The sequence below is a fragment of the Symphodus melops genome, assembly GCF_947650265.1.
Source record: "Symphodus melops genome assembly, chromosome: 8".
Taxonomy (NCBI): Eukaryota; Metazoa; Chordata; class Actinopteri; order Labriformes; family Labridae; genus Symphodus; species Symphodus melops.
Genome location: NC_136698.1, coordinates 8,388,768 through 8,677,125, shown reverse-complemented (window position 1 = coordinate 8,677,125; position 288,358 = coordinate 8,388,768). Strand labels below are relative to the sequence as shown.

General features: G+C 38.7%; 15 protein-coding genes across 29 annotated transcripts in view; 7 read left to right on the top strand and 8 right to left on the bottom strand.

The window, feature by feature from the left end:
- gamt (guanidinoacetate N-methyltransferase) overlaps positions 1-1,308 on the bottom strand; it is a 3,591-nt gene extending 2,283 nt beyond the window's left edge. The window contains exon 1 of the mRNA XM_079350132.1: positions 937-1,308. Coding sequence (XP_079206258.1) covers positions 937-1,114 — 178 coding nt within the window. The 5' untranslated portion in view covers positions 1,115-1,308. The remainder of the gene's footprint in view (positions 1-936) is intronic.
- Positions 1,309-7,199: 5,891 nt separating this feature from the next.
- Positions 7,200-28,027, top strand: dazap1 (DAZ associated protein 1). Of its 5 annotated transcripts, none has more exons than XM_079350086.1 (14): positions 7,200-7,415; positions 8,553-8,593; positions 10,709-10,875; positions 11,451-11,516; positions 12,484-12,588; positions 12,827-12,875; positions 16,815-16,897; positions 19,948-20,095; positions 20,315-20,347; positions 21,312-21,461; positions 22,158-22,322; positions 25,441-25,533; positions 25,991-26,038; positions 27,141-28,027. In XM_079350086.1, the coding sequence occupies exons 1-14, from the start codon at positions 7,207-7,209 to the stop codon at positions 27,311-27,313; spliced, it is 1,530 nt and encodes a 509-aa protein (XP_079206212.1). In that variant the 5' UTR covers positions 7,200-7,206; the 3' UTR covers positions 27,314-28,027. The 5 variants fall into 5 exon arrangements, with proteins under 5 accessions (XP_079206212.1, XP_079206211.1, XP_079206214.1 ...); XM_079350085.1 differs by having other exon boundaries at positions 12,481-12,588; XM_079350088.1 differs by lacking the exon at positions 25,441-25,533 and having other exon boundaries at positions 12,481-12,588.
- A 525-nt stretch (positions 28,028-28,552) lies between these two features.
- Positions 28,553-40,938, top strand: LOC306827947 (dipeptidyl peptidase 9-like). Its single transcript, XM_079350081.1, has 21 exons — positions 28,553-28,756; positions 30,481-30,571; positions 31,074-31,318; positions 32,524-32,636; positions 32,936-33,109; positions 33,778-33,946; positions 34,030-34,140; positions 34,326-34,454; positions 34,594-34,655; positions 34,732-34,832; positions 35,015-35,192; positions 35,324-35,483; positions 35,770-35,849; positions 36,128-36,298; positions 36,861-36,996; positions 37,141-37,286; positions 37,376-37,522; positions 37,642-37,794; positions 38,163-38,305; positions 38,624-38,735; positions 39,809-40,938. The coding sequence occupies exons 2-21, from the start codon at positions 30,516-30,518 to the stop codon at positions 39,899-39,901; spliced, it is 2,679 nt and encodes an 892-aa protein (XP_079206207.1). The 5' UTR covers positions 28,553-28,756; positions 30,481-30,515; the 3' UTR covers positions 39,902-40,938.
- A 642-nt stretch (positions 40,939-41,580) lies between these two features.
- On the bottom strand, positions 41,581-44,581 carry LOC306827872 (angiopoietin-related protein 4-like). The gene is made up of 7 exons (XM_079349962.1): positions 44,036-44,581; positions 43,769-43,879; positions 43,584-43,671; positions 42,906-43,019; positions 42,580-42,675; positions 42,210-42,482; positions 41,581-42,102 (listed from the first exon to the last, which is right to left on the bottom strand). Exons 1-7 carry the CDS (start codon positions 44,504-44,506, stop codon positions 41,921-41,923), a joined length of 1,335 nt encoding a protein of 444 aa, XP_079206088.1. The 5' UTR covers positions 44,507-44,581; the 3' UTR covers positions 41,581-41,920.
- Positions 44,582-54,018: 9,437 nt separating this feature from the next.
- Positions 54,019-84,373, top strand: kank3 (KN motif and ankyrin repeat domains 3). 4 transcript variants are annotated; one of them, XM_079351349.1, is made up of 12 exons: positions 54,019-54,039; positions 73,345-73,422; positions 74,270-74,354; positions 74,586-76,385; positions 76,721-76,823; positions 77,047-77,274; positions 77,440-77,530; positions 77,911-78,130; positions 78,437-78,579; positions 80,510-80,710; positions 82,952-83,053; positions 83,651-84,373. In XM_079351349.1, the coding sequence occupies exons 3-12, from the start codon at positions 74,318-74,320 to the stop codon at positions 83,699-83,701; spliced, it is 2,976 nt and encodes a 991-aa protein (XP_079207475.1). In that variant the 5' UTR covers positions 54,019-54,039; positions 73,345-73,422; positions 74,270-74,317; the 3' UTR covers positions 83,702-84,373. The 4 variants fall into 4 exon arrangements, with proteins under 4 accessions (XP_079207475.1, XP_079207472.1, XP_079207473.1 ...); XM_079351346.1 differs by lacking the exon at positions 54,019-54,039 and adding an exon at positions 58,917-59,028; XM_079351347.1 differs by lacking the exon at positions 54,019-54,039 and adding an exon at positions 59,035-59,132.
- Positions 84,374-85,392: 1,019 nt separating this feature from the next.
- LOC306828793 (GTP cyclohydrolase 1-like) lies at positions 85,393-87,611 on the bottom strand. Its single transcript, XM_079351452.1, has 6 exons — positions 86,603-87,611; positions 86,400-86,509; positions 86,200-86,255; positions 86,090-86,121; positions 85,913-85,997; positions 85,393-85,642 (listed from the first exon to the last, which is right to left on the bottom strand). The coding sequence occupies exons 1-6, from the start codon at positions 86,871-86,873 to the stop codon at positions 85,513-85,515; spliced, it is 684 nt and encodes a 227-aa protein (XP_079207578.1). The 5' UTR covers positions 86,874-87,611; the 3' UTR covers positions 85,393-85,512.
- Positions 87,612-91,557: 3,946 nt separating this feature from the next.
- LOC306828792 (phosphatidylinositol 3-kinase regulatory subunit gamma-like) lies at positions 91,558-100,879 on the top strand. Its single transcript, XM_079351451.1, has 12 exons — positions 91,558-91,693; positions 93,744-94,508; positions 95,621-95,749; positions 96,065-96,170; positions 96,305-96,403; positions 97,239-97,419; positions 97,616-97,738; positions 97,916-98,058; positions 98,175-98,351; positions 99,239-99,310; positions 99,598-99,759; positions 99,908-100,879. The coding sequence occupies exons 2-12, from the start codon at positions 94,220-94,222 to the stop codon at positions 100,095-100,097; spliced, it is 1,671 nt and encodes a 556-aa protein (XP_079207577.1). The 5' UTR covers positions 91,558-91,693; positions 93,744-94,219; the 3' UTR covers positions 100,098-100,879.
- Positions 100,880-108,600: 7,721 nt separating this feature from the next.
- On the top strand, positions 108,601-113,347 carry ifi30b (IFI30 lysosomal thiol reductase b). Its single transcript, XM_079351454.1, has 8 exons — positions 108,601-108,652; positions 109,290-109,605; positions 110,853-111,041; positions 111,125-111,196; positions 111,336-111,425; positions 111,809-111,961; positions 112,669-112,737; positions 112,935-113,347. The coding sequence occupies exons 2-8, from the start codon at positions 109,339-109,341 to the stop codon at positions 112,992-112,994; spliced, it is 900 nt and encodes a 299-aa protein (XP_079207580.1). The 5' UTR covers positions 108,601-108,652; positions 109,290-109,338; the 3' UTR covers positions 112,995-113,347.
- LOC306828790 (3',5'-cyclic-AMP phosphodiesterase 4C-like) lies at positions 113,233-192,430 on the bottom strand. 7 transcript variants are annotated; one of them, XM_079351445.1, is made up of 18 exons: positions 192,287-192,430; positions 185,701-185,751; positions 178,999-179,201; positions 130,385-130,576; positions 129,673-129,714; positions 128,788-128,824; positions 127,908-127,981; positions 127,269-127,318; positions 126,952-127,064; positions 124,630-124,723; positions 121,566-121,738; positions 121,369-121,467; positions 121,026-121,190; positions 120,707-120,806; positions 120,034-120,188; positions 119,325-119,447; positions 118,773-118,955; positions 113,233-118,173 (listed from the first exon to the last, which is right to left on the bottom strand). In XM_079351445.1, the coding sequence occupies exons 2-18, from the start codon at positions 185,713-185,715 to the stop codon at positions 117,598-117,600; spliced, it is 2,394 nt and encodes a 797-aa protein (XP_079207571.1). In that variant the 5' UTR covers positions 185,716-185,751; positions 192,287-192,430; the 3' UTR covers positions 113,233-117,597. The 7 variants fall into 7 exon arrangements, with proteins under 7 accessions (XP_079207571.1, XP_079207569.1, XP_079207574.1 ...); XM_079351443.1 differs by lacking the exons at positions 178,999-179,201; positions 185,701-185,751; positions 192,287-192,430 and adding an exon at positions 156,677-157,885; XM_079351448.1 differs by lacking the exons at positions 178,999-179,201; positions 185,701-185,751; positions 192,287-192,430 and adding an exon at positions 151,497-152,155.
- A 1,250-nt stretch (positions 192,431-193,680) lies between these two features.
- cist1 (colon, intestine and stomach enriched 1) lies at positions 193,681-201,879 on the bottom strand. 2 transcript variants are annotated; one of them, XR_013779684.1, is made up of 5 exons: positions 201,783-201,879; positions 198,829-199,197; positions 197,670-197,833; positions 195,775-195,852; positions 193,681-194,850 (listed from the first exon to the last, which is right to left on the bottom strand). XR_013779684.1 is itself a non-coding variant. In XM_079349983.1 (4 exons), exons 1-4 carry the CDS (start codon positions 201,841-201,843, stop codon positions 194,806-194,808), a joined length of 639 nt encoding a protein of 212 aa, XP_079206109.1. In that variant the 5' UTR covers positions 201,844-201,879; the 3' UTR covers positions 193,681-194,805. The 2 variants fall into 2 exon arrangements, 1 of the variants encoding a protein (XP_079206109.1); XM_079349983.1 differs by lacking the exon at positions 195,775-195,852.
- Positions 201,880-203,158: 1,279 nt separating this feature from the next.
- On the bottom strand, positions 203,159-207,374 carry LOC306828562 (mpv17-like protein 2; the record flags this gene model as incomplete). The annotated part of the gene is made up of 5 exons (XM_079351082.1): positions 203,159-203,281; positions 203,913-204,041; positions 206,022-206,098; positions 206,385-206,546; positions 207,185-207,374. The coding sequence occupies 5 exons, from the start codon at positions 207,372-207,374 to the stop codon at positions 203,159-203,161; spliced, it is 681 nt and encodes a 226-aa protein (XP_079207208.1).
- Positions 207,375-209,286: 1,912 nt separating this feature from the next.
- Positions 209,287-215,169, bottom strand: mpv17l2 (MPV17 mitochondrial inner membrane protein like 2). Its single transcript, XM_079351453.1, has 6 exons — positions 214,831-215,169; positions 213,916-214,139; positions 212,838-212,999; positions 212,452-212,532; positions 211,664-211,788; positions 209,287-211,078 (listed from the first exon to the last, which is right to left on the bottom strand). The coding sequence occupies exons 2-6, from the start codon at positions 214,103-214,105 to the stop codon at positions 210,980-210,982; spliced, it is 657 nt and encodes a 218-aa protein (XP_079207579.1). The 5' UTR covers positions 214,106-214,139; positions 214,831-215,169; the 3' UTR covers positions 209,287-210,979.
- A 3,003-nt stretch (positions 215,170-218,172) lies between these two features.
- On the top strand, positions 218,173-234,178 carry rab3ab (RAB3A, member RAS oncogene family, b). The gene is made up of 5 exons (XM_079349871.1): positions 218,173-218,282; positions 228,192-228,416; positions 230,718-230,836; positions 231,481-231,605; positions 231,825-234,178. The coding sequence occupies exons 2-5, from the start codon at positions 228,192-228,194 to the stop codon at positions 232,013-232,015; spliced, it is 660 nt and encodes a 219-aa protein (XP_079205997.1). The 5' UTR covers positions 218,173-218,282; the 3' UTR covers positions 232,016-234,178.
- A 1,546-nt stretch (positions 234,179-235,724) lies between these two features.
- Positions 235,725-237,767, bottom strand: LOC306828750 (transcription factor JunD-like). The gene has a single exon (XM_079351372.1). It carries the CDS (start codon positions 237,583-237,585, stop codon positions 236,746-236,748), a length of 840 nt encoding a protein of 279 aa, XP_079207498.1. The 5' UTR covers positions 237,586-237,767; the 3' UTR covers positions 235,725-236,745.
- Positions 237,768-245,654: 7,887 nt separating this feature from the next.
- On the top strand, positions 245,655-287,758 carry LOC306828561 (E3 ubiquitin-protein ligase rnf213-alpha-like). Its single transcript, XM_079351081.1, has 68 exons — positions 245,655-245,897; positions 246,461-246,567; positions 246,692-246,768; positions 248,371-250,068; positions 250,469-250,611; positions 250,843-250,980; positions 251,603-251,808; positions 252,507-252,778; positions 252,869-253,116; positions 253,451-253,657; positions 254,066-254,263; positions 254,373-254,403; positions 254,556-254,611; positions 254,742-254,877; positions 254,988-255,122; positions 255,277-255,375; positions 255,451-255,573; positions 255,921-256,110; positions 256,203-256,376; positions 257,960-258,112; positions 259,157-259,767; positions 260,111-260,270; positions 260,355-260,572; positions 261,143-261,280; positions 261,596-261,751; positions 261,909-263,160; positions 263,878-264,062; positions 264,177-264,332; positions 264,510-268,082; positions 268,440-268,570; positions 268,787-268,882; positions 268,996-269,117; positions 270,590-270,703; positions 270,801-270,850; positions 271,358-271,511; positions 271,705-271,840; positions 271,948-272,133; positions 272,351-272,475; positions 272,632-272,792; positions 273,073-273,276; positions 273,499-273,686; positions 273,987-274,107; positions 274,316-274,416; positions 274,542-274,721; positions 275,007-275,152; positions 275,554-275,656; positions 275,963-276,077; positions 276,870-277,074; positions 277,160-277,350; positions 277,561-277,683; positions 278,115-278,225; positions 278,843-279,085; positions 279,402-279,489; positions 279,667-279,701; positions 279,816-279,919; positions 280,394-280,547; positions 280,700-280,874; positions 281,246-281,334; positions 281,578-281,829; positions 282,080-282,209; positions 282,683-282,760; positions 283,212-283,392; positions 283,610-283,814; positions 284,249-284,326; positions 284,980-285,177; positions 286,078-286,167; positions 286,324-286,502; positions 286,615-287,758. Exons 2-68 carry the CDS (start codon positions 246,468-246,470, stop codon positions 286,769-286,771), a joined length of 16,332 nt encoding a protein of 5,443 aa, XP_079207207.1. The 5' UTR covers positions 245,655-245,897; positions 246,461-246,467; the 3' UTR covers positions 286,772-287,758.
- Positions 287,759-288,358: the final 600 nt, after the last annotated feature.

Here is a 288,358-nt window from a genome sequence, read left to right as displayed (position 1 = left end):
TCAAAGACAAATTGACCCAAAAACTGAATGCAGCTGAAAAAAATTCAGGTAAAGAATTAAAATAGAGAAATACATACAAATATATTTCATAATCATGCAAAATGCATGTCAGAGTCCAACTACACTATAGGTGTCATGCCAGTATAAGGGAAACGTGCATTTGAACAGTGTTGTGCAGACAGTTTCAGTGCACTTGCTTGTCCCTTCCCACATGTCTGCGAGGGTGTGTGGATCAGTCTATTTTCACACAAAGCTGAGAGCAGATGAGCTGTTTCCTCCTGCAGTTCTCTTGGTCAGTTCCCATGTGTAGAGTAACAGCTGCTGTTGTATTCACAGAACACCATGCTGCTCAAACACTCAAACGTGTCATCTCAGTAAGACTACGAGAGAGCAATGAAGGAGAAGACTGAAACATGTGTAAATACATAAATAAAAAAAAGCAATCTTGCAAAATGACATCTTTTTTTAAAGTATGTTTCACAACATACTTGAGACTGAAAGTATCATAGATTATTGTTTTCCATCTGTCATAAAAAGCTGACTCGACTGTTTTATTTAAAGGCCGATATAAAAAAGGTTTGAGCCTAGTAAAAAAAAAAAAGTGTGATACTTTTTAAAAGGTCCATTCCCCAAAACAAAATTTTTAAACAAAATACTTTAACTGAAAAAAGAAACATCACACTTCATATTTTTAAAGCATAAAAGTGATATAAAAGTGTTTAAAGTTATTTTCACAGAAAGGAAACTTTAAAATAGATAGTGCCAGACAGTTTACAATACTAATATGAACATGTTATGAGTTACAGTTGCATTCAGACACTTGTAGGAGACGCTGGGCATTTTTTCCCTCTCAGAATGGAGTCCATTATCGGACCCATATGCCCAATGAATCACCGTGTCCGATAATGGATGATTTAATCAAACCTTCACTTTTACCTTTTGAGGCTGCCACCGTTGACAGGGAATGCATGTACGGGGTCTCCCAGCGTTCCATCACGGGTTTACCCATGATCTCCAGGTGAGTATCGGTCTCATTGTAGCCGGCGCTCGCGTCATGCCAGGAGGCCTTGCATGTCTCTCCCTTTGAGAAAATGGGCTGAGCAGCAGAGGTCATTTTGTTGGATGTGGAGGCGGCGGTTGTTGTTTGTTTCTAGTAAACGGTTTGGCAGACTGTGTCTTTACTCAGAAGAGAGTGAAAGGCAGGACGCGGTGGTTTATAACGGGCTCTGAGTTGCTGACGCAGCTGAAGTTTCACTACAGGTCAAAAGCGCACACACATTCTTGGAGTAAAAACCGAGGCAGCAGTGCCCAAGATCCTTTGTTTAGAAGATGACTCACTCAACGCTAAAATACTGACCCTAGCTATCACCAGGCAACCTCCAGTGTTGAACAGTTAAGCCAGTGTGGAAGTGCACAACCATGCAGTCAGCCGTTTAGTGTGCGCTTGTGCCTGGTTTCAGAAGCACTGGAACTCACATATACACATCTATTAAAAAGCCTGTTTTCAAAACATAAATTCAATCGTTTACAGCCTGATTTAAAAAACAAAATTGATCAGATCATGTCTTGATCACACTGTACAGGGATGACTATCTTTGAATAACTCATGCATTTTGATTTTATTGATAACAGTTATTAACAATGAGGCATGCTTACCTGATTGACAGGAAGATGCAATGTAAGTTGAGTCTGTCATTAGGTTGACTGAAAATCAGGGTGTGACAGCCTTTGCAGCATAGCGACAAACCACCATTGATGGGTTTCTTACAATTATAATTCTGTCAGTGAAGACAAATGCACATCACTGCATCTGGATATACACAGAATTACAAATAAATGTAAAAAAGATTAAGTTAAACATTCAGACACGGGGCATTTGGAGTAAGAAGTAAACTACCCCTTTTGAGCACATTGCTCACTTTAAATTGTCAATATTGGGTTTTTTTTTAATTATTATTTCAAGTTTTTTTCTCTCTACAGCAGGCTCACCCAAAGCAATAGTCGGGCCCCTCAACAGCTCAGTGAAAGAGCCCTTCAATATCAGATTTTATTTGTCAATACAAGAGACCATGGCAACTAAAATCATGAGTATCATATTCCAGTTAGAGCTGACAAATATTGATCACCATTTAATTATACTGCGTTGTACCTTCCAGAAACTGCAGTATTTAGTAAAGGGCAGCAATAAAGGGAATGTTGTAAATGTAGGAAATACAATGCTATCCAGCAACCCAATTACAGGGCTTGTAGTTTTGTCGTTTCAATAAAGTAAAATTCAATAGGTCATTGCTTAAATTAAGGATGGACAGGATGGTTTTTGCTAACCTCCATGGGCCGGGCCACCTGTGCAGCTGGACCACAGAAAGACCACTTCCCACCTTTCCCCTCGTTATGGGCAGCCTCCAGAAATGACATCAATACCCTGTGGCAAGTGTTTATGCTAAATTAAGCTAACTGAAACATATTTGTGGAAGCTTTGACAGATACATACAGCATAGTTTAAATCTTTTCATCAATTTCATCTTAAGAAAATTGATAAGCCCTGTGTCCAACAACCTGCAAGACATTTTTTGAAACATTTGGAGATTGTCATTGTTGGCATGGCTGTGTTGAATAAAAGTTTATAGTATGGATAAAGAGAAGCAGAGTGAGAGCTCTTCAATTTGTTCTACTCTTTGAGCCTTGGCAGGGACAGCTGATGTCAACCATTGCGCTGGCTCTAATTCAAACGTGTTCCTATTGCATAAGATCATATGAACTGCTTGAACTGGAGATGTAGAATAAAACAAGCCTTTACATATTTAGATAAAAAACATTTATTTGTAAAACTTTCCTAGAAGTATTTATTTATTTAAACATAAAATTATATATATATACATATATATATATATATACAGTATATATATATATATATATATATATATATATAGTCTCTTTCCATTTGTTGTATACAGTATGTATGTACGTATGTATGTATGAATTGCATGAGACAGAATGGCGGTCAAAAATGCAACATCTGTTCATCTTCACAGCCCCTCTGCCCTGGTTACCCATCATCCACTTCAGTCCCATTAGGTGAAGCTGAGTGGAAGCGGCTTCTCAGTGAGGGTCCTCATACATTCGCAGATTTTCATCCACCTACCACTCACACACGGAGCTCATCATCCACACTGCCTTTGAATAATACTTCTTTCCACTGAAGCTCACAGTACTGCTGCGAGCGCAGCACTCTGACATGGAAAACAATAAACCATTACTCTTTTTGTGCACTTCTCAAATATATTCATGTCACACTCTCCCCTAAAAAGCCCATCAGAAACCTTTGCATGGGAATTAACTCTGTCGGCTTTTAGGCGTAGTTGGGCAGAAGTGAAACCTACTAGGATCATTTCTAATGATTTCAATCAGTGTACTTTAGAAGATAATCCTTATATTAATGTATAATCAAGCTTACAAAACATGGGTTTATCATCCTGAGCTAGGGCAGTGAGTTGGTTAACGTCCAAACTAAAAACTAACAGGGATCATGCCTATGCTGTTTTTCTTTCTGTCTATGGATTAGCCTTTTTTAAAATACATGCAAGCACATATACCCACGTCTATCAACCATTGCCTTTAAATGACTGCCCTGTTGTTCATTAATTGAGTCAATAATAAAGAGAATACAATTCTCCAAACCTTGATTATTTGCTAAAGAATCACCACGCATTAATCAAAACAACATTAAACAAGGCACAACTTCATTTTATATGATTATTGTTAAAGGATGATAAACAAAAGTTAGAATTGTCTTCTTAAGTTTTAAACATATCCATGTATGAGTGACCTTCAACACTTAAATCAATAATAACACCTAATCTTATTGATATCTCTTCCTCCCATTTTTTACTGCTAACACATGAACTTGTTGACTGATTTGTTTCTGCTTCAGCATCTTGCTAAAATGTAACATTATTATATTTCTTCTTCAGATATGAATGAACAACAAGCACTTTGTTCACACTCCATCTTAGTTACACTCACATTTTTATTAGTGATACAGTTACTTATTTACATGACCTTTATGTCATGTGTTTTTTTCTTTGTTTTCTGTTTCCCCTCTGACAATGCAGAAAATCTACTTCCATGTATTTCTTACCTCCAGATGCAAAATCTTCAAATTTATTTTTCTGTTGTTTAATTCTGTACATATTCAACAATTATTTTACATAATTGTATTTTTATTTCACCAGGTTGCCCTAGTAGGTCTCTAAAGATTCCTCAGCTTGTCCAAAAGGTTGCAGAAAATTGAACCCAAGAGACTTGAACCCAAGTCCCTAAGTACCAAATAATCTGCCATTAGAATGACCCTGTTGTTTAAAATCATTTACCACTATTATAGTATTTACATTTTATTTTTCAAACGTTTGTCTGCTCTTAGCTTTGATTTATGACCAAGATATTTAGAGCTAGAATCAGTGAAAAAAATATCCAGTAAATGAGTCAGCTATGTTACGGGATGCTGGTGTGATGACATTGACAATAAAAGAGTTTTTAAGAGTGATTTTTAAGCTGACTTGTTGTGTACTTCAGCTACAGAATGAAAAGACCTGGGGTAAACTGGTAATGATTTAGTTAGTGGACACATTGAACCAATTGTGTTCCTTTAGTGTTTCTGCAGAGTTGCTGTTCTGCACATAACAGGAAGAGGGTGCTGTGTTTTCTCTCGAAGTTAATGGAGTGTGAGCTGAAGAGATATGTAGCAGTGTGTGAAGTTATGGTTTTATGACAGCTGTCTCAAAGGAATGAGGTATGATTGACTTTCTTAAGTTTGAAAAAAAAACAACCCAGTAATCTTTCTTAACTGTAGTGTAATAAGTCCTGTAGATGTATTATGGTGGTATCAGCATTAAAATAGCTATATCAGATTCTAATTTATTACATGACCCAGTGATTAGAAAACATTGTATCCTCTTTATGTGGTCACAGCTTTTTTCATTATGGTCTTCAGGTAAAACTTCTGCCCCTTAACTCTATTAAGACACATATGCTTAATGCTTAAGTGATGAATAAAACCGACAATCTAGAGGGATGAGGTCATGTTATATTTTTAATAATGCACTTTTTTATTGCTATTAAAAAGAAACATTGATAGAAAATCCCGCTGGAAAAACTGATTAATTTCAGTGACTGCTAATGGTAACTGCTGTATAGAAAAATGCAATATCGGTAAAATGGTATATGGTAATGTGTGACCTCTTCATTAGGTCTAATCAATATAGAGACATGTCAAAAAACACAGTATTTTGTTTAAAAAAAACTTTAGCTCATTTGTAGATATTGATGCACAGGAAACTTGAATAGTATTTACAGTAAAAACAAAATCTAGCCTGTAAACTTTTGAAATAAATAGTTGGCTGTTTTTTTGATTGTTAAAATAACTGTAATGATCTCCATAAATATATATATAAAAATATAATGCTTTGTAGAATATTTGACTCTGATTGGTCAATAACATCTTTCAGAGTTCAAATGTCTCTATACTTAACCTAGGCCAGAGCAGACTTCACCTGCTGAGGAGACTCGGGTCCTTCGGGGTGCAGGAAGCACTCCTGCTATCCTGCTTTGCTGCTGCACTGTAAATGTCTCCGCTTGCGAGATGAATAAAGGATTATCTTATCTTACTGTAGCTCTGTAGCTCTGCGGCTGAGTCCTATCACCCTCTCAAAGTTGTATTTCACTATAACAATCATAGTGAGCTAATCTTATATTTTAGGTTCAAACTAATTAAGTTGTGACTAAGACTATAGTGGATTGATAAGTTAATTTTTTTCTGCAGAATTTGAAAAAAAAAAAAAATCAGCAGAACAAGAAAAGTTAACAATGTGTGTGATTAAAATTGTGTTCAGTGTTCACATGGCTTTATTGTTTAACTTTCATTTTTATTTCTTTATAAAATGAATGCAGTATCTGTAAACATTAAGTTGTATAAGTCTATATACCTGGGGGTTGTTGATATAAATGCAGTTTAACACACTTCAGCAGAACCCAAGGTTTCACTCAGACTTCTGTCGCTCACATTGTCACTGACTATTTTTAAAAGTAAATTGACAGGTATTGTGCCTAAAGGGTATTATTTAGGTACATTATGTGTCACCTCTGTCACTTATGTTTCATGTTTTAAATGTCAGCTTCGAATGCTCGTCACTTGTGTGTTATAAGCCTAATGGTGGCTGTCGTGTAATCATTCTGTGTTTTAGCAACAGGAAACCTCTTGGATGACTGAATTAAATTGTATTTGAAATATAAAGACACCTTGGGTTTTGGATGCTGGAAAGCTCATCAGGACTAGTTTCATGACACTTGATAAAAGTAAGTTTTTTTTTTTTACTCTATTAATTTTATGCATTTCATGGTCATTTGAAGGGGTTTGTTCCACTGTAATCAGAAATCTGTTCTGACATTCATACCTAGACACTGAGCAGAGACATTTCCTCTCCAAGTTTCTATTTTACATGAAGGAAGACTTTTCTAAATTGTTTATTTCTGTTGATAGGTTTGGCTTTATTGTGACAATGGATATGTGGCCCAAAGATGTCCTTATATACTGTATACTAAAGGTATGATCAAACCAATGTCCATCTTTATTAAAGTAATTTAACTGTATTTCTTCAAATAGCACATACTGCATCTGTAACGTGAAACTGATTTGTCTGTTGCTTATTTAGTTTTTGGATTTAATTTGACATTTTAATGCTTTTATTGGCTATATTTTTTTAATAAGGTCGCATGATTTCAGAACTTAATGTTTAAGTCATGATTACCATAGTGCAATCTTCTGGTCCAAAGATAAGTGCTTCCAACAGGAAGGAAAATATTGATAATAGTTTAAACATAAACTTACATTCTACTAAAAGCAAAAAATCAGCACTTTGGATCTTTTACGTCTTCAGAGGGCTTTCTGCTTTTTAAATATTCTTATGGGCAATTTGTTCATGTTGTAAGGGCTGCTTCTTGACAAAGCTTTCACATCATTAGAATCAGAATCTGATTTCATTACCAAGTAACTGGAATTTGTCTTGATGCATTGGTGCCAAGCATAGTTAATAGTGATTATAAATCTACTCTCATAGCAAGTAAACAAAATAAATGTAAAGCAATGTTCCTATAGCAATGCCTTAGCTATGCACAATTAAAAGACATTTAAAAAAATAGTGAAGGTAGTGCATGGTGGTTGGTTGTAATGTTCCTTTAAAGGCCGCTGCCCCCCTGCAGCGTCGTCACTGCGCAGAAGAGTTTGAACCAAAAAGCGGAGTGACCTTCCTCCGCTCTCAGTCTGAGAGGGGCAGCACTGAAAACAAGAAGCCGGTCACAGCTCCTACAGCCCCCTGTTCAGCCTCAGAAATGAACAACAACTTAGTCGGAGATGAAGTCGGGTAAGATCTATTAAATAAAACATGAAACCTTGACAAAGTTTGAACTGTGTTGTACGTTGTAGTGCGCGCGCTGTCTTGTCAAGCTGTCATTTGACAGCTAACGTTAGCTCGTAAGCTAAGCTAGCTTTACTTACTAAGCGACATCGCTAGCCTGAGGAAAAGACGGACCAAAAAAAGTGAAAGTATTCATTTAAGTAGCTTAGTTGTTATTGCTATTTCTTCCGGAGAAATGTGCCACGTTTGTCTGGAGTGCTGACACCTGTGTTTGTCAAATGAATGCTTTAATTATTGTTACTTATTTAACTGCTGTTCTCAGTTAGCTCGGAGTAACTCGGCTAGCTTAGCGCGAAGCGAAAGTCTCCTCTCCCAGACTTCAGCAGAGCAGCGAGGACATTTAGCGGGCACTGCTGGAGGATGGAGCATCCTTCTGTCCGCCAGCCCTTCACTTCTTTACACAGCCACTAGCACGCTGCCGGGTGAAACATAATAAAACTCGTTAGCTTGTCTGGTGGTGCTTCTTTAAATACCGCTGAACTTCCAGTTTAGCAGCCCCGAATCAGAGCTCACCGCCCGGCGTGCAGGGAGCCGAGCAGCCGCTCTCTGACCGGGTCTACTCCGGGTCTACTCCGGGGGTACTCTGGGTGTCAGTGTTAGTCAGCTCAGGGGTGTGCTAGCTTGCTTAAATGTCCTGGCTCTGTCCCGGGGTAACCTAGGTGTCAGGAGGTTAATAAAAAGCCTGTTATTCTCTGAATTCAGTGATATAGGGACAAAGTGAGATCCACGGTCCAGGAGACTGAATCTAACATGACTCACACACATACGAGACCATTTTTATCTGGAGCTATGCGTATATTTCTCTCTAAGCTGCACCAGCTTTGGTATTAGCGTTGCTTCACGTTGTGTAATATCTGTGTACTTGACTGTTTAGTCAGCTGTAGCTTCCTTTGAAACTGTGCCTGCAATTTTCTACACCAATACATCTGTGTGTTTTTTGTGTCTTTCCGTGCATGTGGATATGCAGACCCTGCCTGTCTGTCATGTCTTTAGTGTGTGGCTTTGTCATGGTACTTGTGAAACAGCTTTATCTACCCTAAAAGTGAGGATGCATGACTGAGTTCAGGGTCATTTGCTTTTCAGGAAACTTTTCGTTGGAGGATTGGACTGGAGTACCACACAAGGTGAGTCAAATGTTCAACTCATGAAGGCTCTTTCTTCATTCACAAATTATTTCTCTCAACAGAAACGTGTTTAGCACTGCTGCAGGGTTTTGCTTTTACACCACAGGATCTTGTTGAAAGTCTTGTTCATTAAAAAAAATAAAAATCTATAGGTTTTCAGGTCACGTTGAGCCGTGACATATTCTTCACAACTGGGAAAACATTTCAAAACATATATCCAAGCATGCTCATTCTTACATAAATATCACTTCTGATATAAATAAATTCTGTTTTGCAATTGGGCATAACTTATATTACTTAAAAATAGGATGTCTGATGCACTCTCTGACAATATAGTAACAACATGGCTGTGAGAGTTAAGCAGATGGAGAAAGATTTGCTTCTTTATTCGGTCATCAGATGCTGTCTGATAGATCTGCCTGTTTGTGCTCATATGCTGTGTATCACTAAGTGTTCTCACAGCTGTGTTATGACACAAGATGCCTGTTTTTGTGTCAAAAAGAAATTACCTTTGTGGAATAACATGATTATGAACACTATGGTAAGGTACATCACATATATTTGTCACAATGCTATAGCCCTGCAGAAGAGTGTTGGAGCTGTGCTGTGCATTTCCAAGTACCGGTATCTAGATTGCATTACTATTCATGCAAATGTCCCATGAAGTGTCTCTCAGAGAGTGTTGTCAGAGTCTACTTGTGACCTCTGAACAGCTTCATTGATGCAGTTTTCTTTATTTGGAAAGTGTCATTCTACTTTTTTTTAACCTCCTTCTTTTATTGCATTGTATTAGCAGATTATACATTTTAAATCTATCTTAATGAACGTCCAAAAAAGATGTCGGTGTAGCTCATTGGTGGGGTGCTGCTGCGTTTCAGGAGCCACATTTTCCACTGTTTAAGGTTTAAAGGTGACTTGAAATAACAGAAACAAGTTCACCAGGACTAGAATATCCTCCTGCTTCCATTCATTTGCCAACATGGTAGTTCTGAGTATCCACGTTTATCTCTGCGTTTTGTTTATGTGCTGTGTCAGTGGCCACATTAACTCGTTCCTTAAGTCTCTAATCAAACATTACATCTATATGCACCATGTACTCCTTTTTTTGCTCTTAATCTGAAAAACAAAAACCCACTCCTATGAAGTTTACGTGGAAAAAAAAATGTACACACCATGATCATTCCTATTAACATGCAGCCCTAAATACTCCGAGATGTTTACTTGTATTACAAGACATTGAGAGCTGAGGCAGTGTCTCAAAAACTGTGGTGGCAACCCTGAGTGAGACGGGTACCGTACTCACATGTGCTTTACACATGCAAAAAAAAAAAAAAACGATTGTGACCAAATGTCCAAAATGAAATGAAAGCCTTGATGGAGGTATCGGTGACATCACCAGTAGTGATTTAGGATCAGTGGTGGTCTACAGTCTACACCAGGTGTGTTTCTACAATATCCGCCCATTCAGAGCTGCTCAGAGATGGCTTCGTTTACTGCCTCTAGCTCAGTTGGCTGTTGTATAACACCACACAAGGGTTTAGTGTGTTAACAGCACTGTTAACATTAAGATCTGAACCACTACTCTATAACTCTGAGCTTGTTTCCGTGGCAATGCCTCGGGGCTTCCCAGCAATGAGAAAAGCAATTACGATAACTTGCTGCAAAGTGAGTCCTCGTTTGTTCCAACTTGCACTCCCTGCTCCTGTGGGTGTGTGAAGGCGTTTCAGTAGTAGGGTGTATATTTGGTGCCTTGAAACATGCCAGTGGGTCAGTGCTATGTTTGCCATTTAGGAGTGTTACTGTACCACTTGAGTGGAACTGCTCTGTTTCAGTTTTATTCATTTATTTATTTTTAATGGGTACAATTACTAATATCCTGTCATAGTACAAATCATGCTCCAGCAACTTAACTTCATACCTTTTGAGAACGTAAAAACATTATCTAAGCATCATTTTCCACAATGAAAGTGAGAGTTGGTACCTTGTTTTGTTCTGGATTGAAACAGGGCTGAGTTATACCTGGGGTTATAACTTCACATTCACAGTGCTCACAGTGTTTGTGTGCTCATTTTATATAGCAGCACTGTTACATTATTCCTTTCTTTCTCTTCTCAGAGACACTGAGGAACTACTTCTCACAGTACGGGGAAGTAGTAGATTGTGTCATCATGAAGGACAAAACTACAAATCAGTCGCGAGGCTTCGGCTTTGTCAAATTCAAAGACCCCAATTGTGTCCGGACGGTGCTGGAGACAAAGCCGCACAATCTTGATGGGAGAAATGTGAGTATTTGAAATCAAAAGAGCAGATTGTCAAATCAGCGCAGTAATCAGCCTGCGTTTTGTGTGAACAATGTGAACACCTCATCTTGTGTTTCATCATACAGAGGACTCAGAAGTTTTTCAAGGAGAAGTGCGGTCTGGCTTTTGGTTGTACATGTACCTGCCTGCAGTCATTTGTACCGATGATGCAGATTTTTGGCATTTGTATGTCTATTAAGACGTACCTGTTGAAAACCAAATGAGCTAGATTAACAGTTAAACCAAGATTTCTGAGAGATGGCTGTTAATCTGGTTTTAACCTCTACATTAATGCTCCCACACAATCAGCGTCCCGTGAATGACAGGCTGCCTCCTTTTTTGTGTTAACTGAGGCAGAGAAGGGCGTAACATTTTATTAGCCCCACATTTAAATTTAATGTGTGTCAGTACATATGTTTCTCAGTAGTGGGAGGGGAACCAATATACTGTAATGGACTCAGTGAATAAGGACATTTGAAGGTGCCTTTCATTTGGGCCGAATGTCAAACGTTCTCTCTCTCTCTCTCTCTCTCTCTCTCTTTCTTTATTACTGTCAGATTGACCCGAAGCCTTGCACTCCCAGAGGAATGCAGCCTGAAAAGTCTCGAACCAAGGAGGGCTGGGTAAGAGGCCTCTGATTTTTACTTAGGGAGGCCATGTTAAGATGTCAATGTCTCCATCCTCACTCAATGTCTTTGACCTGAATCTCATTTTCAGAGATTTTTTTTTTCCCATCGTCTCTCTTAAAGGATTTCTTTTTGCATCCTTCATACCTTTGAGAATTCTTTAAATTAGTTTTTGATAAATCACAGAAGCATCTTCTTGTGACCAAGGGACTGAAGCAACAACTGTAGATATCTAGTTCAGCGTAACAGTTGTATGTCTTCGATTGTCACCATGCAAGATAATAAATGCAGCTTTGATTTGTTTTTAAATTTAGAGCAGTTTGTAATGTGGATATTTAAAATATTTTTCTTTGCTGACATTTTTTTCTACTACTCTATTTCATAAAGCTAAGAAAAAATAAAAAAGCCTTAGATTTGCGTAGACTGGTATAGTACAGGAAATTGCTTTTTACTTTGTAAAAAAATTTGCATTTTTATGAAAACCAGAAGTCCAAGAACAACTTGAGTAATTTGTGACTCAATCAAAAATGCTATCAAGCCACTGCAGATCTATTAGTCATTTTGTTTATAATGCAAAAGCTGCTTTAGTTATTGATTTTTGCCATAAAAAATAAAAAAATCTGTGTATAAGTCTCTCTCATTTGGCTGAAACATGACTGAAGCAGAAGATGTAATCGTCCAAACGTACACTTTTTGTAAGCAGCCTCTAGCCCCTACAGCGTGAGTGCAGTGCACGGCCATGAAGTGCTTTGTGGAAGAGAGTAAGTGGAGTAAGCCGTGCTCCCTGATCTGTGGAGACTAGTGTTTGCATTGACATGACATGTTAAGAATTATACCCCAGGGCAAGAGGAGAACCTAATTTTTCTGCACTGCCTGAATAGATGATGTATAACTGGCCTCCTCTGAGAGTGATCCTTCTATAATAGACATTGAAATCCATACACTCCTTGTTTTCTTTCAGAAGGGCAGCAAAGCCGATAGCAATAAATCAAAGAAGATATTTGTAGGTGGAATCCCCCATAACTGCGGCGAGCCTGAACTCAGGGACTATTTCAATAGATTCGGAGTGGTGAGTATTGCCGAGCACATAATCCAAGTCGGTTCCTATAATTATTTAGAATGCTTGAATGGATGTGACTTTGGATAGGGTCAATACACCATAGTATGAACAATTAGATTTTATTGGAATGCCTTTGGACAACTGATTATTATTTGATCAAATTGTGGTAGAATATTTAGTCGGACAATGTAAGGATGCTGTCTGGTTTTCTAAATGGAGCCACTGTTTCCCTTTTGTCCCATTCAAGGTCACAGAGGTGGTAATGATCTATGATGCGGAGAAGCAGAGGCCCCGAGGTAAAAGCTGATCCCGTTTTTTCTCTCCCCTCTCCATACCTTACCATCTTAAATCTCATGACAAACTATTCTGGCCCAAAGAGAAAAAAGCCCATTCAGATGGAGATATTCAATTTAATTATAAAACTGTCACCCACAACGGGCACAAAAAGAATGTCAAACAAAACCTTAAACCAAGTCAGCACAGCGGAAATAAAATGTAGGAAGTCGTTCACCGTTTCTTGATCTAATGAAAAATACTCTTCTGTGATAAACATGAAACCTTTAACAGGAAATTCTAATGAACAAATAGAAACTTGTAAATGTCTTTAACGATGATGATAATGATAATTAGTCAGCCTTTTGTCACAAGCTCAGATGTGATGATTGTCTCAGAAATGGCAGGCTCTGATCAGGACTGATGCAGTGTCCTTCATGACCTTGTGTAACAACATCGGACTTTTCCACAGACCACTCAGTCAAATACATTATTTCTAGGAAAGAAGAGTTCTTCAGGCACTGCTAAGGAGAGCGAGAAAAGATTACATCTTAAAAGCCTTTAGACGAACGTTGGTTAAGCCTTTGGCCGGCTTTAACCTCACTTGGTCAGAGCGGATATAAAAAAAATATCTTTTGGCTTACAATATGTCTTTCTTCTTAAGTTGATTATGATGAATACATTAAAAATGAGCTATCCCCACTAATTGTGCACAGTTTTTTATGTTAATAAATGTTATGAGGTCTCTGAGAAAGATTCTAACAGCTCAGTGAAACATCAAGATCTGGTTTAGGATGTGTCTCGATTTAAGTCCTCTTGGATCCGATGAGTTTAAGGATTCATTAAATGTTTCCCACATGCGCTTCTTCAAACATTTCAAAAGACCCTGGCTGTTTAAGTTACTCCAATTGCGGACATCTGTTTAATGTTTGTACGTGAATCAGACTTTTTCTTTTTTTAAACACTGACCGAAAAAGTGAACCTAACCTTTTAAAAGCCCCCAACCCCTCAAACAATTTGAACTCACCCTGCTGTATTGACAGAAAACAATTAAAGTGTAAATAACATTAGTCTCCAAAGATGAAAAGAATTTGAACTATCACACTGATTATAGTTTTTAAATCAGTTCCATAAAGAAAAACATTTGATTCAATTCTCTTGTATCAAAGCAGATTGAATCAAATTTATACCGGATTGAATCGCACAGAATTGTTTTATGTTTTAATGAATCATCCCTGAATCGGATCGTAGCTGTATAGAATCTAACAGAATCAAAATCGTCTGGCAAATTAGAGATGCACACCTTTAGAGAGAGCCCCAAGAATCTTTGATCTGCTACAAAGTAAAACTAAAACAGAGTTATGAAGCAGAGGAAGTCAGTAACTTTTAAACAGAGAAGGCAGCTTACAGGAGGAAAGTAGGTGCTCCAAAAAAAATCTGTACTTCATCACAACATGCAACTGGCACATTGAGCACAGTCTGAGCGTGTGTGTGGGGAGGAGGTTGTTCTTTAAAGAGGCTGGTTGCAGCCACAGTGCTGAAGGTGAAAACTTCATTGTTATCATAAGAACAATGACATCTGTTAAAACCTGCTTCAAAAAAAGCTTCAGCTGTGACAGGAATCCTCTAACCTTTTCTGAGAGTAAAATTACACACGGCAGACGATTCAATCCTCTTAAATGAATGAATGAGTCGTGAGTTAGTGACTCTTTTAGAATGGATGGCCTCGCTGGGAATCAGAGCCCACGCCACCAGCAGTGTTGGTGTCATTCTCTGCTCGCTGACTTACAGTCACAGCTGTTTCATCTGCATTTGTCCTACATGCAGCGGCCTCTGACCTACAACATGCATTCCTACTCTTCTTCAAACCTCCCATTCATTCTCTGTTGGGAGAAACCCAGAATAGTTTGTCATTGGAATTTAAGATGATGTATGTAGTGCACCAGTAACAACCATAACATAATCTTTAATAGAATAAATAATGATTTTACTAAAACCTTTAGAATTTAAACACTGGATTAAGTTTTCTTTACATTGATTAAGTCCTAACTGATACTTGTTTATTAATTGGTTTAGTATGTGTTTTCCCATACGTAGAAAGTTAAGTATTTTTGTAAGTAAGCCCTTTCTATTTTTCTTTCTTCTGTCCCCCTTCTCCCTGTGAATGGTTTGAATGTGATTAACGGTGTCTCTTAAGATCTGTCTCTTCTCCTTTAGGTTACTGTGCATTCACTGGTAGCCCAGAGGTACAGGCCAAACGCAAAGGCACCAAAACTATTTTATACTTGGTTCAAATGGGTCGTATACAAAGTTGCATCAAAGTGTTAAGTTGGCTGAATGTTTGCATATTATTATCATCATTATTATCATTACTATTATTATTATTGTTATCATTAGAATAAGGCAGAGAGAGAGATTGTTTTGCCTGGGAAAAAAGGAAAGAAACTGTTAGTAAAAAGAATGAAATAGTTTATTCAGAAAGTTTGCTCTAGCATTTGATTATAATAGCAAAAAGGTCAACTTTGAAAATAATTATCATTTAAAAATGTAAGATTATTAGTGTGATTGAAGAAGTGACTTTTTAAGTCCTGCCCCGTTTTATTCAGTATTTTTCATTGGATTTTTTTCCACTTTGCACATCAGTATTACATTGTGCAGTACTCAATCAAGATAGATAGATAGATAGATAGATAGATAGATACTTTATTGATCCCGAGGGAAATTCAAGTCAAATCGTAAGATGAAAAAGATACACTAGTTCAAAACAAAGTACCTAAAACAGTGTGTAACTCAGCAAGTTGTATCAGACGATGTCTGTCAATTGAATATTTAATCCTTTCTCAGCTTTATCCTATTTATCATTTGTCCACAAAGTTCTTTTAGTATTCTGCTGTAGCATTACTGAGACATGCCATTTTAACCAGAATATGTCAAACTGTAATGTGTGTCAACTTGAATTTAAATTTAGATGAAGGACGGGTCATTGACAGATGTTATTAATAGCGATAGATCATGAAGCTTGGGAACGCTTGGCAGGGTACTTGAGGTCTCTAAAAATCTTGGTTGTCTCTTAGGATTGGTTAATTGGATTCAGGCTAGGTCCCAAGGTAGAGCTGTGTGCACAACCCAGATCTGCCATGGCCTAATGTGAATCAGATTGGAAGTAGATCACAGCAGCACAGCACTTGCTCTGAAAAGTTCTGTTACAGTTTGTCAAACAAAAAGTTGAATGAGCAGGTGGCGTGAAGTCAGTTTTGGACCTTGGGCTTTTTTGTCGATGAACTTTGTATATCTCCCATGAAAACTCTTGATTAAAATCAGCACGTCCCACTTTAAGAAAGCTGTTGTGGCCTATATCTTTGTGTTACTTCTGTGAGAAATATTTCAATTGTCCATTTAGGCTTATCCTGGCTGACTCAAAAGTAAAATACTGAGTTTGGGAAAGCTTGGAGAAAGCTTTAGGCATTCTACAGTTTGTGTTTCTCCATATTTTTGTGATGCATTAACAATGGCTGCTGCGAGTGTGAGCTCCACAGCGAAATACCAAGGGACAGATCAAGGTGGGGTTTGGATGAAACGGCATAAAGTAACAAACTGTTGGTTTGATTGGCATATAAGATTGTGAGCGGGTGGAAGATGCACTTAATTGAACTTTTCATTGTGATATTTCACATGAAATCAAATGCTGCACTCATCAGTCGTCATGTTTAGCAGTTAAGCAGTCCTGTGTTGTTATCTTCACTAAATTTCTCACTGCACAGTAAAGAAAAAGAGTTTCCTTCAATCCCTCAGGCTTTAGTCTTGGATTTGTGTTGTTCTCCGAGTCTGCGACATCATCCGAACCCCAGGAGCCTCTTGCTCAGTCTTGACGGATCCTCACTCTGCTGAAGCCCAATACTGTTCTTCATCTTGTGTTGTCACAACCCCCCTGCTACCTTGATTCACTCTTGGTCGTTGGCTAGGTTTTGGATTTATTACTTTCGAGGCCGAACAATCAGTGGACCAGGCTGTCAACATGCATTTTCACGACATCATGGGCAAAAAAGTGTGTAGTTGTAGTTTTATTTTACCCTTAAGACCGAACAGAGGCTTGGGTGACAAAATGAGAGATGTACTATGATGCTGCTTTAAAAGGTAGACCTCGTTTTCAATGGACATTAGCATCATATACCACAATGGTAACCTCTTTACATGAGCTGGCCACTAAGTTCCTTTCTGTCTGTTTGTCAATAATGCTCTAAACAAATACAACCCTCATTCTTATGTTTAATGATCCTTCATGTATGCTGTTATAATACAGTTTCTATTGTCACCCAAGGCTTTGTTTAAACTGACCACTCCTTTAGGATGTCTGATCTACATGTTATTCCTAATTTGAAAGCTACATTGTTTGATCTGTTTTTTTGTAAATTTAAAGAAATTAAAGCTAAAAAATCACATGAAGTCTAACTGTAAATGAATTCCCAGACTATGAATCACCTAAAGGATTGGTCCTATCAATTCTGTTTTTTTTTCTTTCTTTTTTTTTTCTTCTGATATTTCGTTGGCAGGTCACTTACATGTCAACATGTTTTTTTTTCTTTTTGAAAACTTAAAAGAAAAAGCTCAAGTCAGTGACCTCAGTTGAAGAATCTCCATACTGTGTCTGTCAGCTCTCTAAAGAACAAATGGCAGTTCTCTCTGAAACGCTGCTCAGGATGAGACATGAGTCTCACAATAATATTTGCATGTCACTTGGTAGTGTTTGTTTTTACTCTGTGGGTGTACCAGATGGCTGGAGTTTACTGTGCAAAGACACTTGAGATAGTGTCAGGTAATCTATCCATCCGGGAAAGAAATAATTATTTCACTATAGTGTTATATTGAAGCACAATTCCTTACCCTCTGGGATGCAATTTATTGTTCTGTTGCATGTGAAAGTCTCCAACCACCTGGCACATTCAGCGGAGTCAAACAAACCACTAAAATATCTGTAGTAAATGAAAGTACTACAGTACTTGATAAATATCTGGCTAAGATTGGTCCTGACACATGGATTTAAAAGGCTCCAATAAAGCTCTCATTCATTAACAACCTCCCTTTTACCCAATAGACACTTTGTAATTAGCAGCTCTTAAATCTCTGCAGACATACAAGAGGAGAGACAGTCTCCTTTCTGCCCTCCATGAAGACAGAAATAATTTGTAGGTTTAAGAAAATAATCAAAGTCAAACGCAGCTTCTTAATTTCCACCCGGTAGTGTCGTAACAGGTCTTCTTTTTCTCCTGTTCTTTTGATTTACATTTCATATTACAACATTTAGAGGTCAGTCTGCCATGCTTGACAATCAGAAGACCTTTTCTTTACACGTTTGATATTTAATCAGAGCTTTAGAACATTTATTGATGCTGTTAAAGCAGCTTCTGTTTTATAAAGTCCTGAGAATGTAAGTACTTTTATAGTTTTTTGTTTTGATACAGGAGAGTAGAACATACAGTAAGTAATGTAGACGTACTTTTGGGATGACATGCAACAAAAGTCCAGGGACGTGGAGGTCAACACCTTAAACGCCCTGATTTCAGAGCGATTCTTCTCGACAAGTTGATGCTTTTTAACTGTTTTAAATTCATTTTTTTCCAAGAGAAGCGCTGGCAGATTTAACTACATTTTGTATTATCAATCAGTTATAATAATTAAATATAAGATATTTTACTGATTATTACATAAACATGATCTTAATCCCAGTTCTGGGTAATTAATTACGCCCAACCTGTGTACTCACAGGTGGTAGCCGCCCCCCTTGACTCTGCCCTGATTTCAAGCAGGAATGAAGATTCAACTTAATCCATTGTTCTTGACTTGACATTACCTTACCTGGGACTTGAGGGAGGCTGGGAGATATGTGTTACAAAATTAGAAATTGGAGCACATCAAACTGTGCAACAAATCCCAGTTCTGCTGTTGGGGACTGTACAGGAGTCATGGTATCCATCACTCGTAGCTGTGATGCCCACGGGAGAAGGTACTCAGATAGCTGCCGGTGGCGGTGGGGCCACTGCCGGAAACATGTGCATGTAATTAGGTCGACAGAGAAGGAAGAGGGGAGGCTGGGGAAGGTGGCAACACCTTAAAGCGGGAAGGAATTTGCGATTCGTTTTCCTCCTGCAAGGTGACCCTAATAACTCAACCCTCAGTCTATTTCTGGTCGCCTCCTCCTTAGTCTCAACCTGTTTCTTTGCTCTGGTTAACTGCTGGTAGCTTTGCCTAGTTGCAGGAAGTAACATTTTTGGGGTGGCACATTAAATGGGACTTTATGTCATCCACGGCTATAGCGCTATTATCACTGTTTAAAAGTGAATTAATGGAGAAAGTCTCTGAGCAGATTAACACCGCAAGTTAATATTCACCAAATAAAAATAACAAATGATAGAAATACCACCCCAATAAACTCCGGATCTCTATTGTTTTTGGGCTGCAGTGACATTATATTCTGCGATCGAAGTGTTTCAGTGTCGTGTACTCAGTTGAAAATATTTTCTCACCTTTGACACAGTATGAACATTCAATGAAAAATTGACTGGAAAGACTGTTTATGTTTACTATCTGCATGCTTATCTTTTATATTCTGTTAGAACTAAGATACAAATTGATCTCTACATCCATTCCCCCTAAAACTTAGTTAACATTAAAATAAAACAAAATTCTTAAAAGCGTCGGCTGGATGAAGGTAAGTCATGATATTCAGTTGGATGACTTTATTATAGATGGGGCAAGTCATCCAAGAAAGACTATGTTTCTCAGGTACATCACAAGACACTCTTACCTGGAGGTGATGTGTTTTAAACAAAACATATTGTTCTTTCACTATTCATTAGTTTACTGTGAAATTCACACTTGGCAATTAGTACCTGACACACATAGTTGTACAGCTACAAAGTTACAATAACAATTAACAACAACCCCCTCATTATCTGAGTACAAATAAAATAAAAGATTTAAAAATAGCCCAACATGTTGAGATTCAATTATAAGTTTGAGGCGAGGTCTATCTAGGTGAAGGATTTCGTGGACGGTATACAGGTGTTGCCAAATGTGTCCTCCTTGTCCTTTGTCCAGGTTGAAGTAAAGAAGGCTGAACCTCGTGACAGCAAAGCTCCTGGCCAGCTCTGCCCTGGCCAGTGGGCACCCAGGGGCATCTTGAGTGCAGCTAATGGTTGGACAGCACAGCCTGCCCAGGGCTGGCAGCAGCCTTACGGGCCACAGGGTGAGTGAGAACCCAGAGCAGAGAGAGAGAGAGAGAGAGAGAGAGAGGCCCACTGTTCAGAGAGAAACATAGATACTGTTTAAATGTGTTAGTCCTGCTGCTTTATCATTAGCCTCCAGCATGTGGGTCACTTTGAATGTTAAACAGGATTCTGGAGACATTTTATATTTTAGCTGACGGTTATGTCCTCGTCTAATGGTTTTTTTTCTGTTCCTGAAGGAGTGTGGGTGTCGACAACTGGCCAACCCATAGGTAGGTGTTTCATCTCCTCTTGACAACACACAAAATATCCTTTCTTTTCATTTGTTGAATTCTGTTTCTGTAAGTTGCATTACAGAATAGATCAATGTTTATATTTTAGTTTCTCTTCTGTGTTATCGTTTGCTTTTCTTGAAGCTCTTGTATCACAAAAATGGGCTTGTACTCTGAGTGGCCAATAGGCTGATGACAGTTAACAGCAAGTGTTATCACTGATTCATAATGGCTGAGGCTGCTGATAATTTGCTGCTTGGGACAGATGGCAGCCTTGAATAGATTCCATCCTCCCCCTGTTATTGGTCAGGCTTGGTTTCATATCACCACCTCCGGGTCAACCTGCATAGCTCACTGCAGTGTCAGCCCTTCAGGTTCATTCATCTTCAGTTTGTGTTCTGCAAAACCAAATATTGAATATTCATTCATTAATATATATATATATATATATATATATATATATATATTTTTTTTTTTTTTTAATTTTTTTTTTTTATTATTATTATTTTTTTATTTTTTTTGTCTGTTAAAGTGGATGCAGATAGAGAAGTTTGGGCCAACATTATAATCTTTTCATTATTAGCATTTATTCTGTTTTAATAGATAAAAGGTTTTCTATGTTACATTGACTCATTTTGATACTTCAGGACTTTTGAAGCTATGTCTTAGTTTTTTTTGTTTGTACTTCATTCAGATGTTCACAATAATGCTCCAAGTGATTTGGGATGCTTCTGTGGGTAAAGAAGGAAGTAGACAAGCTTCTTGTTTTCAGTTGAGCTTATAGAAATCTGTTTAGAATGAAATGAATTATTATAAATAAACATGTAAAGGCTTAATATTATTCTGCAATATTTCCCAAAGTTCTTCAGTCCTTGCAGCAAAAATGATTAAACTAATGTAAGACATACACATATATGTTACATAAAACCATTTCTATACAAACTTCTGTTCTGTGTTTGAGCAGGTGGGTACGGACCTCCATTGTCCGTGAGTCGAGGAACCCCCACACAACCTCCATCACCTTTCAACGCATTCCTGGTCACGACCCCGGCGGGCAGCTTCGCTGCACCTCAGGGCTACCCTCAGCAGGGATACAGCACGGCACCTCAGTTTGGTCAGTAACTCGGGAAGCCTCACTGCTTACACTTTGTCAAAACAACACCTAGGTATTAACGGGTAACCTAGCATATATGCTAACACTGTGAGTTATGTGGACATGAGAAGTTTTTTTGGATGTCTTTTGATTTTCTGACAAAGATAATGGTCAGCTTTGTTGAAATGTCTTTATATATATATATATATATATATATGTATATGTATACATATACATGTATATGTATACATATGAGTGCAAACGCCTCATGCTAAGATGAAAAGGTCCTATTATATATCCTCAAGGCAGAATATATTTTTATGCTAAACTAGTTATTCATATGCTGCTTATAAAACACGTTGGGGCTGTGGTCAGGGAGGAACTCCTTATCAGAGATGGACAGCATGAATGAACATACTCAGCATTTTCAACAGAAGAGAGGTCCTTATTTGCTCTGGTAGTAGATGTTCTAAAAGACGTGAATTTAAAATGTGTTTGTTTCAGCAAAAAATAAGAGACTTAATAGAAAGTAGATTTTTGTACTGTTTTATTTTTTGTTGTATGATGTCATTTAGTTTTTTGTGGGACTTTTAACATTAAAGTTAAAGACTGCAACACTGAGGCTTTTTACTGCATAATGTTTTAACTATCACAAAGAAACACTTGGAAATGATACACAGTAAAAGTCACAGAAGTAATCATATTACTCTCCAACAGGTTATAGTTTTGGCACACCCCAAGCAGACCAGTATGCTCCACAAGTTCCTCCTCCTCCCACCACTCCAGGAACTGCACCTCTGGGCTTCGCCCCCGCCACAACACCAACTCAGGACTTGAGCAAAGCTCCCACGGGGCAGCCTGACTTCCCTTATAGCCAGTATGGTAAGACACACATTGTGCATCGAGCAGTTTGCTGCCCTTTTCTCTCCCATTTAATTTTGATTCACGCCTTGGTCCTGCCCATCTCCCTGGATATTTTATGGATGCATATTAAGCTCATTAAAGTGCATATCTCCAGCCCTTCCACAAGCAGGAGCTTGGCACCATTAAGCTTGAGCAGCTACACGTGCATACATGCTTCTTGCAAACATAAACCCCTATGGCCTTGCCCTGAAGATGCTGCTCAAGTGTCACCATATCCAGGAGTCATCGGCAGTCATTCTGTCTTTTCCAGCTGTGGATTGGTAAAAAGATTGGTAGGTTTAAATTAGATCATCCTGCCTTGCAATGTTTTTTTAGGGGGTGCAATCTTTTCCTGACTGACTGTACTTGACATGAAAGGTAGAGTCAGTAGCAATGTTTGTTGCAGCTTGTAAACATAATTCAGACTGGGCTCCTCCTCCTGAGCTCATCACTACACTGCAAGCTACCCAAAAATATTACATTTGTTGTTATGGAAAAAGCTGTTAGTTTAACAAGCTAGCACATGCTAACTGCCAGTGTTTGGCACCTACCTGTCCAACAGGAAGAAGTCTAACTCTGAGTCCTTGGGTGAAAGCCAACCCAAGGTTTGCCCTTGTTTTGGAACAAGCTTCATCTGTCTGGCATTTCTTTGCCGCTTTGTCTGCGAACGAAATATTCAGAATTTCTTCCAACGCCTGAGTTGTATCAACTCCCAAACTCACCTGCACACTGATATGTAGCTGGGGGAAATATATCCAGAATATATTCTGTACCCAGAAACATCCCTAGTCTACTAAAATGTCAAAACACAGGACAGGGTCTCTGCAGGCACATTTACAACCACATGTGGAGAGTCCCACAAGTGATATAGGGAAACATTGGTTTGTTTAAGTGTATTTATTTTTTGGGAAAACGCTTCTGACTCTATCTTTAAACTTAGTTCAAGTATTCCTGCCTTTTTGACTTACTACCTCTTACACCTCCTCTTCCTCCCCGTTGATGGATTTGGTGGCTTCTTTCCCTGTTATTGACACAAAGAGAACCAGCATGACCATAGAAAACTAATTTCTGGAATTAGGCATGTCCGACTGCCAAGTTACCTGACAAAAATGTTCAATATGTCGCATCATTGCTACAGGGCTTTGCATGCTGTCTACAGAATGTGAACCTGCCCTGTGGATACACTCAGATATAGGTTAGAGGCAGGGTATTGTTAAGTGCCTGTAGGTTGTACCTACTGATGGATACCTATGGTCTTTAAGCTTGATTGCTAGCACAGACTAATAATGCCTTATGACAGTGTTCAGCGAGAATACATTTGTCTTTCTGGATCTTTACTGGCTGGTCCATTATTGGCTAGCACGAATGGCTTCAAAATAAGATATTTCATTAAGCCTCTGGTATGAGAAATTGATGTGCTTTATTCATTTCTTTAATTTAAAACGTTCAGAGAGTAGATTCTCAATGGTTATACTGTAAACGCATGCTGGATTTAGAGTTTAAGATCATGCTGAGAACAGAAACAGAGGCTGCAGTTTCTCAACTGTAAACCAAAATGAAGCCTGAGAGACTGTGAAAACTAACCAGCCTCTGAGGAAATGGAACAAGCTTGGTCTTCATTCAACATTCACTCATTCAGTTACACATACAAGCACACAGTCAGATAAGAGTCAGATGTTCATTCAGAAGCTACATCAGGTTTTTTGCTGGCTCCTTTTTTTTTCTCCTCTGACTTGGCTTACAGCTGCTTCACACTGCTGGGTCCACATTGAAAGCAACCATGTGACTGCTGTCAGTCATGACAGGCACCCATCTTGTTCAGTGTTTCCTGCTTGTGCTTATCTTCCATCCAGCTTTTTATCATTTAGTTGGCTGCCTGTTCAGGCACTGAGTCCAGTAACCAAACTCTCAGGGTTTTTGTGAAATTAGCAGGACATTTGGTTTTGTGGACAGAAACGCACAAACTAACGCTAAAATAAGTGAGAGAAAACAGGGGAGGGTTTGACTTTAAGCGGTTGAATTTAAACAAAGAAAGCTAGTTTGGATTATTTGGAGTTTGAGAAATGTAAAAACCAGAAGCAATAATATTTCCAGTCTATTTCTAAAGCAAACCTTACATTTAAATAATGGTATGATATGAAACTTTAAACTTGACTGATGGGTAAGATATCATCAGACGTTTTTGACTCTTATGTTAAAATGAATTATTAGTGCATCAAAGAATATATTTCTTTAGATCAGGTAATTAACTGTTGGAGACTAAACCTTGTCCCTCATGTAATGCTAACATTTGTTTTATGTCCTGACACTTCAGAGGTTGTGCCTCGACTTATTTACACAAACAACATCAAGTATTTATAGAAATCAGTGCTTACAACAGCTCTGCATAACACAGTAGTGACATTGTAAACCAAATAAATAAATAATAAATAAATCAACCCTCAATTTCAAGTTAGATACAACATTAATAATAATTCTGAAATAAACGGAGATCATCAGTGACACTGATGATGAGAAGTCTATAAATCTTTGTCCTTTAGAAAATGTCATACAAGGACTAATCCTACAAATCTAATCAGTATCAGCCTGGCCCAAAACCATCTTAACTCTAACCCTTTTTATACGTATATTATTTTTACTTAAAATCAATCAAATAATCTTAGATAATGTTATCAGAAATCATAAAATCATTCATTACAAAATGAATCAAACTATGTTCAATATCTCACCTTGTCCCACTCACTGGTGGGGTTTTTGTAGTCCCTGTTTCTAGCGGTTTCCTTCTTAAAATATTTGCTTGCCAATGAAAATGTATCGGACTTTCCTTACGTTTAAGAATATCATGCACATTTCACAAAATTTCATGAGACCAGGCTGGCATGGTTTAAAGTCTAGCAGCAGGTAGCGTACACACTCACACTCCATTTTGTTTTGACTTCCAGATGAAGCTGAGCAGAGATGACTCTCAAGGCGTAGTGCAGACGCAGTCAATAAGAATAACATGTGCAGCTCTGTTAGCTCAGTAAGGGGGGAACATGTAGTAGTCGGCCAGCAGTATCTGGGTTCAGTCAACCTGGTCTCCTCATCTCCCTGATAGGCTTGGGTAACTACCCTCAGGACCCCTCTGCCTACGGACCAACGCGTCCTTCTCACAGTTATGGTCAGGATGAGCAGGGAGGATATAGTGCAGGTAGGTGCCAGCATCGTCTTCTACAAACACAAAAGCAGAATTTGTTCAGTACTGTAGTGTTTATAGAGCTGCAACCCGGTTCTTTTCCTCCTTTTGTTTGCCTCGTCTATCATATTTTGCATGTACATTTTGCATGTACATACAAATTACTGCCTGTACACTTGCATAGTAAAACACAGCCATAGACAGTCTCACAGCTGAGTAAGACATTTACATTGAAATTTGGCTCTCAGAGCTCTTAGCAAGCTAACCCCCTCAGTGGCTGTAGATTTACTATACCAAGACTAGCCATGTCCTCCTTCTTTGTCCTCTCTCTCTCTGGCTCTGTCCGCATCGCTTTGCTGATGATAAAAGGATGATCTAATTGTCAGAAAATGTGTTCATGGTTCAGTTGTCTCTATGCATCAGCAGTCCATTCACCCGTTGTTTTTCCCCGTTTACTGTCTCCACATTATAGCTGAAGGGATGAGAAAGGGAAGAAGATGTAAAGGAAGACACGATGCCAGTAAATGTCCAATTTCTCTCAGATTCTTCTGTCTGCAGGTCCTGTTGGGACCGCTCTCTGTTCTTAAGAAGTTTTCTTATGTCCTGTTAGTGGAGCACTTTACGATCCCCAAAAGAAATGTGTTGTTTTGTTCTAACTTTGCCTCCTTCTTTTGTTCTTTCTTTCTATATGTTGTCTGTCCATAACAGTTAGTTATATGTTGCCCTAACCAGTGTTTTGGTTTCAAAAACCAGTTTTAACTGGATGTAACCAGGGCAGGAAAATAACCAAACACCAATCTGTTATTTTTAAATCTAAGATGCTCTGAATTCTGAATTTTAGGTTCCATCAGCCATTTTCAGCAAATGAGTTTCCTTCCCTGGGTGTCACTTTAGCTTCCTGTCTGTTTGCAGGGAGACAGTGCCATCCAGTGTCTGTATAGAAGAACAGTGTGTAGCACTGATGATTACGAGAATCTAGTGATTGTTTTCCTCAATGAAGCCTGTTTGGATTGATTCTTAAATTCACACATAATCGTCATTTTTTTTCTCTAAACACTGGTACACAATACATGTCAACACTGAATGGCTCATTGAGGGAATGCAGAACGTAAATCAAGAGGAAAAATCCACCATTGAACCACAAAATTCTGTTTTATAAACTTGAATAATTCACTTGAATTCTTGGCTCATTTATTTAGTTGTCATTGTATAGACTTTTCAAGGTACCAGAGTATGTCTACAATTGTTAACACACTGATAATTAGAAATGGCCTATGAGACATACAGTATCTGATCTTCCAAGATAATTACTGATTATTTAAGCAGGTTTTAAAATAAATAGGCAAAAAGGAGATCACAATAAAAAAAAATATGATTGTCATTTCGATTGGACTTTTGACATATTCCAACAGCTATATTCACTTACAATACAAAAAAATAAAGGTTTGAATATATTGTTTGGTGTAGGGTTCCTTTGGTGGATATTTCCTCAACATTCAAATTTTTTAATCTTGAACCATTTTATTTTTTAAGCGATAAGGCCTCTCCTTGATCAACATCTGATGACCATGAAATCAAATCCTCTTCTCTCTCTGCACTCTCCTCTCTGTCAACCCTCTCAGGGTACGGGCAGGAACTGACAGCCTTTGGCCACAGCTTTGCTGACCCCAGCCAGCCGACGGCTTCGTACGGGGCACCGACAGCACAGCCCACCGCAGCCCCTCAGCCCGCCGCCAATGCATTTGGCAGAGGACAGAACCACAACGTACAGGGCTTTCACCCATATCGACGCTGACCACCACCTCTGGGCACGGCTGCTATGTAAAGTTCAAAAACAGAAAGGAGGAAAAAAAAAAGAAGTCAGGGAAAAAATGTGTGTTCTAGCTAAAAGCAAAACTGGAGTTCTGTATTGTTCAGTGGGAATGTTGAATGCACAGTTTGTGAAAAAAAAACATTTTATGAAAGCAGGGATTCCAGGAAATTCAAAAGGGGTGAAAAGAAACCCAGGTTTTTTTTGCATAACTTAAGGAACGTTCAGCAGAAAGAAGCTTTTATCCCCCACCCCCCACCCCATGTTTTATAGTAGAACTAAACTACTTTGCAATAATTTTGATTGTCTGGTCAAACACTAGCACAGAGACTATATGTAAAGAGACTTGCATATAAATATGTATATTTATGGTGGACACAAATGAAAACAGGGTCTCAAGTTTCCTCAGCTTTAAATTCTAGGGAAAATGTTTTTATTTTTCATTTGGTGAATTTTGTTTACTTTCTGAGCCTTTAAAGTTTGTTTAAAATGGAGATTATGAATATATATATATTATACACGAACTGTGCAATTTTTTAAAAAGAGAATTTTGTACTATAAATGTACACTTTGCTTGTTTTTTTATTTAAAGATGTAGACTTCCCTCAGGTGGCTCTTTTGGGTGCATTTTTTTGCACTTGCGCAAAAAGAAAAAAAAAAAAAGGACAAATTATTACAAAAATAAATGTTTTAAGGATACATCGTTTGTCCCAGATGTTTGTGTTTGTGGTTGCTTTTCTTATTTTGTTGAAGAGACCCACAGAGAAGCTGAAAAACTAAGTAGAGATACCACGTACAAGAACGATCTACAAAGATTGGTGAACTTTCTTAACCATTGATTCTTCACATGGTTTCTAAAACAACAACGAAAAGGAGACGAGGGCTAAAGCATACCTGATGTAAAGATCTATTTTTTTTCCTGATCAATATCATTGAGATTGGACTTTTGATCTGTCAAAAAGAAACTTATTTGATGTCAACTGGGTAGCTTTTTGGATTTTTCAAATGATAAAACATTTTATAATTTAAAAAATAAATCCTCTTCAAACTATTTAAAAAAAACTATTGGACTTCTTTCATGCTTTAAAACACATGAAGTCGTTTGTGGTTAATAAGGTTAAATTTTAGTTTTATTAGCGTTTTAAAGCTCCACAGAGTACCAGAAGACTTGTTTCTGCTTTAAACTACAAGGTTTCCTCCTCGTTTAGATCAGTCAATGCAGGCATTTAATGTGTACGGAGCCGATTTTGACGATCATTTCCGGGTTAAAGGTCAGATTTTATATATCCGCGTTGTTAGCATGTTAGCATTGAGTGATCTGCTGTCGACTTCTGTGGATTAATTACAACTCTGACTGTCCTTTTCCATGAAGGAGTTTCTTCGGAGAAAAAGGGACGATACTCTCGCTGTTTTTGGGGATCTAAAAGTGTAAGCTTTGAATGAACAAGAATTCACAGTTTGTATTTGTTTATGTCTGTAAGTGCTAACTCAAGTCCCTGTTTAATGGGCGGCTAACGAGCTAGCTCTGAGTTCATACAGAAGATTATAAATGTGTAAAGATGTCAGTCTGTCTGTCTGTGAGCCGAATTATCTGATGAGTCAAAAAGGAAACAAACAATGTGTGGTATGATTTTAATCTGAGTGTTTGGTGTCTTATTAATGCGTTTAAGGTCTCATCTGAACTAGGGAGGGTCAAAATGAATAAAAAAAACAGAGTAGGCTGTTTATGTTATTGATGTCACATTGAAGTAATCAAAAACCAAACTTGTACTAGAACAACATTTGTCTGAATGTGCAATGCTTAATCCCACACTTTCCCTAAATTAACAGATATTTTATTGTTATTGTTGTTATCCATGAATGAACTGCTTACTATTTGACCTAGAAAAAAGGGAATCTGGAAGACTGACCTAGACAAAGTCCAGATTTTAATCCTCCTAAACAAATTTGGGATTGAGTAGATTTCAAAGATTAATCGCACAAAATGTAATCTAAAGCGAGTCTGTGGGATCAGCTGCAGACTGTGAAGCTCAATAACTAGTCCAATAATGCAAGCTGTTATCAAGGCCAAAGGACTATTTACCAAATAAATAACAATTTTACTTTTCAACAACTTTTTTGAAGTATTTCTCCAATATTCATGTTTTACTTGTTAGGTGGTCCAATAAATGTGTTAACCATTGTATGTTTGATTGAATGTGTTCTCCTGGTGAGAAGCATACAGTATCACCCTTATAAAAGGGCTTCAGCTTTTATCCATTTTAAGGAAGTTATTTTTTACTTTCTCCTTAATGTCCCTGAGCGAAAAACAGCACTTAGAAAAAAAGTATATTGATACAAGGCAACCATAAGAAAAATGTTATGAAGACATGTATATTTCTGTAGCTCTAACTAATATAATGAGTGCATATATCTGACAGTTAAAAATAAACCTAACATAACAAAGAGTAAGGTCCAGACCTGCTCCTCTTGTAAGGGGTCTCGAGATAACTTATGTTATGATTAGAATACAGAATGATGTTTCTTGAAAAGCTGCATCATTTCAACTTGTATTCATCGAAAAATGTCTTTACTCAAGTAGCTAACAGATTATCCTTTAACTCATCTCAGTAGTTAACAAGTGTTTATACTTTTTTTAAGGGGGTCGAGTGTCCCATCTAATGGTACATTCAACAAACTCAAACCTCCTCGTATAGATTGAACTTCTGTGTAATGTGCTCTTCATTCAGGCCCCTCACAAAGGAACCAGCCAACATCGTGTATTGGCCTCGGTAAAATGTCGAGTAGCAGTGTCGTATTTGCCACATTAATGACACAGACGTGTGCCAGTGTCATGCAGCTGAGTCACTTTCAGAGAGACTTAATATCAGGAACGCACAGTTAGACTTGTGTCGGTGGTTGTTGAACTACAGCTCCTTCAATGAAACAGCATGGGGACGTCTGCCCTGGACTTGGGTGTCGACTCAGTGAAAGTAAAACTGTTTTTGGCATGTTAGCTTAGCTGAGGGAATTGTTGTAGATTTTACAAATCAGCTTTTTTTAAATCTTGAGTTAGTCTTGTTTCCTGCTATGTTTGAGTTTGTTTTAATGAGAAGAAGACCATCTTTGTCTGACATGTTTAGTTGTCATGTGTTCACCTGGTGTCCTCGCAGGGTGTCAGGTCTGGTCGAGGGTTGTTGAGCGGTTCATGCACAGAGTAAAGAGACTGAAAATTGAAGACAAAAGAGAAGACAGCCAGAAAAGGTAAGCTCTCTCCTCACAGCTGTCCAACCCACATGTTTTTGTATCATTGTGTTTTATTTTAAGAAAACAAAGCAGCTTCTCGCTGCCCAATTACAATCCTTTATTCTAATTTAACATATTTAAGTGAAAACACATTTGCATGCTAATATTTATGTAGCTAAGTACTACAAAATACAGCCAAGGCTGAGAGGAAGGTCTTGAGTTTTCATGCATTTCATCGAGTGTGTGTTTTTCCTGATGGTGTCACTTAATGAAAAGTTAAAGGACCTCTAAAGTTATAAATGTTTTATATTCTCCATTATTTATTGTACTGCTGAAATATCACACTGAAGTATTTATTAAGGAGGCTGAATATATGTTCAGGAGACTCATAGTCAGGTTCCTGCTTGAACATATGTATGAGTAAACATTCAAACTGTCTTAAATCCAATATTTACACCACGCTGTTTGATTTACACAATGAGTCATTAGAGATCTGATCAGCCTGAGTCTCTGTTCACAGCGTCAGCGACACACTGGCAGGTATGATGGGAGTGGATGAGCTGACGGACAGCACAGAAGTGGTTGAGATGGAAGATGTGAACCCCACACAGTTCCAGGTGGAGAAGCATACATGGGACGGCCTGCGAAAGATCATCCACAACAGCCGCAAGCACACAGGCGTGGTCATCAACAAGGCACCGCATGACTTCCAGTTCATCCAGAAGGACGAAGCCAGTCCGCACTCTCACCGTATCTTCTACCTCGGTGAGCTCAGGGACCGACGGCAGGGTTAAAACATGCTCAGTGTGAAATCGTTAAATTTTTTCTTAATTATTTAAAAAAAAAACCAAAAAAAAAACCCCATCTCTGCTTGCATAACGGCTTTATAGTCAGCCTGCAGATTCAGCTGCTTCCTTTCAGTCGCTTTGAAAGACGCGTGCCAGAATAATCTGTGCATACAGCTTGTGAGTCAGAGTCGCCAGCTTGCAACTATTTTTGAACTCATTTGATGTCCAAACAGCTGCAGTGGATTTCTTCAGTGTGTGCTGGAGGACAAGCGAAACCAGTTCACTTTTTTTTAAAACCCATATGTCTGTGTTTTTTTTATTTTTTATTATGCTGCAGCAGTTGTGCACATATGTTCAGTCTTTGCAGCCTCGTAAGCAGCTTTCATAGATACAGTTTGTGGTAGCTGGGTTGTTTGGTTAAAAAAAACAGGTCCAGTTTTGGATACTGCCTCAGTGTGTTGAGTTTGATCTGTATTGATTTACTTACTACTGTTCTGTACTGGTGCGATTTTTAAGGTTACACCAAAAAACGTTCTCTTTGATATCACCTGAAGCTAGAAGCAGTCGTTGCAGATGAGCTCACCTATTGTATTGTGTATGCTCTGTGATCCTGTTGTGATTCTGTGTCACCATAGACACCCAGCTCGTAAGACTACAAATAAAAGAACTGTTACTTTTGAGCCAATATTTAATTACTGCCTTGATGACTCAGTTAGTGATTTATTAGAAATCTTTAAGATTGTTTTTTAAGCTTTATTATCATTTAGTTTCAACTTTTGGTCACATTTGGCTCTACTTACTAAAGTTTACGTAGCTTTTCCTTTGAGCTCTTTTGTAAACTTGCCTGGTTACCACTGTTAGACGTCATACTCGACTCTCCTAAAAAATGCCTGTTGTTGAAAAGTTTTGTTTTTTTCCCAGCTGCAGCGATCCATCATAAACATCTTGCAACTCTTAATAAGTTTTTTATTTATTTTTTTGTTAACAGACAATGCTTCAGCTCAGTCAAGTATGTAAAATGTTTGTGTCGGTTCTCAGAACGTAAAGTGAAAGGAGGAAACAAAAGCTGTTTTTTATACACACTGAAGCTGAAGTTAAGCGTGTTCTCTCTGATCATGCAGGGGATTCAAACATGAAACTTCACCGTGTAGCTTAAACCTTGTGTGTCCTCTGTTCTGATAGGAATGCCATACACCAGCAGGGAAAACGCTTTACTCTACTCAGACATTCCCAAGAAGATCCGTAAAGATGCTTTGTTGATTCTGTCATGGAAACCGCTGCTTGATCACTTTCAGGTCGGCATTTTTTTTTCTTCTTCTTCTTCTCCTTCTTCCACCATTCTCTTACATTTGAACTGACCTATCCCTCTTATCATATCATTGAGCAGAGTATAATGGTGAACTCCTCTCTTGTTGTAGATACAAAACAACATAAGACACTCTAGGATTGAATTTGTATTTGAGCTTTTCTCTCTTTAAATCTGTTTATAATGATTTCCTACCAACAGTTGTGAGCCCTGTATAAACTCTTTGACACCGCTCTCACTCGGCCAGCTTTGTCACGCTGTGTATCCTCCTGTCACCTCTGACCTCAGGCCAGCCCTCACCACGGAGGCATCTCGCGGGAGGAGGAGCTGCTGCGAGAGAGGAAACGTCTGGGGGTGTCTGGCATTACATCCTATGATTATCACCGACCCAGCGGCCTCTTCCTGTTCCAGGCCAACAGCAGTCTGTACTACTGCCGCGACGACGTAAACAAAGGCTCACTGGTCAGCGACGGTTTGACATAAAACACCCAAAGGAGATTTTCTTCTTTTTTCTTTTTCTTTTGCTGACACGTTTGGAATTTGTATTGAGGGGTCATTTAGAACAAAGTTACATCTAAACATGTTTCTTAAACTCTTAGGCTTTGTTTGGTGCACGCTCAAAAAACCCAAAGAGATTTTCTGTCCTGAAGGAAAAAAAACATTCTTTTCAAAAAGTACAAAATACACATTAGAAGTTTGTGACTGTCAATTCTAATTTTTAGTAATTATTTACAAATTATAGATAACATTATTCACAGTGTTTTCTCAGATGTCTGCCTAAAGATATCCCTGTCTCGCACACAGGTCATTTTAAGGGTCTTCAGAAAATTCACAAGATATGTATGTAAAACATACTTCACTGTTCAGATATCCTGACCCTGCTGAAATTAACATTTTTGCCTCCAACCTCAAATCCCCTCATAGTCCTACTCTAGAGTAGAAAATGAATTGCTCTTCCTCTTTTCTTTACCTACACGATTCCTTCTTGTTAACGATAACATTGTTTAGTCGACCTGCTGCAGCCGTAACCTCAGACGCCGTCTCTCTCCTTCCCTCCCACTTTGAGATTTTTTAAAAAGTTAACTGTGTTACAAACATTCTTAATATTTCTCCTCTGTCTTTCTGTGCAGACGTCTCCTATGGAGCCTGTCGAGATTAAAAGCCAGTGTTCAGGCACGCGTATGGACCCCAAGATCTGCCCTGCGGACCCCAACTTTATCAGTTTCATCAACAACAATGACATCTGGGTGACCAGCATAGAGACGGGTGAAGAGAGGAGGCTCACCTTCTGTCATAAAGGTCAGAAATCCGATATTCAGATGTTCTCACGGTGTACTATTTGTTTGGACACTATTTTTGATTTTATTCTGTATTTATTTTAGGTATTGATAACCCAAAAGACGACCCCAAATCTGCCGGTGTAGCCACATTTGTCACACAGGAAGAGTTTGACCGCTTCACTGGATACTGGTGGTCACCTGCTGCTCGTGATGGTGAGTGAGTTATTTAAGCCTCAGTCATTCTCACAATATCATTAGATTGTTTGTGATTGGTTTATTACCATAAGCTGCACACATATCTTAAATATATTTATATTGGATTTCTTTTTTTTGTTGTTTTTTGTTTAACTCTTCTTCCGTCTCTGCCTGGTTGTCTGCTCTCTGACTCTCGGGTGCAGAATCAGATGGGGGTAAGACTCTGCAGATTCTGTACGAGGAAGTAGACGAGTCTGGAGTGGAGATCATTCATGTTCCATCTCCAGCCTTGGAGGAGCGCAAGACCGACATCTACAGATACCCGCGCGCAGGTACGAGAGACCCGAGGCGGCCTTTTATAAAAAGTTCTTTGAAACATTTGCAGCTTAAAATGCAAAAAGCAAAAACGATTCTGGGAGGTTTCTTGTGTGTTTTCTATAACGATATGCAAGCCAGTTTGTTTGTTTTCAGGCAGCAAGAATCCTGATATTACTCTCAAAATAGCAGAAATCAGGACAGACAGTCTTGGCAAAGTGAGTGCATGTTGGTATTGGTTTATCTCAAGTTTCTTAATAATGGCTCTAACGACGGCTTGTTTTTCTCTCGCAGATTGTCAGCACACAGGAGAGGGAGTTACCTCTTCCTTTCACCAGCTTGTTCCCTGATACTGAATATATCACCAGAGCTGGATGGACAAAAGACGGGAAATAGTAAGTTTGTTTGGTTTTTTTTCTCTAAAAGGAAGAATAAACACCTGAATAACCACCCACAGGCTCCTCTTTCCTCCAGAAGTAAACAAACAAACAAACAAGGACACTACAAATAACTTCAAATGGATTCAGTATACCACACATGCCCACATTCATTATAACTCTCCGTATGTGTTTGTCAGCGCGTGGGCGGTCATGATGGACCGGCGGCAGCAGCACCTCCAGTTGGTCCTGCTTCCTCCAGCGCTATTCATCCAGGCAGATCAGGATGAGGCGAGCAGACGGGAGAGTCTGGAGGCCCTTGGAGATAGCATCCACCCTTTCATCATCTACCAGGAGACCAGCGACATCTGGATCAATGTGAGACGACACATTTCTATAAGACTCAGCTTGATGTCCTGTTTCAGTCATTTGTTAAATTCTGTCGATGCCTCGGCCTATGAGACTCTGAGTGTAGGAAAAAGACTGTTTATGTTCCATTTTTCTTTTAGGTCCATGATATCTTCCATCCATTTATCCAAACCAGCGATGATGAGATCTCCTTTATCACAGTGAATGAATCCAAAACAGGATTCTGCCACCTGTATAAGATCACCTCAGTGTTACAGCGGGGCACCTACGACTGGGCCAAAGGATACACACACTCTAAAGGTTTTTATTTTTCTAAATGTTCCTTTTTATTATTTTTATAAATATTTGAACTAAAGAGTTTATTTCATTTTTTTTGGGACATTTTGTCTTTTCTATTTTATTTCAAACGTTCAGGCCCCAGTTCTTTATTGAAATAAAATGTATTCATGATTTGAAATGTATTTTGCAGTTCATGCAGATAAAACCAAAATGTTTATATTTGAGTAACAAAGTCCTTGTTAACTCAGTCAAACAGAATCGATTCATCCATTATTTGATCAGCTTTATCTTTCTCCTCCATCCCCAGATGATTTCAGGTGTCCACTCAAAGAGGAGGTGACCATAACTAGTGGGGAGTGGGAGGTGCTGGCCAATCACGGAGCGAAGGTAAAGCTCACTTATCTGTCCAAGGAGTCAATAAAGTTGATACATATGAGGTGTCTACTCAAGCTAGACTACACATTGTCTGTAGCCTCAGTTACTTTAATATCACATTCTCATGTTTGTCTGGTGACAAATATGACAAAACAAAAAGAACAAAAGAGGAATAAGACATGGCAATTGTGGTGTGAGAAGAAAATGGATCAAGAAGTCGATTCGAAATCATTTTTTGTGTCCAAACAAAACATGGAGTAACCATTGCTCTCGCTCTGTCGTTTGTGCAGCGTTCGTCCAGTCCTCAGATTTGGGTGGACGAGGCAGCAAAGCTGGTTTACTTCCAGGGAACCAAAGACTCTCCTCTTGAGCATCACCTCTATGTCGTCGGCTACGACTCGCCGGGAGAAATCGTTCGACTCACCAAACCCGGTTTCTCTCACAGCTGCTCAGTGAGCCAGGTACCATGATGTGTGCTCACACACACACACACACACACACACACACACACACACACACACACACACACACACACACACACACACACACACACACACACACACACACACACACACACACACACACAGCCTAGAGTTCTTTGATAACTTAAGTTATCAAGAAGGTTTTGCTCGTTGTTCTTACTGTGACATGTGACAGTCTTCCTTTAAAGGCAGAATGTGTCATTTCCTCCAGATACACTTTTTCAGCTTTGGTTGAAATTGTCTGTAGGTCCTGACAGAAAGCAATACTTCATGTGCTCTGAAAAACAGAAACAAAGAAAATCCGTCATTTGTAGCCGTTCTAAGCCTGTAAAAACTTTGACGAGGTACCAATCTGATGAACCAATCACGCCTCCCTGCTTGTTCTCTATCCCTTGCGTGTACGAGCCCACACATAGCGGTTTCAAAAAATGACCAAGGCTGCCTCTAAGATGGTTCACAGTTAGTTTTCCTCTACAGCTCTCAGCAGAAGTGTAAACTGTGGGAGCTGTTAACCCTTCTTATTTGTTCTTCTTCCACACAGAACTTTGATATGTTCATCAGCCATTACAGCAGCTTGAAGACGTCACCCTGCGTGCACATCTACAAGCTGAACGGCTCAGACAGAGAGCCGCTGCACAAAGAGCCACAGTTCTGTGCCAGCATGATGGAGTCCTCTGGTAATGAAATCAACCTGCTTCAGAGTTTAATAGATGGTTCATTACGGATGAAATGATGTGAGGCAGCCATGACAGTTTTTACTCTAAACGTGTCCAAAAGTAAATATTACATCAGTTATCAAGGCAGTTTTTTTTTTTCTTCAGGTTTTCCGTATGACCACATGCCTCCAGAGATCTTCAGCTTCACGGGGAAGTCGGGGTTTGAGTTATATGGTATGTTTTACAAACCCCACAACCTGACCCCCGGCAAAAAACACCCCACTGTCATGTTCGTGTACGGTGGCCCGCAGGTTCGATCTCCCCAGCATCTCACTGTATGATCCTCACGATTTTATGATCCAATGACGGGGATCTGAACATGTTTTTTTTTACCCTTCAGGTCCAGTTAGTGAATAACTCTTACAAAGGGCTGAAGTACCTGCGGCTCAGCACGCTGGCGTCTCTGGGCTACGCTGTGCTGGTCATCGATGGGCGGGGCTCCTGTCAGCGAGGGTTAAAGTTTGAAGGAGCTGTGAAGGACAAAATGGTAGCCACTACTTTGACACACTAATACTAATAACTTTTGTTACATGATAAAGTTCACACTTTGTGCATTTGTAAAGTCAGAGTTAATCCAGGGTGACTCCTCTGGTCTCCTCCACTCAGGGTCAGGTGGAGATTGAAGACCAGGTGGAGGGTTTGCACTACGTTGCTGATAAGTACAAGTTTGTGGACCTGAGTCGAGTTGCCATCCACGGCTGGTCGTACGGAGGCTTCCTCTCCCTGATGGGCCTCATCCACAAACCTGACGTCTTCAAGGTCAGAAGCACTTCTTTCTTTCTCTGTTGTGCGAGTGTCAGAGAGTGATGAACCTGAAGTGAGCAAGAAGGAGACCTCTGAAATCAGCGGGTCCATGTACATGTGTGCAGTTCAGTGGAGACATTCAGCCAATAGTAGTGTATTTGTTTGTCTTTAACTGGATTTGAACTGTTTATTATGGTGTTTCTATATGTTGAGAAGGGTTGCTATCTATAACTATACATTTTTTACAACTCTTCTACTGTCACAATGTTGTGACAATGACATAATGAATGTACAACTCTTAACTGCCTATAAAACATATAAGCTGTAGGAATAATGAAATGCTTTTGTTTTGTCTCTTTCTTTCTTTTTTTTTTTTTTTTTAGGTTTCAATTGCAGGAGCTCCGGTGACGTTGTGGATGGCGTACGACACTGGCTACACAGAGCGATATTTAGACACGCCCGATAAAAACCAGAAAGGATACGAGGCGTGTTCTGTCGCCCTGCATGCCGACAAACTCCCAAATGAGTAAGAGAAGTCTTTTTTTCATATCATAAACATTTGAAATGATTTGAGTTCAGTCGATTTGCTGACCAATCACAATCCTATAAGACCAAACAGTCTATTCATTATCCTCTAGTCAAACAAAGATTGGTTATTTTAACACACTAACACAGATTGTAATTATTTTCAGGTTTGAAAGTATTTAGACTTGTATGTCAAAGCGTACACTTTAAATCTGATTCTGTAGTCCTGTCAGCTGTTCGCACGTTGACTCTGTGCACGTTGAATGTGAAGAAGAAGAACAACAACAAACTAAGAGCTGGATCTTTATCTTAAATGCAGGCCCAACAGGTTGCTCATCCTTCACGGGTTTCTCGATGAGAACGTGCACTATTTCCACACTAACTTCTTGGTGTCTCAGCTCATCCGCGAAGGGAAGCCATACAACCTGCAGGTAAGGTCATTGGCTCATAAAGAAAGTCGCTCCTTTTTTACTGGACAACCATGGGAGTCTTTCAGTGGAAATATAAACAGCAGCTGATGACAAGAAACAAATGTTTTATTACCTTGTTTGAATTGTGATTAGAATCGCTGTAACCTAGTACAGTTTGAAAGATGATGTCAAGGTCAATAAAGCGGCAGTACTGTCATCAAACTATTGTTAAAAGATGTTTGTAGAGAAACTAAACACAAAAAGGTGTTGTATGAGTCACACTCTCTAAACATGTATGGGTGGGAATCACCAGAAGCCCCACCATACGATACTCTGACGATTGTTGAGTTATGATTAGATATTATTGGGATTTTAAACATTTTTAAGATACGATAAGAATTGTGATTGAACTTTTTTTAATTGCATGTTATGTCTACATCACTAAACTAAATGAAAAACTTTTGGTTAAATAAGAAAACATTTTCAGCCTATTCAACCACAGACGGAACAACACTGAAAAAAGTCAAATCTCAATATTCTGATTGAACTTAACTGGACACAAACGTGTACAGACGACTGAACGAGGCAACTTGTTCAAAATGAATTGTGGAGCCCATTCTGCAATTTAAAATGATTGAAGCATATTTGCTAATAATATGACAAAAAATGCAGATATTCACGGCCAATATACTTGAGACGATAATACATCGACACTTAAAATATTGCGATACAATGCGTTATCGATTTCCCGCTTCCCCACCTTCACTAAAAATGTTTAAAGTGGGTCCTGATTCCTAGTTGCTGTTTTTGTTTTTTTTGTTTTTTTTTTGGATCATTTGCATCGGCTAAAGTGTGATAAAACAAATCTGAAAGCTCTATGATTGTGATGACGCTGATATTCTTTGAAAACATAAAATGATTATCTTGCCTCTCAAACTCAAATAATAAACAAAAATCACAGAAATCAACTCTGTCAGTTGATGATATTTTTGTGTGGGCTTAAAAGATTTTTTTTTTTGTTCACAAAAACAAACATGAGAAGTGAGATTTCAGCTTTGTCCCTGATAATGGAAACTTCTGATTTTTATTTTCAGGTTTATCCCAATGAACGACACAGCATCCGCTGTCCAGAGTCTGGAGAACATTATGAGATTACACTGTTGCACTTCCTCCAGCAGAACCTCTGATTATCTTCATGCCCCTCTTTTTTTTTTCCTACCTGAAGTTGAACAATCATCACTTTGCCTTCAATCATGATCTGTTGAATTGAAGCTTTTCAAAACATCATCACACGAAGCGATGATTGTCAGTCTGAAAGGGACTGAAGCATCGATCAGTAATTACAGTGTTACTTTTGAGTAAAATGGTATTTAAGAGATCGTCACTGATGGAAGTCCTGAGGTGTACTCTGTGTTTTACAGTGGAAAGAATACTGCTGGATGTTTTAAGCCAGAGCAAACATGGCTGAAGCTCTCTGAGGCTGTTTTGACGTAAAATGGGTGAACAAGAAAAAGAAGCTATGACATTGTTGTTTAAATTGCTGCTTGTTGCATCCTTAAAAAAAATCCCCAAAGCAAAAAAAGTGCTCAAGTAGACCAGCTGTGCCCAGGAGATTCTTCTTTTTTTGTACCATTCCTGTTGTCGTTTTGTCTTTCTGGGACCTGACTGATAAAGTTTTTGTCTTTGTGTAAAAAAAAAACACTGGAGTGAAAATATAAAGCTCTATGAAAACAAACAAGCAAGCTTTTTTAACCTCTTCTACGTATTCTGTTGTGCAATCATGAAAGATTTTTAATGTGCCACATTTTAGTTTATAAGGAAAAAAAATACCACGAATGTGTGTTAATACATTTGTATGGATTCTGATACACTCATGAAAAGGGGAAATGTGTAGCAAACTTGTCCTGTTTCCCTCACTCGCTTGCTTTGGTTTTCTGTGATGCTTCTTTTTCTGCTGCTGACTACTTTGGCACATATTGTATATTTGCCTTGATGCCAACAAACATACCTTTGAAATGATGTATGACACAGCTGTTGGCAGTCTGAGGTGCCTTGCAAGAGTTTAAGAGCACCTGCTCATGGAACTGATATCAGGGAATCTGTGTGAGGACCTCGGATGATAAAATGCCTTGTTACCTGTGTGTAAGCTTTCGTCACCTGTGTGTGTGGTTTTAATGTATCTCAGATGTTGAATAAATAAACAAGTGAACAATCTTTTTTTTAAGTATTGTTTTGAACTGCTTTTTTTATTTAAAAAAAAAGAAATTGGACAAATTGGTAATCAATTATCAATCTATTAATTCACTAAAAATTGTTTGTAATGCTATTTTAACAAATGTAGGACAACCAGCAGGGTTTTTTTTTTTATATCAATATTCTAAAACCTAACCCTTTCTCACCAGCAGGAGGCAGCATTTTCTTTAAACAAATCGTGGTCGACATCTTAAACATACGAGGTAAGTTTCACAAACGTGTCGGCCAAATGTTAGAAACCAGTTTTAATGAAGATGTAGCCTGCTACAGTCAGAAAAACAAACCCCTAAAACCATGAGCTTTTCTCTGCACACATTATTCGCAGAGAAGAAGAGTGAACATCAATGAGTTCACCTCAGAATAACTAAATTCGGATTTTACGTTTAAAAATTGTGTTTTTTATTTTGAAATGTGTTGAAATCACCCATAAATGAAATCAGACTGGTTTGAGAAGTCAGTGTTCATCTATAAAGACTAACAGGCCTCATTCATTACAAAACGCTAGAGGAACCCTCGATGTGAAGTAGGCTATTTTTCTTTGTGTGATGTGTTGACATTGTCATTGTGTGTTGTAAACTGTTGTTTAATAAAGATTAAACAAAGAACACGGCTCTTTGAAACCTTTAAGACATTTATTATCATCCACTTTAAAGCAATGAAAAGTAAAAAAAAAGTTTAGAGTGCATACATGTCGAAGTTAATACAATAAACATAATCATGGCACAAATATTTAAAGCACAGATATAAAAAAAATAAGATTACGAATTGAACCGCTTATAAAGGGAATTTAGTTTCACCTGTCAATATGACAGAAAATGTATCTTATTGCATAGCATAGAGATATGTGAGAATCCAGAGTTCATTTTTGTGCTTTTTGGATTCATCATTGTGCTTCTTTCAGTCCTTTGTAGTGTTTTGATTCTCTGCTCTCTGTCCTTTAGAGACTGATCTGCTCACTGGTTTATTGTGGCAGGGGCGATCTTGAGGAGAGTGGTCTTCACAGAGGTGTTTTGTCCCTTTGTGGACGTCCAGAACATCCCCTGCCTTCTCGACTGATGCCGTCTTAGCATGCTCGGCCTTCTGGGATATCTGCCATTGAGGTTTGACTCCCCACAACTGCTGAACCACCAGCCACCTGAAATAAAAATGAGTTGTTTGTTATTTCCTTAGCTTTATCGCGACATTTCTTGATTTTTAGCTGTGCAGTCGGGATGACATGCTGGATCAGTGCAGCTGTCCTACCTGAGAGCAGCTCAGCACAGTTGACGTCTCTGGCGAGATCGTTGTCTCTGTCGGCAGTGGAAAAAGGAACACCAGAGGCTCCGGTTGTCATGATGTTCTCCTGACTTTCTGACTTGGTCTGCAGGTGGAGAGCGAACATCTTATCTTCTCCGTCAAGATGGAATCCATAATTAGACTTCTGCTGCCCTGAATTATCTGAGACCTCCACCTGCAGAACATACTGTCCTTGTTTGGAGAGAGCGTGGATGTTCTCCAAGCCGAGCCAGAACTCACCTGCCGAAGGACAAATGTTCAGGTTAGTCTTTTGCAATTAAACTTTTGTGAGGCTGGTTTTTATTGAACTTTGAGGAGCTTTTTTGTTCATACACACCATTCAGGTTTCCGAAGCCTCTCTTGTAGCTCTCCCAGAGCTGGTTGAATTTCTGGGAACCATCGAGACGTTTCTGGATGACAGTCCATCCACCTTCTGTAGAGCAAACACAGTAAGAGAAACGATTGAGTTAAAGTTGCCGAAAACACTTCATGCTTCAATGAAGTCTACTGCACGTGTTTGATTGTTTTGTAAAACTAGAATATGAAGTCTCCTCTTTAGGCCCTTGTATTTTTTAACAATATATCCTTGTTTGTTCTCAGCAGTGAAACAGTGCGGTTTCTTCTAAAACACATGACTTTTGAGAGAATTCCTGTCTGACTCACCTGAAGTCATTTCACAGAGGACATTGAAGGGTTGGGTGCCCTGTGGTTGGATGGTGTAGACGCCGCTGACTCGCTGTCCTTGTACAAACAGATCATGACAGTCTGTGGCCAAACCTGAGAAAAAACGACATCATACAGAAAACTGATCAGTCAACGATTCAGCAAACAGACTTCAAACAGTACATCTGAAGCTGTCTGTATTGTGAACAGAATAAGAACAGCTTAATGTCCTACAAAAAAGTACAGTAGTTGTGTTTTCGAAGCGTCCCCCTGATCTTTGGACTGAACAACAGTTGCTCTGCCAGCAAGCCACATGTTGTAAAGTCAGGTGCAAAGGTGACATTTTCGTCTCACCTTAATATACCCTAACAATCATTTTATAGGATCTGTAGACATGTGCTGTCTCTGACTTAAATAATGTGCATTATAAATTCATGTAAATGTTGATTATAGAAAGAGATTTTTTTTTGTTTTTTACTTGAGAAGGACAATAAAGTCTGCTCAGTGTTTATTTAAAACCTGTGAGCAGAAGGTGAGATTGATTGTTAATTGAGCACTCAAAGTGTCAAACTTTGAACCAGAGCTTTTGGTCAAAGTCTTTTGTACATCATCACCTATTTGGATTTTTTTCTCGCTTTGTTTGTCTGTCACTCTTTAACAAAAGGTTTGTCGCCTTACCTGAAGTTTGCGTGCCTGGCTCTGCCTCCCCCTTCAGAACCGTCTCTTCATCTCTACGTCTGTGGGATTTCACTCTCTTGTGTGAAACCTGAAATCACACAGCAGGGTCAACAACATTAAACTTTCATCTTAATTCTTCTTGCACCATAAAATCTAGTTGTAGCTGTGCTTTTTAAGATGCTCACCTTGTTCTGCAGTGCCTGCAGGTGAAGATTTTGTTTCTCCATTTTGTCTTGTTGCTGCTGTATTTTCTCCACCAGCTGATCGATGCGTCTGTTCTGTGCAGCCAGAAGTCTCTGGAAACACAAGAAAATCCAAGTTAGATTCAAATACAACAACAGTGAGATTTTGTGGGAGTTTTGAAACGTAGTGATTATTCTAATGACACATGTTGGTTTGAAGGTCTAAATAGTTGAAGAACATTCAGATACAGATTTGAGTAATTTTCTCACCTGGATAAATGAGGCTCCTGTGTGTTCGCTGTTGTTACTCTCCAGTCTTGGCTCTTTAAGGACCTCCTGCATCTTTTCATCCAGTCTGTCCATCCTGGATTGGATGTTCTCGCCTTGCTTCCCTACCTCCTCCACCTTCACCCTCAACTCCTCGGTCAACTCTGCAGCCAGCCTCTGCCTCTCTTCTGCCTCATTGCTTCTGGCCATCAAATCCTGGCTCTGCTCCCCTTGCTTCTTCTCTAGCTCGACCAGCGTGCCGTTGAAGGCTTTCAGTTTGGCATTGACTTCTCTCATCTGGGCTTTGCTCTTGTCCACGTGCTCCTTCAGACCCTGACCGAGCTGGAGGAGGCCGTGAGCCACCACGTTCACATCGTCCCAGGAGGCTTGTTTCTCCCTTCTGTCTGAGGGGAAACCGACTGCTGCATGCATCAAGATGGTCAGAAGGAGGACGAGAAGCTGTGGTGTCTTCATCTTTGTGTCTGCTGAAGGTTAGTTTCTTTAGAAAGGCTTGTTCTGATGTCTCTTTTCTGCTACTGAATGGCACTGTGGGGTTTTTATAGCAGAGTGCTGCAGCAGAGCTCTCCTCTGGTTGGTTGTTGGAGCGTGGAGGTGGGGAGAGAGGGGGGTTAGGGGCGTGGAAAGGCTTTCATAGTGGAAATTGCTTTGAGGCTATGACGCAATGAAAGCTTTGAATTACTAATAGATAAGTGCATCTATTTTTTGTTTTTCACTTCAAATAGCACACAATTTGTAGTGTTTTGTTGGTGAAATAAGTAATATTGATTTATTATTAAAAAAAAAAGTAGTTGTCTCTTGTACTCCTTCATTAATAGTTTTAATGTTTTATTTTGTTAAATGAAAATATTAAATATCAGAAAAGTTTGTTAAAGGGTCAATGCTGACATTCCCAAATGTCTCAATCTGTTTGACCAAAAGAAAACCCCGACATATTTCATAAACAAAGATGTAAGACATTGGAAAACTTCCTAACCTGAAAAGATGTTTATTACCAAGATAGTGGTTTGTGTATTTTCTTTTTGGTTCACAGGATCATTTATACATCTATATAATAATAATAATAATAATAATAATAATAATAGGTAATTAAAAAACGTCATCCCAGACACACTATTGACAGATCATTCTTTGCTTTATAATAGCCTGTGCTTTCAGTAGTTAGTTAGTCACTCATGTCCAGGTTCATGTAAATGATTGTACTCAATGGAAGGATTTTTGTGTCAACGTCTTTTGTGAAATTTTGTGTAAAAAAAAAAAATCTTATTGAAAACATGATAAGTTGTTGCTAAGTAGTAGCCTCCCAGCAAAAAGTAAATCAGCGCTATTAAGTGTCAGGGTTCATTATCTTTGTCCTCCACAAATAAAACAGCAATAGTTGCATTTTGCTGTTTATCTCTCCCAGTGAAGCCTTCCAGTGTCTGCTGTCTGCAGCACTACATCAGGAATGCTGGAGAATAGTCGGAGATGGACAGGCAGTGTGAGAAGTAGGGGAAAGTTCAACCCTCAGGCCTCATTCCTGACAGGAAAAAAAATCCAACATTCACACACACACACACATACACACTCTCACACACAACCAGACACCAGGCACGTGGTGCACTGATCGAGTACAGATGTCAGGAAAACACAGCAGCCATTTTAAAGTAATTTAAGGACATCTTTATCGAGAGGAGAAAAAGTGACACAGTCTGTTGTTAACAACAGGGGAGATAGTTTATTCTCTGTAAAATGTTACACTCATGTTTGACTCAAAGAATTAGTGGATTTATTAATTTAAATTTGATAACATTTTGTATCATGTTTTCTTCATCCAAACATTTTTCCATTTTCAGCTTATAACATTTGAAGATTTGTTTCTTGTCTTTTTGTAAAGAAATACAATACAATACAGTTTGAAGGTCTAAATAAAATTTTAACACGATCTGTCCATTTGATGTTAAGAAATTACCGAGGACCAAAGTGGTGGATCAACCAGCATAAGGATGCTGCCATCTATGAAGGCAACGGGCATCAGTTAAAGCTCAGAAAACAACACAATGACCTCAAGAGAAAACAAAGTGAATTTAGCCTTTATTTTAAATGACAGCTATAGAGAGACAGGAAATGTGGAGAGAGAAACAGAGTAGGGGATGACATGCACCAAACATTGCAGGATTGGGGCGAGACTGTAGCCTCTGTATAATTTATCATTCTCAGCATTTAGACAAAAATAGATTGAGTCAAAAAGGCAGCGTCATTTTTTGACTTCCATAAAAGGAAAAAAAAAAAGAGAAATGGCCACATAAGAACTCTATTTGCATAGCTTTTTGCACAGTTAGAAAGTACAGGACGATGAGACTAAAACAAACATTGTCTCAAAGGTGATCCAGGTACGTGATTGACCCTGTGTTTGTAATCCTTATATAGCTTCAGTTATCTGCTTTACATTCCCTTTTTAGGGACATGCTGCCAAAGTAAAAACATGACTTGGAGTCATTCCCCAGGCTGCATGGGGAACACTGGTATGTGGTTAAGTGCACGTATCTGCCCTGCATGCTGAGCTGCACGTCTCCTTAGCCCTGCTGCACTCACGTGCTGACGTGAGGCAGAGCATTGTGTGCAGAGCATTGTGTCTGCGGCTCAGTGTTCATCATCCTTTTTCAGCTGTGTCAGAACAAAATGTTCCGCTTGTAGAAGTTTTGTTTGGAAATGTTTCCATGCATCTCTCCAGTTACAATAAAAGCTGCTTATGTTAACTTAGAGTAATGTCCATGGATTCAGACACAGGATAACTTTGTGTTTGGATTAAATCACCCTCATTTGAATTTGGGGTGAGTGGCATTAAAATAAACCTGCAACTTTATCTTCAGAGTCAGGGAGTTTTAGAAACTTAAGCATTTTAAGGTTCCTTCTGTAACTTATTTTACATTTAAACTGCCAGGAAGGAAGTGTTTGGCCAAACACTGAATAACTATACAAAGTCTATTTTTCTTAGATATTAGAAAACTAAATCTTTGCCCAACATCAACCTTTATCATGATTTCTCTTGTTTCTTAGAGCGTGGTCACACTGGTCATCCGTGATAATCCAGATGATATGTCCAGCGTGTTTTGAGCATGTGTTCACTTCATATTTTGTGGTAATTGAATATTTCAGTTTGAATAACACAATGAAATGACACTCATGATTGTGTAAGTGGAGAGCTTGTGACAGGTACAACTTGCCTTGATGAGATTGATGTCTGTGAGGCCATAAGAGCAGAGAGTGTGAAAAAGGTCAAAGTAACTGTAACATTGTCTGAATGATGAGCTGTAAATCTATACGACACTGCAAGCAGAGTTTAGGAATCAGATAATAATTCTCTTTAACAAGATCACTTCATGTGATCCTTCAGTTTCTCACATTGTTTAAATACATTTCATACCTTTTCTGAATTTTGAAAACACTGATATTTTTATGGTCAAATCCCTTACTTTACTTTAAAATGGGCTGCAATCGTGGTAAAACTCTCATAAACTCTTGACTTTGGTCCGCTCAGCTTGACAGAACTTTTCGCTGCTCACTTTTTGTGCTGACAGCAGCCAAGCAGCTTCAACAGATAATAAATGAGACGAAATCATCAAGGTGAAGAGCTTTAAGACTGTAAACTACCAGTTATTGAGGTTTTTCCAACAGTATCTTTTGTGTGTCGTCGTCTGCACACCACTGTGGCTGAAAAGACTTTCATAAATCTAATGAGACAATATAAATCTATAACTTGAAAGCCACATAACTTTATTTTCTGATTAGGTTAAACAGAATCACATTTTGTGGGCAGAATACTTTTTGTAAGCACAGATGCCGTTTCTAATGCAATCACTGCTGCTAAGTGAAGCTGCTTTTAGCGAGTTAGCTGAGTTGATCACAGCTAGTGGTAATAGTATAATGCACTCAAGAAGTAGGAATTAGAGGCTGTATTCTTTCAGGATTGCCCCTGTGCTTGTCTTCCACTGGCCCAATCTCATTTGTTTTATGAGTGTATATGCTTTTACTTTTTCATATATAATATAACATAATATACAAAGAGCATACTAATAGACAAAGGTAATCAGTTGACAATACTTTGTACCGTATTTATTTGAAGCTCTTGCGCTGGTGACATTTTCAGTCAATTTCTTTTCTTATTGTTTTTATTATTGTGTGTGTGCTGTATTGTTTTGTTTTGTTGGTATTTGCATTTTTTTTTATTTTCCACAATATAAACAAGACAATCAAAACACTATCAAACACAAAATGAGACCAAAATAAATACAACTCTTTTTCATCCCTTATTGAGATTAGCATTGTCTGTGGACAGATCATTCAAAGAAACAAATGACCTCACACAACCAAAAAGAAGTTACGTAGGGCTGTAATGGACTTCATTCAGATGTGATCCATAAAGGTACCAGGGATCTTGAACATCGGCAAAACAATGTCAGGCCTGTAATACTCTTGAAGAATATCGTAAGCATCCTCCATAGAAGACAGGTCTATGAAGATCATACGCCACTTCATACTGCTGAAACAGTTTGGTTTGTGTTCTTTCCAGTTCATTAGAATAATCCATAAACTTTGGACAGTCTTTGTACAGTATGGGCAGAGGCCATTTTTATGCCTGAAATGCAAGTGGTTGGATCATTTTTAATATCCATTTTAAGAGAACTTGACAGGTCTTCCTTTGTGGCATATGAAAGTGATGACTTGGTTTAAGATTGCCCTTAAGATAATAGAATTACATGCAAATCATTTGAGATTGGGATGACACTGACCTGCAGTTATCTGATAAAACAACACTGTAACCAAACACCACACTGTTGTCATCTGCAGATTATAAATCTAAATATATCAAACTTTGATTCTGATAGGAAATCATGACAGTTTTCATCTATTGGCATTATGAAACATTCCTGGATGTTTACAGACCTTGAGGGCTCTGTAATTGGGCAGATTACAACAATAGGACATGTCTCATCAGATCTGCACATGTACAGTACATGAGCTTCACAGAGGGGCGGGGTGTTACTGGATGATGGGGAGGACTGTGTTTTTAGGCACCAGTGGGTTAGTGTGTGAAAGGTGAGGGTGTTGTCACGTGTCTGGTATGTTGCATCAGCCTGGAGGGGGGGGGGGGGCAGTGGGGGCTGAGACTCTGTATAGTATTAGACACGCACAGCTGGAGAGCGGAACTTACACACTCAGAACCTAGAACTACGAAAACATCCAGAAATGCTGCAGCTGTAAGAATCTGGAAATATATTTAGCTTTTGTCTTCTCTTCAATGTTTATGTTACCACAATCAGTAATCTCAAAAAATACAATCACTTCACTGAAACAAGTCACGTGGAGAAAATGCACACAAACCAATCAATATAAAGCCTAAAATTAGCACGACAGACTTTGGATTGGTTTGTTTTTAAGAAACAGAAAAAAACATCTCACCGAACTTTCTATGTCACACAATGGTGAAACTTTCCAGCCTTTTCTTCAGTATAGTTAGTCTTTTTTTAAATTTTATATATATCCTATAAAGACTATTTTAGAAGATTGATACCATCATCATTATTTTACCAAAAATATAGAAACAAGAAGCCACTTTAGTTTAAAGCCTCAAAACAGAGGCATCAGCTCGCTACCTTTCTACACCGATATATTATCACAGATCACTACAGCACTGTCACAGGGCATCATCATTAGCTCACTGTATAACTTTGACACTATTTTAAACAGCTGCATCTTCATGGTGGAACCTTCAATACAAAACAACCAGGGGGAATAATACCGTAACATTCCCACATTGAATGAGCAAAATTGACCACAAAGATCACTAATAAAGTTGTTTTTCTTTCGATCGCATATAGAGGATTGTGGTTTAGTAAGGGTAACCTCTGATAAGCTACGTTTCTTTGTAACACTAATGCGGGCTTTTACTTGAGTTGGGGAGCGCTCTGTAACCTTGGTCAATTGGTGTAATAAACCCAATCCCAACTGTTTTAAGGCCTTCTTTTTCTTGTCTTGTCTTATCTTTAATATTACTGCATTAGGAGTGGTCCAGCTACTTTCAACAGGAAGTTGTAAACTAGTAAACGTAGTGGACAGGTTCACAAAGTTTTCCTGGACTGTGAAAGGAGGATAAACATATTGAGTTGTGAAGAGAGTACCATTATAGAGTGGAGAGGGAAGAGAGGTGAACAGAAAGTTCTGCGCCGATGAGTGTGTTATGGGTAGCTAATTGCTCGTAATGATCCATTCCCAGGTACGTCTACACAAACTTTGCGAGTTGAAGACTGACAAGTCTTTTAAAGTTATTTCAAACTCTTCCAGTGTATACAAGTCATTAGAGTTGCTTATTAGTAGAAAGCCACGCTATCTGATTCCCATTGTTTATAGTCATTATGCTAAGTAGCTGTAACAGAAGTTTAACCATGTTGTTTTTTTGCTAAAGATTAAAAATCCCAAATGATAGCATAAAAAATACCTGCTGAACTGTTAAACTTTTAAATATTTGCTTCAAAGAATGAATACAAGTTTTTAAAAACAGTCTTCAACTTTGGCTCATTTCTCTATGTTGTTTCCATGTAAGGGAGACGGTTAAGTACATTTGGCACTTAAGTAAAGTGTGTGAAAGGTAGCCTCATACACAGCTTTGTATGCTGATGCCAAATGGGACTCATTGAAAGCAGCTGTTATTTACAATTCAAAGGTGGATTCTCTGCTCATTCGCTTGCATTACAACGACCTTTTCCCTAGATTCCTCACTCATGCAGCATCTGTATCTGTGTGTTCCCACTCGCTGAGACCTGTTGCTTTTTTTCTCTTTTTTTTACAATCCGATTCTACGGCTCGCCCTTTAACCTAGAAAACAGTGTTGTTCCCCGAGGCATCCACTCCCAGATCAGAGAGAGACAAAATAATAGCTTTGTTTTTCTTGGGAAACAGTATGTGTCATTTTAGATCATTGACCTTTTACATTTTATGTTAATCATAGATGATCTAATCTTTTAAAAAATACCATGAAGGGACTGGGATGCAGACCTGTCGCCAGACCTTAGTCTTAGGGGGGGCATATGAAATGCATGGGGGGGCACAATTATTATCAGCCAGTACACATATTTTAATTATAATCCTATACTGTATTCGCGCAGCACGCAAACATCACGTTAAACATAACCAATAGCCTATAGCCTACACCACATAAGCAATGTTATGATGAATATCCATAACACACTTGACTATACAACATATTAGATGTAACACCAGAAGAATCTCTCAAACATTGCATTTTAAATCAGTCAACAGAGGGATATGCATTGACATGTGACACACACACACACACACACACACACAGACTTTGAAACTACTGGTACTTTGAGTGGCAGCAGCGCAGCACTGTCCTCTTGCCAGTCCTCCTGTCAGTACAGCTGGATGCAGCGTCAGAGAACCTTCTCATCCTTCCATCCGGACTTAAACTTGTTAAAGGTTCTTTTTTAAAAGCAAGCTGAATCAGCGGGGCCTTGCTTCCGAGCAGCATACTGCGCCGAGGCTCTGAGAAGACGCTTTGGAGCATGGAAAATGAGTTTTCACACACGACTGTAGAAGCTCCTAAAGTTAGGGCAAAGGTGTGTGCTGTGAGAACTGTCGGCATAGCCTGGATTTATCTATGATAATATAATATTAAGTTAAAAAAAAAAAAAAAAAAAAAGATCTGTGCCTCAAGTGGGGGGGCATAAGCATTTATGCGGGCGGGCCCGGCCCCCTATGGCCCGCCGATAGCGACGGGTGTGCTGGGATGTCAGGTCCACCACTTTGATCAAGACTTAAATATGACAATATTAAATCAACCAGTAGTCTATCAAATGTCTTTCATTTATTTCTGATCACGGCAGGTTATATTAAATCTTAATGACATTATTGATCCTGACTTTTCCAATACTACTAGCTTACAGTTTTCAGTTCTCCTGTGAAATATTTCAATGTCAACGAGATGAATTAGCACTTAACTTTGTAATGGTGTTTCATTCTGAAGATAATAAATGTGGATGACTTGACAGATACTTTGATGTTTACAACATTACCAGGTTTTTGATTAAGAGAAACAAATTTAGATTGATGGACGCCATTAAAATTGGCTGCAGACACTCATGTTTCCATCAGCATTTATTTTAATAACCTTTATTCAAACACCTTCATATTTGTGTCCTTTACTATTCAAAATGTACACGTCAAGCTTTATCCAGTTTGTATTTGTATTTGTTTTCTTGACGATGAGAGTTTTAGTGTCACAAAAACACTTGACTGGCTGTCAAGTATAAAGAAAATGAAAAGCTTGAAAACAAAGTAGGTGTCTAACCACATGTGCAGGCAAATCATTCGTAGCTGTAGTACATAGCTGCAGGCGGAATTTGCTGAGTGCCGCATAGTTTATTTCGGGGCAGCAGCGCTTTGGATTCCTGGTTGTACACGTAAATATATTAAGGGGAAAGTTTCTCGTAGACTGTGCCGAAAAGTTATAACCCTGTAGAAAATTTCCCCAGTTGTGGTGTAATGCTTCACCTAATGCCTAAAAGTGTGTGAAGAGATTTCTAACAATATTTAACTGTGCGACAGACACTTCCGCTCGAGCAGTTGGAACTTTCTGTTTAGTTTAGTTTAAAAAGTGCGGAGGTGTCTCTGGATCTGTTTTAAATGATTTTATTCCTTACATATTTTCTGTTGTAAATCTCTATAAAGATAACCTGTGGAGTACCTCAGTGGTTGGTCGATGTTCAACTTCTTGAGCATGCCAAGGGCATCCAAAATGTTGGTCTCCTCTCCTATGCTGATGACACTGTATTGTGCATGTCCTCTTAGTTCAATGATTTAAATCAAATTAATGCTTACATTAACTGATTACTGATTCATGTAATTTAATCTATATATATGGATATACCTATTTTTCTTATGGCTCTCGTTTTCGCTGTATTTATTTATCCTTTACATTGTCTTTAAATACTTTGTAGATTTGTGTTTAAAATGTGCTATTTATAGATTAAAGTTGCTATTTCATTGATAAAAACAATCATACTTTTTTAGTTTCACAATAAAAACATGAAGCAATTTAAAGTCACATTTTCTCATTGTTATAGTATGAACTATTAATACTTCTTTGACCTTTGCTCCATTTCTGAAAATAAAACTCCATGTACCCACATCTTTTGTCACGTTATTAACCTCTGCTTGAGTCCACATAACTTACATGTGCCTCTTTGGTTCATTGAACCAGAGAGGCACATTACTTAACGCTCTGCTTGGCCATGACGTTCAATGTGAGACAGTTCAAATCTCTCTTCACCTTTTACCCAGAAACCAGAGGAAAGCCCTCAAAAGGGAAGTGACAATCAGACGAGGAAAAAAAGAAACGTTTATATTGACATTATAACACTGATTTCCGCCTCCAGCCATCACATTTACAAGAAGACTAAATATGACAAAATGGTACATTGTAAGCAAGAGGTTTACATTTACATTCTACATTATGAGTCTTGTTTAACTTGAAAATATTTTGAGTTTTGAAGCAAGCAGAGAATTGTTTATAAAGACACATCTGCAACCTTGGTTTGCTGTGACCTTTAAATTCTGGAGGATGATTGTTGAGGGTTATGATAAACAGTGTTGTCTTGCAGGAGGTGATTTTCTCCCTCTTTTTTTTTTGTGTTGCTTTGCTTCAAAAATCTATCGTTGTTCGTCTGGTACGCACTGTGATTTTTAGACGTAATTACTTTCACTGTTTCTTCTGCTGTCACAGTGATATACAATAAAGAGGAGTATCAGCATTGTGCCCAGAACACTTCTTGGTAATTTAGTACACAATGACAAACTGTTAAGGATAAACAAAGTTGGAGGTCAAACAAGAGCAGTTTGTTATCAGAACAAAGCCCTGTAAAGTCATTTCCCTACTGAGAGCATACTGACAGGATGGAAATAGGAGGATACCTGTCCATCAGCTCAAGGTAAGAATCAAAGTCCAGAGACGCTGGCAGCAAAACATGTTTTCTTCACTGCAGCCTCAGGGAAAGCCAAGGCGAGGCCAAACAGGAAGCAGTCATAAACTTGTTTGAAAAAATACTTTTGAGGAGCGAAACAAGCTCCCTGTTGGCTACACTAAAACAAAAAGTTTAAACAGCCTTATTAAGCAATTATTTTTAATTATTGGTGGATCGGATGGCTACTTTTTACTTTGGTAAATTAACAGTATTGTAACAAAAGAGTGAATATCCAACACATTTTCTCAGAGCTGAGGTTGAAATTTGAGCAATTTTAAAAGCAAAACTCAGAAAGTATATTTCTGAGTTTGAAAATATGACTGTTTGAGTATGGTTGAGTAAAAGCAGTAAAAGATATAAGGGTGTGTTCATGTCTCTTGGGTCTGATTTAATACTCTGTGAGCGTGACCATGTAGACCATGGTCAGACTGACCTTGAGGAAAGAATAGCAGTTTAATGTCTGAGTACTTCAAGCCAAAAGAAACTTCCTCCATCTGTAAGGCCCGTCAGAGGTCTCCTTGTACAAACAAGAAAAGGTTTAGACCTCTGCTTTGGTCTTAACTACTTCTGAGGGAAATATCGCTCTCAGCAGCAAATGCTCTGCTATGTTCACACATTGTTGTTTAAGCCATTTCACAAGAAAAGATTAAGTGTACCTTGAATGATATTCATCCTGCAGAGGCAGCGGGCAGTTCAGTCCAGCCCTCACTGACATGGAAAGTGAAAAGAAAACTAAAAATAAAAGCTGCCGTGTAATGGGCTTCTCTACCAATAGGCCATATCTCACACATAGGCTACATTTAGAGTTTTACTTGTAAAAATAATTTATTTTAAGGTATATGACTGACTCACTGACTTACAGTAAAGCAGCTTGACTTTCCTCCAGTCAGAGATTTACTGTAAGTAAAAACAAACATCCTACAAGTTGCGAAGACTAAAACTGAAACTGTTCATCGGAAGCTAAACTTTCCAATGCGCTTAGTAGATTTCGGTAATGTTATGTCACAAACAACACTGTGCCATGATGATATCTCGATATCTCGAACAGTTATCATTGTCACCTTTAGTTTTCAGCCAGAAGGCGTAACTGTGATTGCTGTGCTCGTAGAGATTAGAGGCACAACAAATCATTTAGAAAGTAGAACTGCTAACAATAAAAGTGAAATAATACAAAAAAAGCTAAAACTCATGTCATGAGTTATCTATGTCAACTTGTTTGTTTCCTAAAGTTAGACTCAGCAGAACAGCTGGCTGATATTACTTTGTTGCACAGAATATGGCAAACATGATTTAAAGTAATTTAGAAAGCTCTTGTTGAAATCTCAGCATTTGCCTAAAAAATCATGTAGTATAGATGAAAAGAGTGGATCTTCACAGCAAAGCTATGAAATGGTTTCACAAGTTTTTGGGGATTAATTTAGTTTTGAATTGTGTCTTTGTCCATCAGGTCATTGCTTTCATGTTGAGTCAATAAGATAATGACAAGTGTTTTGAAGAAGTAAGTTGTTGTTGCATCTGGACATCACATGCACAAAGAACATTATTGGAAGTATAGAGCCCTGTGGCACACCACATATTATCGGTAATTATATGGTAGTGTACAACACTAATACACGTAATTAATGCAATATTATGTTTTCTGATCTTGAATTTATTCTTAAAAATGCTGTATAGATTTCTAATTAAAAGTGTACAAGGATTCATAGTTGTGGTTCAATTTTGACACTCAGTAAAACGTCAGACATGACTTCTTCTTATCACTTACGTAACATACTTATATGATGATTCATTACACTGTTGAGTTAACACAATTCAGACAGTCAAACGTCAGACATGACTTTATCTAATCAATACGTAACATACTTGATGATTCATTACGCTGATCAGTTATTCAAAGTAATACGATCAATCTTTTGACCTTATTTTGCACGTGTAAGCTTGTATTATACATTATCACTATTTGGTTCATAGTACACATTTTAGGAGGAGGCAATTCCATTTATTTTTTTCAGAGGCTCCCAATATCCAGGTCTTTTAAAAAACCTCATGCTGTTGATAAAGTCATTCTGACCCCAGAGAGGTTTAAGGTGTTAACCCCAACATTCTTCATGTCCGGGGTCAGTGGTGTAGTGTGGTGTTTTGAAAGTATAGCATTGATTATTATTTCATCAACAAAGTGTTCTCTTGTTTTAGCTAGGTCACACTGACCTGCCAATCCCTGCATTGTTCCTTCTGGTCACTCGAAGGCCAAGATTTCTTGCCTGAGTAAAAGGACAGAACAAGGCAATGTCAGTTTTTATTCATTTCAGATTTTAAAACAACAACAAAAACCCCAGCTGTCTATCCGTGAGGCTCATTTAAACCTACAGAAAAATATTGTTATTGTTTAATTTGCTGAGAAAAATGAGTAGAAACTGCATTTAATGTCTTTAAAAGGTATGAGAAACAGCATCATCCAGGGGCGTGAAATTAAAATGTCTATTTTGCCAATAGTTTTGTTATTGCCATGAGCAGTTTATACAATCCAGATTCTTGACCTCACATGTTGAGTTGTTCAAAGATCAATGAGATCTTGTGAATTTTTTAATACATTGCTTTAAATATATTTATAACAAAATCAGGACAACTCTGAAAAGGACTAGATTTCTTATGTCATTGGTAAGCGATTACTACAAAGATAATGACATTTACTGAATACAGATGTTGAATGACGGAAATTGGATTGATCAGATTACTGTATAACACCTGTTTATCCTGCTTTACTATTAAAGTACGGGCTCACTGTAGCCTAAAAGTCCAACAATGTCAGCTATGTGTTGGAGTTTCTGTAGATAAAAGAACATTTTTGTTCTTCTAGTTTAACACGAACTAGAAAATGTTAACCTTTCTTTAAGTTATTTGTTGCTGACTTTTAAGATGGTTTTCCCTCTTGTACAAAAGTCTGCTTCATCGTGAAAGACAGTAGCGCCCCCTACTGCTGAATGATGGATATTACAGTTTAAGAAGTTTTCAGCCTTCATGTTTGAAATGTTTAGCTTTGTTTGTAATAGGAAAAATAGAATATAAAAAAAATGATCATTGCTGGTTTGCTTCTATATTAATATACAAATCGCACCATGCAATCATTGCATATTAGATAGATTTAGTGGATGAAAACACTTTTAAAACAAAAAGGACGTTTTTACTTTAGGAGTACTCTTCCTGGAAAATCACTGTAACTTTAGGGTGGGTTGACATTGGCACTGCACAAATCCTAAAGTCAACTCGACAATTTTGGCGCCACATTTGTCCAAACACACAAACAAACCCCTGCTGCTCCATGGACTCTCCTTCCTCCCACAGGCCCAGTATCGTGTTCCTCATTGGATGATCCATCTGTCAATCATTCATTCCTTCAAGCTGTAAACTTCATCAAACCCAAGAAACTGCGTCAAAGCGTCAGAGTTAAGACCTGAAACGGCGACAGAGACAAGCTTCTGCCTTCAGAATAAAAGCACAAATGTTAGCGAAACTACAGTAATCTGTGTCTTAAACTCCAGCCCATTTACAGATACAAGGAAAGAGATAAAAAGATTTAGAACTGTAGCAGAACTGTCAAAGAATTTAGCAGAATAAAATGGTCAGCTATGATTACTAAGCAGAACCTTGTCTGCAGCAGCAGACTACCTTGTTTGGCTGTGTCTTGATCTAGAAACACAGCGGTAATAAAATACAGTACATTTAAGTTAAATATAGAAATCACAAATGAATTACATATGATAAAGATCAGCATTGGAATGGAAAAATAGACATAATTTACTAATTCAAATTACTAATAGGGCTATGTGGAGCAAAGCATGAAAGAGGACATATTATACCCTTTTCCCCACCTTTTTAATCAGTCTTCTGTGGTCTAAATGAAAAATCTGTGCTGTGCTTTGGTGCAAATATAACACGAATCATGCACAAGAGGAGGTTTGTGACCCTGTAGAAACCATCTCTCTCAGAACTCTCTATTTTGGTGTTTGTCTCTTTAAATACAATAAGCGACCCTGGGTTTTCACAGTAGACATCACTCCTCTGTAGAGAGAATAAAAATGGCGGCTCAGATTGAATTCAATGGGTGAAGATACCAGGGGAGCGCAGGGATTTTTTATTTATTTTTTTACCTGAATACAACTTGTGATATCACAAGTTGAGAACATTTGAAACAAATCATTTCTCTCAGTGTGTTAAGACTTATGCAGACCATAAACAAATGACTAGATGGATTTATTCCAATTTTGTTGTGTTGAAAGACACTTGGGTTACCCAAATAAAAGTTCAAAAACTCATTCATCATGTGTTCCCTTTAAACCTGCACATACCACAACCCTCTGTTCTTGTCGTGATAGAGTAAGTGCTGCTTTAGTTTTCTTTTGTCTATTATTCAAAACATTTCTACAGATGTAGCATTATGTGTGCAGTATTGACTTCAGAACATATATTCTTTTAAAGGGACTTAAAGTTATATTGTGCCAAGTAATGCCAACTAGCATACACTTAATAATAGAATAGTGTGTAATGATAGTCAGATTAAGTAGGATATTCAGCATAAAATGAATTAAAGTCTGGTTTTAATACTCTGTATGTAAGTCAATTTAACCAGTTATAATACTTTGTAAGCTAATGCAAACAGTGCAAATATATTATTTTTATTTGCAATGTAGTAAACTAGTCTTTTTATTATAGATTTTGAATTTATTTGTATATTTTGTAAAACATTTTTGCATTTATATGAGATAGCATATCGTAGTAGTTTTAAATTAGCCTTCTATTTTGGAAATCCTCCCCGGAAGGAGTATTTTACTGCTTTTTAAAAACTTGACATCTGTCAGGAGGAAGGTTTTTTTTTTTTTCTTCTCCTCCCAAACTTTTCTTACCTCCTGTGAAAGTCATGACAAGTCTCAGTGTGGCTGGACGGAGAGACGCCAGAAGGTAAGAACAGCCCGGGGATCGATTCACTCACATGATACTGCTGAAAGTGTCTATAGATTAGATGATTCATGCCTGACTAATCGACTCCATGAAAAAAAGACAAAGTGAGTGCATGCATGTGTTTTTAGTTATCAACTGTCTTAGTCTTATAGTGACTTATTGATCACAGCTTAAGTTAAGTTCTCTGCAAAAAAAAGACTTGTAGTTTTTCATAGAGGTGATAATGCCTATAATCACTGCGGCCTGCGAAAATCTTTTTGGATTCACTGAAATTGAAGAAAATCTCCTGACTTTTCTGCAGGTGATTTATAGCCCAGGGAACAACCTGGGATGATAATAATACCATAATGCAACTTTTGATTGATTTTTTTTTAAACTTCAAAGTGGATTCTTCTTTTGAATATAAATGTCTTATAACTTTCAAGTTTCTGTTAAACTTAGTCACTTTTGTAAATGTAAAAGTAGTCTACATAATTTTTTAGCCACATTGATTTGTAATAAGCGATCACAACTGATATCTAACACTACATATGTCCTACAGCCCTCGAATGAATATATATATATATATATATATATATATATATATATATATATATATAACCCTAACCCTAACCCTACACACACACACACACACATACTGTATAGAAGATATCTAAACTAAATGTGAATTTCTGTACTTACATTTGAACTTAAAATTCATGATGATTAAGATGTTTAGTGTGATGTAAAATCTCTTTTACAGTTAAAGTTAGACACAGTGTTTTGTAATGGTAAACTGGCCTACGAGTTGCTGCTGGTCTTACCTAAAGAGCTCTCTGCTAAAAATGAGAACGAAAGTTGCTGAGGGTTTCTTTAATCTTCCTCTGCCCTTGTCTCTCTGTTCCTTTGCTGCTGCATCAGATGGAAATCCCCTCTTGTCCTCCAATTATGTCAGAGGTGTTGAACCCCTCACCTCCCCAGGCTGGTCTCTTGTCTGTCATTACGCTGTGCATCATCTCAGAGTTTTCAAGCTGTGGCGTTGGATGTTCAGATGTTGAGTCAGTCTCAGTGTGCATGCTGCTGCAGTTGGTCATGTTTTGTCTTTTGACAAAGGTAATATGCAGACATTTGTAGCAGCTGCTTTTCCAAAACATAAATGAATGTACAAACAATATTTACCTACAGAAAGAAATCTGCAGTATATATTACAAGACAAAAGGAAACGTAACCTATGGTCACCATTCCCATTTCAGAGGGGTGTTAAGATTTTATTTTGGATAATGCAGAAACTCCTTTTTGTTTATTCAGTAGGACAGATTGATGTGCTGACAGTGTTACAGGACATGACTGTGGCTTTATGGTTGTGTAGCTGGAATTTTTCACTTCCCAACACAATGTCAGGGTAAGCATTGTTTATTTTCAATAACTGCCGAGAAATATCTCCTTATCCTACAATAGTTTGGATGCACATTTTGTAAAACATAATAATTCCAACTTCTAAATGTTGACAATGGCACTGAAAACTCTGAATGGTTTAGTTGAATTGTCTAATATGTCTTTTAAATCAACTAAACTTGCTGCTCCTGGCTGGGAGCTTGTTTCATGCTAAGGAATGAGAGTAAGAGCAGTGCAGCACCTGTATTGATACAGGTGTTACCAGATATCTAGCAGACCCTCAGTATCTGTCTGTGTGTCAACAGAGTGCTCATGGTGGTTTGAACCATTTACCTTGACAATGAGTTAGACTATACACCTAAGAGAGGCAGAGGAGAAGTGTAAAGATTTTAATGTAACAGTTATGGGAATTAAATTAAACTGAACAGACAAATGGGCAAAAGAGAAATTGCTTGAGGGAAAGTGACCAATGGTGGCCTTTTGTTGAACTTCAACTTCAGCATCTTCCTGTCAAATGAAACTGACATTTTACAATGTTTTTAAATAAACAGCTTCAGATGATGCTGTCATCTAAACTTTAATTTCTTTATTAAAAATAGTTTCTTGGTGAGCCGGATAGTGCAGTGGTTATGTTGTCCGCCCCATTTACAGAGGACATAGTCCTGATCGCAGCAACTGTGGGTTCAAATCTGAAATTGGTCCTTTGCTGCATGTTGTCCCCCACTCGCTCCTCCCAACATGCCCTGTCTTTCTTCAGCTGCCCTTTCAACAAAGGCAAAAAAAAAAGGAACAATCTGGACTTTTCCCTCAATGATAAACCATGGAACCATCCGAGGCAACGCTCAGGGACATGATTTAAATGAGTGTTAATCTCTTGATGACTTTTTGAGGCTCTCTCTGGGGGAACTGTCTTCTGCAACAGGAGCCTGAGTTTTGTCTTACTGCTGTCGCCTCAAAATAGAATTGCTGTAAGTTAGTGTGTCTGTGTGTGTGTGTGTGTGTGAGGGGGGGGGGGGGGGGGGGGGGGGCAGTGTTACACTTTTTTCAAGGTTTATTTTGTAGATTTTGATGCATTTTATTAAGAGGTATGACAGTGGATGGAATAACAATCGGGAAAGAGAAAGTGAGCTGCCTAGTGGCCAACAAGGCAATTCAAAGCACTTTGAATTGCCTTGTTGGTGAAATGTGCTATATAAATAAACTTGCCTTGCCTCGCCCCAATGTTTGATCCCTACTACTGTTTTCACTTTTGTTTACAGGATGGATAGAACGGCTTACTAAGATGCATCTACTGTAAATCCAGTTTGGGTCTGTCCTTACACAGGAGTGCTGCTGCTTGATAAAATACATGCCATTATATTTTTAGCTCCATTACGAGAAGTCTGAACTTTTTATAGCACTTCAAGGCTGTCACTAACTCAGTGACATGATGCAGAGACACAGGAGAAAGTTGTTGGCTTCACCATGTGTTTGACTGACAGTTAACTAAAGTCAGAGACAAAATGGATACAACCCCAAACAATCCTGGGTATTCGGGTTGCAAATCTTTGGCATCTTATTTAGCTTTGATGGCTTTGCTTTATTTCTGTCCCACACTTGAGTTTAGTTAAAATCAAAATGCCTTGGATTTACACTGGACACAAACCTGTTTCCTCTGGTGGACGTCCTGTGTTGTTTGGCCTATCTTACCGCTCTCACTATCACTTCAAGAAGACTTTTTCAGCCTTCTTTCTCAAGAAGCAGTTTAGAGCGTCTCATATTTACCTGGATGGGTTTTCCTTTCATTCATTTAGAAGCCTGAAGTGTCTCAGAACACTTTATGTGTCCGATGACACGCCAACGGTCACGACAAAGAGATGCTATAGGATGGGAGTGGATGAAAAAGATCTGACACAGATAATAATAAGGCAGAGTTCATAAAAGTTAGATTTTACACCTGCTTTGTGCACAAGCCTTTCTTAACCCTTCGCTATGCTAAGTAGCTAGTTCCAACATTCATTTATATTGCTTCTAATTCGACATGAAACACAGACCTGAAGAAGTTCCCAGTAATTCACATTGGTACATGTTGCTCTTTTTCTGCTAACTACTGTCCCCCCCCTTTTTTTTACACTGATTTAACTGTACATTAAGAATTCAGTGGCAGCCATCTTGGATATTTAAGAAAGTGTCTAAAGAGCCTTAAACTCCTCCTGTGTAAAATGTGATTGGCCTGCCTGGAGTTTGGTTTAATGGAAACGTGTCTGTGAAAGGGGAATTGAGAATATCGGTAAATAACTCGCAAGCTTTCAGTTATGTCTGCTTTTCATGCTACTATTTCTGTTTCCTCACTTAAAATGTGACGTTAAAAGACATGCTGTGTTCTTGCTACAAATAATTTCCATTCGATTCTGCACTTGCATATATTTGTTTGGAGGACATATTGCCTGTGTCACTGTTCAACTAAACCGTTCAAACCAAGTGGACAAATGACTTTAATGAAATGTTACAAAGACAATGATACTTAATCAGATAATCTATCATCAAATCAAGGGGCTACAATACTTATACATTTATTAAGCTAGCGGCACATAAGCACTTTATTGAAATACTTGAATGAAGTATCTAATGATTATGGAGCTGTTTGTTTATTGGCTCAGGAAAGAATCTTATTATCTAATTTGTTCGACATCCCTGATTTCTTCTCGTTGCAGTAAACACAACAATAGTTCGAGGTGAACTTTACAGAAGTTTCAACATGTTTATTCTCTGTTATATGAAAGCCACTGTGGGACGTTTATTCTTCAAGTTTTGGCCTTTTTTTTTTTTTTCTGAAGCAGCAATTAGTTGTAAGTGTGGGGGCTTTGTGGAACCTGATAGCAGGAAGCTTTATTCATAATGAACAGGCATCCAGGCTTTGGAAATGGAAATTGCCACTTTCAGCTTCATGCCAGATTTTTTAATTGGAGAGGCTTTTCAGGAGCAGCTCTTCAGAGGTTTGTGTGTTCAACAGAGGCAGCTGTGAGTTCTGTACACGTCTGGAGCTTGTTTTATTTTAAAGAAAGAATTTAAATAGAACAACTTTGTTTATTTGATTTCATTTAGCCTCTAAGTGCTTTATTTTAAAAACCAAAGCTCCAGTCTGTTCAAGCTGAACAGGAAGTTAAATGTGGATGAGATAAACAGTGCTCCCACTAATACTAAACAAAAGGGTGGACGTCGTTGTGTGGTTTCAGGCACAAGTATCTAACTTTTCTTTAGGCGAGGAATCAAAAGTTGTTCTTTTCCCCCAGATGTAGTTTTTAATCACATGTGTAACTGGAACTTCTAAGTGATTGTTTTAGACTGAGTTAGAATTGAACAGTTTTAGGTCACATGTTTCTAAAGATCTCAAGATGACAGATTTGAGTTTCTATAGAAATTGAATTAAATCTAATTTAATTCATGTTTTTGTTTTTTTGTTGCTCTGTCTGCAGCTTATTAAATCATGATGGCCTTCCTCCTGGCATTTTAATACATTTAATCGTTTATGATCTCTGCTTTTGGTAAACTATATTCTATGCAGCCAACAAAACTAGACAGGTGCTTCGGTCAAATCCAAGTTGCACTGCAGCCGATGGTTCAGGTGATAAGGCCAGGTGGGGATAAGTGGAACACGGATCAGATATTTGTCGGAGCAGCCTGAATGAAACAGAAAATTAGCCAAAGGTTATGTCTTTATCTAATGTCATCTGTAGCCTGGCGCTCCAGACTTATTGTCTCAGGTTCTGACGCTTGCTGAGGTGGAGCGAGTAGCTCAGAGAAGATTAAAAAGGTTATTCAAGGATTGGCCTGGAAATGTTCCTCTTATTGTCTAAACCAGCAATGCATGCTGATCATTCCCTAATCTGTGTGTGGCAGCAGTGATGGCTCTTACAAATAATAAAATCATTAAAACAGATGAAATAGTTTGATTTGAAAATGACTGAACAGTTCACCAGAAGAGCAGATTGACTGTAGTGTTAACAACAGCTTTTCAAACCAGAAAAAAAAGCCATTTCTCGGGACTATGAATGGAGTCAAATGGAGAAAATGTCAGCCAGTCAAACAGCAGCTCATCTATTGAACACATATATCCTTTGGATGCTTCTTTGCTGGTTTTAGTCATTAAGGAACATAAATACATCACACCAAATTCATCCTCAACATTTTAAACCAATGATCGTTTATTTACAGTTTATAATGTTATGTCCCATTAGCCTGTGAACATCTGGCCATGCCTTCTGACAGAATGACACAAACAGGAAAACAAACCACGCCACTATCTCCAGAGTCTGAGAAACACTGAATGAAACACCCAGGGCTAAAAATACCCATGTTAACTCAAGTACTGAACAAGCTGTGAAAGTGGCACCAACCAGTCTCTGTGAGAAAACAACAGTCTAACCACACAGGGATCAGGTGAATATGTTTATGCTGACCGTGAGGAAGAGGTTTTTATTTTTTATAAATGACCCTAAAAGGCTTTTTGGTTAGAAAATGACCGACCAGTTTTTAGACAGACTAACCAAAAAGGTCAGATCCTGCTTTGTCCAAACTAAACCGCTTCTCTCTGTTAGAACTTGACCACAGCGGTTTTTGGAAACACAAAATGCAGCTCGCTGTGTTGACACAAACCTTATGAACCCATTACCATATTTCTTTCGCTCCAACAATAAACTTTATGTATGTGACATTGAGACAGACCTATGAGTTTGTGGTTGTGCTCAAAACTTTTCTCCAACGTGTTGAGATCTTATTCTTGACATTTCTACTTTACTCCTCCTCTTTGAGGTCGCGTGAAGAGGCTGAACAAGTTTCCCACTGTGCCATGTTCAGTTCCCACACAACATCAAAACTCTTCTTTTCATTGAAATTTGGTGCTTTTTTTTTAAGTTTCCGGCTCACCTTGTTTTTTTGATCTGATTTTCATGTGCCGTTGTTTTTAAATCTTTTTGTTTTGTTTTACGTCAGCTGCTATTGCTCACATTTGTTTCTCTAAGAGCTTTCAGAGAACAAACTGAAAGGACAGAATAAAACAAATAAACAACAGGCGAGGCAACAAGAGGACTGAAAAGACCAAAGTATGAAAAAAGTCTCCTTTGCATTTTGGGCTACATAACGTCCGATTTTTCTCAGATGGAGGACATCGATCTGTTCGCTGAGTTTCGTAACGCCTTGCAGACTTTAAATTGACTCTCTGTGTGACTCCCAAGATCCCAAATTTAAGAAGCAAACAGAATCAGTGCAAGATGGAAAACTGAAGCAGAGGCCACAAACATGTATTTTTCACAGGAGCAGATACATGTGGATGAAGGTGTGTTACAGCAGCTTGGGGACACGTTTCAAAGCTTTTCAAAGACCCGCACGCACCCAGCACCTTGTCATTACCCCGATCCCCTCCATCAAAGAGATCCTGAACTGGTATAATTTCCACCGCTGAAGGAAATAACATGATAGTAGTACTAGTCACATATTTCAGTTGTTTCAGTGTAGAAAGCAGCTGCTCACATCTGGTCATGTACTGTCGTTGTGTGAATAGAACATCTGGAGACTGCAGTCGCTACTGTGTGTAAAACAGACAAATGGGTGAGAGTCTTAGAAATCTGTGGACGAGATATGTAGGTCAACCTAGAGAGACGTTTGAAGATGTTATTAGCTGCTTTATTTGAGATCTTTTTTTTTGCCTACAAAACACAAACAAGCAGATGTGAGCAGCACATAGTTGAGTTGGAAAATAAACTTAAAGTGAAACAGACTGGCGATGTTTAGGCCAAATACGTTGTTAAAAATCAGCTTCTACAGAGGTTTATTTTTACATGTTTTGGGAACAGGCCTGGAGAGTATGTGGGGAAAACAAGGTGTGTTTGGTCTGAAATGCCTCGTGACGTCAGTGCTGGAAACGGAGTAATTGGGGAAAAATCGATTTGTGAGCCCTGCTTTGTTTCAGGGAGGGGCTGGACACACGTCAGGATGGGAGTGCCACAGACTCAGCTGAATCAATGCTGAGAGGGCTCAAACTATGTGCTGCTGTGTGGGCTGCAAACAGATTCGAACATCCATGTTTACCAAAAGAAACCAACATTGTTGCTATTCCAGGAATTCAGACATGTCCAGTCAGGTCTGTTGTTCTGTGGTTGTCCAAAAAAACCCAACAATACAGTTTCTGAATGGATGCAGACAGTTGCAACTTCCCTAAAGAAAACAATATATGATTTTAAAATGAACCAGAACTTCAAAGCACATCCCAAATGTAACTCTTTTAATGTGATACAGGACTTTTTCTGAAATCCCATGAGATGAACACTCTCTGTATGAAAGTCACATTTTGGATCCAGACCCCTGAATCACTGGCCACGTCTTTGATTTGTAATGGTTTAGTTCTCCTGACAGCTGTTTTACCAGATTTGAAACAGCAATGACCTATATACCATCTTTTTATTGGGTAGAGCTGTTTCACTGTTGTTTTGAGTCAAACAAAAATAGTATTCTGAAAAAAAGATTTAGACAAGTAAGATATCACTACTGACTGTTAGCAAAATAACTTCCCTTCAAGCAGAAAACTGGGAAACAAGAACACAGAGTCTTGGGGAATAATTGAATTGTCTCCAGTCTAGTCTGATTATCAGGCTAAAAGAAAACAAATTAAAGAAGAAAATAAGGGATGGGCAACGCAGGACTTAGTTGGTCGACAATAAATGGAGTCTTTTGAACTGCATGTAAACGTGCTGACTGTGCTACTACCAAACTCTCCGTTCTTCGTCAAAAACGTCAACAAGTATCAGGCTTCGCAGTGACTTTATTAAATTCACTTTGTGACATTTTGAACCTGGAAACAGTCAGAAAAAAGCAGGCAGCATCAGGGGGTCGTGTGGAGAAAACAACGAGGCCTCACAAAACTTGAAAACAGCGTCGCCATCACGAAGGCATAAAGCCTCATTGTGGCGGCTGAATGTGCCTGATTGTGTTTGCTGCTGGATCTGGAAGGAAGAGGGAGGGGAGGCAGGACGCATGTGAAGTCTGAAGTCGAGCTAATTGTGGTAAAAAGAAGTGACTTTATTCTGGATGACTGCAGGACACACAAGATGTTGGCGGTGTGACGTTAGTGCGTGATTTATTTTGAAGAAGTGTGAGACAGGAAGTGGCGCCTGGTGGCAGAATCCTGCACAGAGAGGTGACAAAGTGTTACTGTGTGAGAGCTTCAGGACACACAAACACTAAAACACTTGGGCCAGAACTGATAACATGTTATCTAACCTCAGTGTGATGCATCATGTGATGTTAGTCTCTGCTGTTTTTGGCTGCAGGATGCTGCTGCTCTGTGTGTGTGTGTGTGTGTGTGTGTGTGTGTGTGTGTGTGTCACATTGGCTCTATTTGTTCAGCTCTCAGTCTCTGCTCGTCTCCTCTGCAGTGTTTTCCTGCTGCCTTCAGGAAGCAGCTTTCAGGACGGCCTGTTGGGTTTCCTGGCAGGACCCTTTTCCTCCCCCCAGTTCCTACTGGGAGACAATAGGAGGTCTCCAACAGGGGCATGAAGAGGTTGTGAGTGTATGTGTGTGTGTTCTGATGGGGGGGATTTATTGGGGGAGTAGTGGGCTTCTCTTCAGGAAACTGCAGATTTATCCCAGCAGGAGAAAGGCCCTCCTGTTTGTGGGCTTTTATTTCTTTTCGGCCTAAATGTCCTCACAACGAAAAAGACATAAAAGAAATGTTCTGTATACTCTGCAATTTCAGCGGTTGGTTTTTGCTTTAACTTTAATTGTGCTGATCGATAAAGTTTTTCAAAGCGGACGTTTCTGTTGAGTTTTCTTTCTCGAGAGCAACATCAAAGATGAGGAGGCTTCATTTTGTCTTTAACTTTATAGACGGCTCGCAAATCAATCTCACCTGCAGGACCAGACGAGAGCGTGTCAGTTTTATTGTTGTTGTTGTGTAGTTGTTGAGGACAGTCTTGTATGTTAAGAAAACAACTTCAACTCATTGTCTATTGAGGAGCTGCTTTGCAGCGTGATGTTCAGTTTAAGAGGAGCCTGTTTAATCTTGCAGAGGATCTGGATTAATGAATCACAGGATGTTTGCCTTAGTGGAGGTCGGCGCTCCCTGGTGCCCTTCTGGTTCAGAGCCTCTCAGCTTCAATAACGTTTTGATTTAATTTGGAAAAATGTAACATTGGTTAGTTTCAGGAGATGATTTGGATTGTAGAAAATAAATCTAAGAATGTCCTCACAACTTCAGTAATGTTAGTATTCGTATAGGGGTGCATGTCTGCGTTTAGCGTTTGTATCATCCTTTGTATCCATGTGCAGATTTCTGAATGGGCTTTTTCATGTAAAGCAGATGGAGAGTAACGTTGGTGTCGGTGAGAGGATGTCGGTTTTCACTCCCTTCCTTAACTGACAGATTGTGTCTCTCCTTCTCTCCGTTTTCTCTTCCTGTGAAAAGGGTGGTGGTGGGGATGAAGTCACTGTTTGAAAGCATGGCCCCGAGCTGTGAACCAACATTTCCTTTTCCATGAAGCAGCTGAACGCAGGAAACCCAAATGTTCTCGTTTTCATTAACAGGCTGGACGACTGGGTTCTTCTCCACTCGTCACATGTTCCCTCTGAACCAGAGGAAAAACTGAATCAATAACAAATGAATCTGTGTTTTTTCAAATGAACACTTCACTAAAATACAACAACCGGCCTCATGACACAAATGTTGCTCTACAGTTATTGGTCAAGTTCATTGAATGTTGGATGAAGTGTTTCTAATGTTAAGTGATCTCATCGGGTTTGTGACTGCTTAAAGCCTGATCCATTCATTGCTAAAGCAGATTTGCTCAATCAAGTTGATTCCCTTCATTACATTTTACAACATATTTGGTTTGGCTATACTTTATTTATTTAGATAATGAAACTGGAAATTAATTTGTTTCTGATACTTTGTTTGCGGTACAGAGATGGGAAACTGCCAGTCTGGGGGGGGGGGGGGGGGGGGGTCACATTGGGCCCCACAGCTCACACAAAGCGACTCACTGCAGTCAGTTTTAAATATCAGTAAATTGTAAATATGACAGAATTTGAAAAAACTAGTTCAAACTGTCTCTTAGTCTGTGTTCAGCTCAACAAATTGAGCATTTTTTTTTCCTGTCAAGTATTAAAAAGCATCTGACTGAGAGTATGCTGATGCCCTCTAGCAATGAATGTGATCTGCTTTGTCAGCAACTTTGAAGATTCCTGGTCTGTAAAGACTTCAGTAACATGAGCAACCAAAAAGATATGAACAGAAAATACTGTGCTGCTACCAGAAAGAACTCAAAACAAAACTATCGGTCAAAAACCTCCATCGTAGTTAAGAGATTCATATTTTGGATTTTACTGGAATTGGAGTCACTCAAGATTTTAGATGACAATGACATGTTTTATTTTTAATTTCCATAGTGGTTTCCAGGAAACTTTTCTCACAGTTGAAGTGGAAAAACACCAGACCTATCACTTCTCCAAAGACAATGGAAATGCTTGTTTTTTTTTTTTTATCCCAATGAACAAACTGTAACGTTGGCTTTTGTAATATGTTTTCATTTTAACATACTGGAGGAGAGTTTATTGTCCTTTGTTTTGTTCTGGAAAGGGATTATCTCATAACGGCCTTTTTTATAAAGTGCTGGTAATGTGAAGAAATGAAACTGCAGTGATGGGTGTGTGCTGCTGGGTTCTGATTGCAGAGCTGCATCAAAACTGAATCAAGAATGTCACGTAATTTGTAGCTGTGAAAAACACAGAGGGCTGAGGCTAATGTTTATTCAGTGTGAAGAACAATGCTGTTTGTGTTTGCACAATAGAACCTCTCAAAGGGTTTACTAAATGAAGATGCTATGCCCACAATGTGTTCACTTAATTGTAGCGGTGAACATTGTTTTTTCTGCAGCACCATGAGACCTTTGTGTGTGTGTGTGTGTGTGTGTGTGTGTGTGTGTGTGTGTGTGTGGACAAATAAAAGATTTTTAAATGGAAAGATAGATGGAATATAAATGTCTTAATTTAATATCATGCAGGCTTCACAGCTTGCTCTGTTTCTGCAGTGTGTTCAATCATATCTCTGCATTTATGGACATTTTTGCAATTATCTTTGCGGCATTGGCACTTACTTGTGTGTGAGCGCGCGTGCGTGCGTGTGCTTGTGAGTTAGAGAGAAACTCGACAGCGTGGCTCTCAGCTGGTCAGGGCTCGGGGTGTAGAGAGAAGGAATGCAGCTTCTCTGTAATTTGCTGTCTGTCATCAATTCAAGGAGAAAAACAGAAACACTATAGGAGAGGAGCTGGGGGGAAGTGTTGTGTGTGGGTTTGTGAGACAGAGGGGGAGAGAGGGAGAGAGAGAGAGAGGGAGAGAGGTGTGAAGAAAGGAGAATCATGAGACAGGAAAAGGGAAGAGAAGGAGGTGAGAGTAAGGAGACCGAAATAAGAGCTTACATCTGGGATAGTCATTAATTAAGGGCAAAAAGGAAAGAGCTGAAGGGTAATGAAGATAAAATAATAATAATGTGTGTTATTAATATAAACAGCTAGCCCGTTGCGGCAGACATCTTTGTTGTGTTTTCGATTGATTGACTTTACTCTTCTGGAAAACAGAGCAGTGTAATAAACCTATGATGGGCTCATTAATATGCTTTTTGTTGTTGTTGTTAAACAGTTACTGCGTACCTCAAAGCCTCATGAGCATTAGTGGTCTTCCACTTGTGATGGAGCCCTGTGCCTCTTCTGTTTACATCAACAAGACATTATGGACTAGGTTAAACCTGACAAGTGAATGTGCCTGAGTCTAAGTTGTGTCCCATTTCTACGTTGTTATTCGGTCATCATACTGCCTTTAGTGCTGACACACTTCCTGCTTTATCGTCATCTTTATGCGCGCTGCTGAAATACAGTTTAAAATATCAAATGCTGTGAAGGGCTTCTGAGGGCTCTTAATTGAACATTTTGTCTTTGCCCCAGTACTTCCAATGTGTATCCTTGTGCCTCACTGTCTTTAACCTGGACCAATGATTGTGTGATCAAGTTGAGTGTTTTTATTAGTTCTATTTTATTTAATTTATTATTTTGTCTGTTAGCATTTCTTTACTCTTAAGTTTATTGTATTTGTGTAGGAAGGAAAAAGAAATGTTCAATAAAAACATTTTGAAAAAAATAAATAAATTCAAATGCTAAAAAAGAGCAGAACAGTGAGAATGGCAGCATTTCATGGTTTAAGTTCCTGTTAAAAAACCCCAAAAACAAACTCCCGTCTTTTGTTGCTCGAAGCTTTGCTTTAAAAAAGTGCTCTTCCTTCAGTCTGTTAAGAAAGACAATCCTCTTCATGTGAAAGTGTTGTTGTGTTGCTTTGTTGTGAATCAAAGGATGCCATCCAATGAAACTGATTTCCACAGAAATGTATACACCTTGTTCATGAACTGTTTTAATTCCATACTTGTTATAGAGCCGTCTTCCTGCAGCATTCTCGACATTCTGAGTGACATGGTGGTTTAAACAAGAGCTTGCAAACGGTCATTATTGTTGATTTGTGTAAAAATAAATAAAAAAATGACACCATGTGTTTCTGTATGAACCTGTTAAGATGCTGACTGTGTTTAAAGACACATACTCTGTTGTTATGGATTCACTATATCCTTGTTGAGACTGTATAATAATATATTTCAAATGATGCCACCGATAGTGTAATAAGGTAAAAAGGATAACTCTCACAATGTTACCTCTACCATGATTGAATACCTGATTACAGGCTCTGGTAAGCTTGTATGTGATCCTGAAGGAACAGTGTAGTGAACTGCCTCTCTCTGGTTTGTTTTAGAGTAAACCATGGAGGTGAGGTCACAGTTTGTACAGCTCGTATGATTGGAAGATGGAGTGTCATTTTTACCGGCGTTTGACCTAAGAGTAAACCCTGACAGAAAGACTGAGAGGAAGCAGAGCAGAGGAGAGGCTGATAAGAAGATACTGAGTAGATCCATCAACATCAGTTAGCAAACATTTGGCTTTTCTCTTTGCAGTGGTCATTTTTTTAATCTATCCATTGTTTATAACAACATGTTATAATAAGTGTATTGTCAGTGTGATTGTTTTGGTTTTTACTGGGAGAATTAACTTGTCTGTTTGCTGCAGGCTGAGCTGACAGATGATATGTATGTGTGTTACTGTGTGTGTGGTTATAGGTTATCAGCAGTCAGTCAGCTAGAAGGACGACTGGCGCGTTGCAACAGCATGTGTGAGGAATGTGCCAGAGGCTGCTGGAAAACACATCTGTAGGGTTGTGGAGTCTGTATGTCAAAAAAAAACCCCCCCAGAAAAAACCGTATGTAGGATACAGGTTACTGTTTCTAAGATTATATATGGTTCATATATCAAAGACAATGTATTTTTGCTCACTTGAAATGAAGGTTATTTGCACTAAAATTACTTGCTTGGCCAAAAACACTGTTACACTTATACAACCCACAAAGACAGCAGCCACTATAATTTTCCTGGTTAACCCACACACCTGTGATCATGAAGTTTATGGCAGAGAAAGATGCTCACCTTGACACAGTGCCCCTGGCTTCTTTAACTTGAGTCTTTTTCTTGTCCTTTGACAGCAAACCTTTTCTAACCCTAAAGATCTTTCCCTTTGTCCAATGCTGAAATGGAACCCCCCCCCCCCCGATTGGATAACATGTGTTAAAGAAAGAAACTGTTCACTCCAATGCTCCTTGGCCAATCATTTGAACTTCAGTGGAGAGGACAGAAGTCGTGTGTTTGCCAGTTTCTTTTTCTCAACCTGGGTTAAGATCTGCTAACTATTCAGGCTAACAGCACTATCCAGCTTACTGTGATGTACTGTTTATATGTCTTGTTGTGAATTGGTAATGTCCCCTCCCTGTAATGTGTCCTTGACTGTTAAGAGCGATCTCATGGTCTGTCTTTCCTTGTTTCTCAGGGCTGTGTGGAGCAGGGAGGTGGGAACCTGGGAGTTTAACTGCAGCTGCATGAATCGCTCACTGAGCAGCAGAGAGAGGTAAACCCGTCTTCTATCATAAAATTATTGAATCCAATCATGTTTTGATGATCATGTCCACCGTAATTAAATTTTCTTTTTTTTTTTAATTGTTACATAACTATCCATTTTTCTCTCCATTTGCTGTTACGTTCCCTCACACAGGGAAGCACTTTACCTGAAACAGAGCAACAAAGATGTGAATAGTGATTGGGTAGTATGTGAGAATACTTCAGAGTTTTCTTCCTGTGCTTAGTTATACTTTGAACAAGAGTACTGACTTTTCAATACTCAAATGTCCCTTTTTTCAGAGCTTAAGTTTAATGACATTTATTGACATTACTGTAAAAAATCCTTTACAGACTAAACATGAGTGAGACAGACAGCCTTAACTGAAACACACTCTTTCTCTGTGGTATGGATGAAGTCAGGCACAACATCCTTTAATACATCTTAAGAGGAGAAGCAAACAAGGGATTCATTTAATAAACCCGCTTATTTCTCAAAGTTCTGTCAGGTCCTCTCGTGCTAATGAGCCGCAAGAGAACACATGAAGTTCTTCAGGCAAAACTTTTTAATAAGTTTACAGCTCCTCTAAAGAGGCATCCATGTCAGCCATGAAAGTACTACAAGCACAGGGAGCCCCTTGCTTTGTCATGTATTTGTTTGTGTTAATCTGTCTCCTGAAAACAAAAATATGTTCATTATATGGACAAACTACAGGAACACAGTCAGAGGGGTACAAAAGAAGGTATCGCACCAATGTCTTAAACAAACTACTGTCCACTGTATTTTCAAAATTCCATCCTTTTCCTTCCTCTTCCTCTTGACAATTGAACTCATGTCACTTTGTGTTTTCTTTTGCCAGGTGTTGATTTAAAGCTGTGCTTGTGCTGAAAGGTCCCATTCCTGAAAAATGACTCAGTCGGTTCAAGTCAACACAAAGTTGACTGGTAAGACACTGCATAGTATTCCATTGATTATTGTATTTCCATTTCATGTCTCGATTTATTTTTGACTGAAACATATTAATGATTAACTCTGACAACACTTGGAAAGACTAGATTGTATTTTGGTGGGGAAAAAAAGTAAACACATCTTCTGTTTGTTTAAAAGGAAAGGGAAAGCACTGCATCTTTAAGAACGTACTCATACTGTCCATCCACGTGTTTGTTTCCCTTCAGATCTGGGCTCTCCTTTCATCTACTCCGGTCAAGAGGAGGCTGACCAGCCTGGCTCCTACTCCGTACAGACTCCATATGGTTTCCAGCTGGATCTGGATTTCCTCAAATATGTAGAAGAGATAGAAAGCGGGCACAATGTCCGCCGAGCACCTGTCAGCTCACGGCGCTCAAGCCGAGGGGTCAGACTCTCCCACAAGAGTCCAGGAGTTGGTGGACGCACCAGTGGGTGGACATCCACTGAGTCTCTGTCGTCTCCTGCAAGTGAGGATGGTAGGGCTCCTCCTCCACCCCCACCACGCAACCGCTTGGGGTCAGCGCCCTGTGAAGGACTCTCTCTTTCACCTGTGACCATCCTCAGTGTCCCTCCTCTCTCTGCTGGAGCCAAAGTGCCACCCCCTCCACCACAACGTAACCCCAGAGTTGAGCGGACTCTTCTGGAAACCAGCAGGCGGCTACAACAGGAACAAACCCATGAGCACCAGAATGGTGGGCGCATTCAGCTTGCAGATCCTCCAAAAAAACAGCTCTTACCCTCCCAGTCCACCCAGCTTCTGCAGAGTAACTGGACTAAACCCAGTCCTGCAACCTCTGGGCGCAGCACTCCAGCAACTGGCACCTCAGCGACTCCAATCCCACCCAGCCAGCTGCAGACAGTTAGAGAGCAAATGGCTACAGCCTTGAAACAGCTCAAGGAGATGGAAGACAGAGTAAAGGGTGTTCCTGCACTGGAGAGAGAAGTGGCAAAGCTCCGTGCAGAGAAAGACATGCTCCTGTTAGCCCTGCAGGACAAGAAAGAATCCCTGGAGATGGTTCAGCAGAAGCAACAATCTGCAGAGTCCTCTACCCAAACCACAGAAAGCCTTCACAGTGATTATAGTATCCATAATCGTTTGACTGCACCAGCCTCGCCTGGCCGAAAAGGGCTCGTCAAATCTGATGAACTGAAAAGGCTGACTGAGAAATTTGAAGGGAAGGAGGAAAAAGCTACGGAGCCTTTATCAAATTTTTTAATACGAGCTCCAGAAAAGGTGTCTGTAGTTGAGAAGATATCAGTGGCTGTTGGGGAAGATTTTCCAATGAACTCTGTAGTTTTCTACTACAGTCAGGGCGTGAAAGAGGCATCTGAAGGCACCAGGGTAAGTGTTTGTGAGAAAGGCACAGGAACAGAGGCCACTCTGGTTCATGAGCAGGGAACACAGGCCAAAGTAAAGACAGAAGAGGCCGAGGTTTGGGTCATGGAGTCTCTGCTTGGGTTGACCAGCGAAGCACAGCGAGAGATTGACACTTTACAGGACACCATCAAATTCCAGCAAGAATCTATTGTGGCTTTAGAGGACCGGTTGAGTTCAGCAGACAAAGATCTGTTGCTCCTTAAGACCAAGATGGAGGAGAACACTTCCAAGGTCATGTTTGACAAGGGGGTTCTTGCAAAACCAGACACAACAAATGTCCAGGTAGAGACATTGACTTGTGTGTCACAGGATGCTGCAGTTTTGTGCCGTCCTGAGGTTAGTAATGCATGCGTAGGTGCGAGCTTCACACCAGATCGAACTGAACAAAGCACACAGACTGATGATCTCGGGGAAGCCACGAAACCACTTCCTGTTGTGGTCAGCATTGGTTGCCAATGGGAGACCTTGTTGGAGGAAAAGAAGCAGGAGCACAAAGTAACATTGCCAAAAAGGAGACAGTTGACCATTGCAGAATACAAGGTCTCACCGGAGGAGGAAGTGGTCAGTGTGGCTGAGAATAAAGAGGCGGAGCGAGGAGAGAACACTGCAGCCATTAGCACCAAGACGGGTGAGAAATCAGTATTATTTGAAGTGACTACTAATAACATTTTATGTCTGGTAAATAACATACTTAATCACACAGCAACAGCATGATCCAAAGATCAAAAACATCACATCCTTCATTGGATTTCATGAGTTGACACGAGGCAGTTTCAGTTTAAAGGCAAAAAATGTGAATTACATGGAAATTGAGGCAAATTTCAAAAGACGGCACAATCCTTCAGTCAGAGACACGAATGGCATCACATTCTTTCCGTTATGTGTCATGAGTGAACTAAATGTTTCAATGGTGGACTTTGCCTTAACGTCTCTTTGATCCCTTTGCTGTTGTTATGGTAACAGGTATGCTGAAATCAATCATGAAGAGGAAGGATGGGAGTAGCTCAAGCGAGACTCGCTCTCCTGGCAAAAAGAGCCTGCAGTTTGTTGGCATTCTAAATGGAGGGTGAGTAACATGAATCCTTAATTTATTTTCTCCCAATGTAAAAATAAAATAAGGACGTCACATGGCCCAGAGTTTGGAAATAACCTTTTGGTCGTGTCCCAGGTCCGACAAGTAAGAAACAGACTAATTTTCTCCTATTGTTAAAGAAAGAGAGGCAACCCAGCGAGTAAAATGTAAACGACACAAGTTGATTTGAATCCCAGCAAATGTTTCTGTCGACCAGATATGAATCTACATCAAGTGAGGAAGACGAAGAGGAAGAAGAGGAAGATGTTGGGAGTTCATCTGGAGAAAGTGGAGAAGGCGAATGCTTGGACAGCACAGATGAGGATGAGGCAGCTCTGGAGGAAGAAACCTCTGAGGAGGAGAGAAATGTCAACCTGGACGAGACTGACACTGACGAGGAAACGCTGAGAGCCACAAATGATTCATCTGATTCTGTGAAAGAGAAGTACGTTATCACCTCGTGCAAAAAAGAGTCACTGTGAAAGCATGTTTGGACTGGTCCTTTTTAGTTGCATGTCAAACAGAAGGACTTATCACAAACACATACTTCACATTATAGTGCAGAGAATGAGAAATGATTTTTGCTTTAGCTTCAAACTTTTTGTTGCAGGTTTGAGTTGAGCTCAAAAATGCGTGAAGCCTGCCTCATCATGAAGAACCACCTTAATGATGACATCAAAACACTGAAGAGTAAGGAAGTGGTGCGTCCCTGCATGCTTCTTCAAACCTTTTTCTGAATCACTGAGTTACATGTTAAATGAATCACTTGATTATTTGATCAATGCAAATCTGAAGATTTTTTAAAATAATAATTCAAGTGACTAGAAGCTGTCTGTATTTGACTGTATTGAGTATACCTTTGGCAGCACCACACAGTTTGTTCTAACAACAAAAGAGGAGTCTTAACTGAGACAAGGATCATAAAGGGGGTTTGAATAAAAGGAGTCCAATTTACCTTCAGAGAATGTCTGGCTGCCTTTAAAATAAATAAATAATATTTGACTTTGCAAAACAGTTTTCTTTTTAAAGTAAACCAAAGAAATGTTTCTATCCAACATTAAACATAACCTCTTACCTTCAGCTCTCCAGCACCCACACCGTCCAGCTCGAGTGGTTCCGTATCTCTAGTGCAAAAATGGCTCAGCCCTCACGGGTCTCCGACTACCTTATGGCGTTCTCTGAGGTGTCGTCAGTTCTGCTGGAGCACGTAATCAACATGACCGATGGCAACGGCAACACAGCTCTCCACTACAGTGTATCCCACTCCAACTTTGGTGTTGTGGGGCTTCTGTTGGACACAGGTCAGTCAGGAGTTATTCAAACTAAACCCAAGACTGTTCACATTAATGCAACTTTTATCACAAGATAAAATGTTTACATAATATAGACACAAAATTAGATTGTGAAGCATTTTAATGTGATGATGATCCACCAAAGCAAAAAGTGCAAATGCAATGGGTTGCAGTTCTATGCTACTCAGTTGAATCCAAATCACGTTATTTGCTAATCCATTTCTCCCCTTTCCTACAGACACACAAATAAACCAATCATAGCAAAGCTGTGTTTATTAAAAAAATCTATTGTTTTCAAACTTATGTTCCTTCCAGGCGTCTGCAGTGTGGATAAGCAGAATAAGGCAGGCTACACAGCCATCATGCTGGCTGCACTCTCTACTGTGAAAGAGGAGGACGACATGGCTGTGGTCAAGAAGCTTTTTGGTCAAGGCAACGTCAACGCCAAGGCCAGCCAGGCAAGTCATCATCAGATGCTTTAATGATCCCCCTGTAAACTCACTGCAGTCATACTGGTCTCATACATGATGTGTGGAGCTCCATCAGCCAGAAAGGTTTCATCACTTAAAAGCTTGGATCCTTGCTCAGCTGACTCTTCAATGGCCAAAAATTGGATTTGGAAACATTAAACTGTTACCAAGAAAAGTGCAGAATAAAACTAAACAGAAACAATTCTTTATATTACAACCTAATTATAAAAAGTGCAAGGGAGGCAAATGAGACACTGATTTGATTTGTTATATTACATAGACTCATTTTGAAGCATTCCTTTGCTCAATCTAAACACTGTCCCTTTAAGGTTCTCTGGGAATGTTTGTTTGTTGAAGCAAACAGTGTCAGAGAACTTTACTTTAACTGAATTACTTTTTAATGAGTCAAAACAGATCCTATTATTCAGTGAATGTCTCCTTAACTCTGACTGCTCGTGTGAGTGGAGCTCAGGGAAAGTGGAAACTACCTTTCTTGGTTGCCGGTGCACTTGAACGTGCCAAGAGCATTTCCTGTGCTGTTCTGAAGTTCTGCATTCATGAATAATTGGTTATAGGTTAGATTAGGTTAGAGAAATGTGTAGCTTCATGTGACACCCACGTTATTTGTTGGAATCTTTTGACATTTGAGTGGTTATATGTCTTCTTGATCTAATCAGGTTGTGTTGTGAATGTGTTTGGATACAGCGCCTGACAAGCTCGCACACTGCCAAGTCATAGGACTCCAAATTTATAGCATCACTGGCTATAAATCCAATTACTGCTGCTTGTTATTGTTGCTGTGGGTAACAACACGAGGCACGCAATGCAATTTTAGAGTCGGGAATTTAAGAAGTGCTTTTTGTAGACTGGAGCTGATTGCAAAGTTCTTTTACTATTATTAAGTTTCTCACATTCTGAGTTTTACTCTGGTATTAATATAAAATTATTCACTTTTTATGGTTTTAAGTTTGTTTTTTGTAACAACTGATCTAAACTTAGCACAGTTTTCATAATCTCTATTTCCATTTGTGTTTAGCACCACATTTATAACTGGCACACACTGTACATGACCAGTCTGAATGAGGAAAAAATCTACAGTGTATAAATACAAAGTATAAATGCAGGGAGAACGCACTGTGATCCAAATGCAGACCAGCGTGTGATCAGCAGGACAACCTCCTCGACCATTAAGATGAAAGGTCTCTTCGCCAAGCACTTCCTCAGTTCAATGCCCATGGTAGTCTTAACAAACGAGCCTGTCCAGCAGGGAGTTTGTAGAAAAGTGATTACAGACATGGCTTACTTGAATGATGCCTCACGCTGTGTTCACTCATTTAAATCGAATGTTCATTGTATCCCTCCTCTGCATTATTATGCTACTTTCTTATGGTCGAAAACGATCCACGTTTGTATGTAAACAAACTTCATATGTACACTTATCTTTAAGTATTCGATGCTTATGTTATGTATCCAGCGTTGTTGTCTTGTTTTAGTTTTCAAGAATAAGCATATTTAGGGTAATGAAATAAAAAAAAGTCACATTTCTTGGATGTTCAGATTTAGATTTGCTGGCACGTTGTAAAAATGTTTTCTAATTAACTTAACAAAAACTTAGATAACCAAATGCTTCTAAGAAAGTCTCTGTAAATGCAACATTGTTAGAAGAGCTGTCCTTACATAGAATTTTAAGACTGTGCTGGACTTCAAGAGCCCTAAAGATGAAGTTGTTAAACAAAGGATAAAACTCTATGAGAAAAAGAAAAAGACGTTTTAAAATAATATTGAGTTCAAGTCACCAATCTCCTCTTTAGGTCAGATTGTCAAACAAATTGATATAAAATCAGTGTTGTTATTTATAGTATACAGCTAGTAGGACAAGCTTTCAAAAACAGTTTTCATTTGTATTTCTTCACCTCAGGCTGGCCAGACGGCGTTGATGCTAGCTGTTAGCCACGGCCGTCAGGAGATGGTACAGGCCCTGCTGGAGTGTGGCGCTGACGTTAACGTGCAGGACGACGAGGGATCCACGGCTCTGATGTGCGCAAGCGAACACGGCCGTGCTGAGATTGTCAAGCTGCTCCTGGAACAGCCTGGCTGTGACATATCCATTGTTGATAATGTAAGGCATGGATATTTTAGCAATTCAGCTGATTCTCTCATTGAGGGAAACTTCCTGAGCTTACAGATAAAACAAACTGTTGGATGCCTGAATGCCGGAAACATCTGAACGATTTCTTGTCTGGGATTCAGCTTTATCTGTGCTCAGGAAATGGCTCCTCATGGGAAATTAGTCTATGCAGTTTCCTCCACTTTTCACCTCTTTCTCTTTCTCTTCTTTCGTGTTTTTGTATGTTCGCGAGATAGGGTGAGCGCTAAAGAGCCGTGATCAGATTAGTTTCATCTGCCTTCTGCTAAAATCAGTGCTGTTTACAGGACACACAATCACAGGGCTACTCTCAAGATCCCAGGGGGAATTAAAAAGCCACAAATCCACAGCTGCAGACACATTGCCCTATTCATCTGAATACTTCATCATATGACCCGCGCAGAAGTCCGCTGCAATCCTTTTTTTTTTTTTTTTCTCCAAGAACTATCCTGTCCTAAAAGACATAAAAAATGCAGAAAGTCTAACAGTGATTACATTGAGACTTAAATAGATCCATAATAAAACAGGCAGTTCAATCATTTTGTCAGTCAGCTGATATATATCACCAACAACATTTAAAAAAATCTATCAAAGTGAGTACATTCAGGTCACTCGTTGAGGAGACTTGAGGCAGACAGATATATGAGCTGTAACATCTGTGCCAAAATAAGTTGGCCTTTTAGAGGATTTAGCTCCTGGGCTCAGTTACAGTGCAGCACAGCTGGACCAAGAGGTGGGCTGGGGGTAGGGATTGGAAAACTTTAAGGAAAGCCCCTACCTCCCCTGTCCTGCAAAAACACAGAAGAGCATAAAAAAAGTATGTCTGTTATTCACAGTGGAGTTGAACGTTACTGTTCTTTCAGTTTCGGTATTCCTATTAGGAAAAGTCTCATGGTGTCTTCTGAGGTGTGCTGCTCGTCATTTCTGTGCGTCTGTAGGAGACCTTTCTTCTAATCCCAGATCTGAAGAAAATGAAGTGATGGTAACATATGACTGCGTGTTTACAGGTCTGTAGTAACCCATCAACATCTTTTCACTGTTTAGCGGTTGTTCGCTGTGATAGTGCCTTGTACTCCAAGCTCGACAAAAACAATCAGCTGGCTGAAGTGTTCTCTTTCAACAAAACTCAATGGGGGGTCATATCTCCATTTACCACTTTCATTTTTTTCTCTGCTCTAGTATCATCACAACAACCTGTGGTAACAGAGCTGGCTAATGATGTGATGTGAGACATCAAACTAGTATTTTGATGATAACACCGCTTCTCTTGTCATGCACCTTATTTTTGTCTTTTTTGTCGACATGGCGAATGTAAGACCAACTTAGATCAACTATTGTAGCCTAAGACAATGTCGGGTGGGAGCGTGAGTATCAACATGTTAAGCAACATTATCAACAAGTACTCGAGTAAATGTATCCGGCCTAATGATTCAATCATTACTCCAATTTCTTTAGGAATGAAAGTTATGTAAGTAGAAGCCACGTTTCATGATTTTATTTTTATTCTTTTAAAAATATACAGTATACCAAACTTGAACTACATTTGAGTGAAACAGTCTTTTTAACTATTCTCATGCCTGTCACTTTCACTCTGATATCAATAATAGTATAATAATGATATCATTTTAACTTGAGACCAACATACAGTATATACAGAGCAGTGCATTTCACATAATCTGTTTTTTGTTTTTTTGATTACGCTTCTTCCTGTGCTATTCTAAAAATGCAAATAACCACAATTAGATATACTGTATTTAATGATATTACACTGACTGGAGAGAAAAAAAGCAGTTCTGTAATAAATTTCACACTGAGAATCCTACTCTCAAAATATTTTTCTTCATGTCGAGTTTCACTTGTTGGATTAATTAGCAAGAAAAGAATTATGAGAAAGAAATGCTGAGGATGTAAAACAGATTATTCTTGGTTTTTTTGCTGACCAATCATGGATCCAGGATAGTAACCTGTCTGATGGGAAAGGAATGAATGGGTTTCCTATCACACACATGATGTAAAACATGCAGACAGAGGCATAGTGTTGGAGTGCAGAGTGTTCAAGCCACTGGAAAAGGAACCACCGTATATAATGTCCATCACGCGGTCCTGACAAACCGGTAAAGCTCAGTCTCTCGTGTTGTAAGGGTCAGTGAACTCCCCTTTACTCACTCTGCCTTAATCATGCTACATCTGTTTCTCCCTTCCTCCTGTTTGCAGGATGGCAGCAACGCTCTGTCCATCGCACTCGAGGCGTCTCACAATGACACAGCTGTGCTGCTCTACGCCCACATGAACTATGCTAAGACCCAGCCTGCTGTGGTGAGTCCATCCTCCAACAGTATTCCCCCTGTGAGCAGATGGGGTAGTCACACTTGAGTTAAAGTAATAAGAATAATCAATCCTTTATGAAACTAATATTATCAAAATAACATATCAATAAAAATATATTCATAAACTGTAAAACAACACAACACATAACTAAAGCCCCCAAATGTGTATCTGCCCTGTAGTGAACTTGATCAACTTTAGTGAAAGAGTTAGATGTGAGGTTACTTTTTTTTTTGGTACCATCAGGAATGAAGGATTATATGTTTTTGGATTAAAATAATGTTTTTAAATCTGCTAGAAAGCGTAATGGGTCAGACTGAAGAGCAGGCCACGCTCGTAACATAACTTTACAGTGAGTCTCGTCCTGTATTAATAGTGAGAAGAATCATCTCCAGACTTTAGTTTGGGTGTGTGTTATACTGAAGGAAGGTGGACTGCTGCCCCCTAGAGGTCTTAATAAACTCCAGCACATTGTTTTCAGTTATAGAGCAGAAAAAAAATCCAAAAATATAATTAATTGCAGACCAGAGATAAAAAAAAAAGGGGAAAAAAAAGATAATTGAAATTGTCATCTTTCCTGTCTTTTAGGGGAGTCCGAAGTCCCAGCCCAGGAGCCCCAGCAGCCCCACCAAACCCTAGCCTTCTGACTGATGGACAGGAGGATTATTGTCGCTCACAGAGGACAGAGCAGCGAACATAACTGGATCTCAGCTTTGAAAAAGCTCCACTGGAATTTAGTTAAATATATATGTATTTATATATTGACATATGCCCTGCATTTATTGTTTATTAAGTATTGTTCATATCAGAAACATTATTTTTCCATTATGGTTTTTATTAAGCACTATATATAGACTAATATGAGCTCCTAACATGTCTGAATGAGGTCAGGAGATCAGAGACCTTACTTTTATGTTTGCACTCCACTAATGTTTTACTGTAATGGGCATCACACAAAGGAGGCATATGATAAACATCCAGAAATCCTTTGCGAGGTAAAACACACACTGACGCAACAATATGGCCATGTTACGTCAGTCTTTTACTGTAACACACAGTGTTGACCCTTAGTGGCACGTCATGCAAACTTCTGTCTGCATGAGTGTGTACGACAGACATCAAATGTCAGGACACTGTCGTCATGTGTTGCCCTCTAGTCTTCCCTTCCTGTAGTGCCTTGATTAACTGATCTGTGATCCTCTTTACTGTTAGTCTGCACTAACTGTCTGTGCATTGTATGTTCATATTTACATTTAAATATATATATATATATATCCATGTCTGAAATAAACAAAAAATTACAAAAATATTATTGAAAGAATTTTTTTTTTTTCCATCTCCACAGTGGCCTGTGTTTAATAAAGATGTTTGAATGATCATAGAACAAGTAGAAGTACAGTCATGCAAAATTAACATGCAATTTCAGTTCTCTGTTTTTTGTTAATGTCAAATTTGAAAAACTAGGAGACACCAATCAAATTACATTATTCAATAAAAATACATCATTAAGAGCTTTACACTGCAAAAGTTTAAATCAAATACAATCGTCTCTGTTTCTTGTAAAAGTCATTCTTGAACCCACAAAATGAGTATTAATTCCGTGATACTGTATATGTTATTTTGGATTTATTCAGGATCTACTCGTTTGTGACTCTGTGCAGGTTTGGCTGTGTAATGCGCTGTTTTGCTATCGGTCATGGTGTTAATGTAAGTTAACAAGCTGAGTGCACCTGTGCAAAACAAAAAGTTGACCTTTAGGATGAATTAAAATAAATAAAGCTAAGGCTGGTCGACTGTGATTAGTGTGAGTAAAAACACAGTGACTCACAGGAGAGTCAGCAGTTTGAAATATAATCAGTATAATTTGAATGTAAAATATTAAATTTCAAAATAACCTTCAAATATTTGTCTGATTTCTGGGATCTATGAAGCTCAAAAACAAAATTCATAAATGCTGCGAGATATGCCCTTGGTCAGTCTTTTAATGTTTTCTTTCTGCCGCTTAGGGTTAGTTTAGATGTTTTTGGGGGGTGGATAGATTGCCTTTAGATTTTCCTGCATTATCTGCGTTTAAAAGCTGAACTATGTCTAGGAGATGCATCTATACAGCTATGCAACATGACTATTTACACTTAATATCATACTTTTGGGATGTGTGTGGTTTTTGCAATTAACAGTTTACATCTTGTATACATCATAAAGTAAATGTAAATATTTATTGTATTACAAAATGTTGAATATTATCCATACTTATTCATTGTATGGAGACTGAAATAACTTGGGATAATTGGCTAAAAAAACAAAAAAAAACAGATGAGAATATAGATGATGTTCATTTTTATTGTACATTTTATTTAAAACTGTACTTAATGAAGACATTACAAACCGTCAGAGTAACAAATCCACAACATTTTGATCTCAGTTAAACTGCCCGCTGAAAAACAATCTGTTCACTTCTTCATTGTGAGGTCAAAGAACTCCTTCTTGGTCTTGGGATCATCTTGAAATTTTCCCAGCATGACACTTGTAACAGTGCTGGCATTCATCTTCTGCACACCTCTCATCACCATGCACATGTGGCTTAAACACACAAACAAATCCCTTTGAATCACCATTAAACTGTGACATACATGCTTGCTTTAAAAACAATGTAATCATTTCTTGAAGCTATGAAATTTTCATTAAATCTAGGCTACTGATAAACATACTTAATATTGTTCTATCTACACAATGTGTTTTAGTTTATTGTCTTATTGCTTTTCAAGGAGCAATGAAACAGTAAAAAACCGTATGGCTTAATTAAACAGTAAAACATTATCCTTAGGAATATTAAATATCTGATATACTCACACAGCCTCAATCACCACTGCAACTCCTGCTGGCTCCAATGCCTCAGAGATGGCTGAAGCAATCTGTTTGGTCAGACGCTCTTGAACTGCGGAGAGATTAAAACACAACATGTCACAAATCTTAAAATAAATAAACAAAACTGTGAATGAAAAAAATAAATGCAATCAGTAGAAGTACCTTGAAGCCTCCTGCTGTAGATCTCAACAATTCTAAAAGAAAATGAGAGCGTGAGACAGACATCTAAGTGTGTACATGATTGTGTGTTTATGTGAGTTTTCAAAACCTACCTCGCAAGCTTACTGAGGCCAACCACTTTCTTGTTTGGGAGGTATGCTATGTGAGCCTGCAGCATTCAAACACACTTTCATCATAATCAAAACTAGGCATATATACAGTGAAACAAATAAACACTGTCATAAACTATTAAAGACAAAGAGTTGTTAAGAGTATATTAATTTTTCAAGATTTAAAAAACAAGAAAACTTACTTTTCCAAAGAAAGGCACAAGGTGATGCTCACAGAGAGAAAACATATCGATGTCCTTGACAATCACCATCTCATCGTGGTTTTCATCAAAAATGGCATCATTCAGGATATCTGTGAGAAGAGTTCAAGTTTGGTCATTAAATATTGATACTGGATCAAATTCAAAGTCCTAGACTGACAAACCACGCACCCTACTGTTCTCACCTTGAGTCGCTTCCTTGTAGCCTTTGGTGAGGAACTGCATGGCTTTGGCTGCGCGTAGTGGTGTTCGCAGGAGTCCCTGCCGGTCCACGTTCTCTCCCAGCTCACTCAGTATGGTGCTGTAAGCGTTCTCAATGCAAGGCAAGTTGTTTTCGTCTCCAGACTCCTTGGAGTCCTTCTGTTCTCTGCACAAATCATTTTGTTTACACTGGATGCACATGTTCAGGTGCTTGGTAGCTACACCATTCATCTCTGTTGTATGGTGGTACTCCATCCTGGATATTTGTCTTAATTTAAGAAACTGCGGTATACAATGACACAGTCAACGTCGTACTGGGTTGGCTCAGTGGTCAATGGAAGTGCGTCTCCTGGTTTTAAAGGCTGATGTGCGGCCGTCAGAAGACAGCATTACTTATGCCTCAAGACTAACCCTATGCAGGACAAATCAATTTCATTTATCTTGCAACAAATGTCACAGAGCAGCATTTGACTTCTCTTGTGATATAAAGTGAAATACCTAGAAGTTGAATGCTTTGACTCAATGTCACAGAAGACTATAAATCTATAAAATTATAATCAATAACTTTAATTTATATGATTTTCCAGTTTGCTGATGTTGAGATAGAAACATAAAAGAATCCAAACTAAAACCTCAACTGGTCCAGTCAAGTGACATTTAAAGTTTCAGTTTCACTTTTTTAAGAATATAATTTATCATTATGAGTTTCTGATATATTCATCGTCGTATTCATGCACATACAGAAACATGTTCTGAATATATTTACAAGTAACAGACACTGATTTGAACTTTCAATAGTTTTGGTGTTATCAGATCTCTCCCATTGCAGCCCTCATGAGTGTCTGGTGACAGACACACTTAATTTACTCCACACTTATAGACTATTTAGTGCACATTAGTGCATTATTTGTTACAATAGATGATTATAGTAACCCATCTATGATCAAAGTTAGGGGCAGTTTCCTTGACTCCTGCCTGGCATGGCGATCTCTGACTAGATACATCAGTACCTTTTTGAAATCACTTTTAAAGTCTTATCTGTTGGGATGTTGATATTCTGTAAAGCACTTTGTGACAATTTTAAGTTTTGATATGAAATACTTTATTGTATACTTTAACTTTGATTTGTAAAGGGAGCATGTACAATATTAAACATAAATGTTGCCATTTGATGTATTGCACCAGAGTTAGCTCAGAGCTACTGGACAATGTCCTTTTGTAATGTTAACCAATTGTCCCTTTTTTGCATTATTTCAATATTCAACTCCCTGGAAGCTTTAGTCAGACATTTCTTGAAACCTTTTAATTAATAACTCAATAATAAAAATGATTTAAGAGTGAGTTTATAGAAATCCTAATACCAAAGTGACCATTCAATTCAATCAGATCAGTATATTTGTTAATGGAGCTGTTGAGGGAGGGTTGATGTTTAACAAAATATGGGGAGATACCATTATTCCTTTGAAGCACAAGACAGTCAGCAGGGAAGTTTAGCTTCTGTTCAATTAAATTATAAATAGTGGGCAAGTACCAAAGCTGAGTCTATCCATCAATCAATATGACCTCCATAACACTATAATGCCGTAGGTAGGGAGACAAGACTTTTAAGTCCAAGGCTGATTATTTTCTTTTTGCTGCATAAAGTCTTGATATTTTAATGTTCTGGTACACGTGCATATCTAGGTGAAGGTGTGAGGAACATGATGTCCATTGTTGTGTTTGTGTAGGTCATTACAGATGTGTTTGTGCCTGATGGGCCCACTGCCCAACAGAACTGTAGTATTGCTTAATATGTAAATTATGTAATCCGAAACTTGAGATTTATCAAATTTTTCCCAATCATGAACCATTGGTCTCTGCCTTAATTCCTACAAGAAGTCAAAACATTTTTTAGCCATCTACACTTGTTAAGTCCCCTGGGACCGTACCAGCATTGGTTATCCCAGACATCTTCTGATCCGTTACGAAAAACACAATCAAGCAATTATTAAAAAAAATATTCTACAGGTTGGAAGGTCTCTGCATAGACACCGTTTATTTGATCCACAGAAAATGTTTCTCTATAAAATAATGATCACTTTTCACAATGCTAACCGCTAACACTCTCAAGTACATGTTTGTTAGGTTATGTTCAACTCTCTCCAACTAGACACATATTTTACAGAAATATGTCTGGTACATTTTTCATTTATGCCAGGGAAATGTACTGCTGTAGCTCCGATTTTGCATAACTTATTTTAAACTTAGGCTTGTATGTTTTAACTTTATATTCCAATGAAGTTTCTATTTTATCTTTGAACTGTTCATTTCTGTGACTGAGACTGACCTACTGTACATTTTATTCATCTGATACGTTTCATTCCACTTAGTTGCACTCTCCTATGTAGATAAATGTATGATACTTGCAGTTGCACGTGGGTTTTGGTTGTTCCACACTCATGACTATAATCGTCTGTCTATAGTCTGTCTAAATGGTGTCTCATTTAACAGGCACAAGACCCATTGGTCTTTCAACTGAAGATTACAGGATTATTTAAACGCTGCTGCATGGCATTTGACGGAAGGGAATGTGAAATGGATTTCTTCGGTGATTAGATACCTTTTTAGTGTGACTACTTCTTGTCTTCTTAACACTTGGTCTTCCAAGGGACTGCATAGGTGTCTTTAGGCGTCAATGATGCTGTTACCAAAGCGACTCACATCCGCCTTACAGAAATCAAGGAATGTACTTGATTGATTGGTTTGGAGTCAACTGTCCTCTTCATTCATGCCTTATAGAGAAGTACAGACATAGTAAAGACTGTGAGCTATCTCTCTCACAAAATATAAGGAACACTGTTTGGAAGAATACTTTGCCAGTGTCTGCAAGGTTTGGGTCCAGCATGTTTGAGCAATTGTCTGTGATGAATATTATGTTGTTTGACCATGGCTAAATAAATCTAAGATGATCAACAGTCTGTTTCACAATGTTCTCCTAGTTAACTTAACACAGAAACAGAAACCCCCATCATGATTCATAAAAGTATGGCATAGTTTCCAATACATACCCCGGGGTGGATCCATGATGGTCACAAGGTTGAGAAGGACTTCCTTGACATCATGATGACGAGAATAGTTCTACTAACCATAGATTGTAAATAATATTAATTGACAAATTCTAAGTGACGTCATTCATCTGTTACTGCAGGGGGCTTTGGAGTGTCATGGGCGGCAGCTGCCATGCTGGAAATCCTGTCTCACTCTAATTTTCAGGTTAGAGTGAATGACAATGAGACTCTAACGACAGGTTAAGAGCTGGAGCTCAGGTGTTATGTCTCCTGACAAACTGCTAAATCTTGCCTGCCCGTCAATCAGGTCTATCACCTGCCTAACTATGCACCACACGTATCGCTCATAAAATGAAAACAGATGGGTTACAAAAAAAAATTACGCTTGCATATGCCCATGAGGACAATAACTAATCAGACTAATGTCGATTTCATTGAACCAGACCGCTGTAAAAATACTGCATATTTTGAATGGGGCACGTGTGTAAGTGACTTCTGGGGCTCTTCAGCCTCAAACAGAGCCCAGTTGAACTGGAGGATTTTGCACTTTCACATTGGCTCCATTTCTCAACACCAGAGGTTGCTGCTTTCTTTTAACATGCAACTCTCACATTTTTTCCACTCAGTGCATAACTGTGTCTCAGAAAAATGGTTCTTAAGCTAATATCTAAATGTAATTTAGGCCTCAATATAAAAAGATGTGTAATACATATGAGATCTGATAATTAAAAGAGTTGGCTATAATATAAAAAATAATCCTACAAATAAAATATCAGAAAGAGTGAGGGTATTGGGTAAAATAGCAAACAGCCGAGACAAACAGCATGTTTTCTTTTTTTGCTAACCAGGCACATTTTTGTTGAATTTTTAATGCTTTGACCTAGTTCATTACAGATGAACCTTTTACTATAATATTGGTCAAGATATGATTTTAAAATTATACAAAATACTAGTTAGAAACTGTATGCTTTAACTGTCTACAGAAGGAAACTCTAGCATCATCACCACATGAATACGTATATCATGTCAGAAACCCCATCAGAAGACCCGTCTGTCTTGCAAATGTGCGGCTGGAATATTATGTATTGGGTTGGCGGGGGCTGTGTCTGCTGTTTTGTCTACAATGCCGTCCCATTTTTTTAACCAGTTACTTCCACACCACATCTTTCATTATGCTGATCTGTGAAGTGGAACGTAACGCTGGCAGAGTTGAGAGGTCAGGGGCTCCTGCTGCCTAGATACATACAGTCTAATATTAGAACGTATCCTTGATTTGTTAGCAGCATCTCTGCTGACTCCAAAGCACATGGCAACAAGCCGACCAATAAGATTTCAGGAGAGTGCTAAGCCCCTCTCTCTGTATAGCAACAGTGGCATCCTTCCCTTATTTATTTATATAGGAGGGGTTTTTTTCCCACCGACTCATTCTCATGCTTCTGTCCCCCCACTGTGCTCTCAAACTGTGAAAAAGAGTTACGATGTGAAGAGCGCTTCTGCTCTTCTACTTTTGCATTTCCTTTAAATGCATAATCTCTACAACCTCCATTTTTTAAAATAGATTTTTTCATTCTATATATAAACATCTTTTAACTACTTTTTTCATTCTGCACCCCGCAGTTTGGTGAAATATTTTATTGCATTGGAGTGCATTGCATGCAAAAGTAAATAGAGAGAGGGAAATGTCTTTGAAAAAGCGAGGTTTTCATGAGGACTTGAAGTGTATTGATGAAGAGAAGAGGAAATATCCAGAGAACTGGCATCGTGGGAAAACGGGGCACTCTTGAGGGGACGTACAAGAACCAAATGGAGTGGATCTTTAAAAGATGGAGGACTCGAGAGGAGAGGTAGTACGGGATAGGAGGCGTGGGGGGGGTGGGGGTGGAGGGACATAGGATGGCGTGAGGACCGAGGCCCGTGGTTGGTTTGATCTGAGCCACGTGTGCGTCCGTCCACGTCTCTTTGCCGCTTCATGGATGTCGGTGAAATGTTGGTTTCCCTTGCTGCCCGGTCTCCTCTGTCTTGGCCCAGGTAGGTGCTTACTGTCCCGTCCTGCAGAGTTTGCTGATGATGTGTATTTTTTACAGGCTCTTATCTAAACCAGAAGTGTATTTTGAGAAAGTTCCATGCATTTTTAGTCTTCACATCGATCGTCATTCCAAGCCTGGGATTGGGACGACGGAGAGCTCACAGGCGATGGGAAAATATGGCGTACACCAGTTGTCCCGTTCAATAACGGTCTACAACTACATTTTTAACAAAAAACAAAACGAAACCAAAACATTCCAGATGACAGTCTCCATCACAAATATTCATTATTTGGATGGTAGATTGACTATTCTCTTGATAATGATTCCAATTGCCTGACATTCTGTTAAAGTAAAGCGCTGCTTACAAGTTACGCAATGGGACTTTGGAAATTCCCAATTGCTTCTCATCAACGTTGTCCTTCATGGGTCCACCAATCCAATGATACTGCATGAACCAAGCAAACCCCATTTACTTTGTTTTTGTCATTATTACTAAACACTAACAAAAACATAAAAGAGGAAAAAATGACTAATTTGTTTGTCCCAGATTATTAAGTGTACTGGAAGTTTCTACACAAGAAAAATTTGACTTATCTGATAAAGACCCCAGAACTTCTTCAAAAATGTTGCAAAATATCCATCCTAACTGGACACAATTAAATATACAGCTGTAAAGGCTTTCTTGCTGCGCACCATTCGGATTATTTGATGGTGCCGCCATTTTCATTGGTGATCTGCAATTTTTCGTCACTCAGTTAATTCACCGAAAATTCAAACACTTTAATGTTTTATAAAAACACACCAAAGTTGACATTATCTGTCAACAACAATAAGTACGCTGTAGTTGTTAATTGTCTCTTCTTTTTTTTAAACATAAAATAAAAAAGAGAAGTTGTTTAAAGTCATAAGTTGCATAATGTTAAATAAACTAACATTTTATATAAATAAATATCTGACAAACTTTCTTACAGAAAGACAACCAATCATAAATTCAACGCATTTTGATTTAAATGAAGTGATTTGTGTCGTCATGTACGGCAGGTAGACCATATAGCAGCGTTCTGTTCCGATAAGATTAAAAAGAAAAATCATAAATTGTATGACGTTCAGAAGGGTAATAAAGCAGTGATAAATACTGAGTAAAAGATTTAAACCGCCTTTGTCATGTTTGTGGTTTTACAATGACACTTTGCAGTTAATGCGAAAAAAATATACCGGGACCTACCAGAAAGGAAATTCCGATGAAATCCAGGAAATATCATAATTAATAATCTATACTTATTTATATACATTTTTACAAGATCTTGATTTGATTGTAACAAAATGATATGTCAATCAAAGCTGATTCTTATTTTGACTCATCTCCTGCTAAAACATGTTACCAGTTAATTTGTTAGAGCAGATCCACCTTTCCCTAAACACATGATTTTAATTGTTGTTCTTCTGATCATTAGATTTTATTTGCCATTTAGAATTCCCCAATAGTTGTACCAAAAAAATAGTATATTATATTTTAAAAATAATTTTCACACAGCCTGGATTGTGCTTTATATAACAAACCTCTGCAATATTCTCAAACCTCTCAATTATTTATGAATAAAATAAAACCAAAACGACATCACCTAATGTGGTTCTGGTTGGTTTTCTTTAGATTTTGTTTAAATATGTGTATTTATTTATTATATAATAATACGTTTTACTAGACTTGTTAATGGACATTTAATATAAATGCTACGAAAAAACCTGACATTAAAAATGGTAGCACATTTTTTTTAAATTCTAAAGCTCATTTAAACAGATACATTAGATAATTTTAGTGTTGAATATTTAAGTTAAAAAAAATAGGACAGTAACTGCCACAACAGGCAGAAAGCCTGAAACACAGAAGGATAACACGGCAGTGTTGAAATACTAAAAACAGCTAAATATATACAGTTGTGAGGAGTCCAGATTGTAACAAAACTATGAGGTCACACACTGTCATTGCATACGTTTTTCCAAGTCCAATTGTACAAAACTAATTTGTGCACTCTATATCTTTTTTGTCCTAGGATTTCTAATATAAGATGATGGAGAAAATACAGCAACATGCTTCAATCTGTCACTCTACAGCAGGTTTACAGCTCAATGACTATTGCTAAGGTTTTTGTGAAGCAGGTCCTCAGCGTTGCTGTAACCACATATGGTTGTTCAGGATAGCTCAGGTATGAATCCCTTTGGGCAAATGACTTTGAAGCTGAACATCAAAAGAGTATAGGAAAGTACCACTGTGTATCAAAGTGAAACCACAGAATCTGCTGGCAATGTCATCACTTTGCTCTGTGATGAGGGTAACCCAGGGGTTCAGGTTGAGGAACGCACTTTATCTCCACAATACAGGACAACCTTGAACTCTGCACAATCACCCTCTCTGTCTTCAGCCATGAGTGCGACTGTGAGCTGATAGTATGTGATCAACAGCACCCTGGCACCTACCATCCTGCTGCTTCACCTCAATAAAACCTACCGGGACTTTTCAGTGCGAGTTATGAAAATGGCAGAGGAGGGTTTCCAGCTCAGAGAGTACGATAGCATCGACCGCGCTGAGGAACCCAAGTTTCAGCCAGCTGATTTGCCAACATCATCACTAGCATCCCTCCATCTCAGGGATGATGATGTCGTCATCAAAGAGGTCGCCAACCATATGGTGGATAATCCTGAGCCCCACTCTGTATGTCCTGTTACGATGTCATTACCACTTCACCAATCAAAATTAAAGAAAGAAGTATCAGTGGAAAATGGGCTTGAAGCTTCATCAGCAGTTCAGCAAGTTCAAGGTATGATATGAGTTACTGTGAAGAATTTATTCTACTATAAATGTGATAAGAATAATTGTTGTGACCACAAAAGATAAAATCATTGTAGTTTCAAATATTAGAAAATAATCAAATTAAATACATAAGAAATTAAACTTTTTATCCTTTCACTTCAAACATCAGTTTGTTACCTACATTCTACAACCAAAGTACTGTGGCAAATGTCAAGTCTTGCTTTTCTTCAGAGACCCTAAGCAAAGTATGTCTGAAATGTTTGCTTCGTAACTCCTTGACAGATTATACAAAAATTCTTTTGACTTTGTTTTAGCTCTTTTGAAAAATAATTTCACAAACTCAAATTGTTTTGTTTATTTATAGCAGACAAGTTTTGACAGAGATTCACTGTCTGTAGGATGGGTTAATGAGTTTACTCCCTTTCTCAGTTTACAATGACATACACAAGATTCCTTAAGCATGCAGCTCCTTTTGCAGCAGTGATTAAATGTATCTGCAGGCATGCCATCACAAGTGCTGAAGGGATGATTTACATCAACTGCTAACAGCATGCCTCTCACCACACACACAAAGCTCATGTTTGCGTATAGCCACAGCCTGGTAAACACAATCAATTCACACATAGATGTAAGGCTTTTAGGAAATGCCTGACGGACAGGTTCTCACCTTCCCAGCTCCGCTAGTGCCACATTAACACAGAGCCAATAAACAAAAACAGACACAGTGGCACATCAGCTCAAGCTCCCTTTAGGCCAACATGGCATCTCTCTGCAGACAGCTGTTGTTTGTTAGGCAAGATGAGGCATGGTGAGAAGAGGCAAGGCAAGGCGAGGTCGAGCACTGAGCAGCACAGAGTCTGGGTGAGTGTGCCTGATCGTCGAGGAGTGCCAGTTCTGGTATTTTAGGCAGTCAGACAGTGTCACCTGTCAGCAGACTAGTCTGGACAGAGTCTCCCACATGGTGCAAGACTAAGCAACACAACGACTTCTCCCTCTGGAGCCTTTGTCATTGGGCCAGCAGTGTGTGCTGAGCAGCCACAAAGTGCAGATAGCCACAAACTGGTTGGCTTCATCCGACATCAGAAGTAACACTCGGGTGCTGTGCGGTTGTTATTGCAGAACCGAAGATGGGTCAAAACGACAGCGGGGCTCAGTCTTGTTCCATGACAGCAATTCTGCAGGACCTTTCCTCCCCTGTTGATCATGATGTGTTTCCTGTCCCAAGATCTAACATCGCCAAGGAAGGAGGTCTGTCTTTGTTCAAAAGCTCATTTAGCAGACAAGTTTATAATTCTGGTCTGCTTGGTCATGAGTGTCATTAATGTCTATTTCATTGACTTCTGTCCTAAAATATAGCGACATGTAAAATAGTTTTGCATATTTCTACTTTATTTCCTGCCTCTCAAATTGTACTTTGAGCCTAATCAGTGACATGAAGATTGTTAAATAATGAATGGAAAAATTATGAGAGGATTTCAAAGAGAAGAGACTCCTACATACTAAGACTAAATATTCTTAAATTCTGTTTATGTAACTGACATTTGTTTATTCCTTTGTGGTCAGACCTTCAATCCGACAACAAAACAACCAAAGCCATGGCAGCATGTGGTTCACGCTCTGACGACAACTATCTCTCAGAGGCAGAGTGGTACTGGGGAAATATCTCGAGGTATGGAATATTTTCACAATTATTGCAAATTATTCTTTGTACGCTTGCTGATGAAAAACAACTTTTGAATCCGGTATAGTTCATCTGAAACTTGTACATGTAATACTTACACTGTGTGCTCTATGGTTGTCCAGAGAGGAAGTAAACGAGATTATGAGAAACACTCCTGATGGGACATTCCTGGTTCGAGATGCCTCCAGCAAGGTTAAGGGGGAATACACTCTTACACTAAGGTAACTGTCTTTAAGACTTTCAAGTTATATGTGGGACGTTGGGTCGAGTAAAACTGTTTAAGGGCAGTATAAAGTCCTGGAGAAGTCTTTTACTTGCAAGAATCTAGTTCAACTTCAATCACTGCTGTTACCCCAAGCCCTTTTTAGCATTGAAATCAGATTGTTTCAATGTGCTGGTGCAGGTTAACACATTGCTCATTGTGCTATATGTGGTTAACAGTAACCACAATATTGTTTTGTTGGTTGGTTGAACTGGACATTCCTTTAAAACACAAAGTCACAACTATGGAAGACAAAAACAAATTGTTTTTATGATTTTTATGATGTAAAAACGTTTGATATACATTTAAACAATCAACCCAATTTATTAGATTCCTATACACGCTCTAAAGGCATCAGCTATCACAATAAAATATCTGATACCAGTATGAAAAATATCATTTGAGTCTTGTTTGTGTTGTACTTTACTGTGCTACCACTATCCCTAGAATCATTGGCTTCCAGAAATTGCAAGTAGCCAAAGAACTTGTTGGCGGAGCAAGTGTGAAATAGTTCCCAACAGATGACACTTAAGCTCCCTCCCTGAAGCCTGGGTAGCCCCCTTTTTTGTCATCAGAGCAAAGTAGCCTCTCAGTGTGAATGCTGATGCTTGACATAATACCTAGAAACACATCAAATTGACCCCCACTGGTTCAGCTGATCCAGTCTTGTCTCCTTAAGGCCTCTATTACTACTGTACCTCCTTGGAGAGATCTTGGACTGGGGATTCTTTATCATGTAATTTCAATGATAGTTTAGAAAGTTTTAAATAACAGTTGTGTTTTGCCTTTTGCAGAAAAGATGGAACAAACAGACTGATAAAGATCTTCCATCATGGGACAAAGTATGGATTCTCTGAGCCACTGGCTTTTCCTTCTTTGGTAGACCTGATTCAGTATTACCAGAACAAGTCTCTGGCCCAGTACAACTGTAAACTGGACACACAGCTTCTCTATCCCCTATCTAGATACCAGCAGGTGGGTATATGAGGCTTCAAGCTATTTCAATTAACTATACATTACGAGTAATTCTTTCAATTTATATTTATTTCAGAGGTTTCGTTGCTTGACTTTTAATTGTAAATCCGATCGCCTTTATGTGGTACTGGCCAGAAATAGGAAGAGTTTAACACATGGAAATGGTCCTAAATGTCCACTCTTGTCTATGACGCAGCAAGTTGTGATGGAAGTTGACATTGATGCAGTTGGGGAGCAACTGAGAATACTTCAGGATCAATACAAAGAGAAGAGCAAAGAATATGACCATCTGTATGAGAAGTTCAACCAAACATCCCAGGTACTACTGCATCCTCATCAGAGAAACCTAACTTCACTCATTAACCAGTGGCTTTGTTGGTTCAAAGCCCAACGTTTTCAGTAAATATTTGACTTCTGATTGCTTTACCACAGTCGAGCATTGACTGTATGGGCTTGAAGACCTTAAGTCATAATATATAATTTCCTCCTTCTGCAGGAACTGCAGAGCAACAGGACAGCCATAGAGGCTTTCAGTGAAATCATTCGGATCTTTGAGGAGGAGTGTGAAACACAAGAACGCTATAGCAAAGAATACGTCGACATGTTCCTCACAATGGAAGGCAATACAGAGACTGACAAGTATTATTCTTAATACCAACCCCTTTATTTGTCATTCAGCATACCAATACTCAGAGCAAACAAGCAGACTGTGTGTTTGCTAAAGTTCTCTTCCGTTCTCTTCTCACTACTACAAGGATTCAAAACAATTCTGATGATCTGCAGTCAAGGGTGGAGGAGATCCATTGCAGCAAGAAGAAGTTAGAGGAGGAGCTGAGGATGAAAGCACTAGCACACATGGAGGTCGACAGGAAGATGAACAACTTGAAGCCGGACCTTTTGCAGCTCAGGAAGATCAGAGATCAGTACCTGCTGTAAGCTCAACCCCTCAGATTATTTCATGAGCTAGATCTCAGAAGGACAGGAAGAAGAAAAGTTTCCTTTTCTTTGACGTCATGTGATTTCATTTTGATATCTTAAGCTAAGTTTAGCAAAGCAACAGTTACATGAAATTCATCTTTACATGACAAATGTAAAACAATCTGTTTTATGTTGCCACACCTGCTGATCTTCTTATACTTATTATGGGGCTTAATTATAAGCCTGATCTGATGACAAAAATAGCTTTGAGCTAAAGGGCGCTTTTTTATTGTTTTCACTAAACTTGTAAAATTCTAATTTAAAACTGAGAAAAACATTTGAATTGACACTCTAGACATTTTTCTCCTACATCGTGTATGCCTAAACTCTGCAGAATTGGGGTTTAGTGGAGACACCCAGGACACAGAAGGGATGGGTGTTTTAACCAAAAATAGCTTTTTTTGGGCCAAATTTAATTCCAACAGTTAAAAAAACTCTAGTGCTGCTTGACACAATTGAGTTCGGCAAAACAACACGGCCAACTAAACCTGACTTTGCTATATTGTCACATCTCCTAGCTTTTTTTCTTCATCCTTTCTTGATAAACTGGAGTGAGCAACAGAGGGCAGTCTTGCCTTGCATGCAGTTTAATGGTGTAACAGTTAGTAGAAGTCTTCTCTCATCACATGTTTGTGTTCTGGCAAAGAGTCATGTGATCGCAGTATTCTAACAATAATTCACCTATAACTGTTTTAGGAGAAGTTCTGCAATCTTACAAACAAATATCCCAAGCACCATCCTTTTAATTAACACAATGAAACAGAAGAACATATAGCTTAAATTTCAGGATATGTTTAACAAACACTGCAGTTTATTTTAATATGTTATTTCTATGTTTCAGATGGCTCACACAGCAAGGCACAAAACGGAGCCAGATCAATGAATGGCTTGGTCTCAGGAATGAAGAAGAAGAGTGAGTGTCCATATTTACCTTGTCAACGCAGATTATAGTATTCTGATTAATATAGGATAATATACAGGAATCTTATTTGCTACTCACATGTGTACAGGTCGTGTTTTATGTCTGTGAAAGTTGCATGTACAAACTGACACAAAACATTTTGATGAAGTACGTTGACTACAGATGAAGTAGGGTAATGAAGTATTAATCCAATATAACAACAGCCTGATGTTTTATAACTTCAATATTAACTAACAAAAAAATCTGGTCTAACTCTTTACTATAAAAACATCTCTTAGCCCGTACACCCTGGCTGATGATAGCCACCAGGAGGAGCAGAGCTGGTATGTTGGAGGTATGAGACGGAAAGAGGCAGAGGAACTACTGAAGGGGAAAAGAGACGGGACCTTTCTCATCAGAGACAGCCAGACTCAGAGAGGTTGCTTCGCCTGCTCCGTTGTGTGAGTAGCGTCGGATAGTTTGCATTTTCAAATAGTCATCATTTTGCCCCTTTCATCCTACATTGAATTCGTTTATTTACTGACTAATTGATGTCTTGTTGAAAATAATAGCTGTGCAGAGAAAGTGACAGGCTTTCTTCCCATGCAGTGTGGATGGGGAAGTGAAGCACTGTGTGATCTACAGGACTTCAACTGGATATGGCTTTGCTGAGCCCTACAACCACTACTCTTCGTTGAGAGAGTTGGTCCTCCACTATCGACACACATCCCTTATCCAACACAACCAGCAGCTGAATGTAAAACTGGCCTGGCCTGCTCTCAGCCAGCAGTCCAGCTGAGACACACCAGCACGCCACTCTATAGGCGCTTTCTGAAAGCTTCACCGTACAAGCACTGAGGACGCACCAACCTGGACACTGTTACCAGGCTCTAATGGAGCACCGGGTATGTGTTGTCACCTAACGAATCATTTTAATCAACAGTTTCATAATTGGGCATTTGATCCAAATCCTTTACTGGTATGGTCCCCTCCCCCCACAAAAAAGATGACCCAAAACAAATCAGTTGAATAGTGTTTCACATTTGTTTTAGTTCTGATAAATTAATAGTCAGTTTTGGTCCAAGTTAAAAAAAAAAAGCTCAATTTTAAACTTCGGGCATAACTTGGTCAGCCAATTAAGAAAAAAGAAAACTTTGCTTGTGATTTGCACAGTTTGTTCACACAATTTGGATACAGTTCTTGGCGTTTACAGAATTCAGCATTGAATACATTCCCAAGCAGTTCAGAGAAAGTAACACACTTAATGTCAACACTAGTGCTCGTGTCTAGGTAACAAAATCTTGACAGCGTAGTGGTTTAAAATGATATTCGGTGTAGCGGTTAGGTTGCATCCCATGTGCGGTAAAGTAAAACCCATATTTTGAGTTGTTTTCTTTCAAAAATTAAACTCGAGGATTAATTCATATTTAAGATGGAAATATCAGGTCTCAGACACGATCAAACTTATGGTCTTTACATTTGGTCATACAACTTGAAGCGATGCCAATTAAAGCTTTGTATCATGCTGTGCATCCAAAATTACATAGTGCTCCAACACTTTTTGTATTCCTTAAGCTTTAATATTATATATAACTTTAATAATACTGAACCCCTTCACTTTATGATACATATAATCCATTCATTTGGTGCAGTTGTGGTTCTAAAGGTGCTTCTAGGAAACTAGATATGTAAATTATGGTCAGTGTCAAAGCTATAGAGACAGTGACTCACAAGCACTTTATCTAAAAGAAGACAACCAATATGCGCCACGCACAGAGACGAGAGTGCAAAGGCTTGAAAACTAAATTCATGCATTGATGTCATTGGTTAAAAGTTTGAAAGAACATTTATTTTCTTATTGCATGTTATCTTACAATTGTGCAATCTTGCAGTTTTCACAATTGCTTCTTCATCATCAAAAGTCCTCAGGCCTTTATTCTGCACCTTTCTTCAGGACATGACAGATGAGACAAGATAGGATTTATTGGACTCTACCTCTAAATTTTTTCAGAATAAGTATTATTTTTTGGAGATTATTTTTGTGGATAATAAAATAGACAATCATGGTATAGCTTGTGTTATGTAAGTATTGCTTTAAGTTATATTTTACACAACAGTGATACATGACTAGATATTAATGTGAAGAAAATGACATTAGTTACGGGCCAAGACCAAACAATCAACCCCCTAAAAAGCACAATTATTGAAATATATGTTAGGTATCAGATCAGTCTGAGTTGAGTCAGAAAACTGTTTTCATTTCTCTGTTGTATGCCTTGAGCTTGATGTAGATTTGAAGTATGAAGTGCAATGAGTAGGATCATTATGAAGAAATGTTCCTTTTTAAGTCATCAAAACTTACTTTATGTCACTTGCAGGACAGTAGTCCGACAACATGAGTAAGATGTTTGATGATCTGATGAACCAGGTGTGTCAAATTGATACGTCTACTTTATCACATGGACGCTAGTCTAGAGTACCCTCAGAGTTTCCTTCTTTAACTGCTCTTAGAGAACAATTCAATCACACTGTAAACATGGGTGTAATAGGGACATTATTCCCCTTACACACCACATTACTATTTGTATCACAATTGGCAAGAGAAGCTCTACATGTCTCTAATGGGGGATCAAATTTAATCTGAAGCTTTTGATAGGGAATGTCACACAATGGCCCTTAATATTGATTATGTTTTATGATCGGCAAAACTGCTCAAAGTTCAGAAGCATGTTAGCTGGCTGCTGCATTAGCTTACTTGTTTGCTAGTTTCATGCGTTACTGGAGGAATTGGAAAAATATCAAATTATTGTTACGTGACATTACTACGTTTTTGTTTAATGTTGGTACACTGCAACAAAAAGAAACCTGAGAATATTTTTGATGGAAAATTAAATCTATAAATAATCAATATATCTCACTGAAAAAAAAAGTGTTTACATTCTTGTTCATGTTCCTGGGTAATCCGGGTCTCCTTTTACTAGTGAACTTTGCGAGTGGATTTAAGGAGATGCTTGCAGGTTAAACTGAATCATTCAAACTATTTTTATAAGCTAAACTATAATCGTTTTAAGATATGGAATTAAAACTCCAAGCTGCTTTACTGTCAGGCATATAGGAGAACTATATCATATTTAGTCACTGGTTTGGTTCAAAGGGTGTCCCTAAAAGCCTCTTCTGTGTACAAAGAGTTAAAAGTTTTGACAGACAATATAGGGAAGTGGAACAATTGTGTCCAATGAAGTCTTGGTCGCCTGCTGTGGCAACAGGGGCATTGACCAGAGTACTTTGTGACGTACTTTGTGATGCACTAAGGCCACACATTGGCACTAAGACAGTAAAAAATTCAACATATAAAACAATATTGATTTTAAATGAAAAATAATCTAATTTTAAACATGCAATTAAAAATAGCGATTAACCATTAAAAATGTGTAATTAATCGCATTTATATTTTATCGTTTAACAGCCCTTGATCCTTTATAATAGTTAGCAACCATATTCTGTGAGGGTTTACCCCTTATTTTGCTTTTACTCCATCAGTGGTGCCAAGAACTACTACAGGTTTTTTTCTTTTAATGCACCTAATCACAGTCTCCTGTTGGTCATACATGAGGAGCGATACTCTGAGGTCTTCTTTATTGTTGAAAATGCTAGGTGTGGCCCATTGTGCTTTTGACCACAGGAAAATATGAAATAATGTCGCACTGTATTAAAGTGTGAGGTGCAGCATTGCACAGGCTGTTAACAGAGCGGCTCACATTTTGATCAGCTGTTAATGCGGTTATGTAAACATACTGGTGGACAAGAAGGATTACACTCAGCGTGTAGAGATAAGGATTGTTCATCAGTGGTTTATTTTAAAAGCAAATATAATGTCAGGTAAGGTGAGGCATGACTCATAGCCACGGTTTTCACATGAGTGACGTATAATCTTACAGGATACAAATTGTTTTTTAATCATAAGAGTGACTTGTCATATTATGATGTATGTATGAAAGCACCTTAATCACTGTAATTCATGAAGGCATGTAGGTCTAGCATCTAAAACCTAATTATAGTATTCTGTCCCTTCTATGTTACTTTTTTGTTCAGTTTTTGTGTACCGAAAAGACTGAGAGCATAACTTTAACTGAAATATACATGTATTTATTAATTCGAATTACAAAGAATATATTTCTATACTTATCCCGGTTAATTTTGTAGCAGAAACTTAGAAAAGGTACATAACTTGTGCACAAACAGACTTCACCATTGCTTGGTGGGGTTTAAAATTAAAGCATACCATTTGCACAGAAGTATCTCATGTGAGGTGGAGATACTATGACCATCTCCATGTACATCCAACCTGCTACTGAAGCAGTCGGACATGTGGATGGGGCTAACTATGGAGACGTAACTCATGAGATTGTTGTCTTTGCACTGATAAAGCACAAAAAATATATTTAAAAAAAAGAAAAGTCTGACTACAATTAGCCGACCACCAAGTAGAATATATTCTTGTAAAGTCAAACATATTTGTAAAGGTATATATGTGCAAAATTTGTTTTTCTGTTGCCTCCTTTCTGTAACCTTAAATGTTTTATTATTGTGCTAACAAAAACGAAATAGATACTGCAACCACAACTTGTGTTACTACTGTTTTGTAGGAGAGTAACTGATGTCTCATAAAAGATGTGTCATGGTCATGTAAAGTAGTTCTTCATAATCCTCCACCTAATAAGTAACAATGACCAGGATACCTTTGCTGTTGTGCAATAACAGGATTTCACACAGTTGTAGAATGTTGTGTTAAAAAAACAAACGCAAACTAGAAGCAGAATAAAGTTTCTCCCATATTTATAGAAAAGGAGCCCAGGCAGAGGCCTGATAAACCATTTAGCTATCCTGTTGACAGTTCAAACACTGAAAATGTGAACTTTACCCACGATAGGAGGCATCAAGCGTAGGGTTTCTCCTTCTTCAGTGACACAGTCAAATATCTTGCATATAATAATAATAATAATATTTTGCACTAGATACAAAGGCTTTATGGCATGGAAAGCAGGAAAGATATACTTAAATTAGCTTCAAGAAACAAAGACAGTGGGATGCTTTCAGGCAGGACTAATTTACTGACTTTCTTGTGATTGCAGTTCATTTACCTGGGCTGATGAGATTGACATTGAGAGATATTAGAGTTGATGACAGCTGTTTAAATTATGAAAAGATAAAGTTCTGGTATAATAATATATTGAGGGTTAGTGGTTACAGTGTTTAATGTAAAGTGAGGACTAGACTTATGGATGGGCACTTAAAATCTTGGATTACATTACTGGAGGACAGTGTATGCAATTTATCTACAAAAAAATAGGGCGGTTTGTCTAGCAATATATGTTAAAAGCTCTAACTCAGTATTTAATGATTGCAGTGTTCTGTAGCTTAAAAACAATGTTATAAGTTGCTGTATAGACATGGATACATTTGGGAACAAAGTAAGAAATAGCTAAGTAGAAGAGATGGTCTTATACGTACGAGGAATTTAAAGGTAAAGGTGGGTTTGATATATGGAGCTAGTAAGTTTAGAAATGTTGGAAAAAGGTTTGTTGTAGCTTAAAATAAGATTAGAAGAGAGAAGCTGGTAAGTAACTATTCATGTTCACCCAGCAGCAGTTTCATAGCTTGTACAGTATATCTCCATCAACTTTCTTCCATGCCATAAACACAGTTGCATCTAGTGGTATGTGTCAAAGAGAAACATTTAATAGTTCCGTTTCCTCTAATCAGAAGGTCATTACCAACTTTCTCAGTGTTTGAACTCCTCTCACTCGAGGACTATCCACAGTAGATTTTTTAGTAGGTTTTGTTTCACTATGAGCTCTTCAGATAAAATACCTAACACGTCCCTGCATCACAATCCTGTTATACTTCAAGTTACGTTTTTGTAACGTTGGCTTTTGGTTTGACCATTGTTGCTGTATGGACCTGTCGTTCTGCTTAGCTGCCCTTTGCTTCTAGCCTAATGCTGTGAGAAAATACTGTAATTGTGAATGTTTATTTGCTGTATGGATTATGCAATGACTTTTGTTTTTGGAATAGCTTGTGTTTCTTTTAGGCGTAATATTTAAGGAAATTGGATAGTTACCATACATTTCTGTTGTTGTAAAACCTGACTTCACAACATCACTGTTCACATATGCACTTTCAAATCCCAAATAAATTTGAGATGATCATTGACAGAATCGCTGAGTCTTCTTTTATAATCTAAGGATTTCAAACAAGGTGTTGCAGTAACCGCTAAAATGAATTACAGCGGTATAAACAAGCCAAGCCCAGAGGACAGACGCAATCGCCACCTCAGGCCACCTCATGTTCAAACAGAAACAACAACAAAGCAATTACACTGCTACTTTAACTAAATGTAACCTCGCCCCTTAAAAACTAAAAGGAGATATTGCTAATTTAGGATAATGCAATTTGTTAAATCTGCACCAAAAAGATACCTGTGAAATAAGGAACATCTAATCTAAGCTCTAACCATACTCATTTAATTTTTTTCTTAAGAACAACCCCATGACAATCATTGGTAGACAAAAACATTCTCGTCACGGAACAGAGAGCATGATGTGAACGCACAGCGCAGCAGACACTGTAAAGCCCCTGGTGCTGAAATAAACCACTGTCATGGTGTAGTTACCAGACCTGCATCTGCTAGTGACGTCACACAATATGATGATTGACTGCATCTTTGTATGGTGATATAGCATTATACAAATGTACATCATCGTGATTGGCTGTTGGACAGTTTACCACGCGACATTTAAGGCAGTTTGTACGCTGTGTGTTTGAGTTCATCCTCTTTCATAAGGAGACATTTATCTCTCTCTCTGACTCTGATAACCAATCACAATGTGTATCATACAAACACAGTCAAAGGACCCCGAGCAGATCTGACCAACCGAACACATCTGGTATCTATACAGCCACAGTTATCACCATGACAGAGCACTTTCGCGTCAATCTGTCAATCTTCTTCCATTTCTGCTTTTTTTTTTTTTTTTAACTCATGTCAATTCATTAGGCCCTGGCTGGCGAGGTCTGTTTGACTTTGTAGGGAGTAACAGAGTCCAGGTCAGTCTAACATGTGTGGTTAAAAAAGGAGAGCAGCTCTTCCGTGTTCAAATTTGGATAAAAGGCAGATGAAGAGGTAGAAATAGAAAGCTCAGAAAACTTGCTAGCAGACATGGAATTAAAAAAACAGCTACGGACAGGTGTATTATTAATAAAAAAGAGGCTGGGATAAAACACCTCTGAATCAAACGAGTTTGTGATCAGACACACTGATATCTGTTGTCTTAAAGTTGGTAAGGATGAGACTGCTGTTCAAAACGAAATCTGGAGTGTGGCACTTCAAGTGGTTCGGTTCCAGTTGACTGGGATGAGTTGACTGATTCCACTTAGAGTCCATGAAATCAACAACTAGGGTCTCAGAAGGACAACAGAAATTCAGAAATAAAAATGGGTGGGTGTGAGCTGTTTTGATGATCATGCACAGCAGAGAGGACTGGACAGCGGGCTGGATATTTGCAGACAGAAATTTGTCGACCAAACAAGTTGGAAGCAAGTTTTTAAAAAGTGAGACACAATTCCAGAATGAGGTAAAAGTGTAGATAAAAAGAAGGTTTTGTGATTCACATGCATGCTGAGGTCAGGTTTACAAGGCGAGGACACTGTGAAAATGCACAGGTCTGGAATTAAAAGCTGGAATGGGTCCAGAACTAAAAACAGATTTCCTACAGTCCTTCAAAACTTTAAAAAAAAAAAAAAAAAAAAAAGATTAAAATCTTTTTTGCTGCTCTGTTAGGATTGAGGACAGAAGTTTATCCAGAAAGACTGGCACAGTGTCACTGGAAAGACAGTGTGCAGTTGCATTCAAAAACTGATCTTTCTGGTCATGAAAACTTTCTTTTGGTAATTATTTTGAGTGAAATATCTGTGAATTTACATTTCGAATTTACAAACTGCAATGACAGTGCAAGTGAAATGTGGTTGATGAAACAAGTCTTACAAAACATTTTACTGATAACTGATAAAAGCCTTATGAGCCAACCTGGTGTCGAAACAAATGTCCTCATCCAACCCTGTGTCAAACCCAATCAGCTTAGCTGCAGCACTTCCAGCTGGTGTTGGAACTCTGATCTATTGACACCAGGTTTTATTCTCGTCTGTCAAATTATTTGCCACAACTGCCGTCTGAGCCTGCAGTTAGGTCAGGTTAGTGCTCTCTGCCTTTGGCCAATGCTTCAATGATTGGAAAAAAATCTCACACAAGATGTAATGTCGATCGTCTGACCTATTGGAGGCTAGTCTGCTTTTTTAATGTTGTAGTTACTCATCATCTCTTCTGTTAAAGGGATACTTCACCCATTTACATGAAGCTGTGTATCATTAGAAACATGGTAGTAGTGTTGAATGGTCGTGAATCCAACTCTCATTTTGCCCTGAGCCATTTTTGCCATACAAAAATATGTTTTTCTTTGCCTGGAAGTTTTCTTCATGTGATGCAATATGACGCTTTTAGCATCACATGAAGAAAACTTTCAAGCAAAGAAAAACACATTTTTCTCGTCTCAGGGCAAAATGAGGGCTGGATTCATGACCATTCAACACTACTACCATGTTTCTATTGATACACAGCTTCATGTAAATGGGTGAAGTATCCCTTTAAACTTAAAACCTTGTCATCAACTGTAAGAAAACCAGGGAAAAAACTGTAAGTACTCCTCCACTACAATTATTTGGCAAGTGGATCGATGTAATCTTGTGCATGAATCAAATAGGCAGATTTTTTTTTTTTTTTAAAGTCAGTGGTGTGGCAACATGTTTTGAGGTTTAATTTACGAAAAAATATGTTCTAACAGTGGGATGGATTCCTTTGGGTAGCCTACTGGCCAACTTTGTTTTTGGTCATTTAGTAGTCATCTGAGGGACACTGCCTTGTAAAATCATTTCGTTTACCACATAGTTAGCTTCTAGTCAGACATTCACCAACATGGGGCCATTTACTTCAATTTACTGCAAAGGGTGCCCAATTGTTTTTTACTATTTACTGTGTAATGCTTCTTCCCATCTGTTTTGCCTTAATTTGAAAAAGTGGACTTGAAACTGGATGTTTTTTTTTTCTTGTAACAGAATTAAATGTTTGCTTATGCTTTCAATCTGCATCATCTGCTGTTAGGGTGTGGTAGGATACATAGCAGTAGTAAAGTAGTGCTTCTAGCCTCCCATGCACCTGTTTATACTAATTTTAGTGGTGTAATTTTCAAACATTTACACATACTTGTTCCAATGGTTCCAACGAGGTCCAACAGAGTCAAGGTCAGTTGCAGTGTCAAAGGTCGTAGAGGAGCCTCGTCCTTGCAGCGTTTCCTGCCACGCTTGCTCCAACGTGGTGTCAATTAGACATGTTTGTTGAGGCTAGTCTCAATTGTCCGTATATCTTCTCTTTTCCTTGATAACTTTCCTTTTCATTCCTCGTCGCCAGTATAACGTTTCTGTTATTTTGTAGGAGGCGGAAAAAAACGTGCTGCAAAACATATCTATCATCTATCTTCATACTCACACGGTCCACATCACCAACAGGAGGCGTAGCGTTACCATATAAGTGACGTCAGACTTTACTGAAAAAAAGAAAGTTGAATATTGTTTTATCTTCCGGTAATATCCGAAATTGTGCAGATTCGTTTTCCTCTGTCTCTGGGGGAAGTTAAAGAAACAGAAAAAATTATAGAAAAATAGAAAATTTGTGTTATTGTTTTCATTTTAAGTGTATCTGGTTGCCTACTATTTTATCAGCTTGCAGTTTAAGCAGAACATATTCCCAAGGGAAAAAAAAGTTTTATTAACTCAGTTCCCTTAGCCTGCTATTTTCCTTTTCCATCTCCAAAGAGAGGTCAGCTAAATTACAATTTTATCATACATAAGATGATTTCACATGTGTTTATTGTTAACCGAGGCGTGTTCCCTCCCATTCGCACAGACAGTATTTGACTGTCCGAGTTTCTATGAACGCAGCAGCAGTCACACCTGGCCTTAATCAGCGGATGACCAGGCTGATTAGGCGGTTCTCTAGAGGAGCAGCTTCAGTCCTTTTCTTGGTGACTGTGTGGATTATCCTCCTGATGATGAACATGAAGCTTCCCGGGCTTATTGCTGTGTTTTTACTCCTTTGTGCTGAACGGAGGAGCTCCGGGATGTCTCATCCTAAACCGTCCTGTCGTTACCCTCCGTCTCAATGGTGTCGGTCTCTAGAGATTGCAATAGCCTGCAAGGTGAGTGTATATAGTTTTAATTAATTTGCACTGACAAGGAAGTCAGTTTCTTTAGCCTAATTAAACAACTAAAATATACTCTGACGAGGCCTACTCCTATTATTGTGATAATTAAAAATGCATGAGAGAAAAATAATTAAATAAAATCTTCAAGAGAAAACTGGTACTTTTTTAAAGTAGCCTATATTTTATAATATATCTCAACAAAAACTCTAAATAAAACAGCTTAAAGCAAGAGACTAAAATAATCAATAAGACGGAAAATAGCAGCCTGATGGGTTTTTTTTCTCTCCATTAAATCCTACTTTTCGCCAATTGGCCTATGTATTTATTTATTCTTGCTGCCGTCTACTTTTTAATTGGAAATGCTTAACACACCAACCCTGTTTAATTGTAATGCAACCCTTCAAAAAGGATATGTACTGTTTATACAAGACATAGAAACATCATGAGATGCATATTATCATTCGTTGTCCTAATGGGGGAACAAATAGTTCAATGGAGTTCATGGTTTGCAGGAATGAGTTTAAATGAGAGTCATGCTTCTAAAATGGAGCACCAGTGGTTCTTCATGTGATGCTTAATTGGTTTATAAAGAGTGATGGCTGGAGGAAAAAACTGTTTGTATTCATTTAGATTTTTGCTTGAAGACTATCATGCTTTATTTAATTAAAATCTGTAAGTCAAGATTTAATTTCTTAATAAACTAACAATGCACAATATGCATAAAAGTCACGATTTTGTAGCTTCAATACAATTTCACAAGACGCAAAGATGTACAAATTGCACATTTTATACCATCATTTTCACTGGAAAAATATCATGATAATGTGACACTTGTTGAACCACACAATATTTACTGACAACTGGAGAACGGACTGCATCTTCCAGTTTTCATTAGTTATTTTTTTAAGCTGTTTGTCACACTTTACTATTAGCATTTTTTTCCTTAAACATGGCCATATTGAGATTTTAATAATATTCAAACAAAAGTAAGAAGCCATAAAAGTTCAATTAAATGTGCAATAGCTGAGCGAATAATTGTCTTTAATTCTTTTGTCAAGTTCATGTGACGGAGAACCATTAAAATTAATTATGCAGTTTTATTTTTAAAAACTAGACTTTGGAATTCAGAGAATCTTTGGACAAATAAAAGATCTGATCCATTCTTATCTCTGTTAGTATGAAAATATGTAGTTGAAGAGTGTTAAACTTATGGGTCTGACTTTACACCCTTTGTGGTGCAGGTTCAGAAGCAGTGCATGGAAGTAAATGCAACCAGACCAAACCAATCTGTTCCTCCAGTGTCCATCACTCTTTACTATGAGAGTCTGTGCCCAGAATGCAGAGTCTTCATCACACAGCAGCTCTTCCCCACTTGGACCATGCTGCAGGACATAATGACCGTCACTCTGGTGCCCTATGGGAATGCAAAGGTACTTTTCATTCTGGTCCTCCAAATCAAGATATTTATACTACACTAATTTCAGAAATCTGATTTATGCCTTCTCTCCTGCAGGAGTTCCCGTCTGCAAACTCTCCCTTCAGCTGTCAGCATGGAGAGCCTGAGTGCACCGGAAACATGATCGAGGTTTTTGAGTTTTGTCTCGGCACTCTAGCACTGTCACATTTCAATTTTTATATATATACATGTGTATATATATACGTGTGTGTATACGCACGCACGCACGCGTGTATGTATATAACAATTTGATTGTTCTGTTCCTCAGGCCTGCATCCTCCACTTAGCCAAACACTCAGCATTTCATATCATCAACTGCATGGAGTCATCTGCAGATGTTCTTGGTGCTGCCCGCTCTGTGAGTAACAACATACATAAAAACGGTCCCTTTTTAAAATGGCATTGATTTTACAAAAACTAGAAGCACGATAAACTAATTTCTTTTAAATTTTCATGGAAGTATTTGTAAGAAATGTGAATATTGTTGTACAAAATGATTGTTTTTTTCAATGTTTAATTTGATAATTGAAGTTTACAGAAGTTTTTCTCAAAAGCTTGAAATGTATTTTCAGTTTTTGTTTTTCAAAGTGATGCAGAATAAATATTTGTCAGATTCTACATTTTCTTTATCTCAAGTTCTCTGAAAGTTGAACTTTACAAGTTGTTTAATTCTTTTAACGAGATATTTTGGAGAATATAACTAACTGGAGGTGCATATTTTCTGATGTCTTGTTGTCCCAGTGTCTGCAGCTGCACGCTCCCTCTGTCTCTTGGTCCAGTGTTGATTCGTGTTCAAAAGGACCTATGGGAAATCAGCTGATGCACGCTAACGCTGCCATGACCAGAGCTCTGACTCCTGCACACACGCATGTCCCCTGGGTCACCTTCAATGGGGTAAAACACTGATGACTTTGGTGCTTGGAAATTGTACCTATTTTTTTGTTTTTAAATTTTATAAAGTAACAAGAGGAATACTAAGTTATATTAACTTCTCAAGCAAAACGGTCTTCATTGACCTTGTGTGTTTTTTAACCAGAGTAGATCTTGTTTAAGCCAACCACTACCATTATTTGATTTTCTGCAAATGAGTTACTGCCCCACCATCACAGCTGCTTCAAACAATGTAATGCATTAGGGGAGACTTTGAACTATAGACTCTATGGTTTAAGTAATGGCATAATGGGACTACTGTTGTATTTTTCTTCTAACAATAAACAGACTTTAAGTAGATGGATAAATGCAGTATTACAAACTAGTAAAGTAAAATTCATAGAAATCAATTTAAAAAAACAAACATGTCAAACCTAAATACTGTAAGAACTAAAAAACTCTTGTCTGACACGTATTGCCTTTTACGCAAGAACAATTGCTGTATACGTTGTATTACAATTGTTAAAATTGTGGTGTTTTTTTTTTTAATGAGCTATCTTGGACTACTTTAAAACTGAAATATGTATGAAATTATATAATGGTATTAAAATCTAGGATTCTTAGTGGCAGTATACATTGTTACTCTACGTCTTCTACCTCTCTTCAGTGTAGATGTGGACTTCTGACGAGATGACTGTTATAGATTGAAAGATCATGAACTCGTGTTTCAGGTATACTCTGAAGAGAATGAGGAAAAGGCGATGTCTTCACTTTTCCATCTGGTTTGTCAGCTCTACAAGGTTTGTTAATGACTGAAACTGTACTTTGGATATTTGATGTCAGTAATGATAGAAATATTTGGATTGGGTAAGTTTGGAAATCTTCTTAAAGGTTATGGAAAAGTATTTTAGTTTTCTTTAACCATTACGACACAACAGTGATTCTAAAGAGAAGGTGTTTCTTACTGTGCTGAGATGTGACTGTGTTGTGTTTGCAGGGAGTGAAGCCTCCAGCGTGCACAGGAGCCACGGTCAGACTGAACAGAGGCTTCTGCTGAAGACAAACTTTGACATGTTTGCTGTCTGCTGGCTGTTGTACATCATAGATGAATGAAAGCACACCTTCAAATACCACGCACGCATTTGCTTTTCTGTCGGCTCTCGTTAATACAGTGGATGTTAATTGTATGGGGTATTCATGTTTGTAATTTGAGATGAACGTTAATATCAAGCTCCTAATTGACACAATATCTGTATTAAATGTGTTTCATAGTCTAATACACACACAAAATCCAGTTTGATACTTGTCAATATAATTTATTGGCATTTGTCATTTAAAACACCCTGAACTCCCATGACTCTTTTGGCTTTAAACAAGGAACAAAAATAAATTCATTTTCTTTGACAAACATTGGAGTGGCAGATGTATGTATACATTCTTGTAAGAAAGCTAACTTGATTTTTCGGCTCCAAAACATGAAATCAAACATCCTATGTTACAGTACTTTGTCTCGACAGAAGAATAAATATCTTTATAGAAGTTTGCACAACACAGCTGAGGAAACGAGACAGCATGAACATTAATGGAGGAAGAATGGGTAACACCAAAAAATGCAGCGTGAGTAGAGACTGCTGCTCAGCGACGCATGAACACTGATTTCCCTAAAGAGCCACTGTGCTGCTTTAACATGCTGATACCAAACTGAGCGTTCTGAGCTGCACAGTGAACACTGGAGTGAGAGAAGTAAACTGTTAATGATTTGTAGCATCAATATTTGGAGCGCCCGTCTTTCATAATAGGTGAACAAAAAGATTGTCCTTGTTTCTAAATGATCCTGGCTGTGTTAAAATCATCAGAGTGAAGCACAGAACCACAAACTGTTTTCAGAACTTTATATTTATGTAGATTTATATTTTTGAATGATTGCGCCATAAAGGTTTAGTCCTGATTTCTAAGTGGCTGGCTCTCTAACTTTTATTCTCACTTGTCCAGTCTGTACCGGCAGTATTTAACTCCAAGTTTCATCGGTGCCCAATGAAAAAATAATTACAAGCAGATTTGTTACTTGCTGGAATTGTTCACCAAGCTTTGTGACCTGAAGACAAGATGAAAATTTTAATTTCCACATGAGTCAGTGTTCACTACCATACTGAATCACATTCAACTTTGATGCTGTTTTGGGCATCACAAGTAGTTTGTTAAAAAAAACTTAAATGAAAGGGGGTCTGTTGTTGAGGTAACGTCAATTCAAAGGCCACAAATTCGTTATTTCCAGCTTCATTGGGAATCTTGGTTACATTCATTCTTTGCTTTTGTGCATGTACAGTCTTTGGCCTGTGGATGGAGCTAGAGGAAAAGAATTGGAATTATTCAAATGTTCATCTGCTGCTGAGGTTTGTGGAGTTTACATCCCAGAGCTTTGAGGGGTTTAGACCCTGAGAGCTACAGAAAACACTGAATATATTTTTAATCAATTTGATTTCTTTAAAGAAAATTTGTTCTGTTAAATTAACGTTAAATATTTAAAAAACATGGTTTAACATTGGACAAAACCAGACAAAGTAAGAAAACTGGAAATGTGTTTTCTTACTTTCACAGTGCTACAGATGGATATTGAGTCTCAGCATGTTATAACAGCAGAATAGCACTTCAGCTATACAGTCCAAGCCCTGCCATCACATGTAAGACGTAGTAGCTGAGTGAATAAAATACTTGCGGACTGGTGTTCTCTACGACTACCTGACCAGGAAGTGCTTCATATCTCATGTAGTGGTTGTTGCTTCCTGGCCTCTCTACCTTTTGTGACAGCGACACACACTGAACATATACTTGGTATAGAAAAAGTCCTGAACTACACACATTCTGAAGTCTAAGCTATTTGTTTCGGAAAAGGATGAACAGATGAGCTTAAGTCTCACAAAATCTAATAAATTGTCTTCTTAAATACTATTTAAAGGTCTCATTAGTAAAAACTAACACTTAAAGTCAATGACTTTAATACAATCATCATGGTAAAATCTCTAGTGTAAAAATGTACAGAATCATAGGCTGGCAGGTGTTTGTGTGTTTTCAACACTTATGGCACACAGTTATCCCAGTCGAGCACTTTCTTTACAAATAAGACTGAAACTAGATGGAAAACTCTTCAAAACTACCACAGGTTCATTTCTGTCACAAATGTGAGACGCTGTGTTCCTTTTAGGCTCTACGTCAGAGCCTCTCGGCAGGTGATTTATTAGGTACTGTCTGAATACTGGGAAATAGCACATTAAAAACTAAACAGGCTTTAACCTGGGGTAGAAGTTTTACTTTGGGTTTAAAGTTCTCGTAGAAGTAGTAAGGAAACAATCAGGCTTAGTCAGTTCATAATCAGTGTTGCCATCTGCTAAATGTTTTTTTTACAGACTGTGCTCATATAGTAAAAGAAATAAAGAGTAGGAAATATCCCATTCATGTGCTTGAGAGGCAGAGGTTAATACCCAGCGTTGTCCCCATGGCTGAAATAAGAAGCAAAGGCAGAAGCGCCTAAAGGTTTTGAAATGGTCACTTATATATTAAGGCTTACAGTTAATAATGCATAATGGAGGAGTTAGCTGCTTTGAGTGACTGGGTGTTGCTAGCAGTCTCTTAGGCTTCAATTATTTTGAATCACTGAACTGGACCTCTACGGTATCAAACCTCTCATCCAAATATGGTCAGTTCTGACCCCCCGCAAAAAAAGATTGCAGCTGCCAAAACAGCAAACTCAAACCTAATTATATTATATGTGACGTCACCTTGGCCACATTCATTTCTTATACAGTCTATACTAAGAAGGCCTGATCAAAGGTTACATATTGTGATATCATTTGTTTTTCTTAGTGTCAACAAAGCTCACGAAAAGCACAAAAACACAATGAAGTGATCACACCAACAAGCACTGTCTGCTGGCCGCCATAGACCGTCATTCTTTAGCTGGAATTATTTTAACGAGCATCAGTGGTGACATGATCGATCCCATGCACACTGTCCTGCTGCATTAAATAAATGCTCAAAGTATTGAGGTTTGCTAAAAACTTAAAAAAATCAATTTGAATAACTATTTTAAACAAAGAACACGGTAAAATTGTTAAATGAAAAATGTATTTCTAAGAAGAAACAAATGGGTTTCGGTCAAAAAAAGCATAGCAGAGGACAGACGGTATGAAGGAACTGTTGCATTGTGGGTCTTTTCATGAGCTTTGCAGACACCAAGAAAAACGTATAATCATACCAGCGCTCCTTTTACTACAGGGTGCTGAAAGTGTGCTTTTAACAAACATTAACATCCACAATGAACTGTCAGGTGATAACACTGCAGCCCAAAGCGTCTGTGTTGCTGCCAGTCATAAATAATATTTGTATCTTTTTTGCCTACATTGTATGGATTCGTAGTTGAGTCAAAGCATCAAACCTGGGACTGCTCCATCAATACTAACTTTAGGTTACATGAAGGGCTCTTTTTGTAATGTTATATTAAGGTTGAACATTTTGTCGCTGGTGTTTAATTGTCAGGTTAGTTTGTGAAATTCTGGGATGCCAGTTTCCTGCCGTGCTTTCTGGCTCCTCAGGTCCGATGTTCTGTACGATCAGTAGGACTAAAGTGAATGAAGCCCTTTGTGTGACTGAATAAAAGAGCTGAAGGGAAAGGCCGGTAAAGTGCTACTGTGGACCGGAGGCACCCTGATAAAAAAAGAAAATGGTTTTCAAGCTTATAAACAGAGACAAGACCAGCAAATGTACAACAAATGAAGACCTAAAACAATGACAACATTCAAATCATCTCAGGTAAAAAAATAAAGTAAATCATACAGGAGGTGTCTTTTGGGTTTTCAACGTGTCAGACTGCAGTTGAGTCTTCCTTGTTCAATCTCTGCGCTGCTACAAGCTGGTTTAAATATACATTATTTGATTGCTTCACTAGCCGCATTTTCAGTTAAAGGGTTTTCCTTAAATGTAGAGACGGATAGAGGAAACAAGGTCTCAGGTGTTTCTGGTTTGGAGGTAAATCAAACAGGAAAGGCAGTTTAGGGTTGGGTCAGGTCAGGGGTACCCACTACATCCGTGCTACATTAGACTTATGTTTCTCTTCATACCCTGAGGTTAAGGCCCATCCATTTTCTCACGGCTCATATACGTCATGTATTTGGCAAAAAAGCGATTCATCACTCACATCATTCTTCTTCTTCAAAAAAAAAAAAAAAATCATACTCACGTATTCCAATCAGAATCTGTACTTTCATATCCTTAACTAAAACTATGGTGCAAAATAATATCCAAGACCCTGTCAAACCATGGTGCTCCTCGCACTTCGCTGCACATGTCTGAACGTCATATGCTGTTATTTGGGAGGAAGACATTTTCTTCACCTCTCGTTCTCCCCAGTTTAAATGCAGCAGTCTTTGTCTGGGACGCTCCGAACTGAAGCTACAACAAAGCAGGACGGGACACAAAAGGCCGATCAGGCACCCAAAGAGAGGCAAAAGCGATTTGTCTTATCAGAATAAAAAATCAGAGTGGGTCTCTCCAGTGTAAAGGGTAGTAGTAGTGATTATACAGACTTTGTTGTTTAAGGCCTGCCCCACCCCATCTCACTACATCCAGCGCTCTTGTCTCTTGGGTGGGGCAGGTTGTGCTGGTTGTTACGTTCCCATACGTAGGCAGGCCACCCCGTCGCCCTCCTGGCTCAGGTCTCTGTCCCTGTCGGCGCCCTCCTGTCCTGGGGAGGCAAGTGTCCTGTGGGGTTGGGGGCTCCGCACAGACATGGCAGCAAGGCTCAGGTTCCTGGATGGGTGAGGCGAGGGAGGACGGTACCTGCTGCTGCGGGGGTCTGGGGACAAAGACGGGGAAGAGGAATCTTGGTGCCGCTCCCCACCTGACTGAGATTCTTCCTCTAGAGGGCTCTCCAGATCAGAATCCAGTTCCTCCTCATCCTCCTCTTCTTCCTCCAGAGTGAGTTCAAACTGGAACTTGTCACCTGCTCCTCCTCCCCCTCCTCCTGAAGGGAGGGTCCCTCCTGCTCCCAAAGCAGAGTCTCCTCCTGATCCTAAACCAGCCTGGTGCTCATCAGGGCTGGAGGGTGAGGGGCTGTGGGGGATCATGCTCTGGTACCACTCCCTGTTATCCTCCAGTGTGTCCAGAATGTCCTGAGCATCAGGGTGCACCAAGTCTGCCCAAGTCTCCCACAGAGGGTGGACGATGTAGTCAATAAAACCCACCTGGTTAAAGGCATAATATCCATCAATTCATATCAAGAGTAAACATGCATCACTTAATGTCAAAAGCAAACAGATGAGGTAAGCTGGAACTTGTTATGTCAGTTGAAGCAGGTTGTAAGCAGTCCCATAATAAGAGACTTTGGACTTGTTTTTCCAGAAAGTCTCTTACTGTACAAATATATTTTTGGGCTTGTTTCTGAAGTGTAGCTGCTTAGTTGCTTATTAGGACTTGCCTTGCTCCCTCCAGGAACTCCTCCTGTTTCTCTTTTAGCTCTCTCCAATAAACTGAAACATGATAGTTTGACCTGTTGCAGGAAGTATCCACAACCCCTTTCCCTTGGTTACCCCCCTCCACTTCTCCCCTCCTGCCTGAGCTGTGAAGCAGCAACATATTGCTGGTGTAAACTGACTGAGCTGCATCCAGTGCTTTTGACCAGACTGCCTTCTACATTACTTTCAAAACATCAAAATCTATTTCAAATAATTTAACTTTTCTGCACTTGTTCTTTTTGTTAATGTTTTGAAATAAATCCTTCAACATGTATCACTTTGAGTTAACTGTATTTCCAATATCATTCCCATTTGTCAGCAGATGTTACCTGGTTCTTCTCTATAGAGGCGTTGTGTTTGTCACACATGGGGCTGATCTCCATGCCCTTGTCCCGCTCTCGGTCTCCCTGGGTGAAGAACTCCACCATGATGCGGTCTGTCCACTTCCTGTAAAGTTCCAGCGGTTTGGTTGGGTTGCTGAGGTCGGCACAGTGGACCATGTTCTGCAGAACCTGTAGGAGAAATGTTAAGCGACTGATGACAAATGATGCTCATGTTTTTTGTTCCAATAAATCTGATAAAGTTTCAGGGATGTAACAGCAATAATTATGTTAACTTTGACTTTACTAACATCACAAAACATGACTAAACATACACAGGTGAAAGAGTACCAGAGTAATCCAGCAGGTGTCAGCACTGTGATTACAGCGTCCTGGCTGAACAAAATATGAATGGAGAACTGCTGCTACCAATACCTGAGATCTGCTTGTTATTCAAAGCTAATGAGTTCAAATTTCTCTCTATGGAATTAGTTCATATCACTGTGTATTGAATGAGTATTTTGTGATACTTCATTCAGAGTCATTAGGTGGATTTCTCACCTGGATGCGGTCAGAATAATTATCCAGCAGCAGGACTCCCAGACTCGTCACCTTCTTGGTCTCCACCATTGTCTTCATGTCGGCCAAGAAGTTCATGTGTTTGGACATATCGGTGGCAAGCACCTAATGAAGACAACAACCACAAAAACAGGTCACTGCAACAACCGTGGCCTACAGCAATTTTGAAGCTCTGCACACATTTATCTGGAGGAAGGGTAGGAGGCAGAAAGCTTTAAATGATGATGATGCTGTGCAGAGTCTCTTCAAAAGAGGGTTAGAACTGCCCATCTATTTATCATCCATTACATTTGTATTTTTCCAGGGTTATTTAGTATAGTTTTCTAATACTCATATAAATCAAAACACTTCCAATAAGCTACAAGAGAAACACTGAACATGGGATTAAGCCTGCTTTGACTGGATATTTTGCATATTAGGAGGCAAACCCTATTGGGCCTAACCCTGGTGTAAGATCTGTGTGTAGATGTCAATGCAATGTGCATTATGTGCAGATCCGGCACATAGGAAGAAAGCGCTGTCTGAAAAAGGCAGCCAATGGCCAGTTTAAACAGACTTGGCGTCATTCCAGCAAACCTACTGTGGTCTGTGAACATTTTCACAAAGAGAGCAAACTGTTAAGGTGTCGGTCCAGGTGGAGAACGACTGCAGAGGTAATCAATACTGAATGTAAAAGATGTAGCCGTCTCACCATGTCAATCACCATTTTGCGGAGGGAGTCTTTCTGCTTCTTGCTCAGGTTTTCAAAGATGTCACAGTTGTCCTCTTGGAGCAGCTTGAAGCCAACAGCGAGATGATGATTTTCCAGCACTGAGGCATCGTTGTACATCAGAGCAAGCTCAGAACCTTCAGTGGTGTAAATTGAAGTTGTTAAATAACATTTAACAGAATGACTCAAACTAAATGCTTCTTACTGTGATTAAATGTTCTGAATCAGTGCTGACTGAAGCACAGTCTTCATAAGAGCCAGTGTCCTAACACACAGCCTGGAAGCCTGTGGCTACAAATAATACAAATTATATAAATACAAGTTGGCCCAAAGTACTCTTTCTATAATCTGAAGCTTTACCGCCACAAAATAAAGAACTTTAAATAAATAATTCCCAGGTCAAGGCAAAGGTGAGTTTCAGTAGACTATTTCATTTAAAGTAAAAATGTATGACTAATATACGAGTATGTCAGCTGAATGCGAAGCAAGTTGAGAACATTGTTTCAAACTGTTGTGTTTAAAAACAATTTTAAAACTATGTTCATGTTTGTATGGTTTTCGATATTTGACGTGGTCTGGAGAAATAAAAGGGAATCAATCCCTTATGTGTATTAATTATTGTTGTGGTCTTGTACAGGGACGGATAGAAACCTACTTGTGTTGATCAGAAACTGGTTGGTGACTCCTGGGTGGTCAACATCGTGGATCGCACTGGCAAACAGAGCAGCCATGATCTCCAGATCTGTGAACACCGCCTGGGAAGGCACAGAAAAAAACCCCCAACAACATACAATTAAACGAACACACTGATTAAACTATTGTTTTGACCTTTTTTCTACACACACAAAAAGTTACTTCCGTGTCCTGCTTACTGACGGAACTGTGGTCCGTATGTTTATAATCTACATCCATGAAAACTATCCTTCGCAAAGTCCTCATAAGTTAGAACAACAACATCGTCTTTCTCACTTCACCTCTAGAGCAGGGGTGGATAGGAGGACGTGAGTGGACTGCACCACATCTGCAGCATGAATGTTGTTGTGGTAAGCTACATCAGCGTGGTAGTGATCCTCCAAGGTCATCATGAAGGTGATGAAGGTGTCACTGGGGATCTTAAAGGTTTTCAAAAGGTCTCGCTCCTGAGAAGTGAGAAGAAGGAAGAAGAGAGAGTTGGAGTCAGAGTAATCCTGAATTACAGCCTCTATTCTGTGTTCAATGTGTAAACTTTATATTGGTCGTAATTTCATTTCAGCATAATCCCTGAATTTATTCAAATTAGATCTTTGGAGAGGGGAGCATAATGAAGGATTTACCCACCTGGAAGACGGAGTACATGACAACCGTCAGAGGTCGGTTTCCAGAAAATTCAGCTATCTTGAATATATCCAGACCCCAACGGTTAATGTTCTCGACCTCCTGTTGAAGTGAACAGGTCATCAATGAGACACAGAAAGACACAGTGAGTGTATGTTTGTGTTTTTTTTTGGTTTGTGAGCATTTCTGTGTGGACAAACCTTGGCAAGCATGCTTTCCTGTGATGTGCTGACTCCAAAGCGAGGGATGCAGGTAGACGCTAAGCCGGGGCTTTGTGTTACTTTTTTCACCCCAATGATCTGTGACATCGGCCTCTTTTTCTTCTCCTTCTCCTTAGGAGGTGGAGACAGGATCTCCACGTCATGTTGTTTCTCTGTGTAAACATCGAAGCATACCATTTATTATATGTATATCTTTGTAAAATTGCAAAACACTTCTTCCTCACTGTAATATTTATCTACTGACACAGAACGTTATGACCTGTTACTGAGGTCTCTTAAAGAGCTGCTGCACACAGAGAACTACAGTTACTACCGTAGCTACCTGAAGCCTTTTATAAAAACTATCAACACTGAAACTCCCGAAGTTTATTTAAAGTTATTATGAATATGCACATCTCTGGTCATATTCCATAAATATAATTTTTTTTACAAAATGTACTCCATTTGAAAGCTAAAAATTCAACCAGACTTCCTCAACTGCACAAAAAGTTGCTGGAAGCTACAAAGCTTCCTGGAGCACCAGGAAATGGAAATGACTGTGCTGAATAAATCAAGCACTGCCTCACATGTCACTGACACAGCACAGCAAGAGACAAAAAAACGTGTTAAGTGTAGATTACTCATCAACGTCTACTGTTTGCAACCAACCTAGCTTATTCTGCTAAATGTCAGCTAAACTACTATTGTTCTCTCATTGTTAATGATCAAAGCAATCAGCAGCAGCAAGGTGACACTGAAAACACTCAAAGTTGATACAAACTCAAATTCAAACATTACATTTACTGTTTCTAAAACTTCACCAACTCTCAGCAGGCTGAACCGCACGTTTCAGCTGGTGTCACAGTGGTTACTATTACCACTGCTTGACTCTTTTCACTACAACTGTAACATCCATCCTCACCTAATAGTCACAACTACCCCTGATTAGAACGGACTTGTCCTGTAGTTAGACCTGCAGCATGTGAACACGTGTGTTAGTTACAGAACGTACACCACGGACCGTGTGTGATAATAGGAAATCAGTCTTCAGCAATGCACAGAGACATTTAGGGAGAGCAGTCTGGATACACTTAAAAGCTATTAATGAGCAGCTTGATTCATTTCAAACCGACCGCCACGGTTGATCTGTCAATCGACATGAACATCATTTCAGCTGAGGTTGGGCAAAAATGAAATCCATGTAAACAGAGCATCCCTTTCAAATGTCTTCGACCAAACATACTGCTGTTTTACCTTTATGTTACACTCATGTTTTAGCTCAACTCGCCATTTTCAAAATACTAACGCGTCTTATTTTGGTAAAATTTTACATGCTTGTTTTTTCAATGCATACTGAGACTAATGACATTGACAAAGACAGGACTTTACTGTGTCTCACAGTAAAGTGAGATCTACATTCACTGTATGTACATCAAGGTTAGTAGGTCTCTGACACAGATACATACGGGTAAAACTAGCAACCTGCAGCATAACTCTGTTTTCAAATTCAAAGTATGGTGACCATAAATGTGACATATAGCAGCATGAATAACAGGAGTAGAAAGCGAAGGATGATGGGTAAATCAGCCTTTCAGAAGCTCAGCCTTGCCTCCAGCTTGATGACAAAGCACTTCTTGTGTTTTTCCAAATGTGGGAAAGGTTTCATCACGACCACAGGTTAGAGATTCTTTTTAACTCAGTAAGAACTTGACGTCCTCTAAGCAAAAAAACAGAGATCACAGAGCGGTGTCCACCACCAGAATCACCATAATCTTCCTGATGATGAATGATTTGTTGACACAAAGGTGCTGTTTAAGAAGACATGACAGTGATGAACGTGACTCATCCTCGTTTGAACAAAACTAGACAATAATGAGCCCATTAGCAATCAAAGACAGCCTGTTTCCAAATATCATCCTCCCGGCAGGCAGGCAGGATTTCCTGACAAATATCCCGATCAGAGCCACGATGTGAGCCCACGACAGCATAAAGATGCAGAGTGTCACATCACGAGCACTGTCTGGTCCCTCTCACCTCTCTCACAATGCCTCCTCTTCCTCACTCCCAAAACCATCGTGTTCATTTCCAAATGCAGCCGGCTCCATCCTCGTTCGGCTGGACCTCCATCCTGCCGGCAGGGCTGTTGAATACTGAGCCTCCTATTGATGCAACGTGCCGTCTAATAAAACTGCACCCTGTTGCTACGACAACGCCACACAATGTGTCAGGGAATGCTGTCTGTCGGCACGCCTCCTTCTCCTTTAAGGAGGGAGAAATCTTACGTTCTCCGTTCTGTCTTATTAACAAGCAGTCCTCCTCTCCAGTCAAGAACTCTGCCTTATATTCCTTCTTACCTGTAAAATTTCTCCTTCAAAGAAATGTTGAAATCCCCTTTTAGATTCCTGATACGTCCCCCCGCTGTTGTTTCCTCAAAACCGTTTACCCCTCTCTCTTTTTTTAAATGTAATGCATTTTATTAGTCCAATATACTTTATTCACCCACCCCCCAGTTGATTTCATATTTGACTTTACAAGAAAACAAATTTAAAACGTCCATTTCTGCGTAAAGCACTATGAAACGTTTTATGCTGATCTCATAAAACAGACGGTAAAACTGTCAATAAAGCTAAGTCATGCAAATGCACAAATAAGTTCCTGTTAGTTAGGAGGAGCAGGCAGCACAAATCACTGGCATGTTTGCTTCATTTTGTGTCATTCACAAAAGTGTTCTTTGAACAAATGTTTTATAAATGCTGTCATTTCAATGAGATGACTCAAAATAGTATTTTGATTGTTCAAATAAAAAAACAGCAAAAAAAAAAACAGCTGAAAAAGTTAAACAAAAAGATAAAAAAGCTCTCCTGTATAATTTACATCATCTATAAATGTGTAATTTGTAAAGGCTTTTCGATGAACTCTAGATCACTTGTAGCTAATTGTAAACTTCAGTTTCCATAAAAACACAAGTTAAAGGAATGATTATCAACAAGGATCTAACGACCCAATCGCAGCTCTCCCTTCCACAGAGACATTTGATTCGTTTCAGACGGGTAGTTTAACTCACCGAGGAAGGTGTTTGCGATGAACTCTGACACCTGATTTCCTGAGCGGCTCGTCTCTGACAGCTGAGTCAGTTCACGGTTTAGCATTCTCTTAAACTGTGAATAAAAAACAAAACCAGACACAACAATGAGGTTAGTCTGTGGTTAGGTTCATATCTGAATACATGTTTAAACATTAATATGATCAATTAAAGAACTTAATTAGACCATGATGGGGAAACTGTCATTAAAAAAACACCATGAATAGAAGTCTCAAAATCCCTGAGTTCCTCCTGTTCCCCTTTTTGTCCGTTCCATTTATCACCTTTAATTAACTCTGTGAACACACTCCTGGAGCACATGATATTTAGCACATACTATGATTCACATGTGACAATGCTTTGCCACTCATTGATTTTCTGAGTTTCATTGATAAGATTTTGTTGCCCGAGTAGAAGAATAGGTGATGCTTCAGAGATATTCTAATATATATCTAGTATATATACATTGATTTTGTTGGACATACTGTCATCCTCAGTGTAAAATTATGGGCAGAGAAAGGTGTCATGCAAACAAAGTAACTTAGTTCCCCCTCGCAAAGATCCTCTAAGTTTTTTTTAATACTTTGTTGAAATGCTTTTAAACTACATCACACAACATCCCCAAAAGATGTCTGTTTGAAAAGACCTGGCCAAATCTGCTCTGTTGGTAGCTGGAAAACACTAGTATATATATATATATATATATATATATATATATATATATATATATATATATACATATATAAATAAGGCAGCAGTAGCTTCCACACTGATATGTAACATATTTGACCTGTGCTGGCTGAGGGAGGGGATGTGGCTTTGAGAGAGATGCAGTGTTTACGCTGCTACTACTATATGATCAAAAAAAACAAAAACCATTTAGCTAATATTTGGCTTACTTCTTCTGTAGCATGTGCTTCCTCATGTTTTCCTCTGTCTCTGCAAACTACTCTCACATACCCACATGAATTCACACATTGACATATTCAAATTATATTTAACATATTTGTTTGGCTTCATACCAAAACACAGTGCTAATATCAAACAATTAATTAGTGTATGCCTTGCTAACATGCATGACTTTTTTTAAAATCAATTTGTTTGGCATACACACATATACATGCATACACAAACACGCTCCTAATATTTAGCCCATGTGGGGATCCAGTCCTGCTTTAGATCAATTTGGCAGGGTCACTGTTAAACCTTCTGCAGAACTTGCACTGATGGCCATCAGATTCCCATGTAAACAAGGCAAGAAGCTTTCTTTATCACTCACCTGTGCAAGTCTCCAGCAAAGACTATCGAGGAAAGCCGACGCAAGCATGTCAAACTGCGAACGCTAATGTCACAGGTAGTTTAAATCCAAAACCACATGCAGACAAGGTTGCTTGTTTAGTATGGAGTTGTAATCTTCACATTCATTTCTGCTCCACGCACAGCAGAGACGTTTTGAACATGAGAAAGAAGTCTGTTTGGAAATGAATGTTCCCATAATCCCATGTCCTGTCGTGGAGGTGAGGTGGGGGTTTGAGGGTCAGGGGGAAAGGGTAGGGTGTTGTGAGATGATGGAAACTGGGGATGTGGTCTACCATCAGGGTAGAGACGGTGTGACTGCAGTCACTTATCCAACTACTGTCACACACTCTCAATGAGACGCGTATGGAGAGAGCAGGAGGCTGTGAGGAACCCCCCTCCCACGTCCTGCACACGGCTCCCCCTTCTCTAACCAATAAGATTCATCCTGCTTTGGGGGCTCGGTGGAGAGGAGACATCTGAATGGTTGACTGGGAGTTGGCGGTAGAAATAATGCAGCCACCAGGTGGTGTAGAAGAGCAGGAAGGAGAAGAGGATAAAGATGCTGACCCACTGATTCAGGGGAGGAGGGGTCTGGGCCATTCATGATGCCTGGAGTTTCACAATGTGTTCCAGTTCAGCTGTTTGTGTTATAGCCCCTGAATTTATCTTTATATGTGACTTACATCTAGTCTCATTATAACACAGACAAAAAGCTTCTTTTTTTTCAACACATAATTGGCATCAGTTAATCAAAGGGTAGCTTATAGCTTGCTTGATCTCACCACACTACATGAACATGATTTAATCATCAACATGATGTGCACACAGCCCTGCTATTATTGATAGGAGCCCACTGAATGGGTACAGTGTAAAAGCACTGCTTGTTGAAATATTTATTGTGATAAATTCAGACTTTTGAAAAGCGTTAATTATATTTTAATGAAATATTGCAATAACAATGCAATTATGCTTTCCTACTGAGAAGTGGAGGTATTGTCAACCCACCTTATTGGACGCCATTTCACCAACGGAGTGTCTTGTTTGCAGCGTCTCCAGCTGGTCCAGACACCAGTCAAGTTCCTCCAAAGTCTCCACCGCCAGCTTCTGGTAGGGCTCCTCTGAAAGGTCAAACACAAGCATGTTACAGGTCAGCCAATAAAAATGAAATTGTCTGTATCTACATCTTACAAACCTAAAGCAGGGGTTGTAACTAAAATGGGGGTGGGGGTGGCTTATTAAGAGTTTTGCTTACAACAGTACAACAGCAGCTCTACCTGCAGTGACTTACATGCCACAAATCTCACAGATATATTAGCACTGACCTGTAAGACATGGCTTACACATGGGTATCTGGGTGCTGGTTGTAGGCCGCCTGAAACGAGGAACAGATGCAGTGTTAGTAAAATAAGAAAATGACAAGCAGATAGTCACCTGCACGAAGCTGCACCAGTGATGAACACGCTCCAACAAAACCAGAGTTCACTCAATACTAGCAATAAAGTTGTTGCAACAGCTGAGATAGTTCCAATGTCGGAGTCGTTTACAACGTCAATCTTCCACCTGTGTAGCTTGTAGTGAGTATACAGTCCCCAGTTAAATATGGTTGACATGGTGTTTAGCTTTGAAGCATGGGACAACTTGGAGGATGAGAAGGAACAGAGGTTTTTACCGCGACATCAGTGCTTTCTGTTCCCCATTAACGATGTAATTGTATCCTGCTAATTAAAGAGCACTGTTAAAATGCCTTATGCTTGAGTTGAGGATTTCATCCCTCGAGACATTGTTGATGTTTCACACCAGCTGTAGATTTAAGGTGTATGATTTAGCTATCATTAGGTATCAACGAAACAAAGACACAACTTAGGTTAAACGCTGGTTTTCAACGTAGGCTTTAGTGTGGAAAATGCAGAACTTAAACATAGCTGGAGCAACAGGCCACTGGGATTTCCTCGCTTTCTTACTTGTTTCCCACACGGTCTTGGAGATGTGTCAGCGCAGCAAAGTTAGTCCTTACTGTTCGTAGACTGGCAAGAACCTGGAAGAAAAGAGAGACGCAAGAAGTGAGGACGAGCCACTCCAAATATTCAACTTTTTAAACAGCTTGAAACAGCTACATTCTTCACAAAAACGATAATAAGAATTTGGATTGTTAAGTTTAGAGATTTCCTTTTTGGTAAATGAGTTCAACATCCAAATCGGTTAAAGAGAACACTGTAGATACAAGTGTTGAAATAAAACATAAACACAAACAAATAAAGACTTTGAGTGAAGAGACTATTTCTGGATGTCAGATGAGTAAGGGCCTTAAAGAAGTAATGTGTAATGTGTTTGGTCAGGTCGAAGCTTACAATTACAAAAAACGAGTTTCAATAGAAACACTGCCGAGAGGTTTATCATGTTAACAGCACGGGCTCCATTTAGAACCACATCTTCAGACCACAGACAGCAGAAATAAAAAGTACATTATTTTTATATTATTTATTTATTATTATTATTTATATTATATTATATTATTATTATATATTTGTCCTGCTTTCAATATTAAAATTTTGTGACAGTGCAAATCACTATTGAATAAAAGCAGTGCCTTGTTAGCCAACCTGTCTAAGAATCAGTGTAGGGTAAATCATACAAAAGAAACACAAACGTTTTGAAAACTTGTTTGCTAAACCAGATTTTTTTACCCTTTGCTGTCAGTTTCCAACTGTCACCAACTGAGTGCTGTCATAGAGCCACTTGAGGGTAATAATGGATTTATTTTTAACTCAAGTTTTATGAAAGTGGTCAGTGACTACAGGAAACTCCAGCTCGTACAGAACCAGCAAAACGAATGCTACTAACCTGTGCAAAAGGAGTCACGATCATGTCTTCTCCATGCCTGAAAAAAAAAAAAAAACAGAAAGAAACATCCAGTGAATAAACCATTTACTTGATTGCATCAACTTAAAGAAGAGACCTACACAAATAATGACAAGGTCTGGACATGGGGACGATAGAAAGGTTGGAGTTCCCTTCGAGCAATAGCAACAGGGGAAAGGACATTTTTGTAGTTCTACAAATAATTCTTAGAGGCAAAGATTAAGATCAATTAAGTTTGACTTCAGTTGGTAAAGCTGAGGAACTTCAAACTTAATATACACTTGAATAAGACTGATAGTGCAGTACATATAACCATTGAAGTTTCATCTAACTAATCACATAAACCTGCATGATGTAATGTTTCAAATTGAGTCATGTTGAGCTAATTGTTTTTTTAAAAGTGAGCTGCAATCAATCATTCTATATCACATTATAATTATCAAAGCTGTTGCTTTCAACAACTAGTCAACATGAAGTTGCGTGGCTTGATGATGAAGTTGGTTTGAAGTATTTAACAGCTAAAATGTAAGGCTACACAGAGAGGATAAAGGGAAAGTAAATATTTTATTACGTGATGGTGTCTGTCCGTGTTTCTTTGATCACTCAAAACAAAGTCAACTCTGCTCTTTAACAGGATGTGCCTCCAAGACAAATATTTGTAGAAGTTGAAACGTGCAGGTGACAAGAGATGCGCGTGCATTAGGTGGTGAGGAAAACAACATTTGAAAACTGATTCTAAGAAGTCAAAATCGTGAGTGTGTGGTGGAGTAGGGGGGATGTTGGGTGGTAGTGGTGGGTTGGTGGGTTGGTGAGTTGGGGGGGTGGGGGGTGGGGGGTGTTCACAGCAGTCTTCACACTTTGTCTCACCGAGGCTGCCAATTGACTTCCCAATGCTTCAATCCTTCCTCCCTTCAAAACAAAGGAGCGACAGCTATTGGTAGTTGAGACTGCTAGCTGCACACAGAAACCTTTGGCTGCATAAACAGGCAAGAACTGGATCAAAAGCTGAGCTAAGACTACAGCTCGGACTTGACTTGTATTTCCTAGCTCCACTTGACTGCTCTTCTCTTCACAGAAAAAAAACGATCTCTGCTACCAAAAACGTCCGCAATGCCCAATGCAAAAAAAGAGAGCAATGTTTAGAGTATTAAACAGTAAATTATATTTTCACATAAAAGAATTAGTATAATATGTATGTTTCCCCTGATAACTCTTCTGTAAACAAAGAACTAAATGTATTACATTTTTAAGGTTGATTCCATTATATAATTATTATTGATGTCTTTTTTTCCACCGTTGACGCACATTACTGAGTGAAAAATCAAGGGACTGAATTTATTTGTATCAACCACCTAGTCTGAAAAATTAAATAAACAACCACTTTATAGCTTGAAAGTATAATAACCTGTTAAGTTAATTGGATTATTCAAGCCTTCTTCCACTGTTGTAAGGTAGTTTATCACGGTTTCTTCTGGATTCAGATGCACAGATTTCTCCTCAATCTAACTCAGCAGCTCCACCATGAAAGAAGCATGAAGTTAGGCTACAGGTCAAAGGAGGATATGACTGAAATACTCACAGGTCGCTGGCAGTGGACGAGTTGCGTGACATGGTTTTGGGTGAAAGGTCGAAGTCGGAGTCGGAGCGGTAGAGGAAGGACTCGCGGCGTTGACTGTGAGGGAAGTTGGCCTGAAGAACCAGACCAGAACCGGGGCTAGTCTGAGAGTCCAGTGGACTGCGACCCACTGACAAGCCATTTTCCACATCAAAACTACAGGGAGAGAGAGAGAGAGAGAGAATAGATACATGAAATGACCGTTTACTTCAGGATTCTTTACCTGCATTGTTTTAGGTAGTCAGGTGACAGCCAAGCAGCTGCTACTACTCTATTTTCAAAAAGTGGATGAGAGAGTGGCCTGGGGCTGTATAGTACACATTTTTAAAGAATTATCAAGGACAATAATTCAATACAACATTGACAGGTTTGTGAGCTATATTGGAAGACAGAGATTATTCTGTGCAGTACACACAACACATACTGTGAGGTGTATTGTTACACATGGAGTAAGAAAAGAAAGAGCTGATCTAAAGATAAGGCACGGCTGAGATAAGCTCAGTGATAAAGTGTCTGGAGATGGATGTGAAATATAGAGAGGCAGCATGTCCCATTACCAGATGATATTCTAAATACAGTAGCATGTTTTATATCAACAAATTATCTCAGACATTCACAATCAAGACAGTGAAAGCCATGCTTAAAAAAAAAAGTTTAAATAATGACGTCTGTATGTACAAATCATCCCATTCAGAAAAATAAAGGCTCAAAGTATATCTGATTCTGTTGTATTTTTCCCCTCACAGTGAACGTCTTTTTTGAAAAAGGCCCTCGTGATGACTTGCTTTTTTCGTGAACGCACTCTAACAACCATATTTCCCTCTGCTATCTCTATACGACGTCAGCACTGACTTCATGCGAGGTACGTCACCAGAGCTACTTGTCTATACAGCCCCAGGCCACTCTCTCATTTTACCCCCTCCAAGCCTCTTTACTAAAAGACACCCCGAGCATCCATTTAAACATTTTTTTTTGTGTGTGATTAAAATGAAATCTTAGTTGTTGTTGTTTTGTTTTTTCATAAAATCACCTTTGTCCACTTGATTTCATCTCAGGTAAGCACACAGTATTACAGCCCCTCTTAGTTCATATTAAATCCACTTGAGGTTGAGAATTGCAAACAATTTTTGAGAGTGAATTTTCCCTAAGTTTCTGTTCAACCAAAAAGGAGTGAAGAGCTTAGATAGAGAAATGTAGGAGACAGGTTCTTTGTATTTCTTCTTCGAGATAATCAAAATCAAAATGTTTGTAGTCTTTGCACAGCTCATTGTCCCTCAGCAGGACTCTGCCTTCTCACAGACACGCTGACTCGACTGATAAGAAAGGTGAAGATACTGTTCATTCTACTGACAGAGCCGAAGATTTAAACCAGCAACCTTTTGGTTACAACTATTCACATTTTGAGACGATAGAAAACAATCATTCACAGAAACTCAAATCACTGTTAAATGATCTCTCAGTATTTCATTCAAAAAAAAGTTGTCTGGCTAAAAGAGCCCACTCGTTCTCTTATCATAACAATAGCTAACAGAGCAATGGATGCCAGATTCTAGAGTTTGACTATTTTTAGCTCAGTGTGCCTCAGGCACTCCAGCAATAGCAGTGGCTGATAAATCAAAGATGGCTATTATGCAATCGATGCTGAATGAAAAGCCTAATTCACAGAAGCAAGAGAGAGAGGGGGGGGGGGGGGGGGGGGGGGTGTTGGGTTATGAGGAAAGCTGTATCCAGCACAGTGATGTGGCACAGCATCTCCCACCTGATTGGTTTGGCACGACAATAGGGGCGGGGCTGCAGCAGGGCTTACCTCAATGATAACCCTCCCCAATACACACCTCACCCAAAACCTATTTGACAACCCAGCCCTCAGCTCGGTGTAGCCGGCTGTCTCGTCACAGCCGGCTACACCATCAGAGGAGATCAGTGACGTCAGAAGCTAAAAATAGATCTGCCTGCCAGGAAAGGGGGGCACTAGGAGACTCGTGACAGTGCTTACGTAGATGACCCCCCCCCCCCCCCCCATCCCCATCCCTCACCCAAATATATATTTGAACATATGACATTTTACTTTTTCAAATGGTGCTTTTTTCAGAGTTTAGTTCCTCTGGATTGCTCCCTTCAATCCATTGTTTAGCTGCAGAATCGATTTCTTTCATGAATCCAGCTGAAGCTCTCCGTGAAAATGAAGGACTTTGAAGCTCAAGGACACTTTGACAATGTACATGGTCACTGTCAAGATGTGATTAGGTCAGCAAACCACTGGATTAAAGGAAAATGTTCAGTGTTCATTTGTAATAATTAGAACACTGAAAACAAAGATTTGGCGTTTGTAATTATTAGGCTTAACTGATAGCAGTCTCCATCATGTAACGATCCAAGCTTACAGACCTGATGATACTGTTACTTGATCTTGAATTACATCATCATTTTTGATTTGCTATGCTTTCTATGGCTGCAAACAATGAATGCACAGCACGTTTCTAAACACAAAAGATAAAGCAATGTCAACTATAAGAAATGAGACATCAAGTAATTGTTCTTTTTAAAAATGTCCAGGTTTGTATCATTTCACATTCTACAGATTTGATATCACCATTGAGCTTTTCAGCAGCTGCAGTTCACTGGAGCCTACTGCTGATCAAAAACATGAATCCTCCCATTCAAGTAGCCAACAGACTTCTAATAGGGAGACAGCTCCCACTACTGGTGAATAAATGAACTGCAGCTTCTTTCACTTAAATGTCTTCATCTAGCATGGCATTGTTTTGACTGTTTTAATTTGAAAAAAATAAATCTAAACCCAAATAATTTTCAGAAGTGCAGAAAAAAAAATCTCTTACTTTGACTGAAATGTACAAGGACTTTTCATAACAAGGCACTGCTTAAAACATCTCTTATGGATCCTAATTTTGGATCTTTTGATGTCTTGACAGATTAGCTCTTTCATGATTTCTCTTACATTGCATGTTTCTTAGCATCTGTAATAAAATGTAAAATAATTTGAAGTAAATATTTCATTGCATGTCAGTAAAGTTAAAAAATCTATTATGTTTTTTTTTCTTCTTTTCTTCCTTAAAATAGAGTAGTAATGGAAAAGCACAATGGATGGTACAGCTCCTCTCGGGAAAATTAAGTTTCTGCAGCAGGAAGGGAAAAGTATGCAAAGTAGGAAAGTAATGCAAAGGATATGAACCTACTGAATAATGCAAGGGATAGGAAGCAAACAAGTAGAAGAAGGAAGATGATGGACAAAAAAAATGGAAACATCTTCAAGAGTTGACATATAAAGGCTGTTGTGTGTGGATATGGTTGAAAATGTTGACAGATCAAATACATGGTTTGCCAAAAAAAAAAAAAAAAAGGTTGAACAATTATGAGCCATCATGAGACTGTTAAGATGCTGACAGCAGACTTCAACAAAAAACACTAAAAGACACGACTACTTTCATCAGCAGTTCTACAACAATATTTCTCAAACTTCCATCAACGCCAGTACGATTTCTAAAACAGAAACTTGCATCTGTAAGTGGGTAAAACAAGACAGGCAGGCAGGCAGGCAGGCAGGCAGGCAGGCAGGCAGGCAGGCAGGCAGGCAGGCCTCTTGTTCAGTCACAGCACACATAACAAGTTGACCTTGGTGCGTCTCCTGCCTCCAGCATTGTTTTCCATGTCTCTGACGTAAATGACAGCTCCCTTTTCTCTCTTTAACCCTGTTTTAACTAAACTTTTTCTCACACTCACCAGCACACAGCCCACATCAAAGTCTGCCTTTGTTCCCAGGATGTTTAGTTTAAACCTCATCACAATATGGAAGGAGAGGGATCCTTTTTCTTCACAGTTCAGTTATGAACGAAGAATTCCATTTACTTCATTAGTAAAGTTTTGCATATTTATTTACTTTTGCTAAAAGCTGATGGATGAGGAACATCATGAAAGCAGTATATATAGATCAGGGGTGTCAAACTCCAGTCCTGGAGGGCCGGCTTCCTCAGACTATTAGAGATCTCCCTGCTTGGACGAATGAGTGACTCGTTATCAGGCTTCTGCAGAGCTTAATGACAACACATTGTTTTAAAGCAGGTGTGTTAGAGCAGGGAGACGTCTAAAAGTCTGAGGAAGCCGGCCCTCGAGGACTGGAGTTTGACACTTGATATAGATCAATCCACGGGGGAAAATATCACCAATGTTCAAAACAGTTAGGGTCACAAACAGATTTTTCCCAAGCCATTTCTTCAGTTATATTTGACGTCATGTTTTTTCACCAGCTTTATTACATCTTTAAACAGTCTTATAATAGCGTTAGCGTTTCATACAGCACACAACACAACACAGGAAATGTGAAGCATGACTAGCTCCATTTCCACGCATGTGTGATTGTGATTCACTCATGGGAACCGGGGCCGAGGGATTTAAGGGATCCATGTGAGAGGGGTACAGAAAACAACAGTCAATGCCAGATGTTATTTGATGGTGAATGACACAGGCCTAGGGTCAGAGGTCAACCGTACACACACACACACACACACACACACACACACACACACACACACACACACACACACACTCCCTCTGGTTTTCTTCCCTCACAGCGTGGGAATTGTCAGAGGGACCCAAAAACACCGTGACGGAGGGGAGAGGTGCGGAGGAGAGGAGAGGAAGACAGACCAGGGTACACTTTCTGAATATGAGTGTGTTCATGAGATACAGAGATACAGACATGGGGGGGTGGGTTTGTCAATTACTTCTTATTGATTACAAATTAAAAGAATAAGGCAGTGTGTGTGTGTGTGTGTGTGTGTGTGTGTGTGTGTGTGGAGGGGGGGGGGGGGGGGGGAGTAAAGGGAGTTGTTTGCTTTACACCTCAAGCCTATTGTACATTTGATCTGTAAAGAGCAGAAAAACAACCGGGGCCTCCCCCCCCTCATCCAGCCCTTTGTCTCACATGTCTTTCCTCTCACTTCCACTGTGTGTGGTACATGTGTGTTTACATAGTCATGGCATTACACACAGAGATGTTGGCAGGATAAGAGCCAAGAGCTGCTCATGTCAAGGCAAGCACCTTGTTTAAACAAGGCACCATAAGCAATGAGTTAACCTCACTTCATCTTCGGTTGTCACAACCCGTCAGTATAAATCGCCTTCTCTTTATCTTTGCTGATTCTTTCAATATTAAGAAATCTCAATTTGTTTTAGATTAGTCAAGAATGAGTAAGACATCTTGATGATCTGGAGATGAGTTTCAGCTGATTGATTAATTCTAAAAAAAATTGTATTCAATTTTATTTAGCACATTTCATACAAATGTAAAACTCCATGTACTTTACAGAAGACACAAATAAACAAACACAAAACAAACTCATTAAAAAAAAAGGTCAGGTCAGGATGCCCCATGCTGTACAGGGTTAAATTGAATGGCTGGTAAAATAAATAAAAAAGCCTAAATCTCAAAAGGGGCTGAATCTGTGGAAACACACTGTATGAATTTAACATGGTATCATATGATAAACAAAGGTCAGTTCAGCCTGAATTATGAAACTGTACACAATAAAACAGTACACAGTATCCTGAGAAACTGTTGGACATGGAAAAAACAACACATTCGTGCAACACAAACTGGGTGGATGTAAATTGTGTAAAGGTCACACATGAGAAAATGGAATGGAAGGGAATCAAGCCCAGCACTTCTCATTACGTAATGCTAATTTACAAATAAAGGAAGGAATAAGCAGGCTCATGTTTTTGAGTCATGCAGTTGTGAAAGCATTAGAATCCATATATGGACTCATCTCTAGTATTATGTGTCCTCTGTTGTTTACGATTCAACACAAATGACAGAATAGTAGACTAACTGTGCAGTCTATACGGAGTAGAAACCCTTCTTTTCAAAAAACTGTTTCCAGTGTTGTCGAGTGCCACACCTCCATGAAGAGCCTGTTGCTCTTTCCATCCACCTGACTAGCCAAACAGAGACAACACTACGAGTCCAACACCAACATCTGATCTCAGAGCATGCTTCTCTAAATATAGCAACGGGGAGGAGAGTCAAGCCAGCTGCTGTGTTTATTATTTTTCTATGTGACCTTTGACCTTAAGGCAGGGGAAGGACTTGCTTTCGAAAACAGTAGACCTCTGTTTGGATAGTCACAAGAGAATAAAAGGATAAAAGAAAGGAAGTAACATATGGTGGCGTGAGGCCTAAAAAACTCTCATCAATTTCTGATTGTTACATTTTGGTGAAAAGCCTTAAATGAGTCTTAAATGATTATATTTATAACTAACGGCACACATGAGGTAAAGTCAGTAACAAAGGTGTTGTGTTGTGTTGCACAGGAACAACTGCAGGGAGAGAGTGAGTGCTCACAGGTCTTGATTGGGTATCCAGCTATTGTGATGCATTAACGGACGTGTAGCAGAAGTATCAGGCAATTTATGATATAAATACTGTATGATATATGATCTTGATACAATACAATATTATTATACCACATGTACGATGGGACCTGTAGGCCTTGAGCATGCTTTGTATGTCAGCCATACAATGCTGTCATCAATCTTTCTTTGCATTTACTATCTATCTTTAGCATTTCTATTAAACAAATGGGAACAAAAAACAAATGCACATCTCTTTGCTGCCTTTGCTGTTTGGATATGAATGATCTGCTCACACAAAAAAAAACAAAAAAAACTGCACTTGCTTTTTTTATCCAACTGGCCTTGAAGAATGAATGTATCTTGCTTAGTTCTGAAGTAGTTAAATTTCAGATCGCAGCCAGCCTCTAAGATTGGTTCACCCTTCAGGATGGATATTGATCATGGAGTCCATGTGCAGTGATTAGCTGCGTCTCTCCAGCTGGGGAGAAATCCATACAGTGGCTGATCAGCATTAACATCATTAGAGACTGGTTAGGAGGGTCACACACTGGGCCAGAACCACCCAGAACCACCACACAACACACTCACACAGGCACTGTGTGATTATGGCCCCAGCAGTAGAGATCTAGATTTGGCTCCAGAATCGACCTGAAAATCGAACAACCTTACATCACACTGGTGCACAACTGGACAGGTCGGTTGTGGGCACGAACACATACGCGCACACACAAAGGTCTATCTTTGCCCAGCAACAAGCCATGCTAAGTTTTTCTCTAATCATGTTCATACAGCACTAATTGGCTTCTTTCGGTATACAGTGATTGAGTCCAGCGGTACGACAGAGTGTGCCACTTCCTCTTGCAATTAGCCCAGGGCAACCAAGGAACAGCCAATCACAATGCTACTTAACAGCTGACATCAAAATGGTGGAAGAGTGATATTTCTTATTCCTTCTCTGCCTTTTCTGTGTTGATTCAATCAAAATGTTATTAAGGACTCATGGTTCAGATAAGAATAGCAATAACTCATTAACAATTTATTCAATCATCATAAATTTAGGTTCAAATGTTCAGGGAGTGTCAAGAAATGAGTCTAGCAAAGCACTTTGATCCTGACCCATTGGAGGCACCAAAAATACCAAAATGTGTACTCATATATTGGGTAGGCAGACTCACCAAAATCGGTGAGCATATTCTGGTGTTGAGCAATAATCTGAGTCTCAAGTGTCAATTGATTGATGAAAGTTGCCATGGACGATCACATATTTTCATTACTCAGAATGTGTTTCATATATCCTGATTAAACTGAGAACAAAAAGGACAACTCAAAAACGTCACCAAAAAGACGTTACTAGTAAAAGATGGACTAATTCAAATTGATTCAAGTTTGTCTAGTTATACATTCATACCAGTTTATGTAATATCACATATGTTACTAGATTTTATTTGAGGTGGAGATTGTGTTTTATTTACAGAGCTTTATCAAAAAATAAATAGCTACAGTATATGTAAAGTTACACTTTTGTGTAAATTGTGTAATTTTCTTCTCTTCAATGGAAATTATTTGTTGATGTCAATTAAAAAATGTTGCTCTGTTGAGCATAAAAAGATAAATTAGATTGAACATAAAAGAGGCAAAATGTGTTGCCCTTTCAAGTTTTTTGCAAGTTAAACTAAAAATCCTAACATAACTTGAGACACATTGAGTTTCATTCATCTCTGTTTGACAAACGGTGGATCTTTCAGTGAACAAATGTGAAACCAGTGTTTGATTGGTCGACCTGTTTTTTTAACACAATTAAATCAGATGGTGAGGCTTAAAACCTGCTGGTTGCCACTGTTTATTGTTTATTATGAACAGTCTCTGAGTAAATAAAGGCATTTGAAGTCATTTAAAGGCATTTTGGAAGAAAATGTTAAGGCTGAGAAATTTTGCAATTTGTACAATTTGTAAACATGGCTCGAAGTGTCAAACCAATACCCATCACAAGATATACTGTACATATACCGTGTATTGACTCCATTATACGTGTATATTTTTAAGTGTTACAAATTACACAGGAACACAGTCTTGTCTTTCATTGCAGAATTCATAGGGATTTTTTTACCTGTATTTTCAGATGTGTAGCAGAATTTGAAACAGATTACTATCTTTGCCTTTTAAAGTAAAAAAAAAAAAATCAAGTTATTCAAAGTCCCCTACCTGGCATTCGGCAGTATGGGTGGAGCCCAGGAGTCTACACAGGTGACCAAGTTCACCTGTGATTAACAACACCGGTGCAGGCTGCATGGAGACGCCGTGTTTCCTCATTTGTTTAGATTATGTGAAAGTCCATAAACAACACGATTGTCTCATTCTGCAACCAAGTTACGAAACAAAACCCCGTTGTGGGTTGTTCATCTTTTCCTAAGTTGGTAAGTATCGCTGGAGTCACAGAGATTTCAGCCTAACACTCAGTCCACTGTTCAAGCAGTAATATTATACATAAAAAACACACAGTCACACAAACACAGTCGCACATGTCTTCTGACGTCAGTTGGGGTTTCATGGCTGTCACTGCAACGTCGATCGACCTGCTCTCAGGCCTACAATTATTTCTGGACCAACGCACTGCTTGCTGCAGTTCTGTTTTTTTCCTCGTAATAAGAGACCAGAACCTGAAGGATGCTATGATAGACAATAAAAAGATACACACAGGAAACCAGCTGGCTGAGCGAGGGGACGCAGTGGGTTTTCTCTTGAGACATGTTTGTATAGGAACAAAGAGGAGTGACTTGAGAGGCCCTCAGTAGAGGCGTCCTGCAGTTCATCGGGTTGAGGCATCAGCTGTGAACAGGCAATGATTTGGGATCAACTCCAGGGACGAGCCACTGTCACATCAATATTTCCTTTAGTCCTCAACAAGGGTCAAAAAGGTTTTTGTCACGAAATGTCACTACAGTATAATGTGTTTGATGTGATAATTTAATGATGCAGGCCAGCTCCTGTAATCAGTTGGTGAAAAAGAAGAACAGAAAAGGAAAACATCAGTCATGACATAACATGATTTGACAGCTGGAGGGAAAACCACAGGCAACTGTGAAATGGCAAGGATACAGGACAGGAGACTCCTTTTCGCCCAAAATGCACAACAACAGCTGTGTATGAAGTTCACACCAACACCAGCATACACTGACAGTTAAAGACATACATAAAACAAACAGGTCATGAGCTCCAGTTCAAATGAACACCTGTTTACAGACACTGAAGTTATGTAATCGTGAGCTCTGCTCCGGCATGAACACAACTGAACTCTCAGATCACTCAGACTATAGAGCTGTCTTTGGTATATCATGTCAAGTTTTTACCTTTTAACTTTTCCAAGTAGCAAGTTGCGTAATGCATTTAGTACCACAAAACACATCAAATCCAATCCATGTGAAGCTGTATTACTATGTTTCAAGTTAAAGTTTTGTTCTTTTGGTCTGTCCGATAGGATCAACGCGCAGAGCGGGTTGGGTAGAAGGTTACATCAGCTACGAGCAAAAACGATTAATGAAGGGTGGAAGATAGGGAAAAGGTGAACAGTATTAAACTGCCTACAACAGCTCAGCGGCATGGAACTTTTTGCCAGCATCGAGTATTCATTACTATAAAAATAGAAGAAGCTCATATTCATACATAGATTAAGTGCAGAACAGGTTCATTCTATAAGCTGTGGAATACAGAGAGATGCCTGACACTAATAGTGAATGAAACTTAAGGAGTAATATCTGGAGCATGAGTGCAGGTAGGTAAAGTCTAACCAGCTGCAGGAGGGAAGAAGGAGTCCTCTGATACTGTGAGCTGATCCCTACTCTCTGTAAGCACAACTTAAGTGCATCACCATAACTGACGTGACTCTTTGTTTACATTATGTAGCACCATGATGACCTTTGACCTCATGTGTCTGAGCTCTGTGTCATGTCACACTGTGTTGACACGGGCTGAGGCCCGATGGGTCGGCCAAGGGTGGCACCAACAGAGAGGTCAGAAATCATTTCTGACATTTTGGGAGGGATCGCATGATGTAACCTGAGAGAGACTATGAGTCAAACTGTGTTTCACCCCAAACATTGGCTTTAAATGAAATATCAGATCTGAGCCAGACACCGCTATCAAGACAGAAGCTCCACCAGGGGAAGCTCTGGCTCAGTGGTAGAGTCAGTCTTCTCTCAACTGGAGAGGTCAGGGGTTCAATCCCCTGGTCCTGCAGCTATATGTCCTATGTCATTAGACACTTAAATCCAAGTTGCTCCAGCTGCTTCGTTGGCGCAGTGTGAATGTGTATGAATTAGATTGTTTATTTGCTCTATTGCTTGTAATGTTTCACTTAAAAGCAAAAATGCACCACAGAGATTGAACGATGTTGTTTCTCTGTTTCTATATGCATGACCACATTTGGCTTCTGGAAATAATAAATACAAATAATCTGAATTTGCTAATGGCTGAAGAGAGCAATATTGAATACTTGTGGATTTTTAATCTGCCTATAAAAGCTGCTTCCCCATATTAATTGAATCGGTGTTTGTGGTTTTAGTCAGTGAGAATGTTTTTTAAAGTTCCCCTTCATGTATATTCATACAGAGGGAGCACAATGAGCTGCTAAAGACCAGCTGACCACAGCTGTGAGTTACAGCTCATTTATATTAACACTGACTTGTTTACAAAGCGAGAGAACCTGAGTCACCAAAAATGTTTAAGACTGTTCAACCTTGACAAAAACAAAACCAATGTTTGGTAGGTGTGAATATTAGGAGCTTTAAAACAGTTATAATTTTATTTTATTTATTTATTAATTATTATTATTATTTATTTTGTTTTATTGTTTTATTATTATCATTTATGTATTTATATATATATATATATTTTTTTTATATCTTTACAAAAAAGGCATACAGTATATTTTTTTTAATTGGTGGCTTGGCTGATGACGGCATGACTTTCTAAAAGGCCGCCTGCTACATTAGTCAGATCTTTAACATAAGAAAATACACAGACACAGATCAAAATAGCTGGACTGCTTTTTACAAAATATAGTTTGCAACGACAAAGTCACAAACTGCTTTCTAATTTGAATGTTACTTGACTTGTGTAGGCAGAAATAAGTATGTAATAACTTATCAGACCGTCCGCAGTACAGGCCAGGGTGACACATTGAAGGCTAGTGGTGATGATACAAATCTTCAACATGTCAAATGTGACATTTCATAGGGAGTGAAAAACACAACGCTGCACAAGTGAAGAGACTTTTCATCATGCTAAGAGACGATCCTGTAAAACTGTTTGTTTTTTCGAAAAGAATCAACAGCACTCAGCACTCAAGGCTTCCATAACAAATGCAATACTTTGGGTTGGTTTTAGTGCAGTCCAAGCGTCTAAGGCTTTTCAGACTGTGCCCATCAATAACACCCCTTTATTTATCAGGGGAAAAAAACAATTTGGTCTAGAAAAGCATTTTCCTCCACAGCAGAGTCGCTCAGAAGCAGATGTTAAACATCTGCACTGATGTAGCTATGCATCTGTTAGCCAAAAATCATCGTTAAAAAAAAAAAAAAAGTTTATGGGGAAAGCGATGACGATAGCAGCAGTATGTTTCCGTATAGCAACTAATGAGAACTGCAGGGTGCAGGTTAAAGGGAATTGACCAGTTATAATGTGCACTCTACTTTTCTCTGTGGCTTTTCGACTGTGTTATTACATGTGGTTTATCCATCAGGTCTATAAATACGTCCCACCCTGCGTTCATTAGAAATGTGCCTTTGAAGGTTTTTTTTTATGGCCGGGTTGACATTATAAAGACACTTTGATCCCCCTCCCTGACAAACCTGGCGGATGTCGTCATGACTTTCTAAAAGGCTGCCTGCTACATTAGTCAGATCTCCTTCAATGACTCTTAAAGAAACAGTGACTTTCAGGTTTACTCATGTGGGGATCATGAAATACGAAATGTGTGTTTGAGTCATGGACCAGTAAAGGGCGATTATTTCTGTTCTACTCTGACTTTATGTGCTTTACATCCTGTTTATGTTAAAACAATAGTTCATAACGTAACATTTTAAACTCAAATAAACATGAGGTTTTTTGGGGGTTTTTACCACTCCATTTGAACCTGAGGATTCAAGATTCAAGATGTGTATTTGTCACATACTTATACAGATGTAAAGACTGTTCTGCAAGGCCGTGCAATAACAGTAAACACTCAATTTACATCGACAGGTAAATAAAGACAAACAAGTGTCGAGCAGGTCCGATTTCTTTGCACGTCCATGTTCTTGTATTTTTCAGTGAAATGTAATTCATTACTTAATAACTTAATAACAAGTACAGTTTTATGGTGTAGAAATCTAATTTGATTTCAAGGGTTTCTCCTCAGTAATAAAAAAACAATCAATAGTTTATTGCGTCTTTCGACCAGTATTTAGTGAGTGAGGATATATTAAGTCACTCAGGGCTCACACATGTTCAGCAGATCCTGATTCAGCTCTTCCTGTTTCCCTAACAATTTACTCATAAATCAAACACAAGTATTTTGTTCAGTCTACGCTGGACACCACTGTGCTGTTGTGGTTTTGACGCCATTTCGACTGACAGAACGGGAGTCGAATGATTTAGTTCTGAGAGGTAAAGATAATTTCTTCAGTCTTCAACAATCTCTTTTAATGTGATTCTGACCCATGGTCTCCTCACAGCTGATAGCTTATCATAAAAAAAAAAAAAAAGGAAAAGTGGATCAATCCTGCTTCTGAAAAGATGACTGTATGACACAGTTTTTTTAAAGGGATTACATGGCACTGAATACTTAATGAGTAGTGAGAAAAGTACACAAATGTCTATTCAGGCGTGCTTTACACAGACGGACTGGACATTAAGTACGAATGATAGCAAAATCAAAAGGAGATACAAATGCAAGGTCACTATAGAAAAGTGAGCATACTGAGCGACACTGATAAACTTTTTATCTTATCCACATTATCGGGAACACGTAGAGGCAGAAATTTTAAAGATAGGCAAAATCCCTCTCCAGCCACACACTGTCACAGAAATAAGAATATTATAGGTCAGTCATGTTGTAGTAACTTCACGTTTGAGTCTTAATAACAGTAATAGTTCAACTGTTCAGTTAATTGTAAAGCACCACATTTCACCCACTATAGGCTGAACATCAACACTATAATGTTGAACTTAGAGGGGATTGCTGCAGATATATGAGACATGGCGGACGTATTCAAATGACTGTATAAAGAGCCTAATTTACTTCATTGGAAGAAAAACCTCTCATGACATCATCTCTTATTTAGGAACTTCTTTCATGACTTCGTTTTTATGATTCATATTTTGTGGGTTGGGCATCCTGTTGTGATCATCCATCTAATGTAAATGTTAGCGTAGGAGATACAGACTATAACGATGCCACATCCTAATTCATCACATGTGGGGGAAAGATTTGTGAAACTTTTTCAAAAAACAGAAGAGACAGCCATGTGCTAAGCTTTGAAACTATGACATCTGAATTAAAGCACATCTGTCCTACCGCCTGCGCTTCTGCACGATGTCAATTGGCCGGTTGACAGCACACGGTGACCCACAGATATTTCCATTCCTCACTGTGAAGTAGCGATCCTGGACCGAGGGGGCCAGATACACACAGTTAGTCGGTAAACTCATGTTTGAGAATGTTTTCTTTTCCCTTCTGTTTTGTTTTCTGCTAATCCTTCTCTTCCTCCTCCAGGCGCTCCTCGACTCGTAGGCGCACTCTCTCCTCTCCCTTCACAGCACACCAGGTTTCCATTGACCCATAGACCGGCGGAGGGAAGCCTTCCTTGATGTATTTCAGCATCATGCCGCCACTCAGAAACCAGTCGAGGGTGAAGTAAGGAAGGCGGTTCAAAGGCGCGTGGCTTTAAGTCTCCTTTCTTCAGCAACACTCTGTTTCATTCAGTTTGGAGAGCTGAGGCTGTTTGATTCAAATCCACACTGAGAAGTTCAGAGCTCAGCTTTCTCTCTTTTCTGGAGATATACTCCTCCCTCCCCTCCTCTCTTCTCTCCTCCCTGTCTCTCCAAGACTCTCTTTGTGTGTCTCCGCCAGCACATGGAGGCTTTAAAAAGACATGAAGTATGTGCATGCGTATGTGCAGTATGTGTGTATGCAGGAGAGATAGAGGGGGGTTGTGGTTTACTCGTTATGTCATGTATGTTTCTGTGTGTGTGTGTGTGTGTGTGTGTGTGAACGCGCGTGTGTGTGCAGATGTAGATGTGTGGTGTTCAGTATATGTTTTTTTTTTAAACTTCCACTCTTAACAGGAAATGTCTTAGGCAACCTAACACCTGTGGGTACTTTCTTTTTTTTACACACACACACACACACACACACATACACAGATGCATGACATTCTGCAGACAGTACAAATTAAAAAAAACATTCAAGTCCTCACAAACAAATCCGTAACCATCAACCCCGCTACACCCTTCAGCTTTCTACGCATCCTTACGTTACTTTCTCTTGGATATATAATGTGATTGCATTCGAATCTTTTTGTCAGTGTACACATATCTAAAACTTTTTTTGTTGCATTTTTAAAACTGGAACTTCATAGTGATTTTTTCACACACAGCATTTGATATAAGTGCATAATTATGAGGACAATTCTGAGCTCCAGCCTGCAGAGACTTCTGGCAGAGCAGCATAAGTCATCAGTCACCAGAGGCTGCGATGGACTTTTTGGACCCGTTCATCTCACCAACTGCTGTCGACATGCTGGACAAATATTTGTCTTTTGAGACACAGGGCAGAAGAGCGAATTGGACGTGTCGATGTGCACATGGGAGAGGAGCAGGAAGAAGGGGGGGTCTTTAAAACGCCAGTCAAAAACAATGTGTTGTGTAAAGATCTAAAGATGACATCCTGGAGACAAGGAGGCAGTTTTAGATGCTAAAATTATCATCACATTGGTCAAACTCTTATTTATTACACAGCCCCAAAAGACCATCTTAAATACTGTATGCTGACAGTCAGAGAAAGTCATACTGTGGTGTTCAAAGACTGACAGGAGAGTGTGTGACTATGTTTCTGAAAAACCAAACGGAGTATGCAGCACCTGCACTGCGACTTCAGAGAGGCTCCTGTGTATTCAGCGCCGTGTGATTAGCTTAAGAAATAAACACTTCTAACCCCTGGAGCAGATGGGCAACGCTGACCAAACACCGGTGTTCTTTCAAACACTTGTCACTACACAACAAAGATGATTGTGAAGTCTTTGAAGATGCTTGAGTTAATTGATTTAAAGATACTGGTGATTTTACATTACGTGTATTTCAACAATCATCTTAACTCATTTTATGTATTCGTGTCCTCATTATTTGGAACTACACTTTCCTTGAATAAAAACAAGAGTTGCTCCCTTTCAAAGTCGGTTTAAAAAAAACTTATTTTGAAACGTTGGTTCCTCACACAACGAGAGTCATCCAATATTTGGACTGAAAACGTTTTAAGGGCCACACGAGGGACTAAATCTGGGGACAAACATGTACGGAGGCTGTAGTCTCTACAAGGGGGCACCCAGGTTCCAGTCCCAACAGTGGCTCCTTACCCCACAGGTCATTCCCCACTATCTCTCCCAATGTCCTACTCCATCTGCTGACCTATCAAATAAAGAGATAACTGAATGTACGAAAACGTGCAACTTTATACCAATATTTGATCATCCCTTCTCTCTCCTCACGATGACCTGTGGCATGTCACTTCACTTCAAGTGTGGCCAGTGGGATCAAATGCAAACACTTTCTATTCTAGCACGGTAGATCAACTGATGACATGGACAACATCTTCCCGCGCATCACTGGACCTGAACAAACTGCAGTCTTGAACTACTTTGTATTCTGTGTGACTGCACTCATTCACGCCGACCCCTGTTTCACCTTTCACTGGGTCAGAATCGGCTGTATCAATCTGCTGCCTCTTGAACAAGGAATCACTTACTTGGGAACATCTTTATTTTGGGGCAACTTGCTCCCAACTCAAAGGAGAAATGTACACTGTTTTTGGGGGATTCAAATTTGGTTGAGCTGACCCTCATCTGAACTTCTTCAGTACATCATCCACAAGCAGAGACTAAATACACCATGCCAAGAAACAGTTTAGGTTGACTTCTTTTCCAGCGTTTTAAGAAGTTAAATCAAAGCTGATCGATTCTCTTGAATTCTGCAAAAACAAAAAGCTGTCCCCTTTCCAAACTGAGATGGAACTCTGCAAAAGTCAAAATCACCTTTTCCACTCTCTGCCATGAGCTTTTCCAGTGAGGCTGGTTGATGTGACAGTCCCCTTCCTGACCACCAAGATCCCCCATAAAAAACAAAAAGACATGCCTTCTAAACCTCCTTTCTCTCATCCGAATTTCTCCCTTTTTTTTTTTTTTATTTGTTTCCATTTTTTATACCAAGAAAAGTAACAAGTCGTTTCTTGCTGTGATTTCCAGTCTGACTTTGAGATGGTTAAAATGAAGACCTTGTATAGGCTTCCCTCCGATGCTCTCCTCCCTTCTTTTGCCACGTGCTTGAGAAACATGTCGGACCTCATAACAGATGCAGGGGTGGAGGTCTGCTGCCTGAGAGTGAGCTGTTTGAGAGGCCGTGGTGTAACCGTATCCGCCAGCCAAATGACTTCTAGAGTCCAGCTGGCTGCTGCTTCCTATGACAACATCACCTCTAGTAATGAGAGAAAGCTGCGAGGAGACAGTGTCATGTGTCTCTGTGCGTGTGGAAGAATGGGTGAAACTGTATGAAGACAACTCTGAGGTTAATTCAAATATCAGTGAGTCTGCTGATTCTTTATTTAGACACATTCATCTATCCTTCAGACTCTGATCATGTATGGTGATTACAGCTTTTCTAAAAGACCAATAGCTTATCTGGATAATTGTCTATATGGTGTGTTTCATTTAATGAGAGAATTGCTCCACCTAGTGGAGAAATCTTTTGGGTGTGGAGGTTTTTATCTCCCTTAATTATCACTGTGACTTTCTCACACTTTCTGAGTGTTTCACTTCTATGAACAGAAACAGAAGCAGCTTATCAGACAGCTGCTGCAGGTTTGATCAGGTACATTTTAAACTGGTAATGTGTGCTGTGTTTATGTGAAGTTCATGAGCACGAGTGTGATTGATTTAAATGTTTATGTCAATTTGATTCATTTTATCTGAAATTTTAAACTTCCAATTTGCAAGTTGCAACTTCATGGATAGCTTTGGTGTGTACATTTTTCACATGCTGTGGCTATGAGATAAGATTAATAACACTCACATCGCCGGCTTTAACAGTCTATAATGCTGGTAAGTTCATTATTTACAAGTGTGTGGGGCTGAATTAATGCAGCCTCTGCAGCATCGCCCACAAGACACACAACCTGGAAGTGCTGTGTTGTTTCAGAGGGTAGTGTCTGCTCATGGCTTTACTCTTTATTTGTCTGAGATAAGTGACAGAGCATACTTCAACACTGCCAAACAACACCCAAAGTCACCTTCAACGAGTGCAAATTAAGTCAAACCAATTCATGCAGAGTGCTTAAATGTAGTTCATTTGGAAGTGAAGTCGGAGTAAAGTGCAGATTTGGTCTCCTGAAGGTGGGCCCACTCTCCAGCAGAGGTCGCTCTCTGCCTGATAAGTAAAGTATGTCAACATATCAGAGGAAACAAACACAACCACAAAAATAAGGACGAGCAAAAGATGCTCAGCTCTTCTTACCAAGGTTAACAAGAGAAACGGCAACACTTTAACATGGACACCATACGCACATTATTCTTCGATGTTTTAATTTCAAACTCTGACTATATCCATATTGGCGTTTACATTTTTTTTTACATACAAAAGCTGTGGAGCTCAGCCAATAGATCACCCTTTTGCAACATTAGACCCTAAGAATGCATACTCATATGTCACACCACATCAAGCCGCATTCTCCCTGAACAAAGTGAAATCAACAATTACTCTGGCAACACAGCCTCAAAGCACCGACAGTGACACTCTGGTGGAACAATCAGGGTGGATTGTGGGACGTGTGGCTGTGTTAGGGTGCAGGGTATGTGACTGTTTGTTGTGGTGGTGTGTGTATTCACGCAATACAAGAACCACATGTCACATTCACGTGCTCTGTGCAGCCAGGCTGGCGGGGCTGGGGAACTATTCCAGGCTCAGGGGTTTATTTTGGGGGTCTGTTGTGTTATTGTCCGCCTTCCCACCTATCACTCGCTCTGTTGTGGTTGTACTGGGTCAAGAAGGCTGTTACTGGAAATTCATCGGTCTATAAGCTAGGACCAATGAGGGACTGAACACGCTGGCTCAGTTAGGGAGATCAAAGATCATTTCGATTGTTTCACATCGCCTGGATCTGTACTGTTGCTGTTTTACTTTCCTATTGTGTGCTATGAGTTAGGTTTGAATTATTTTACATTTGTAAATTTGCTTTTCACATTTTTATCTTTGCAGGCCGATTTTTTTAATTCACAAATTGGAGAGGCAGTCACAGGTGCAACAATAAAATGCATGTCTTTTTGACAGGGAGGAGATACAAGTGTGCCGCTTTAAAAACAGTGAGTTTCCTGTGTTGGTTGATACAGTGAAGGTGTGGCCTGTATTTGTGGTTGTGCTGGGATGTGGTATGGGAGGGTGAGTCAATTACTGACCGAGCAGCACAGCACAGAGCTGGGTGCATGGTGCCAAGCCTATACGCTCACCCGGACTGATGACAGGAACAAGCATTAACAAAAGAGGGAAAATACAAATAGGCAATACATTGTTTAAGAAGCACACTTAAACCGTTACCCATTCTGTCCATTACAGATGAACTCGTGGAAATGTATAGTCTACACACACAAAAAATAGAAAAGTTATGTTTATGCCACGGTCTCTCATTGTAGATCAGCAACAACAGGTGGGATCTTCTATCAAAAAACAAACTCCCTCTGCTCACACTGAACATACTGTATGATTGCATAACAAAACAGAAATGCCCAGAAAGTCAGTAAAAATGCATGAGCCACAAAATAAGGCACAATCACTCACAAAACATTTAACTGCTGCATGTGCACGATTCAGTTCAAATCTCCGCTCAGTCAGAAACGTTCGTGTCAGGGTCACCTCGCTGAAAACTATTTCGCTGGAAGACTTGCAACAAAAACAGGAAGTCTGCTGAATGAAACTTGCCACAAACAAAATAAGCTTCCTCTTACAAGCTGTTGGGTAAAATGCCAAAAAAACAAGATAAAAAAAAGAAAAAGAAAAGCTCAAATAGTGCAAAGTCACACACTGCTCCCAATATTTATACTAAATGTTTCTACAGTGAACAGACTGCATCAGCAGCAAATACCTGTTCAGACTCCAAGTGTTTCCCCTACACTGGTTCCCTAGAAGTCTCCCTTTCACTCTGCATAAACCAACATACCAGGGACGGATTAAGAAGAATAAAAAGATGATTATAGAAATGTGGATTCGGAGTATTGGTGGAAACTAAACAGGAAAAAGACAAAAGGCCCTATTGACAGAGGAGGCACAGAGGAGACAGTGAGGAGGGAGAGGGAAACCAGAGTGGTTCTCAGGGCCGACGGTCTCTTAAAGAACGAAGCGTTCGGACAAAAGTTCAAACCTGACACATAGTCGTCATTCTCTTTCATTGCTCAGTTAACAAAAAAACCTCTCTACTTTAAAATAATTTTTTTTACTCTTAAAGTTGACTCCAAAGTAGCACCAACAATAATATAAAAACATTCATTAAACTGTCTGTCTGTCTGTCTGTCTGTCTGTCTGTCTGTCTGTCTGTCTGTCTGTCTGTCTGTCTGTCTGTCTGTCTGTCTGTCTGTCTGTCTGTCTGTCTGTCTGTCTGTCATATAATCATTCCCTTACAACCATCAATACAATAATATGTTATCATGGCATCAGTGGTTCAAAGAATTGAGTGCAGATTAAGTAGATATAAGATTTAAAAAAAAAAAACTGTATTTAGTAGCATGTTTTACCATGAGAGAAGTAATGACTGGTGAATGTGATCTTGTGAACTGTTTTGTGGTTTACCCGTTCTCCGACTGTCCTTCCATAACATCATAACCTCAAAATCAATAAATTTTTTAAATACCAAATGTCATTATATTTGGCACTTGTCAATAGAAGGCACAGCGGTCAGCTCAGTCCCTCTATTGAAACAAATGGGCACAGAAGCTTCAAGCTACTCATTGGAGCAGACAGACACAAATCACTATCAGGGTAAATTTACACTACATTTAAAAAAGAAGTCACGCCGCTTTGCTGCACACATGTTCTTCCGCCTGTGAAAAGTCTGTGAACAGACGGCAGCATAAGCATAATCTACTTCCATTGTGTCAGGACAATGGATATCCAAAAAAAAGAAGATTCAATATATCATAAACACCCTCAAAAAGCAAATACATGCTAGTGCTCTCTAGCACTTTTTAAACATTAAGATTGATTATGATTGAACACATTTACTGTAAACGCCAGTAACATCAACAGTGCACTGTGATCTCACTGGTGTGTTAAACACTACATGTACAGTGTGATCTGTTTAAAAATTAACTTGCTTTAACTGGACAGAGCGTGTGACTGCTCTCTGCTGTGTGAACCCTCCCTCTCATGGAGAGGAGCGCAGCAAACATGCAGGATGCAAAGATCAAGAACATACCCCAAGCACGAGTGTCTTCTACCGTGCCCAAAACCAGTCTGCAGCCCTTTCCTTCCCAGTCGGAGATCTTTGTTCATTTTTCCTTGAACTCCTGACTCACATGAGACTCTCAGTGTTGTAAAGAAAATAACTTGAACATCTGCGCTTAGCCTCTTCTCTGAGTTTCTTGAACTGTTGAAAATCAGTCTGAGGTTTTTCTCCCGTGAAATGTCTCGAGTGTACCCATGAGGGTTTTTGTAACGTGTTAAATGAATACACAGAAAAAATCCAGGTAGGAAACAAAAGCAAAGGCAGATGATGGACACATCTGATTAATCCTCAGTGCCTCAGGATGCAGGGAAAACCAGTGAGAACTTTTGCAGACTTCTTACTCTGAAGCTCCTGGCAAGCCTCAACAGAGCAGACTGGCGTGTGATATTCAATTAGTCTCTCCAGAAGAAAGAAGCAGAACCGGAGCTGTTGTGACAGAGAAGCCAGCTGCTTGGAAGGATTAACCAAAGTTGTCTCTTCTCTCCCTGGTTCGCTGTCATTCTAAATACTTGTACTAATCCCAGACATGACACTGACTACATTCCTCAAAAGGTTATTTAAGCGCAGACTGTCCAGGAGAATGTTGAAGGTTTTTCTTCTTGAGGAAAGTCTGAAAACTTTTGTGTTAGCCTGCTTCTCTGTTGCTCCTTCACTCTGTGTGCAGGAAAGAGGAAGAGCTGAATTTTTTTGCTGAGAGCAATGACACTGCAGAGTATAGCGTCAGCGAGGTTGACCTCTTCCTCCGACAGTGTGAGAGCTTGTGGAGTCCCCTGAGATCGCTGTGGAAGTTGAGGACAGCTCGCCAAGTCCTCAGAAGCTCTCAAAGAATCTTTTGTGTATTCATTCAAAGTCAACACAGATGCAGGAGGTCGTCTGAAGCAGTTAGTTTGTCAAAGGCTGATCCTTTTTTTTTCAAAGAACATTTCCACATATGTAAGACACAGTCAAAGCAGTGAGTGATGTCTCTTTCTAAGCTTTGCAAGACTGAAATTGCTCCAACATTTAGACAGATTAACATGTCAGTGTGTTCCAACTTGCCAAAGAGAGATCTGACTCCACGGTGTGGCTGGCGGGTGTTTTTGTGTCTGACAGAGCTAGCTTTGCTCAGCCTTCTTTGACACGTGAGCTGAACGGGCCACCTGACCTGACACCCTCCTTCTGCTTCGGCTGCCCTGCAGCTACATCATCACAGGGGGTTATTGTTAGAGTTGGTGCTGGGCAGGCTGGCAAGGGGCGTATACTGGAAGGGAATTGTAGGGGGGAGAATTCACAGCAAAACCTGTAACACTAAAGTACCAAACAGAGTCTCACAAAAAAAAAGGGTAAAGTGATGTTTGGTATAGTTTTGGTATAGGTATTTGGTATAGCTTTGATAAATCAGCAGATATGTTTTGTATGATGGACTGAATTAAGATTTTATCCACTAAAACAATTGATTGTTGCCCCTTCTCAGGGCCCAGGATGATGCCATAGATATCTTGGTTTGGTTAACATAAAGCCTATAATCCAAAGATAATGGATTATTTATGTTCCAATGCCAAAGTAGCAATGTGTTATTGTTGTTTCTTTCTCCCACTCAGTTTGTCCATCAGATGAATAATCACAGACTAGTTTCACTTTACATACAAAAATGATACAAAGGAGGACAAACTGGCAAGTAATCACAACTAGCTATTGCCACATGAATTTATGTTCATGCAGGATAACCACAAGCTGATGTTATGCTACCTTTCAAACTCTACATAAAATAAGGGACACAAGGGAAAATCTGCTTCTGTGAGAGTTCGCCGGAGTGAAAATGAAATTTGTATAAGCGTGTGAAGATAAATTTCACAACTGCTGAGTACTCATTAACTTTTCACACATTACATGACAGTAATGCTCGAACAGTACATAGAGCTTCAGCTAATACATTGTTGACTCAAAGGTGTAATTACACTCCTGCCATGTACGTACATCCTCTGTCTTAAACAGAAAGAATTCCCAGCAATAATGATTTAAACGACAGCAGTGACATCTCAGAAATACAGAGCTGTGATGATTATATCCTTAATATAAAAGTCTTAGAATTATCCATTGATGCTAAGTAATGTGAACTTCATGCTTCACCCTTCAGAACAAATTCTTATTTAATACTTAATTGTTTTTACTCCAAACACTTTTATGGCGATCCAAACAAATTCCAACCACAGGAAAAATAACCTTTAACATCTGTAATGTCTTTTTTTTTTTTTGTTTATTCAATGGGCGAGAAAGAGAAGATGTCAAAAAAGCAAACCTGTAAAGACTTGTACAAGACTAAAGATTTGGCAAAAGTTAGCAAAAAGACAATACGGTCCAGACTGAACCAACATTTCAAGTGAGTCATCGAAACGCTTTCCCTACGATTTATCTGAAGGTATTTCTTCAAGGATACAATAAACAGCAGATAAATCAATGCAGAGCCATGTTTCTGCCAGCATTTGAAGTTGAATCATTTCAGCTTCAGATTGAAAAAACAATGTTTTGTGCCAACAGTCAGTCAACACCACAACCACTTCCCTTAGCACTATGTGAAAACTGGAAACTATCTCGTTATCTATTTCGTCATGTCGTCAAATTAATCTATGTGATGTATTTCATTAGGTGGAGGTGATAATATGGTCATTGCACAACTGTGTTCAACTTCCAAGGAGACTTAACATTTTGTTAATGTATTTCAACACAGCACAACACCATTCCCCAGGTTTAGTTGTAACTTTACCGTAGCACCAAAGACGAGCTAGCATAATAAATGAAGGACCTGAAAACACTCGCCTTTTAGTTTAGCAGCACCCATGACATACATTTTAGATAACTTCTCACAAGCGCTACTAGGCCTACTGTTGCTAAGTTACGATGGTTGGCTTGTACTTCTTCTGGTTCCCTTGGTTATAAGTTTTAAGACAAAGCTAATATATGAATTCCCGCCCATCCTTGATTTTGTTTGGTTGGCTAGCAAGAAGTGACAGAGATGAGCGTGGCAGTGTTTCGAAAGTTGACACCAAACTGAACAGGTTTTGTACAGTAAATGGGCCCACAGGCCGTAACCTCTCCAGCATCAGACATGTGATGTCTTTGGATTTATCCAGTTGGTTTTAGCCTGGCTCTTAGCTGCTAAGTTTTCTAACGTGAAGAAGTGAAGAATGATTGAGACATTGATTTACATAAACAGCTTTTTCACTCCGAAAACACAATCTACTGCCCTTACTCATCGAAACATGTAAAACTGAGCATATATTCAAATCCTCTGCTGACAGTGCTTTACATTCTCCAACTTTTCTTGCACACTGCAACACCTCGCACAAGTCCTCCTACTTAAAGTGGAAGAAGAATCGGCCACTAACACCACATCGTGTAGCCATCAATGTGGCCCTTCCCAAAGAAGAAGAGAATGTTTCCTTCAGCTGATAGCACACAAAGAAATTGGCATCCCTTTCAGCACACACAGTACCAGCACATCAATACAATTATCACAGGTCAGTGCAGTTTGGCTCCATCCACACAATAACTACAAACCAATAGTTATTAAAACAACAGGCAGGGGTGCAACAGTGCCAAACACTGTAGGGTGAAAACAAGTTCATGCCATTGTGATTTCAAACCGACACCCTTCAACCTTGTTTTCTTTATTGGTGTGTCCTCACAGTGTTATACAATTTTTGTGAATGTTAAAGTGGCTAAAGCTTGTTCTATAGTTTACCTCTATAGGAAGTGAAGTAGTGCAATGTTAAAGCCACTTTGGAATAAAAAAGCAGTAAGCTTATTGAGAGCATCAAGCCCAAAGGATCGCACCCCCTACTGTTAGGCCTCTGCTTACCATGCATCTCAAGTAATAAATTGTTTTCATAATTCACCCAATGACACGGATGGTGAACTTGGTTATCTTGAAATACTTTTTTCTGAAAAGGAGCTGTGAGTTAAAATGTCAAGGGCGCGTTCTCCTCTGGGTTTAATGAGGAAGTTGTCGGTTGAATGGGCTTCAGCATTAAAGTGATTAATGAAGTCATAGGTTAGGATGATGTCTGTGGGAGGTTATGTGCATGTGACATCAGGGCCTTTAGCTTTACTCTTATGTGCTTGTGAAAGTAAAAAATAAGGCCTTTTGAACAGAAGGGGGAAAACTATTTTTCATTACAACGATGGTGTTAAAGTGTATGAAATCATTTTCTTAAAATAATTAACAACACCAGTTTTTTTTGCTAAGTAAGTCAACGCTTCATCATCATGACCCTTTAAATGTTTCAGTTTGTTTACAGACAAGACTGTGAAAGCAGCAGCTTCAAACATTATTTTCCTTCTTCCAAGCTTCGCTCTCAGTTTCCTCAAATGACCTGCAGGTCAAACATGTGTGTTTGGAAAATCACATGACTGCAACCTGCTTTTGCTTGTACTGTGAAAAGATAGTTTCACTTTTTAAAAACAAAGAAAAAAAAGTATATAAACAGTAACTGTGAAATCTGTATTAAACAAGACGTTGCACGACCTCATTCATTCCCAACAAAAAACAGAATTATGCAGATTTTTTCATTATTTAACACTTAAAATATTAATTGATTCAATGTCACACTGCTAAATTTAATCAGCTCAATCTGTTCTAACTTTTAAAAAAAAGCCACATGGTGCATGTTTTTAGTCATGAGGGATACGAGAATAAATGAAGGTTCAGCATTAGACATCATCTGCCTTGTTATTGCAGTAAGTAAGCCCTCCAAACTCCTCTAAACGAAAACCTCAGGTCAGACACACAGCCTATCAGTCGCCAAGATCCTTTCCCCATTTATCTGACCTGTGCCAGGCATGCTGAACACAGCACCGAACACCTAAGGCACAAACAAGGCACCCTCTTTCATTGCACGAACAACTAAGTCCATTGATATGCTACTGGTCCTCACGTCAACAAATCATGGCTTCCCACAGTTACCTTGCCATCAGACAATAGACCTTTTTTTTCCATCAGCAAACCCATGACATTCATTTAATTACGTGGAAAACAGATTTTCAAAAACTGAGACATGTTCATTATCCTCCCCTCAAACAAATGCATGTGCTTGAGTTTATTAAAGTACAACAGGTTCTTCTCTAGACAATATGAATCTTGACCAGGAAAGGACTTTCGATTAACCCTTTACCTGGGTGTGTGTGCCAAGGTGAAGCGTCGTTGCAGTGCAATGCCACGGTTCATGAGGAGCTTGCGGAGTAGCACAGGGGAGTGACGAGGTGAGTTTCGAGGAGAGTCACAAGGGGACATCCTCGGGGATCCACAAGGCGAACCAGATGCTGACCGTGGTTTTAGCTGGATTGGCTGAGGGCTGCTGAGTGGGAAGCAGTCAGCTTCCCCGGAGATTTCCCAGAGGGCCTCACTCATGCTGCTCTTAAAGAGTTTATCAAAAGCTGAACTCCAACGCTGATCTCTGATGAAGCACTCAAATTCGCAACAGGTAGTCATCCATCTCAAAGAAGGCGCATTCTTCAAGGGAATTTATAAAGAAAAACTTTTAGTCTGCCTTGTATTGCAAACACCTCTGCAAGTCTCCAGATCCTCTTTACTTTGCAGCTTGCAAAACTACATTGCCTTCCTCCACAGAGCTTTCTGCAACACTGATGGACACTGACACAAGTGCAGGAGTGAGCCCTCCCTTCAGCAGAAAGCTGTGTTTACATAGCACTGAGCCCTGCCTAAATATGGCCAGGCCTAAATTATAGTGTTGTTAGCTCATAACACAAATGAAGATGCATGGTCCAGCACCCGCTTCATGCAGGAGTCAACAGACGTGCATCTCTCTCCTTCCTCAGCCCATCAGGTCAGAAACAAAAAACTCACGATTATGTCTCTGTCGATGCAGATACACAGAGGCTGCAGCCGTGAAAGACTTTCTTCATGCTGGTCAGTGGGGCCCCTCTCTTTCTAAAAACAGAGCCAGCTTTAGATAAAAGATAACAGCAACCTGGGAAATGTCACTTAAACGTTGAGTTGTTCCTCAAGTGAATAGTGCTTTCCCAGCAGGGCTGGGATCAAGCAGTGTTTCATCTTTGACCCACAGACAGCAGTGACCTAAACTTCATCAACCCAAAACAAAACCCAGGGAATAAGCCAAAATACACAAACTGAAGTCCTAAATCTGCTTGCACTTAAACATTACCCTCTGATAAGCAGCATGTTGTAAACGCATGTATCGCTCACCTTACATACCTACAATAACAGTTCAGGTTTTTTACTCAATACTTAGTACACATCACATGTTACACATTCCCCATGTTTTCCTGTCAAACATCAAATTAGGTTGTGTTATGTTTGCAATGTTTGGGATATGGGTGAAAGGCGTATCTGTGGGCATGTTTATCACTGCTCATCTTAAGATGACAGCAGACAAAAGCAAACATGACCCTTAAGTTGGAATATTATGAGTAAATTCAGTCTGAGAAAACATCCTTTTGTAAGATCTGGTTTCATAAAAATCATTTGTGTCTCAGTTGGATTTTACAATTTTCTACTAAACCTTTTTTCATTATTTGCTTGTTTGACTACTTAATGCCAGGTCCTCTTACTCTCTTCTGCCTTTTGGCCTACTTTGGCATGTGATCTGTGCACAGTGCAGAGATCATATGGACACGCATATGTAATGATGATCAAACAGTAGCTACAATGCCTTTACATCAAAACACAAAATGAGTCCAACATTAATTGTAAAACAAATACATTGTTTTTGCATGAAGTCCCGCTAAAGTGACCAGCAGATGGTGCTCATGCACATTCACAAACACACACACAGACCTATCCAGAAGAAAAAAAAACCACACAAACTGTACCTCACTTGGAGAAATTCTAATAAATAAACATTTTCCATCATGGGACCACAGCTTGTTTTCACCCTCTTACCCTGGAAAGAGGTTCATAACTCAGTCTGCCATCTTATCAGTGACTGACTAAGAAGTTGGCTGAGTGGGAGAATATGATTCAAAATGTAAATACTGCAGACAGCGTGGGCACAGTCAATCAAACGGTTACCATACTGAGTCAATGGGGTGGAGGAGCTGAATCCCATTTCTTTTCTTAAAGTGACTAATGCCAGGATATGTGGAACTATTTATTCGGCTGAGTCACATACAGTACGCATCTCCCTCCCACAACCAACAGACACGCAGAAACACACACGTAAAAAATGAATAAATAAATAACAGAACAACTGGTATTAAATACCTGAAAAACCTGAAAGCATTCTTCTTCTACCATAAGTCTCAAATATCTGTAGGTGAATCTGCATTACATTCCTCTCAACCAAGTAAAAGAGGTGGGAACAACCTAACTGCATAAATACAATTTAATTTAATTTACGCTCTTCTCTCTTTTTAAAACAGCATTGAAAGCTTCTCTCAAGGATGTTTTTTTTTTTTAATCTTCCAAGGATGTAATCTCAGCAGTTCGGCTCCTGTAATCACTGATTCTTCTACTGGTGCTTTGTACAAAAACAAAGACCGGTACTTGGATGTAAATGCACTTAAAGGTAAGATTAAAGCTGCAATGTGAATCACAACTACTGCAAATTGTTCTAGTAACATTTCAGGGATTTTTATAACAAATCAATAAGTGCAATAAGTAGGTGCAGGAGCGGGAAGATTGGTAGAATCTTAGTTTGATGCTGTATTCAGTTTGCACATCAGGAAAAACAAGGACTTGATTGAGACGATTCCCCAGAGATCTCCCTCCAGACACCTTTTAAACGAGACCAAAAACTCCAGCACATGACTCCCTCTCTCTCTCCGGACTGGTTTGTTTTCACTCCATTTAGAAAACAGTTGCACATGTTACTTGTTTAGAAGAACTATTTTAATCAGAGCATCCTGCAAAAGTTTAAGACAACAAATACAATTTCTTAACCCAAACATCAAATTCAGTCATTTCACTGTGAAGTCTTGGTTCTTAGTGTTTCCTCCAGGGTAACACACGCCTGGTTGAATTTAAATAATACACTTCTGAAGATTTATAGGTGAAACTGCAGGTTCAAGAACACATTTAGAGAGGCTGTGACTCAATGCATGCAGACAAACACTCACTTTTCATTTACAAGTACAGGCAGCATACAAACAGTATAGATGCAGACTTGTTCTCTTTCCTTTAAAGTGGCTTAAAAATCTATGAGAAAACATACATTATTCTATTAATTTATTAGATGTCACTTTTTTCTAAAATCAAATAAAAATGCCCCTTTACATGTCTAATAATTGTGGAAAAAAAAGAAAATATTTGGAATGCAATTGATTAACCAAATCAGCAGTCTGAGTTAATATGAGAGAGACCAAACGACACTCTCCATGGTCATTTAAGAAAAAAGGAAAATAAGTGTTAGTGGATGTTGTTTGTATGATAATTTCCCTTTTGGTTTCTGAAATTTCAGCGCATCATCATACCTTTATTTCCTTTTTCCTTTTTTTCTACTTTGTCTTTAAAGAGGAATCTGTTGTTCAACTGAAACGCCAAATTATATTAAAAGGTAAAAAGGGGAAAAGAAAAGCTAAACCCAGAGCCGTGATAAGCTTGTCCAGATGGATACATCCGAGTCCCAGCCAGCTACAGGGGGAGCCAGGAATATGAAGAGGCTCATTCTGGACTCGTTCTGAGGAAAAGACCGACCACTGGGATCAAAGCCAGAATCCTACGTTGTGTAGAGAATCTTACCAATCAGCGATCAACGCTTTCCTAATGACCTCATTTAAATCTTTTTTTTCTGTCTTGTTGTGGAGTATTAAGAGAGATTTGGGAGTTTGGGTCTGTTACTGAAAAAATGTTTGACTGGAAACATTTCATGAAATGTCTTTTACCAATTTCCTCCAGATAGAGTCTTCATTTTAACGTCCGGTGCGTTGTTTATAGAATCCAGTGCTACCGTTAGCGCTCAGGATGCTCTTTGTCTTCACATGAGGTGAGGTCAGACAAAAAAGCTTGAGACCACCTAAAACCTGGTCCAAAGTCTAAAGTCTGTGGTCCAGTAAGCTCCCAATAATTAGAGGACCTATTAGACAGACAGACAAGTTCACAATGACATTTCCACTGAGCTTGTTACACACACACAGGATGCACAAAAGCTCACCTACTCCACTGATTTATTTCAGTGCATTTGCTGATACATACACTGAGTTTTAAAAAGGGGCAGAGGGCTGAGAGACAGAAAGCTTTTGTTACTGTTTCTGTTTGTATCCAGGCCGTCCTCACTGCTTCACTGTGTGTGTGTGTGTGTGTGTGTGTGTGTGTGTGTGTGTGTGTGTGTGTTCTGTCTACAACAAACAGAAACACACTCACAAGCTCTCATGCAACAGAAAGCGGGATTTATAATCATTTTTATGAGTTCCACAGATAATCGAGCCCACTGATACAAATACAGACTGTCCAGTCTCAATTATGCATAAGTGCATGCAGCTGAGGATTCCAGCAAAGAAAACAAGTAAATAAAAGTTTGTTGATGCTGAGCACCCAGAGCATTAACAAACACTGATCCTGCCAGACTGTCTGGAGTTTGTAAAAATTAAAAAAGAAAAGTTTTTTGTTCCTCATGTGAATCATCTACCATCAAGGTATCACAGTGTCCTGTGTGTATTCTGTGTGTTCAGAAGCACAATGTGTAAAATGTTGACGAGCAATTAACATTAACATGCACTTAAACATGTTTAATGAGGTTCTTGTCAACAGTAATTAGCCACAAGAGATGCTGCTCAGTGTGGCCCCTTCAAGATAAGACCGACCAGAGCGCAGGCAAGAACATATATATATATATATATATATATAAATATACAGTTTATATAGAGGAAAATTAATATATACTTTTCCAATAACACGCTGCACTGTAAGCAACTCTTATAGTACATCCTCTTGCCCCTCAAGCACGCTGATCATTTGTTTGTGTCTATAGTGGAACAACTCAAAGGGAATATGTATGTATACAGCGTACATGTTTGCAGTCTGCAGCACTCACCACCCAGACGTCCCTGACATATTGAACAATGAGGATTTTGAGATTTCACTAATTCAATTGAAAAAGAAGACAAGTCGCATGGTGGTTTGTCTCCCAAGTAAGTTTTTGGTTTTTGGCTATCAATACAACCTATGGTCTGCACAGTACGTTCACTTTATCAGTATATTCAAAATCTGTTTTTATTGCTCAGTTTTTCTGTAAATGAGCTTTTAGTAAGTTGAGCAAAGGACCCTGTCTGTATAGCCATTGAGTCTACCTTCTTTGTCTGCACTCTGACTCGTTTCTCAATAAACATACTCACCATTGTCAAGTGGCTCATACAACCCAGCTTCAAAAATACTGAACTATCCCTTTAACATACAACAGGAAAAAAGGAGGATTTTGATTTTGGGGTATCCATAAATATCCCCACATTTCCTGGTAAGTGCATGAATCATTTTTCTCAATGCTTTATTTGTTGTCTATAACGTCGATGACTGAGAACGTCTCTCTCCCTCCCACTATAGTTTACAGTTTCTGACCCACACTTTAGGGTGAAGTGAGGTGACTGATAATAAATGCGTAGCAAGAAAAAGAAACAACCATGACATCTTTTATCACACAGCATCAGATCTTTCTTTCAGGGTCTGTTGTATCTCCTAGGCAACGGGGAGCTCCTCAATGGCAAACTGTATGTTGTTATTCAAACAGGACATCTGAGACTCGACCTCCGCTTGGTGACCTTGTGTAGAGTGCGACCTGCAGCAACAGAGTTTGTGTAATTAAAAAATGCTTCCAAAAGTCGAAGGGAAAAAAAAAAGCCTTTTAAAGTTCATTTTATTAAAGTCATTATCGCCACATTTAAAGCTAAAAAGAAGACACCCAAAAAGGTTCCTTGAGGAACGCTTCAAGAGAGGTTCGAAAATTAAGAGAAAATATTTGAATCCTCTGAGACTTTTTTGTCTGGAAAAAAAAAAAAAAGATCAGGAAGGAAGGAAAAACAAGTAAAGAAGCCCATATGGCACATAGTTTGTTCTGTAAACATTGACAAATTGACTCTCTGGTTTTGTTAGCTGTGCCATCACTGAATGTTTGCCGATTAAACCATGGGGCAAAAGTCAACAGTGACAGAAGCCTTGAGGAAAGCACAATGCATGGAGGATGTGAGAGATACAAGAAGGTGAGATATAATAAATATTTGTTTCAGTTCTTGTTTGAAAAAGGAAAGATACTTTAAAGCCATTTTTAGTCTTACACGCCACATTACAGTTCAATTTAGCACAACTATACATTTCTATGAATAATGTTGTAATTCTTGAACAGTCAAGACCGTTACCACCAGATTCCAACTAAGGGGATAACAACAACACATTTCCACTTCTAAAGTTTGAACAAAACACAGCTCAACTTGCAGCATACTTTTATCCTTTATATATTTTCAGTGTTTTACTTCTGTTCCTGTGAGTACGAGTGTGATCTCTGTCAGCATGACTTGTTAAAGAAGTGTTAAGAAAGTTAGAATACCAAAGTCAAATTCTGAATCTTAATGCAATAAGAAATGACACCCATGTTATCACACCATGTCCTAATGGTCTGACAGCCTCTCAGAAGTTTTGCTCGACAAAGACAGTGTGAAGCGTGTAAGAAATGTCGAGCTCTGCTCCCTGAGACAATCAGTGGATGTCCTTTCCTAATCCATCCTTTACCTATCTTATTTTAAACCACACATTTACGTGATTTATCCTCTGTTTCTCACAGCAGTCAAGCTATCCATCTGTAGAAAATGGATTATATCTTCACCTCGCACAACCAGCATCTCCAAAGCCCTCAGACAAATTCACACTTCCTGGCAACACATGGCTTTACAAAAACATCACCTGGTGAGAATGAAAAAAACCTGTAAACAAGGCACAGGTTCAGAGCCACAGCAGGCAGATTTATTCATGTCTTTGCCTCCTCTTGGATATATATATTTATTTTTTACAGAATAAGTGTCCATCATTGTCATCTCCTTGAATAACTTAGCATTCATTATTTACAAAAGTATAACATAAGTGTATCAGGGCCAGAAGAAAGAATCCAAAAGGAAGAGTGGAAGGAGTTCTTTTCTCTGGGGTCAGCAACGTTGTGGTTACCACAACCAGGTTAACAAGGAAAAGGTTGACAGCGACAGACAATGAAACCTTAACAAAACATGAGAACAAATAAGAATAAAGTTAGTATAGTCTAATCGTGTGTTCAGATGTAGACAAGCAGCCGGACACCATCAGAAAGGACGCCATTTGGATCTGTTTTAGAATGAGGTCAAGAAACAAGCGTACGGTTTATCTTCATATGTGATGCCAATGTAAGTGAGAAATCCAAGCCTGCTCGTTCAATATGAAGACTTATTCAGGCGTTATTTCATTCAAATTCAATTCATCAGACTGGAAGTGTAAGTTGATCCACTGTAGTTCAATCAGCAAATAGACCCCTTTGGGGATTGGCTTTATTTAGAAACAGCATATGTTTGTGACTGTCGGGAGGTGGCATGTTTTAACACCGGATAGTGAGGAAAGTAGCACCAGAATGTGTTACTACAGCTGAAGACAGTTCATTTCCACATGTCCAATCTGCTTCTGTTTCATGCCATTACACTGTTTCATTTACACGACACATTGCTCATCAGCAGCACTGACAGGAGGTCAACCTCCAAGTTTCCTGATCAAGTTCTGTAGATTATATCAGGGCATATGTCTTAAAACCCTTCTGATAATGTTTACATGTATATCTATACATGTATATGTATACTGTATATCTTCTCTCATCATTATTCAGAATAAATGATACACATCATAAGGACGAAGGGCTAATCCAATACAAAGAGTAGCTCATGGATGAGCAAGACCAAAGGTGCTGGTTCATTGATAATGCTTCAACAAGAAGGTCATGTTTTGTTTCACTTTCTCGATGAAGACCGTCAGTGAGACTATGAGGCAGACTGTCACTAAAAGGTCGGACCATTAGGGGGCTTTCAGCCTTTTGGGAAAAAGTGTTTTATTCTGTTGGCCATTTTTTCTCCTTGAAACATGACATTTGGAGGCTTGTGCTACATCTGCAACATTAGCAGCTAAAGGTTTCTATATTTATCTTACTAATTTATTGGTACAAAAAAAGGTTATTAGCTCCATGTTTCATATTCCAGACATTACATATTGAATAGACTTTAATGATATGATATTTAGTAGCTTCAGATGTGGTTTCAAATTAAAGACAACAAACAGATACTGTTTGATTAAATAGATGCGTTCTGACAGTACAGTCATCAGAAATGATGAATATCTCTGCGATCAGATGAAGACACACAAGACTAAGTTAAATAGGTTGTATCTAAAGAAGAAAAAGAAAATGGTTATTTTTCACATTTATTCAAAAAGGACAGGATTTTACTGAGGCTTACACTTATTCTAAAGGTCACGCCCTTTTAAATGATGGATCATGACACAGTTGTTATTTAAATGCCCATGTCTGGGAAGGTTTTTTTTTTTTGTTTTGTTTTTTTATCACTGTGAAGCTTGATTAAAAATTCTCACCTAAGTGCTCAGTTTCAATTCATAATGTAACATTTTGCAGTTGTGACACTGCACAGCTGAAGTAAAAATTGACCATATTTAAATAAATAAAATTAAAAAAAAAATAAATATATATATATATATATATATATATACACATTTTATTTTTTATTATTATTATTTATATATATATAAATATATACATTTTATTTTGAAAAATAAAAGTGCTAAATTAAGAGCTATACAACAGTATATCATTTTGGACTGGCATAGTGCTCTCGAGTTCTCTTAGATTTTGTTCTTATGACAAAGAAAAAATCCCAGATACAAAAATGTTGGTGAGTTAAATAGAAGTTCATTTGATGAGAATGGAGACATCTTAACAAGCAGCTAGATTGTTACATGTTTAGTCAAACCACACAGAAAACTTGGTGCTGAACAATATTTAAACAGCATTTTGCATGACACTGTCCAGAGAATGAACGAGGGCAGATGGTCCCTTGTCTTGTGATTATTTGCTGATAGCTCCCCAATTCAAGGTGTGATTCACAAAGAATATTGTGTTAATGACATTCCTCTCAATGTGCTTGTGTTAACCATCTGATTGTTGAGAGGAACTGTCAGCACTTCCGCTCTCTGGAACTAAGACACCTTCAGATAGTAAACTTAGCCTTACACGACACTCATAGTCAGTTAAATCAAATCTTCATTTAAAACACTTCCATTCAATACAAAGATGGTAGGGAGTAATGGTTTGTTTTCCCATGTGGTCTGTGTGCAGGACTTAATTGTGCTCTTTGACGAGAACATATTGGCTGAGTTAAAAAAAAAAGGCATTATGCTGTTAAGCGTCATTCATCTTCCTGCGTGGACAGGAGAATCCTCCATCGTCTCCGCATGTCTGAGCAGAATGTAATGAGATTCAATTATTAGCATATGAACCAGAGAACATGGCCCAGCATCCTCTTTACATCACCCTTTTGTGATTCAAACTGTTAAGGTGGGCGTATGTTGACATTTAAATCTTGCGTAACGCTGTTGAAAATCTGTTAGGAATAAATGAAAAAACAGTTTCATCCTTTAATCAAATGATGACTATCTCTAGGTGTGGGTGTCAAATTGTTTAAATTTGTCATTAGCATTTAAGTCGCAATGGATCAACAAGCTAAACAATTAATTTGATCTCGACAGGTTTGTTAGACATTAGGACTACGTTTTTGCACCAGCATCAATGGTATGGAGTTGGCCTGTCTAAACAGGAAGACAAACCTCTTGTTATTTCGCCTGTCTGACTAATTAGCACAGAGAGGACCCTTGATTCAACACACGAGAGGATCTGCATCAATGTGATGAATCAGAGTCATTATGCCTCCTGTTTGCTTGTGGACGGGATCTGTTATCCTGTCCTTCTAATATTGCCGGCTCACCTAAAACAATTACTGATATTAAATTGTTTTGTTTGTGTGTGTGAAGGTGAGGAAGGAGATACAGGGAGGGAGAAAGGTCAATAAGTCTTCTTTCTAGATGTGCGTTAAACTGTGAACATCCTGTAACACTAGGCCCGTCCCCTACTGAGGATTTACACAGTCCACCTTGATCTCTCAGATTTTGTTTACTGTTGACTGTCTATCGATTGTTGTTGTTCTTTTTTTGTGCACATTGATCCATTTTCACCTTTGAGTTTAAAAACAAATATTTGTCTTCTGGAAGACAATTTGATTTTTTCTCACTCATTAAGTGTGTATTAAGGTGACCTTACATTACAAATGTCCAATACCTAAAGCAGACTGAAGGTTTGTGCGTAATCAACCACCAACAAACAAACATCTTTTAACCTATTTGAAGATTTTAAAAAAACCTAATAATAAAACCTGAATAAGTCTGATCATGGAGTTACCGGATACTAGCTGCAGGTTGGGCCTGATCTCTGTGCTCTGCTACCTGGACGTAAATAAGCAAAGCAATCAATAGCATCTTGGAGGAACAGTGCTGTATGGGCATCATTTTCATCTAGAAAATTGAGATATAAAATGTAGGTTGTGTCCGTGTCAGAATCAGCTGGAGGATGAGCATGATTACAAATGAATCATCCGGAGACATTCCTGGCAGTGCAGCCACTTTACATGAAAACACTGAAGACATAAAGGCATGAGCTCTAAAAGCTCACATGACCCCATCAGCAGTAACGTGATTATGAATGTCCCTGTCTTCATCAAAAACATCTACTTTAAACATCTATATCTTCACGCTGCATTAACAAAATGAAATAAGGCGTGTGCGGCAGCTTCTTTGAAGAATACGGACAATTCAAGGGCAGCGATAAAACTCCATTCTTTTCAATGTTATTGTCTGGTAATTCATCACGGCTTATCATGAGCAACTGCATTCATTTCTCTCATCTGTTGTACCTTGACTGAATCAGTGGGCATTGTTTGCACTTGGACAACAAGTGCTTTACTCATCTCCTCTCGTGCTCCCCGTGTTATTGCGCTGTTGATGCCAGATGGCATCAGAAATCCTATTTGCTGTTTTGATTGCTTGCTACTCAGAAATATATGACATGGTAGTCGACATTCTCCACTACAATAGATAACATGGAAAACAGCCCCTTAAATTATTTGACCCTTTTACCCAGTTATTCCAATTCGTTATGAAAATACTTGTTTCACAAATACAAGCTGAAAATATAAAGTCAAATTATTCTTCACATTCACAAAAATCCTCCACCTGTTCTACTGATCTAGAAGCAGGAAATGCCACAACTCTACGTCTAGGAAACTGCTCTAATTTTGATAAAAAGTCTTAAATATTCCGAAAACCTAACAGACGTGTGTTCTGGCATGGACGGGGACAGGGAAACATGTAAGCTCTGCAGTGACCAGGCTGTGAGGAAACAGAGCTCGCTGATGCTAAGAATGTAGCGCCTGCTTGTGCCATTTGGATACATTTCACTTCTCTATTGTGAGTGGGATGCCACTGCAGGGATATTAAAATGATTCTTTGTGTCACAGTATCTGTTGACTCATTGGTATTATTAATTTCCTGTTTATCTTGTATTCAGGGAACTGTAATTGTTATAGACTGAATTTCATTCCTCTGAGGGTCTTTAAAAAGTCTATGGCTCTTGCCAGTGTAAAAGACGTCACTTCAAACTCTCACAAGAAATCTGCCCCGCTTAAAATGTTTATTAAAAGACTTGGTTATAAAACATGTTATGTAGTTACACTTTTCAAACGTCAGTCTCCTATTAGCACTGATGTTAACAGAAGATGTAGAAGATGAGACAACATTTGAAGCAATACGGGTTCATTCAAGCCTTTATCATGTCAATATCACATCTGAAGACAGAAATAATTTCAGATGAGGCAAATTCTACATAAGTGCTGTAAAGATTTTTAGAAGGGCAAATCTCTGTCCTTTAAGCTCAAGGATGAATCTCCATGTTTAAGTCACGTTAATTGTGTTAAACAAAGACATGCTGCGAAGAGAATAATGATGTAATAATCCTAATAAAAAGAAGTACAGTTTCCTATGTGTGTCTAAAGTACTTCCTGAAATGTTAGAGCGAGGTAGGCAAACAGAACTGTGTGCAAGTAATGATTCCATTTCTGCGAACTATACATCGGTCGAAGGTCATTTAAAATGTAACGTTGATTTTTCTTTTCGATCATTCACATCAAAGCTTCATTTGTTATGAGGTAATAGATTGTTATTTTTATTTTGCACAGAGAAAGGCAATTACAAATCTAAGAGCGTCATAGGCCCATGAAACATCCTGAGAAAAACAGACCAGTTTATCAAGCAGGCAGCAACAGTTCGTCTGCTTCGGGCGACAGGTCTGCCGGGGATTTCAGTAAACTCTGTCATTGCTGTGTGATCTCACTGCCAGCCTTTGGTGAATGCACAAAGAGCAGGAAAACAATCAGTATTTTTCAAATGTAAGGGCTTTTACGTCACAAACGTGTATTTTAAACCTCGGGCTGAAATTTCTTCCACAGAAAATTGACGAAGGCTCAGGTCAGTGTAAGACAGTATTTGTAGTTTAAAATCAAATCAAATCAAATCAAATCAAACTTTATTTATAAAGCGCTTTTCATACTTTTAAAAGTAGCACAAAGTGCTTTACATGTTAACATCACATTAAAATCACATTAAAATCATTCCCACCCTCCCCCCATCCCCCACGCATACAGACAGTATCACACTCACAGTCATGCTCACAGTCACCCCACGCTCCAACACACACACGCAGACCTACTCACATACACACACATGCACACACACCAGCATCAATGGTATGGACAGAAGGCTGAGTACGGATGAACCAGGTAAGTAAACGCCAAAGAGGAGCCGTCTGCATCGAGAGCGGCAGATCGGCCGCGGCCATCAGGGGCACCATCACAGGGTGCCCAGGGGAGGCGGGGCCGAGACCCCTGACCTCCACCCAGACACCGCAGGACGGCGCCCAGGCAGCCACAGCCCTCCACCGCTCCCGACACAGAGGGCTCCCTCGGAGGAAACACTGGCAAGAAACGTAAAATACATAAAACTTTAAAATGAGGCCAAACAATAGACTGAATAAAGCTAAAACCAATAGAATGATGGTAGGAGATAAGTAATATGCTAAAATCATAACAGATAAAATGAATAAATATTATTTAAAAGCTAGACTAAAAAGGTGGGTCTTGAGCCTGCTCTTAAAAATATGAGCGTTCTCTGCGGCCCTGAGGTCCTCCGGCAGGCTGTTCCAGAGGCGAGGGCCGTAAAAACTGAAGGATGCCTCGCCGTGGGTGTGTGTCCTGACTTTTGGGATGACTAAAAGACCTCTGCCGGAGGAGCGCAGGGACCGCGAAGGCTCATATGGTAAAAGCAATTCTGACAGATAAGAAGGCCCAAGACCATTAATACACTTAAAAACCATTAAAAGAACCTTAAAATCGATCCTGAAAGACACGGGGAGCCAATGCAGTGATTCTAAAACCGGAGTAATGTGAGCCCGCCCTCTGGTCTTCGTCAGGACACGAGCTGCTGAATTTTGTAAGAGTTGTAGGCATGAAATATTCTTTTTAGGAAGACCAGAGAGCAGGGCGTTACAGTAGTCGATACGACTGGTGATAAAAGCATGCATTAGCGTCTCCGTGTTGGCCCGAGAGAGAATGGGGCGGACTCTGGCTATGTTCTTTAAATGATAAAAACCTATTTTGGTGATGTTCTTGATGTGTGGAATAAAAGTCAGCTCAGAGTCTAAAATCACGCCCAGGTTTTTCACCTGTGTGGATGGATTAAAAGATAGTGCCTGTAATTTGGGTAAAAGTTTCTCTCTCTGAGCCTCAGGACCGAGGACTAAAACTTCAGTTTTGTCCTGGTTAAGCTGGAGAAAGTTATCTGCCATCCAGGATTCGATGTCTAAAATGCAGTTAAAAAGTGCATCCATTGGCCTTGTGTCATCAGGAGACATGGAGATGTACAACTGTGTATCATCTGCGTAGCTGTGAAAGCTGACTCCATGTCTCCTGATGACACTGCCTAGAGGTAGCATATACAAGTTAAAAAGCACTGGGCCTAAAATCGAACCCTGGGGCACACCACATGTGACTTTATGGACCTTAGAGGAGCAAGTATCTAGACTTACCATGAATGTCCTGTCTGTGAGATATGAGGTAAACCATTTGTGAACAGCACCGGACAGGCCGATGTGCTGCAAACGGGTTAAAAGGACAGTGTGATCTACTGTGTCACTTATAACATCTGCTACAGGACATCATATATTAGAAGGTTGTTTTCCAGTGAGGTTTGACTTTACTGCACAACACGGGATATTGCTGTCTCTGTTTCTTTGTCAAATGTTTTATTGAAAAGAAGAGTAAGCAAACAACACAGTGTTTTTTCAGTCACTTGGGGTGTCTGGTTGTTTTTGGAGGAAAACAATTGAACGTCCTGTGATTTACATTTGGACTGTTTTTCTATCTCGAGGAAAACAAAGTGAGGCGAAGAGAAGCAATGCCTCAGTCGTGCTGTGTAACGAGAGGATAAATTAAAATCAGCACGCATCGTGAGTCAGTGTGAAGTGACTTAATGGCCAATTACATTTTCAGGTCCAAATACAACAAGAGTTGGGGTCTGCATCTTGATTATTCAAGACATTGTAAAGTGTTATTTAAGTCATTCTATTTGTTGTTTCTATATGATGAGAGAAAAATGTTACCTGTATTAGAGGTGTTGAAATAGAACAATTACTGTGCTGAACACACAGCAATCAAATCTGAATCTGAATCGTATTTTAAAGCCACAGTACAGTTTTTAATACGCAGACAACACTATCGATGTGTAATCTGGTGGCAGCCTGCGAACATTCCTGTATGTCCACATAAAACTCAAAACTGACTTTTAGAACAATAAGCATGTTTCTAAAAAGTAGCACAATATGGATTTTTGGAACTTGTCTTCAACCTTTCATCCGGCTAAATGCAGTCTCCAGCATCTCGACTAATTACTTTTTGCAAACAGTCAGTGTCTCGCTGCACTATCGTGATTGTCTCTGGCTGACAGTTTGGAGGAGGGGTGCAGGCTGCTGCGCGTTTTCTTTGACTACTTTTCAATAAACCATAATGATATTTTATTAATGTCCACAAGTGTTCTGGGCGCTCGTCTTCACCTTCCACAATCATAACTCTTTATCAGACACATCTGACTTCTTGGACCCTTAACGAAAGCACAACGGAGCGTAGAATTGGTCATCATCGAAAAGTTGAGTATGATGGATCAAATTACATTCGCTGTAGAGAGTTATTATAGGAATTGGAGGCAAATTAAGCTCAAATCTAGCAAGGAAGACAGAAAGCTAGTATACAATAGCTAAATCCTTCCATTATTTGGTCTGTAAAATCCCAGTGAAGGGATTTCTTTGTTGATAATCTGATTGAAAAATGAAATGCAGAGGACAATTTAAACCTATATTTGTCTGTACCTCTAAAATAGCCCACAATAGAAGCTACAATGTTGAAATAGTGTAGGACTTCTTGAGCCGCAAGGCATACTATGGATTCACTTAAATTATAATTGAAGTGGAAAATAATGTATCAAACATACCAGACCACAGAATATCTATTGAACTCATTCATGTGTATTTTCTTTCCCTTCCCTCAAAAATCATAAAAAAAACAATGACCCACAACGACACAATCCCATGTGCATTACAAAGAACCCATGAGTAGTCATTTTCCTGGGAAATGATCCCCTTTGTGGTGGTTGTAGTTTTGTAAAATTATCTAACAAGAACTGACATCTGCAGGTCAGCATATGCAGGTATACATGAATTACTAGTACATCAGCTTTTACCAATCAGACGATCCAGTCAAACTGGTGTATCATTACTTATGATGACATTTACAAAATTCATTGTTCTAGTCCTAATTCTTCCCTCACCCCCTCTGATAACCTATGGGGGAACCTAAATTCTCCCTGGAAAATAAAGGCAGGCTCCCATAGCAACAAGTGCAATTTTCCCCATCCCATCATAAAAAGCGGTTTTGAAGAAGGCCACTCCTTTTCATGTGGACAACTGATCCAGATAACAGGATATCTTTACTTCATGCCTGGCAGTGCAGCCACATGACCCAATCAACAGTGACACGTGAGCGTGAATGTCCCTGTCTCAATCACTGAATTCCATTTTTAGGCATGTTGATTTTGACTGATGGTTTTGTGAAAATACCTTTTCATGTGAAATCATTTCTTTAGAGTATTCAATCCTCACTACCATGAAGCTATGATGGTAAGAAACTAGGCTTTAAAACACATCTGTCCTAATTTAACTCTGTTTGGCACATGATGACATACACGTGGACTGTAATTATGTAAATTCATTGTTCAAATATTTCACAGCTATTTGTGAGTTTAAATCAACATTTTGTCAAACTGTGGACGATTTAAACAAAAAAAAACTAAAGATCGTTTCTCCAACATTGGAGAAACCTAACCCTTGATCCCTAGAGATCCATAGAGTTTTGGATTCCAGCATCCATAACAGCCATCTTAATAAAGATAAGAAGATAGAAATAAGAGGCTTTATGAAGACCTTTGGTTTATGTCAGATCTTACATAAATAACTCCGACCATAAAGTCTGTCTTCACATCACAAACACGTCTGAGTCATATGGACTGATAAAGCATCACAGATATTCTTGGACAATAAAGTAAAAATGTATTCAGTAAAGAATTACAGAAACGTCAGGCGTGTTTTCATCCTTACAGGTGGCTGACTCATTTCTCCTCCTCCTAACTACAGCTCTACCTGTTTGCATTTACACTGTCGTCATTCAAGGTTGGGCAGTCAGTACAGAAGACATTCACACGTCTGCATGACTCAAACTGATGTAAAACAGTCAAAGTTGCATGCTAACATTGAGGGCAAAGGAAAGCATCGTCCAAAGTGACACGGCACTAAGATCCAACGATGGTCTGAAAAATAATCTTGGTTTAACGATTATCATGATTATTGTATATTCATTCATTAAAGGTAGGGTTGGTAATTTACAAAAACTAGCATGATTTTGAAAGTAGCATTCTCTCAGTGCTCCATCTGCACCCACCCCCTCCCCTCTGTGCTCCCTCAAAAGCCACGCCCCTCACTTACATGCACTAGCGCCATTGGTCCAGAAGCAGACATCAGCTCACACTTGTGAGTGTGGGCTCCGTGCATGCATAGGGTCGAGAACAAGCAGGAAGAAAGGGGGGCGTGATTGGTTCACCACCAGATTGTTACCTCGACATAGGTGCTCTGAGAAAGTGCACTGAGGCTCGCTTAAATGTATTTATCTAAAACATTCCTTAATCCAAAACAGAACATCGATCCAGTCTGGTTCAAACTTCTCATAGAGATGCAATACATTTAAATGCACAACACTGTCCCTTAAAAACTGTTCAATGTCAAGGTCGAACTAGTTGTGTGTACTGATTAAAGTCATTTTTCCTCAAAGTATGTGGACCCAGAAATAAAACTGTGAAATATTTCAGACTAATATAAATACACAAACTAAAAATTAATAAAATGTGGGGGGAAGGGCTCCTTAAAGCCTGCGAGGCCCACGCGACACTGACACAACATGAAGGACAATGTAAATCCTTTTATTACCATTTTAACTGTAAGTCTCAAGTCTAGATACAATTTTTAGCTTCATTTGAATCTTTCCAACATGTGCTCTCCACACCAATATGTCCATAGGTACTTCATTACACAAACCAAACACTGAAAAATATCCATGTTAATACAAAGATCCAAATAATAATGTAAACTATTTTGCTGAGTTGATTCATCCCTGATGTCTAATGGTCTGACAATCTCAAGAAAAACAGTGGTTGTTATCTTTTCAGTGCACTGCTGAAAAACAGCTCTTCAGACGTCTCGGAGGACGATCGAGCCCCAACATTGCTTGTTGACAGCGAGATGTGTCTTGGGAAATATACACTTCTGAACTGCCAGTGGTTTTCATGCCTGTTAAAATCTGCCACAGTCAATCACGCTACCCGTTTCTATTGTCTCTTACAAGTGTTTTCACGAAGGATGTGGATAAGGTAAAATTTGGTAATGCAATAATAAAACTGGGAGTGATTTTAATATTGACATGGAGGAAGACAGAATCAGGGGTTCAATCGATATACAAACAAACAAATCTCTTTCCAAAAACTAAGGTCATTTATAACAACTGCTCATCAAGCACATACTGCTGCTTAATTGCATGATATTTTTTCAATAACAACAAATACAATAAAATAATGTTTCTATTTTCCCTTCTCTTTTTTTTCTCATTTCAGTATTTCCAAAGCAAGGCTTTTTGTCCCACTAAAAAAAAGGCAAGAGACCAAACGAGGACAACAATCTGACTCTTCCCAAGCAGTGCGTGGGTATAAACGAGTAAGAGAGGACAAAAAAAAAAAAAAAGCAGAGGGAGTCAGAGCTCTTCATCAGTCTGACTTGTGAGGTTTGCAGAGTAGTTTGCTAAAAGCAAAACATCCCTCACATCTCCTCTATCATTTTCAGAGTGCAAGCAGTCAAAGATAATACTCAGCCTGCAGGTAAGCAGCTTCTATGAGACAATCACACAAAGACAAATACCAGCGTTGTTAAAATAATGCTTATCTGTATCATTCTATTACATGTTTGGTCAGATCAATTTCAACAAACGGAACACATTATTTCATTACTCCAATTTTCCTGCACCTGCCAAACTATAATTGCATGAAATTGTATTTCCAATTTTCCAACAATGCAATATCCAACCCCTTAACTATGTTTGTTATTTTGTGTTCTCCACTTAAACAGAATGGTGCAACAGGTCTACAACGATCTTTTGAGTCTGATGCCTTGAAAAAAACCTTGAGTCATGGCAAAATACATCTTGTTATATAACATTCACTAGCTATTGGGTGCAATTTATGCACAAGTTTTCCCAAGAGCTACCACTGATTTCAAAGTGTTTCAGTGACAGCAAACGGCTAATCAAGAGGTGGTTGACTGCCTTCAAAGGTCAGAGAAAATGAACCCGATAAGCCTCTTTGTATCTGACATCCATTTTTATTCATCCTGTTTTGTTCCATTTCAGAGCAGGTAATAATCAGAACTGTTATATTTCTGTTATAAGATGTCCCTATGTTATACAAGGCAAACGAGACCACCATAAATAAGATGATGATGACTACATTTGTAATGCCTGTTGTTGTCATTGCTACCAGGTGGTTGTCAAACAAAGATTACTAGCATGCTTTTAAAACACCTTTTGCCCATTTTTAAGGCCAGTGATACTTTTGTCTGTTAAGAAAGCAGCATATTTTGAATTAAAAAAAAGTCCTCACACATACAGGTCGGAGAGCGCAGAATTAGGTGAAGTAGGGTTTTGTCTACAGGTGTCAACATGCAAACAAGTTTCTCAAAGCAGCCCTAAGATTTTCTAGCATTTTTTAGTAAAGATTTAAATAAAATTGACTTGCTATTTAGTGATGTGGTATCGAATGTATAGTGTAATGGCATTGTGAGCATTCAGATCCCTGGTAGTTTAATGTCTGAGCCTGCATTTTTCAGGTGTTGGTAGTGAGGAGCCTAAAGGTGATTAATGGACCAGACATCTTGAAGAAAAATATGAAAAATAATATGTAGAAATTCATGAACCATTGTTCAACCTTTAGGGGTTTATTGTTTAGCCTAAACCAAAAGGGCAGAGTGGGTTGGAGATGTTTGTAGGTTAATTATAGTTACTTTAAAGTACATAAATAATTCAAATTTAACTCTTGGAAAGATGGGTTAACACATCACATAAGAAAAATACATGGGAGCTAATTTACACATTTAACAAACTTTTCCTCATCTGTCATTGTTGGTTTGAAGTTCAGACTTGATATAACATTGGTAAGATATCTTAAATCAATCTACAGAGAGCTTATTTAGTTACACTGAACCAATGAGTCGGTTTAACCGGCGAGGTCGGATATGAGAGGTTACCGTCTCATCGGGGAGGGCCAGGACATGCGGGGTTTCTTCAGCCCGGGTCGTAGCTTCTCCAGGGTCCGGTTACGGCACAAGTATCTCTCGTTGTCCGAGTTGAAGCGCTGTTTGATTCGTATGTGAGTCCTGGGTTGCCGCCAGAGATGTTTCGGTGGCTTTGCGAGCCCTGCACCCTCTCTGCTCAGCGTTGCACACTCCATTTTTTTTTTTAAACTTTAATTGTGTTATCAAAAAGCCAATTGAAGCCGAAGGTTAAAAGATAAAAACAAACGAAACCTGTGGGCTCTAGTTTGAAGAGGAAACCCAAAGCTCAACACCGATCACCGACGAGGAGCGATGCGCGAGACATGGTGGTGTCTGATGCTGTCCACGAGCCGGAGTGCTGAAATAACTCTCAGTCCATCGGTAAAATCTCCCGCCCCCCCCCCCTCTCTCTCTCTCTCTCTCTCTCTCTCTCTCTCTCTCTCTCTCTCCACTCCTCGTTATTTCTTTATCCCTCTCTCTGCTCTGCTCCTCTGTCTAGGTTTCTCTACTTTTGTTACTCATCTCCTGCTCACCATCTTCACCTTTCACTGTACTTATCTACCAGTTTTCCTGCTCACTCCATCTGCTTCTCTCTCTGCCAACTCTCAATTATTGTTGCTCAGCCAAAGCCAACACAAATACAAATTTACATTGCAGTATGTCATATGCAAGCTGTTCATACTCGTAGGACAACCATACTTTTTAGTCTTTAATCAGCTATCAGATAAAGTGTTGTACAGGCCCCATTGCTAAACTTCAGGAATCCAGAGTGATTACACAAATAAATTAAACAATTAAACTCAATAGGCTATAATAAAGGTTACTGTTATGTCTATAGTCTCATGAGCTATCTTCGAGTCCAGACTTCACATACTGTAAATTGGGAAGCCTGCATGCTCGTATTTTCTGTCTAAATTACTTGAGATAACCATTGAATTTAGTAGTTGAAAAATGAAAAATTTTTGCACTGCAAAGCCATTACATGATGAGTTTGTGCAACAATATTAAAGTGGACATGTACTTATTTTCCACCTTTTTAAACAGTCCCCCTGTGGTCTAAACAAAACATCTGTGCTTTGATCCAAATATAACATGAATGAAGCACCAGAGGAGCTTTGTGACCCTGTATAAACGAACGCTCAGTTTTGTTGTGTGTGTCTCTTTAAATGAAACGAGACCTCCTTGAGTTTTCCGAGAAGACATTACTCCTCTGTGGCGAGAATGAAAATGGCGGACCTGTGCAGAAGTTTTGCTCTAGGCTGGAGGTGGAGTCAATGGGTGGAGTTACCAGGGGGGACCTGGACCACAAACACAGACTGGATGGTTACCCAAATATGTTCCAAAACACTTTAGAAGTGGATTTTTCCCAATATGTCCCCTTTAATTTTCTCAGTTAATAAGGTCAGTTTCATGATCATATCATTGAATATTACAGCTATGTATTATTAGGTATGAAAATCGTGCAAGGAGAGACACACTAAGGAAGATGCCAAGGACAGAAGGAAAGACACAAACACCTATGACATTTAGAAGGCTTCCTTCTGTCGCAATTACCAGACATCTTTTAATGGGAAATAGTGAAGAGTGCTTTGTTTTTACCTGCAACCTGAAAAGACATCACATTTATCTTCCTATTTGTGTGTGTTGTGTGTGTGTGTGTGTGTGTGTGTGTGTGTGTGTGTGTGTGTGTGTGTGTGCATGCATGTCTGTGTGTGTGTTCACGGCTGTATAAAGACTAAAAGTCAACTATAACTAATAAATAAGTGAGCTTATTACACAATATTTTCCCAATGACACAGCAATAACAACTCAAAACCATTTATCCATACCTGAAAAAAAAACAGGGCCTGAACCCAGACATGCAGCATTCAAAAGGCATAATTCCATAAAGGTCAATTCATGAGTAGGCGCTTTTACAGAAACATTTACTGTGATGGGCTGCACTTTCGCTTCAGAAATATGCACTCAGAGTCTTCCCTGCCTCTCTCTTATTAAATCTGTTGTAAAGAAAAGCTGAGGCTGACTTGGCTTCTTTTCAGTCAAGATGGTGGCAAGATGATAGAAAAGCAGGAATTAAATACATTAAGCACTGCGGCAATTGAGAATTGCTGTCACCAGGAAGGGTCCATTAGCAGTAACGCATAATTTGGCACAAAAATATAACATGTACATTTCTCTATTGGATCAGACTTGTTGTGGACAGAAAGACACACTGTCATTCAATCACTCACTCTCCATCTCTGTAAAGCTTACACGTTTAATACATACTAATGCAGGCATGTAATCATCAGCAAGAGTGGCTTTTTACTATGTGCAGTGTGTTTATTAACCGGATATATTTCAACTTAACGATGATATAATATCTAAGTGTGTACAATGAAAAAAAATTGTACTGCTCAATCAAAATAACTTTGTCCTGTATGTTTGTCACTTACCGGTGCTCATCATGACTGGCCAAAGCTCTGCTGTACAGCGCTTCCAGGCGGTCCAGAGGCAGACCATGTAGGGCAGATGTCCTCCAGGTGTCATGTTGCTGCTCCTGACAGGAGTGTCTCCTGCTCAAAGGAGGCAGCAGCGGTTGGCCAGAGAAACGCCGCCGCACTATTTGGTGGACCGCTGGCAGCGACTCCCGACGACTCTGCAATGATAAGAGAGAAACAACATAAGGTAAAAAAAATTCAGTTTACACTGGTAAACACGCTGATACAGAATATGCAGTACACTCCAGTCCAGCATTTATATTAACCTTTCGGATTACAATGTCCAGTAAGCTGTAACTGGTTTTTAAAAAGGAATTGATTCAACTAAAATGTCAGCTTGGAAATACAGATCTACCAATGAGGTTGTTGGGAGGACATTGACAGTTAGGTAATTAGCAATAATGCTACTAGAGGACATTGTTGTTCTCAGATGATAAAACCTTGTGACACCAGAAATGATCTGACCTTTTCTGACTCTAGAATAGCCATTTGGCCAAAATGTGCATTTGAGTAAATGTCTGAAAAACGTACAAAACGCATGTTGAAAAATTTCGTAGATGCCAAACTATGTTGATAATATGGAAATGGTGAACATATTTGAGAAATCAAAATCATAATTGTTTTTTATTGGCATGTACATTTACACATACAAGACATGTATCTTGGTGTATTGGTGCAAAAACAGTTAACATGGGAAACATGAGAAATCTCTTTGAAACATTGGTGTATGAGCATTTAGATGATGTCCACGTACAAACGTACAAACTTGTAAAACTGTTGGATTTCAATCGGCTCTTATGTGTTTCTCTTTTCCCTCTTGTTCATTTTAAACTTCACTGTAAGCTATTGTAAAAGAGTCTCATATGCTATGGAAGTACAATGTACCCTCCAAGCACTCGATCACTGCAAAAACATCAATGACTCAGAAATCCATTAATAAAAGATTCGAGATGAGACTTTAATGCCCCAGAGAAATTGGAAAATGTCATCTAATCACTTACGATTACCATAAATTTGCAAAACACTGCTCTTCACTGATGTATAAATATATTATTTACACAGTTTATAAATTAGTTCTGTCATAGAAACCTAAATTATTTTGATATCTTATAAACAAGTCAGTGGCGCACATTATAATCCAGTGACATCGAGCATCTGTCCTGCGAGTGTTGCAGGCATTGCTACACTTTGAACATCTGACTCTTAGTAAGTACTTTGTTTTCTCCTTCCCTAACTATAAAACAGTCTTTTTTATATCTTGTGAATGCTTATCCATTTAGTATCTAGTGAGGCACTGTCATGGATTAGAGCAGTGAGAGACTTCAGACGGAGCGACAGCAGCTTTGTCTGGCTGACAAACAACAATGTGCCCAAACCAATGTGTGAGTCTGCCATGTGGGGAGGTTTTTTGTATAAAGAAAAACATGATGAAAAGGACTTCTTCCAATTAAAGAGTGTCAAATGAGATTTAGGTAGCCAAGAAAACACATTATCCAAAAAATCCATGTCCATTTCAGTAAAGCGTTTGGCACTTCAGAGTCTTTGTTTGTGTGTAATTTGTTCTTCACAGAGTTATCGCCTGGTGTTTATATTGATCCTCCCTCCCAGAAGCTGGAAAAGTAAAAATCTTGTTTCCCTGCCCAGTGCCATCAGGTGTCAAAGCCAAACAAGACTGACAGGCCCGCAGCAAGGTCACACATCTGTCATTTCAGGAAGTCCTGATAGTTTTTATTGGAAATCTATCCTACTTTTCCTGGAAGATCTTAAGATCTGGTTTTATCCACTTGTTTTACCTTTGAATATTTTGTCCCAGTCAAACACTTTAACCTGGGGGCTGAAATTGATTTTAGACTAGGTTCAGCTAGCATGTTATAATAATGAGCAGGATTTCGCGTGTGTAGATTTGATCATAACAGCCACAATCAAAGGCACCACGTCTACGCAGTGTCTCCATTCTCACATCTTGTTACTCCCAAGACGTCACTTACTGAACTTGTGAGTTTCTGAACTGTGATTGTGTGCCCAGCACATTTAGCCTCACTTTTCCCTCGTTTTTAGTCCCTGCCTTCTGATAAGTTCAGCCCAAGATTTGCCTTGCCCTTATCTGTTTTTAGAATTCTGCTAATTACCAGATCTCTTTTCAGTGCTGTCATTTACTGTTAGCCTTTACACTTTGTTTAAATAATGAATATTTCCTGTGTTTGAAGTTTACAACAGATTTTTTTGATGATGAAAAAAAGGGACCAAAAAAAGACTTATTTTTTTTTAAGAAAAGTAAAAAAGAGGGCGAACAAGAAAAGCTCAACTTCAAACATCAAAAAGTATTAAACATGTCTCTGTAATGTCGTACAATAAAGTCTTGGTTTTCCAAGGACTCAGCTGGATTTGTAGGTATGAGTTGGCTGAATAAGCTCATCAGTAGACCTTGTGTTGTGAAACTTTTTTGTCAGCTGCTGTTTTAGAGCAAAGCTCATCTTTTAAGCCGTGAATCAGTAGACTTAGACTCTGTTATTTACTTACTTCAATTGTGTTGGATGTGAAAAGTTCTGATTTGTGGAGTTGGTGCCCAAAGAACAGTTTTACTTACACTGAAATACAGTTTCCATACTGCCCTGCAAGAAGTTCATATCAACAGTTAAGGTTATGTTATATGTAATAAATCTGATTTCTCTCCAGATTTCTCCACAGTTAACAATGTGTGTGTGTGTGTGTGTGTGTGTGTGTGTGTGTGTGTAGGTGTGTGTGTGTAGGTGTGTGCATGTGCGTGTGCAGAGAGCTGCTGCCCAGTGAGAGGACAGACTCTATAGTGAGATCACACTTTTCTTTCCGCACAAGAATGCGTCACAAAGAGTTCATCAGTGGAAACGTACTGATTCAGATTTCTGGCAGAAACTCTCAGTCAGGACACAGCCCAAAGATGGTCAAATTAAAACATTATTCTGTTTAATACTTTGAAGGGCCTAATCCATGAATTCAAATGCACACTGAATAAACCTCGTGGAACATGTTGCATGTTCAAACACTGTTGTTATGGGTCAACACAAATTAACATCCAGCCTGAGAAGCAGACAATTATGCAATCCAGTATTCTATTTGCTCTGGCAGATGTGTCTGGTGCCTCTATTATTAAAACAGATTTCTGTCTGTCCTGATTCAGGTCAAGCCAAGCAAAACTGATTATCAAGTATGAGACAAGTTTGTCATCTAATTCAACAAAGTGGACATTATTTCCTCTACATACACATTTTCAGAAACGTTCTTTTTGTAGAACTTCTCAGAAACATTTTCAGAAACTTTCATTGATCCTTTTCAGGAGTCTTCAGAAACGTTGCTGGAAATGTTCAGAATTTATTTATTGGGGCTATTTAGTCATAAGAAATAAGTAAGAATTTTTATCAACATTTTTGTTGAATTGTTATAAAAGACTTTTACAATTTTTTACTGGAACTTTTTGGGAACTGAGCAGAAGCCTTTGCCCACATTTTTATTTATTTTTCAGGGATTTTGATACTGACTTGATTCATCTCGAGGGGAACTTCTGGTTTTACACTGTTTTTTTTTAGAGACATGCTTCTCACACACACAGGCTCAAACCACACACACAAACAGGACCTGTGGACCTGTGGACATGATAGTGGAGAGATGCTATGCAGGGAGCGCACCAAGGCAGTTGGGGGCTCAGTGCCTTGCTCAAGGGCACCCCAAAGGTGCCTGGGAAGTGCCCTGCCACCTCTCCAGCTACCAGATCAACTTCCATAATATGGTCCGCACCGGGACTTGAACCAGCGACTCTCCAGTTCCCAAACCGAGGCAGAGTACAGAGCAGTACTGTTTTTCTGCCCTCACACAGATCACACTGATGCATTTCTCCTTTAGCTGACGTTATGTGTTTAAGGTATTATCATCCGACAACAGCTTCATATAACTTTATTTACGTCAGTGCTTTACTGCTTTACTTTAATATGTTTTTTTTTTTCATTTTGGAGCTGACTGAGACATTTCCCTGCAGCAGAGAGGAAGCAGCTGGTCATGTTCTCACCTGGCTGTCACATGCAGCTCGTGAGAATGAGACGGAGGCAGTGAAGCTGCTGTGTGATCAGATGGGACAGCGGGTGTCCTTACCTTTATAAACCAATGAGCTGTCTGGTTTGTTTTTCAGCATGCTTCTGTGTTAATCAAGACTACAGCGCTCTACCAGTGCTCATGATTCACACTTGGGTCATATGTTTAGCACAGTGTGGCAGGGCGCAGCGGGAACCAAACCTCAAACATCAGCTGCATCAGTGCTCCAGTCACGGAGCACTGATTTATCACACCTCATTTAAATAAGGATTTCAATGTAGAGCGACCAAAACAAGTCAAGTAACGAGCAAACTATCAGAGTCAACTCTCATTTTTATGAACTTTTTTCTATAAGGTATAAAACATGTGTGCCTCTTGTATCGATTGATTTCTTCAGATAAGATCTTGCATAACATTGATATTAAATAAATTAGCAATTTCCCTCCTAAAACTAAAAGACCTGCAACAAAATGTTGTGTAAACCACTGATGTCTTGAATGGAGGAAAATATTTTTCAAACTCAAATCCATCTATGACGTTCTACAATTGAAATTCCTGTAACCTTACATTTGTTATCTCCTCTGTTTCATGGCATCACATGGACACACTCGCCATAGCTAACTTGTCTCTTTTTCATTTGCAGCTTTCATTCTTTATTGTAACAACCGTTTTTTTTTCCATCCTTGATTTATGATCCAATAATACTTTCTTCTGCCTATATTGCCTCACAGTCCGCCCCCCCCCCCCATTTTATTTTGCAGCATCTGTTGATTAGTCTGTGTGATAAATGTGGAGACAGCACTCAAGTGCAGTTTAGCAAGCTCTTGTGTCATTAAGCACATCCTTTACATCTTCCAAAGGTCTTCATTCATTATGTGTTGCAGATAAACACAGAACATGGCTTTCATAATTCAATTGTTCCTTTTGTGCTCAGAATAAACTAATTGATTGCTGTCAGAAGTGCATAGTGCCTTGTGTTACATGTGCTCTGTCATCAAGAGAAAGCAATATTTACCTTTAAAATCAGAGGACGTCGTAATACAAACAAAAAATAAAGCCCCAAAGCGTTGAAGTAATTAATGTCAACACACACAGGCAGAGACAAGCCCTGACGGCATGATGATGTAATCAGAGATGAGAAGAGCATTTCATTGGGACACGCTGATTATTCACAAGCTCATGAGAGCAATCAAGCTGCCGCTGTTAATCTAATTGTGAAAATGAATATCAATTTATCACAATGGTGAGAGGAGCGGATAAAAATAACCTCACACTAAGTCTGTTCCTCTGAAGCAGAGCTGAAAACATTTACCTGTATGAATAGTAACGCCCAGGGGTGCAAAGAGTATGATTATTGTATCCATAAAAAGAGCCAGCCTCCAATCAAGCCTCCACTTCTGAATCCCATTTAGGTCTTGCTGTATGCTCGACTTTGTCGTGATTAACCCAGCAGGCGGGCAGGAGCAGCAGGTACGCTCACACAGCCATCAACGCCATGGAAGCAGACAGATCCATTTGACACAAAAGTTTCACTCGAGAAAACATCATGCGGGGGGAAGAAAATGACTGAGGTTGAGATCCTTCCCATGACACTTTGAAAGACAACATGAGCATGTCATTGGCAACAACAAGCATGTTTATTGGACATGTCTTGCTAAGGTTTGCCCACAGCCATCACAGCTTGTTTTGTGTCTGCCAACTTAACGAGATCTACTGGAGCAATGTCAAAACTTTTTGTCCCTGTCGGTCATGTAGAGCCCCCAGCAGGTTACATCTGAACGTGTCCGTAATAATAAATATGAGGGTTGAGGGAGCTGTATACCACTGCACTGTTAATCGGGAACAAAGAGTTGAAGTTAATTAAATGTTTGCTATTTGTAAGACTGATTAGAGGCATTGTATCTGTTCTTAATATTGCTCCAGCCTTTATAGCACAATTGTGGAAAGTTAATATGACAGATGCATTTTTAAAATGAAATATACGTCACAGATTTAGACCCACATTGCATCGTGTGAGTGTGCAGACTCCACCGAGTCCACTGATCCACTTATTGAACATAAAAAGTGAAGAAAAAGTTCTGTCTGACATCAGGAGTTATCTAATCATCGAAAATATGTGAAGCTGTCATGTCAGCATGACTCGCTGAAATAACTCTGCTATAAGAAGCAAGGAAAACACTGAGAATAACTGCGTAAGGCCGGAGAGGGCCATTAATTGAATGATTCAATAGAATTATGAAAAACCTTGAAATTGTGTTTGCGTTCTTTTTCAAACATCGCACTTTATCAAACAGGTCTTCAAACTCAGAGAATTAAATTGTGTGTGTGTTTGTTTGTGTGTGTCCCTATGGTTTCATTAACCTGGAACAAAGAACAAAGCCCTGAAGTAAAGATAACATTTAAATGGTTGTGAGGTAATCACTCAATTTAAACCCGACAAGGCTGCAAAATCACAGGACTTACAAATTAAAGTTTAAACTACATTCTTGATAAGGCAGGTTGAAGGTGTGTGTGTGCGTGTGTGTGTGTGTGTGTGTGTGTGTGTGTGTGTGTGTGTGTGTGTGGGTGGGTCTGTGTGTGTAAAATCTTAATTACCTCAAACCGAGACATTGATTCTGCTTATTTGTTGCAGCAGCGGGACAGCAGCTAAAAGAAAGAAAAAAACAACAGAGGTGGTTTTAATTTGAAATTCTTGTCTGGAAAAGTGCTGCTCAAAGACATGACTACAAATCCATTCTTGTAAAATGACACTTTCTGTTTTTTCTCATGGGGGAAATGAATCATCTGTCACTTCACTATCTGCAGAGATTTCTGACATTTATCAGTCATTTCTCTGGGGAAAGAACATAACTTCATACCTTTTACTTTGGAACTGAAAAGGTTTGGAAAAAAGGGGGGGGGGGGGGAAACAAAATATGAATTTGAAAAGAACTCTTCCACAAGTTGAGAGATAAATAAAAAAGCTTTTAGGAGGACTTAATAGACAATATCTCCAGGGCTGCCATGTTGCTCAGTGTGGGATGCCCAAAGTTTGAGGTTTAATCCATGTTAACGTTGCAAATATCATTGCTTTATTAGTCAGTTAATCAAACAAACTTATGGAAAGTTAAATGTGGGAAAAGACCATCCCCCCTCAGCTTTTCAGAAAACGTGTGCTCAAGCAGGCAGTCTGGTGATTTTAAGTAAGCCCTCCCCCAGGTGGGTGACACAGCTAGGTGTTTGTTCTGCCTTCTTACCATAAACAATAAGGCATAGTGCGAGAAAAAAAAAGGGCCCTTCCAGAGGGGAAATGTAATGAAAACAGTTGCTCAGATGTGCGAGGTTGACGTGACAACCTGGAGCATCAGCACAACAGTAAGACACGTCTCACAACAACATGTCCGCCCGTGGGATTATTCCCTACAAGGACATTCATCTTTAAAGAAATCATATGACTCACTCGGACCACCTGTCAATATCTCGTGCTCCACTGTGATAGGTGGATCTTTGAGAGTGGCAGACACTTCACAGAGGCTACAGAAGGCTTTCTATCCAGCCACAAAAGAACATGATAAAGCCTTTTTATTAGCTTCACTAACTGATAAGTTCATTTTGAAGTTACACACAGACAGACACACACACACACACACACACACACACACACACACACTGCAGACACCAAGGCCCCACACGTTTCATTAAAGACACTTAGGATTTGATCGAAAATATAGATGTTTTTACTTTTCAATATCGAGATCATTTCAGGCGGCCTGCTCCTGAAATTCTCCTGACCTAACCGTTCATTATAGCAGCTTCCTCCCCCCTCTGTTTCATAAACTCACCCACTCCAGTATGGATTCCATTATCACAACAGGCGAGCCGTGTGTGGAGAGGCTCACTGTAAATGTGTCAAAACTAAAAGACAGCAGGATAACGTTAGCAGCAACAATTAAAAGCACTGCATTAGTGCTGCCTCTCCTGACTGCACTGTGCATGATCTGTATGACTCTCAGCCTGCTGTTTGGGATTCTATTGAGGTGGTTGAAAAGGTTTGTTATGTTGCCAAACAACGTGCAAGCCAGTGCCTAAAAAGCAAGGTGAAGCTTTTTAAAGAGTTAACTAACTTAAAGTTTCGTTTTCATTTTCAGCCATAAATACGAGAGAGTGGAGGTTGATCAAGACCGCCCTCTAATTGGTTAATCTGTGCGTCTGCAGGGAGGGCATGAAGTACTGCATAAGTAATGGTCTGATTTGACCAAGAATAATCCATGTGAATGGTTGATCGTCGACACGTTCTAATCCTTCACGATCCACTATTCTTCTATCACACAGGACAAAAATAAGAGAGAGTCTACGAGTGATGGTGGACGGGGGGGACGAGATTGCTTTGTTGTTGTTGTTTGTAACATATTTCAATTTGTGCTGTGTCAGAGATTTAATAAGGTTTGGAATTATACGTTCTTTTCTTACAGCTCAAGGGTTATCTGTGGCTGAGATTTTTTTTCAAGGAGGCAACTGTGAAAGGTGTAGATTATTTAACATCCCCCTCCGGTCACAAGAGGAGAATCAATCCATTATCAAGGTTTATTTTGGTCCTATTCTCACTCTGCGTTTCAAATGATTATCTATCCATCTTTTTTAAGGGATAAAACAAAAAAACTTCTCCTCTATGCTTTCTTTCAGGGCTACAAATCTTAGGTGAAAGTCCATAAATATCAACATGAGATGGACCTAGCTTAGGATAGATCAATATCCTCATTCTTCACGGTCAGGGCAGTTACATTACAAACATGTATTTTATTTATTTATTTATCTACTGTCCATACAATTGTATCCAACAAATGTGGAAAACTTAGACACGCACTTTAAAACAATGTTCCAGGAAGAAAGCGATACATTTTTATGTAAAAACGGACACTTTGAAATATTAAGCTAAGTAGTATCTAATAATAAACCTGCATAGGCAACATATTTATGTTTAACCTGCTGCTTAAATCCCCCCCCCCCCCCCCCCCCCCCCGCAGTAAACAGGAGCTGCTGGAGGCAGAGCACATGAACAAGAGTTTCATGTTTGAAATGAGGAATTATAAATGTAACGGAAAAGTCTGTTTGTTGTATATGCACAAAGTCTAAATTAAAAAGACAGAACAAACAGGAAACATTCTGCAGCATGACCAAAACACACAAAATTAGCCTTGATTTGGTTGGGCAAGCCTAATGACTTTAAATAACACTACATTACCCATAAATCTCTATACAAACCACACCCATCTAAAGGGAAAACAATCAGCGCAGACCATAAACTATAAATATTAGCGCATGCATATTCATTCAGTTGCTTAACATGAAATGCTTCCATGCCAGTTATAACCACAAGCTTCAGCTTGGCAAGGGATTATATTAGCTGCTAGCTAGTTAGCGTAGTTCTGGATTCTTTTGGCACTGTGTCTTTATCGAGAACGAGGCTGTCAGAGGTGTCAATGCATTGTTCAATAAATACAAGGCCACAGTTCTTCATTGGATCTCAACATGTTCGTTGTTACTTCTCTATCCACATTTTAGGCTTTTCATCAAATTTTCCTTCAAAACTTACTTTTGGAGAGGTGCCAGTGTGGCCTAGTGGTCAGTTTGGATGCCCCATGTACAGAAGCTACAGTCCTCAATGCAGGCAGTCCAAGTTCCAAACAGACCTGTGGCTCCTTCCCCTCTCTCTCTCTCTCTCTCTCTCTCTCTCTCTCTCTCTCTCTCGCTCTGATTTCTAACTATCCACTGTCCTGTCCCGCTAATAAAGGCACTAAAATCCCACTTTGTTAAAAAGGTACTTACTTGTACTATAAACATGTCAAAGAACCAGATATCTTCTAACCCAGTGGATAATATGTCAGACTATTCAACAGCTCTATTTAAATACAACCTCTTCACCTGTGACTCATGTAACGTTGTCTATGTGACAAAATGAATCTCACTTCTTCTTCCAGAGCCGCCTGAAAACGCACCTCCCACCTTGCGACTCCATGACTTATCAAAATGTCAAAATGTTTGGGGTGAAAACGGCCGTTACTGAAAGCATTCATAGAAATGTATACAGCCTTGAGTAGCAATTTATATAACATAAATTGTGAGACAATGGGCTCATGAATTGTAACACAACAGGAAAAATCACATCCATGTAAGGTTGTTTGCTTTTGTGAATTCAAAAGTAAACGTGTTCTAGATTTGATTATTTTCCCTAAACTGACTGGCACCGTGATAGATAGCACATCGTCAGCTGTGATACTCCAGACGTGCAGTGTGTGTGTGTGTGTGTGTGTGTGTGTGTGTATAAGAAGTCAGTGTGAGTGCCCTGTTCAGCAGGGTCTGTAATAATTAACTATCTCAACAGACCTGACCTTGTCTTCAGTTCTACAATCAGCCGTCATAAAGTGAACACTCAAGGCGTCTTACGATGACGCAGACAGTAGCAGATATAGGCTTGTTAAAACATGAGCTGATAAGGCCCACAAAGGGTCCATACAATGTTCAAAACACACACACGCACTAACCCTCACAACTCTACTGTACCATGTGCCACCCCCCCCCCCCATTACAGTCCGCAGGATATCTATGTAAAAGTCTCACCTCTTTGTAAGAAACAAAAGGACAGCTTAAGGCTTCTTATGAACTACATGTAGCTTTGAGGCCTTTGCTATTTTACATAATGTATATCTTTAAGATCTATGTGCATGTAGAAATAAACACGTGCAGCTCTGGTTGACTAGTGGTTGGTGCGTGCTCCCAGTGTACAGAGGTCATCGTCCTCAAGCGGGCAGCCCGGGTTCGAATTTGAGCTTCTTTCTCGCATGTCATTCGCCACTCTCTCTCGCACTGACTCTATCCAGTGTCCACTAGATAAAGGTAAAAAATCAGAATCAATATCAAATCAAAGCACGTCTTATTTTACTGAAGAGAGTGAGATGGATTTTCTCAGCTTACTATCTAAAAGCAGCGGCAGAAGAATTATTCCAATAATGGCAAACGTTTGACTCTCTTATTTCAGAAACAGGTCTTTGTATTGAATTCTTTCGTTCTACAAGTTAAACCACTTCCTTCTTTGCGCTCTTAGTTTATATCTAGATGTATTCATTTTTAACTCGTACCTTTTAGGTGTCTTTTCGATATCATTTCATTTTCCTGATCTTCGATCATAGCAATGCAACACTCCCTTATACTTTAGATAATATATGGGTGACAAACAAACAAGTATTTTATGTTTTAAGCTGTACTAAATCTAACCTGTTTTTTTTACAACCTCAAAACATGACTCACTCCACATCACTGTGAAACTGGAAGGAGCAGAGGCAAAAAGGCCTTTGGGCACGAAGCAACGAGAGACAGGTCAAAAGTCTGAAAGCAATGATGACTTATTGGTGTGTTTCTTTTTACTGTGATTTCTGTTCTGCAGGAAGCTCATTTCCTTAAGTAACTCAATAATGACTCACGTATCTCTACCCACTTCCCTTCTTTAATTTTGCCTTTGCAACTCTGCCTGAGACCTGATTGCCTTGTTGTCCACTATTTTGATACAGAACATTTCTTTTAAGACGGGGAATGTACTTTTATCCAGATTTTAGCTTCTCAAATATGTTCTGGTTTCTTTGCTCCTTCTATAATCAAGTGAAAGAACAACACATTGAGGATAAGATCGAGGGCTCTATAGAAAACCCCTTATTCTCCGTGTTTAACATTCTATGAAGAAAATAAATTCGACTTATTGTGAAAGACAAACGATTGATCAAGAAGAATGAAAAGTCATCTTAAGATGTAGCCGTCCTGCATGTTATTGTTTACAACAGCTTTTACAAATAATTTCTGCAAAAGGAAAATCCTCACCTTCAACTCTGAACTATTAATCGCACTCCCCCCCCCCCCCCCCCCCCCCCCCCCCAAAGAAAGTGACAAAGACAGCGGTTTGTTTTGTCCGATTAGAGGTCAGCCAGGCAGACAGTCAAAGCCGATTTAGGTCCTATTTGCAAATATTTACAGATCAAACAGCTTCAGATGCTGATGGATAAGACATGAACAGCAACGAGCTAGAGCAGCACGCCATCTAATGGACAAAAAGAGGATGGTTGTGCTCTTTCTAAATTGACGACATTGGCAGAATCCGAAGACAAACAGATCTGACAGAACAACTATAACCCTGAGGAGCCTGATAGTAACTCTGTGCCGCTGTATTTGACTGTTCCTAATGTGTAGTATAACCACAGCATGTATACTCATTACATGTATTTAAATCATAAACGAAAACATGTTTGACTAGAAGACAACAAATGGGAAATGAACTTGTTACACTTTCTAAGAACAGAAGAAACAATGACTGATAAAAGACAGTGTTTTAGATAAAACTGTCACTCCTCCACTGAAAAGGAAAAAGGGAAGACAATTATTCTACTTGTTTGTGTGTGTGTGTGGTGTGTGTGTGTGTGTGTGTGTGTGTGTGTGTGTGTGTGTGTGTGTGTGTGTGTGTGTGTGTGTGGTGTGTGTGTGTGTGTGTGTGTATCATATGAAGACAGAATAAAGGAAACAGATATGGAGGAAGGAAGAAGATAAAGACAGCAAGAGGGAACACAAATATTTGGGGGAAATACATTCCATGTTGGTTTGATCATGATGCTGAATTATTCCAGCAGTTCAGCAGACACAGCGCTGCTCACATTACAACACTACTGTGATTGGACACTTCTGCCACAGTAATATTTACAGTCTATGTACTGGACACGTTCTGCTTTGATCTGATGTTAAACATTAAGGATTAGTCTACTGTACAAATATAACTACAGGGCGAGTCTATGTGGGAGTAGGTCTACTTAATGCATATCCCAGTACAATGACTAACTTATTAATGTAGGCCTATAACAGAAAATAGAAATAGTATACAAAAAAGTTCATGATTTAAAGCAAGTGCAACACAGACATAGAATGAGGTTAATGCTGTTCCTGTAGGTTTTCTATGGGAGTTGCACAAGTCACACAAGGGAAATTAGGGATTCAGATGTGTCTTTTCCTGCGAACAAACAGCCAGCCTCATTGTTGTCATTTTAACTTTTTTTTTACCCAGAAACAATAACATCTTAAGACATCGGCTGGTTCTTTTTTTTTTTTTGTATCCTCATATAACACACTTTACTAATAAAACTACTGCCTAAATTAAATGATCACTCACCACAACAACCGGCCGTCCTCTCTCGCGGGGTCTGTATTCTCAGGTAAATTCCTAAGAACCTGTCGTGGGTGTCAGTCAGGTAATACTGCTACAGTTACCTGTTTTTTTCCATGTTTATTGCTGCAGGTCAATCAGTTAGTTAGACTTCAAACTCTTCAAGCTGCAGCGCTTCGTGCCCCGCCGTCACTGTGACGTCGACGCCTGGGTCATGTGACAGGAAGTGTAGCCCTGGGACGTAAACAACTATACTAGAAAAAACCACTCTCCAACCACGAGCCTTTCTTGTGTTCATTTCACGATTTTACCATGCATTACAACATCTACTGTATCTATATAAACTAGAAAGCAATAGATCATAAAACAGAAAACAAAGTTTTTTTGGCATGGACAATGAAATATGGTCCAATAAAGAAAAGAAAACAAAACAGAGACCTAGGGTTCATTGGAAGCAAAGAGACCTCCCAAAAGTCCCTGTTCCTCTTCTGCCCAGTTCTTCTCCCTCATCTCTAACCTGGTGTCCTTCCTCCAGACCCTCACCACCCACCCTGATTAAAAGCATCTTTCTGCCATCTTGGTCGTCTTTAAGCATGTCACAGTTTTTTAAAATAAATTAAACAACGATTTAACAATTCTCAAGAAATGATGATCGATCAACCCTACAGATTTCAATCAAGAGAAGGAGCAGTTTCACCAAGGTTGTCTGAATGTTCAATTTTTTATGTGAAAAAAGAGAGAAGTTAAGCATATATCTTTATATAGTGTGAAGAAAGTCTTCTCTTATGGCTCATTATATATATTTGTGTGTGTGTGTGTGTGTGTGTGTGTGTGTGTGTGTGTGAGAGAGAGAGAGAGAGAGAGAGAGAGAGAGAGAGAGAGAGAGAGATATGTAATATATATGTGATACGGATAAAATATGTTTTGGGCCTTTGTCAGTGGCCCTTAAAATCTTTACTACTTTTCTCCCCCTCAATGTGCTCCTGCCCCTGTGTTCCTCAATTCCCCACGTCTGATAAAATAGTGTTTGCAGTTTAATTTTGTAGATCTTGTCTTCTGACTTACTTTTTTTCCTTTAATTTGATATGTTTTTAATAAGAAACTGGGTCTGTGTGTCAGACTTCTGTCTGCCCATCCCCCTCGTCTTCTTTTTGGACTGGAAACATATCTCTGTAAAGTTGTTAGACTCACAGACATTCTAATCAGGCCACACATTCATCCTGACCTTTTTGGGTAATCTTCACCATCAAACACCACAGACAACGCTCTTTATCTCTGGGGTCTGACTCATCTGTCATGGGAAACTATTTGTGTTCAAGTGCTCACACAAGAGAAAAGACAACACATTCTTAGTGTTACTGTTGTCAATGATAGAAAGGAAAAGTAAAACACAGCAAATGTAATGTGAATATATAATTTATTTTATTGAAAACGTACATCTCTTTGACAGTTTAGTGTAACATGCAAAAAGAATGAGCTGCTTTAAATAATACCCACAAAAAAACATGATTATCTCCATTCCCTGAGTTTAAACACGATGCACTGGAGAAAAAGGACTTTTACAAAAAGATTTGACAGAAGTCTGTATATTTGATTCTTGATTGGAAAAGGGCTATGTCATTTCATAGTGCTATTTGTTGATGGTTACAAGAAGTGACAAGAAGGGATATTAATAAATGGATTTTTTTTCTCTGTTTGCAAGATGAATAAAGGATTTTTTTATTTTAAATAGATTACAGCTGTTTAACAGAACCTATGAGATTATATAAAGAGTTATGTGTGTAAAAATTAAATTGGCAATAGAAATTCAAAGTGATTTCTAGTCAGTGTTTTGTGTGTCGTGTTTCTGTTTAAGTATCACAAAAGTGAAGTTTATTTCTGCAGCCAAAGGCTGTTATTAGGTTTGATTTCAATCTGCGCTGCAGGTCTCAGACCAGAGAGGACAATATGGACATATTATATGGAAATAAAAAACACAATGGAAAAAAACTTGTTCATTTTCATTACAGCTTTGTTACTAATTATACATCAACAGCCGAAAAGAGAGACTGATAGATGCAGATAACGTTCATTTAACCCGAATTACTATTAGTAAATTAATCCCAGATCTGTAAATATACCCAAATCATGAAATTATGAAGTGCTGTTTTCTGATCATGTCACGTGCGCAAGAGTGCAGTTCAGAGTTTAAGTGCTTAGAAGGAGGAACAGTATGTGGGAGAAAAAATTACATTTGTAAATGTACATCTGTGTCTCGTTTCAAAAGAAACCACAGAGGAAGAGTTAGTGCAACAGTTGATTGAGCTTCAGATACTAAATCAGCACAATGTAAAGCAGCAACAGAGGCAAGTCAAAGCTGGGACTGAAATATTTCACAGACAAAAGTGTATGTGAAGAAATGAGAGCCAGAGAGAAAATAATATTGAGTTTTTCTGTTTGTGCTGGTTTCATAGAAAGTTGTGAGAAAATCAAAAGACAGGACTCGTCCTGGACTGTTGCGCCTGAAATACCGGTAACCTCTTCTGTCATTTAGAGTAATGAGCAAATGGAGAGTCTTCGGTCACTTTGCCCTGGAGAAAAAAAAAGACAAGAAACAGCAAAGAAGTCAAAAGAAATACCAGAAAAACCTGAAACCAGGATTTGAAAAAAACAAACAATAAAAGAATGTTATTGCTCTCTATTTTAACCCTTTTTCTGTATAAGTTGGGGAAATTTTCTCATGAACTAAACTTATTTTTACTGAGGGCCATAGTAAATGCAAACACATTTCCCAAGAAAGAAAGGTTATAGTTTATGACTGAACAGAATCAAACTCATATACAGACCTCTTATATGAAAAACAAAACAAGATCTAGTGAGAGCTATAACACTAACTTTGAAAGCCATTTACGACTTTGTCTTGACCTTTACAAAAGGTCAACATATTTTTGGCTTATATTCTACTTTGGATCTTTTCAGCTGTGTTAGTGCATGTGTCTTGAGCTAGGTTTAAAAGGATCGGAATAAGAAACTGAAATATAAAGGGTACATTTTTAAGACACTCATGTTTTTTGTACGCTTGCTTTTAACACAAGCATATAACATGTTTTTATTTGAGGCCTGAAACACATGTCCAAGCAGATGTTGATTTGGTAAACATTAAAAATGGAATATATCTGCTCCACATGCACAGCTTGTTGTGTTTGGACCGCATATTGTCCGCCATGCACTGTTTATGTTGCTGCACACAGTGTCCTAATCCAACTCTTTTTACAGCAGTTGCAGTTATGTGACAATAATAGGTACTTGTTACCTAATAGCTACTTGAGCCCTAATTTTTATTAAAGCTCAAGTACCTTATGTTTATTTCAAAATATAGATGAGAGATGTAATCTACAATGAAGTGTTCTGCTGAAACCTGCTTACGTTTTTTTAACCTGAAATTACATGCAGAGACTCAAGGATGATAAAATGAGTACATACCTATTGATGCACTGATGGAACTGTAATCATACCTTTTAATTTCTGATGAAAGTGCTCAGTCATTACACTGACTGCTCTGTTTCTGAGTCTTTTTGACACAATTAGACTTCCTGTTTGTGTTAAAAAGAGAAAGAGAGAGAGAGAGCAGAAAACCACTGTGCTCACTGCTGAGAAGAAGAGCAAGATTAAATGCTAGCCATTATTCACTGCAAGGGTTTGACAGTTTAATTTTCTGTAGAGGAAGTAAATGAAATGCTTGCAGAGGCATGGCTTTGACCCTATACTGTATGCCTACTTTGAAAATGCTAGCATGCTAATGATTAGCAGGTACTATAGTAGTCTGTTAACTTGCAAACTTAATGCTTACCAGCTCAACAAAAAGTTCAATTGAGGCTGATTAGACTTTTATTAGTTTTGAAGGTATTTGTTAAACAATAGTATTGGACATACTATAGATGAACATTTTGCTAAAATAAATAAATAACTAAAACAATAGTTTATGTGACATCAAAGAAAAGAGACTCTGAATATCTTGAGAAAAAAAAAAGATTAAAAATGTACCTTTGCTAAGATATTTCATTCTGTGTCATTGTGTATCACTATCGGCAAAGCCTAGCCCTCCACTTCTATTGTACAAAATTGAAGCCAAACTAACCCTGCGATGGGCGCTGGCATATTGCAATGGTGATGCTCATGTCGCCAACCAAAGCACACATAATACCAATAAAATGTTATGGATCTCTCTGGCAGGTCGAGTCCAAAGCAGGACAGATTTGGGTGTTGGTTTGAAGCAGATGCTCATATTTATGGAGTTGATAAGAAGAAGAAGTTTTCTCTTGCCTTTCCTCATCTACTCAAATAATCAATAGAGAATGCTGCAGGAGCCGCATTTGTTATCAGAGCTGTCCATGATAATGTTACATTTGCTCTATTTTGCATCTAATAATTAATTTAAAGGGAAGGAAAATTAACACTTGGACGTAAATCAGTTTGATAATATGACTGTAATGACAAAACCTATTTTTGTCCCATACAGTACATGAACATGGAGGTGGGCTTCCTGCATCTTATCTCACCTTCCACGATGCCTTTTTTCTTTTGGAACATAACTATGAGTAAGGTCTTTAACCTGCTCTTTTGTAAAGTGTCTTGAGATAACATTCTTTAGGAACACAAATAAGTTTTGATTGATTGATTTATCAGCTACACTGCAGCCAGTCAGCTCTGTTGTTCTTTATACAGTATATTAAAAAATATATTTTGTGCTGAAGTGTATTTTACATGCGACAATGTAATATAAATAAGTATTTGAAGTGTAAATGTGCTGCTGAAGCATGTGAGCCTTTTGTGGGACAAATGGTGTTCTTAAAGTTAGAGGTTGGTTTAACATCAAAGACAATGTAGGGGTTTATTTATGAGGGTATTCCTTAAGACTGAGAAAGCAAACAATGTAGTATTGAAATGAGAACAGACACTTAGGCTATATTGGGGGAGATAAGAAGTCACCTTACAGTGACCTATGGTAACCTTTGAAGCCATATGTCCTGAGGAACCACATGGGGTGCAGGACTGTAGGAGAGGCACACCTGAATGATCAAAGCCTAAATGAAGTCGTAAAGGTCTTGATGTTGTTTGGACCAATACTGTATAAATAAGAAGGTCTTCTTCATTGTTCGAGTGGATCACATTTGGCTGGTGACTCTCCCAGGTGCCATGACTAACCTGGACTGATGCTGTTTCTTGACTTTGTAAATAAATGTCTTACATTACAAGCAAGTCAGTGTCAGCGGATATTTCTTCATCATCTACACATCATCGTCTAAGGAGGAGAATTTAAGAAACTACAGTGCCAAGTTTGCATTTGATTTCAATGAAGAATTAAAAAAGTGACAAACTTATATATTCAGTTATTTATTTTCTTACTCACCAGAGGAACATTTTCAAGCCTCTCAAAGTTGGACCTTGGTGATTCAACACATTTCACTGTAGCAACCACCAGCCCCAGGACAAAGACAATACAGAAGATGCAGAGGATAGCAACAAGGCCAGGATTTGCTGCCAAATCATCTTTACTCCAATCATCCGTAAGACCTGAAGAAAATGAAAAAAGTCACCTTTCCAGTCAAAAACTCTGTGTCTATTGAAAAGTGTCAGAAAATAGGATTTGCAAGCTTAACATTTGCCAGCAGAGGGCCCCAAAGTCCAAAATGTGTATCAAGCAAACACCAGCAGTAGACCAGTTGCATGAATAACCTGACATGGTTAAAGGAGCAATGTATTTACTTATAAAAAAAAAAGACCTTCCTATAATGTCAGACATTAAGGAGACATGTTAAGTCGAATAACTGACTTCTCTCAAAACAAGACAGCAGCCAGTATGTCTTTCTAAGTTTAGGTTTTGATCCAGAATGGTCTGTATTTATTTTGTTTTGATCAGAGAAGTAGACGTTCTTAAGACACCCACAAATGATCGTTTTGAATGCCCTTTGGTTTGCCATGCAGACAAATGGCAAACCAACAGGTGTTGCAGCGATTGAAGCAAGCAATAGAACTGCTTCAGGTAGAACTGCTTCGACCCAATCTTTAAAGCCTCTGCATTTTTTCTAACAAGCTCCAAGACCAGAAACATTTTAAAGTTAGATAAATATTGGAAATGCCTTTGATAAAAGGAGAGAAGTAAGAATTCAGAAAGGTTTCAAGACCAATGCAGAGCTAGCTAAACACTGAAGCTTTAGAGTCGAGATACGGGAACCTCTGTGTACATCGACGCTGGTTGGGTAACAACGACAAAGCTCCCTCTAATGTTTTAAAATTCAATGGCTGGTTTTGATGAGCTTCTTCTACGCTGAGGCCAAAACGTAGTGGCTAAGTGTAATTTGTGAAGCTTCAAATAATAAAGGGAACTTACAGCCTTTTATATGAACATATTTGGCATTTGTGTTGTTTTTTAATTGCCAGTCAAAGAAATGTTAAAACTTTAAGAACCACAAAGGGACTATTGCTAGGTAATTTATAATACAAAAATTATTTTCTGACCAAAAGAAAATACAGAACCCTCTAGCACTCAGCACTCACAGTGGACTGACCTAGGATTGTGGTGTTTACTGTGGTGGTTTTAGTAATGTTTGGTGCCGTTGATGCTGGTGCTGCAGTGAATCCAGGGGTAACTGTGTTTTTGGACGTCTGGTTGGTCGTTGCATTCACAGGAGGAGCGCTTGTTTGTGCACCGTCTGGCCCGTTGGGTGTTTCAGTGAAAATCGCAGGTGAAGGTGAAGTGACTTTTTCTGACGAGACTGCAGTTGTCATCTGGATTGTTGACGCAGAAGATTGCTGTGTGTTGTTGGTGGATAAAGGGAAATCCTCTTTCTTTGTAACGTTTGAAGCAGTTGTGGTTATCTCTGTGACATGTTTAGCTGGAGAGGAAGTGGTTGTACCTGCAGAGGTAGTGCTGGTGACTGCAGAGGAACAGAAATAATATGTGAGATAGAAGGCCAGTGGTGAAAACTGTTTGTTCAGTTCAATTTGTGGACTCAAGTTGTCTTCCAGTTCACAGAAAGTTGTACTGTTTTTATTTTGAAATAGGTCCAAACACTTGACACCTGTTGCTGATTTTACAGGAACATAGCAATCATACTTACAGTGAGACAGAAGAGTGGAAAATTGTAACTGTTAGTGCTGCAAATCTAAACTGTTATCAGGACTGTTTGCTTCTGAATAAATTGTTTAGTCCATCAATCCTTTAGTGCATTTTTCTTTTTATATTTCTTTTGCTTATTTTGTATGCACAGTCCATCAGTGTTTGTGGACAAAACCAACGTAAAAGTCACCAGTTATAACTCTTAATCAGTTGCCGTTACCAAACATTTTAGAGAATTCTGAAAGACTTTTCAGCATAAAACAAAGATGTAATCTGTTTCTAAAGTTGCAACTGCATTGCCCAATCCAGGAAATAATATTTATCTTGCTTGGTTGTAAACAGGAAGTAAAATATGACATACTGTATACACTAGTTTATTTTAAATTCTAGCCACCATCTCTCTCTCGATTTTAAAAGGGTCTTGAGGAAAGTGCAGTGGACTGATTATTTAATAAAAATGATATGAATACTCTTTGACAAATCTCTAAATATACAGAAACATCGTCAAGTTTTACTTTGTTGTGGACCTCTGGATTGCAAAAGATAGAGTGACGTGTTTTTAGGAATATTGGATGTGAGGCTCTGTCAGTAATATATTCTTACCTTCACTTAGCTTTAAATCATGTGCTATATAAATTGTTATATAAATTATATAAATATATAAATTGTTATGGTATGTAGTAAGTGTTTTGGCTTTACCTTTTTTATTGACGCTATTGTTGCCTTGCAACTTATTGATGTGCTCATAGTTACCCTTCCTTAACAGTACAACATGATGTCCTCTTCACATTACTATCCCTTCAGACATCTTCTCCCACTGCAAAATCCAAGCAAGTGCATTTATCTAACTTTAAGTTAAACATATTTACAGCACTTATTATTAGCCACATGTACCTGACAAGTCATCTTATTCTGAGATGTTACAAGCTAAGAAATAAGGCCTGAGATGCTTGTGATCATTTTATGTTTCAATCTGCACATTTGGGACATGCACATTTTATATCATACAGCATTGTTATTGTTTCTTCTTCTTTTGATGTATTATTTTAGACTACATCAGATAGTATTTTTCTTTGATCATTAAGGAAACTCAGTCTATGCAGAAGCAGCCTAGAAAACGTAACACATAGAAAAGTTTGAGTGCTTCACACATACAACTGACCAAGACGCGTTATTTGATCATGTGATATACTTCTGATTCAGGTTTGTTAAGGGTGTGGTGGATTAATCCAAGGCATTTTACTTTGGCAGATGAAAGCACTATTAATATGACATTTTCAGAACCTTGTAATCCTTATATGTACTGTAAAGTTCATAGAGTTGAAAAAAGTTTCACATCGACAACTATCGTGAGGTTATGGCTCATATATCACTAATATGGGACGTACATGTATTAATTATTTGATTAAAGCTCCAGGACATTTTCTTTACTAAATAAGACCATCAAGTGAGACTGATTTTCACTGCAGAAAAAGTCACAGGTTTGAACTTTCAAGCACAACTTTATAACCGAAGTAAAAGCAACCATTGACAATCTTCGAATAAACTGCACCTGCTGATGGAGATATTGTCTGATGAAATAAAAGGTCCATAAAGCTTCTGAGGTGAAGTTGTTTGGGAAACTAATGAAGCTGTGTGTGTGTGTGTGTGTGTGTGTGTGTGTGTGTGTGTGTGTGTGTCCTGAAGCCGTGGTTCAATTTCAGGTTCATTTTCAGGACTGTTGACTCTGCTGCGTGTTTAATAAAGCAGCATTATTAACAGTCTGTCAGAGCAGGGAATGATTTGTTTTTACTAGTGAAGCAGACAATTGTGTTTAGTCTATATTTGTGTATGTGCCTTTGAGCAGTGTTTATGTAGGCATTAGCTGTGTTTGCAGAAGTAGCAGACACCATTTTACGATCATGGTCACTGATTCAATATTTGCTTTCATTTCCACCTAGATGTGACCTTCCCATTTACCTGAAGTCTCTCTTATGATTTGTTAAAAGCAGTTAATGTTCTCATAAATCAACCTGTATACTCACTTTTGATAGACATAAATTGTGCATATATACAAAAAAGGAAAGCATATTGAATACAAAGTTTTCTGTAAGGCAATGATGTAACTTGGTCAATTTCTCATGCAAATCAGCCCCTGAAATATTGCAATGTGTAGCTTTTTTAGGCATTAACATTTTAGTATAAAGACAATACAATAAAATAGAAAGTTATTTCTGCAGTTTGAGAGGGAAAAAACAACACCAGACTTCTGCAGCCAAGCATGCTCAACCTCCCACTCACTGCAGGAAGCTTCATATTTGTATAAATTTGCATCTTTTAAAGACTTTGACACAACTGTACTTGGCAGATCGTCAAATAAATGACCATTTGTTGACCTGTAAAAACTATGAAATGTTGTCTTACCTGTGCAGACATTCACTGCAAGCAGGGACACCAGCACAGTGAGGTGCACTGCTGCAGGCATGTTGAGGGAGAAAAAGGCTGGCGGTCATATCGACAACTTTCAAACACACACATACAGGCTACATCCTTGACAGCAGGATGTGTTGAGCGCCTGAGGAGGAGTGCTCGTCACAGTGGGTGTGTATCAAATCCTTCAGGCTGGGTTAGTCATTGTTTGAACACAGCTCTGTATTTGCTTATAGCAACATCTGAAACTTTTTGAACACTGGCGTCTCTATCATGATGATCAAAGTTTACCTAGACAGTACTGGTGCTAATTACTCATTACTCAGTGCTAAATACTCAACACTTTTTGGGCAATGACACTGTTCACGTCCATCTGCTGTCCATTACATGTCATAGTTAATATTGTCTTTGGTATTATTTATTCAATCCTAGAGTCCCTTTTTTTTTTGCGTGTTTCTTCTCCCTTTAATATCTTTGCACTCTGATTTTATATCAGTTTAATGGTCTAAATGTACACATATTATTTTTGTTTAAATATCCTACAATAATAATAAGTTATTATCATTAAAATGGTTGAAATCATCCTTATGTAGACACATCAAGTGTGAGGTTTTACTATACAATTCAAATAATCAAAATCTGAGTTGTACTGATATTTTTCCTGCACGATTGGATTGATCGAGGAGGGTTGAACAGTTCAATAAACTCACACAATTCGTCTCAAAAGTGAATTTCTGTCTTCTAAATTGTGTCCTATGTGAAGAATAAAACCTAAAAATATATGGTAATAAACCTTTCACTACATCGGAGAAAATATAACACACAGCTAGAAATTACAAAGAACTGAAACTGCTGTGTATTTAAATAACCACTCGTTTTTTATAATTCAAAGGATTGATGTGATTTTGTTTTCTTTTTTTGCCATATCTTAAAAAAAAGTGAATTTAAATACTTAAGTACTATACTCAAGAACAAAAACAAACAAACAAACATGATTGATTGGCATTGGAAACTGCGATGAATCCTTATTTTATAAGTTATACAAACGTAATGCTAATGAGTTCTTCCGTATATCTTTTTATATTTGAGTTCCCTCAAAGAAATGACTCAGCATGAAAACAGACCAAAGCAGTCATCCTCATATAGCATCTCCAAATCAATAATTACTTTCTTGTGTCAAACCAGTAACACAAACATGCCATAATGGTAATTTGTAAGTTTCAATCTTTGGACAAAAAAGGAGAAAAAAAGTGTTTCCCACAAAGAGAACTTAACAACTGATACTGTCATGTACTTATCTTGCTAAGATCTAGTTATTAGCAGCAGCTACACTCATGGTTAAAACTACAAAAGCTCAACAATCAGAGGTATTAACATGTCTCGCATTGTAGCTTTGAAGCTTTCTCCTCCAGAGAGTTGGATGCCGGGAGTGCCTCCTGCTGTACGTTCACCGCACTGCTGTCTGACATTACTGAAGCATGGATATCGTCATCCTGAGAAGACAACAGGAACCAGAACACACCCATATATAATTAGTAACATTAGTTTTACCGTGAGTACAAATTAAGAAGAAGAATTTGTGAAAAATTGAGCACAGAATTGTTAAACACAATCTGACATGACTAAAATTCATTGTCAGTGGCAAGGCTTTTACATTTAGTCCTAATTGAACAAAACTATAAACGTTTAACAACTGAGAACATTTCAAAGTGATCTAATAGAGGTCAAAATGCTCCAGCACTTTTAATAAGAAGAACTTTATGTACAATTTAGAACAACATGTTTTGGCTCGTGGCGTTCATCGGGGTTGGATGAAGGTTGATGTTCTTACTACAAGTGTTGCTGGAGCATTTTGACCTCTTCTAAGCTTTTCACTCTTCATGCCTCTTTCCAGAAAATCCCCTGCTTCTTCAAAAGCAATAACACCGACAAATTAGCTGTTTTGTTTGACAGTATTTCAATTCCGAATGAGGTGTCCAAAAAGGAAACAAATTAAAACCCAGGAAGAAAAAGATAAAAGGCGTGAATTGTGAAAATAGAAAAACAATCACAAAAAACATTCTACTCATAAAAGATGTGAAAACGCAGAATGCCTCTTTTGCCTCTTGTTTGGGGTTGACTTACTCTGTGTTTGACGTGACACACGTACGTGTCCCAACCAAAGCTGACAAGGTTGACATACATGACACGGAATTTGGGTGAGAGGAAGTAGAAGCTTAGCAACTGAGAGGCAGGCCAAACACACCAGTCCGTCTGTTGTAGGGAATAAAGCAGGTTAGCATAAACACACATACTTAAAACACAGTGTGAGTAGAGGGGGGAAGTCAGCTGAGCAGGTTTGGAAATCAACAGAGGACAGATGAAAGAAGATGATTAACACTGTCCCTGGCTGGGAAGACTGAACCAAGATTTCTCTTTTCCTATTCTGACAAGATGTGATTTAGAGGAATCTCTGGACATACGAAGTCTAGAAAGATATTAGGAAATATATTTTGCATTTGGTATTCTGTGCCAGGCTACAATTCTGAACACAGTTTCAAAGGACCCGTTAAATGATCAAAAAAAAAACAAGGAAGTTGTTTGATGCAAGCAAGGTGTAAATGTAGATAGTTTTACAAGACTTAAAAATGACTTGATCATGATGCTATGTGAAGAGCGCAAAAGAGTAGTACTGTAGCACCTCACCCAGAAAAAGGGAAAGTGAGATTCCTCTGAAGCCCGACCACAGAGGGAGCACTTTGAGTATATCCTGAACTGGACTTTCTGTTGATGGGCAGTAGACTAAGGGGAAGCCATCACCTTTGCAGAGTTTTTTAAGGTCATCAATAATCTCCTCAGCTGTAAAGTGCTAGACTGATGGCATGTTTCGCTAACTTGTCTTATATGTCTCAACCATGTGGCATGGAGGTCTAGGATAGGGTAGGCAAGGATGTTGGTTTCCATTTTTAAAGATGAGGAAATGACTCAGTTATGAAAGTATCACACTACTCAGACCACAAAAAGTTAATTTTACATTAGTGGCTCCATACACAAAAAAGTAGAACAATTAAGTAGGCTTGAGTTCTGGTCCTGATTTAATCTAATTAGTAAATGAGCTGGCACAAGTTGAGTTACATAGGTTTTCAAAGCATTTTGACCTCCGCTAGGGTCATATTTGTGATGAGTATAATCAAGATCTAAAAAAAAAAAAAAGAAAGGTTAGAAGATATTCCAACTTGGGGACTACATAATTGTGTTGTCCTTTTTGCAGATAATGTGCTTCTGTTTACATGAGCAGTCATTTCAGTGTGAGAGATATGTTGAATAGCTCAAACATCTGATGGAGGCTCAGAGATGATCTGCTGCTCTTTGCCATTGAAAGAAGCCAGATTAGAGGGACTCCCAAGTGGAGCCAAATGGTGTCGTGGAGAGAGACATCTGGACTACCATGCTCACCCTGCTGGCCTGGCAACCGTAAACTGGATAAAATGTAAGGATAGAATCAATTGGTTCATATGTGCCTGCTATAAACTTGTATCTCATTATTGTTGAGAAATGTCCCCATAATCTCAAAGTGTCAACTCTATTCTTGCCATAAAGGAAACTAAAATGAATAGCAAACATCACCTGGGTTTATCCTCAAAGGAAAATCAATGTATTTGCACAATTCTACACACTGCTGGCAGGGTAAGGATTAAAACAAAAAAACTGATGTGGCTCTCCCATGCCTTTTCACCTGCCCCCACCTTCCCTACACGGCTGCAGGCTGTGGGCTGATTAGGCTAATTGAGGCCACCTGAGCCTAATTGAAGAAGGAAGCCTTGACATAAAGGTAAACTCAAGCCAGAGTCCAAGAGAGAGGATAGTAGTGAGCAACAGCTTGATGTGAGGCTGTTTATTTAAACTAGTTGTTTTTCTAGCTTACCTAGGGCATTTGTTTTGCTAGTTTGTTATATTTTTGGTCAATGAATTAACAACTTTATTTTGAACTCTTTTTATTCCCTGCAAGTTTCTAACAGCCGCACAAAAAACCTTACAGTCGGCTACACAGTCTGATGCTCTAATTAAACTCTTTCTCTAAACCAGAGACAATAAAGTCATGTTAAGCTACAGTTTCAAATGTGAAAACTGTTAACGTAAAACTTCTCTCATCTGGTTGATAATACAAAGACCTTTGTGTAGTGAGCAATAATGTAACATGCACACTGATCAGATTACCCGATCTTTAGGTCAGATCCTAAGAGGTGTACTTGCCTTATAAAGTCCCCAGAACTTTCCTTTAAACTCGACCAAACCATCGTTAAAACTGTGTCCCTCCATCATCTCCATACCTGCATAAACACAGAAGTCTGTCAGTGCTTCATCAACACAAACTCAAGATTAGATCAGAGGCTGGAGGAATGTCAAAAATGTATATATTACTGACATTCAGGAAAATATCATCAGACAAATTTATCTCTAAGGTTTCTCTATGTCATTCAGCATGACCTCTGAATCTGTCTTGTGTTTGTCAGAAAAGTGATAACATGATCAGGGGGTGTGAATGTAAATCAAGGTCAACAAGAAGACAAACTGGCAAATAGAAACAAAAATAAAAAAATATGAAATCCTTCTCACCTACAAAATACACGAATGACAGCGAAGGTGAGCCAATAATCTGGTCAATCAGAACCTTCTTGCCCACTGTGCTCAGAGTTTTTCCGACAAACCTCTTGTCTATCCAGGCATACCAGTAGTGCAGCGGAGGACCAATGACGAAGCCACACACCAACATGCGACCTTAAGTGGGGACAGAAATAAGAGGACAGAGAAGGAAGTTAGAGATATATTATATGGTCAAAAAAGTTAAGTATAAAACAAGAGCAACAAGAGCAATAAATACTTCATTGATCTTGAGGGAAATGCAGTATTTCAAATTAAAATGTTTAACAACCTCTTAAACAAGTTTTTTAAACTGTTTTTATGGATACTTATGGATCACATGAAAAAATCTTGTTTTGAGGAATTTAACCCCATGCCAGCTGCATCTGACTATCTGTCTGTTTTGAGTAAGGCAGTGGCTGCGTTTAATAGATCCGCAGCAGATTCTCTACCTTCTATTGCCCAGTAATTTCCTCTTTGTCAAATTAAACAACAACCCACACACAGTGTCAAACTCTGCCTACCACGAATACAGAAAAGTTTTAAAGAATGCAGATGTCTTCCATCACTATTAGGACCTTAATAATCCTCTATATGTGTTGTGAGCATCATTCAATGAAATGTATCTATCAAGAGCTATATATTCTCTGATGTTACAAAGCACAGTCAGCATTTTCAGCAGTTCAGTCCTGGTTGGAGCAAGGCATCAGGAACCAGGGTTGTAGAACTATTCAGACATTGACATCTGGCGGGGTTCACCTTTCTCTCTCCCTCACCTGTCCGCATCCAGTCATAGACTCTGTCCGGCTTTGTTTGATTTTCCCACTTCTGCAGCAGACAGTCTCCCAGCCCCATTAGGAATCCTCCGCTCACGGTGTTTGTAAGAAGCAAGTACTTCTCACTGAACACTGTCTGCAAGGAAGACCTTATCCCCATCATAAGCCCTTTACCTATCCGAGGAATCATGGTGTTTAGACCTCAGAGAAAGCTCTGACATCTGCGAGAGAAAGGAGCTCTATAGCAACAAGAACCTGCTTTTGGCCCCTGCAAAGGACCTTCAGGGTTATTTACAAAAGCTTGCTGAAAGCTTTACATGAATAGTCTTAGAGAAGACTGATATAGACACGGTAGACTGTAGCCACACCTCTTACAAAGTGGCTTCAAAATAAACATAGACAACAAAATACAACAAATATTGTGCGGCCCTGCTGCACACATCCACTGGCTCCCCCCATGGCTTTTTCATCTCACAGAAATGATTCACTCCATATACAGATGACTGCAGAAGCATCATGGCAATCATATTCTCCTCTTTTTCTTGTTTTCTTTTTTTGGAGTTTGTGTCAAAGTGGAACAGAGTCAAAGTCACTCACCAAGAAAGCTACATTTCCTTGGGCTTAGGAAAAATATATGTACGTCTCTATTTATAAATCCACCATCAAAAGAATGAAGACTTGTTCATTCATTTGCTAGATCAACATTTGCCTCAAAGTCATCGGTACATACTGTAGGCCCTCTCTCTTCTCATGTGTGATCAGTAAATACTCAAAAAGGCTCTCTCAGTTCTTCACACTGCTTAGAGTGGCTGCCCTCAAGGAAACCTGTATAAGTGAGTTTGTTTAACTTCTAAACCCTGTTTTGCCTGCGACAGCGACCAATCACTGAGTGGATGTGTCAGAGCTTTCTACAACTGAATCCAGAAAAGACTGAGGTGATTGTTTTTGGCCCCAAACAGGAAAGGTCAGAGGTCAGTGCTCGTCTTGAATCCATGTCCTTAAGAACAACCAATAAAGCCAGAAATCTTGGTGTGATTATGGACTCAGATCTGAAATTCAACAACCACGTTAAGATGGTAACAAAATCAGCTTACTACCATCTGAAAAATATTGCAAGAATCAAAGGTTTTCAGACCAAACAGGATTCAGAGAAACTTGTTCATGCTTTTATTTTCAGCAGGCTGGATTATTGTGTTTACAGGCCTCAGTAAAAAAAATCAGTCCAACAGTTGCAGCTGATCCAGAACGCAGCAGCCAGAGTCCTCACCAACACAAAGAGGGTGGAGCACATTACACCTGTGCTTCAATCACTGCACTGGCTGCCTGTGTGTCAGAGGATCGACTTTAAAATCGTACTACTGGTCTATAAAGCATTGAATGGTCTTGGCCCTAAATACATGTCAGATCTACTTGTAGAATATAAAACATCCTGACCGCTCAGGTCCTCGGGAAGAGGTTTACTCAGAGTTCCCAGAGTCAGAAGCAAACAAGGTGAAGCAGCTTTTAGTTACTACGCTCCTCACCTGTGGAACAAACTGTCTGAACACATGAGGACAGCTGCCACACTCAGCTCCCTTAAATCAGGCCTTAAAACTTTATTATTCACTCAGGCTTTCCATTAGAAATATACTTCCTGCCTTACACCAACAAATTAAGTTTTTGAAAGGTGTTACCTTATCGATTATTTTTACATTCTTCTGTCTTTTAATGTCTTTCTTTTGCACTGTTTTCTTAATTTCTGTTGCACTCTTTCCTAAAGCTTTGTTTGAATGTTTTTATTTCTGTAAAGTACTGTGAATTGCCTTGTGTCTGAACAGCACTACATAAATAAACTTGCCTTGCCAATCTCCAGATGTCTCTGGGTTTACAAATCCCAATCCTGTTACTCTGTGGCATTTTAATATAAAATCCTTATTACTGCCAGATTACTGCCCTTTGACTGCATGTCCTGTCTACCTGGCTGTTATCTATCTGCTGTTTGCCCTGTTTGGACACTTATCAGGAGAGTACCTCTGCTGCAGATCCTTCGCTTATTGTTCTGACAAACACCTGGAGGCGGCAGTAAACAGCTTTAAAAAATATTAACGAGAAAAAGTGAATCCTCTAGCTGCTGCTCGTTTTATTGTGGGTCATAAGAGCTAAATTAACCGTATTTTAGTTTTAAATTACTTACATTTATACTACAGTCTCATACAACATTTCCATGTCCTTTACCTGCAGTGATCTTCATCTCATTTTATCCAACATTTCTGATTTCACAATTTTTTACTTTGAAAAAACTTAAACCTCTCAAACACAAGTTGAAGGTTTAACCCTTTTATACATTTGAATCAATGAAAGCAATATAGCTTACAGTTCATTTTCAGAGTATTAAGAGTCACTGTCCTCTTATCAGTTAATTTACTGCTCAAAGACTAAAAACAAATATTGAGACTTCTTAAACACCCACTTCACACAAACGTTCTTAGCATAGTTTGATCCCCTGCAAATAGTTCTGCTTGCTTTGCTTTCAGTTTGAGCTACTTCATCACAATTAATCAATATCTGAAATTAATGCAGCCTCTTTTCATCTAGATTATTCACATGCTATTTTGTCCCTTTAGGCACACCGTAGAAAAGCCTCTGCAGTTTCTACCTGCAGTCACAGTGATTAAAAAGAACACTGCTGCCTCTTTAAATGCCTCCTACAACATATTAAATGAAAGCCTTGAAATACTTTGAAAACAATCTCTCTCATATAGTTCTATTTGTTTTATTATTATTTTGAATACCATGTATTTTAATAGCTCCATGGAAACTGAAGTGCAACATTAAAAAAAACATTTCATCATCATACAAAACCATGTAAGGACCTCATGGCTTATGCTTGTCTTTTAAAGTTATTCACTTAATGTAATATTCTTCGCTTACATTTTGAATTAAAAATTTTCTTTAAAATGTATTACATCATTAATTAACAGCAGTGCTATGATAAATATAAATATTGCTCCATTGAATTATCTTTCAGGTTTAATTTATTTTTATCGCGATAAAATGAATAACCTAACCTGCCATAATGTAGAATAGCTCATAATCTAAGCTGCTATGAAGTATAAATGAAATTACAGTCACTAGTTTTATACAACATTTTGTTAACTTAATATCTGCAACATGTCACAAATCAAGTACACGCACGCACGCACGCACGCACGCACGCACGCACACACACACGCACACGCACGACTCAGTTAGAGGATCTTATATGTAAAAAAATTAATACACCCATGCAGTTATTTCACAGGAGCAGATCGATTATTTGGCATTTAGCAAACCTCTACGTATTAAGGCAAAGCTAATATTGGTTAATATGATATCATTCTATTATTATTTCAAGAATTCAAACAATGTCACAGGATATGTCAGTAATGTCTCCTTGTCACAGTTTGCACAGTACCAACACAAAACGGACAGATTTTTTAAAAGTTTTTAAAATGAATTGTTGAGTGGTTTGTTGAACATTGTGTTAATAATAGCAGTTAGTAGCTCATGTTAAGGTTGTATTAAATGGTATTCGATGATTTACCATTATGGGCAGTGAAACAGCTTTGAATCCCTGAATGCACATCATTCAGATGGAGACGCACGGAAACTCTATAGACATGAAGGCAAAGTGTTCCAGCACTTCTCCTTCTTTTTTCACAAAGTCCTGAGTTCAGACAGAGTCACACATCAAAGCTCAAAACGTCTGTATGAACAGACTAAACCAGCAGATTCTTCTTTGTCCTTGAGTTTTACCAACAAGCACCAACTCCCTCTCTACGCTTTCTGTTCCACAGATTTGGATTCTGGGAGCTTCTCTTGCTGTGCATCTACATCACTGCTCTCTGGTGACTCTGCAGTTGGGGGGCTGTCAACCTGTGGACACAACAGAAATACACATTAGTTCAACCAATAGCCCTTCATCACTTTTAACTATGAGCAAGTATAGTAGTGGAGAGTTTAGGTGAATATATAAAGAGCCCCTAACGTGACTAGCAAAGAAGAAGAGGGTGTTTTCATGACACACATTTCTGCAGCCTTTTAATCACACCTGGTACGCCCAAACTCTCTTTCTGACATTCCAGGAGGTTTTTAATCTAGAGCTCAGGAACATGTGACACCATTTGTAGTGATCAGATCTTCCCTCCTATTGGAAAATGTTGTTACTTCCTGCTGGAGTTGAATAAAACCTCAGTACAGCCAATCAGAGTGATTCCTTTACCAACCAGGCTGACGCTGATCCAACAAGTTGAGTCGTCTGATAAAAAGGCCAACGAGGGCTGATGGCTAGCGACGGAGTTGGCCACAGTTTAGAAGGACACTTCAATGACAGTCTTTTTCACAACTAGATAAAAGTTTTAAATCGGGCCATAGTACCAGTTATTTTAAAACCCACATATTCAGTGTAAAAAGATGATACAACACAGAATGTCCCTTTAAATTCCTGTGTGGCTGACTTACTCTGTGTTTGAGGTAGGACAGGTACGTGTCCCAGCCTAAGGTGATAAAGTTCATGTACAGTACTCGGAATTTGGGTGACAGGAAGTAGAAGTTGATCATCTGAGCAGCAGGCCAAACACACCAGTCTGCCTGTTGAAAAGAAGGCACATTAGCATGAACAAACCTGGATGGATTACTCAGAGCAAACACCTCCGAGGAAAACAAGCAAGAGTACATTCTAAGATGATTATGTTTAAGAGAGTTGTCACTGTAACACAGTGATTCATGAGGATATGTTTGGCTCATTACTTTTCAGGAATTTCCTGTCGTTTCATAAAACCTCCTTTGAAGAAATTAGTAAGTGGAAGATGTAAAACATAATGAAAACACAGAGTATTGATTAACTGTGTGAAAAGTGACGTGCCGTCGATTGGTATGTGTTGGGTTGTTGGTTTAAATGCTATGTGGTGTCTTTACCCCTGTGTGTTATTAAAACCCTGAGTTAGCTGGTTTTGTCTGCTTCATTTAACCAAACCGATGTTGTCCTAAAAAGAACAAAGAATTATGCGATTCAGTATCTTTATCTTCTACATTAAGAAAGCTTGAAAACACAAAATGATGTTTGGACTGATGTTCACTTTCCAAATGAATCTTTGCATCTTAACAAGCACTAAAGTCCACTTCAGTTCAGAGTAAAGCTTAAACTGCAACTTAACTGACCAGCCAACTTCTCCTCTCTGGATGATAAAGTGAGTAACAAAGTGATGTACATGTACACTGGTCTGCAGGTCAGTGTTTGACAGGTGGACTTGCCTTATAAAGTTCCCAGAACTTGTCTTTAAACTCCTTCCACGCCTCTGGTAAAGTGTGTCCCTCCATGACGTCCATACCTGCAATAAACAGAGGTGTTTGTCAGATGTGCGTAAGAAGTGTGTTCCATTAAAAACAATTTCAGATAAGGTCAGAGGCTGGAGGAGTGCCAGACTCTTACAATATAACTGATGTGTATCTTCTTACACCTTTACGTCTTTTAGTTCGACCTTTGACTCTTAAGACACGTCACTAGTCTCCTGTGTGTCATTAAGAAACTGCTTCTAAAGCGAGCACACTGACAGAAGTTCAGACGTGAATGTGTTCAGCCATGGTAGGAGAAACCAGACTTCTTACTAACAGTGCATTTTGAAATCCTTCTCACCTATAAAATACCATAACGCCAATGTTGGTGAGGCGATCAGCTGGTCCACCATCACTTTCTTCCCAACTGTTTTCAGAGCGTTGCCCACATATACTCTGTCCAGCCAGCCGTACCAGTAGTGCATCATTGGACCCAGGGAGCAGCCAACCAGAAACATGTGACCTTTGGGCAAAAAGAAGGAACACTAATAAGCCCGCTATTAAAAAAAAAAAAAAAAAAAGAAGAAATCTTTTTAAATGACTAAACCTTTTTTTTTTTTTAATTCTACTGGAACATATTGGCCAGCAGCACCTTGCTTGGCTGTACATTTATATTACGTATTACATTTCCTGTTCTTCTGGTACCTCCTCACTGTTTTTATTAGTCTTGTTTGTAATACTTTCATGCCCTCTTTTAACAGTGCTGTTCTGTCCAGATAAACTGCTCTAAACTACTACTTTAGTGGGGTTTGATATGCATGTATTTATGTCCCATGTACAGACGCTGTAGTCCTTAATGCAGACACTGTGGGTTTAAATCCAACCTTGACTTTACACCACATGTCCTCCTCCACTCTGTCCTCCCAACATTTCCTGTCTCACTTCAGTGGTAATATCACATAAAGGTAAAAAAAAAATCATGTTTTTGTAAAAAAAAAAAAAAAAAAAAAAAAAGATTACTCCAATGAGTGTCATATATGTTCGTTATTAAAAGTGTCTGAACAATTGTTGAATCATGCTGTCCTAAAGTTTAAAAACACAACATTCCCATTATGACATTCAGAGGTGTGTAAAGACAATGGGTGTTGTGGCACCACAGGTGAAAAGGCTTTTATTCTATTCTGTCATTAAGGTTACATGCTTTGAGGTCCTGTGAGTTTAACTGCTGCTGTAAGAGCTGTGTTATGTTTTTCTTTTTGCTTTTAGATGGTGTTGATTCTTACAGAAACATTTACATTTACAACAGCTCAGTATCCACTAAATGCCTTCCTACATAAACACTACACTGAACCTGAGACCAGTTCTTCAGTTCTGGCTCTGACAAGGCAACAGCACCATTCCAACAACATTTATCCTTCCTCTCTCTCTCTCCTCCTCACCTGTCCTTTTCCAGTTGCGGACTCTGCCTGGCTCCTTGCGTGTCTCCCGGCTCTGCTGGAGCACGTCTGCCAGTGCCAGCATGCCTCCTGCACTCAGCGTGTTTGTGAGCAGTAGGTTCCTGCCTTGGAAAAACGGACGCCAGAAGAACCGTATCCGGACCATAAACTCTTTACTCCCCGGTGGAAGCATGATGTTTGGACTGCTGCAGAGAGAGTACTGTCATCTGTAGGACAAACAGAGCAGTGTGATATAGCTGGATGTATTTCACCGTGACACATTTTAAGGCTCGGTCTTTAGATTCAGAGTTGCTCTGTATATGATACAGGCTGAATCCTTGTTAGACGCTTAATGAGAGACAGTCATAAATGGAAACATTAAGTAACTATTTAAGTTTGTAAAAAAATGACTTTTCTAAATAAAACAGAAGAAATTAGTCACAAAAGTCACACTCAACAATTACATTTCAAACCCTGGGTGAAATCTTGATTCATAAAAAGAAAAATATATATATATTTATGACACAATTAAGATTCTAGTTGTAAATTGTTTTGAATGATTCCTTCTTGGTTAATTCAGAAATGTTAGCCAAGAAGACTGTTGTGGTGTTCTTGTAAAATGAATATCATTGTCAATACAAATGGAGGTAATAACAAATCAATAAATGCTTTGCAATTCACTACATCCGGTCATTGTGATCCCACGTGCAACTGAATGAAAACAGATTTCATTCAAGGTCAAGTTGCTGCAGAGATAACTCTCACTGTCTCCGGTTTAATGAGCGATCGTATTATTTATCTATCTATGACTGATTTACCTTCACCCTAACCTGACCTCAACCTGCCATCAGCGCTTTAGGAAACATAACCACACTAAGGTGTCTCAGATAGTTCAAGAAAATCTTTGACACAACTTACCTGACTCCTTATCGCAATTACAGAAGAGAAACGTTGTTATTACAGCAAAGGAAACTGTGTCCGAGCAGGTTCAACTTTGACACAAGACCGGTTTAAAAGAAAGTAAAACGACTGTGTTAGCGCCGCCTGCTGGTCTGGAGGTACAGTTGTTATGTTCAGCTCAAATCAAACGGGCTTTAATCGACATGGAGTTTATGAAAACTTGTATTTAGAGACAACACCCTTCACTAGACTGACTAGATACAGCAGGGCTGCTTTGCGCTCCACTTTCTTTACATTTACATAGAGAGAGCTGGGCATCTTGTCACACTTTTCACGGATATTTTCAGGGTTAGTTGCCACATGTGTAACCTAACTATACTCCAAGAAAGCTTGAGTGCATGACTTTGGTTTAGTTATCAAAATAAACCTTTTATCTCCTCAAATATGTGCAAAATATACAGAATAGAACTGTAGTAACTCATATGAGGCTTCTTAAATGTACTGATGCACATTGAAGGAGATTTATTATTATTTATTTCGTTTCTGGCGAAACAGTGTGCAGTTCAACTTCACCATGCAGACCACAACATTTAAACCTGTCCTGTCCTGGGCTTTAGGTTCTTCAATAGTAACAACAGAGCAGTGCTGCCACCTAGTGACCAGCTGTTGAACTTGTTTTCATTACGCGAAGTTATTACAGAACATAATTAACAATCAAATGTTTATGACATAAAATGTATTTTTTTACTTTTATGTTCTGAAAATATCAAAACTGTTATCACCTCAAATTTACTAAAGAACTATAAGTTGCTCATTCAATGGTTATAATTTTAGACAGCGCCCTCTAGTGTTGGAGATATAAGTGACAACATGCCCCACTCCCCCCAACATTTATGGATGATCCTAGTGCTCAAAAGTCAACCCTGCACGGAGGGAACTAATACAGAAATGAGCCATTTATAGGCTACCAAATGTGTCTTTTGAACCAGACTGTTAAATAAGCGTATTTCTTCTGTTAAAATACTTAAACTTGGGATAAAGGCCCGTTTCCACACAGCAGTCTGGTACGGATCGGTACAGTTTGGTTCGATTAAGCCCGATCCCGTTTGCGTTTCATAGAGCTTGTTGCAGTTTTCAGGCAGCCTTTAATGGACACTCAATGAATTACAGTTTTGTGGTTCGGGCATCTGGTCCGGATGCCCCCATGACGCCTCCCTAGGGAGGTGTTCCGGGCATGTCCCTCTGGGAGGAGGCCTTGGGGTAGACCCAGGACACGCTGGAGAGACTATGTCTCTCGGCTGGCTTGGGAACGCCTCGGGGTCCCACCGGAAGAGCTGGAGGAGGTGTCTGGGGTGAGGGAAGTCTGGGTGTCTCTGCTTAGACTGCTGCCCCCGTGACCCGGCCCCGGATAAGCGGTAGAAAATGGATGGATGGATGGCCATGGATTGATGGTGGTCATTTTGATTGGTTACATTTGAGTTAGAGGCAGTGACTGTTCTATCCATTCTAGAATTCTGCCTTTTTTTCCAGAGCGCCCATACAGGAACTCCACTGGTCAATGGCGCTATCCAGGTGAATAATATGCTCACACCAGACCACCACGAAGGTCTGTGGAACAGCATCACCAGCATGGCATGAACAATCCAATGGTTCATTTGCAGCAGGAGAGGGATACGAGCGCGTATGCCGAGCACAAGAGTAGAATTGACCAGAGCATGCGCCAGAAGGCACAGAAGAATCTGCAAGAGGAGGTCAACAGGAGACTCCAGTGTGAAGAGGAGAACAGGAAGTTCCGAGAAGAGTTAAAGAACTTCAATCTGTTCTTTAACGCACAGCAGGACTTGTATAAGAACAAGACCAAAGAGGAGCTCCTCGCAGTAGTGGCAGCTCAAAACAGCCAGCTGCAGGCCGAGAAGAAGAACAATAAGGAGCTTGTGAATAAAGTGGAAGAGCTTGAAAAAGATCTAAAACTCCACAGAGGACAACTCACACAGCAGAAACGCAAGTTGGAAGAAGTCCAAAATGATTTTGATTATCAAGGCAACTTGCTGCTGATAGAATTGTATAGGGCTGAAGACCTGGACAAAGAACTGAAAGAAGTTAGGCAAACGCTTCATGAGACACTTAAATAATTACCACAAAATCAATGACGCATTTATATTGAATACATTTTATCAGATAAATTAAGTTAAATGTGCATGACTACAGAATCATTTATTAGTGTACCGGGTCATATTGCTGTTGGTGATGTTTAACGTGATCTTTGCGTGCTGTGTGAATACAGTATAGGATTATTAAAATATGTGTACAGGCTGATAATAATTATGCTCCCCCATGCATAAGACTAAGGTCTGGTGACAGGTCTGTATGCAGCCTGTAGTGGACACTTGATGAATTGCAGTTTTTTGGCATTTTCAATTAGGGGGGGGACAGAGGTTACATCATCTGTTGTTGAATAGTATAGCAGGACATCTATGTAGCCTTTGTATCAAACTTATGACTGATTTCAGCAGCTAGAAACAAATAGTAGGCCACTTCCCTGGCCTATTGATTTTTTTTTTTAAATAATCTTAAACGTACTTAACTCATCAAGAGATATAATACTGTTAAAAATTGTCATGTTGGGTTTTTTTTTTGCATAAAAGTCAATATTTTTCATACGGAAAAAACAAGTCTATCCATCTAACCCTTGTTCTAAATTATTTCTTTATTTATATAGATTTGTTTTTGTTGTGACATTTTTTAAATAAACATTAGGCTATAAGGTGTGTGTTAGTGATCGGTGATAGTGGTTGCTGCTGACCTCCTGATCAATAATTGAATCTTTCCAGCAGTGGCCATCAATAATAAATGAAAGGTTGAGAATTTGAGAGGGGCGTTTCAGGACAGTTGTTACGGTGTGGTTTTGGATTCGTCATTTGGGTTGTCAATCTTTTTTTAAGGGCGGCCTAAATCCCGCCCACCTGTCATTCATTTAACGTCAACGGTCCACGCTGCGTAAAGTTGACGAAGTTACAGATGTTCAAGAGAATTGTACCGCCTTCAAAACAAAATTATTTAAAACCTCGCGCTCAGATATGTAACACAGATAACGTAATTCGGGTCTGTGTTTTTTGAGACTGAAAAAATGAACAGTAATATATCCTTGAACAGCAGTCAAACAACGTGTTTTGTGGCATTAGCGTCGATTATTTGAAGCATCATTGACGATTAAAATGAATGTTCTGAAAACACTAGTGACTGTTACAATTCTTGTATTCCTACAATAATTCATGTTTTTTAAATCGTCGCAGTCAGTTTAAACCCATAGACTGTAAACGTCTGCGAAAGTGCACGTGTCGCTTCTAACGACTTTTATTTTGAAATTGATTGCCGGATGCTGTGTTGCATAACCTGTGTGACTTCACAGGTGTAGTTGTTTCTGCGGGTGCTGGACGCGGTGGACAGCAGCAGGGTTGAAATCTAAAAAGGTGGGATTTTGTCTTTATGTATGTAATGGGAGAAACGCCTCGTTTATTTGCTTGTGCTTCAGCAATTTGTAATGTGTGAATGAGCGTAAATATTTAAATACCAATAAATGTAATTTATATTCTAGAGGCTTTGGCATTAGATACAGTACTTGCTTTAGAACAGCTGTTTTCTTTGTGAAAAGCTCCATAGGCGTATTAAATGTATATTTATTGTCGTTTTCTGTGCGGGTGAAGGTTTCTCTGGTTTTTTGGATCTCTGGTTTGACTCTCGGCCTGTTCTGCAGGAAAGGCGTTTCACACCGTCCGATGGTTTGAATCAGGGAAATTTGTATTTGAGGCAGAAACGACATCTTAAACACCAGATCAGGCTTCAACGGATAAATTATAGGCTATATGCAGATTTAATTTACACGTAAAATAAATATGTTGCTCATTTTTAATGATTTTTAAAAGAGTGTTAACATGAGATAACCTGAGAGGTCACTACTGAGTGACTCACTGTGAGTCATTAATGATAACTAGGTATGCATATATTATAACGTTGAGTAGTATTTAGAGCTTAACATGTATGTTATGTTCTTGTCAAATGAGAAAAACGTTCACTCTTAAACCTATCAGATATTTATATAGATAGATATGATATACATATATATGATATATATAGATATGTATACATTAGTAAGCATGTGTGTGCTTCCCAGACTGCAAAATGCACATCTCAGAAAACAGAAATAATTATGTAATTATGTAAGACTGTCTGTAAAAGAAAGCATGTTTAGAGTTTCCTAGATTTACAAAGTTATACTTCACATGTTCAAATATCATGAAATACTCCCAGCGTGAACTTTTTTGGTCCCTGACTTTAAGATTTTTTCTGCACATTTTGATGTAAATTTGAGTCCTTGTAGTTGAATGAAATTCTACATTTATGTACATTATTTCAAAATGTTGCCATACAATAGGTGATTTGATTTTGAAAGAGTGCAACGTATCCCTTTAAAAGAGCTGTAAACTAATTATGGATGATGTTTTAGTGTTTGGTTTAAATTTATTGTGTAATTTTGTGCAGGAAAAAGTCTAGCTTGCAGGATCTGCACTTCTTCCTGCTGACAGTTATGTCACTAACAGTCAGACCTAAAGGCACGAGTGAGGCATCTGCTGTTTCTCTTGGGAATATACACATCTGTATTTACTGGGACAAACACTGCCACCGTGTCATATGTTGGATCAATATTTTTTATTACGTTTCATACGTTAGTCATTAAGGATTATAGGTCTTCTGGGATTCTGCGGGCACAGTTTTAGAAAATGAATTTCAGTTCAGATGCTTTTACCATAAGCAATGAATTCTTCTCTTCTTCTTTTGAGATATGTATTGTAACACAGAAGGTTAAACCTGCTTCAGAGTCTTTCTGTGCTTTAAAAAAAGAAACCATAATTAATTATGTCAGAACTATATTAATTGTTTGAGCTGTATTTTATCAACTACTGATCTCATCATATTTCAGAAAGTCTAATATAAGAAAGTTTTTTTTTATTTTGAAAAATAAAAAAGTATTTATGTCTTTATTTACCAAAAAAAAAAGACCTAGAAACAAATGTGCAGACGAACACTGAGGGATGTTTTTTTCATCTGCACACTGAAGCACCAACAAACATCCCAGGCATCCTCTCTGCCTCCTTTTTGCTGTGGAGAAAAAAAAGGAAAGAAATGATGCTATTTTTAGAGCCCCCTTCTCTCTCCTCATCTGCATCCACGCTTTCTCGAAAAGGAGGCACGTGATTGGAGGAGAAGGGGGAAAATGCCGTCTCAGGCAAACTGGGAGCATCTGCACACAAACCCACTGCTGCTTTATGGAGGAGACATCTTTTTTCATCTGTTTGTGTTTCAGTGGTCCAGTTCAGTGCCCTACTTTGTAGAGAGAAAGAACCTCAAAAGCTGAATATTTTACGGACTTTAAGAATCATCAAAAACACTAACATTAAGTTGTATCTTATTGAGGCTACAGAGATAGAGCAGCAGCCTATAAGAAGGAAAAGTACAAACACATGCAGATGGCTAAAGGGCTCAGATCAAAGATCAAATGGCTGCTGACAACACTTTTAAACTACATCACCCCCCCAACAAATTAAATTGATTAGAATTTTACAAGCTTGACCGATGTTGTATGGATGTTTAGCAGATAAATATACTATTCCTCAGAGTCTCGCTGGTTTCTCTAATCATGTTTTGATGAAGCGTTCTAGTTCTCCTCCTGTGGGTTGGGTGTAACATTTCAGATCTGTGAAATCCTTTTCTACCCTACAAGGATTGAAGTGCAAGAGGTTATTTCTAAATCTGGTTGACAACAGAGTTTTTGAATCATTTGGTTTAAGATCTCATGAGCAACTTTCAATATTTTATGCTGTTTTGGCAACACTTGAGGACAGTTTGGCACCTCTTATCTTTTAGCTGTGTGTATAAAAAACTTTTTAGCGGCACCTTTTCGCATTATTTTAACAGTCAAATGTAATATTGTTTCCTGTATTCATGTTTAACGATGTTAGAAGAGGTTTAAACTATTTTTAAGTATCTGAGTACTGTTTAAATCAGACCAGTAAGTAACTGACTAAATATGTAACATAGCATAAAATGAAAATACTTAAATCGAAAACAGTAACCTTAATGTTCTACTTTACTGTTAACGCCGCTTCAGTAGCTGTGTTCTTTACCTCTGCCCTTCGTCCTGATCACGATAGGAGTGTGATGTTTGTTGCTTAAAGTTGCAAATATCTGCTATAGATCTCTGCGTGTTAAATCAGGTTGACCTTTGATCAATAAAACATCAACACTCGTTAATGACCGTGAGATTCTCGACAGGGATGCGATTAACCCTGAGATCAGGAAGTATTGATGATGGGGGGGTTTTTAAGCAAACTTTTTGCAGGATTAATCATAAAGTAGAAGCAGGACAAGAGCGTTATTTAACATGCAGTGAAAGTAGACCTGATGGAGGGAGAAGATACAGGAATGTACAAATGAGATCAGAGATGATTGGAAACATTTGGTGGCTGGTTAAGATCAGAGTGTTGCTGAAGTCTTTGTCCAGAACAGAATCTCACATCTCCTGATTGGATAAGGATTAGAAACACAATTTGCTCCTCTCAGTATCTATGTCAGGGTTTTTATCATCGTATTCAAAGATATATTGAAGCGTTTGAGTGATTCATGTTTGTCCTCTGTGCTACACATTTTAAAACTATTCCTCGTCCTCCCTGACAGAGGAGCCGAGGTCTCCTTTAGCAGCTACTGTCAGGACGTATTTGTCGTCTTTGTCACGTCCGTCCTGACATTTAGTCTTGTCTCAGTGTCCCATTTCTGTTACTCAACCCAAAGGAGTGGATTTTAATCTAAGGGCCAATGTGATAGGACCTTTCATGTGGTGGCCACTGATATGACGAGATGGATTGTGATGTTAATTTTAGAGATTTTCAATATCTTTTTACAGCTTTTAACCATCAGAATCCCAATATTTGTTAAAAATAACGACATCTAAAATCAGAAAGACAATGTTCACACTCAACACTTAAATTAAAATGCCTTTAATGTTAAAAGAGTCTTATTGAGAGATTTTTATCTCATGTTAAATTGATCATTGTCAAGTTTGTTACAATGATGATTCTTTGTTGCTTCATTGACGCCAGGACACTACCCGGCACATGTACAGAGGCTTAAATAAACAGTGGGTCAAACTGTTTTTGATGACACTCGGGGGAAACAATTTGTCTTATCAGTGAAACTATGAATAATGCATTATAATCATGTTAGTTTTTTTTTTTTATTACAAAAGCCAATCGTTGTCTGTTAGGAATTTGTAAAACATTTTACAAACTTTTCTCTTGATAAAGAGCTCTTGACCCTGTAGGACCAGTCCAGATGCTACGAGTTCAGACCTTCCAACATTTATGATATTTGCATCGATTAACTCCGTTGTTTTGTGTACCTGAGCATGTGGCAGCCTTCAATGGGAAAAATAAATAAATAAATAAGAAGCCATTCAGGAAGTGCAAAAAAAACTGCAGTCCTTTAAATGTTGAACCTGGCTGCAAAAGCCATTTCAGCCCCCCACACACTAATACATACTGGTATAACTGGTATACCTTTTGTTTTGAACATGACATCTTTACCAGACACACAGTGCTAACACATAGTTTTTTGTAACTAATGGGTTTGTCTTAATAAAGAGCACACGTTATGATATTTAGGGACGTTACTGATCTGATGGCAAACAAGCATGTTTAGCTTTTGACCAAAAGGCTTCAGGCCCAATTCAGCTCAGCTTCTTGGCTTTTTTTGTGGGTTGACCGAAAGTGAGGTTGAGTCAGTGTGTTCAATGTGGCAACCACCAAGTTGTTCACATTCTTGTGTTCAGATCGCTCTCAGTGTGTTCAGTTCAGCCCACTTGACTTGTGGCTTTGTTCAAAAGCAGATTTCATGTTGAGGCAGCAGAGTGAAGGCAGTTGAAACATCGTGCATCCTGCGAGAGACATTTCAATAATTGGAAATTGTTAATTACTTTGAGATTAAGCACGCGGTTCTTACTCTGTAATCTTCTGTATCGAATGAGGGTTTTGTGATGGTTAATCCAACTCTCTTTTTTTCTTAGCTCATCTCTGAGATGCAGAGGAAAGGCTGCAGTAATCTCATCACACAAAGACACTCAGCAGCCTCCTCTTAAAGACAACAGTGTGTGAACGTGTTTAACAACATCCAGACCTCAGACTGTTCCTGGTCATGTTTAACCTCCTGTAATCACTGCTAGTGGCACACAACCACTTTGTTTGTCAATATCAAATCTACTGTCCGAAAAAGTTAAAGAAAAGAGAAATGTTTCCTGAAAGAGCAGAAATACTTTCGGATGACGGGAAGACATAGAGCAAGAAGATCTTCAAAACGTTTTGAGGAAGAGTTCAATCCAAACACTGAAATAACTTGACTTTCTGTTCCAAGTTTAAAACGAGCCTAATATGCTGTAACTGAAAGACTGCTGACTCAGCTCAGGAAAACTTGTCAATAAAACTGCACGTGGCTTGAAATATGTGCTGAGCTGAGTTGACACTTTGGTACATCAGTAACACGAGGAGATACATTTTTAAAAAGACTGGCCAAAGACGAAATCAAACACCAAGTCCCGACTTTGATCCAGCGTGAGCTTCCTTTGAGTGGGTTGGATGTACATTTTGGTAAAGTCAAGTTTAAAAGTTACACAAAGCAGGTGTTAAAAATAGCGGCAGACGAAAACAAATCTGTTTGTAATGATGAAGAGAATTTTCTTGAATTATACATGCATGGATTGCTGTTTGTTTTCCGATACATGGGAGAAACAGATCTAGTGTACCAGCTTCCTTTTTCAATGTAAAATGTTGTAAGACATTTGGTTTGATTAGAGCTCTTTTAGCAAAGTCGGTTTGTGAACGTTTGAGAGATTAGCATGTGTTTTCTCTTGAATGTGCCCTGTGTTTTTATTTTAGGGTTGATAGCAACATCCATGCAGGAAATAGATTGGGGTGGATAAATAGTTCTACCACAAGCCTTATTAGGTGGTTGTTTGAATCCTGTGGGAAATGAGGATTTACCAGTGATTATGTTACTTTGTTAGGTTGATAAAGAGATTGTTGCTAAGGTAAAATCCCATCTTAAGTCTTTCTCATGCATTCAGATTTTATGAAATCACTGATGACACTCCAAATGAACTGACACCAGATACACTGCACAACCATGTCGCCTGTGATTACTCTGGGATCAGTGGATATTCTCGAACGTGTTTGTTTAAGAAGAAGAAAAGCCAAAACAGATCCACCTTTCTTTACCGTTTCACAGAATTGATCCCGCTGTTTGACAACGACGATCAAGTGTATCCAGCCAGACTCTCTGGTTGTTATCGTACCACGCGTCTCATGTGTTTGTTCTCGTGTTGTTGTGGATTACACTCAAACCCACAGTGAGTCAAACTACCGCTCACATCGCTGCAGACTCACATTCAGTCATCCAAAAGACACGTTTGGATGGCGGTCGGGTTCAGCATGAGGTCACGGTTCATTTGAATTTGTTTACACCTCTCAAATTTTGGCTTTTTGTAAATTATGGAGGAATAAAGAGAAGAGTCGGACAATTTGGCTTAAATATAAATAAAGTGTTCGAGCAACATTTATGTGGTTTCAATTTGCCAAAAATAAAATATGCAGCCTGCTATAGTGGAGAAAACATAAACATAACTGCCCTTGTAGCCTCTGATTGTTAATGTACTGAGAGACACAAGACATCATGTCAGGCATCTTCTTGGTTGAAATTTAAAAACAAAATCATTACCAGAGAGTAAATCTTATTGGAAGGGCATGGCGCTGCAACTGTTTGCAAATGCAAAGTGATTTTTTATTTTAAAACTAGTTTCTCGATTTAATTTCTGAATGCATTGTGGACATTCAAGTAAAACCATGTCCCATATTCTGGATTCTACTCCGAATCTTTTGAGTAAATCATGATGCCTTTTAAAGTGTGAATGGGACCGACAGGCTGCAGATTTGTGAAGAATCTTTCACATCATGGGCTGAACAGAATTTGACATGAACCAAATATTATCTCACGACAAGCTGCTGCACTTCTTTGAATTGAATTTAGGGAAGATGAGAGAAATCTCATGTACGCAAATTAGATCAGAGTTGGTGGTAAACATTTGATTTCATTATTCTTCCTCTCTTTTTTAAATTCGGAGTTAATTTAAAGTTGGTTGATGCTGGTTTGACCTCACGTCTCTGTCTACCTGCTCAGCCTCCGTGCATAAAAACCACCTTGTGTTGAAGAGGAGTCTCTGCTTCTGTATTATTTATGGAGCATCTCTGTGTTCCTTCATGTAAACCGATCGTCCGGAGCTGTAAGGAGGGTGCAGTTGTTTTGTTTGTGCTTCATTCCCTGAGAGTTCTCGTCTTTCACTGCAGCTGGGTTGAGATAACGATCTAAATATAGAGCCGGGTTCAGAGACTTTGAGGCCTGTGTGCTCAAGCCGATGTGTCGGACAGCTTCTTGAATCCTTTTTATTCTTGAAGGCCAAAATTCTTGAAGTCACTTGCTGGCCAGCAGCACAAATCACAGCAGTAAATGTGAGAGAATCAATCGTGTGGCTTTAAGTTAGCATTTTCTTTTGTCAGATTATTTTCATACCTTTATTTTAGAGATAGGACAGTAGAAAGACTGTCCTATCGGAGAGAGGGAGAGATTGCATATGAGTGTATAAAAGACACACCCACTCAAATGTCTCCAAAAAGCACCTCTACTGTACATGTTTGCAAACAATCAACCTGTGGGAACTTTTTCCAACTTTGAGCTTGTGGAGGTTTCCAAAGGTCAAAAATGCTGTGTGTCAAATTTAGCAATATCAGGTTCTTTCAAATGAATTCACAAAATCTCAAACACAAAGACTAAAAAGATGACACAGTTGATATTTAAACACGATTTGACTAACCTAGCTCTGCAGCTGACCTACTACCTCCTGCAAGGGTAAAGTGTGTCGGTCATTAAATGTAAAGATACCGACACACAGTATGCTTACCTCTGAGTGCTGTGAGTGTGGGTGTCATGCTCTTTGTCTGTAACTTCAGCTGTAAGTATCAACGTCCTGCCCTGAAAAAGATCTTTAACAAGTCCTGTCAAAATCCTTGTCACAGGTATCACGTCTCTGAAATGGACCGCTTCTGTCAGACGTACCTGAAACTTATTGAATGCTGCGGGTTTTACTTTTTTGTATAGTCTGCTAAAATGACCCTCTACTGTACATAGTTTGTACACTGAGCTACATTTTTGAACATATCAAACTCTAAACCAACCTTAATTTTTCCTGCTGTTGACATGATTTATTCCTCACTCCTCCACAGCTGATCGTGACGGATTGAGCAATACGTTTTCACCTTTCAGCAGCATCCAGACAAATCCGAGGGGTTTTCTTTTTTCCCCTTACCGTTGCAAAATGCTTCTTTGATTAATGGGGCACGAAGCAGTTGTTCAGAGTTACATCCTGACTCGTTTATCATTATCATCTGTTGTGTTGAGTCAATCTGATGCTGGTTGTCACAAGTGCGGGCAGAAAACAGGAAGGAGGACCCAATTGCAAGTAAGACCAAGGAGCTGATTTATTGACACAAAATGCAAAACAAAACTCACTCAAAAAAATAAATACCAAAACATCCAGAAAGGCACAAGGAGAAAAATCCAAAACCAAATAAATCCAGGGAGCAGGAGGAACAAACGACAGGCTCAGACTCCACATGACACTCACAGACTCACTACAATGAACTGACAACACGAGGGAAGGACCACAGAGACTAAATAGAGATGGGGTAATCAGACACAGGTGAGACTAATAAAATAGGTGAGGAGAATCAGGGGAATCGAGAAAGGAGGGAAACACTGAAAACTACAAAGTAAAACATGGAACGCTGAAGAAACAGGGAACTGAAGAATGTAAGAAAACACAGAGAGGCACAGGGAGAAGACATTACAAAGTAAAACTGGAAACACTGAAGACTAAACAAGTAAACACTAGACCTTAAAACACAAGTAACACTGGAAACAAACTTACAGACAACATAGAAGGACACAATGATACAGGGAAATGAGAACTAAAAGATGAAATACAGAACTAAAGCATGACACTGGTTGAATCTCATCTTTCATCTGAACTTCCATTTTTTTCTATATGGAAAACAATCCCTGCTGATCCTCTGAGGAGTTAATTGAAGTGTTTTGTTTTTTTACCTTTGAGGAGAACAGCATGGATTTAGAAAGGCAGGCTTGTCTTTGCCAGAACATCCTATCATACCATCTATACAGTATTTCTATCTCATGTGCAATCCTTTTATTGATTGGATTGGACACTCTTATTTTAGGCGCAGTAGCTCATGTTTATGCTGATAACATGGTTGTGATTGTGTTCATGCCCTCACTTTGTTGGGGTATATTTATGTTCCCTTCATTTCCCACAGACAATAATTCATTGAATCAGATCTCTCACCCTTGAACTTACCTAGCTGAAAGATTTTTAAAAGATTGTGGCTCAAACAGAATTGTTTTATTTGTTCTTTCAGGAAAGGTCACTGGCATCTATTTTCAGAGCTCTGACACAAGAGCTGCTGCAGACCCAGAGCTAACGGCATCATTCACACACACCTCAACCCAGCCAACAAAGCCATTGTAGCCCAAGTCTAACTGTGCTGCACATTTTGTGCAGCAGTTGTGTGCAGAAGAAGAAAAACATGACGACAAACTAAATGCAAGTGTGTTTTTCACAGCCTGCAGAGCAGCCCATCCTTGTGCACAGCTGAACAGCATCATGCTCTCACACAGGATCAAACTCGCCCAAATTTTAACTGCACTGTATTCAATGTGCACACTTATGCAAGAAGACATTATGCTCCCTATGACTACAGTTACTTAAGTCTTATAACTTTATGGTAAAGCAAATCCAAACGAAAGCTTTTCTGTAAAGTCATGTTGGCACCTATTGATATGACAGAACTGTGGGAAATGCTCTTAACTGAAATAAATGAGACAACCTCACCATCTGCTAATTAGAATTTTTTGCTTGGCAGCTCTGTAACTCAGGTGTAACATCTGCTATTCCTCCATAGAGGAAACTCCCAAGAGATAAAAAGCCCACACAGACTGCCCAACAAACTGTTCATGTTGTGATTCTTGTGTTGTGGTCGTCAGAGTCTTGCTTGTTTGTACAGCCGTAGCAGAGAGCAGTAAGAGCCTGATCAACTATGACATTTTAAATAGTTATATAGGCTCATGCATGAATCATGTGAGCTGTATTTTCTGCATTATTGGTATTGAATGTGATTGTTGCTTGACTGGTTGTTTTCTTCCGTTGACAGATGGCTTCAGCTACAGCGACCTACGGGCAGAAAGAGTCTTCAGATCAAAACTTTGATTACATGTTCAAGATCCTCATCATTGGCAACAGCAGCGTGGGCAAAACCTCCTTCTTGTTCCGCTATGCCGACGACTCCTTCACGCCGGCCTTCGTCAGTACGGTGGGCATAGACTTTAAGGTGAAGACCATCTACAGGAATGACAAGAGGATCAAATTACAGATCTGGGTAAGACACTGTGAGAATCAAGAACTTAAAAAATGAAACGCTGATAAAAGAAAACAGCGCTTGAGACTGCTGAAAAACCTGATATTATTTTAAAATATCTAAACATACAGCAAATACAATTTTACAAGACATTTAATAAGATTAAAATTGTTGTTTCTGTCTTTGGGGAAAATTTGACTTTGCCCAACAACAAGAGACAAATATAGAAACTGAGTTAGATTTTAGTTTAATTTATATCGTTATAACAATATTCTATAATGCTTTTGCACATTACAAAATGTCCTTATATATCATGGAGGCCACAGAAACGTTTTCCTGCAGTGCCACCCTTTCTGTATCATTGGACATTATCAGTAGAATCGGATCAATAGAAGAAATGACATGATGCCCAAAACAGGAGCTGCAGGAACAAAGAGGAAGGTGTTTTTTCTGACATTTTGTTGCATCAGTTGTGTGTTTGCTTCTGAGGGCCTCACCGTAAACACAATCATGGAGCAGAGTAAAGACAGCAGGCACCCTGAGGAAACTGGTGCTTCTGCATCACGTACATTCATCCTTTACCCCACCTTCTGTAGCACACCAAAGTGTGTTTGTGTTTGTGTGCGTGTGTTCTATGTGAGTTGCTGTTTTCAGCATTTGCCAATGGTTAGGACGACACTATCAACCAATCAGAGCAAGAATAACAAATGACTTGGCACTGCTATCCCTTCCCCCACTACTACACATTTCACTTGCCGAAACCTACACACACACACACACACACACACACACATGCAGCCACACACACATTCACACCCATCCCCCACCCATCTGCAGTTCTCTCAGCTGATATTCCATAAGAAGGAAAATGAAAATGCTCAACACAAATGATGAAAATCTATAATGTTTATTTAAAAAGTGTGCAGTTAAACCTATTAAACAAGATCTATGTGAATTTAACTTATTATGTATTGTGGATTAATTTGTATTCACAGGTTAGTTACAGTACTCTTGGATGTGAAAAATATGTTTTAAAAAAATCTCCATCTTGATTTCAACATGTGACAATCACGCAAATATTCTATATATAGCAATATATCCAACTGCTGTATAGCAAAATAGCAGTTAGATAGGACACTATCAAAAGTATGAAATAATCTTGTGAGATCAATAAATTATACCATTAATATCTGTAATCAAGCTTTTCAGCATCGTATAATACAGTACTACCAACACCACAATATGTATTACTCCAGTTACTGTTGCTTTTGAAGGCTATTAATCTGAATATAATTGGTTAAAGTTTAATGTCTTTTTTTGCTTTATTTTTGGTTCAGGCATACAGGCAGAGGAATGTCTATATATTCATAGCTTTAACTGCTTTCAGGGCTTGTGCTAGCACTAAAGATGAGTAGTCCATTGTGTTCATTACATAACAGCTTCTAGTGCTACCTACAATGACATCTTAGGTATAGAGTTGATGCTCTCACCGTGAGTGGCCTGCAGCAATGAGGACGTCAAGGACATGAACTGGGGTTACAGCACATTATAACAAACAACATCGAGCTTCAGTTCTCATCATGTGTGAGTTAAAAAAAACACATTAATGAGGCAAAAAGAAGAAAAGGGGAACACTTGTCAACATCCTCTATGTTATAGCATGTAGAGCGAATGTGTTCTGTGTTTAGTATAATAAAAGGGATGGGAGCTGTACTTCAATTAATGGTCACTGGTTTCATCATGGTAATGATTTCCTTTGAAGCCCCTATGTTTGGCACACACTGAGACTGCTCAACTCAAAGAGAGACTCAGGGTGTTAGGTATCGCAAACATGGTGCTTTAATTCTCTGAGCATTCATTAGAGCTCAGTACTGAAATTCAGCCTCACCTCTGTTGGCTGCCAAGAAGAGATACAGGGAGAGTAACGGAGGATAAGCCAGGAACGTGTTTTGGCAAATCTTGCCTCAACTGACAGATTCTCCTTGTGGCGTGTTTGTGTGTGTGGTTGTCATGTATCTTAACGCTAACCAGACTATTTCGACACAGTAGTCAATATTTTAGATTTAAAATTAAGGTATCATGACAACCCTAGTTATCAGTTGTACACACTGCTGGAAAGAATCTTTTCCTTTGTGCCTAACTTGTGTTGTTGTGTTAGTTTCAGAATCAAACACTATAGTTTTAATTAATTGAACAAAACAGTGCTAAATGTGTGATTTTTTTATATACTTAAATAATCTGTCAGAACTCACCATATAGTATAACGGAGTTCTAAGGACAGAGTTAATGAAACGTCCCTCTCACTTCTTTATTTTTCTCCAGGACACAGCAGGTCAGGAGCGTTACCGCACTATCACCACGGCCTACTACAGAGGAGCCATGGGCTTCATCCTCATGTACGACATCACCAACGAGGAGTCCTTCAACGCTGTTCAGGACTGGTAGGTGATTGGCTGGAATTACCAGAGTGTAAACTGACACCTCAGAGTTTTACTTGTGAGAGAGAGCGCTGTGAAGATAATGGATCGAGTGGTACCTAGAATAGGCAGCAGTCTGGAAATAGATGTAGAGATACAGAAGATTGATTAGCAGAGGAGACGATTCAGGTTTCTGTTTGTATTGTTTGAAGGGCCGCAGCGTCCTTTGTGTCTGCAGATCAGCCGGATGCTGCAGATATCATAATCCTTGTCCTTTTCTGTCCCCTGTTGGGACTTTATCTCACTGTGTCTTTGCTGGAAAGTCACTCAATTATCCCTACACACAATTTCAAAATCTATATTTATATTATTATTTGCCAATTGGTTTTGGCCGATTCTTCTTTTTGTCATTGGACAGAGTTTTTACTCTCAATCTACATGTCACATTTTTGTCACACTGTTCCTGAATTCAACCTTTCTTTCAGTTAAACAGTCAGTCAGACAAAACAAAGTGAGGTAAACCTGTGACCTGATTTTAAACAACTGAAAAGTGCCATATTTTATTAAGCAGATTTTTAAAGTCTGTTAGAAACTGATAAGAAAGCATGTAACTGATCATTAACGTAGGATTCCCCCCCTGTCTAATCACATGGTGTGATGGTTCTCAGGTCTACTCAGATAAAGACGTACTCGTGGGACAACGCCCAGGTGCTGCTAGTTGGAAACAAATGTGACATGGATGACGAGCGAGTGGTGAACGGAGACAGAGGCCGGCAGCTGTCCGAACACCTTGGTGAGTTTATTTTGTAAATACACACAATTACATCTACTATTCAACATTAGGAACTCTGTTTGTACAGAAGTGAGTTAATGAGATAATTAATTTTCTGAAACAGAGCTTCAGGCAGGGTTAGAAACCATTTCACTATGACATCTTACCCGCTACGCTAAGGACACACCAAATCCTCATTCGACCTCTTTGACAGTCTCCTGCACTTTATTTACTCTCCAGGGTTTGAGTTCTTTGAGGCCAGTGCCAAAGACAACATCAACGTGAAGCAGACCTTTGAGCGCCTGGTCGACATCATCTGTGAAAAGATGTCTGAGAGCCTTGACGCCGGAGACCCCGCTGTTACAGGGGCCAAACAGGGGCCCCAGCTGACAGAGCAGCCTACTCCTCCTCGCCAGGACTGTGCATGTTAAAGTTGATTATTCTCCCCCCCTCCCTTCCTTTTTCCTCTGTTTTCATCTTTCTGCTGGACCCCAGCGGCCTTGGGTCCATCCTCCATCACTCTTCTTGCTCACTGTCCTGCATCCTTCTGTAATTGGCTGATGGGCACAAGAACCAGGTTGAGAAGAGTCTGAAATGCTCTGAGATATTCCTGGAACAGTGCTTGAACTGTGTTTTGTTCCTTAGGAGGAAGTTTAAAGGTGTCTGCTTTTCTTTTGATTGTCTGATGCCAAAGCTAGTTCAATAAAACCAGAGTGTTTCAGACTCTTTGCAGCCCAGGGTTTTTGAAGGCCTTCTTCTGTTGTCACCCTCTTCCTTATTGTGATTTGACAAGAAGGATTTGACGGCGTCCAAGTGCCATTTAAATCCTTCCGATGTTTACAGTACTTTGTTTTATGTCAAAAGTCTTGATGTCAGCCTCAGTTTATTGTGTCCAACAGAGCCACAGTGGTTTCAGTATCTTATACGATTCTGGATACATGCAGAATCTAACATACATAGATCTGTGTTTCATACATGTTGTCTCACCTGGTATCTCAACAAAGAATATTGTGTTTTATTTCATAACCCATCTCAGCGATTGATTTTGTCTTTTTATGTTTTTACATTTCTTTTTTATATACTAGTGCCCCACTATTCTTTTCATACTTTAAGCACTGGGTGGGGAAAATATGAACAAGATAGAGTTAGGTAAAAAAAAAAAAAAGCAAAAAATTAAGAGACACATTTTATTTAATTATATTTATTTCAAATGTACGTATAAGTGTTGTGCAATATATACTGTATGTATAATATCTACAGGTATGCATATCTGGAAATGAATTATAAAAGGAATGAAGTGATATGTGGAGACTGAAAAGTAAAGAGGTATGTGACGCTCAGTCAGAAACCTCCTGCTGAGGGGGGCGAAAGCAGAGTGACCCTTTAAGTCTAAATAACAAGTCGTAGGGTCTACCTACAAATCCTATCAACTAAAAGGAAATATTTTAAAGTGGCTCTAATATAATGGCTAAGTCCAATTTTAAGCATTTTTGTGCTCTACAATTGTGTAGTTTTGATGCCAGCAATGCTACATGTAAATATTATAGTATTATACAGTTGGCCGAGGAAATCCTACATGTGTGTGCTTTTGTCTGAGCTGGATGGACGTGAAGTCTTGAGTTTTAATTCTGTTGTAACAATTCACAATATATGACTTTACAGTCCTACGCAGAACACTTTGAGTCCTGCAACAAATATTCGTTCTCCTACATGTGATGGAATGGGTTTTGAGAATAGATTGGGTCAGCTCTGTAGGGAACAAGTCATGGAAACCCAGGTTGATTGAGACACACGCTCCTTTAAATATGCTGCTTTAAATCTGGTTTGCAGTATTTAGAATCAAATCTTTGGAGTGCAAATCAAATCATCTGCCCCTAGTGAGTTTGGTGGAACGTGAAAGACTGGGGTGCAGTAATGTTTGTCTCTTAACCTGAGCAAATCTATCGCTCTGTGATCTAATGTTCACTTGTTTTGTGGCAACAACACCCAATCATCAGACCTCTTCAGAGACAGAATAACAGTTTGTGATGTTGTGTGCAATGCTCAGTCTTTGGGTGACATGTGGAAAAGTCATGTGGTTTCTATTGAGGTTCTTACAATAGTATTTAATCCTTTGCAGGTTTACATTTTTTTTTCCAGCACTGTGTACCCTTTTCTCCACCTCACCAAGGATTTCTGTAGAAACAGCTCTCTGATCTGGTTGTAGGATGCAAATTTAACTTTTTTTAAATAATTTTTTTAAGTTAAGAATTATTATACAATAAGTGCTGCTTGGTGGGCCAAAGCGATTTGGAAAAAAATAAGTGATCACAGCAAATCTACCCTTCATTTTGAGGGTAACACTGATTTACTATTGGCATGTGAGACCACAGACAAGCCACTGACTGTTAAAAACAGAAAACAAGTCCCTCATCAAGACGGGAATGTTCTTTAAAGGGAGTGATGATCATGACAAACCTGTGAGACGGTTTTGATCCTGCATTTATATTTCACTTCTTACTGGTTGTGACTGTTTCTTTTCCAGTAAAATCCAAACTTTGAAATTGTTCTCCTTTCTAAAACGTCTTCCTCTCAATATAAACCTGATCTGTAAATACTGCATCTTTGAGTCATGTGTGTGGATTGTGTTGTATCGACTCAGGCTTGCAAGAGAAAAAAAAAGAAGAAAGCAGTAAAAAAAAAAAAGACAGTTAATCCCCAAAAAGAGCCATGTTGTTCTGTATCAGCATTCATTTCTTGGCCTGCTTGTGAATGAATGTGTCACTCTGTTGCGAAGCAATACACACTACAGTATCTACACCCAAAAAAAAAAAACCATCATGCTTTGTAGAGGTTGCAGACTTTAGATCTACTACTAGCACGCAGAAACATGTTAGTCTGGTATCACTGCCTCTACAAATCCTGCTCAGTTTGGGCCATTAAGACGAGAGATATGCTGTGGATGATTTTATCCACAGCATATCTCTCTGCTGTGGATGATTTTATCTGTACTTTGTGGTAAGACAATAAAAAGTTACTATCAGTTAACTCTTGTTTTTGAAGATAACTTTTTTTTTTAGGGGTGAGATGGGTACTTGCAATTTTTTAACAAAGCTAAAATCCCTAAAATACTGCTTATAATAGATAAGAAGCCGATGATACAAGCTGTTTTTACCAAAGACTGTCATATCCAAATTAATTTAATATAATGAAACATTGTGGTGTCAAGATCAGATTCACCTGAGTTTGTCATCGACATTGCCATTTCTGTGGCAATGTTTAAATGTTTCCCCAAAAGACTCAGGATGGCGCTGTTTCACCCTGTCAATTTGAAAAGATCTTATTCAGTGCAAAAAGCAGCAGGTTGACAAATGAGAATACCTCACTACCTGAGCATGTAAAAACAGACGAAAAAAGCGTAGGTCTATATTTGTTCCTGAAATAAAATGAATTGCTCTGTCATATAATAAAACAGACCAAAGTGTTGTTTGAGGCAGATTGCCATATATTGACTAAAATCAAACCTATATTGTTTTTATGTTGAGGCCATTTGTTATCCTTAAGTAAAAAGGTGTCGAGTAAGTCACCACCATGCATGTACGTCTATTTTATTTTTCAGGACAACCTGTGGAATCTGAAAATCTGAGGCGTTGACCTCAGACTTAACCAAATTGTCATATCAAAAAATTGCACTAGCATCCTTTGCAATTTCCAATTTAACCAGCAGAGGGAGAACAACACCATAGTAGCATCGAAATGTACAGTATGTACACATTTAAAGCCTATACGTAATTCCTATATCCACTAAATATTGAATTTGTTAACTTAGTCTCCATCATTAGAGCAATTTTAAATCTAGCTAAGTGTGTATGAGGTGATCCCATTCAAACAACCTCCATCATGATATATCAAGTGTTTGTGTTTGTATTTTGAACTTGGCACAAAACCCATATTATTATAGTCCTTATATTGTTTAGTGTAACTTTATTAAGCACACATATAAACCAATGTGCAATTAAAGTGAAAACACATTATTCAAACCTACATTGCACCAATTCAACATTTATTCTGCCTAAATATTATTTGAATATGAAAAACATAAAATGACATTGACCAGAGTTTTCTGTCATTATGATTTAAAAAATACAACAATTGCTACAATAGAGGAAACAGTGTTTATTGCCGAGCAGCATTAAATGCAGAACACAGCGACATACAGCCAAATAACTGCAGGCCAGAAGAGACAACAGTCAGTGCAACAAATCAAGTCAACAAGAAGTCACTGACATAGAGACATAGTAGTAAAAAATACATAAATGTGAATTTATAAATTATTTGAAATACTTAACACTGATTATGCACCCTTTGAAACCAAGTGTGGGCAACATTCGAGTAGTCAACTACATGCAAATGAATCCCTCCAGTGTCATGTGGTAGACCATCATTTACATAGATTTTTCTTACATATCAAATATGAGTGGGTTTTTTTCTTACAGGCAAATCCTCATAATTTAAGAATATCTGTGGCATAAATGTACACGTGTATAGCCTGTTTGGTCCATGAGATGAGTAGATTTGGCCATTCTGTAAACATTTTTTACAAGACAAAATTATCTACATATGTGTAGCCCCAAAAAGTGCATCCATTTCTCAGCAGCAAAACTCTTGGCAAGATTAGGTTCAAAAAACAACCCCCCCCCCTAAAAAAAAATAAAATAAATCTCCAATACCTCTGTCATGTCCACGTCAGCATATCAAAGTAAAACGGGATTTAAAAGCCTTCATCTCACACTTTAAAAAATGAACACTCTTGATTTTGACATCAATCTATTAAACTAACTGGTAAGTATTCAATTTTAAATCCAATGATAAATTGTGATTCGTGCTCTTAACCTTGTAGGTCACCTGTGGATCTAAGTAGTTGTTGGATAATGCTTTAAAAATCAAAATGTTTTTTTCTCGTTCGAAGTGGGAGAGTTTAATCTTCCCTTTGACTTATTCTTTTTTTCTTTAACCAGATATACGTTTGTGGATCCTCAAAGCAATTTAAGACAAATGTTTTTTTTTGTTCTGCAGTTCATTCATACTCATACGTACGTAGGGTACATAGAAAAAAAACATTAACATAAATCCACGAAGCTTATCTGCTGGTCAATTTACAATAATGTGCGTCCTCCACGGACTAGTGTACTTGAACCTCGTTTGGAAGCAGCTGGCAGCCGCTGCTGACATGGGTGAGGACTTTCTCTTTCAGCTGGGCTACTTGATCCCTGAGCTGACTCGCCGTGGAGGCCAGATCGGTGTTTTGGTTTTTCAGCGTTTTGACCTTGTCCTCCAACCTGGAGATCCGCTCCAGTTTGCGCATCCGACACTTGGATGCTGCAATCCGGTTCCTGAGTCTCTTCCTCTCCGCTTTCATTTTTTCTTGCGAGTCTATATCGGTGATGGGGGACATCGGTGGGCTTTCCCCGAAGCTCTGAACGTCAGGGACCGTCTGAGGCTCCTCCTTCGCCGGCTGGACCCTGGACAAATCCGTCTGCGGCGGGGCTGCCCCCAGATGATGCGGCGGAGGAGGAGGAAGAGGAGGGGGGAAAGGGACTGTATCTGTGGAGTAGTTGACGGTGGTTTCCAGAGGCCCATTACCGTAACTATTCAAGTTTGTATAAACCGGTAGTTCGGGCTGGACAGTGCTCGGGGTGATGTTCGCACCCAGATCCAGACCACCGTCTGTCTGCCCGGCTCCGCTCAGCTGATTCTGCTTGTGCAAGTCCTCCAGCGCCTTCACGAAGCCCTCGGCGAACTCCTGTTCGTCCGACACCGTTTTCGGGTAGAGGAACTGAGAAGTGGTGGGGGTCGTGGTGACCATTCCGTTGGACTGGATGATCAGTCTCTCCAGCTCCGGAGAAGCCAGTTTGAGTAGTCCCAGTTCCGGGGAGCAGCTGAGGAGACCCTCGGCGTCACGGAGGTGCGGTTTCAGGTCCGAGTCTTCAACCATGCTTAGATGAATATCTTTCTTCATCATTATTTTTTCGAAGCCTAAAATGAAAAGTAGAACCAATCAAACAACGTCAGAACGCAATCCTACCCATAACCCCACAAACCGTGGACTAAAACAAAAATCTGTCACTTCACTGAGGCCCTTGGCTATCTTCCTCTCACGAGCGGGGTCTGAGTGTACTGCATGCCAGCACGCGCAGCCTCGAGCTTTTCAAGGCTCACACGTTCCATTATGTCACGCGCGCGCATTGAGCAGAAATTATGCTTTCTGCTGGAGTGATGTCTCACTCCGCGCCAAATTTCAGTGTCTGATTTTTACTGTAAACAGGAGGAAGTACAGATTAAATCAGTGATAAGTAGACCTATGTTAACGGAACTAAACCCTTTTTTAAAAAAATGCCAATTCAGGTTGCATGTAACAGAAGTTATAGGCTACATATCAGGGATATTTACGGCATACACTTCAATTGCCTAAGGACTCGAGGCTTTTGTTTAAGTTAATATTAAAGACATTTAGTCGAAGTAAACTCCCAATAAAGCAACAGTTGGCATTAGTAGAGTAAGAGTAATGTCTTTGAAAGGTTATAAATACAAGAGAACCAAAATAAAACCATTTTCAAATATTTACCTCAACGAACCAACAACTAATATGAAGTTCGTTTTACTTATATGTAAGCTTTAAAGCATAAGAAAACCTGATACACACTAAATGTGTTTGGGTAGAGGTTGAAACTATCCATTCATATATAGATTTTTGGTCCCTCATCTATTGCCATGGAGAGATGAGTGTTGAACTTCAGACAATGAGGTGTGCATTGGGGTTAGTTGTTATATTTTGTTGGTTCATGTTTATATTTTTAAACAAGTAGCATTAGTAGGATATGATTCCTCTTTTTTCAAATGTAGCCTATAAAAAAATGGCTATTTGTAAATAGCAGGATACAGCGTATACCCAAATGTAACTCTGGCAGTGAGTAGTCCCAGTTCCGGGGAGCAGCAGTGATTTAGGTGTTCATTAAGAGAAAGTGTTTGTTTTTCATAAAAAAGCTGCCTACATCTGTTTTATGTCCCTCAACCACCGCACAATTCCTGGCACTCACAAGTTTAATCTGGAACTGGATTTGTTTCATCAATTCCTCTGGCCAGTTAACACTTTCAAGTTATTTTTAATTAGATCACATTAAATTACCTATTTTGATTAAATTACATTTCTTATAGGTTGGTATGAGTTGTTTGATTTAACTGATTTAACAGGCCTCAACAATGTTACAATGTAACCTAGGGGTTAAAATATATTAGGACTGCATGCATGCAAATGTAGAGTTGCATAGTGGAAATGCTTCACACAGGTTATTATATAGGTCTTTTAGGGTCTGATGTGGTTTTGTGAGCTAAACTTGTCATCACGGACTAACTTGGGAAAACCTTGCAGTAAGATTCATTTAGACTCCCAGGGAGGACCTGTGCGGTAAGTTTAGTTTTTCATTTGCATTTTTCAGTCTAAATTGTAATAATCAAACTCCAAATCCATTTTCCCCACATTATGTAAAACAATGGTCCTTGTGTCCTTCACCAAGCAGTTGTCTGGTATATAAGGGGTTACACAGGAGGTACATGCGTCACAGGTAGACCCCATCCTTCACTGCAAATGTGGGTGGATCACGTGATGGACCCTGTGATGTCAGATCTCCTTACTTTGTGCCGGAAATGGTGGTGGGAGGAGGAGGGGGTAAACCAACAGAGGAGGGATATTTTTGTCTTTTTCACTGTAGAGAGAGTGGGGGTGCTGAGCCTGAAGTCAAGAAAAAAAGGCAAGCAGTAGCTGGAAAAATTATGTAACATTCACACATCACATTTTTTAATACTCCTTTCTGTCATTTTTAACACACCAATAAAAAACAACAAGCTAAAGGAGAGCGTAAACACTGCTGAAAATGTGCTCTAATAGACCTATTTGTTCAATAATGTTTTTGAATTCCACATTATATTTTTACACACTTGTAGCATGTAAAACCAAGGTACTTCATATAGCTTTATTCTACAATAAAAATAATACAAGTAGTTCTCGTAAAATGTCCCTTATACTTATGTGTAGTGCTAAATGAAATTTAAGAGGATTAACGTCTCATCCTCTGGGGAATTTACATGTTCTTGTTGTTGTTTTAATGCATTCAGTTGTCAAACTATTTTATAATGGAAGAGGTTTGCTGAAAGTATATCTGAGAAGCTGACACTGTTACATCACTATTCTATTTTTTTTTGAGCTAACGTTTTGAAGCCTTGAGTAAGATTTTTTTTAAAAACAGAATTTCAACTGGTTTGGAGGATAAAGGGAGGATACCCAAGAGGCTGCAATTAGCTTAAAGGTTACCATGCAGACAGCAAGCAGTTTGCATACAATTTAAACCTTTTAGATTATTTAAGTGGGGTTATAAAGATCCCCTCCGACCATTGGTCATGAATGGGAAGATAACCATAGCTATCTTTTATTACAGGCTGTACATTGTTGCCATTATGACAACAGTCAATATCACTGAGCCCCAAAGTTACCCAAGTTTGACAAAGAATAAATAGTTCTCAAAAAGGTTTACGGTGGTCATAGTGATAAAATATACATTTAGGATGCAGCAAAACAAACTACCACTCCATATGTTTTAGCACTAAAACTGATCTGATGAGGATACATGACGAAGTATTGGGAAATGTTCCTGAAACAACCCCCCCCCCACACTCATTAAATTCCATTAAAGTGTGTCATCTGTCTGTCAAATGACTTCTAAACGTTCTAAATTCTTTAAGCATTGGTCTACCTGGCAATAATTTTTTTTCTGGTGACTTTGTTAGAGAGGCAAGTTAAGGCAGATAGTGGTGAGCTGTCAGGAATGGCATAACTTGTTGCTGTTTAATTTCTGCTGTGGCAGTCACAGAAAGGGAGCAGGAGTGTGTTTGATGTGTTGTTTGTACTCAAATGTGAGCATAGGGAGTGAAGCAGATGATGGAGACACTTTATTTGACCTATTTGTACTTTATTCTCCCTATAATTTCTTGCAAACCAACTGCAAGTTTGAGAATCAATAAGACCCATTGCACAAAAAAAGTTATAGATTCTGTTTTTTTCTATAGTACATTAATGATGTAAAACAAAAGGCCTTTTTACTGTTCTAAGTATTTATCCTGCCAACAATGCTGGAATGGCAAATTACTTTTTTGTGTTGTCTTGTCTGTTTGAAAATAAAATCATATATATATATATTTGAGGATTTTATGTATTGTTCCTTTTGGTTATAACCTTTAACATACTTCTACTGGCAAGCGTGTTAAGAGCATATGCTCTCCAAATATACTGTAGCCATGTCTAATTTGGTGGAATATTAAAAAATGTGTCTGAATTATTACACATCCACTGGCTAGGTGTGATATTTTTAAAATGTTGACTTTTATCTTTGATCTGTAATTATTTGTTCAATATGTATTGAAGTCAATTCTGACAAGCAGAAGAACACACATACTTCAGTCCCACTAACCTGCTCCACCAAGCTTGATGACGTAATACCAAAGTGTAGAGGAAGTTCCATTCTTGTAGAGGATGTGGGAACCCCTTGCACAAACTGTGTGTGTGTGTGTGTGTGTGTGTGTGTGTGTGTGTGTGTGTGTGTGTGTGTGTGTGTGTGTGTGTGTGTGTGTTTTGTTGGTTTGCTGAAACACACTTCTGCCCGCACACAATGACAAATAAACCACAAAACCTCATCAAGGCAGCATATTTTCTTGGTTGAAAATCATTTGTTAAAAAAAACTAATGAACCATATAATGGTCAATTTTTTTCCCCCATAAGCTTATTTCTTTAGCCGGAGAAAAAACGTGTATTCTCTCTTAGCTTTGTATTTAGAATATGATCATTATTAAACATATATTTTCCCAGTGTAGCACATGTTACGTCTGCAATTTAAATGTTCCACTGAATCATCATGTCCACAGCAGTGGCAGATCTGTGCTTTTCACATCATGGTTGTTTCCATCCATTTTGTGAGGATAAAACCAATGAAACAGAAAAATGTAAATTACATTTCTGTGCAGTGTCCTCTGCCTGTCAAAACCTGTGTGGGATCGAATAAAAAAGCTGTTTGGTGGCTATGAAATGGTATCTTCCTTTCTAGATGCTTGTGTTGTCATACTCTCTGACTTTGCTTTAAAAAATAATAACTCCATGCTAAATGAAATCCTATAGAACTTTCTCATGGTAATTTTATCCTTAAGATTTACCTCATATTATGCAATGTTTCTTTCTGCCAAATCCATCATATCATGTACATATCGGTGTGAGTAAAATAAAGTATCTGAACTGTTTTGTGTCTTCTCCCTGGTCTTCACTGATGCTAGTGTAAGGAGATACTTAAATCGTGTCAGGACGGCCTAGTTGGCGAAATATGTATTTGTAGACTGTAAATTATTTTTTATACATTTCCTGGTCTATCTGTACCTAGTGTTGAAGTAAATAAAGGGGTAGTTAGCCTTTAATAAGGTAGGCAGGGCTGGAGGACATGCTTCCTCTAAGTCTGACCTGATGAACAGGAAAAGGGAGGTTGCCTACCTTCCAATTTAGTCGCAGGTAGGCTATGAATCAGAGCCCTAAGGACTGAAAGGCAACATTATCATTTAATGAATTGTTATACGAAGCGCTGCTTGTTTATATTTGACCCTGAACGTTGACTGCAGCAGAAGCAGTGCTTATGGTAGGTTAACAGAAAAAATACAAACTGCGACTTGGAGCTTGATGCTTGGTAGTTGCCTAATGCCAATGTTAGCCACGATGCAGTGTGCTGTAGATTATTTTGTCCTTATCCGTAAGTAATGGTGATAAGTTGTCATGGTAAAGTAAGGTTCAGGTAGTTATGCTTTGCTTGAGTTCAAACTAAATTAAAGTGATATTGCAATTATTGCCATAGAGAAGAATTCAATCCCAAAAGCCTACATAGATAATGCATTAAAAGTTATCAATAGGTATAGTTTACATTTTTAAGTTAATTTGTAGTAGTGTAATGTAGTTTGAATGTATGACTTCAACATATAAGAGTATGTCTGTACTGTGGTAAGGTTATTGATAACTGACTTGCTTTTCTTTCCCAATCAATACTGATGCTTTAGATAATTATATATGTTTTTTTAGAAGACAGTGTAGCTTGTTGAATACTGACCACTAAACATCTGTCTGTTCAACTAAATTGATGTATAGAAAGGAAAAGAGAAAGAAACGCGGCTGGACAAGCAGTCCAATCCAACTCCAGCGGCACGAAGGAACAGAAACCTAGTTAGTTCATAATGTTGGATATCAGGATCATATGGCAAGGCAAGGCAAGTTTATTTATATAGCGCTGTTCAGACACAAGGCAATTCACAGTGCTTTACAGACATAAAAACAGAAAAGCATTAAAACAAAGCTATATAACTCATTATTCTTGCAGTCAAAAAGCACAACTACTGTACAGGGCATGAAACAAACTTCTCCCAGGAAATATTCAAAAACCTCCTTGACAGAGAGGGGGCTTGTAATTTGAGATGATCAATTTACAATAGTGTCCTGTAGTGTTTTTTTTTTATGTTCCAGGTTAAATTCAAATGTCTGCTTTTACAATGTCATGTGGCTTTTTTTTCTAGACCATACCATGGAAGCCTACGACCAGGACTTACAACATAACTCTGATCTCCCTTTGGTGGTAAATAAAGGTTTACAGATATAACAGTATAGCTACTAAAACAAGATTTTTCAAAACATTCAAAAATACTTCCATCCTAATTCAAGGGATGATGATATGCTGTAAAAGGAGCAGGATTTTTGAGTGATAAATGAAGATAAAGATGGATAGCGGGGTCAGGTGTTGGTTGGGGGGGGGGTTCCAGGCAGTCTTAGATTAGATGTGGTTCCATAAATATGTTGGGAAGCTCAGTATACTTTTTGTCCAGTGGTAAAAATAGGCCCTTCTTCCCGAGGGAAGAGATGACGTCTGCAGCCTGCCTGCATCATCAGCCACAAATCGGCTTCATCCTTGTACTGAAAGAGGAAGCAATGAAATGGGGGGGCCCATCAGTGATCACCATGGTGACACATGCAGAGTGACGCAGGTAACAGCGCTAGAAAGAGAGAGGTAGTGATAGGCTGTTAACTGCAGTGGTTTGTGTGGAGAAGATGTGTGGGTGGTAAAGAAGAGCAGAAGGACTCAATAGCGCAGCTTTGAGATTAGCTCCCAACCCACACCCCCCCACAGTACCCACAGACACACACATACACACAGTCCAAGCCTGTTATCACGGTCAACAGCCTAAGCAATGAGATATGATTTAGCACGCTTCTTGAGCACTGACTTCAGAGGCAATGGAAATAGGGTTATTTTCCTCCCTCACAAATGCCATCTTGGATGTTCTGCATGCATGCATTTAGGAAGGAGAAAATATTCCCCCTGACGTGAACTCAATGAATCCTGCATTTCAGTGTAAAAAATAGACCGTTTGGCATTTCAGCTGCCTTGATAAAGCTTTTAAATAAAAAATATATAAATATATTTAAAATAAAATCCCAAGTGGACTATGAGTACAAAGCCATTTCAATGTTTCTGATCAGATAACTGGATGATGCTGAAAGGTGTCAAGTGTAGACGTTGTGACATCTACACTTCAAAGGTGCTTTATAAATGTTATCATTAATATACAATATGGTGAACATGTTTGTTTGGAATTCCAGCATGAACGTTTCCAAAGCTCTCTTGTGACGGCTGCTGGTCAGTTTTGGGATTGTACTCAGCACAAATCAGTGGATTTTGTTTTTTACATTATCTGGAAGAGTTGAGTTAATGGCATGTTTCTGCGTTTCTGAGGTCATACAATTGGAAAAACTGAATAGAATAGATTAGAGTACATTATTTTACTATGACGTTGGTTATCAACATATAATCATTATCAAATGTTTCTGACAATATCGACAAAGACATTGAACTCTGTTTAGTGCTCTTAAGAGAAAGATGAATTTTTGTGCTCCATTTATGTGAATAGCAACAGATTGTCCAGGCTTACTGAAAATGAGACCATGCAGTGTATGCATACAGTTAATTATTAAATTCTCTTTGCTTCAAATAGTGATTCAGCAGCTATAAAACACTGCCCCTAGTGCTTCAGTTGTTGTAAAGATTACAACTTTGCAAAGCAGCTCTTAAGGTGTGGAATCTTTTGAGTATAGATCATTGTATTTGGAGGTTTATAATCAGTCCTGTTTTATCCGCAGTTCTGATTCTTTTGCCATTTAGGGCTAGCCTTAAATTATTGTGTTCATAAACATTTGCACTAACCTCTTATCTGCACAAGTTAACTCACATAAACTGTAGGTGAGTAAACCCAAGGTAATCCTTGTGTCAGATCAGAGTTATCACCTCATACATTTGTTTTCTTTTCCACTTTTTAGGTAGTGACTCAGTCTTCATACTTGAATTTATTTAATTATATTGATTGCATTTTATCTCAACTTGTTTAGTCTGTACAGAACATCTCCATAATAAGTAGTAGTAGTATTAATAAGTGGTATCTATCTGATTTAATGTTCGTTTTGGATGTCTTGTTTTGTTTTTGCCTTTATATCAGATACTATTTCTTTTTGTGTGCAGAGTTGTTTAAATTACAGTGTATTGGTCCAATTTATAGTTTAGATGGCAGATAAAGTGAGAGTGAATTGTGTTAGATTACTATACATTGCCACCTAACGGCCAAAAATGAGAATGCATGTTTATATTTCTATTTTCACAAAACACACATTTATGTTGCTAAGTGTTTTGAATTAAATAATGCCACTAATGATAATTATCTATAAATTAAAAGTGGTACAGGTATTTAATTCAGATTGGCTTGTATAATAAGTATTGTGTTGGCATACATACAAAGAAGTACCTTTTATAGAGCTTCAGAATGACGGGAGGTCAGGAGAAATTTGATAAGTTGTCATGATGAAAAAAGATGATTTAAAAGAAAATACTTAGATGAGCACCTGGTGCATCTTATTTTTTACAACATACTCTACTGTGTCTTTTGGAAATTAAGCCTTTCCAAATTTGAAATTCTGACAATTATTGATCATTGTCAATCATTTTACGAACAAGGTTTTAGAACCTCTCCACAGTTTGAAGAAGTCACGCTGAATCCCGATAATGACTTCTGACCTAAAAAAAAAAGTGAAGACAGGCCCACCTTTTACTGTAAATGGAAAATGAAAGTAAAATCATGCACTTCAGTAGGCTATAAAACGTCAGCAATCACACGGAGTTTCAGCTTCAACCATGTAAGGAAGCAGAAAGACTAAGGTAGGTTATCTGTACAGAATAATAATGTAAAATTAGAGAATAATGTAACGCATCATGCTGCTTTCAATATGTATGCACATTATCTGTATATCAGTTTAGTAATACTGCACTTTTTTAAATGCTTTTGTATTACTGTCGAGTTTGCTAAGTATACATAAAGAAAATAGGATTACGCTAAACTTCTGTAAAATATATTCTTCGTATTGAGTTTTTCAAAGATCTTCCAAAACGGTGTTCTTGTTGAGACATCATAAGAAAGACAGAGAGGAAGGAGGAAGTGGGACATGATGAGTCATCGAGTTGTGATTAAATTCTAAAAATCTATTAACACTAAACACGCTATACGCTAAAGATCTTTTTTTTATTCTCTGAACTGAATCATAATGAAGTGTAGTGTGCAGCCAGTTTACTTGACTGGAAGAAGTAAAAATTGACATGATTAGAAAAACAATTAGATTAACAGGGTAAAATAATTTCCTGAAAAGATTCTTGAGTCTGCCTATCATACTCAATGAATTGAGATGTTTCCAGTCATTCCTGATGATCTGTCCATCTCTCCTTAGGTGCATCATGTTTTGCCCTGAATGTGGAAATCAGGTTGAAAGGTCGTTTAGATTCTGTCCTGAATGTGGCTTCAAGTTATTTCTCTTGACTCAAAAGAAGGCAAAAGGTGAGCTGAACAGCAGACATGTTTTGTTTTTTTCTGATTTGGTTTCAATGAAATACTTCAACAGACGCATTAGCTGTTGTTAGATATATCTAACTATTTTGTCACTTTACATTATCATATGTAGCCACATCTGCAAATCAACCTCCAGTCACTGCTGAGGAGGAGATCCAAAAGGAGGATCAAGATCAGGTAGCAAAAGAGGTGAAACAAAAAATGCATTGCCATAAATTCCATCTTCATCTAAAGTGTGTGAAGCCAGGGAATTCCCAGAAACAGCCGTGCTGTGTTTGATTATACCAAACACATTTACTTTCTCTTTCTGAAACAGACGCATTGTTCTGCTTGACAGTACACTCCCACATAATCTAGGGCAGTAAACAAGCTCATAAAATGGCCATGAATCTGTTATGTATTGAACTGAAAACACCTTTGTATATTCCCACTCGGTCAAATTCAATGCCAACTGCAATCCCTATCATAAACATGTCGTCAATGAAAACATTGTTTATAAATTATAATTTAAAAGGATAGTTGTCAATTATATTCATCCTACCTTGATGACTAGTGACCACAGTTATGTTACTGGATCATTGTCTTCTCACATACCGGTATTTGTTTTTTTTAAGATGACCAAAAACTGCCAAATGTTTCTAAATAAATGCTTTCACAATTTCATTTAATAGTAGCACTCCTGCGACAGTGTAACATTCAGTTATTGCTCAGACAAATATTCTACATTGCTTGCTTGACAAGTCCTTAATTACCGTAAATTCCGTACTATTGAGCGCACCTGGATATAAGCCGCACCGGCTAAAAATAAGTAAATAAATGTATTTGTACATATATAAGCCGCACTTGATTATAAGCCGCAGGTGTCCACGCTATAACAAGAGCTATTTACACAGACGTAGGCTACCGGTAACATCCGCAAAAACTGTAGCGTCCGTACGGACGTTAAAGGACGACGAGAGCGTTCAAATAATAACTTAATAACCCGATCACTGTCGGCCGTGACCACGCCGTTTACAGCAGAGAACAACACATAACTTGTCGTAACAATCCAACTCTCTCCCCCAGCGTTCTCTCATACAGCCACTCAACACGTTCTCGCTGGTGCATTCACTGACTCTCCACATAATCGGAATTATGAACACATTATCAACTACTGACTTTACAACATGAACCGTTACAATACGAAGCCTAGCCGACGGTGTCTGTAACACGGCTGATGAAAAAGATGACCGTAATATATTTCACAAGAAAAAGTCCATCCATTCACTGCCTCAGAATGACTTCATTACTCACTTCCTCAGTCTCTGTTGTCGCTGTCAGTGTCATCTTAACGTGCAGCAGCTCTGTTAGCTTCTTTGACAGCCAGGTCAGTCACCTTTAACTTGAAAGCTGCATCATATGTATTTCTCCGTGTGTTTTCCATCATGAGGGTGCGTGCATGAAGCGCAAAATGACTGATATTAAGATCCGACGTGACGAAGTCAAATGTTTTTGCGGCAGAAGCTCATTGTCCCCCATAAAAAATCCATGCATTAGCCGCACCGGAGTAGAAGCCGCAGTGCTCGAAGTGTGAGAAAAAAGTAGCGGCTTATAGTCCGGAATTTACGGTATAAAAGCTCTCCACTGGTTCAGTGATTAAAAGCCTTTGTTAAAGCAGCATCACAGGAATATTGTTTTTGCATCATGTTAGAGGTAAGAAGGCTGATATTTAAAGAAAAGGTTCACATTTACTGCAGTTAAAAGTGTATAAATCTGATACCTACTTATTTGACTTTTTACCCCCTGGGGCAGCAGGCTAGTGATGACCTAGACCCTGACAAAGATGGCACAACATCTCATGATGAATCAGATCAAACTGCCTGCCCAGCCAGACTGGAAAATGGCGCAAGACCCTCCATGGCCGATCTGACTTTGCCAGATGTAGAGTCATTCACTGACAAGAAGCCAAATGTCATCAAGACTTGTAAGGAGGAAGACAGACTGTCTGCTACAGCTCCAGAGAGAATTTCTCAAGCATCAAATGAGGCAGCCCCTGCATCAAACCTTTGTGTTTCTGCACCATCAACCTCCCCTTCATCTGCCAGTGATAAAATAGATGTCCAACCAGATACTGGTACAAAGGACAATACTGATGACGTGCAAACTCCTGCCAACAAACCAAGCGACATTCTTTCTCAGTCTACTTGTGTGTCATTATCAACATCAGCTGAAGAAACCGGCTCAACTTCATCAGATTCATGTGATCAAACAACTCAAGAATTTGGTTTAGTGACAAAAAAGTCAACATCTGATGAAGAAAAAAACAAGACAGAAAATCTCTCTGACAGTCCAGATGGCAAAGCTAAGTTAGACGATAATCAAAGGCAGATTGCAAGTGAGGATCTAGAGTCAGCCAGAGATGGCGCTACACCACAGGACACATCAGATAGCACTGCAAGCCCAGCCAAACAGGAAAAAGGAGCTTCCTCATCGTCCAGTGAGACAGTCAGTGAATGCATCACTACCCAAGAGCCAGCAGTCATAGCAACTTGCAAAGAGGCTGAGAGGCTTTCCTCTTCAGCTCCTGGTAGTCCCTTTCAACCATGCAGCGAGGCACACCACTCTGTCTCCGAGACATTGCCTGCTGCTACACCTGCCAGTTCTAAAATTACAGAGCAACAAACTGTGGCTCCAGACACAAATACTAAAGACAATCCTGATGAAGTGAAAACTCCTGCAGACAAACCAATTGACATTAATTTTGGGCCATTGTCTAATGCTGCATCAGTGAAGAAGTTAAATAAAGAAACCAGCTCAACTTCATCAGATTCATGTGATCAAACAACTCAAAAATGTGGTTTAGTGACAAAAAAGTCAACATCTGATGAAGAAAAAAATGAGGCAGAAAATCTCTCTGACAGTCCAGATGGCAAAGCTAACTGGTTAGACAATACTCAGAGGCAGATTGCAAGTGATGATCTAGAGTCAGCCAGAGATGGCGCTACACCACAGGACACATCAGACAGCACTGCAAGCCCAGCCAAACAGGAAAAAGGTGCCTTGTCTTCATCATCCAGTGAGACAGTCAGTCAACAATGCAGCGAGGCATACCACTCTGTTTCTGAGACATTGCCTGCTGCTACACCTGCCAGTTGTAAAATTACTGATGAAGTGACTGCAGACAAACCAAGTGACATTCATTCTGGGCCGTTGTCTAATACTGCATCAGTACTGACATTAACGAAGGAAACCAGCTCGGGTACTCCCGAAACAACTGAACAAATGCCTCAGGAAAGTGATCCGCTGATAAAGCAGTCAATCACTGAACAAGCAATAGAAAAGAAAACAGTTAATAAGACACAAATTCACTCAAAGAGGCAAGATGATAGTGACAATAACCCCAACAAAAAAGAGCAAACACTTTCTAAACAAACTGACAAGAAAGACCAAGCAACCAGAGAATCTGCTGCTTCACACCCAGAATCAAAGAAAGAAGCCAAAGGGACAAAGGTAATTCACAGTCAATTTGTGTTTATTAAATCATTGTGATGTCAAGAGTTATTTCATAATCATGTTGCAACAACTTTCAAGCTAGGAAATGATTTATTCAATCTGAAATAAAATCTGAGATCTTAGGGAACTATCCAATTTCAGTATTTTGTTGCACTTGTACAGTGACAATAAAGATGTCTATCATATCACGTATGGAGTTTAATAACTGCATTCACGACCGAAGACCCATTTTTAACCTTGTCCACAATGCACTGATGATTCTTTATGACAATCTGGCATCAACAACATTTTATTAGGACTATATACTCTAGGTGTCTGAAGGATACATTTGTTATGGTGATTTTCTGATCTGCTTTTCACAGCTAATTTTACTTTTCAGTCTTTTGTTTTCTCACAGGCTGAGCAGCCAGGTAATAGAGATGTGGATAAATACACATCACCAATGCACTCCTGCCCACCCAATCAGGCTGAACAGAAGCTCAGTCCTCAAGGGACAGCACGTATTTTTGAAACCTCCTCTCAAATGAAGGCAACACAAATGTAAGTTTTTTGGTCTCACAACTGTGACAATTGTATCTTTCTAACATACTTCATATTTTACTCTTGTTATGTTTCCAACACAATCTATAGATTAAGCAAACTAGCTGTCTTGCTATTTGATATCCTTTTAAAATCTACCATGCTATCATCTTAAAAGCATGTTTTGATAAAATTGCTACTTTTCCAAGATATTATTTTGGTTAATATATTGTTCCTACTTTCCTTCCTTAGGTTACAAAAGAGTGAATCCATATCTGTGTACTTCCATGCTGTCACTTCAAAAGATTTTGATCCAGAGGACAAGATTTTCTTAATGTCTCAAAATGTCTCCGGACAGTGGGGAAGAATCATGGAAATGAACTTAACTAGGTATGAAAACAATTCAACATTTAATCAAGTGATGGGTTGTATAATATAAATGTCCCTAAAGCTGACTCTATCAACAGACTGGATAATATTAACGCAGCATATAACGGCCGTGGTTCTAATCTAGCAGACAACACTGAGACTCTGTGCAGGCTGAAAGATAGACAATTTAATGATCAGTGTGGAGCCATTATATACAGTACAACAGGTGTCATAAATTCCTTCCCACTTTGGATATTTCTATACATGGTCTGGAGAATCACATTACCTTTACTCTTTGAATGTCAAACCTCTATTTGAAGAACAATTCCTCATTCTACTGTCAACTGAGACCATACATTATGCTGTTGGAATACCTCATATGACATGCTTCTCTTCAAATAATTGTCATAGCTTCTCAGAATAGATCGTAGTCTGCTAACAGCAAAGTCACCTCTACAAAGTGTAACCAAACTGAATGTATTCACAGAAATTCATACTATCATCAAGGGAATATGAAGTCAGAGTCTCATTATGTTTTTATCTTGTGTTTTTGTCACCCACTTGCAACATAGTGACTTTTCATAATGAACATTTACATGTCTATGACCTTTCTGCCACTTATCATTATCGCTGTGTCTCACAGGAATCTGGCGGGAAACAGATATCTTGTTGAAGGACAGATTACGATCTCTAAAAACCTAATTGACAAGAGTATACCCTATAAATATGCCATTTACAATGCCAATAAACATGGCTACACAGAAATGTACGAGATAATCTACCAGAAAGACAGAAATGAGTTTGTGAACAGGTGCCTTACAGTCCAAGCGGAGTTTCTAACTCTTGAAGGTAAGTGAAAATATTGATGTATTATAAGTTAACTGCTTTCAAATCTTGCAGACAAAACATTTTACAGATAATTAACAGGAAACGCCTTTTTTAAAATGCTTTCTGAATATTATGGGTTGACCACAGGTAACCTTGGCAAGTTAACTTTAGGTCACAAAAGGGAAAAAATGACTTTTAGGACAACATCTTAATTCCCAACAATAATTTGCTTTGTGTGTGCTTGAAAGCAATGTTAAGATCACTATCTTGTCAGTTTGGGCACAGAGTCTAATTGTTTTTTCAAGCTCTGAACAATCATTTGTGTCTGCTTATGTGTAATGCAGCTCTTTAAATGAATCGATTGGATTTTATCCAATTTGTGGATGTATGAATTAGTTTAATTTAAATATGATTATTTGTGGTAAACCACTTGATTTAAAAAAGACAAGAAATAAGTGTTCAACAATATGATTGGCAACAAGGATTCCGACTGGGATATGATGTCCTTAGAATATATATACTTATAAATAAGATGTTATGGTGGAGAAGGGAGCTTCACTTGTAAAAAGCACTGACATGAAAGTGTGTTGCCATGTTATCCTGTATTGTAAGGATTGTATGTCACGTAGCTTATAGCCAAATGGCTAATGAACATTAGAGGATCAAATAAAAAATAAAATAATTTCTGTTAATTGGTTTTATTCTGTTGGACTGTTAAGGTGACTGGCACCAGTATGATGATGTGATCCATTCTGAGCTGAAGACGAGTATGATGTCATTGGAGTTTTCGACCCAAAAAGTGGTAATCAAAGGAAGAGACCTCGCTGGCAGGGTGATGCTGAACATCATCTTTGAACTTCTAACAACTTGGAATGAACAGAATGTGGACAACTTCTTTTTACTGCTACAACAGTTCTATCATACATACAGTAATCCTGTACTTCACGATGATGTGGAAAGATCATGGGGATTAGCCTACGATCATGAACAAGTAAATATCATAGTTTCTAAAAACTGATATGAAATGAATTTATGAAAAAGGTTTTCTATAAAAAAAAAACAAATTCTATACTTTTTCTAGGTGAAGAAACTTGTGAAATATGCTCTGGATGAAAACCTTAATCCCAAACCTGGAAATAACAAAGACTGCTCCTTACACCCTCTTTATGCTGGAGTTGTGAGGTTGCTCATTTATGTCAAGTATCTGAAAGAGGACATGAAAGATCAACTGTCCAGTCTGTGCGATCTTCTGTGCCTGCCGAACCATCCTCAACACCATTTCAAAGTCTTTTGGGAAACGTTTTCAAGCCCTTTAAGAGATAAAAACAGGTAACTTGAAAAAAAAACAAGTTCATATTTTTAAAGAGAGGTTTTAAAGAGAAACACTACGGATCTTTTTAGAAACTTCATTTTAAAGTTGGATTTGATGGTCAATCGTGTCAAAAGCAGCACCAAGATTTAACAGGACGAGCATTGAATGCTCTTTCCATGAAACCATGTAAAACATGCTCAATGATTATTTCAAAAGGTCTCAAAATGCATATATCGGCACACTATATTTTTTAATGACATAACAACAGACAAGAAACAAAACTTAGTATTGTTTAATGTGCATTTTCCCTTTGCTATGAAAATGTTCAAACTGACTTTTCTGTTGGTATAGAATTGCAGATGCTGTTGAGTTGCTGTGCAACAATGCAAGAAAACAACATGTTCAGAAGTGGTTCTTGGTCATCCCTCTGATTCACCTATTGAGGGGAGAAAGCAGGCCCTTTGAGCCAGTTCCACCTGTCCTCAATCCACAGTTTGACTTCTGGACAGGCTTAAGGGAGAGCAAAGGAGCGAATGTCCACAGGGACAATTACACAAGGTGTGGAAGTGTTCTATTTTACAAAGGCTTTAAAAGAAGCGTAACAGAAATCTGGGAAGCCAGATCTCTGCACATCAGTGTGACTCAAATTACATAAATATTTTTTTAAATTTTAATTAAAACTAAGAAATGCTTTAGTATAGGCTGATGTGACATCCTATTAGATGACCCTAAACCCTAGTCGTTTAAGTGATATGACATCATTTTAGGTAAAATTTCAACCAGATAAGAACCCAAAGAGTCACCACTACTACCACTTCCTCTGCTTTTGTGAAATTGTGGTAATTTTGAAAACTCCACATTGAAATGTAACTAAATTCATTGTTATTTTTCACCCTTCACCCTTGGGATACCCTGCTTCCCCCCTCATTTCCTGGTCCATAAAACACACTCATTCTGTTAATCCAGTGGAATCCGGATCATGAAAGAGTATGCATACCTGGCGAACATTGATTGTCTTCTTGTGCACTCTTGGATGTCTCTTCTCCATTTGGATGATTTGAAAAGCTTCACAGAAAGTGTGAAAGTAGATCTTCTGGACTCACTCCAGTACCTACAGTTCAGTCTTAAACCTGGAACTCACAACTACATGGTATGTATTATTTAGTGGCTGTAATACCATGTATCAAATGATTATGTGAAATCTATATTATAACATGAAAGGGGTTGCTTTTACAGATTAGCCTTAAGAGGATAATCATCTATGTGTGTTGAGCTCAGCTCTGCTTTATAAACAGAAATTAACAGTTCAAGCTTATGGTTGAAAAACTGTCCCTGCTACTATTAGAACTGCAGTATAAGGCAGAAGTAAATGTAATAAAATATTAGCCTACTTAGGAGAAGTTCACAAATGTTGGTATACTACTACTCTTGTCGTGTTTGGTGTTTATGATTACAGACATTGAAAGACTGGGCTTCTCAACAAATCGACAAACTAAGCTCTCACAGTCAAAGGTAAAAAGACAAAATCAGAAACCCTTTACCTGTCACTGTTTAACACTGCAGTAAGTCTATGAATGTCACTTCCTATATTAAAATCAACCTCAATGCTTACAAAACAATCAGTAACATATTTTTTCCATAGATTTGATGACACATATGGAGAGTGTTGCCTGCTTACTGCAGGATGGCTTCTTGCTTTTATTTGCCATCACACAACTGATCCACAACGCTATGATGTCCCTCTTGGTTTCCTGGATCTATTCTGTCTGATTTCCAAGGTATATGACAATACGTAATAGAAAATAAAAAATCACATTTCACGACGGAGACAAAACTGTAGTATTTATTATTTTTAAAGTATCCATAGTAACAAACAACCATACTTCAGTCAACAGAGAGATGTGGTGAACAGTTGTTCTGGGATATTTTAGAAACAATAAGGAAATGGCGTGGAAGTACCTTCAGAAACAAACTGTTAAGAGAATGGACTCCTGTGCAGTTTACAGTACCCAGTGAAGTTAAGGTAAGCTGAAATGAATGGTTATAATGAATGTAATAGTTATAATGAATGTAAAATGTTCTCTGTTGGGGATTAACATTAAAAATATATTTAATGCGATACCCATTCACAATCAATTGCTTCATAGTTGATTCATTAAATATGTCTTGAATTCTAGGTTTGGGAGAAGTTACTCTCGCTATCCTTTAGCCATGAAGAACACACACGTTCATGGAGGATGGCATTGATGGAGGATTTTGAGGAAAAGCTAAGAAAAGTAAGACAGTACTTGTGATTGTGTTTTAAATGTGCAATAAAGTGAGACAACTAAACAACTATTCTTGTGTGGTAGGAAAAACGAATTGATCAAATTGGAATATACTCGAACAAGATGGAAGAACTGAGCAAGGCAAGCTCCTTGCTATGCAGCACAATGGAGAAATGTGCGTTGGAGGCTATTGCAGTTATTTGTCAGGTATGATTTTGATTGTATTTAATAACTTATTATTGTATGATGTAATCATTTAAGATTGTGTTTTAAAATGTGTTTTTTAGTTATCTTACTGTACTTAAATGACAATGCCTTTAGTAAAAGTTCCCAGTTCTTGACACTTGACCTTGTAGAGAAAGAAAGTGCACATGACCTGTCCTGACCAAAACATACTTAATCCCTCTTTTATTCAAGATTGTGAGCTCTTCCATTGCATGTCTTTAACACACAATTGGATTGGAAATTGACTGGTGTATCCTGGTGCTAGTGCTAGTCCATAGAGCACTTAAATATATGACGTGACCTTATATTTTATGATTCTTTATGTTTAGGATAAATCCAGAAGAGCTCTTGCGGATCTTTTGCAGAAACATGACATCTCAAAGTTTGGGAAGCTGATGTCTGTTGTTGTGCTCAAGACATGGCCCAAAGATGCAAATGGACATGACATTGAAGGAGAGGACTTGATATTTGAGCACCTCCTCAATTGGCCAATGGCAAAATCTGTCTTTGGAATGACGGGTAAATACTTGTGAAATATAATGTTACTTGAACTGAGTGTGTGTCTGTGTACTTTGTGTAAGAACTTAATTAGTTTGCCCATTATTTTTCAGGAAGAGAAAAACAGCTGATTGACAGGCTGTCAGATGAAGCACAAAGCAAGATGACTTTGGCGAGTTCAGCTTTTAAATCTGTGACAATAAAGTTCCTCAGTGGAGAAATCCAAATGAAAACTTTACACCAAATCTTCGAGAAAAAACGAGAGTTTGTTGACCTGCTGAAGATTGGTAAATATAAACATCTTTTTGCTATCTTTCCCTTCATCTCTTTCGGTGACTCTATTTTCTCTTCTGTTCCATGATTTTCTACTTCTTACTGCAGACGGTTCTTGTACACCTCTTGAAAATAAAATTGTATTTTCAAGTTAATCAACAACTTTGATCTGAACATTATAATATGCAGAGAATTGTGTGAGCCTTTCTCCTTAGTTGTAATTTGTAAATTTAATGCACATTTTTTTAATGATTAAAATGTGAGTGTTTAGTGAAAGGTTAATTCTTTGCAATATTTTTTTAACTAAATGCACAAACTTTATTTAAGGATGAAATGGGTCCCTGGAACATTGTTTGGAGCTAAAAAGTAATCAGGAGAGTGTCGGTTTCACTGTTGCTGGCCCTCCAACATAATTTCTTGCGTAGCAGTTTATCTTCAAACTGATTCCAGGAACCACATTTTCTTTTGAGGACTTTTCAAATGTGTCCATAACCATAACAAAATCAGTGTCTGAATTAATAGATGGTGTTAACTTTAAATACTAATACAGAGAGGCTACAAATTCACAGCCCGCCCTTCACTGCCTCTATGTTTCTCGCTGCGCTTGATGAACACCCACCGCCACTTGTGAAAAAAAACCCTCCACAGGTGAGCAGAGAGAGAGAGAGAGAGAGAGAGAGAGAGAGAGAGAGAGAGAGAGAGAGAGAGAGAGAGAGAGAGAGAGAGAGAGAGCTGTGTCCACTGTAAAGAGTTATTGAATTAATCTGTTTCAGGATGTTATTCCACTTCAAATTCCACTCTTTTGTTAGTGTTGTGCATTTGCTTTCCCAGAAGACTCAGTAAGGAAAAATAATTTAAAAAAAAACACTCTCTCTCTCTCAATACAGTAGTCATCAACCTGTCCTGACTACTCTTAAAACAAGAATAACTGAACAATAGTAACATCACTGTCCATGACACCATATGGCAAAGAAAATTAATCACAATCTAGATCATGTTTAAATGTTCACATTGTTTGCCATTCTTACAAGAGCATAAACAAATTAAGGTCATACATTTTATTTGAGCTTTGAAGTTACATACAAGGCTACTTGTAGAGGCTAAATCAACTTTGCCAGGCTTTTTATTTTGTTTTACCTTTATTTAACTAGGCAGGTCATTAACAACAAATTCTTATTTACAAACACGGCCTGGATAAAGACAAGTCTTTGGGGAGATGAAAATAAGGTTGATGTTAAATGGACGAACAGCACACACCCGGCTCATCCAGATGCATCTAACACAGATGGAGCTGAACGGCCGCACATAAACACCCAGCACAGTTAAAAGAGAGCAGTGTACAGCATTTCCAACAGCCACCTTTCCAGTCCACTTGTTTATGAAAGTATTCAATGAATGCATTAATTATTGTTAAAGAGACACAAACAGGACAAAAAGACTAAATACAGTAATAATCATAAAGTTTTGCAGAAAAAAAATGGTGAATAAAAACTGACCAGAATGCAGGGAAAAAAAATGTAAACAGCTTTTTGAAGTCATCAGTTAAAATCCTGCCCCCGTCTATGTTTTTTTTATTGAAGTCGTTTCGTTCCTCTAGATGGACTCTGTGATGATGGTCGCTGCAAAGATGACCGAAGCATGAATACATTATTGAAACGGAGAACAGAGGAAGCAGAAGCAATCAAAAATGAGAAGGAAATGGTCAAGAGTCTTCTCCAAATCTGCCGGGAGCTTCAACAACATGTCAAAGGTAGGCAGCACACTGAGGGCAAAATACTGTTTAAAGTTCCAGGTCTATTTTTTAAAGCTTATTATTAGGAAAGATATGTCATGCTATGATTATTTATTATTTCATGAAAAATTGATTTTTTGTTTTCATGTACTGACCACTCACTGACTGTTTAATCTAATGACTTAAATCTTGATGTAGGATCTGACTTATATGAATATAAATCAAATGCAAGGCTGGTTAAACCTGATGCCACAACAATGCTTATTAGAACCTCAAAGTGTTGTCCTGTGTTTGCATTTTGAATTTTTGAAAATAAAAATGATAAAAGCTATTTAAAATATTAATTAAATCCCACTTCCCATTTAGTCCAATCATTCTACTAAATAAGCATCAAGCTGGAGTTAATCTTACTTTGGTATACAAAAAGAAAAACCGTTACACCCTCCCTGATTCCCTGATTTGTCCAATTTAATAAATTCCATTTTCCAACACCATGGGCTTGCACTACGAAGTGGAATTTGAGATTTGTGAGGTAACTTCAGGGTTAACCCTGGGTTTTCAGTCCTACGAGGGTCGTTCACTTTATACCTGGGTATATCGCCACGGTAACTTATGCTGCACACCGAACCTGCTCCGGAGCAGGTTATGTTGGCAATAACTCTCCGAAAATCTCCGCCCACTGACCAATCAGATCTTTTGATCATGGAGCTCCCGGAGCCAATCGAGAGGGAGGAGGCTACTTCATGTGTCTAAAAACCCAGGGTTAACCCTGAAGTTACCTCGCTAAGACCAAATCCTTCGTAGCATATAGGCCCCTTGTGGAACAAATAATTAATTTGCATAATAACAAGAGGTTTTCTAAATGAGTTGACTTGACAGTAGGATAGTTGATAGTTTAAATACAATTGTCTCCCCATTTTGGCTGACTGTGAGGGAATAGATTTGAAGATTTGTGGTGCTGTTAGTGAGGAGGTTTGAGGGTACTGAATAACAGGGTAAATGTAGATACCTTCAATGTAGATACCTGCATTGATTTTGAATACAAATCTTTTTAATCCGCAGTTGACTTTAAGGGCTTGGATGAAAAGCTTGACCAGAACATTGAGATGATGAATCTCAAAGAGTTAATGGACGTTCACACTCTTGATGGACAGACCTCATCTAAATTTGAGGTTACTTATTTCAATCTGTGTGATAGCACCCGTCAAATGGCTACAGAATTGGATGTCATTAAAGACAGTACAATCTTCAAATTGTGCTGGACAATTCAAGTCGAAGATCTGACAAGAAAACAGTCGGATACTGAAGAGCCTGGACATGAGAATGAAGAAATGTACACTCTCGACATGGTCTACAGCAAAATATTCAAAAGCTGCTTCAATGAGTACAAAGCTCTTTATGATGGTCTGAAGAGCGGGGAACTGTTACTGGAGCAAATAGACAGCATTTTGGAGGTCTATAAAAGCAATTATGAAGATTTGAAGAAAGATTTTAACATCATGTGCAGAACAAATCCATCTGATGACAGAAAGTGGATCAGAAGAAGGGTTCACCAGATTGAACAATACAGTGATCTTCATCTTGCAATGGAATCAGCCCAGATCATCATTGCTATCAGGGATGCAGTGTGTCCAGAAGGAGACTTCAAATTACTTGAGACATTGTTGCAAATGGTATGTTTCTTAAATATATATAGTATATTTACATGTATTTGTCATTACAAAGGTATTTTTATAGAACATACCATGCACATTATTGTTAAACACTAACTGGAACACAATGTACTCAATCAATTGCAAAGCAGAGGTATACTGTATATCAGGAAGTGAAAAGGCATTTGAAAATAATATCCTTTGAAATATTCAGTCAGTAATGAATAAATGAGATGACTTTATGAGTAAAAGTAACTTCCTCTCGTCATCTAAGTTTAAAAGTGTTGAAATAGAATTTAAAAAAAGCCTTCTGACCTTGAATCTTTAATCATACAGCTTATGATTTTATATTGTATATTTTCAGACTCAAGCAGACTTAAAGAAAAACAGTCTAAACTGCATTGATGACAACTTCATACAAGCAAAAAACAGGTTGAATGACATTACAAGTGATCGCAAGGAATGTCTTCAGGCACTTTGTCAATGCCTAGAGTTTGTCCATTGGGTCAAAAAAGAACTTGAAGGTACATTAAAAACCTTATTCTTTCCAAACATCTTTATTTTAATTTGAAAGGTAAAGCAATTCTAAAGTGTTTATTTTTTTGCAGATATCAACGAACTAAAAGTGTTTGTTGACCTTGCGTCTATCTATGCTGGAGAAAATGATATGGAGGTGGATCGAGTGGCCTGTTTTCATGATGCTGTCCTTGGTTACTCGTCCATGTTGTATGGACTGAAGCAGGATTCTGACTTTGCTGCCTTCATGGAGTCCCTGCCAAAACTGTGGAAGGCATTTGAAAATGATAAAGAGATACCAAGAAAATTGGTGAGATTCATTCTCTGTGGTACCACAATACAATAACTGTTTAGCTATCAAAATAGAAAAATGACTGAAGTGATCATATTGTCTAAAATCAGTCATTTGAAAGGGAAAATGAATCGTTTCCAGCTATATCCATGCTTACTCACTACGTGCATAACTGTGTAACTTTTTATTCAGTCATGGTTGAAGCAAAATGGAGTTGTCAAACTGCCAGCAAAAAATATGTGAAATATACAAACATTGTTTACATATTCATGTGACGTTACCATTTAAGAATGATCAGTAAGATCATATTGTGCTCTTGCTTAAATGGAAGCCATCGTTAATTAGTTTCTAGACATGTCTCCTCTTTCACAAGTTTAAGTATTTCGGTGGTCTTTTGAGTTTTGATGTCGGTTTAAGTCAAAGCTCTTCCTCCCAGGTTGTGCAGTTTCAGAAAGCTATTAAATGTCTATGAATGCTTTATTTATTTAACTAGTCATTTCTGATCAACAAAACAAAATCCTGATTTTATTTACCAATAGCCAAATTAAAATTCATACATTGTTTTATTATGATTATTTTTATTTTCAGCGCGATACATCACGCCATCTGGACTGGTTAAAGACTGTTCGGGAAAGCCATGGATCTGTTGAATTTTCATCTCTGTCCTTGGCTACATCAATCAATGAGAAAGGAGTGTACATCATGAAAGCCCAAAAGGACAAAAGGGTATGTTGAATGGATTAAATAAAATGAAGGCTTTACTTTCAGCCCACTTAAACTCCTTAACATTTTCCTTTTGAAAACTTTGTCAGTACAAAATCTTTGATTCTTGAGAAATTTACGAGTCAACATGTTTTGTTTTATTGTTTTATTTACGTGTTACATAGGACCCTTAAAATGACATTCATACAGTATGTTAAATATACTAAAAGCCGAGATAATAACCCGAACCCTTTTAATAAAAATTTTGAAACACTAATAATACAAAATTAAATGTATGGAAAGTTTCCTCTATAAACAAATAGATTTTTCTCTTTATAGCTCACTTTAGAGAGTTCCCTCATGCTGCAAATTCAGGAAGGCCATGAGATAAATATGACATACTCCTATGAGGACCTGAAAGAGTTACAAAATAAGCTTATGCTTATGTCACGAAGAGGGGAACAAAGTCAAAGTGAAGTGGAATGCTTTGCTGAGGTAATGTATGCCATGTTTAAATTCCAGTATTTTTTTTCACTAGACATTTATAGTTTCAGTCTGCTTCTATCATAATTAATGGTATTTATAAAAGAATGCTTGCATCTTTTCTTTATATACATTGGATGTGATTTCACTTTATTTTTTTCCTATTCAGGTGTTTGATAATGTCCAAAGACTTGCCAGAGCTTTTGTCGAACTTTATGCTGCAGGGAACCCACTCTTCAAGTGTTGGGAAGCTAAGATGTATTGCAAAAGTCAGAATGACCCATGTATCACAATGGAACTCAAGTTTTGCAAGACAATGTATCACATACAAGTATGTGGAAATCTAGCTGAACAACTTGCTGAACTGTCCCAGAAGATGGAGTTGTTTCTTCTTGACTGGAGAAATTTCATGGACACACAAAGATCTGACCACTACTACTTGAACTTTTTCACAGCAGAGCAAATATTCTACCTGTGCAGTGTTGTGACTCAGAGCAATGTTGATGTAGAAATTGATGATCAAGCTTTGATGATGCTGTCATTCATCAAACCAAACTGCACAACTTCAGATGTCTGGGGAACATGGAAAAGGTTTCATGACAAATTTGAGCCTGGCAAAAGGATGAATGAGTATGTTGAGAGTCAAATGTCCTCAGCCAATGTGAGTCATTCAACAGTAGATGATTCAGCTGGTAATGCTGTCCAGACTGCTGGTTTGAAAGAACTGGAAGGGTTGTGGAATGACTACTTGGAGAATGAGGGAATGTTGTTCCATGACCTTTTGGACATAAGGAGTCTAGGCTGCCTGTTAAAAATGATGACTCCCTCAGAAGATCAAAATGGAATTGAATGGGAACAACCAGTGCTTTCAGAGACAAAAGACAGCTCACTCAGAAGAAACCTCCCAAAAGGCCTTATTTCAAACCAACCAAATCTCATTGTCTGCCCTCATGACGATGTCCTCACTTCATGCATCTGCTTGTACATGACTAGTGAGTATGAGCCACTGCCAAGTTATGATGAGGTCCTCTTGTGTACCCCGGAAACCTCTCATGAACAAGTCGAGCTTTTCCTGAGGAGATGTCTCACACCAGGTGGCATTGGCCAGAAGATTTATACAATGCTTTGGGCAGATCAACTCACCTATGATGTAAGCTGTGCAATGGAGAAGTGTCTTCAGAAACTACAGTCCCTTTTTCAACATGAGTCCAGGCTTGTGATTTTTTGCAGCTCTGATAGGGAGCACACCTACATTCCAACTGCGTTCAGTCAGTTTAAAAGAGACTTTGTGCCCCAAGAGCCATTGGAAAGGATCAAAAAGTACTTGTCTCGGCATTACACTGTGCCAGCCAATCAAAAGAGAACTTTTTTCAAAGGTGACCATTCTGTTGGCATTGTTGCATCCCAACGTGCAGGAGTAGGTAAGTCTAACATGCACAAATGCTTTTCCTCCTTATCACTAATTACACCTCTGTATAAATGAAAATAAGGCAGAAAATTTTGAAAATAACGTGCATCCTCTGAGTTAAATATTTTGACATAATATATTTAGAGAAAAAGGTGCAGGATTAAGTTTATCTTATTTTGGCTTAATTGTAATGCATGTAGAGCATAATCCACTCCATTAATAACATTTCAGACAAACTGTAATTTAGAGCAGGGTATTCTTCACAACCTCACTATTCGATTTGATTTCGATTCTTTGGGTCACTATTCCATTTGCCATTGGTTCGTTTATATATATTAATCAATGCGCTTCCATATAAATTCAATATTACACATAGATGACAGGAATACTCAGATGATTCATCACAGTAGCTTCTGATATTTGTTAAATAATTATGTGAGCTTTGTTTGTTTAGATTTAGAACAAACTGACAAACATGTATTTTCTCTTTGCATTATTCTTTAATAAACAAAGAATAAAACATTTAAGTACAGTATGATTTAAAGAGCACAATTGTGCCTCACCTAAATTCCGAGCACCCACAGTTCCCCCTAGTGAAGAGGGGCGTCATTACAATGAAAACCATCAATCTCAATAATCGATATTGAAATGTGAAAATAACAATTGCAATGCATTGATGAAACAATTGTTTTAACCAGCCCTACTTTAAATGGTTATTCCTCTGTTGTAGGCAAGTCATTGTATGTCCAAAGACTGTTTGAAAAGCTGGAGGGAAATGTTGAAAAAGGATCTGCATTTAAGAAGTGCATTCGAGTAACTGAGCGTGAGGTTAATGAAGACAAGGTCCTCCAGTCTTTGTGTGACTCACCAAAAGGAGAAGATCTCGGGGTGTTTCACTTTGATATTACATCATCGGTAAGTTATGTTCACAACTATGATAATCAAAGTTATTAAGATTTTTATGGTTGTTGCTGAAGATGTTCGAAATGTGTTTCATATGTTTTCTAATATTACAATCATAATTCCCAGGTGAAAAAAGGCTTGAATGAATTTCTGTTCAAGCTTTTCTTTTTGCGGTACCTGATGGATTCAGATGGACAAATGTGGTGCTGCAGTCACAAACACTTGTACATTGTTGAGTTACTGGAAGCCACAAATCTTCAGCCAAGATATGCATCCAAATCTGTAAGTTCAAATAAACTGTTCATTGAATTGTTCATTTTATGAGATAATACCCTACAGTTCTATTTACTTTAACAATTGATGTCTTTTTGGTGGTTAAAATGTTTTTAAATGAAAGATTATTTAATAGCTATAGTTGATTCTTAACTTTAACTTACGTATACATTTGTATATTTTTAGGGACGAAAAGAAAACTTCGCATTCTCTGACATTTTTCCTAAGGTGAATTGTCGTTCACCAAAGGAGGTAATGGCTTTGGAAATGAAGGGAGAGAAAAATTCTGACAAGATGAGTGAAGACCCCCTCATGGATGACACATTTTTCAGGAGTGAAGTTTATCAAAGACCATATCAATACCTTACACGTTTTCACAACAAAAACAATCTCGACAATTTCACTTACCATGGCATTGAAGGGACTCAGGCAGAATGTCTTCAGATACTCTTAATCTACTGTGGCATTATAGATCCATCTTGGGCTGAGCTACGTAACTTTGTCTGGTTCTTAAATCTTCAGTTGAAAGACTGTGAGAATTCAGATTTCTGCAAGCTGGAGTTTGTTGGAGACACTCTTCAAGGGTTCAAAAACTTTGTAGTTGAGTTTATGATATTGATGTCCAAAGACTTTGCAACTCCATCACTATGCATCACTGACCAGAGCCCAGGGTGGCAACAAATTGAGAGTGGCCTTAATGAAGCAGATTTAGCTCCATTCCTCATTCGAAAAAGGTGGGAGTCCGAGCCACATCCATACATCTTTTTTAATGATGACCACATATCCATGACTTTCATTGGATTTCACCTAGAGCTCAATGACCAGAAGGGGGTGGATGCCATAAATCCATTGACACGAAAAGTGATAAAAAAAAACATCATGTCTCAAGAGCTGTACACTGGCTTAAGACTTCAGAGAGTCCCTTTTAATAGGGACTTTGATCAGCTTCCTCGAGATCAAAAGATTGAGCAGCTGTGCAGTGTGCTTGGCATCAAGTGGCCAACAGATCCTGATGAAACATATGAACTTACAACCGATAACATTCTGAAAATGATGGCAATCCATATGAGATTTAGGTGTGGCATACCAGTCATCATAATGGGCGAGACTGGATGTGGCAAAACGAGGCTAGTGAAATTCATGTGTGAATTGAGAAAGTGTACAGCACAAGCAGAGAACATGAAACTGGTCAAGATACATGGAGGGACTACACCACAAATGATATATGAGAAGGTGAAGGAAGCAGAAACTCTTGCAAGGACCAACAAAGACAAACATGATTTGGACTCGGTTCTTTTCTTTGATGAGGCAAACACCACAGAAGCTATCAGCAGCATTAAAGAGATCCTTTGCGATAACACAGTGCAAGGACAACAGCTTTGCTCTGACACAGGACTTAATATTGTTGCTGCATGCAACCCTTACAGGAAGCATACAGACAAGATGATTGAAAGACTGGAGGCATCTGGATTGGGCTACAGGGTCAGGGCTGAGGAAACTGAGGAAAGACTTGGCTCCATCCCTCTCCGCCAGCTGGTGTACCGTGTTCATGCGTTGCCCCCTAGTATGATTCCTCTTGTTTGGGACTTTGGACAGCTCAATGACTCAACAGAGCAAATGTACATTGAACAAATAGTCCAAAGACAGACAAAGGCCAACTCGGTAGAAAAGAGTTATATTCAGACTTTAACTCAGGTATTGTCATCATCACAGAAGTTCATGAGAGAGAGAAATGATGAATGTAGCTTTGTCAGTTTGAGAGATGTGGAACGGTGCATGCAGGTGTTTGTGTGGTTCCATAAAAATCACCCAATGCTTGCACAAGAACTGGAATCCTTTCTTCAAAATCAAAGTCAGAGGGAGAAAGAAAAATTCAACTTTTCACCTGCTGATGACAAAGTTATCTGGTCACTCTTGATGGCCACTGGAGTGTGCTATCAAGCCTGCTTGGAGGATAAAGAATCGTATCTGAAAACTATCAGTGATGTTCTCCGTAGATACTATAGCAAAGAGAGAGTGCTCCAGGAAATCCAACTCATGCAGGACCTCATACTCAATGGTGTACCCATGGGCAAGACCATAGCCAGAAATGAGGCTTTGAAAGAAAATTTCTTCATGATGGTTATCTGTGTTGAGCTAAGAATTCCCTTGTTTATTGTCGGTAAACCTGGGAGCTCAAAATCACTGTCCAAAACCCTTGTTGCTGATGCAATGCAGGGCCCTGCCTCGCACTCTGAACTTTACAAGAGGCTCAAGCAGATACATCTGGTGTCTTTCCAGTGCAGCCCTCATTCAACTCCTGAAGGAATCATCAACACATTTAAGCAATGTGCCCGCTTTCAGGAAAACAAAAAGTTGGATGAATACATCTCAGTAGTTGTACTTGATGAGATTGGATTGGCCGAAGATTCCAGTAAAATGCCTCTGAAAACACTCCACCCTTTGCTGGAAGAGGGTTGTGTGGATGATGAGCCACAGCCTCATAAAAGGGTCGGGTTCATTGGAATTTCCAACTGGGCACTGGACCCTGCAAAGATGAATCGTGGAATATTTGTGTCCCGTGGGGATCCAAACCAAAAAGAGCTCATCAAGAGTGCTGAAGGGATTTGTGCGTCTGAGAAAAAGGTTCTGGAAAACATCAAACACCTCTTTGAGCCATTCGCGAAAGCATATGGGTCCATATGCAGAGAAGGAAAGGGCTTTTTTGGTCTGCGGGACTTTTACAGTCTCATTAAGATGATATTTTCTTTTACTAAACACAGTAATAAGAAACCTACCACAGAAGAAATCACTGGAGCCATCCTGAGAAACTTCAGTGGCAAAGATGATGTAGATGTGATGGGCATATTTAGTGACGAACTCAAAGAAGACTTTGCCAATACCTGCATCTCCACCAATAATTTGGTCAATCAAATCATAACTCCAACTGACCAAGTTGACGAAAGTCGTTACCTCTTAATCCTCACAAAAAACTATGCCGCTCTTCAGATTCTCGAACAGATGTTCTTCACAAATGGAATCCATCCAGAGATTATCTTTGGGTCCAGTTTCCCAAAGGATCAGGAGTACACACAGATTTGTAGGAACATCAATCGTGTCAAAGTTTGCATGGAGACTGGACAGACGGTTGTGCTTCTCAACCTTCAGAATCTGTATGAGAGTCTGTATGATGCTCTCAACCAATACTATGTGACCCTTGGAGGTCAGAAATATGTTGATCTTGGATTAGGAACACATCGTGTGAAATGTAGAGTTCACAAAAACTTCAGGCTCATTGTCATTGAAGAGAAAGAGGTGGTGTATGAGCAGTTCCCCATCCCACTGATCAACAGGCTGGAGAAACACTACCTTGACATCAACACTGTCCTCGGAGATGAGCACAAGGACATCGTCAAACAACTACAGAGATGGGTTGATGATTTTGTGTCCTTAAGTAAACACTTCACAAAGAAGCAGTATGTTCCAAATGATGTCTTCATTGGCTACCACTCAGACACATGCTCCTCTGTTGTCCTTCAAGTAACAAAGAATCACAGTAACGAAACAGATGCTCAGATCATTCTGGACAAAGCCAAAGAGATTTTGCTCAACTGTGCCACTCCAGACTCAGTTATTCGTTTGGACAAATCCCGACTGCCTGTTGAGGAAAGAGAGCATTTGATGGAAGAATATGTTAAAGAGGACAAGCACAGTTCATTGGGAGACTACATTGTCTACCACAGAAAGGAACTGGCACAGTCACACTTTTCCTTCACTGAGGTAATTTCTTTCCTATATTATCAAATTATTGGAAAAATCAATCCCAAACCATTTAATGTTTTGTGTGTGAGATTCTGGCATCCAGGTTGTTTTTCTTAAGACTTATAACATTTTAATAAAACACACTCCAAATTTCAAGGGGGTTAATGCATGAGAAAAAAACTGTTGTAGCTGAAATATTATCTATATAGTAAGACCACTATAAGTCTTTTTTCGCCATACATAAAGGACAACCAGAAAAATCAGAAATGACTATACATTATCAGTATATTTACAGAGATTTTTCTGACTGTAATATTAATAGAGAAATAAATAGCAAACCATCTTCTAACACATAGTCATTTTGTTTATTTGAAGGTCACAACATTTTCCAGGCTTCTGACTGCAGCAGACACACAAAAACTACAAAGTCATATAAAGCTTGACAAGATCCATCTACTATCACTGCAGCAGTTTGACACAGAGTACTCTTTTCTCAAGAAAATCAGGTATGTAAAGTCTGTATAAAGATAATATCACATCTTCAAATGTGCTCATTTTATTCTGATTACAAAATTGCGCCCCTTTGCCTCGTTTTTGGGAACTTCTCTGGTTCCTTTTTTTTAACTAATATTTTTTATAATATTAACTTGAGAAATTCACTTCCATAAAACTGTCTATAACTGCCTGTTGATATGTATACTGTGACTGTTCTCTGGTCAAAGGGAATGTCTTGGCTCAACACCTGCAGACAAAGTACTCATTATCCAAACAGACTATGAGGAAGACTCCCACAAGAGGAATGTTTTTTCCTCAGCCAAGTAAGTTTGAAGATTTTTCATGAAATTACTTTGTGTTACAGCTTTCTCTGACATACATGATTTCCAAAACTCACATTTGAACAATTGTTTTGCACTTTTATTTAAATTCTTAGGTATGCATGCGTCAATGAAATAAACAAGTGGGCCACTGCTGACAACACCAAGCCACTTGTTTTCTTTGTCACCAAACTCCCACGAATCGAAGGTGGTACTTCATATGTTGGGTTTCAAGGAGGTTAGTCCTGCTCTTTTACTGATTGATTGATTGAGTGATTGAATTGCGTGCCATGCACACAATGTGCTCAACCCTCATGGGCTTGTAAGACACCAGAAAATTCAGTTGCAGTGGTTCAGTATTTCATAACATTACAAAGTCGCATGCTCTAGTCACAGTTCAGACTTAAATAGTGTGTTTTGTCTTTTTTTCCAGGCTTTTGAAACAAAATCGGGTACAACAAAGATTCCTTTTTTGAAACAGAACTCAAGCTTTCCTAATCATCTAACCAAATAAAATCAGGAAGTTTTTTTGAAAAGAACATCCCTTATTTTATCATACAATGGACAGTAAAACAAAAAGTGAATCTCATTTTCAATTTTATCTATCTATCTATTTATCACAAAGCAAACAAACTCGGTCTTCCTCTGGGATGGCATTAATCTAAGCTAAAGGCAGGGTTCCTGGGCGTAACTGTGCACAGAGGGATCTTTGTCTTTCGGTTCAGTTAAACTCAACATAAGTTTCTACCTTTTCTAATCTTTTATGAGACAATACGTTCTTAGTTTTTGTTTACACCATATGTCAACAGACCACTTCTCTCTGTACATAAGAAACATATTACTGGACATCACAGGGTAACTTATTTGGAAAAATAAAGGACATATTATGCATATGATATACTCTCTAGCTAACTGGCTAATTTCATTCCAGAGATTTAGCTACAGTTTGCTTTTGTTTGAAAAATACAGTAAAAATCCCCAAATTATGAATACATCACTAACACTATTAAGGGCACGGTCATACTCAACATGATTGGCCCCCCGCTGTACCATTCCCCACGCAGACTGGCACGGCCCGCGGTCACATTGCACCACGAGTAACTGTGCCTAAGCATGATTACCTTATACATAACATTGTAATACAGCACATGCATAGCTTTATGTTATTGTGAAGCGTGCCCAGTTTTAAGACAGGCAGATTTGAGAAATAAAAAAAAGGGACACACAGTTGAGTCCGCGTCTGCACATCGGAGACTAACATGGAGAACATGCCAGCTACTTTGTAGCTCATTTTGAGGCCTGTTTAGTCAGACCACAGCCATGAAACCCGTACCGTGCCAAAGTGTGCCAAAACCAAGAAAGTATACCATGCCTGAGCATGGTATGGAGTAGTCAGAATGGCCAAAGGAACTGGACTTTAGGGTTGATGCATGCTTGGGCATAGTACAGATTGCCAGTGTGGCCCTAAGGGTCACACAAAAAGTGTATATATATTTGTTTTACCTTTATTCAACCAGGTAATTAACCCATTGAGATCAAGATCTCTTTCACAAGGGTGACCTGGCCAAGACACATTATAATAAATAGTATATCATTAAAAAAACTGTTTACAGTTTTTTTTTACAGTTGACAATAAGTACTTAAAAGGGTGGAAAAATTCAATAAAAGTAGCTGATACAATGTATTGATAGAGCTGACTTTTTTTTTCAGGTACTTGGAGGTCTGTGCACATTGATGATCTGAGAAGATCAAAAGAGTTTGGGACTAATGTAAATTGCTTGAGAAAGCTTTGCATGAGTGAGATTTTTGAAGATCCCCCTGAGGGTAATACAGCAGAAAACTTTTTTCTAAAACAATGTCTTACATATGAGTACCGGTACTTTTTGCATTTATGAAATTAACTAATCCCCTCCCCCCCAAGCCATGGATACAGAAGACCATAATAGTGTTCCACAATACGATGACTCCACTGTAAGTACAATTTACTACCAGATTGAAAGTCAAGCTGTTTTTGTTTAGGATTGAGAGTAAACTTGAGGATAATCTTTAGAAAATCATATAAGACTATAACAATAAGAAATGTGATTGTGATGTTGAGTTATTTCAGTGGAGTTGTGCATATGGGTGGCGGACGGCCCACTTTGGGAACCACTGAGTTTATTGGTGATGAGTTCAGTGATTTCACTTTATTAAAAAATATGAAGCTCAAGCTGTGAAATAAAAATTAAGCTACTTATCAAATATATTTAATATGGGAACAGTAACACACTGTTCAATGGAAAGCATGGTCTAGATTCAGAATATCTCCTTAGAACAACACTAATTCATTCATTCATTGTATAACTGTAGCAAACTAAGACTGTCAGGTTAGTTAGCATTGTTGAACTTTGTTGAAGTATTGACTTCAAGGAAACATTTAATTTTTCAGTATTCCCGCTTTATATGATGCATTGTATTTTTTTGTTGTTGTTGCTGTAGGGTGTTTTGGAAGGTTTGTTTGATATCCCAAATCTGATGAGGAGCTGTGTTCAGAGAGCAGTGAGCATGCTAAGAGACTCAACGGACAATGCAGAGCTGAGCACAAAGCGAGTGGAGAGCTTGCTCACACTTCTGGATGAAAGTGAGATACAAGGTTAGAATGTGCAGCACGATCTTTTACATCAGGCCATCAATATTCCACGGAGAACCCAAAGTCCCAAAAAGTAAAACATGTCTTATTACTTTTTGGGGCTTCAGGGGCTTCGTACTCATCACGTTTACTCTGTGTGTACATTGAGATGGCACCTAACCAGAGATATGTTTCTTGGTAATTGTTTTTTGTCAAGGTGTGTTCACAAACATTGTAAGGAAGCGTATCCACTCACTGATGAAGGACTATGAGGTCAACATTCCTTATCCTAAAAGCTGGGTGCTAAGAGAGGCTTCTAATGTCAGCGCTCTTCAAGAGGGAGGAACATTCTTGTAGGTGTCACTTAGCAGTCAAATTTTTTTTGACTTGTTGAATTACAATTTTACAGTAATTCATAATTTATTTAAGTAAGTTATGTGTTTATGACTGTTTTACACAGGCACACGCTGTGGAGGAAAATACAAGCAGTTGTGGCACCACTACTTGCAAATTTGGTCTCAGTCATTGACCGAGATTGCAATTTGGAGCTTTTGTTGAAAGGATCCGATGAAATCAAAAGCCTATGGCTCGAGATTTTTGGGAATAAGGATATGCTCCTGGTACCTTATGTGAGAGTGGAAAGCAAGTGAGTATGTTTTGATTGTAGCCGTTTTCAGAGTGCACTTACACAACAACACCGCTACAAAGCTCATTGGTCATTATGTCTTTGAACATTTGTATTGATTGTGCAATGCACAAACAGGCCATGTTTGATTATAGCACATTTGTAGCAGAAGAGCTTTTGATTCACATGTGTTCACATCTTGGGTTTTAATGCTTTCTATACATTGCCTTTCATAAAGCTCCAGTGTGATAATGGTACAAAGCCATATCACAGGCGGAAACACCATGTGCTGCTGTTTGCCATTCAGCTGGTGGATCAAAGAGTTCCTGGATGGGCTCATGATGCAAACATCTAGACATGAAAGTAACTATCTTAGTAAATACGTATGCCTCCAGTCACATTTAAATGCCTCCATCCCTGAAATTGTATCGTAAATTTGATGTAATATCTTCCTAATGGGAAAAACAAATCGTATGTTCATACTAAGCCCTAATGCATGCTACAATTCTCAACTTGCAGGTCATTCCCCTGGTCGTATGTTGGAGGTTTTCTCAAACACTCATCTTGGCAGGTACTTGAATGAAAATTTCAGTGAGAACATGAGGAAAGAATTCTTTGAAAGATACCTCCAGGATTTTGTGGCCATGACTTTCAAAGTGGCATCAGATGACGAATTACAGGTAAGCGACAACAAGGTGCTATCTTTTACTTCTTTCTCAAAATGTATTTCTGCAGATGATTCTATGTGAGCTTACAAAACTTTACAGTCAGTACAGTCAACACAACAAACATATTTAACACGTTTCTGCCTGAGTTTTAAATAGATACTATACATTTGTCGTTATAGTTTATTTTAAATGAATGCCAAAATAAAATAATTATAATTATTATTATTCTTAAATCCTTTTTCCATATCCAGTTACTATTATTATCTATTTAACAATAAAATGTTTGTGTCAGCTCATGCGTCAAGCCCTGGCCAGCTGCGTTGATGAAGTAAAAAGACGAAAAAGAGGCGAAGATGAGCTTTCTCTTCCTCTTGTGCACATTGCCCACCGTATCTTCCAAAGTCGTCTTCAGAACCTCTCAAGGATGTTTGCTCTTCAGCCTGATGTTGTGACTCGTTTGAGAAGAAACCAGAACATTACAAACTGTCCAGAGATGGTAAACACATTTCTACAATTTCTGCAAAACCTAAGTCAATAACAAATCAATATCAATCTTACTTACATGAGGCCTGTAATGCTCTTTAAAAATGTGTCATAGATTGGTGCAGGCCACATCCATACCACAAAAACCACAACCATGGAAAGTGTCCATCGGATAAATAAAAAGATGTTTCACAAAACCATAAATTAACTTCCAGACTGTTCTACTGTCCTGTAGGTTTTGGATGTGCATGCAGCCCAGGCATGTGTTGAATTTCTGGGGTCTCCTAAAGTTGATACTGAAGCTCTCTGTCAGGACTGGCTTAAGCAGGTCAAGAGTCTGCAAGCGTCTTTAGAGATGATTTGTTCCCACACTCACACCAACCAGTATGGACACAGATGCAAAGAAAGACTCCCTGGTGTCAGGTAAGATCCCTAAGTGATTCAAATACAAAAAAAAAACCCTGAATCTGGGCAATCATTTTTATTCTATATATAACCATCCTGTCAAAAGCAGAATTTTAATTAAAAACAAATAAGACAAATAAGCAATGGTACTCTTAACATTGCAAAGTTCATACTGTATATATCTGATTAGCAATGCTTCTGTTTAATCAGTTGTTTAGTGCTCTGTTAATGTTTCTCAATAAGGACTGAGCCTTTAAAATACTGCCTTGTGGTCGTGTGACAACTATAACTGAACTGTGGTTTTGATATATTTTGTAGTAATGGCTGGAAGCGCATTCACATACTGTCGTTGTTTGTGGAGCACATGCTGCTGGGTTTCCATAATGACGAGAATCAGATCAGAAATCTGGTCCAGAGTCACATTCAGACCTTAAGCAAGGTAAGTTAATGTTTAATAACTTATTGTTTCCATAAAATACATCTAAGGAAGGCAGCGTTCGGCAAATGTGATGAGCGATCAAATGTCTAATTTGTGTAACCTTAAATTATATTAGATGTCATCGTGTCCTACAACAACAAAAAGAAAAAGTAATGAAAATCACCATTATGACTAATGTCATTTCATATCAAATGTTTTTGACTCTTAGGTTCTGGATAGAGACTCCGATGTTAAACTAATGAGCGCTTTTGAAGCAGTAATTAAAGTGCTAAAGTCCTGCAAGCAGGGCGCAAGTGATCAGTTATTCAGGTAAGGGCTCCTTACTTCGTTTTATTTTTGTTGTTTTAACTGAAATTATAAAGGAATTGATCGTTACCAGCATCTGAATGAATCTGTATTTTGTTAGTATTTGTCTTTTTTCTTCCATTTTTAAGGTTTGGACTTCACTGTCGGGTTTGTATGAGGGAGCCTCAGGACCCTGTGGGACTGCCCTGCCATCACATCTACTGCTTGACATGCATCAGAGAAAGTCTGGATGCAGGACATGCAGCCTGTCCCACGTGCAGACAGGAGTTACCAAATGACTTTCAGCCACATGTCTCAGAGGAGATCCGGTAAGACTTTTTACAAGTTATTAAAAATGTAAACCTGTAAAACTTAAAGTAAAACATCTCACTCCTTTATGAATATATTCCACCTATATGTGTGAGAGCAGTTTCAATATAAAACACTTGTTTTACCTTGTTGTGGATGAAATACTTCTGTGATTCAGTGGATGTTGCCAGTGTTGCTTTAAGAGATTGGTTGGCTAAGCTTATCTAAATGACAAAATATTGTAAAAATGTTCGAATTATGTCTTTACATTTAACATTCTTTGCATTGAATATTTGTGATTTCAGGGTGTCTGTCAAGAAACAAGCAGAATTCAGGCGGCGTTGCAACGGTTTCTTCATTGATTTGCTCTCCACTGTGTGCTTCAAGGACAACTCACCACCCGACAGGGATGTCATCAACCACCTAATGTCCTACCTGATGGTTAAGACAGGTAACCTCTACTGTAGAGCTTCATAATATCTCAAGATGCTTTGCAAAAGAACATGTTGGATAATATGCAAGCAGGATTTCTCAGTTGTATTCTTTGTCCACATTTTGTTGTCGCTGAAGTGGGTCGCAGCAGGCTGTGTATACAGGAGGGCAGTGATGGTTTAGGGGAGGACACAGTCCGATGGTGGTGGCTGTGTGTCAGGGGATGGTTGGTACCGCACAGTCCACTGGTAGTCTGACAAGATGTATGGCTAATCATGGTTGACAATTTTGGCTTGGCACCTGGGTTAGCCAAACTGGGTTCATTTAATCATGCCTATAGGGCAATTTTCTTGCTTGTAATGTTTTGATCATGTAAGATCATTTGTCCTTGTTTTTAACTATTCACTCCTTTCAATACAGAAAACAGCCAGATTCATACCAAAGATTTGTCGCCTTTTGATGAGTCCCCTGATAAGAACCCAGTCGTGCGATCTGTGATCCTCAAGCTGCTGCTCAAGTTCAGGTAGGTAAACTGATAATAGGCTCCAAATTAACTCATACATTTTGACTACATGTTTCCAGTCAAGAACATTGAGTGGGTATTTGTCATAAATTCCAGTTGAATTAAATGAATGAACTGTATAGTCATTAATGATGTTTAATGTAAATCAATGGAGTTCTGCAAAGGTGTGTGGTGTTTTAAATGTTTGAAATTTTCATCAACAATTTGAAAGATTTCACTCCTGTAGTAAAGCGTAGGCCTTCTTCTTTCCCGTTCCAAGCTGTTTTGCTCTGTACCTTGAGTTTAAACAAATGAAATGTGTTTCAGCTTTAATGAAGTCAAGGAGTATTTGCAGCAGCATCTGTCATCTATAGAGGACAGCAGGTTTGTGGATGAAGAGGATAAAGCAGAACTTTACGCCCTGTACATCAACTGCTTGGAGGTAAAACATATTTTTATCAATGATTAAACATTTTTACTATGTTGAATAGGGCACATAATCAACTTTTATATCAAGACTTCAATTAAGTCAGTTTGAATGTTAATAAAATGTAAAAAGAATCTAGATGTAGGCAGCCTAGTAAGATTTCTGCCACTTTGACTTTGGGGTTGAAAAGCACTCAAACAAACAGTTTCAGCAAAGGAGAAGAGATGATTTGTGTTGTGTTTCATGTCAGGGTGACGTCTCCCTACAAAAGCTGTTTATGACAAATACAGGAGACTTTCTACAGGCTTTAGGACCGTTTATTGCCTGCATCATTTCATGTTTAATTTAAAGCAGCTACGAGGAACTTATTTGTGTTGATCTTATAGACAGCAGTAACAGGCATTAAAACCAACCACATTGATATAGTCTGCTTTATATTCTTTTACATGATTATCTGGTTTTCTTTGCTTTGTCCTCTGTAGGTTTAGACAATAAAGCTTAAGATATGTTTGAATATGCCTACTTGAGCCTTGCATTTGAAAAAAATACAGAGAAAAATCAAACAGAAGTTTGAAGCATAAATTGTCTTTTATTAAGGAACAGATTCTTTGGTAGAGAGCTGGATTTGACACGATGGCTAACATTTGCTTATCACTATCTTACAATATCTAAATGGGACTGATGGGGTTCTGGAGCTGTGCAGGTGGTAGCTGTACTAATAAAGGGTTGTTTAAGTCTTTACAATTTGCTGATAAGTTCATTTAAATGACTTGTTACTGATGCACCATTCGAATATTTTCTTTGAAGGACTCCATGTGGGAGAGAGTGCCTCAGGAAGGCAACAAATCTGAAGAGTTGGTGCCTTATGCAGATGAAACACAATTCCTGCACTCCTTTTTGGCTTCTGTCACCTCTGTTCCAGAAACAGTGTCAATTCAACATCTCCAGGACATTGCAAGACTGCGTTTGTGCCTCACCTTTGCTGCACAGCTCATCAGTGACAATCTATCTGGTAATATTAACATCGTTACTATTTCTTCTTACACAGTTTATGTGTTTAAGAGAATGAAACCTATTTGACTACATTGCTGTTACAGAGAATGATGTCCCAGACGGAGCTGAAGATTTCCTGAATACAGTGATTAAGCTCTGTGAGGAGAGTGGGAATGATTGGTTCCGTGTTTATCTGATCCGTAAACTCAGTCAAAGGCATGGTGTCGAGATTGTTCAGACACTGGTGAAAGAACCAAAGTTCAGCTGGATTTTTCCTGCAGAGATCCATCAACAGGTACACCCAAGAATTTACAACCTGAAATCAGTTAAATTACAAAAGAACCCTAAATATTTGATCATAATCACACTGAAAAAACAAAGTTCGTCAAAGTTTTCCCAGCTAACAGACCTTCTCATCTGAAACCCTTTATTACCATTTGATCCTGAAGTATTGTTTTTTTTTTTTCTTGATTGTTTTATTTAATTGTATTCATGATACAAACAGAATGAAGATGGAGGCCAGATGGACCAGTATCTTGTGTATGGAGAGGACTACAAGGCGGTGAGGGATGCTGTTGCCATGGCAGTAATGGATGGTGAAGTAGAGCAGATTGAAGATGTCTGTGAGGTATTTGAACTTTAATTCAAAGTCTTTGCTGCTGCTTGCAATGATGCACTTTTTTTATGGATCATTTCCTGTATTTTTTGTGTTTTGACACAAGGAAAAATGTTGCTTTATTTTCATCTTGCCACGTACTGTATATAAGATTTTATCCATAGGCTTTTTATGTTCAGTTATTCAATTAATTAAACACAGATTAAGATGATATGGACATATGGGTCTGAAATAAAGTATAAAGTTAAGTCTGTTAGCCTGTGCATATGAATATGCGTTTTCAAATGTATGAATATGCATTGGCATACATGTTACATCCACTGACAATCTGTGCTGCTCATAGAGGGTACTGTCAGGGTTATAGCTGATGAAAGCACTGTACAAAGCCAAATTATCTGAACATAACCCGACAATGTAATTTAGGTTCATTTTCGTTGATTTAGAAATGCACTGCACCGGCAAGGAATCGAACAAATTTCCTCCTGCTGGCACTTTTCCGAGAAGTCACAACTCTGTACAGATCTGCAAATACCAGACTCCTCCTGACCCCTGAGGTATGCTGAGTGATAAAACATACTTCTTTAGAAACAAAAAGATTTCTTTATGTTCACTTTTAGTGCTGGGTGATAAATCGATGTCTTAGATTCATTTGAACATAATTGTAACATGTCACAGGCAGTGGGCAGGATTGTGCTCTGTGCTAAAAGCTTGTAAAAGCACTTTAAAAGATATTATTTACAAGCAAGCCCAATGTTTGATTATTACATAACTTATTGAGCATGCCATGCAAATTAGCTATTTAATTTTCTTTAGAAGAGGAACATATTATATAAAAAAAGGTTTGGTAAGGTATTTTGTTGAAATTAAAACAATTTGTATTTGATACATTTCTTGTTGTGTTCTGTTGGTTGTTAAAGAAGAAAAATATTAAAATCGTAAATCGCCCAGATCTAGTTCACCTTTGTAAATGTTTGGATTGCACAGAAAAGGCACAAATTTGAAAGTAGAAGTAGAAGTTCACTAAACCAATGATTTATATACAAAATGTTTTTGATTGGGCAGGGGGAAGTTGTAAATATATCAGTAACATTTATCATATTTTTAAACTAAATATCTTTTATAATGTTGCCATTAAAATCTTGATTATTTCCACTATATATCTTTCTTTTAGAAAACACAAGTATTTGACGAGCTCATCCAGGGCTCTAACTCTCTGCATCAACAAGAAGTGAGGACCTTTGCCTCAGCCTTGGTTGAAAACAGATTGGGAGCTCTGACCATGAACCCTAACCATACTATTACACACAACACTGTCATCGAGCTGACTATTCATCTCGCGGTTGTTCTGCTCACTGGAACTCAGCCTCTGTTGATGCCACTCAAGCAGCTCGGTCTGTTTCCTGAAAATATGCAGGTGAACTTCAACTCTCTCTGTTCCATTTACTTCTGTATCAAATGGCTAAAGGTTGGGAATATTTCAAGTTTAAGGGACCTTCCAAAGTCAAATGCTGGGACTTATTTAATTTCCCAACATTAACAGAAGTCAAGACTATAAAGTTCATCAAAACTTTAAATTGACTTGATATTGACCTTTAAAGACACATCTTTTTGTTTACTCTTGCCACGATAGTGTAAAGGGTTCCCCATTAAATGTTTGTAATAACTAATGATCATTCTCATGTTACCGTTATGCCAAATTAAGCCTTTTCATTTTTTTTTTGACTGAACAGGGGGCATTTATACCCACAATGCCTGATGACATGTTAGCTGCTGCTTGCACAGCATTACAAAATGCACCAGGGGCATATGCTTGGTATGGTAAGTGTTATTTTTATCTATGCATCAACCACAATAATAAATCATTATTATTATTGTCAGTTTCTTTAATGGAAATACTTTTTTGTTATTTTTTGTATATGTGTAATCCATATCGGTCCGGGTTCTAAGCATTGAATTGTAAACTGTCCTAATTGGTTTCTTGTTTTTCTTTTATAGTGTGTCCAAATAATCATCCATGCGTTGTTGACATGGTGAGCTACAGTACTTTTACACAACTGAAGCTTATTTATCTGCACAGCTGTCGCAGGCTACTGGTTAAAACAAACAGTAGATGTAATGATCTGATCTGTTTTGTTTCACTACAGTGTGGCCTCCCCACACAGAGGGGCATTTGTCTTGAATGTCACCAAGAGGTTGGAGGAGACAATCATTTAGCCCTGCCCGGATTCAGACCAGCCCAGCCACAACAGTGAGTGCCATCAATGGTCAAACTACGGTCGTGCACTATATTGTGTATTGAGTGTAACAGTTAGGCCAGACTTCTCCTTTATGAAGTCATTTCCATTCAAATTAAGAAATTATTTTAGGAGGGATCATTTTAAGTATTTGGTTCTTTGGGGGCTGATAAAACAAAGCGAGACTGTTGAGATAATTCTTGTTTAATTATTTAAGTATTGGTTCAATGCAAATTTTAAGATATTGTTAATATTACCATGTTTCTATACAATGAGGATTTATGGGTGCACTGAAGTTATGTCATTCAATGCAGTGTGACAAAAATACTCCAGGTTTAGATTTTGCGATAATAATGTCATTGAATAAAGACACGAGGATGGAAATGTTTAGTTCTTTTATAACTGTATTTCAACTACAGACTTTATGTGAAATCAAACATCTAAACAAGTCTTCAGAACAACTGACTAACTATGTTTTTGATGATTAGGGATCAGACCAGACCTGGACACATCCTGGGTGACCCTGAGCAGAGAAACAACCCTGATGCCCTGGACACCAAAAACATGTCTCTGGCTCCCTTCACTCTTGTCAGACTTGTTACACATTTGGCCATGTTGCTGGGAGCATCAGAGAAGCCCCAGGTGAGCAGAACTGTGTTAACACTGAAACTTTAGGTAACACCGTCAGATTGTAATGCCATCAAGGCTGAGATGAAAAATGGTTCTGTACAGATAGTAATGCCGCTTTGAATACAATAATGATTTTTACATTCTCCCCCATTTTCTTCCCTTAGTTTGTCCAGAACATCATCCAGCCACCTGTGGAGGATGTTTGTCAGTTTCTTACTCAGCACATATTAAAGGATCTGGATCAGCTGTCACAGACTCTGGGAAGAGGCACTGATGACACAGTTACAACTGTCCACCTAGTGCTCAGATCACTGCAAGAGCTAATGCAGACCAGTCACTGTAAGCCACCATGTCTTTTTTTTATCATTCAATAACTGTTTTTAAGGTTGTCTATCTTATAAGTAATCATAAGACATTCTCAGTTTTTCAGAACTGTCAAGATTCATTTAATCCCATTACAGTTAATCATTGTTATCAGGTCATTAATAGAATAGAAAGTTTATTTATAAAGCCCATCTCATAACTGATAAGCATTACCTGCTGACCACACACAAGCACACGCACATACAGAAGTGTATTTAAAATGATATTTTATAAATACTTACATCGTAATGGTAAATGATCTATTGTATGGATGCACTGCTGTGTTTCTGTGTGCTTTTTAATTTTTTTTAAGGATAGAAAATAATAATCTATTTGACTTTGTCTAGCTGATACTGATCCTCGCCTGACAACTAAAGAGTCCAGAAACAACTGGGAGACTACTGTCGCTGCAGAAATAATGACACCTTGGTTGAGGGTAACACCTTTTATTGTACTTTTTTAAAACCTTTTTTTCCTTTTTTTCCCCAATGAAACTCATGATATCTAGTAAGCTGCGGTTTTACTAATATTATTAAGTCATCAGTGTTCAAAATTTTAATAAAAAAAAAAAACTTGTACAATAATGTAGGCCCTATCAAACACGTATGGTACATTATGAAGCATAAAAAAAGTCAGGAAGGCCCTGAACTATTAAACATTTTTGTTTTTGTTTGTCTAGGATGTAGATCAGCTCCTGCAGGAAGCAAAGGGGAGCATCAGAACCGACTCCCGTGTTTCCTCCAACTTCATCATAAGGACAGCTTTGGGTGATGACTGCACATTCCTCAAATCGCTGGCTCAGTGCTCTCAAGTCCACAGCTCAGCTGTGTGGAGCTGCAGAGAAAGACTGTCCTTGCTCAGCCTCACACACATTGTGGAGCAAAATGACCAGAAGGAGGAGCTGCCTCTTCTGTGGAGGTTCCTACAGAAGGTGAGATGACTTTGAGATGTAAAGCTTTGTGATTAAAAACGACTTCAAGGTCTCTTTTTGATCTAAAATGTGATGTCGATGGTCGTGTTAGTTTTGTAAATTTTCTTTTTCCAAAGGATGAAATATAGACACCTAGTCATCACTTCTTGTCATTAAGTTTTTTTAGACATCTATCCTGGCCATTTGCTGCCTCTAGATGATTAACAACTTTTTGATTGATTGATTGACTTGTTTTCTTATTTTTGCTCAGGAGAGAGAATTTCGGCAGATTAAGCATCTTCCCGGCATCCTGACCCTGCAGAAACACTTAGTGAGAAAGTTCCAGAACTCATCAGATCAAATAGGGGGCTCAATCGGAGATTTCATCGAGAAACAAACAGGTAAAGGTGCTTTATCACTGAGCAGTAACCTTAGAATTCTTTATTCTCATAATGTTCACAATTTATTCTCTAAAATCAGTTGGACAAACTCTTAAAACAGAAACTTGAAAATCATTGTTTCAGTTTTTGTTAGCAGTTTTAAGGAAAAGCTGTGATCCCAGGTATAATTCTGGCCCTCACTGACACTTTTGAGTTTGTCTTGACCTGAAAATCAAATAAATTATTTTTGTTCAGTTAGTTTTACTCTCTCTGACAGACCAACCACGTCATACAATTCATTAAAAAAAACAGTGGCCAAAGATTCAATATCTACTCAGCCTAATCAGTGAAAGAATAGTCACACTCCATCATCTCTGAAACAGTGTTGGAGTGTGTGTGGGATCTTCTGCATGTCATTTTACACACACGGTTTTATTCTCGTTCAGTTTATTGTCAATCATATTAGTAATTACTTTCAAAATGTCTTTTTACAGATTTAAGAGCATGGTATGAAAAACAAATCGGCACCTTCCTGAAAGCTTGGAATCTGCTGAGAGTGTCCGTAACAAGCAGTGAGTATTTCTCTTAACAGCGTTAATATTCAAGGGAAACACAATGAGTCTACTTCATATTTCAACGTGTCTGTGTTAATTTTGAGTTTTTCTCTATGGGTAGCATGTTGGATTAGCCCTGTTGTGTTAGAACTGATAAAGTTGAGTTAAGGTTTTCCTTAATGATACATTTGAGATTAATGCAGAACTATAGCACTCATGGAGATACACATACTACTAATATCATTAAATTAGATATGAATAACCTTAAAAGGTGGCTGTTGGGTTGTCCCTATTCTGTAGATCTTGGTCTTCCTGTCAACATGCTATGTGTCCTTGTTGACAACCTGAAGCCCTACTTGCTCTCAGAAGCCGGGCCATAGATGTGCAAGTTGGAATGAGTAGAGAAGTTATTTGAGAGGTAGGAAGAACAAAAAGGCAATATACGATTAAAGTCCTTTCTAACCTTCAGATGAGATGAAGATACCTGAGGAATTTTGCAGCCATGACTTGAGCATGGACAGCGATCTGCAGTACCTCCTTCCCCGGCGTCAGGGTCCAGGACTGTGCGCCACAGGGCTGGTCAGCTACCTGGTGGCACTACAGAACGAGTTGGTGAATGCTGTGGATACTCAGAGTGGAGAGGACAACAGGTACAACACATTTTGGAACCACAAAATACAGCTTGTTGTCCAACACAGAGCCGAGGAGAACTATTCAGCTTAATCAAGAAAGTCTGTAATGACACAATTGCAAGATGCCCTTACAAGCCTTCATTCTCATTTTAAGTGATTGGCAAAAACAATCTAAATCAAGACTTAAAAAAATGTTTCTCACTGAATAAACATGTTTATTATGGGATGTTCACAGCAGTTACAGAGTTGGTGTGGCAGATCTGGCAGAGCAGCATGTGATCCACTACGAGCTGGACAAAGACCTGCTTCCTCTGATATTATCCAACTGCCAGTACAGCTTGGAACAGGGTCATGAGACAATATCACAGTATGATCTGCCCAGGATCCAGCAGCAGATCCTCACCCGCTTCCTGCAGGGAAAACCCCTCATCACCCGCTCAGTGAGTCAACACAGGCAGTTTCTGTTTTTTGTGCAGATATCAAAAGCATCAACATTCATGCACACTTCTTTTTTTTTTTTTTGCTCAACAAGTCTGTACAGTTTATGATCAGACTCCATCTACTGTCATTCTTTGCAGTACACTGAGCCCTACAGTGTCTATTAGACAACTAATACCTCATCAGATGAGAGCTAATCATGAAGGAAGAATGCAGACGATTTGTTTGATTTAGTTGATTTCTGGCCATTATTTGAAGTGCTTCTTATTACCAGGCAAAATTAAATGGTATTAATTGTGTTGGGTATCTATACAGTAACACAAATTCACAAACCAAGTCATAACTCTTATTTCGTATTTGAAGCAGCTGTTTCGTTGTTTTAACGTCTTGTGTTTGTCATTTCCTGCTTCAGTTAACTTTTTGCTCTTCATTTCAGGGAATTCCTACTCTGGTCAACACACAAGAGAGAGACTATGAATCTATTTTCAAAGCTGTTAAAAGAAAAGTGCCTCAGGTAAATCTTTTAGTCCTGACTTTTATTTTTTACAATATGCAACAGAGTTAATTCTGACAACAAGGTCATCGTACTTACACATTTATAGTGATAACGTTCAAAGCTGGTTTAGCTGGGGGGTAATATTGTTCATCCAATGATCAGAGGCTATTACCCTCTAGTGGTGATCCTGTGTCGCACTTCCTCTTTCTGCCATTCACCGCACGTCATCCCCCACTCTCTCATCCCTGTTTCTGAATCTGTCCCCTCTCCTATCCTCTTATAAAGGTGTGAAAAGCCCAAAAGATACCTTCAAAAACAATTATCGCCTATTTATTTCAGTCATATGTAACTGTTTACCTTAATTCTCTTCTTTCAATATCAAACAGATACTGGTTTAATAATAAACTGTTGTGATCCTATGTTGAAATTGAACTGGTAAAAACGAATTTCAATCGAATTCTCAGAATAACTCTTACAGTGGTGGTTAACATCTGTCAAATGTATTTTGTCCCTAAGGTTATAGATGTTTGATTTTGTCATTCAATAATAAATAATAAATGTAGTCTATGTTTTAAAGCTGGGATTTGCATATAAATACAGGGAATGATTATCTCTGCTGATAAGATCATGGCTTTATGCTTCATCCACACTTGTCTTTTCTTTTTTTCAAGGAAACTTTGTCCTCTCTGATTCGGAACGCCTTGTCCAGAGAGCTGGAGTCATACAGCGATGTGTGTGAGGCACTTAAGATCGTGGAGCTGCTTCTGGGTTTCCTGTCAATGACAGGTGGTGATCCCAGTATGCCACTGGTCACTTACCTCCAGGATGTCTTGAAGATGGCCAACAACATCGATCATCATACGTTGAAGGTCAGTGCATGTGTGAGGCTTCTGTGTTTGAAGTGATTACGTTTTCTTAAACAGTTTGGTGACTGAAGGAGTGTATTGATTTCAGCGTCAATTGAGCCTATTAAAGCTGTTTTCACAGATCAACTCCAGACAAAGTCAGTTTTAAGATGAGAATTTTGAGTACTACAACACGACACTGAAGATAAAAGATAATTGAACTGTTGGTGGTCCTCATTAATCATAACCACATTTGGACACAATGACAGTGAAAGCAAACATTACTACATTACAACACTTTAGGTATCAGAATCAACTTTATTGGCCAGGTATGCTTAACACACGTGAATTTAACTTTGGTAGACTGTGCTGTCTTTGTACAAAGGTGTAACATTAAATATCAACAATAAACTCAAAAATATACAACTAATTAAAGGCTAATATGATAATAGTGCAGTGGTGAGTAGTGCAACAGATGTTGACTTAAACATGAGGTAGTTATCTTTTACACTATTTACATTAAAGAGTGGGTCAGAGTTATTTCACAGTGACAGGTCTGACACTCTGTGACTGTTTAGCGTTCATCAAAGTGACAGCCTGGGGGAAGAAACTGTTCTTGTGACGGGTTGTTTGGGCGTACAGTGATCTGTAACGCCTGCTGGAGGGGAGGAGTTTGAAAAATGTGTGTCCGCGGTGTGAGGATTCTGCAGTGATGCAGTGAGGATTCTGCAGTGATGGTACCTGCCTGTTTCCTGACCCTGGACCGGTATAAGTCCTGGATGGGGGCAGATTGACAGCAATGATTTTTTCTGCAGTCCTTATAGTCTGTTGCAGTCTGTGCATCTCAGCAAAACTAAACGACTAAAGACATTTTGTGGTTTAAAATTAATTTCTCTAAAAAAATCTGCTGTGTTGTTTCTTCAGGCTCTGGGCAGATGCACCCTCAGACATTGTGTTTGTTTGTGGCAACTCCTCTCCTCCCTCAAATCAGAGAACATGCTGCGCCTCAAGCGGGTAAGTGATGTGGTATTAGACACAAACAACAGCCAATGAACCTTTGTGTTTGCTGTGTTTCGACTGTCTGCCTGAGAACATCTTCATTCATTATGTCGTTCAATAATATACAAGCACAACAATTACACTTCACTTTCGTGTTGTTTCTATTATAAGGAGCCATTTTTGGAGTATTCAATTGAATACCGGAAGCCGCTGACTGAGGAAAATAAGCTCGAGCTGAAGGGCTTCCTGTCCAGGGGCAACGTGGACCAATGGCTGCTTGAGATGCACGAGTTCCTCTTGTTGAATCTGGGCCGCCCAAGAGCCACTGAAGATTACACACCAACCTGGGGGTAAAACTCTTAGAAAGGCTTTGATGCTTTACTTATTACTAGATTAGCCCCCATATAACCACTATGTAAAGAGGTGTGACTGACTATAATAATGACTTTTTTCCCTTCTCAGTGTAAAGGAGACTGTGGCGTCTTACATGGACGGTAAAGAGATAGAGGTTCCTCTTCATGTTGAGAAAAACTTCCCTGAAAACCTGAAGCTGTCCCAGATTGTGGAGACCTGGAAATATTCTGTTACAACAAGGCTGGAGTTGATTATGGAGGGATGAGGTGGATGTGTGGAGATCTGAGTGGATCAGGTTATGTGAACAAAAAACAACAAGTTTGATTTGATTTAGTTTTCATTTTTTTTTCCATCTTTATTTGTTTCTGATTTATTGTGTGAAAGATGAATATATCGTGAAGGGTATTCCATTTGTGTAACTCCTTGATCAAACAGTTTATTACATGCTATCATGAGCCTGCAGTTTATTAACTTCCCTGTATCAGTATATAAAAGATCATTATGACTTGTCTGGGCCTTACAGGATCAGAAGCTGCGAAGGACAAGACTTGATACCTTTGTTTTTGTGCTTGTGTTTCAGGAATGATCATTTTTCAATATTTCTGGGATTTGTTTTAGGCTTTTTTGGGTTTAGGTTAGGGTGTAGTCATGTTTCATCACTCATGCCAACTCTTTAAGTAATTCCACCTGTTTAGTGAGTTTGGAGAAGCTACTGAGTTCAGCACAGCAGCACTACCTAGTGTCGAAACTCAAGAAGTACAATACAGTCAAGCACAAGCTTCATGTGATAATTCATGTCATATAATGTTTTATTTTCAGACTTTGCTGTGGGCTGGGAAGCTGGTGGCCAAGGGGTTAGGTTGTGCTCAATTAATGGAGGCTTTTAAAATCCTCCAATTTTTTTGGCCAATAAAATAAAATTCATCACGAGCTGAAGGTAACCTGTAGGCCATAGTTTGCACACCCCTTTTGTGAAGAAATGGAACAGTGAAAAGATAAACTTGATAATAAATGTAATCATGGAGATTGTTTATGTATTTTCATTTTAGTTTTGATTAACTCTCTCTTTTTTCATACATAATTTATAATGTTTTTTTATTCACTGTCTTTGATTCATCAGATCAGTTTGTGTCCTCATTCTGGTCATATTTGTCATAGCAGTCTTCAATATTAACATGTCATCATTGCAGTAGTCACTGTAAAACTGTAAGTGGACTAATACTTCAATAAAGCTTTCAAGTTCAAAAAATCATATCAATGAACCAGGCGTTTATTTTACCTATCAATGAAATAAAAAATTATTGAGGTTTCTGATTCCATGTAATATTAATTACAGGATCGGCCCTCTGCTGGATCGTGTCCTACCTCTCTGGGCGATCTTTTAGTGCTTGGTCCCTCTCTCTTCTCCATATACACAAGCTCACTTGGTTCAGTAATCTGCTCTCATGGCTTCTTATACCACTGCTATGCTGACAATAACAAACTCTTCACGTCATCCCTCCAGTCGATGTTACAGTCTCAGCAAAAATCGTAGCTCCCCGTTAATATCTCTAAATGGAGGAATGAACACCACCTTCAACTCAAACTCTTCTAAGACTGAGCTCCTTGTCATTCCAGCCGGTCGCTCAATGCAGTCACCGATCAATATCCAGCTTGATACAACCAAACTCACGCCCACAGTCTGCTCCGAACCTGGGTGTCATGATTGATGACCAGCTAACTTTTAAGGTTCAAGTGACCTTGGTTACAGTGTACAACATAATGAAGATCAGACCTGACCTATCAGAACATGCTACAATCAAACATTTTATCTCAGATGGATTAAATTTGGTAAAGATGATTTGAGCTCACT

Coding starts and splice junctions, on each gene's coding strand:
- LOC306828561 (XM_079351081.1), top strand. CDS start 246,468: ATGTTTTGCCCTGAATGTGGAAATCAGGTTGAAAGGTCGTTTAGATTC. Junction 271,512..271,704: donor GGATGAAAGTGAGATACAAG/GTTAGAATGTGC, acceptor TTTTTTGTCAAG/GTGTGTTCACAAACATTGTA. Junction 275,657..275,962: donor AAGCTGCTGCTCAAGTTCAG/GTAGGTAAACTG, acceptor AATGTGTTTCAG/CTTTAATGAAGTCAAGGAGT.
- LOC306827947 (XM_079350081.1), top strand. CDS start 30,516: ATGCACAGAGTAAAGAGACTGAAAATTGAAGACAAAAGAGAAGACAGC. Junction 34,141..34,325: donor GTCACCTGCTGCTCGTGATG/GTGAGTGAGTTA, acceptor TCTCGGGTGCAG/AATCAGATGGGGGTAAGACT. Junction 34,833..35,014: donor TGGACAAAAGACGGGAAATA/GTAAGTTTGTTT, acceptor TGTGTTTGTCAG/CGCGTGGGCGGTCATGATGG.
- LOC306828750 (XM_079351372.1), bottom strand. CDS start 237,585: ATGATGAAGAAAGATATTCATCTAAGCATGGTTGAAGACTCGGACCTG.
- dazap1 (XM_079350085.1), top strand. CDS start 7,207: ATGGTGGTTGGTTGTAATGTTCCTTTAAAGGCCGCTGCCCCCCTGCAG. Junction 7,416..8,552: donor TTAGTCGGAGATGAAGTCGG/GTAAGATCTATT, acceptor TTTGCTTTTCAG/GAAACTTTTCGTTGGAGGAT. Junction 12,589..12,826: donor ATTTCAATAGATTCGGAGTG/GTGAGTATTGCC, acceptor GTCCCATTCAAG/GTCACAGAGGTGGTAATGAT.
- rab3ab (XM_079349871.1), top strand. CDS start 228,192: ATGGCTTCAGCTACAGCGACCTACGGGCAGAAAGAGTCTTCAGATCAA. Junction 228,417..230,717: donor GGATCAAATTACAGATCTGG/GTAAGACACTGT, acceptor ATTTTTCTCCAG/GACACAGCAGGTCAGGAGCG. Junction 230,837..231,480: donor TTCAACGCTGTTCAGGACTG/GTAGGTGATTGG, acceptor GATGGTTCTCAG/GTCTACTCAGATAAAGACGT.
- LOC306828790 (XM_079351443.1), bottom strand. CDS start 156,993: ATGACTACCTGTTGCGAATTTGAGTGCTTCATCAGAGATCAGCGTTGG. Junction 120,807..121,025: donor TATCCACCCCTGCTCTAGAG/GTGAAGTGAGAA, acceptor GTGCCTTCCCAG/GCGGTGTTCACAGATCTGGA. Junction 120,189..120,706: donor CCAGTTTCTGATCAACACAA/GTAGGTTTCTAT, acceptor ACACCACTGAAG/GTTCTGAGCTTGCTCTGATG.
- LOC306828793 (XM_079351452.1), bottom strand. CDS start 86,873: ATGGAGTACCACCATACAACAGAGATGAATGGTGTAGCTACCAAGCAC. Junction 86,256..86,399: donor TTGTGCCTTTCTTTGGAAAA/GTAAGTTTTCTT, acceptor TGAATGCTGCAG/GCTCACATAGCATACCTCCC. Junction 85,998..86,089: donor CTACAGCAGGAGGCTTCAAG/GTACTTCTACTG, acceptor ATCTCTCCGCAG/TTCAAGAGCGTCTGACCAAA.
- LOC306827872 (XM_079349962.1), bottom strand. CDS start 44,506: ATGAAGACACCACAGCTTCTCGTCCTCCTTCTGACCATCTTGATGCAT. Junction 43,672..43,768: donor TGCAGGCACTGCAGAACAAG/GTGAGCATCTTA, acceptor GTGTGATTTCAG/GTTTCACACAAGAGAGTGAA. Junction 42,676..42,905: donor CCTCTGTGAAATGACTTCAG/GTGAGTCAGACA, acceptor TTTGCTCTACAG/AAGGTGGATGGACTGTCATC.
- ifi30b (XM_079351454.1), top strand. CDS start 109,339: ATGAACGCAGCAGCAGTCACACCTGGCCTTAATCAGCGGATGACCAGG. Junction 109,606..110,852: donor AGATTGCAATAGCCTGCAAG/GTGAGTGTATAT, acceptor TTTGTGGTGCAG/GTTCAGAAGCAGTGCATGGA. Junction 111,962..112,668: donor CCTGGGTCACCTTCAATGGG/GTAAAACACTGA, acceptor CTCGTGTTTCAG/GTATACTCTGAAGAGAATGA.
- LOC306828792 (XM_079351451.1), top strand. CDS start 94,220: ATGAAAATGGCAGAGGAGGGTTTCCAGCTCAGAGAGTACGATAGCATC. Junction 96,171..96,304: donor TACTGGGGAAATATCTCGAG/GTATGGAATATT, acceptor ATGGTTGTCCAG/AGAGGAAGTAAACGAGATTA. Junction 98,059..98,174: donor GGCAATACAGAGACTGACAA/GTATTATTCTTA, acceptor CACTACTACAAG/GATTCAAAACAATTCTGATG.
- cist1 (XM_079349983.1), bottom strand. CDS start 201,843: ATGCCTGCAGCAGTGCACCTCACTGTGCTGGTGTCCCTGCTTGCAGTG. Junction 199,198..201,782: donor TGCAGTGAATGTCTGCACAG/GTAAGACAACAT, acceptor GTTCCTCTGCAG/TCACCAGCACTACCTCTGCA. Junction 197,834..198,828: donor AGTAAACACCACAATCCTAG/GTCAGTCCACTG, acceptor CATTTTCTTCAG/GTCTTACGGATGATTGGAGT.
- kank3 (XM_079351349.1), top strand. CDS start 74,318: ATGACTCAGTCGGTTCAAGTCAACACAAAGTTGACTG. Junction 77,275..77,439: donor TCTGATTCTGTGAAAGAGAA/GTACGTTATCAC, acceptor TTTTTGTTGCAG/GTTTGAGTTGAGCTCAAAAA. Junction 80,711..82,951: donor ACATATCCATTGTTGATAAT/GTAAGGCATGGA, acceptor TCCTGTTTGCAG/GATGGCAGCAACGCTCTGTC.
- mpv17l2 (XM_079351453.1), bottom strand. CDS start 214,105: ATGCTTCCACCGGGGAGTAAAGAGTTTATGGTCCGGATACGGTTCTTC. Junction 212,533..212,837: donor GGCGTTATGGTATTTTATAG/GTGAGAAGGATT, acceptor TGTTTATTGCAG/GTATGGACGTCATGGAGGGA. Junction 211,789..212,451: donor CTGGGAACTTTATAAGGCAA/GTCCACCTGTCA, acceptor TTCAACAGGCAG/ACTGGTGTGTTTGGCCTGCT.